This window comes from Thermobia domestica, chromosome 17 (assembly GCF_964235325.1).
Source record: "Thermobia domestica chromosome 17, izTheDome1.hap1.1, whole genome shotgun sequence".
Classification (NCBI taxonomy): Eukaryota; Metazoa; Arthropoda; class Insecta; order Zygentoma; family Lepismatidae; genus Thermobia; species Thermobia domestica.
The window spans coordinates 60072711-60361068 of NC_137470.1; the positions used below are offsets into that span (position 1 = coordinate 60072711).

Sequence of the window (288358 nt, forward strand, 5' to 3'; positions counted from 1 at the left end):
CAAGTTTGCGCACCACATTGATCGTCCCTTGTCATATCAGTGCTGCGATAGTGTTAGTTGAAGCTTCAGTGCTCTATTAAACACAACTTTGGAAGTGGCGTTTTGTATCGAATAAGAAGGTTGTTCCTAATATTGAATAAAGGTACGACGAAGTTTACGACAGTTCTCCTCTTTGCTACTTTTTCCTAAACTGGATTATATTGAAGGGCGAGGACCCCACCTTTAAATATTGGGGGGGGGGCAAAAGTGTCCTGCCCCCTTCCCCCGAAGTCGGCTCCTATGATGCCCGCTATTCGCACAGGTAGAATAAATTTTATGAAAAATATTTCAAAACATTGCAGCAATGAAAAACTCGATCGACGGATTTTAGACATAGAATTAAGCATAGAACTTACTCGTTACTCGTAAGTTGTGTTTAAAACTACGGGTTAAGTACACTACTTTTAAAAATAAAACTCATAATTGAAGAAAACTCGACATGAAATGAAAGCTTAACCTATTTTTTTTTGTTTGTTTGAGTTTAACGTCCCACTCTTACGCCGTGGTGGCTGAAGGAGACGTGAACCTACTTATTATTGTGGAATCAGAACCACTTTTTTCGTATCACGTGGGAATCAAACCTAGGGCTACGCGGGCCGAAGGCAAGCGTTCTAACCTCTAAACCAAGCATGAGTCCTCAACATCTTCGTTTTACTCCCATTGAGATGAAGAACAACAATGATGTACAGTGAATTATAATGGAGGAACCCATGTAATGAAAATGCAAAAGAAAGGTAGAATAAAGCTCAAACCCCGCGTTGTACACTATAAAATTCACATGAAATTTCCTGCCATTGAACAAAGGACAAATATCACCACATGTTATATACCTTTAGCATTTAGTCACTGCGGTACTATTAGGGATCATTAACCCGATGACCCTTTACCCCTTTTTCACAGGTGTCTCTTTCAAAAGTGCTTGTGATCCATGTGACCTCTGTAAACTCTCAAGTATCATCTCAAGTATCCAGTTGTGTGAAGAAATCGGTAGTGGATAGTCGGGAAACGGAAAAATCACAGCAAAAGGTTTCATAATGCGGAAGGGGGGGGGCTCCTTCCATGTGGCAAGTTGTTGGTTCAATACATGAAAATAAAACAAAAATTTTACACGCCTGCATTTTTGTTACTAACGGGAGTGAAATAGATGTTGTATCATCAAGTTAAATGTTTCCTTTGTGTTCTTAAATCTTTTGAATTTCCCTTTACGATGAATGTTTCAAGAAAACTATGTCAGTTGTTTTTTCAATATTTTTCTTTTCTTTTTTCTTATTATAAAAAACAACGCTCTCTTGTCACTTGCTCAAGTGTTACGAATGAGCTAGTGCATTTAGAGTAGATAATATTTGCTTTCATTGTTTGTAGGCTCTACTGTCTGTGTACCCTAAAAAACTTCAAAGATATGGTTGTCTTTCCTTTTTATCTGGCACATACAGTAGAAATAAGCTTAATAATACATGGTACCATTCTTATCATTCATGGCATCAGCCATTCAAATTTTACGTATAGTTGTATCTGACACCGCCTGTGTGAACAACAGTCCTGGTGATGATTTATGGTGATTTATTGATTACTTTCAATACCTATATGAATGATTCGTTAATAATGATCGCAAATTGATATAAAATTGATCATAAAAATTCATTAAAACTTTCTAAATTAAATTATAGTTTTTTTTTTTAAAGACTAAAGCTCTTTTAAAGAATCGTCGAATTTGAAGGAGTTCGGGTAGGGATGGTATACACACGAGGTTGCAGTTCCGGTTTCGTCTCGTTTGACAAAAGTGGTCTCAGTCCCGATCTCGTCTCAAAGTAAATAGTATAAAATAAATAAAATGTGTAAGTAGTATCATTTTTATTATTCAATTTGAATCGTTGTGTGGCTTATCCATTCGTAGCTAGTTGGCCAACACTCGTGCTTTTTATGCGTGTTCGCGGGTTCAATCATTAGGGTGTATATCAAACATTGGATAAAACTCGAATACTGATCCACATTTCACTTTAAACAACAGATCTTATCATATAACCTCAGTACTTGCTATGCAGAGAAACTCTTCACAGTCAACTTCAATACTATAGTTAATTTTCTTCCTGCTGAATCAGAGTTATTCAATATCCTACCAGATAACACAGTAGATAGCAGCAAGAATGTATTTGAATGATAGGAAATTTAAATTGTACAATTTCTCATTTATTGTTCGCTACCAGAATGCCCGTTTTTTGCACGGGGAGAATAAGTTTCATTTTGGACATATAGGGCAAAAATACTGTCATCAATCAACTATGAATTCGACACTAATATCGATCATTTTCAATAATTTTTAAGTCACCATCCCCTTTAAGAGCACTAATGGGAGCTGGGCTTAGAAGATTTAAACAGCATCGGAAGTGTCACTATTCGTCTCAGGGACCCCGAAAATTATGGATTCGACACTACTATCGGTTATTTTTATATATAGTATATCGGATGTCCTAAAAATGGCACCCACAAACTACAGAACACTATTCTGCAGGTCAAAATAAAGGGAAAATCGTATATGATGGAATGCTCTTCGGGGCCTCCCTCAGCTGGTATGGGGAATTAAAATTTCACTATGTGGCAACATCGCATATTAATTTGGAGCATTAGCTTCGCTCTACAAATCCATCAAACAGTTATATCGATTGTTAAGATAATAATTGGTGCTACTATCAACGTCTATTGACTTCACGGGCGTCTCTGGCGGTCTAAAGAGGGGACGCGTCCCCCAAATATTCTGAGTACGAGATAAATGGATCAATGCTGAAAGTATTTAGATATATGTGGAAGAAGTAAAAATATAGGCAGAACAAATTAAAGTTATGCCTGTTCTTAAACATTAGGTTAACGTGAATAGAATGTCCGCCTGACGTATGTCACTTTGAAAGAAGTATTTTATTTATTTATTTATTTATTTTTAAAGTTACGCTTCTTGGTTAGTCAAAGTAGTATCTGCTGCAGGAACATAAATTTTTCATTGCTTAACCAGCAACAATTGGTTTCCATGACGAAGGGAGACTGGATAAGGGGAGGAAAGGATGTATAGAAAGTTTATCTGCGAATTAAGAAGGGAAATCTACAAGGACGGAAATATACAATAGAAGCGAAGGTGACCAAAAAGAATTTTAAAAGATAGAGAAATTTGAATATTATATATGAGAGTAAATTTCATGCGAATACTGTAGAAGGACAGCAAGGGACAACTACTATGACAATATATAAACTAAAGATAGAAATGAGTGTTTAATGAGTGAATTGAGTTTGAAGAAGATGGAAAGAATACATTGAGGAGTCGGATGACACCAAGAATAAACAGTACATTTTAGACATTAAAACGGAAAATGAAGTAAACGAGGATGGTTCATTGGAGAAGTTCAAAAACATACAGCGAAATGAAGAACAAAAAGGTAGATAATATACCTTTTGAGTTCATTAAGAACGCAGAAGAAGAAAAACTTTAAAAAAATCGAAATTCACAATCAAATCAAACATCATCATAAGACTTCTTTCAGAGAGTTAAGATTCTGTTAGCTAAACAATCAAAATATATGAGAACTATAAAACTACACTGCTGCAAATGCGTTTAAGTAGGAATTCAACGGTAGGAATGTCAAGGTGAAGAAATAACCTAATAACCATATTATATACAAACATAATTTTTTTCGGCAAGTAGTCTAAAAGTCATGGAAGAAAATTATGATGAACTATGTTGCTAAGGCTAGAAAGAGCGGATGTCATTAGTAAAGTAGATTTCAGTTTCCTCATAATTTGCACATAACTTTAGTTGAGGTCTACTAGCATTCTAGTCGTCCCCGACCCCCAATTTTAATATGCTAGAGACGCCCATGATTGACTTAACTGTCATCTGGCAAGAATCGGCATTGGTAGATCTAATCAATGATTCTTTATCTGCGACGTTGCCACAAAGTGCAATTCTGCAATTCGCTTTTGAAGACAAGGACCCGAAAGGTACGCATATATATATATATATATATATATATATATATATATATATATATATATATATCTTCCTTCCTCCAATTTGCAGAGCTGAATTTGGATTTAAACGACATCGGAATTGTCACTGTTCATCTCAACGACACTTAAAGCTATGGATTCGACATTAATATCGGTATTTTTCAATCATTTTTAAATTAATCCCCCTCCCCTTCCCTTACATAGTACCGCTAAAATGAAATAATAAAAACCATTCCAGGCTGGAACTCATCTTATGTTGAAAATGTGATTGTGATTGATTGGGTGGTTCAAGAGTTATTAAGTCACAAAAGTAGTCACTTTTATTTTGTATATAGCCTATAGATTACATTCTGCTTTGACTGCCATGTTAAACAAAGAAAATCACGTTCATTATCTAAACAAATAGATATTTTACTACTACAATAATTGTTTCAAATATATGAAATGCTTTATTACCTTTCACAAGACCAACTTTAATTGACATTTTATAACACGACCTTCTTACATTCTTATGATGAGCTTATTCTCCATAATACTATAGCTGCACATTAAGTTGTAGGACCACTTCTCAAATACTCTCGGTTCAGAAGGGAATGCTAAACTCAAATCAAACAATCAGTGGTAGAGCGTTCACCTCTGGTGCTTGGGGTCCCGGGTTCAAACCCTGCTCCCGCCAAGTGAACTTTGTGGTGGACAAACACCTGTGCGTGGGTTTTCTCGGGGTTCTCCCGTTTCCTCCCACTTTCTTCATTCCACCATTTCATTCATTTCTCATAATCACCGTCTCCTTTAGCCTAATCGGCATAATCGTGGGACGTAAAACTCAAAGATTTCATTTCAAATCAAACAATCACCTTTTATTAACTATAGTCTCAGTTGCGTCATCAATCGAGTTAGGTTTGAATTCAGATGTCTGTCGTAGTTCGAATTGCACTTTCAGTTTCTTATACAAGCTCATACGATCGTGATGCATTATATAGAAGTTTTTTTTTTTTCTGTTGTAAAGAATGAAAATTACAAATTGTTGTATACTTCCGTGTTTATAGTGGAGCAAAACGAAACTGCTAGAATTTTTGATATAATTACGAAAAAAGCACAGCTGTGTAACGATAACAGAAAATAAAAATTTAAATCTCAGAATGCTGAATACTATGATTGAATTAAAGTTTACAAAAATATCCCCTTTCGGTTATCATGGCTTAAAAGGCTGTTTGTGGCACTCATGACTGTGGGAGTGATGAGTGCTCAGTACATCGAGTACCCTCGCCGTTAATCTGGCTTTCTCAACCGGAGCTCGCTACTACTTTCTTTCAAGTAGCTTCCTAATTGTCCTTATGACGCTGGGTGCATGCCATAATGCCAACACTATCTAGTGAGTATGCATGGTCGGCAATCGTTCCTCGAGCCAGAACCGATACTCCTTGACCTCGCTGATCTCACTAGGGCATTGCCGAGTTATTTAAACATTTACACCTTCGCTTTCCACTACATTAATTAGTTTTACATCGTTATCTACGTAAAATAGAAATTTATTTTTATTCCATACATACAAGCGGTTGTAATAAAACAACAGGGAATTTTAAACGTATATTTCTGTGGATAATTCCTTAACTGTGTAACCAGGGACGGATCCAGGCTGAATATTGCTAGGGAAGCAATCGTTCGAGCTCAAAACCAGTAATAATATATTGAAAAAAATAAAAAAGTCAAACAATTTTATAAAAGGGAATGGACTCTTCTGTACAATTAACTTGTTTAAACATTGATACTGATGGATTACTACTACTACTACTACTACTACTGCTACTACTGCTACTACTACTACTACTACTATTACTACTACTACTACTACTACTAATAATAATAATAATAATAATATTTATTATTATTATTATTATTATTATTATTATTATTATTACTAGTAGTAGTAGTAGTAGTAGTAGTAGTAGTAGTAGTAGTAGTAGTAGTAGAAGAAGAAGAAGAAGAAGAAGAATACGATGCCAGAACCTTAGGTCTATTAACTTTCTGCACTATCAAACTAGAATTTCTAAAACTGCAATATTGACAAACACTTGCGAACAGATAGCGTTTAAAGCTTATTGTCTACCAATTGTTTAAGAAAGCAGAAATCGGTTTTCAGAATGGTGCTGATTGTCATTGCTGCTGACTACCACAGCCAATTATTGGTGCTGATTGCCACGACTGGCGCTGATTGTCAATATCAAGGTGCTGATTGTCACGATGGCGTGCTGACTGCCACGAGCCTGAGAGGAAGTTGCTAGACGTAGCATTACCGGACGTCAAGAAGCATGAAAGAAACGTGATGAACCTTAGGATCGTGTTGTTCAGACCAATTTCTAACAAACGTAAACAGATCTCTGTATGTACTTTCAGTTTTGTCAGGGAGCAGTACGTACAAAATTGGTACGATTTATATGTTCTCAGTTGAATTCCCTATGTCAGCATGAACTGTTTACAGCTGCGCAAATTGTTTCGAGCAGTTCTTGAAAATTCCATCAAAAAACACTGCTGGCTGTCCCTCACAACAGAGATGGAGTGGGTCAGTAGGTCGGTGGGTCAAGTGGGTCAAGTTTTCTGGGTGGGTCAGTGGGTCGTGGGTCAACAGTATGTGACCCACTGCGACCCACCACCCACCGTGACCCACTGCGACTCCCCACCCACCGTGACCCACTGCAACTCACCACCCACCGTGACCCACTGCGTACCACCGACTCAGTATGATCTACCGACCCTCTCTGCTCACTGCATTGTAGACAGTATCTTCTGAGGACTGGTAAATTTGTCTCTGTTTTACTTTCAAGACCTTCATTTCCCTTTCTTTTCCACTTGTTTCTGTCTACTTACCTGAGGTGAGTATATCTAACCTAGTGAAAAAAGAACTTCAGGCACTTTTGGATATTGATATTTTTAATAGCAATAGCAGTTATACTACTACTTGGCTTTCGAGACCTGTGAGCTTTTAGAGGAGCTAACTACTGGAAAAAATACATTTTTGAATCAATGTAATATATAAATTATTATATTAAAAAAATGAATGTAACTATGCGTGCCTGATCATCACGGTCAAATTGCAAAATCAAATGAAATTACTTTTGGTATATAGTTAGGCCTTAATCCAAATTGGGATGTTATATTGCTTTTATTATAATGCATAATATCCTAAGGAGGTAGTGATGATCCGAATTTTTGCAAACAAACAAACAAACAAAAAAAAAGAGTATCTCGCAAGCCGTTAATCTTACGGAGATGAAATTCAGTGTATTAACTCTTTATTGAAAATAAACAGTGTGTCCTAGCATTTTTTAAAATTCTCCTATATGTGTGTGGGGGGGGGGGGCATTTTCTATATATGGAAAATTGGTAGTGAGTTGGTTTGTAAAAATGATCGAAAACGATCGATGTTATTTAAGAAAAAAATTAGAAAAAAAACTACAGTGCTTGGCTTCATATATCCATTGCTTTCTGCTATAATAATTGCTGAAGCTTATGTTTATTATATGGAGCGCATACAGCACAGGGCAATCAACCCATAAAGTTGTGAGAGGCGTAAAATTTGTACTGTAAGCTTAATTACACGGAAATTTGAAGTTTGGTTTGTACCCATAATTATATGGAAAATTTTACACTTTTTCTCTCTTTACGTTGTTCTACTTACTTTGATTTGGAACTTTGAAATTTCATCCTTTTTTCCACTGAAAATATTGATAATTCAACAAAGAAATAATTATACTATGATAATTTAATTGAAATTCATCGTAATTTGGCACATGGCAAACAGCAGTGTGGTAATTGAAGTTGAAGAAGGAGGAAAATTCCCATTCAACTCTGAACACTTTCCAGGAGCCTCGTTCCCTTTTGCTTTCTAGACGGGGGAGGGAACTTGGTAATGGTATCAAACCTTCATGTGTAATTACAAAAATTAAATTTATAAACAAATAAGAAACCATCAGTTTATCAGGCTTTAATGGATAATTTATCCACAAGATTACCTATCAAAGGCGTGGTAGATGAAGTTTCTGTTCTACATGGGTCGACATTGCCAACTGACATGGTCGATATGGAAAAGATGTTGTATGGTGATAGAGAGATGATACTTCTTGCTGAGTATTTCAAACCTGACCAAGAAAAATCATTATTAGACTTAAGTCTAACAAGTAGATTGTCGATGAGAAGTTGCAAAAATCGGGTAGAAATATTATCAATTTCCACGACAGAGTGCGAATAGGTATTTCCCCTTATGAATTTACAGATGACTCATATTACAAACAGACTAAGTGCTCAAACATTGTCTAACTTGTTACTCATCAATGTTAATGGCCCACCGCTAGACAAGCTCAAAGTAGACGAGCTAGTTATTTCTTGGCTGAAGGATGGACATCATTCCACTGGTGATGATTTACCACCAAAAAGTTACCAACAGGAAATAAATCCGATTTCAGATTTGTTTTAAGATGGAAAATTACGAGTTACGGAAAATGTATACTTGTATTACTAATGGCTTATTTCTGTTATTCAACTTTTTACTTAATTTTTAGTAAGTCTCTTCTTTGCTTTAGGTAAACTACTTTGAATAAATATTCATAATAATTGCAATTATGCATATTTTTAACTTAAATTTAACGCGGTGCTTTAGTGATTACACAAATTACAATTATGAGCATACTTTATGGAGATGCTCTCACATAGGGTACCCGAGCACCTTTATACCCTATGAACAACTGATTTTTCAAGTTTTTTGTGAGAAAAATACTGTGAACTGAGAAACCATAACCTTTTCCATATTGTGCAGGGGTATTTTCCTGCGAATAGAAGTTTCTTGTGGAATGCGTTCAGAAATTAACACTTGCAAGAATATTCTCTTAGTACAAATATATTTTAGGCACACACTAATTTCCCCCACCTCGAACTGCTTAAATTTCCTCACTGACAAACACTTTACCATTTTATATCGTAAAGGTCAGATCCACTGTTATTGTAACAGAGTGGTGCTTGAGCGATTGTCCGTAGAAATTCGAACTCCGATTAGTGACAATTTCACAGTCTTGTTTTATTACAAGTGTAAACTCTTTAGTCAGTACAGAAGAGGTCGTGGATCGTGTTCAAAGTTGATGACGATGAATTTTGGTGAGTCAGAGTAGGTCAAAGTGGATGAGAGTGGTTCATGGTGGGTGGTGGGTCAGAGTGGGTCACCGTGGGTGGTGGATCAGAGTGGGTCACCATGGGTGGTGGGTCATTGTGGGTCATGGCGGGTCAGAGTGGGTTACGGTGGGTGTTGGGTGATGGTGGGTCGTGGGTCAGATTGGGTCATGGTGAGTGGTAGGTCAGTGGGTCGTGGGTCACGGTGGGTGGTGGGTCAGTGGGTCGTGGGTCAAGTTTTCATTGACCCACGCCAACTCTGCCTCACAAGGGAAGTTCTGAAGAAAGCACTCGCCTGCAGAGAAACTAAGCATGCCATTTGAAGCCCTAATTCATGATGATTACAACAAGCTAATAAAATTCCTGTACGGTTGAGAATTGTTCGAGATATTCAACTTGGCATTATATGAGAAAATGAGGATGTGCGCATTTAAACGCGTTAAGTACAACATAATTAGCAATGAATATTGACATACGAATTGAATGCTATCGGAAGTAATAGAAAAAGAAAAAGACTGTTTTGCAATAACTAACGGGTTTGTTAGATACAATTAATCATTATATTGTTCACAATAATGATAAGTTAGAGATGAAAATTAATCACTGTTGTTCTTCTGTTTTATGAAGAAATGACACAGGCAAAAATTTACTTGCATCATGAACATTTTATATGTGCAATTGCGTTGCATTCGTTAAGGAAACAGTTCGCAGAACCAAACCAGAAAGCAAATTCGATAAGTGATTCAAAAGGTATAGGCCTATAATTTGTTCGTAACCTTCCTTGTGAAACGCAAACTGAAACAATCCAATGTATTGCGGTGATCGGAACTGATTCGTATGGATACGAACTGTATTTGATTATTTCGTTGGTACATCATAACGTCCTGATGAAGTTGTTTCATACTCTGTACAAATCTTCTGCCATAATCTTTGATTGGTAGGAATCCAAACACATCAAATGGTTGTATCCCCGTGTGTAGCAGTTCTTTGGTATCTTCTCAACCATTACGTCTTTTGTCATCCGTCATGCAACTTGTAATGAACAATTTGTCTGTGAATGGACCCAGTGATCAAGCAGTAGCAAGTTCAAAACATCAGGCTTCGCTATGGAAGAAAATACTTAACGCGTTTAAATATGCATCCACTCATTTTTTCATATACACTTCCAAGCTGAATATCTCGAACAGTTCTCAACTGTACAGGAATATTATTACCTGTTGAAATCAGCATGAATTGGTCCTTCAAATGGCATGCTTACGAGGAAACGGTCTAAAGTGTAAACAACCGATTTGGCTGGGGTCCGGATATGTGTTACGGGAGACCAAAGTAGGAGACACGTATTCTGGCGTTTGGGCCCATACGCAGAAATTTCCGAAATACGGGGCCCCAAAGTGCCCGTACATGCTATAACTAGGAAGCGAATGACGTTACTTGTATAAAACCGATTTGACTGGAGTCAAGATATGTGTTACGGGAGACCAAAGTAGGAGACACGTATTTAGGCTTTTTAGTCCATACGCAGAAATTTCCGAAATACGGGGCCCCAAAGTTGCCCTTCATGCTATAACTAGGAAGCGAATGACGTTACTGGTACGAAGAATTGGCTTGGCTTGGAATAAGATGTTAGTATATATGCAAAAGTAAGTGACTTGTGTTTGTTGTTAGGTCCCACAAAAAGGAATGTCGAATATACATGGTCCCATATTGCTAGGTTTTCAATAAGCCCATGAAGTTGGCAAATGTCGTACCCATGCAATTGTGAACAAATGTTCAGCTGGCACGAGCCGTCGAGGGTGGATCTGCTGACCACGAGGGTGTCAACAGATCAAAAGAATGTTTGCGATTTTCGCCTGTATTTCTATGGCTAGGATGTGTGGAAACTGGGCGGAACACTATTGTGCCAGAGAGTGATCATTAATATTTAATCTATACGGCGTGTGTTGTCAGGAAAACGGGCAGTGTGGAAGAAGTAAAGTTTGCCGGCCTGTCAGGTTCGGTCGAGAAAAAAAAAAAAAACACTGCATCTCTTCGACTTGGGCTTATAATAGGCATATTCGGACCCCTGCCAAATTGGTTCTGTACAAGTAACGTCATTCGCTTCCTAGTTATAGCATGTAGGGGCACTTTGGGGCCCCGTATTTCGGAAATTTCTGCGTATTGGCCCAGACGCCAAAACACATGTTTCTTACCTTGGTCCCCCGTAACACATATCCGGAATCCATCCAAATCGGTTGTGTACAAGTAACGTCATTCGCTTCCTAGTTATATCATATAGGGTCACTTTGGGGCCCCGTATTTCGGGTGCCAAAACGCCAAAATACGTGTCTCCTACTTTGGTCTCCCGTAACACATCCGGACCCCAGCCAAATCGGTTGTGTACAAGTAACGTCATTCGCTTCCTAGTTATATCATATAGGGTCACTTTGGGGCCCCGTATTTCGGAAATTTCTGCGTATCGCCCCAAACGCCACAATACGTGTCTCCTACTTTGGTCTCCCATAACACATATCCGGACCCCAGCCAAATCGGTTGTGTACAAGTAACGTCATTCGCTTCCTAGTTATATCATGTAGGGTCACTTTGGGGCCCCGTATTTCGGAAATTTCTGCGTACGGGCCCAAACGCCAAAATCCGTGTCTCCTACCTTGGTTTCCCGTAACAGATATTTGAACCCCAGCCAAATCGGTTGTGTACAAGTAACGTCATTCGCTTCCTAGTTATAGCATGTGGGGGCACTTTGGAGCCCCGTATTTCGGAAATTTCTGCGTATGGGCCAAAACGCCATAATAAGTGTCTCCTACTTTGGTCCTCCGTAACACATATCTGGACCCCAGCCAAATCGGTTGTGTACAAGTAACGTCATTCGCTTCCTAGTTATATCATATAGGGTCACTTTGGGGCCCCGTATTTCGGAAATTTTTGCGTATGGGCCCAAACGCCAAAATACGTGTCTCCTACTTTGGTTTCCCGTAACAGATATCTGCACCCCAGCCAAATCGGTTGTGTACAAGTAACGTCATTCGCTTCCTAGTTATAGCATGTGGGGGCACTTTGGAGCCCCGTATTTCGGAAATTTCTGCGTATGGGCCCAAACGCCACAATACGTGTCTCCTACTTTGATCTCCCGTAACACATATCCGGACTCCAGCCAAATCGGTTGTTTACACTTGAGACCGTTTCCTCGTTAGTTTCTCTGCAGGCGAGTGCTTTGTCCCGAACCTCCCTTGTTAGCGCTGACTTCAGACTTATCATATGCAAAACATAAAATCCGTTTATCTTTTTTCAATCTATCGTACTGCAAAATGGAAGTTCCGTCTTCGAAGCAAAGATGATCATCCGGAAAATCTAGTTCTTTAGATGTGGAATTATTATTATCGTTATTATTATTATTATTATTATTATTATTATTATTATTATTATTATTATTATTATTATTATTATTATTATTATTATTAATGCCAAGAACTGTCCATCTAGCATTGTTTAAATAGCCCTTCCTTTGACTTTAAAAACATTATTTGGGTGAATAAATACACACTAATTTACATTATAATACTGATCCATTAAATAATACAATAAAACAATTAATTTAAACAACGAAATGTGCAAATTGTACATATAACAGAAAAGACAATCCCTTTATAAACATCCAAGCGTATGTCGTTACACTTAGTGAGTAACTTTATAACTTACAGGATGCGACATAGATTTGCTGTGACGACTACTAAATTAATCCCTCATATTAATTTAGTATGATGATTAGTAAATTTAGTATGAGGGATTAATTCCGCTCTTTCCAAATAGTTTCTCTCAGGCTCGTGGCAGTCAGCTCACCGTCGTGGCAGTCAGCACCTTGATATTTGCAATCAGCGCCAGTCGTGGCAATCAGCACCAATAATGGCTGTGGCAGTCAGCACACGTGGCAATCAGCACCAAACCTTCAGAACGAAGCGATAACGCAAAATATCAAATCTTAAAAACAAAGAACAAGAAATGGCTTCCTGCATTTTGGAAGGTCGAAATTTTCTGAGGAAGAACGCCAATGCAAGTAATTTCTTGCGATGTATTGCTTCATTAAACTTCTACAACGTAAAAAAAAAAAAAAAAAAAAAAAAACCCTCTGGATCTACCCCTATGTGTAACAAAATAATATTGGAAGGTTGAAATCTCATGTGCTTGATTTACAAAATTAGGTTTCGGAATTTGTTTAAAACATGCTCTTTGACTAAAAGTGACTGTAAAGGAAATAGATCTACAGTATATCGAGTCACAACTCAAAATTTGAGTTGTTTTAAACACTTTCGATATACCTTGTGAATCACTTCATAGGTGGAATTCCTCTTTCTCCCGTGTATATCCCTCTGAACAAGGTCACCCAAGGGTAATTGTTTACTATCAGAAATGTAACTTAACAATGCGTGCATTTTGAGTAAAGACAATGGTGTATATATGTATGTATTTTTTTTTGTCTATATTCGAAACGAGACACCGAGATTTTTGAGAGTGAGCTTGATTTTTTTTTTTTTTTTTTTTTGTGACGAGCTAGTTTTAGGAAGTTACTCCCTCACGAAGTTATTCCCCAGAATTTCCAAGTGGCGTGTTGTTTGCCACGACTCGATTTTCGTGTTGATTGCCACGATTTTGCCACGATTTGCATTCCGACATTACCATATCTCATTGTCGTGAAAGTTCACACACACCTGGAGTAAAAGGAAGGGTTGTAAGGTACCTCTGTTTTTGATTCTCTGGAACAAGTGATAAATGTTCTCGCCTTTGAACACAAAACATCATTAATATCACAAAAGCTTAGTAAATTGATATAACTGCATTTTCTCTTTTAACTGAGTTTTTAATATGGGCTGTTACAAAATGTTACGTTTTCCGTTATGCTACGCGACTAAAGAACTGGGTTTTATATACTTTAGAAAAATGAAATGAAATATTTCAGTTTTACTTCCCATGGTTATGACGTGTGAGCTAAAGGATATGGTAATGATCAGAATGAATGAAAAATAGTGTAACGAAGAAAGTGGTAGGAAACAAGAACCCACTGCATCACTGTCATCTAAAGTGTTTACTCTGAGACTTGCTTGAAAAATTAAGCAAATATTTCTCATTTCTGCACCCCGAGAATCCATCTGAGATACGATCTTGTGTACGATTACATCACAAAAACAATATTTTAAATTATTCTTTTTTTCTGGGGGTGTTCAGTATCTTTCGATTGTGGAATTCAACTTCTTACATTTATATAGTCTAAATTTTATCTTCAAACGTCCGAGAGAATTAATGGTTCAAGAGAAATGTAATCTGCTAGTTTACTTCTGCCATAGGTTTTATTGTATCAAATCGTACACAGTACTCCCTTGTGGCTATGTGGATAGCGTACGCGCCTTTGGAGTGGGAGACCTGGGTTAAATTACCGGCGGAAACTTATTTGGATCAGATTCCATGTTAAGCTGTAGGTTCATGTCTCAGTCTGCTGCTGAATGGGATGTTTAACTCAAATCTATTCCAATTCATGCACATTCCATCTTGTTTCAAAAAAGCTATGAAGGGATTGCCGACCCATGTATTTTAATACTCTCTGTTGAATTGATTTGATTTGATTTTTAGCGGCACGCTCAGCATCGAGGCTATATGAGATGTGGACCTACAGTTTAACGTGGAATCCGATTCACATGAGCTCCCGTTGGAATCGAACCCGGGTCTTCCAAGTCAGAGTACGCGTACGCTAACCGCTTAGCCACAAAGGAGCCCTCTGAGTGGGCTTGAAAATAGCCAACTAACAATCAGTCACTAAATTTTTGTATTACCAATAGAAGTTTCCTTCCTCTCACCAAAGATGTTCAAAAGATTGCTAAATCCATATATTTAAATCTAATTTTGTTTAATTTAATCTCTAGGAAAGCTATGAAAGATAAAAGAAAAAGAAAACAAACATGCCTCCTGAAGGTCCGGGTTCACATTTTTCGGGATGGTTACCTCCTACTTATGGGTGGTCGTGATGAAATGCCTACATTTAACGTTGGCTACACATTCGAACACACACAAATTGTACGTCATATATATTTTGAAAATGCATTTGAGGAAATTTTAAGCACACAAATGATTTCCTCCAGTGCTTAAACTCAACTTGAATAAATTTAACAGCGGCGTTAGCAGCTGATAGCGTAGTAACCCAATAACGTGCTTGGGACAGTTTGTATTGTATGTATTATGTTTATAAATATAATATATTTTATTTTTATGATATGGTTATCTGGTAACCCTCAGCTTATGAGTCCATTATCTATAAATCTTCACGATTGTGATATAAGATAAGCCAGACATAATACCGTGGCAAACAACAGCAAAATGAAGTCGTGGAAACAACACGTAAACTATTTCCAACCCTTAAAAAAAAAAAAAAAAAAAAAAAAAAAAAAAAAAAAAACTCCTGAAGTTTGGAACTTCACTTTTAAGTCCTCGCAAACAACTCCTAAACGATTGATATTCACGAAGAGTTTGACTAATGGGAGGCCCCACTATTTTGTTGTACTGTATATTCAGAACTTTTAACTCATAAACTTAACAATTTCATCCCTAAATCCTTCGAAACAAATCCAAAACAATTAACGTAGGTTTCATTATTCGTGACGAATGGGCCCTTCTTTATTTTACTGGCTGTATCTTGAGAAGTGTAAACTTCTAAACTTTAGGATTTCAGTCTTAAATCCTCTCAGGCAATTTTAAAACAATTGATGTAGATTTTAAAATTATATGTGACGTATGGGGTGCTAACTTCACGAAGTTGTCCCCCAATTTGCGGTAATGTATCTTTAAAATAGTAAACTTCTAACTTCGGGACTTCACTCCTATATCTTCCCAAACAAATCATAAACGATTGGTGTACGTTCTAAGAATATTCGCGAGAAGTTGGACTAGATGCATAAAAGTTTCGCGTAGAAAGAGCTTTCAATTTTTAAAATGGAGGCTAGAGATATGCATCCCCCACATTTAAAATGGGGGTAAGTCGAAAGCTGTAAGAACACAAAACTCGGGGTTTTCAGCAAAAAACGGCACCAAACTTTAGCATAAAAAACACTTCCTATTTCTAAAGTGGGTTGTTGCAGGTCCGCGTGTCATATAGCCTTGGTGCAGAACGGGACACTAAACTCAAATCTAACAATCATCTTTTATTATCTATGGTCTCGGGTTGTGTCACCAAACACGAGATTCAAACTCAGATATCTCTCCTAGTTCAGATTTCACTTTCTGTTTCTTATACAAGCTCATAAGACTGTGATGTATTATATAGGTATACAACTTTTTTTTTTTTCACCTAACAGTATGAATAGTTCCAAATTATCGTACACTTCCGTGTTTGTAGTCGAGCAAATCGAAACTGCTAGAATGTTTTATATATGTAATAACGAGAAAAAAAAAACATAATTATGCAAAATGGAAAAAGAAAAATAATAAATCTCAGAATACTACCTACATCACTAAATTAAACTTTAAATAAACACTGGCGTAACAGCCTTTAGGGGACCATGGCTTAAAAGCTGGCTTACGGCACTCATGCCTTTGGAGTGATGTGTGGTCAGCACATCGCCCCCCTCGCCGTTAATGCTGGATTACTAGACGGGAGTTCACCGGGCTTCAAGTTTCGCCTATTCAAGATTCGCGTAATACCTCCTAGCTATGCAAACGTCAATCAAAGCGATAACACAGTTAATTTTCTTACTAGGCGAAAGTTGATTTTTTTAAAGCACTTCGTTTAGCTCGCATACGTTGGTAGTCCTGCACCTTATTAATAGTTATCATTTTTTCTTGAAAGTGTTTTCACGTTCTTATTAAATAGTAAAGTATGTAGCGGAAAATTTTGACAAACCCAGCGCAAATTGGTAGCCTAACGAAACTTGCAGGATAATTTCCTTTTATCAAGTATAGTAACATCCTGAAAGTCGCCGAACATTCCTCTTGAGCTACATCCAATGTGGCTGCCATATTCAATTTAGCCGACACTGTGTATAGAAAAATAATGTTTTCCTTGATTTCTTAGCTTAGGTTCAATTATGCGGTCTTGGTACCTGTAACAAAATATTTTTGTGAATAAAATTTCGTTTCGTTTCTTATATTCATCTCTGTACGTCAGGTAGATATAAATCTAGAAATGAAGGAGTTGGCTTGTATCGCCTGTTTGTTGTGCCTGTGTTTCTGTCAAGCGTATTTTTCTAATTTCTTTTGTTTGTTTATACAAATAATATTTATATAAGTAAAAAAAAAAAAGAAAGAAAGTATGTGAACATGCTAGAATTACACTTGACATATACAAAATATGATGCATTTGAGAACAATAGGGCATTATACGGAAGTTTCTGTAATCTTATTTAGCAAAATAATCTATAGAGAAAACGTTATTTAAGCGAAATTCATTTTTTTATAAGCGATAGAAATAATTTATGGTACATAAAAGACAAAAAAAAATAGTCCATCCCTGGCACGGTACACTGTTGGGACATAAACGATACGGTTGGGCGTAAATAAGGGCCCTGCAGACCCTGCATTACTGGGGGCGCGAAGCCATCACGGGGCCCCAAATCGTGATGTAGGACGTAGAGAAGGGGCCCCATTCCACGTTGTCTGCTGGGTGGCCCCCAAGCCCGTAGTTACGCCACTGCATGTCTGAGTGAAACAATCTCGAACATAAACAATAGCCCAAGTATATGAGAGTTTTACATTTGCAATACACGAGCTTTAAAAAAAAAATGGTGTTGCTATGTCCAAAGAACGAACTAGGTAGTGTTCTCCATTTTCTCTTCCGATCCCCAATACTTGAATATGTTGCTCCCCCATATCAATTACTTGAATATGTTGCTCCCGCAAAGCTAGCCCCTCATGGTACACTTTCTATACGTGCCGTCTGCTCGCACTTGCTCTTAAGAGTAAAACTGAGGGGTAAGCGACTGGTGTGAAATAAGTCTTCTGTATGTGAAATATAGACAGAAAGCCAGTGCGTCACCCCATGGGATGCATAAAAGTATAATTGGAAACGTTATCCCACTTTTACTAGTTCTTCAGGAATCATGGTAGAATTATTGAATATACTCATAACCTGTTACAATTAACTGTCTATGTCTTGAGTAGTTTCAAAGGTTTTCTTCCCTTTTTGGAACAGAGACAAAGCCATGTTACTTCCTGAAAATTCATGTAAAAATATCATCACATCATCCATGTTTCCTCCTGTATTTTCATGTATTTAAACATTTTGACTGATTGATGAAATCTGTTTTCTTTATGAAAAATCAGAAAAATACGCTTGAGAGAGAGAGAGAGAGAGAGAGAGAGAGAGAGAGAGAGAGAGAGAGAGAGAAACAGATACAAGATAAAACGACACAACCCTCTCCTCCATTTGTAATTTTATATCTACCTAACCTACAGAGATTGTACTTTATATCAAACGAGAAGAAATTTGTTTACAAAATATTTTGTTATAAGTTTCAAAATCGCATAATTGAACGAAAGGTAAGAAATCAAGGAAACATGGATATTCTATAGACTGCGGCGATCACATGAGATATGGCAGCCATATTGGGTGAAGCTTAAGTGAATATCTGGTCACTTTTACAATATGCCTATACTTGATGGGAAGAAGCTGTCCCATAAATTTTGTTGTTACTATTTTTTTTCGGTTCAGACCCCTGCATACTGCACTAAAACAGTTCGCACTTAATTAAAAATTTACACTTTTAATGGTGATGCTCGATGTCAAGCGTATACTATCTATACCGTAATTGTGCTTATACTGATCTTTGGTGCTTTGTTTAATTTTATGAATTATGCAAACTCTCGTCGAATTTGTGACTTCATTTTATATTTTCTGTAATGATCTTGTAACTTCATGTAATATTTTTATATCTTGGTGTCAAACATACAATATCTAGTCATATAGTGTAATTGCGCTTATATTGTTTTGATGTGTACTTTTTATTTTTATTTTTATTTTTATTTTTTTTAAATTTAGAAACTACAAATTTCTTAAATTGTGTCATTTTTTGTCAGTAGTACCAACATAGTTTCACATTAGGCAATATTGAATTCAAGATTCGCTTACACTTTCTCTTGAGTTAACATCTGCAAATTTCATTGCCTGAGGTTATTAGACGAATCTTGAATGGCCGAATGTTGAAGTCACCGAGTTCAATACTTTCTTTCAAGTAGTTCCCCAATTGTTCTCACGACGCTGGGTGGATACCGAAATGTCGATACCATGTAATGAGTACGCATGGTCACTCGGGCCAGATCCGGTACAATTTAACTTTGCTGATCTCACTAGGACATTGCCGACTAAATTAAACATTAACAACTTTGCTTTCCAGTTAACATTATTTAGCTTTACATTGGTATGTACGTAAAATAGAAATTTCTTTTTATTCCACGCATGCAAGCGCTTGTAATAAACAACAAAAAAATTTAATGTATCTTTCTGTGGATAATTCCTTAATTGTGTAACTAGAGGCGGATCCAAGTTAAATATTAAGGGGGGGCAGTCGTTCGAGCTCAAAACAAGGTAATAATATATTGCAAAAAAGAAAGAAGAAAGAAAAAACGAAAAGTGAAACAATTTTATAAAAGGGAATGGACTCTTCTGTAGAATTAAAATGAACAAAAACACCAGAGGTACAAAAAGTGCAGCCAAGTTCGTCAGCCTCAAAAAGTGTTGAGATGAGGATGGATGAGCCAAGTTCCTTACCACTGCATCTGAAACGTACACTGGAACTTGGCGCAAGATGTCTAACATATTCGAATACATTAAGATGTCTGTTCCTAGTTTCACGGCCGGGACATTTCAGCCATAAGGCTAATGGGGACCCCCAAATCCACCACGCTCACAAACACCATCCCTAAGGTTCGTTAACATCATTTACCTTGACACTTCGTGAAGGAATATAAGTTTTCCTTGTCTGGGTTTCGAACCACTAATCTTACTGCAATATACTGTATATGTGTCTTAGCGCCTTAGCGAAGTTGATATTCCTAAGGTTGGTGGTGGTCTCAAACCCACCACGCCCATCACCACTATCCCTAAGGTTCCTTAACATCATTTTCCTTGACATCTCGCGCCAAGTTCCAGTGTTCGTTTCAGATGCAGGGCCAAGGAACTTGGTTCATCTATCCTCATCTCAACACTTTTTGAGGCTGACGAACTTGGCTGCACTTTTTGTACCTCTGGTGCTTTTGTTCATATTTCACTTCTTTTTGTAGTTCACCATGTCAATATCGTATATCTTAATTGTGGCATATTATTGGATTTAAATTTAAAATTGTACATTTTTAAAGGAGTCATAATGTGTCACATGTAACATTAGTTCCCAAGGGCTCTTCCACCGGAAATCGAACCCAGGACGCCGTACAAGAAAGGCGCACATGCTAGCCACTAGAACAGCGGGGAAGATTCATTCTATTAAATATCTGTCAGAGAGTTATGTCCAAACGAGATTCTAATTCATTTACCAGAACTACAAAATCACGATCGCTAACATCTCATTTTTCATTACCTAAATACGAAGAGTATCAACAGGGCCCAAAACCCTTAATGCTGAATCCTCGCTGCTACATCACTAGACATGGCTGGTGTTTCAATATACTTAATTGTTCTCTACCATTCCACATTGCAAAATTACGGAGTTCATTACATGGCGCGCATGTTGCGCAGTTTCATACTGCCTCGGGTTTTCCTTCCAACGATATACACCTTTCAAATAGCTTGTAATCTTAATAATATTTGCCACCAACATATCCTAACTGTATATAAAATACATGAACCGACATAAATTAAAGAGGTGCTTCCGATTGACGTGGAAAGTTGAAATGATGAGGGGGGGATGAAGAATTTCCCCATGTTATTTAAATGGGTCTTTTTTTGTACCTATAATCTCATGTTTTAGGAACTTGGACTTGGAATAGGATCTTGAAATTCAGTATGCTTCTACGTTTTCGATAGTATTACCTAAGTAATCAGTAATAATAAACAATTCCAACTTTAGAGTGGTTTTAAGAGGAACTGAAAAAACATTTCCATGTTATTTATATTGGATGTCTTCTACACCCCAAAATGTTTATTCACTTCCGGCAAGATTAGAATGATGAAATTTGGCACGATTGTAGCCTCCCGCGACTAACCTACAGGAAAATTGCTAAAAGTGAATATTTTTTTTTTTTTTTAATTTTTAAGGAATCTAAAGGGAGATAAAGAAATCCCCATGTTATTTAAATAGGCGTTTTCCTGGGATACAAAATCTTATGTTTTAGATAGTTGAAATAGGAAAAGTAATTTGAAATTCGGTAGAATTGTGAGCTTGTGAGGAAGTAGGCCGAACAAAGGCGGACGCGTGGGGGCGAACCCCCAGGTGGGCAAATTCAGGAAATATGAAGCGCAAAGGCATAAAATTCACTGTTGATGAAAAGGCTGATACGTAAGAGATTCGCACACTGTTCACAGATAGAGACACGAAGCATCAAGATCATTTTTACATAATGACTGTGGTAACCATAATACAACTCGTGGTACCAATATATTTACGAAATCGGTTACATTTTGTTGCTAGTCTTACGTAAACTCGATCAATTAAGTTTCTCATTTCTTCGGAAACTTTATTAATTCTAAATATACTCACTTCTACAATCTCTTACTTATCAATTAATTTCAATATCTATTTAATACAAATGACTGCAATAAAGGAAAAATCTTCACTGAAAAAAGAAAAAAATATTGGCTCCCCTTGTCTGGGTTTCCAACCACGAAATTTACGGCAGTATGTACGTGTCTTAGCCCACGTTTTTAAAAGTTAACTGATTCTCAGAATGTGCCTCATTAACTTGCTTAACTACTTATTACTAGCTTTCACTTATTTTACTCGCACACTGAGAAAAAAATGTACGTAGGTACATAAGTTACATAGGTAGATATGTGGCGTACGTAGGTTACATATGTAAATCCTGTAATATTTGGACTTAACGTATAACTGAAAGAGTATATTTTAAACATAGTTTTCATATAAGTGTTCCGAATAAACGTACTTTCCGCACAAAGGAAAGAACTATATAGACAGTCATGATCTCACATACAGATGGCCGTTTGTAACTTATAGTTGACGTACGTAATGTACGGAAGACTGTTAGATGTCAGACATCCTGTAACGCCACTGAGTAACATCTAAGCGGGAAAGGGGCCAGTACGTATGTAGCATATGGATAACGTATGTTAAGTATTGATTTCTATAGTAAACATAAGGATCCCATATATTTGTACAATATACCGATGTCCGGATAACGAATTTTTGTCGGTGACCTTAGCTCGTTTTTCTATTAATCTAGAACTACAGGGACACGAACACAGAAACATCGAGGAGAGTTAAAATTCCAAAGGCTCTTCTACCGGGAATCGAACTCGGGACCCCATACTCCAAAGGGGCACATGGTAGACAGCGAGGAGGGCACCAACTCGACTACTCGGACGATTGACAACATTATCACAATGCACATGATGTGTTTAATAACGCAAAGTTTCACGTCTCTATCTCACTGGAAAATACCTAATCAATTTAATGAGTGAGTGAGTGAAACGATTTCTTGCTTGGTTAAAGACAGTTTCTTGCCAGTAAAAAATTGTCATAGCACATTTCTCAAATTTCAGACTTTTCCCATACTCAAGTCATTGTAGGGTACCTTTATGCAGAATTTCACATCTCTATCTCGTTGGAACTACCTAATCAATTTGATGAGTGAGTCAGTGAAACGATATCTTGCTTGGCTATGGACAGTATTTTGCCTATAAAAATTCCCATACCACAATACTCAAGTCATTATAGGGTACCTTTATGTAAAGTTTCACGTCTCTATCCCACTGGAAAATACCTAATCAAATTGTTGAGTGAGTCAATGAAACGATTTCCTGTCTGGCTAAGGACAGTTTCTTGCCCATAAAAAAATTCCCATAGCACATTCCTTAGATTTCTGACTTTTTCTATACTCAAGTCATTATAGAATACCTTTATGCAAAGTTTCACGTATCTACCTCATTGGGGAGTACCTTATCAATTTGATGAGTGAGTCAATGAAACGATTTCTTGCTTGGCTGATGACAGTTTTTTTTTTTTTTTTTTTTTTTTGTCCATAAACAATTTTCCATAGTACATTCCTTAGATTTCGGACCTTTGTTTTACTCAAGTCGTTATAGAGTACCTTAATGCAAAGTTTCACTTCTCTATCTCATTGGGAAGTACCTTATCAATTTGATGAGTGAGTGAGTGAAACGATTTCTTGCTTAGCTAAGGACAGTTTTTTGCCCATGAAAAATTTCCCATAGCACATTCATCAGATTTCGGACTTTTTCTATACTCAGGTCATTATAAGGTACCTTTGTGCTAAGTTTCACGTCTCTGTCTCATTGGGAAGTACCTAATCAATTTGATGAGTGAGTCAGTGAGTCAGCGAACCTGAAAACTGCATATTTTAGGGTTCCAATACTCGAATATGGTTGAAGGTAGGAATGTGAGATTTGGTATATGAGCACATCTCTCGGATATCTCCTTAAATTATAAATTTCATGTTTTATCTCCTTACTAGAATCGGTTTTACAGAGCCTCGAAATCGGCGATTTTACCCAAAACTCTTGTTCGTGTATAATATGCTTACGGCAGTGCAGGCCAGTTTTCATTTTCTTCGCGGAACTTGGCTGCCATGCACTGCATGCATGTTGACTTGTTTAAACGTTGATACTGATGGATTACAAATAATAATAATAATAATAATAATAATAATAATAATAATAATAATAATAATAATAATAATAATAATAATAATAATAATAAATAAATAAATAAATAATAAATAACAGTAGTAGCAGTAGAGTAAGAATAATAATAAGAATACGAATTCTTCTTGAATCATGAACTTTAATTTCTATTCATACGGTAGTTATATTACTTCCTTCTTTGTATTTTCAATTGCACTTGCATGTAAAATGCCAGAACCATTACGTTTATTGACTTTCTGTACTGACAAAATTAACTTTCTAAAACAGGAATATTGGCAAACACTTGCGGATAAATGGGTTTATAGCTTACTGTTTACCAATTGTTAACAAGAAGCAGAAATCAGTTTTGAGAAGGAACGGATAGCTCAAAATATTGCATCTTGAAATGAAAGAAGAGAAGCGGCCACCTACATTTTCGAAAGTGGGCATTTTCTGAGCAAGAATTCCAATGCAAGTAATTTATTGAGATGTATTGATTCATTTAACTTCTGCAATTGAAGACTTACTTATTTTAGGTTTTATTCTACAATTATAATACAAAGTTTTAAAAAGATCAAGAGCTACAACTTTGTAATGGGTTTTATTTTTTTAAAATCCTATTCTTGGGGTTGCGATCGCCCCCGATCGCCATCCTGGATCCGCCCCTGTGTTTGTTTTACAAAATTAGATTTCGAGATTTTTAGGGAATGCTCTTTGAGTACTAAAAATGTCTTAAAAGGAATAAAGTATATATTTGGAATATATATTTGTGATGAGTGGGGAGCTATCTTCAGGAAGTTACAATTAATAGGGATCAGGTCCTTGTATTTCACCCCCTACAGTCACCGCTCTGTTCTGGTGGTTAGCGAGCGTGATGTAAGAGGCTCCGAGTTCGATTCTTGATCGGTCTTAAAATTTGAACTCATTAACGTATATCTGATTCGATCTTAAGGTAGGATTCACTTATACGGAAACCTCGGTGGCTCAGTGATAGAGCACCTACCTACTTCTTAGGATATGTGGCCCCAGCTTCGGTCCTGGTTCTCTCCAAGCCGGTTTCATTGAGGATGAAAACTATGTGCACGGGTTTTCTCGAATACCTTCCATTACCTCCCTCTTTTTATATCGCCAAGATTTTACCATCATTTGCTTGTTTCATTCGCTACCATCTCCTTCAGCCTTGGAGCATAATTGTGTGGCATTAAACTCAGAGATTTCATTTTCAAGCAGTGATTATTTCAGAGAGTGACAGGGAGCCCCTTGGAGCTATTGAATTCCTTCTGGACATGGTAAATGTGAATTTCCCACCATTTCAACAATATTACTTTTCACACCTAGTGTATTAAAATTCTCAACCCTGAGGGAAAATCTAAAACCATTACTGTTTTCAAGCAACGTATAGCTTCGGTACTAGAAAGAGGTCATAGATAAACTTCTTATTTATTCATTGGTAAATCCTTTGGTAAAGATGATGCTGAAATTATAACAAAGCATAGTTTTTATAAAATGCATTAAAAAGAAGAAACTATTTTTGAGAAAGTAAAATGAAGAAAATAAAAGCATTGAGTGCGGTTTTCTCGAATATCAGGGAAGTAGTTTAGTTTATAGGAACATTTAATCTCGCAAATGCTTTTAGTGTTAATTTCATTTCTTTAATTTACCACCACAAAAACTATTTTCTCCCAAAATTATTGTTTTCAAAATTTCTTGATGTTATTAACTATATTATTTGAATACCACTCATTCTAGCTTTGGAACTTCCTGTATAAATTAAAAGACAAATTCTGAACAAAGCACATATATACTAATAAATAATAGCGTTACAGTTTCGGCAAATTAATTTGCCGAAACTGTAATACTATTATTTATTAGTTAATATATGCTTTGGTCAGAATTTGTCTTTTAATTTAAACTTTATTATTATTATTATTATTATTATTATTATTATTATTATTATTATTATTATTATTATTAGTATCTCCATACCTAAGCGATTAGCGTACGCGTTTTTGGCGTGGTTTACCTGGGTTCGATTCCCAGTAGGAGCTCATGTGTTTCGGATTCCACGTTAATCAGTACGTCCACTTCTCATACAGCTTAGCTGCTGAAACGGACGTTAAACTCAAAATCAACTTAACTCTCTAATAATGTAATAATAATAATATTATTAATAATAATAATAATTAATATTAATATTAATAATAATAATAATAATAATAATAATAATAATAATAATAATGATAATAATAATAATAATAAACGACACAATGTAAGGAGTGAAAGGCAAGAAACCATATAAAAAACTGCATGCGATCAGATGAAGTCGGAACCTCTCCTTTCAGTGTAATTACCAGTGAGACACTAAATCATAAATAAAACTAATATAATGGTCTTATTGATGGTGTTCCTGAAAATACGGGATATATTGTAGAGTGGTGTTACATTGGATTATTTAATTATCATTGAGTAACATGCATTTCTTATTCTATATACGTGTATTGTAGTTATAATTTCAAATGGTGTGTGTCTTTTAGTCTAAGGCTTCTACATATTTTCTCAGCTTTAAATATGTTTGTGTAGAGCACAGCCTATACAATTGTTATTGAAATCTGTAACCAGTCTTTCTTGTTCGCTTTACTGCTTTATAACCAGCGGAAGAAAACAGCTATAAAGGAACTTCAGGTGTCAATCAACTATTGAGCTGCTGCGTGACGCACGTGGGGAGGGCTCCTCCTCTACATACTTCCCCCTTCTCAATAGCGTTTGTTATGAGCGAACGGCGGTGCGACTTTCTCCGAAGCAATTGTGTATGGACATGATGTTCTATCTGAAATGTTGGTAGACACTGTTTTTGTCAATTTTCCATCCTAATTTCTGTGAACTGTTTAAACAGAATAGTTTATGAAATGAGAAATGCTTGAGAAGAGACGTTTTAAAGAATACGCTCACAGTTGCCGACATTTTCTTACACATTCTGTTGAGAGTTGGATACCTGGAAATAACCAAAAATCGTCCCGAAAAAACCCCTTGACCATAAAAAATATCGTCATATCGATCAACGTTATTTCTATCTAATTACTGACACATCTCGGGAAAACGTTTCTTATGCTACTTAGATTGAATTATGTCAGATTCATTGCAATAAGATGTAAAATATCGTTGTTATTTAAAAAAGATCCAAATTATTGGAAACATTTCGTCCCGTTTAAACCCCTCAAAATTATAGATATGTATAAATATGTTATTTATTAAAATTAATTAACGAAACTTTCTATAACGATGTTTCTCACAGTCCTTTACCACTCTCAACAAAATTTATTGTAAAATATAAACTTTTTTGTCCTTCGACTTTTTCGCCTCACAGAAAGATGCCTTGGTGGTATGTAATGAACAAAATACATTTTGTTTCTTAAAAAACAACAAAATATTTATTTGTGAATAGATAATAGGGTCGATAAAGCTTTTTATACTTATTTCTTTGTAAAACGGTGACATCAAAAGTTGTTTCTGCAAAAATAGTGATATTTTAGGAAAAATATCATGACATTTCGAAAACTACATTAGAACAGAACGTGTTGATGGCAATAGCATATCCATAGTTTTATTGCTTCACGCATTTCTTCAGATCAAGATTTAGTCAATATTGTATAGAGAGGAGCAAATAAATCAAAGTTAGAAAATTTAGAATATATCTATTGTTTCGTCCTTTTTAGACCCCTAGCAGCTAAAGATAGATAGATAGATAGATAGATAGATAGATAGATATGTTGGTGCACCAGTATGCTCCCAAGAGTACAGATTAATTCATTCTTGATTTTAGTCTACAGAACAAATGCTTTTTATGAAAGCAAGGGGACTGCTACCCATAGATGGCTAAGTGAGGTAAATAAAATTTAAACTTCAAATGGAACTGGGGTGGCTCACCGACAATGGCTGATTTAACACTGTAAGTGGACATTTTTATGCCACTTACTTGATTTATATTAATAATGATTTTTTTTAATTTGTACTTTATATGATAAATATATATATACAAACGTGTAAATATTAGGTTTATTCCCAGGCCTGGGTGTTTAATATATATTAAGTGTAAACATGAAGCTAATAATTTATTTCATATATATATGTATATTAGTCTGAATATTGTATGCAAACTGTATATTTATTTTTTTAAGCATTTCAGCTCATATAGTTAAAAATGAATCTTTTAGTTTTAAAGATAGATAGAAACACTGGACCATTAGAAGCTATAGTTTTAGTCCACATGTGTTGCAGAGAAATGGAAAAATATAGGAGGGGAGGTAGTTAGCGTCCTTCCTTTTTTCAAAGTTAACGATCTTTTCTTTCTTTTGACTAGGGAACTTTTCGTATTTAGATTCTGCAACGTGTCTCCCGATTCGTATATAAGCGATCCCTGTTCTCTTGGTCAGGGTTGTTCTTTCAGAGACCATTGGATCACATGGCTACATAAGGCCTTCGGTCCTGGGTTAACGTGGATCAACCACTTTTGTTTTTAAGTCAACTACGAGGACTTTTTTTCTTTTTGTCAGGGCTATGCAGTGAAAGGCTTGCTGCTTAGGTGGTCTTGCGTACGGCCAAGTAGGGAGATAGGATACCTAGTTTAATTATTTAAAATGTTAACTTTTTCTTAAGATATAGGAATTTTCGATTTTCGTCAGTTTGTTCCCTGCTAGGAATTATGTTTAAATATTTAGGTGAGATTTTATTAAGGTGAAGGTTTGTTAAACCTTCGGTTAGGTCTTATGAAGGATGTTCCCGGACTCAAACGGTTTTGGGTTCGTTCCATTTTATGGTTGAGAATTTGCTTCTCAAACCTTGCATAGTTTTTACATGTTGTAATTTTGTTTTCCTGTCTTAACCTGTGATAGGGATTGACCCTTGTAAAAGGGTCAAGTTTTCTGGTCTCATTAGTGAGAGACCGATGGATAGGGCCCGGCCAACTTTAAGGGCCATTTTCTTGTCTCATAATGAGAGACTGTTTTTTATCTTACCCTCACCTATATCCTCATAACGATTTTTAGCTAGACATCCCGAACACAGTTTTTCTTGTATACGCGGATTCTGTGTAGCTAGGACAAGCCTTTCTTCTAATGAGAGAATTGCTTTTAAATTTAAGGCTAAGATGAGCTGTTGCATCAGTGAGGACAGCAATAAGCTTATGCCACAGGACCCTCAACATTTAAAGGACTTTTAGAGGACTAGAGAATTTACATTAGGTATGTACTGGCTCGGAGTGAGAGCCTATACAGATAGAAACACTTCAGAGTTTGCAGTGAAGACTCTGGGGGAATAACTCTGCGTGTGCGATTACTAAAAACTTCTTATTAGTTTATCTATCTTGGAAATAAAAGGATCAACAAAATAATGGTGTTTTGTCTTTAAAATAAAAAAAAGTCCCTGAATCCGGGAACAAGAATCTCCAGTTAAACATACTCCTAGATATTGAATAATATTACATACGTATTAATATACTTTTTTATGTGTAGTATATTTATATATAGTGAGTTTTGCCTTAAGGAAAGGGCCGAATCGATAAGTAGGCCAGGTAGTTTCATAAGAAAAGAAGAATTGAAGACTAGTTAGATAAGGCAACGAAAAGATATACTACAACACGTTTGATAACAGCGCGGGTAATAGCTGATTTTTAAAGGTAGTAGATAGAGCCTGTATAGGTAAGTGGATACCGCGTGAGACTGTCATTCTAAGGGTCTGGGGTTCGAGTCTCGGCCTAGACTGAGTTAAAAATTTTTCAAGGAATTCAACACTATAAATGATGTTCGCGTTTGATACTGAAAGAGATTTATTCTATGAAGGGAGAAAAACCAAGACGAGGGCAGGGGGAAAGACGGACACTGTTTATCCTTAAGTGTTAATATTTAATTTATTCCCATGTCTTTTGCTCTTTCCTTTCCTTATTTTCTCATTTTGTTTAGCTATCCGTACTTTTTCGGTTTCTGCATGAAACGTATTATTCTTTTCGTTTTCTTTGCATTAATTCCTATCTCTTTGAATTTAATGTGAATGGAATTTCTGCAGATTTATCTCGCGGTTGTTTCTCTAAGTGATGCTCTCAGATAGTAATACTTTTTCCTCCAAATGGAGGAATATCCTGACATGTTATGTTTTCGGGCATGTATTTGCTGTCATGTTGGTTGTCCAACTATCAGACATCGAGTGAAACTATTCTGATACTGGAAAAAGCTATCATTTCTTATGTATCCAACCTCCATTTTCTACTGTCGCTGACTGTATGTCATTTATATTTTGTATTCGTATTTTTTGCGAAATCAATTTTAATATTGCCCTCCCATCTGTGGCTAGTTCTTTCTAATCATTTTCCATCCAAAATTCATTTTGGGTACGCGACATGGCTATCTACTTCTTATATATAGTTATCCATTTCCTATTCCTTTCCATATATTTCAGAACAACATACATGATTTTTTAAACTTGAAATTCCTCGACAAGAGATTTTTAAGTGAATAATAAAAGGCCATGCTTTTAGTTTACATTTAATTTTTCCTGGATTTGATTTTGCTCTGTTCGTACATATTTCAAACCACTTCGTATTCCAAAACAGCGTCTATATATTATTATTTTATTAACGTTTATCATTTGATGCAGTGCTACATTGCCCACATCTGCTGCTTGTGGTCTCTCCACCAGATTAACTTAGTGCTACAGTGTTTACTTATGGTACATGAGATCTCTCCACCATGCTGATTCACTGGTAGAGTACTTCCTTGTACTACTTGAGACTTGGTCATTTAATCTTCAGCATGCTGACTCAGTGATAGTGATTTCTTGTGCTACTTGAGACTTTCTCATTTAATTTCCACAGCGGTCACTCAATGTATTTGATTCCCTCTGGGGTGTTCTTACTCATTAAATTTTAACATTAAATTCCACTTGATTTATCTTTCATCATCAATAATTTTTCTTAATCAGTTTATTGCTAACCTAATTAAACTAAGTAACTCTATTGCTTATAGAACCCTGAGGTTCAATGCCGCCTTCACAAAAGTTCTCCACTGACTTATATCTTTAGTCAACTGGATCTACTTTGTATTTTGTATGCGAGATCCATCTTAATATTGTCCTCCCACCTCCGCTTAGGTCTTCTCTTTTACTGGTTAAAATTTTCAAACCGTTTTCGTTCTAGCTACATGACCTACTCAACGGAATCCCCTAGACTTGATGATCCTAACAATACTAACTACATAATTCATCGTTATGAAGTTTCCCTATTTTCCTTCCTCTTGGGTGAAAATATACGTCCCAGAAATTGCTAACCTTCTCGGTATAATTGTTTAACTAGTACTACAGTGACCCACGTAGCGTAGTTGCTAACGCTCACGCTTTCGGTGCAAGCAATCCCAGTTTCGATTCCAGGTGGGGGCACTCGGTCGAAAAAGTGTAACAGCATTTTCAGACCGGCCATCTTGAATGAGGTTTTCTGGGTTCTTCTCATTTACACCAGGCAAATGCCAGGGTGGTGCCTAACTTTTAGGTACCCAATCCTGCACTTTCCATGGATAGTGTGCTCACCGAGGGACGTCATCCCTCAAACGTGACGGGCTCAATGGCCATAATATACCGAGAGCCCAAAAATCTAAACCCTACATCCTAACTAGTACTACTGATATCAACTGTTACTTCTCATCCAAACTATGTTATATCTGTATTATACATTTGCGCAATATTATACACCCTCACAAGCTGCCAAAATTATGAAATCACTGAAAGTACTGATAATATCTCAACCTTTTTGTTCTGCACTGATCAGATTTATCACTTTTATCATTAAAAGATTCTAGTTTGTTTCAAAAATCCTCGTTCTTCTTTACACCCACATTTCTTCAAATGAATAAATTCTCTTATTGAAAGGCCGTTATTTTTTTTTTTTTTACAAAAAATGTAATAATTTAAGTAATTTACTCACTGATCACAAATTTGCTTTGGATTATCATACGTTTTGATTAAAGACAATATTTTAAAAACCGAAATATATTTAGCGTAACGACAAACACGTGATCAAGGCACTGTGTTATCCTACTTCTATAAAAATTAATGACTCACAAGCTATAGCTCACGAGGGTAAGTAAAGATCAAACTCAAATTCATTTCAACGGTCTTAGGATTTCCTTATGAAAGTTCAAACATATTCTATAACGATGAATGAGTCGAAGCCAGAGAATATAATTTTTTGCTGTTCGAACACAAACACATACATATAAGGAACGAAAATATTTTATTTAATTATTAAAGAGAGAGAAAAAAGCATGACATCAGATATTTAAGTGCATGGCCAACATGATTCGATTTCAGTTTCTGCTAATTAAACACTATATTCGTCCAACACAATAACAAAAGAAAAAAAAGTTTTTTTGAAAACGAAAGGGTAACATAAGGAATTTTTCTAATAACAGCACAAGTGTGAAAGGACACCATGTGATCTGCATATTTCGAGTTCAACTATCTATATCCGTCACTTGCAATTAACAGGGATCTGTGAAACCCTTTCAGAATTTTTGCTGATATAAGAACAATACGACGGAAACAAAAGAACATATTTATTGCATGCTATATTTTTACTTAAAAAAAAGCAATGTTGAATACGATTCAAAGAAAAGATTACCCTCAAATCTAGAAATCATGTAAAAAGCGTTACAGAGTTGCTCCTACTACCAGTACCCCTTTTCATTTTTCTTGAAAAGTACCAGACATTCCAATACAATAGCTCTCTTCCTAAAACCAGCTCATAGAGGGGTGCAGGAGAAAATGAGGAGTTATTCAACTCACAAAGCTTTCAGCTAAACTTGTTTTTTTCAAACTCACAATGACCTTCACCCTTAATGTTATGAATGTTAATCACTTCTGAATCAAAACAAAGTATCTTTTCGTTAGGAGCAATAAGTAAACAAACAATATTTTTCATTTAATTTAATTAAATGTTTACAGTTTTACGTAATATGGACGGACATCACCAATTTCATCATTTGTTTTTCTTTTCCATTTAAAGGACATCCATTTTAGCTGAAAATTCTAAGTGAATAATGTAAATCACATTTTCCTTCCCTCATTTCATTAACTAAGCACTTAATGTACATTGCGAAAAATGTTTCCTATAAATCAGGTCTCATATGCTTACAAATCAAAATAATAATAATAAAATTTCTTCATATCAATATTTGACAAAGATAAATCCGACTTGAACCTGCGGTCAGGTTCGAATCCTATGTAATGCTGGAGGTACATGTCCCATATAGCTTGGCTGTTATCATTAGATTCTAAGAGGAATCAAAGTTCTGTAAAAAGAAACAATCACCTATTCAATATAATTGTTCACTGCATTCTTCCCATGTCACCGTCTTATTCTTCTGTGTATGTTGATAGCTTCTATTACAAAATTTCAAACTATTTAACTTCACTTTCTGTTTACAAACTGAAAAATAAAAAATATTTTCTTCCACTTATTCTTAATGTGTCGGATAGTCTATTTCCAAGGTATGTTTTAAGTGGTTCGGATCTGAGGTTAAACTGTAGGTGCATGACTCAAATAGTCTTATTGCCAAAAAAAAAAACACAAGTCACAGTTTAAGTGATTGAAATGACATGTTAAGCTGTACGTGCATGTCACATATAGCTTTGAAGTTGTTAAAAACAGGTTTTTTCCCTTCAAGAATGATTCCTTTTTCAACACCATCAAGTAACCAATTTACCTTTCTTTTCTTTTTTACATATACTTTTCAAAAAGAGGGATCACATTTTCTTGAAATAAAACACCAAATTTTAACTACAGCTATAATTAGATTTTTTCTTTTATTTTATAACTATTTACGCTGATTTTCTTTATTTTTCTCTGCTTTTGTACAGTATTTTTTAATTTTAATTTTTCAAGTGCTTCAACCCTTTTCATTCCTATTATTATATTAATTTTTGCTTATTCTAAGGGGATCAGTTCCCATATTGCTTCTTCTTCTTCCTCCATTCTTATTCTCCTTTCTTCTTCTTCCTTTCTTTCCTTTTTTTGCGGGTTTACAAAGTGTAACATTGGGAAACGGTACTTCTCCTTTTCTTCTGTTTCAATATCGATTAATATACAATCTAATTTATGGAATGAGTCAATAATTTCAAATGCGGATGACGGTTTCGATCCATCCATTCTGCAAAGAAACAAAGATATAAAATTATCAATAATTGGAACATGCAATCCAATACAATCTAACTTAAGTATCCTTATGGCTAACCGATTATCTCAAAAGAGGTAAATCCTATGTTAATTACCCCTAAATCAAAACTAAACATTTTCCCAATGGTACAGCTGTAATACTATTAATTTTTGATCTTTTAAGCAATCATCATTTTCAATAAATTATAACTTAAAGAACAGGCTTCAGTTCTACAAAATTAAAAGTCTAAGTAATTTAAATTTTATGTATCAGTCTTGTAATATAAAACTACTTTACGCCTAACCGATTCATGTACTGGCCGTTGCCTTCAAATACCTCGAGTCTCATTCCCCAAGTGACTTTGGGATAGGATAGGCTTCATTCACCTATCTCCATACCTCAACAGAATGATAAACTCAACTGATCAATTTTTGTCGGTACGATCAAACTATTTCGTTACGAAAAAAATCGATTTTCCATATGACACAGGTTATTTTCAAGTGTTTTATCATAGCTTAAAATACACAGATAATAAAAGAATTTCACCAAATTCAGATGATTTCTACCTAGTTGATACTATCCTTCAGATTAGACAATCCAACAGTACACTGAAGTATAATGGGTTCCCTACCATGTAGGGATTATACATTTCTTTCCTTTTCAGATTTTGTCCTTCCCGAAAGATGTCATCCCTCAAATTGTAAAGGGACACAATAAGTTTAGATGTCAGAACTCTAAATCCTAAATATAATTTTTTAAATCTAATTTCAGTATTCCTTTTTACACTCACATTTATTGATATATTCACTTTTTACGTCACGTTTCTTTTACTGTTAAATCATTCGATCGAAAAAGTGTAAAAGCTTTTTCAGACCAAGCAATATGTGTGAAGATTCCCTTTCATTGAATTGTGTGCACGTCAAGAGACGTAACGTGTTAACATAATCTTAGATGGCAAAATCTCAGGAAATTTAAATTGTAAAATCCTTTCTTCTGTAGAGTGATCCAATAACTATCTAAATTTCTGACTACATTCCTAATCCAATAATAATATGAATAAGGGGGAAGGTGTTTCAGTGGTAAAAGGTTTCGCCTCCGATGCGGGGGTTCCCTCATTTATGTTAACATTTCTAATAAGAAACATAACAGTTTGGATGTTCCACAAGCACAGTGCTTCTACATGTTCTCGGAGGGATTATTCCCACTTGCATTCTAATTTGATCTAGTATGACCATTATAATCGTGGGACGTAAAACTAAAGATTTCATTTTTTCCCAATAACATTACTAAAAGTTTGAATAATAATAATTCTACTATAAATTACGTATGAATAATACATAAAGCAAACAAAATAAGGTTACGATATCAAATTATAGAGCTAAAAGCAAAGCAGATCTATGCTTAGCAAACACTTCTAATTATTTAGAAAAGATCAAAATATTGTTCTTAAAAATTTCTTAAGATCATGCCATCTACTAAATTAAGGTAATGAATAACTTCTTACTCAACAATCAAATTGAATCATTCTGTCAATACAGGGAAAAACTCCAACAGGAAGACCAAATGAAGAAAAATTCGCATCAACATGATTCAATCGATTAGTCTATCATAAATGATTCTTTACTCTTTCCGTTAAATTCACTGAATTGTTCTTATTTATTTATTTTTTGTTCGAACAACCTAATGACCAAATACAGGGTTTAACTTGGATTCGACCATCTACCATTTCACGAAATAATAAGATAAAGATTTCCTTCATTCATTCACAACAAATAAATGCTCAAATGGTAGCCAACATATAAACACCACTTTGTATCTTTCCCCGAATAGTATGGTCACCAAAAATCAATATCCGTCAAAAGTAACAAGTTAAATAATTCTAATTCCACACTATAATAATTCAAAACTCAATCTTAACCCTCTGTAAAACAATAAATTTCGTAGTTTCCTCGTGACTTGTCGATTGGCGTGCAAACCTGCGTTCGATTTCCGGTGGAATCTCATGTGCTTCGGATCACATGTTAATTAGGTCCCCGTCTCATAAAGCTTAGCTGATGCACACGAACAGGAAAGCAGTTTTTTAATAACCGGTTAATGTACGTGCCTTTAGCATAAGAAACCTGAACAGTTCCCGACAAAAACTTAAATTCCACTTTAGGTCTAGGTCTCATATAGCCTAGCTGCGGAAAGGGATCCTAACTTATCTCGATAAATTTTATAAGTTCTTCCAAAGTTAGTATATAAAACATGGTTCAATAATACAACATTTGTCCTCACGATCGCTACAAATATAAAATAACCATCTATCTAATACGTAAAAGCTCGGCATTTACTTCAGTTCTTAGCTAAAAACTGTATTTGGTTTCTACTGTTTATCTTTTCCTAATCCTTGTTTTCAATTGAAACCAAATTAACTAAATGAGTTGTTTATCTATATATTGTAGACATAGTTAATAATCAAGTAATATTAATTTCAAATAGTTTCATTCTGTGCTCTTGCAAGAAAAATAAGAAATATATTATTTTTTTCTTACCTGTTGATTCTCAACGGAAACAGTAGTCACAAATGTTGGTAGTGAAGTAATCCAAATATTGTGTACCACAATGTAAAGAAACAAAATATTTAATTGAATTTTAAAATGTGTATAAAACAGGCAATGTACGAAGTGGAGGCAGTTTGAATATTCTTTAGGATTCATAATCCAATGGAAAATTTAGAGTGCCTTGACTTCTACAATGCAAATGACCGGCTATGACTTCTAGAACTAGGAAGACTCAGAAAGAATGTGCAAGAATGTTGACATGACGGAAAAATCATATAAATACTACCGGATTCTCTTCCGGGTAGGAGAAGTTCTATTTTGACGTCGAAACTCTGCGAGTCAAATTATTCATAATTAGTTTTCGTCACTCCGTCATTCTGTCCATCAGAGGTTCTGCTAGTCATCGTTACCAAAAGTAAGTGATTATGCATTGTCTTCTCTAGTCTTTAAGTCATACCAGTCCACATCATGCTCTGTAGTTATTCAGTCATTCAAGATCAGTTCATTAAATTCTTATTTTAAATTATTTCTGTGTTGTCGAATTTTATCTTTGAAATTCTACTCCCATGTTTCTAATTCTGAGCTACGCTATCTACGCCCCCAAGACTTGCATTAGTTTAAATTACTTCTTGGAGGAACTGGGTGGATGTTAAGGCCATTCAGTAGTTTTCAGGTATGAGAATTGTTTGGGGTTGGCGACCCAGACAAGAGGTCTCCGTTCGACATGCCTCCAGAAGTTTCTAACTGCCTTTTACGTCACAAAACCGGTCACGTTTAAGGTAGATTGCAAACCTATTTTTAAGATTTTAGCATGGTGGAGTGCGCGGTCTTTTGGATAGTGCTACAAGCTATTTTGTATGTTGAAATTCACTGTTCAAATTGATTTCGGTATCGTAATGTTTCACCAAGCGCGGGAGTGTGCAATCATATTTCAAAGTGTATTTAAACGTTTTAGAATTTAAGTGCTAAGGTTGTATTTAAGGTGGTTTAGGAATTTAAGGTTATATTACTAGAGTACAATGTTATATTAGTTATTTAAGTTAAGAGGTTATTTTTCTTGCCTTATTTTGCTCATGCCCATTGATGAGTTAACAGAATTGTTAGATGACATACATTTACATGTAGTGAAATTAAAGAAAAAGTCAGCGCAAACGCAAACAAGATTTCCACATAAATATAATACTAGGCTAAACAGCAAAATGAATCAAGGAACGAATACAGAAACTCCGGCAAACAATTCGGTTAAGGTTGAGATTGCTCGAGATTTGTTGCCTATTCCGAGGTTCGATGTCAAAAGTGGTGATGATATACGTTTATTTATGGAAGAATATGATGATGTATGTAGGATTAATGGTTGGGACGAAACTAAGAAAAAGGAAATGTTACCTTTAGCATTTACAGGGCAATTTAGAAAAAGATTACGGGTATTTTTGCAGAGACAAAGTGAAGAGCCACAATCTTATGACAATTTAAAGACACTTATTTTTAAGGAATTTGGTAGATCTACACTAGGTTTACACATAGAAGATCAATTGCGAGAAAGAATACAAAAACCTGATGAACCAGTTACGAACTTTGTGTATGACATGCTTTTGCTGATTCAGAGATTTGATGACAAGTTGTCAGAGGAAAAGGTGATTGCTCTTATAGCCTCTGCATTACAACCTTATTATTTAGAGCGCATTGGAGTATATGAATTTACAACTGTAGAAGAAATGTTAGGTGTTTTAGTTAAGCTTGAGAAAAATAAAGCTCGTGTACAGAGAAGGGAAAAACGCGAACGTAATACATCCGTTACGAAACAATCTTGGAAGTCCGTACTTCCAAAGTTGAAAACTCCATTAACAGCAGATTCTTCCGAGGTCGAGTCAGATAGTGAAGTAGAGGTGAAAGCGCTGAACAATCAGGAAAAGAGGAAGAAAAAGAAAACGTTAGTTAAACAGGAGGCTAGTGAACCGAAAGTGCAGAGTCAATCAAGTAATCAGGCACAAAGTTCAGTTAGCTCCGATCAATTGCAGTCGTTAGAGGAAAAGTTAGAGAAATTAACTTTACAGATTAGTCAGCAACAATCTGATCAGAATAACAGTAATAGTAGTAATAAAAACAATGGTAATAAAAACAGACAGAATTTTCAAGGAAAAGGGAATAACTTTTTCAGACAAAATAGAGGAAATCAGAATCATAACTCTAGTCAAAGAGGAAATTTTAGAGGTCGATTCCGTGGTAACTATAAGAATTTTAGAGGCCAGTCGAGAAATCAATTTTATCCTAGAGGTAATTTTCGTAATTACCAGTTTCAAACACCTATGTATGGTAGTAATTATCAACATTATCCGACTCAGGCACAAACACATCCCATTTGTTCTGTTTGTGGTCATGGATTTCACACAGAGGATACATGTTTGTTGCGGAAACAGTCTTTAAACGCGTAATGTCTGTAAATGTGGGAGATACATTTACAGATAACGCAGTATTCGGGAAAAAGGGTCATGTTGTAAAATCCTCCATTACCACTCAAAACAATATGATTTTAATGCCAATACTGATAGAAGATAAGAATGCTCACGCTGTGTTAGATTCTGCTTCACAAATATCAATAATTAGAGAAGATTTAGTTTCACCAAAGGCTAAGATTTTGAATATTGATACACGCATAAAAGGAATTACTCAAAATTCTCTTTTGATAAATAAAATAGCAATTGTTCGTTTTAAGATTAATGGGAGAACATTTCATCATGCTTTTCGCGTGTTAAACAATTTTTCCCAAGACATGTTGTTAGGGAATGATTTTTTTGTATCCCAGAGAGCACAAATAGACTTGAATAGAAATGTTTTGTTGCTACGTAGATTTGGAAAACCTCCTAGGTTTGCTATAAGTGATAACAGGGATATTTCAAAGGAATTATCACCACAGGCTAATAATTTAGTTTGTAATAGTATGAACCCTGCGTTTGTTTTGGTTAATGATGTTACTATTCCGCCTCGAACGAAACAATTTGTTGAAGTAAAATTAGCGAATTCAAAGACAGGAAAAGAATGGTTACTTGAACCAAACAAATCGTTACAAGACAAGACAGGAATTTTGATTCCTAGGACAGTTTTATCTCCCAAACAACACTTTGTACAGGTTATTAATCCTTTTGTGTCTTCAATTTCGTTAGCGAAAAATGAGATTTTAGGGTATGCCGAAGATTTAGCATATTTAAGTGATTTTCAATGTTTCAATGTACAGTCAGAGGATGTAGATTCAGAGCAGTTGTTGAAAGATCAGAAATTGTTTGATAGTACAAAACTAGATGTTGGTACAGAGGTTAAACCTGAGATTAGAGAACAATTGATTGATTTATGCTATAGATATGCCGACGTTTTCGCTTGGTCAGAGGATTCTATAGGGAGAATTAAGAATTATGAGCATGTAATAGAGTTAAAAACACAGATTCCTTTCTATAGAAGACAGTATCCTATTCCTGTGGCCCTTAGACCACAAATTAGAGAACAAATCAATCTTCTTTTAGACCAAAAAGTTATTGAATATAGTGAAAGCCCATATAACTCGCCCGTATTGTTTGTAAAGAAGAAAAATGGAGATTTACGTCTATGTTTGGACTCGCGTCTCCTTAACTCTCACGCAGTGTTACAATCCGTCTCTTTACCACCAATACATGATATTTTATCTACTATAGGAGGAAGACTGTACTATTGTTCGTTAGATAGCAAGAATGCATTTTATTGTGTTCCTTTGGCAGAACAATCTAGACCTTATACAGCTTTAAATTTGCCTCAAATCGGGTCATTTCGTTATCGTTCGATTCCTCAAGGTTTCTTAAATTCTCCAGCAATATTTAGTAGAATTATGTCCATGTGTTTAGCGAACGTTTATCCTGAACATGTGATGTGTTATATGGATGACGTCCTGATTTCAACGAATTCTCAGGAGCAGATGATTGAGATTTTAGAAAAAGTGTTTCAAAGATTACGTAATGTAGGTCTGAAGCTTTCTGTTGAGAAATGTAAGTTTATCCACGATAAAGTAATTGCGTTAGGACATGAATTATCCAGGCTTGGTTACAAAATTTCGGACAAGATCATTAATTCAATCAAAACATTTCAGACACCTACATCAACTAAAAAATTAAAATCATTTTTGGGACTTACGAATTATGTTAGGAAATTCGTCAAGGACTATGCAGAAATAGTGGACCCTCTTCAAAAACTGACGAGAAAAAATGTGAAATTTCATTGGACAGACGAACACCAGAGAAGTTTTGATAGACTAAAATCAGAATTGATGAAGACACCCATATTGAAGCCGTACGACGCGAAGAAACCTCTAGCTTTGTACACAGATGCTTCCCGAAAATCTGTGAGTGGAATTTTGATGCAATGCGATGAATATAAGAAGTGGTATCCAATAGCCTACTACAGCAGGAATTTGCGAGACAGTGAGAAGAATTTGGACATTTATTCTTTAGAGTTACTCGCAGTGCTAAGTGCATTCAAAGCGCTTAGAGTATTTTTAATTGGTCGAGAGTTCAAATTGCTTTGTGACAATAGGTCAATTACCTACTTGAAAAATACTCCTAACCTACCATCGAAGCTAGCGAGATGGCAACTACAGGTAGCAGAATATCAGTATATTCCTATTCATGTTAAGTCTTCAGACAATGTGGCAGATGTACTTTCCAAGGAAACAAATAATCAACCAACAAAAGAGGACTTTGATGTTGAAGACCTGAATACATTCATTTCATTCAAGGAGGACGTTGATGTCGGCAAACTTCAGAGGGAGGACTCTTTTTGCGGTCCAATCATCCGAGTTTTGGAAGGGGAAAAACCGAAGGACGCGAAGACGGAAAGACAATCGTACTACTTTGAAATCAAGGACGGACGCCTTTTTCGTAAACAAAAACATCCTGGAGGAATTAATTATTTATTATGTATTCCTTCTTCTTTGAGAGACTATGTTTTTGACTGTGTCCATTGTTCTAATCTAGGAGGGGGACATCTAAGTTTTTCAAAAACGTATTCAGCCGCAGTTAAGAAAGTTTACATGCCAGCCTTAAAGCAGTACATACAGAAACGTTGTCAGCAGTGTACATCTTGTCAGGTGAACAAACGACGATCTGGTCGAACACCTCTACATCCACAAACCTATCCAGCATACTCTGCTATGAGTACAATAGTGATTGACGAGTGCGGGCCTTTTTCCTTGTCGGCTACACACAGACATAAATACATTTTAACAATGGTGGATGCTTGTACAAGATATTTGGTGACTAAAAGTCTTCCTGACATTACGGCAGAAACGATAACTAATGCCATTTATGAGGAAATAATTCTCAAGTTTGGTATTCCTCAATTAATTTACTTAGATAGATTGACATCCCACAAATCGAAGATCATGGAAGAAATGGCAGAACGATTCAACATCAAGTTGAAGTTTGCGAATACATATAGTAGCTATACCATTGGATTAGCTGAGAAATTTAACGACAAAATACAAACATGCCTTCGGCATTTTGTAAACAAGAAATCAAATGACTGGGACACGGCTTTGGCAAATATAACATTTTGTATTAATACCCACAAACATGAAGGTACCCGTTTTCCGCCTTTTTATCTTCTTTTCGGATTTGAAGCGAGAACGATGTTGGATGCGAAGTTAGATCTTCCATGCAAGTTCGTGGAGAACGAAGTCCGAATCAAGAATGTATAGGATGCGAGGGAGATTGCAGCGAAAAATCTTTCTAAGAGATTTGAGTCGCAGAAACAATACTTTCAGAGAAAGTACTCCGATCAAAAATTTCATTTAGGACAGAAAGTCCTAATCCAAGATGTTAACCCGCAGAAATAAGTTCCGGCTTGCTTTGGAAACAAATTCAGAACGCAAGGGACAATTGTTGAAAAATTGAATGAAAATTCGTACTGAATCCGCTATCGAAATTTGAAAAATGAAGAAGTCGAGGATTCATTTGACATTAGAAGACTACGTCCGTTTTACGAAGATTCCAATTGCCAAATGGGAACGTTAGTGTAAAAAAAAAGAGTTTATGAAATATAACATTATTTAGTATAGGTATTAACTGGTGGTGGACTATCTTATTATTTTGCGTTTTGATATGCTTCAGCGAATTCTCGACGCTGAACCTCAACCAAGTCCAGACAATCGACGGAAGTTGACATAGAAATATGTTAACATTTTCTAAATTTCAATATCAAAACGTAATTTAATAATCTTCAATTGTGTCGTTTTCTATTCTATCCTTTTGGGTTAGATTAGGAATTATGAATTTTTCTTATACACTTAGAGAAACGAATCAACATTAGAGAAAAAAAAATGATCCTGTAAAGTAAACATTAGATTAGAGAACATCCTATAAATAAATTTTAAATCTGAGATTTCATTTTCAACAAGGCGCTTAGTGGAAATTTTTATTCATTTCAGATGAATTGGATTTCCATGACTCTGATTCTTGTATGGTCCATGAGTAGCTACTGTGAGCTAAATCTTGACCGTCAGCAACAAATTACTTTAGCAGAACTAGGCATTGCTATTTCGCAAGCAGGCTTTGCAGTTCATGATGCAGAGAACATCTATACTACACTTCGGATTCATTTGGATATTAATTTCACGTTACCACACAATGATAGTTGTACAGATTGGACTCAATTCAAGCAAGAATTATTGGAACATGAAAGAGAATTTTTTGCAGAAATCAAAGACGTTATACCATGTGCTTTCCAATTTTCGAACAATTCAGTTCATTGTGTACCTAAACATCGTAATCGGAGATCAATTGTATCTTGGATACTTGGTCTTACATCTTTAGGTCTTTCAGGTTATAATTTTTATCAAACCAGTCAATTAAAGGCATCTGTAAATGCGTTACAGGAACATGATCATTTGTTAACAACTGAAGTTCAAAATCTCAAGAAAGCTTTAATCATGAAGTTAAAATTGTACAGAATGTAGCCTTAACAGTCAAACACACTATGCTGAAAATGAAATCACAGATAGAAGAAGGATTTTGTAAAGTAGTTAGCATAGAAACCTATTTGCTTGCAATGTTTACGTACTATCAATCACAGCAAAGGATTATGAAAATGGTATCCGATATTCTTCAAAATAGAGTGACTCACGAAATATTAAATTCAAAGCAAGTTTTAAGTTTAGTTAAAAACCATGCAATTTTAAAAGATACTTTGTATGTCCATGATATAGGTTTATTTTATTCAATTTCATCTGTATTTTTGGTTAACTTCAATTTTGAAACACTGAATGTTGATTTAGTTTTGAAAACACCAGTAGTAACACCAAACAAAATTTCAAAATTGTTTCAAGTTTCCAATTTGGGAATGTTACATTCTGATAAGCTTGTGAAATATAATATTCCAGAACAGGTATATGAAAGCGACAACAAATTCATATAAATCAATAAGTTGTTATGTAAATGGCATTCATTTTTATTCTTATGCGAGACGTCTAGTTTACGAGTCACTTCTCCATCGAAATGTTTAACGAACATGGTTTTCAATAAATCATTTACTAATTGCGAAGTTGAAACTATTCCACATAAGCTTGAGTATAGTCATCTTTATACTCCTGCAGGATTATTAGTTAATTCTTTAGTACCAGGACACATTACAAAAAGAACATCGCATAATGTTCTTCATACTGAACCATTAGTCTATGGTAACAACAAAACACAATTCATTTTGTATGAAAACTTTGAAAACATCTTTATAAAACACACTGTATTGCCCTCAAGGCAAACTATTAATGTGGTCAACACGAATGTTGTTTTGACAATAAATATCTCAGCTCCACATTTAAATGTAACGTATGCAATTAAATCTTTAGATCAAATCAGTGCTGAATTAGAATCACTCAAACTCAATGAAAATAGTTTGCATATGCTACATTTTGACAACTTGCATAGCATTTTTTCAATTGTAATCCCGATTATGTTAGTTTTGTTTCTTGCTCTATTGTTGTATTTATTTTTTAAATTCCAAAAACTAGAGAAAAATTACGCTAACTCACATGCAAACAATCTTGAAGGTAGTAATCATTGAACTACTTACCGAACTATGTGTATTTATTTTATCCTTATCAATATATTTATGAATTTAAGTTTATTATATATATCAGTAACAGCATACATACCTGGAAAATATATTTAAAAAAAGAAAAGAGAAACAAAATATTAGTTTTCTTTTTACTTAAATACTTCCAAATATTAGTAGAAATAAGTTAGTATTGTAAGTTAATAGAGATAGTTCATAGGAATGTGGGCACTGTACCTTGTATGAACCACAAGTACACTTCCCCACCTCATTCCAAAGTTCAATATTGATTTTGAGAATTTTTTTAGGTTTTCTCTAAATAATTTAAGATAGAATGACTATGGTAATAATTCATAGATGTATTTAGTTTTTATTTGAATTAACTCAATTCATGATCTAAGGCTACCAAGGTGTGAGACGTCATGCTAAATTTGTTAGTCTTATTTTCATGCAATCATGTTAAGAGTATGTTATTTTTGGTCTGCGTATTAAAGCGCAGGGAACATTTAGATTTTATTGGAATATTTTACTAAGAATATACAATATTAATAGTAAGACTAGTGTATTGGGCACGAGATTCAACCTCTCTCCCTATTTTACAGGCTTGAGGCTGTTCAGGACTTACACTATCCTGAGCTAGGTTAAGATTGAATAACGTACCTTTTGTTTATGATGTTTATAGAAACTTATAGTTGATCTCTAAGGTTCAGACAGACGGAGAGAACACGAAAGAAAGTAGTTGAGAAATAGGAAATAAGTTTTATTATTGCTTGTAGTTGTTGTAGATATTATGTTATTTTATTTTGTTATGGCCAAAATATTTAGTAGTCCCTTCACTCTCTTTCTTTTACAGAGAATGGACGGACAAATTATTTTTATCATCGAAGCCACGACATTAGTTTGTATAATTATTGCAGTTATATTATTTATAAGACTGTTGTTCAAATATGATTGCACCTTCTCGAAATGTTGTATGCAAAACTTGGCAACACCGCAACCTACTGGCCCTCACGCACCTCATTATGTTTCTAATCTGTCATTCGAGTCACGTGACAATCAATTTGTAATTGCATCTACGTCAAATTCATTACATTTATATGACGATGTTAATATTTCTATTCCTAGTAATTATGTTTCTAATATTCCTCTATCCAGTAATAACTTTACTTCAATTTCTTTGAATAAAACACGTTTAGCCGTTTGCGATATGCAAATGACTATTATCTAAAACAGAGCATTCCTTTACCCTATATATCCTTCCTAGGCAATGCAGGTCACGAATTTTTTTTAACAACTAAAAGCAACATGACTGATTGATTAGAGGATAATTTCTACAAGATAATTATAGCAGGACTAGTTATGAAAAGAAGTGAGGATGGAAAAAGAAAAGGGAAACAGTGGTTTTAGTTTTGATGCACAACACCTCTGAACTGTAATTGAATTCACGACATTTTTTTCACTTTTGTTCACAATCCACTAGAACTTAAAAAAAACATACACACAAAGGACCCATCACTATATTATGTTGGAAGCACCATGAACACAATAAAATAAGAAACACCGAAAAAAAACATTATTTTAACAAACTTTGTACTATTAACTGACTTCACACACAGACAAATAAAGACAAGATGCATTCAGCACCAGCTCTGTAGCATCTTACGGGGGATTATACTAATCAGTGTCGTTCTACGCATCTCCAGTTTCCCCCCCTGCTTCCGCTGTCATTGAATACTACTACGCTGCATTTCCGCTATCAACTGTGAATATTCAAGAGTGTTGCTAACTCTAAATATCCTAGAGTTACTGAGTGAAGTGATTCAATTTATTTTTTTTCGTATTATTTATACATACTTAGTGATGAAATAAGTGAGTGAGTGTATGTTCCTAAACAATATATTTTTAGTGTTGTGTGCAAGCGCTTATTCCAGTGATTATATACTTCTTAAGTTGTGTATATCCACATACTTTGAGTGATTAAAACTTGGTGAATTTAAATACAGTTGGCAACGCGCTGTGAACATTCTTGAGAACTTGGTCTCTGAGCCAACAACAGAGAATGGTTGTTTGTTCCCACAGACATAAAGTGATAAGTCGACAGAAAAATAATCTGTTATCTAACATGACTTCATACCATCTTTGCTTATTCTACGTTCCTGAACTGTTATGTGTCTGCTTTTAACAGACTTTAAATAACAATCTTCCGGGTAGGAGAAGTTCTATTTTGACGTCGAAACTCTGCGAGTCAAATTATTCATAATTAGTTTTTGTCACTCCGTCATTCTGTCCATCAGAGGTTCTGCTCGTCATCGTTACCAAAAGTAAGTGATTATGCATTGTCTTCTCTAGTCTTTAAGTCATACCAGTCCACATCATGCTCTGTAGTTATTCAGTCATTCAAGATCAGTTCATTAAATTCTTATTTTAAATTATTTCTGTGTTGTCGAATTTTATCTTTGAAATTCTACTCCCATGTTTCTAATTCTGAGCTACGCTATCTACGCCCCCAAGACTTGCATTAGTTTAAATTACTTCTTGGAGGAACTGGGTGGATGTTAAGGCCATTCAGTAGTTTTCAGGTATGAGAATTGTTTGGGGTTGGCGACCCAGACAAGAGGTCTCCGTTCGACATGCCTCCAGAATTTTCTAACTGCCTTTTACGTCACAAAACCGGTCACGTTTAAGGTAGATTGCAAACCTATTTTTAAGGTTTTAGCACAAAAAAGAAAACATTTTATTATACTTGAATGTATATACTACAATAAAAATCACCAAATTCTACAAAAAATATTCATTGCTTAGAAAAAACAAACGAATAGCAATCTCAATAATTTCATATTTAGTACAAAATTAATCTTTTCTGATCTCAATTATTTTTTTCTGAAAATGAAAAAAATTCATTTCAATGGATTATGTTTTTAGTTTAAGGAAATAAGAAAATATGTTATTTTCCTCAAAATTCTAGGTCTCTAGGACGCTATAACTACATCGCATAAGACAACTTGGAAACATTCGGCAAAATATATGCGCTATGAAACAAAAAGAAGTTAGTGATTTCCAAATGGATTCACACGATCAACTAGAATTACTCTTACAAGATTTTCTTATAATAATAATATAAATTAGTCTCAGGGTCGTTTCCTAATAATGTTTCATATCTTGTAATCAGTTAAAGAAAATGAACTTCTATTTGCATATATATTTAAGAAAAATCATTTTACCTTCAAATATAAGGGCAGATGAAGCAAGGTAGTCACAGCGTTCAAAACGCTCACTAAAGTGTATACTTTAAATTCAAGAAACGAAATGAAAGTGTTCTCCAAAATCCAGTTTTTATATTAATCAGAAAACCACGCCAACTTTCTCAGTGAAACTCCTTAAAATAAAAAAGGATCCTCTAAAAAATAAATAACTCCGATTTACAGAAAAAAAATGTTGCCTATAGGTAGTTGTAATATCCATCCTCTTTTTTAAAGACACACTGTAAACCCATTCTTCTCTGGAATTCTATAGGATTGGTTGACACACAAGCCATAATTCCCAACCCCTCATAACAACAGCAGCAACCAGCGCAATCAAGAATTTCTAAAACGTACAATGGACTTCTTAACGAAAAAACTTCTTTCTTGTTACTCCAACATTGAAAGAACGCGTCCTTCGCAGTGCCTTATTAACACCCATAGAGTCCAGCAGTGGATTTTTTTATACAATTTGTGAGTATATTTTTCACTTTATATAATTCGTATACATGCAACTAGACTTGTTCAAAAGTACTTACCTATATTCCATGAGGGTGATAGTTCGATCCCCAAGCAAGTATTTAACATTTTCATGACAAACAAAGTATTGCATCTACCGTACAGCCATCATTTCCTCCCCTTACTTATTCCTGCAGTCATCATTCACTTCCTTTACATTTTATGAATAAATAAAACCTAGTCTACAGGTAATAATTAAAGATTTCATTTCATTTACCAAATGTTTGCAAAACTTTACTCTACCCAGTTTTAGGGAACTCTGTAATACTGTATTCATCTCCAATGTTTAAGGATTTCCATGGTTATTCCTCAACCATGTCAGTTTCTGATTGACAGCATCCCGTTTGCCTTTGATGCATGCTGTTCTGCGTTCAATACTCACATAATGCGCACATATTACAGCAACTTTAGATTATATCAAAACAAAATAGAAGTATATGTTTTAGAAGTAAACGTTTGTACTCAATTTTCTACCTTCCAAAATAAGATAGACGTTACAGTTTATTTGTATTCACAACTAACGTTTTGTACTATGATACTATTGTTTGAAAGTGCACCTGGTATTCTTGGATGCTTGTCGTGGCTGCAATTACGTGGCATGGTTACAAATTTTTGAAATGGGTAAAGGCAGTTGAAGAGTTTTGGTGCATCGAGCAAAAGAAACATATAATTTTCACATAAATAGGTAGAATTCGCGAAGTTTAAATTAATTTGATAAATAGCAAGAATTTCACTGGTCTTGTGTCAGTTTGAAAATTCTCTTCAGCGTGTGTTTAGAGGGGCCAAAAAATAATTTAGAAAGGGCTGTGCCTTCTCTGCCCCTCCCTGGCTATGGGCCTGGAAGCACTTTTTGACCATTTTCTCTCTCTGGCAGATATTTTTACAAAAATAAAATAAAATAAAAATAAACATATGCTTTTAAAAAGTCTTAAAAATACACGTGTTTAAAACAAAATGTTTAAAATGTATATACAATTTCTTTTATACAAAATCAATTGTTTAAAACAAGTTTTAATCATTTGTTTTAAGCAAAACAACCCTGGTAACTAGCGACATCTCACCAAAGATGGCGTCCCCGCAGCGACGATCCACGGTGGCTCCTCTTCCGTTTTGAAAATTATACCACCACCGGGAGGGCGATGAAACGCCAATGAACCACAAAATTATTCACGAAAAATATGTTAAATCGCCTATATGTGTGATTTGTTTACATTAAGGAGAGTCTAAAAACACTTTAAAAAAGTATCAAAAAGGACCCAGGAGGGTGCTCGGAACTACAAACTTATGATTAGGGTCTACTAGGCGGGTGTTCGTCTGACTTCGCCACGGAGGCGATGACGAAGAAGTCGCTTGTTAAGAGATAATTCGTTGATATCTTTTTAATTTGGTCAATCAGAGTGCTTCTTTAAGCATGTATATTAGACTATAACTGTTTGGGATGAGATAAAATGCGTTCGCTATGTAATTTTATAACAAAATGACACGTGTCTATTTACTTTATTTCATAATTCTTCCATACTCACTTTCTAATGTTTGACGACAGTTGCCATCTAAATTTATACAATTATCGCACTTATCTCAAGATTTTTCACTTCATGGCGTTGTGGCAGTTGTTTATCTTGACCCCCGGAGCTCACTTTAGGAACAATTTGTCAGGAAAACAATAATATAGAATAATAACCGCATGCACATGACTGGCGATAGTTCGTGTTGGTCCCTTCGCGATTCTCCGCGACGATTAGAAGGAGCGCGGAACAAAACTAAGTTCTCGCTGCTACGCGGTGGTAATTTCCCGACTCGAGATATTTGTTTCAACTCGAAAAACTATGCCACCAGTGGGACACTAGCGGCAATCCTTCGGCGCGTCGCTATATGGACGATCGACATTTAGTCGCAAGTGGTTCACTAGGTGTTGGCGACGTTTACGGCATGGGGTACGTGCTCGCTATGCCTTACTGATTTTTTTCTATGGCGCTAAAGGCTAAATCCGAAAATTGTTAATTTGTTCCGATTCCAGAAGTAGTACTCCCCCTCTTGGTGCGAATGAGCCACCGTGACGTCATAGGTCGAAGCTCAATGCCCTTGGCCCGGGGTCAATAACCTAGGGGTATTTACGACCACCCCCTCTAGATTTTGGCAGGGGTACCTTGGCCCACCCCCTAAAATTTGGTAGGGATACATAGGACCACCCCCTTAAAATTTTGGAAATTGCCAAATCTAAAAATTGGGTATGGTAGCCTAGAACCATAGTATGTACTTCTATTAGTATTGGGGATCTATCTCGTTCCCTTTCATGGGTAAAAAATTGCCAAAAAGTTAAATTTCGGGTTTTTTTGACCTGATTTATCCCTTTGATGAGGTGTTATTACACTATATAGTTATACGGGCGCATACAGGGGTCTATTCCCATTCATAAGATATGGATACATTGATACACCACTTTAAATTTTTGGGAGGGGTACCTTGGGCCACCCAATAAATTTTGGAAATTGCCCAATTTAAACATTTGGTATAATAGTATAGGACCCTAATATAGATCACTATAAATTTGGGTGGTCCACCTCGTTCCCTTTTAGGGGTACAAAATTCCCAAACTATAAACGTAAGCAATACGTTGTACCACGTGTTTGGTTTTTCACCTAATTTATCCCATTGGATGAGGTCCTATTACCTTATATGCTTATGAGGTCATTCATAGGTGTTCATACCCTATCATAAAAAATAGGTACACTGAAGCACCTCTTTAAAATTTTGGGAACGGTACATTGGCCCACCCCTTAAATTTTTGAAATTGCCCAATCTAAACATTTGGTATTATAGTATAGAACCCTAATATAGATTATTTAAATTTGGGTGGTCCACCACGTTCCCTTTTCGGGGTACAAAATTGCCAAATTTGCAAAAAATTGCCAAAATTGGGCCTAAAACCAAACACATGGTGGTACAAAATTGCCAGATTTTAGTACCACAACGTGTTTGGTTTTAGGCCCAATTTATCGCCTTTGATGAGGTCCTATTACCTTATATGGTTATATGTACATATACACGGGTTCATATTCTATCACAAGACATGGGTATATTGATTCACCCTTTTAAATATTTATTAATGGGGTACCTTAGCCCACCCCTTAAATTTTGGAAATTCTCCAATTTAAGCATTCGGTATTATAGTACAGTACCTCACTATGTATCACGATAAGCACGGATGGTCCACCTCGTTCCCTTTCGTTAGTAAAGAACTACCAAACATCAAATTTCGGAGGTTGCTGACCCATTTTATTTCATTTGATGAGGTCTTATTACCTTATATGATTATATGGGCATGTATAGGGGTCTATTCTATTTCTTAAGATGAGATAGATACATTGGTGCATCCGCTGAAAAATATGAGGGAATACATTTACCCCACCTTAAATTTTGGAAATTGCCAAATGTAAACATTTAATATAGTACTATAAGACCCTAATATGTATTAGTATAAATTTGGGTGGTCCATTTTTGTTTCCATTTATGGATAAAAAATGTTAAAAATTGAAATTTTGGAGGTTTTGACCCCCTTTGATGCGGTTTTATTACCTTATATGAATGTGTTCAGGGGTTTATTTTATTTTATAAGGCATGAGAACATCGATGTTTCATCTTAAAAATTGGTAGAGGTACATTGGCTCACCCTTAAAGTTAGGAAATTGCCCAATTTGGTATAATAATATAGGTTCTTATAAATTTCTTTCCCTTTCATGGGTAAAAATTAACAGAAATTAGTATGACCACGTGTTTGATTATTGATTCAATTTATTCCCTTGATAAGGGCTTAGCACGTTATATGTGTATGTACAGAAGTTTATTACATTTATATTTTTAGGTTCCCTTCTAAATTTTGTTGGGGTACATAGACCATTCCTTAAATTTGGGAATTGTCAAATAACAAAATTCGGTAAACGTTTTCTAGGACCCTTTGAAAAATGTTGGTGTCCCTCTTATGGCCAAATATTCAAATTTCGAAGGTAATTCACCTATTTTATCTTTTTTGATACGGCTTTATCATTGAATGAGTACAGGATTTATTACTTTTTTCATAAGACGCAGGTGTATTTGTGTACCAATCTCGAATTTTGGGAGGGGTACATTTCTTATTGTTAAATCAATAATTGGTAGTTGTTCTTAGAATTGGGTGGTATCTCATTCTTTGGGTAAATCATTGTCAAATGTTAGTATGATCACGGGCTCAGTTATTGACCTATGATGGGATAAGAAGTCCAGGACATCGGTACACTGAAACTTTGTAGGATAATTTGAGAATTGTAAAAATGAAATTTCGTCATTAGTTTTGATTTATTCCCGCTTATAGACCAAATATAAACGTAAGCAATATGATGTACCACGTGATTGATCTTGATGAGGTAGTGTACAGAGATTCATTTCCTTTGCTGTGGTACTTCTTAAGTTTGAGTACACACTTCTAGAAAGCAGTTGGTTCTGCTAAAGTAAACAATTGACGGACATTATAAACCTTATTGAACATACAATGATATGGTTAATTTTAAGACAGGTATATCGAGAGAGGTATTCTTTAAATTCGGGAATTGTGATGAACAGAATTTTAACACAAGGCTCGAGATTTGAAACAATACATTGAACTTTAATCACAGCTCATAGTCTAAAATCACTGGTGGTGGTTGATTTGACCTTGAACTTTAGAAATCTGATAGGTAACCTTCTTGTATGTTTACTTAAGCCTGGCTCAGATGGGACTGAAATAAGGCTGCGATTCACGATCAAAAATTCACGACCTTACTTAACGATCGTGTGAGAAGTAACTTGCACCTAGTTCAGGTTGAAATTTTCTGCTCTCCTTATTTGGATCCTGACTTGGAAGAAATAAAAGCAGTTTCTATTTTCATCTGGACTTGCATACAACTACCGAAGAGTAGCGCCTGACGACATTCAACTTTATTTCTCGCTGTAATTTCAAAATAATGCTGCCTGGACAATAGTCATACGAAAAATATGATTTTTTGTATAATGTAAAGCACGATTTATATTATTTAAAAAATGAAAGAATAAAGACCTCAGAGTAGGTATGCAGTGAAATTAGTAGTGTCTTCCCGAACACTACAGGTGTGAACAAACGTAATTACATCTTTTAAAAAAATAAAAATAGGTGATTATTGTGCAATTTGTATCCAAAAAAAATGTAACGTTAAAAAAGCGTGCAGGTTTACTTTTGACGCACCACTCGAAATAATTGTTCAAACATTAGAATTCTTTCACTAATTACCTTCTTATTGTTTTCTAAATGATTTACGCTGGGCGACATGAAAATATCCACATGGCATAGTTAAAATTCAAGGGGGTATCATAAGCAATTGTTGAAAAATTATAATTCTTTTACGATTTGCGTTTAAATACAGCGTCGGGATGCATGCATAAAAACTACAGCCCAAAAAGCACAAAACTACCTGCACTAGGTAGCCACTAACAAGCACGAATGCTATCTAACCTAGTCATAGCCGAGCAAAGCTGTAGGGCTCGAGTGTTAGCGAGGTGGTGCATCTGAAGGGAACAGGCGCATCAGCGAAGGTGGGTATTCGCATATGCGAGGGTAGTGAAAACGAGTGGCTTTAGACAATGATACGAGTTTCAATAGCATTTGTCATGGTTTCATACTAGTAGCGTTCCACTTGTAAACAAAATACAACTTCTGTAAACTGTGCAGAAATTCATCGCCGGTGGAAAATAGTTTCTATATAGGCATCTTTCATATCAACTCATTCATTTTATCCATCGTAAAGCACTTGTAATAATTTTAGAATAGTAATCCTACACTTCGAAACATAAAATTCAGATGTGATGCGCCGAAAACAGAAACAATGAAAGTTAATTGTCATCAGTGTTATTTGACTTTTGTGAAATTTTAGGGAACAGTTCTACAATGCTGGCACAATACAAAAATTCCAGGTGTACTGCATGAGATGGGTTCCTGGTGGGTATAAGTTTACTTTATGGGCTATGTGGGCATTTTTGTGGGTACTGAGCTGAGAGGATGTACTCCTCTTTCTTCTTTATTTTACCTTTTCCGCGCCTCATAACTGCCCTCATTTAGATATTTGGAGAAGCCATTTGATTTTCAGTTTTACAATCTGGTGGATCCAAGGATCTACAGACAATTTTTCAGCTGATACAGACTCCTTCATGTTCGTATATTGGTGCTGAATTTTTGGAGTTACTAATTTCAATAAGGTATGGAACTGAATAATCCATTCTGTAGTTTTTTGTAGGAACGATGATTTTTAAGTAGTTCATTATTCACCATTGAAAATACGGTGCTTTCCTGTCCATTATTGCGGCGAAGAATTCACCCCTGGTCCACCAGCTCCTCTTTACTCTCTCTCTCTTTTGGTGGGGGAGGGGAGAGCGGATTTTGTGTCAGCAACAGAGCAGATATCGCTACTATGGCTATTTGATCCTCTTCAGATGAACTCATATCGTGAAATAGAAAAACAATAATATTTATGATATGCGTAACACGTTCTAATACAGCGACCACGGGAGGCTCTGCTGGTAAAACCTACTTAGTTTTAAGGATCGTCTGAGACTCCTACATCACCTCAGGATAAAAGAAATTTATGGAAGTTTGAGTTAAGCAACACTGTTTAGTTGTAGCCTGGGTTGAGGCCATAGTTCAGATCCGTGTGAGACGGGCTTTATTCGCTAATAAATATATATACAAAAAATTTATGTTTTTGATTTTTATTTGTTCTTTCACGGTTCGTTTCCCATGGAAGCTCTTCGAGCAACATAGTTGTGAGTAAATTAAAAATTCCTATCTTTTACGGTTTACTTGATGTGCAATTTTGATATTAGATGAGTGTTTTTACTATAAATTATTTTTAGAAAGTTTGATATGTTTTTCAACATTGAAATTTATATGATATTTTACTTTTATAATTAAAAAAACAAAGTTTTTAAAGTTTATAATTTTACTATTTTGAAACTTTTTAACAAGTAGTTTGCATAGCAAACGATTTATTTATAAGTTCGAAACAAAGTTTCTCTTTAGGAGATTTCATTGAAATCGAAACGTCAAAATATGAGATTCTGATGAAGCGAATTATTTACAAGTTCACACTATAAGTGTTCGAAGTTTGTGCAACAATTTTAATATACTCACAACTATGTTGTTCGTAGAGCTTCATATCGAAGCAAACCGAGTCAAGTTCCAAAGTAATTTAAATATGATCACAGTTAAAAATTGTTCATTGAGTTAACAATGGAATTCTTTAATACGTTCACAGCATAGCTGTTCTACATTATGTAAATTAGCATTGTATTAATGCGAAAGAACAAATAAAATTAATATAATCACAATCTACGATTGTTCTGTTAAGAAATATAAAAAGGAAACTAACAAAAAATTGAAACTGATCTAATAATAATTAATTAATTAATTTTAAAAATCTGTAATGTTATATTGTGATTTTTTATTTATATAGTTACCTTATGAACACAGAAAGTTTTTAAGATACGCGAATGAAAACTGCAGAAATTTATTTTTTCACATACACAAATTGTAAATCGTGAAAAGTTATTTTCATATACGTCAATTAGAATTGCAGAAACTTGTTTTTGAATTACAATCATGGAATATAAAATGCACTTTTTCATACGTTCGTTTCATTACACGAAACTCTTATTGAAAAATGCAGAAATTTGTTTTAACATACACGAATCAAAGAAAAAATACAGAAACATACTCTCCTATACATGTTAAAGTTTTTAACTCCATGAAATAATTTTTCACAAAATCTTTTAGGAATGATAATGTAAAACATATTTACACATTTTACTATTTTCGAAACATTCTTCATAAAGTCACAACTTTTACTTCTATGTTTAAACGTTCGCACAAATAATCAAAACCGAGCTTCTGATGAAGCGAACCCTCAAAAAATGCAAAAGCAAATGATCTAATTTAAATTAATTTGATCACAGCATACCTGTTCAACATTATGAAAATGAGCATCGTATTGATGCGAAAGAACAAATAATTACTATGATTACAATCTACGATTGTTCTGTTAAGAAGCGAATCAATAAAAGTTTAAATCGATTCGTCAATTTTTAAGTATTTTCGAAATAAGTTTCTCTTTATGAGATTTCATTGAAGTCGATCACAGCATAGCTGTTCCACGTTATGTAAATGAGCGTCGTATCGATGCGAAAGAACAATTTTCTTAGTATTTTCGAAACGTAGTTTGTCTTTATGAGGTTTCATTGAAATGATACGTCAACATATGAGCTTGGGAAACAAGCAAATTATTTAATGGATCACATTCTACGAGTGTTGTTAAGAAAAAAGTTATGAAAGGAAACAAGAAATATATATATATATAATAAAAATTTATTTACAAACATTCTTTAACACATTCCTTAAAATATTGTTTAATACATTCAATATTTATATATTATGCACAATTACATATTGGCCAATTTAATGCTGAAAGTCTTACTTTTCTTTTTTTATTTTACATAAAATGGTTTGTAATTGATTAACACAAGAGTTTTCATTTTCTATTACAACTTTTTTAAAAATGTAAATTATATTGTAAATTTTTTTGTAAGAATAATTCAGTAATTAATTGAATTTTGTCTTTGTTTAACAATATGTTATATAATGCATATGTAAATTCCGATAGTCTTCAATTTCGATATTACTATGCACTGTTGTAAATTCTTCATATAACGCATGAAATGTTTGCATATTAACTAATACACGCCATGCATTAAAGCACAGTATATCATAGTCCAAAGTAATACAATCATGTTCATTTACATTACTGCGATTTTGAAAACATCCGTAACACAAAAGTTTGTTCTGGTTTCCATCTTGCAATACACAGTAACACGTATTGTTCATTTACAGAGAAAGAATTACAATTATATTCGCAATGGTCGTATGTATTTAGAGAAATACACTGATACATTGACGATTGTTCATACACGTATTTATCCTGTTCAAGATATGTTTCTCTCAAATCAGAAAGGTGATAATCATTAAATGTAATTTCCTTGTATGTATAGTTAAATTAGTTTATAAGATATGGAATAATGTTGGTATCTATATATTTCACATTAATTTTTAGATATTGTTTCAATATTTGTTCACGCGTTGATTTTCTAATTAGGAAATTCCACACAACAGTATTTAATTCTTTATCTGTTTCACTTACACATTTATACACAGTTTCATTTTTACTGCGAATTGCACAACTTTCACAAAGTAGAGGTTCAAAAAGTTTATAATTTTCTAGTAGACGTTTTACACAAACTCAACTTACTTCAGTAGGAGTACATTCACACTTTAGATCGTCGAATATCAAAATGTCTTTAGAAATTGTATTCTGATCTGCTACTTCCTCTTCAAAGGGTATTTCATTTGGATATCTGAAAATTATTTTAAACACAAATTCTTTCATTACCTCCTACTTAGGAAAAATAATTTTACATGTATCATCTTCTTCAGGAATATCACGATCAGTTGGATGGACAAGAATAATTTTCTGTTGTTTTTCAAGTTCAAATTGTTTTTCACGTGGTGAAATATACTTAGACTCTACACTGTTACTTTTGAATAATGAAAGATTAGTTTGAATTTCACCTTTTCGTTTTTTATTATGAGAAGTTAAAATGATTTTAGATGTAATGATGTATTTATTTTTCGTTTTGCGCTAGCGGAAAGAGACTGCCTTTGACTGTACATCTTATCACGGTAGTATCCGCTTTATATCAGTATCACCCACAACCTGATTTATACTCACAAACCTGCACAGAAGACTGCACATTACCATATTTAATTTTCCATGTACATCACTTTTTATTATCAATCAATCTTATGAAGATTTTTATGTGTGAAAATAGACATTATGTAATAAATTACATGATACTGTTTTTTAGAAAACATTTTACTATTTTAGTAACGTATAAATGTTGTATTCATAATACACTAAAGAATGGAAACCACATATTATTAAGTTCAGTATTGTCAAGATACAACTTGCAAGGCATTTTTTGTTGGATCGCTTCATTAGAAGCTCCGAGGAATATGTTTATACATTTAGAGGAGTAAAATATTATTGATTGTGCCATTACATGTACCTTTGCACCCCCGAACTTCATAAAGCAATACAAGCCTGTTATAAGATACTCAATATTAAATAAATGTGGGAATTCGAACTCGAAGGATCGTAATACATATAGTTTGTTCCAGATATGCACACATCTCCAAATGAAGTAAGAATCTTCTGGATTTCCTGCAACATGTCAAAGTAAAGGAGATAAAGAAAAATATATATTCACGAGTATCTTGACCATGAGGGCATACAATTAAATGAAAAAAAATATTGGAACGAACCCAGGACTGATGTATCCTCCTCGCCACAAGTGTCTTTACATCGCCGTGACGGGTATGTGACCGCGCAGTACTCCAACGAAGAGATGGTTGCATAATAACTTGTGAATAATTTTGAAGATTTTTTATTTTGACTAGGGAAATAACGTAGATATAGGGAGTAAAGGCATAGATTTGAAGCATCAGTACACTATCATCTCTAAAAGATTCGTATTCCCAGTTTTTCATTTTATTCTCTTATATGTTAAGTTAATAACTGCTGACAACTGCTACTAGCGCTTTTCACTCTTCAGGAATTTAACACGACATGTTCGCAGGACACTTTTCTAAGTCCTAAATGTATGCGTGAATTATTTCATTCGTCTCACTGTCCTTATTTCAGAATGGAAACTGAGTATGCTGAACGTGAGTATGTTTCGCTGTCGTCAAGCAAGGGTTGTAATAAATGTAAATAAGGTTCTTATTATTAAATAAAACACAGAAGTATCTATTCCACGTATAGCACAATATAATACAGTAATTAACCAACATGATAATCACTAACGCCCGCAGGATTTTTTCGAACGGGGGGGGGGGCAAAACACCGATATAGAGTTTTTCGATGTATTGCCCTATATATATTAAAAGTCATAGTTTATCATTGATAGCGTGTATCCTCTTACATTTTAAAATCGCCAGTGTAACATATTAGTCAGAACATAAATCTCCAGATATAATATAGAGGGAAAAGAAGGAAAGAGATATGAAAAGTGGCGTAAGTAATTTTACTGGATAGAAATCCCATCACCCTGGATAATCCATTACTCATACCCGCCCCCTGTCCCACGCATTTCAACTGCTTCGTTATATATATATGGCTCCATGTCAGAAGGGCCAGACGAAAGGGCGAGAATAGAAAGGCCCGAGTCAAAACGGGGCTCGGTTTTAAAAGGCCCCGCGTCAAAAGAGCAAGTTCAAAAGTGGCCAGAGTCGAAAATACACAGCGTGAAAATGTTCCCCTCGTCAAAAGGGCCCGGGTCAAAGATCATCGAGGGAAAAAGAGAGTCCGAGACAAAAGGGCCCTATGTAAAAAATACGGACAAAGTGGACACAGCCTCAAAAGGACACGGTTCAAAAGATCCTTGCGAGTAAAGAGTCCTTATGTCAAAAAAGCCGGTTCAAAAAGGACCCCGCTTCAAAAGGGCACAGGTCAAGACGGTCCCGCGTCAAAATGACCCGAGTCAAAAAGGCCCCGCGTCAAAAGGAGCCAAGTCAAAAGAGCCCTGCGTCAAAGGGGTCGGCAAATACAATTCCACGGCTAAAAACCTGAGATCAGGAGTGAAAATCAGGAGAAAGGTACATATTACCAGTGGCGTAACTAATTTTCTTGTGCCCTGATCGTTCATCGAAGTCATACCTTCCTCCTGCCGCCCGCATATCAGCTGGTATATATATGTCAGAAGGGCACGGACAAAGGACAAGAATAGAAATGCCCAAATAAAAAGGGTCGAAAGGGCCCTGCGACAAAAGGATCCGAATCGAAACAGCCCCGCTGTCAAAAGGGCCGGAATCAAAAGGACGTCGCGACAAAAAGGCCCTATCAAAAATGTCCGAGTTAAAAGGGATCTCACCTCAGAAAGGACACGGGTCAAAACGGTCCCGGGTCAAAAGGGTTACATACGAAAGAGCACCGCGAAAGGAAGCCCGAGTCAAAAAGTCCTCCGTTAAAACGGGACGGGTCAAAAGACCCCTGCGTCAAAAAGGACCGACTCAAAAGCTCCAAGTCAAAAGGGCCCGGCAAATATAATTTCACGGCGAAAAAGCCTGAGATCAGGAATGGAAATCAGGAAAAAGAAAGAGATATAACATGTGGTGTAACAAATTTTACTGCGCCCTGGTCATTGATCATCTATTTGATCATACCTGCCCCTGCTCTGCCCCACGCAGAGTTGATATATATATATATATATATATATAGTTCTGTCAGAAGGACACGGCCAAAAAGGCGAAGACAAAAATGCCCAAGTAAACTACACCCCGGTCAAAAGGGACCAAGTCAAGAGGACCCCGCTGTCAAAAGTGCCCAAGTCAAAAAGTCGTCGCGACAAAAGGGTCCTATCTAAAAAAATGCCCGGTGAAAAAGGACACCGCATCAAAAGGGCACGGGTGAACACTGTTCCGTGTCAAAAATTCTCGTGTCGAAAGGGCCACGCTACAAAATGCCCCGAGTCAAAAGAGACCCCGCGTTAAAAGAGGCCGTGTTAAAGAAGCCCCGCGTCAAAAAGACCCCGGGATAAAAGGTCCGGTAAATACAATTCCACGGCTAAAAAGCCTGAGATCACGAGTGGAAATCAGGAGACAGAAAGATATATGACCACTTGCGTAAGTATTTTTACTGTGCCCTGGATCGTTGATCATCTATTTACTCATAACTTTCCCCTGCCCAACGCATTTCAGCTGGTGAATATATATTCTATGCCAGAAGGGCGAGGACCGAAATGCCCGACTCATAGGGCCCCGGGCGAAAAGGCCCCATAACAAAACTGCCCTAGTCAAAAACGGTCCCGCGTCTAAAGGGCTCGGCGACCAAATGGGCCGAGTCAAAAGGGTCCAAGTCAAAACGGCCCCGGGTAGAAAGAGCCCGGGTAAGGTGTCGGCGACAAATGAGCCCGCGTCAAAAGGGCGCTGTTTCAAAAGTGACCTGGTCAAAAAGTCCGGAGTCAAAACGGCCCCGCACCAATAACGTTCGAGTTGAAAGTGCCACGCGTAAAATAGTCCCGAGTGAAAAAGGCCCCGCGTCAAAAGGGCCCGGTTCCACGGCTAAAAAGCCTAAGATCAAAGCACGAGTGGAAATCAAGCATGCACAAGTGTAAATTGTCCCTTTGGTAAGTTGATGGTTTTGTGCAAAAGAAGGAAAAATATCTGTAGTTATTAGTAACAAATAGGAAATTTGAATGGTGATATAAGTTTTGTTTGGTTGTTGATTGTTCTGCAACAAATGCTATTGCTTAAGTCATTCTCCATTAAAGTGAGGTTGCACTCCCGTCTTTCGGAGTTCGTATTCTCGTTACTTTATATATTATTCATTTTCCCCTTAGTTCTAAAATTCGATTCTTAGTTCTAAAACACAATACATCATCATTATTTATTGTATAGAAAATCAACAAAAAAAATTAAAATTTATCACTACCTAATACTATACTTTTAACATTATCATCATCATCACTTGATTCGTTTTCGCCTTCATCTTCTATTTCTATATACATATTAAGCAATAATAATTTACCTTCTTTCAATTCAGAATCTTTGGATGGTCTAATTGTTAACTGATCATTTATATTAAAGTGTAATGGAAAACTTTCAACTAAAACGTCATTTAAAATTAAGTCTATAAGAGTTTATGAAGACTCGATTCTATATGCATTAACCTACCTCTATAAAGAAATTTGTAGGCAGCAGCTAAATTATATACAAAAAGGGTGGTTTCTCAAGATCATCTTCTGCCAATCGACATGGAAATTCAACAATTTATTTTCTTGTAAGTAAATTAAACTCTTCTTTCACTGATTCAAGCTGTTCTAATGTTACAACATCTTGTTTATCAATAGCATTAGATACATTAACCAATCTTTTATTCTTAAAATCCACCCAGGATGTAAAAACTTCTCTAGATTCTTCCATTATACTTTTTACATTACCAAAATATCCATATTTATCATATAGCAAACGTCTTTAGGAAAGCTCTCTTTCTATGTACATTATAACAAACAATAATTGACCTTCTTCCATAGCTGAATTTTTAGTTGGTTTAATTGTAATTATATCATTCTTGTTAAAGCTAAAAGGTATATTTTCAATCAAAGTATCACTTAATATACCTCTAGAAACTATTTATCCAAACTTAATTCCATGTGCATTATATTCCCGTTATAGAGAAATTTGTAACCATTAGAAAGATTAAATATTCTAAAGATTGGCTCCTTAACGTTTTTAGCTCTTAATCGATATAATAAAGGTATGGTTTCTTTCTGCATAATTAATTTAGTAGTATCCATTCTAATCTTTTGAAAACCTTCTTTCTTTATGTATGTATCTTGTAACGTTTCTAATGCATCTTCAAATCGTTTTCTATCTTTTTCTAATTGATCTTCTATTGATTTAAGTTGACTTACGCTAACAACATCATTTAAATTCTCCAACAATTTTAATTTTTCTTCACTAATATCAACATTATCTTTCCTATCTTTAACATTACCAAATATATCCATATTCATTTATTATACAGAAAATGACCATCCTAATTTTTCAAAACATTTCTTTAACATCTCTATTTGTTTAGATAAGTGTTTAAAATCAATATCAACATGAACATCGTGCTTTTTCAACAGATAATACAATACACATTTTAAGTTAATAAGCAATACTCTTTTCGGATACAGTTCTTTAAAGGTTTCGTATAAGTTTTCGAATTCATTTATAATTGTTTCTTCCATATGTCGTAAATTTAATGGTTTTTGATCGGTAAGGCGATAGTGTATTAAAAAAACATCATCATAATATTTTGTGTATTTGTTTTTCTTTAGTACTTCTAAAACATCTTTTGTTGATATATCCCTAAATTCATAATTTAACACCTTGAACACATCTTCAGGAATAATTCTATCATGTAAAGCTTGCAAACGAGACAGCTGTAACTTAAATCTTTTTATAGTATCATACCATGGTTTTCTTGCACAAGCAGCTGTCATTCCTTCATTAGTACTGTAAACAAAACCATTCGCTACAGAACAATAATCACAAATGTAACTGCTCATACCTTTCGTTAATGACTTACTACCACAATTACTGCATTTTAATGGTCCGGTGTTATAATTTGATAACATATCCTTTAAGGTAATTATTGGATATAACTTTACCAACTCTTCTTCCGTGTACAAAAATTTAGGTATTAACATTTTCCATAACTGAACAACTGTATATGCGTTGTTTTTATCTTTTAAGTCTATCTTACTAACATCCCGAAAATACCAACAAAAATTAAATCTAACTAGTGCATCTAGTTCATCCTCATGCTTCTCAAAATAATCTAAAAATCTATTGTGTAAAGCTTCCATATTTATCTTAAAACTTTTATGAATATAAACCAAAAAAGCACTTAAACTTATTCATTTTTTAATCATATACATAATATCACTAAAAGAATACCCTTGATTTATAAAATTTAAAACCTTAACACAAAGATGACCACATATAACTGAATTAAAGTCTTGTATTCGTTCGTCATTGTAAAATAAGTTTTCGGTACCAAGATATTGTACTAGTTGTTTAGGAGGAACACCACCATAAGAATCAAACACGTACTTTATGTGGTTATCTTTCCAATAGCATATCCAATGAGTACCAATGTTTTCTGATTTATCAAGGTTAACTACACCACACTCATTTACATAGGCTTTATGTGGAAGTTCGTCACTCATAAATACGCCTCTAAATCGTTTTAACTTTAATTCTTTAACCAACCTCTCTATATCGAAGTTGGTCAATGGTTTTAGTTTTTTGACTTCTCTGGTTAACCTGCTCCCTGTTTTTCTTCTATAGCCATATTGTGTCTTATTTGTTCTTCTAATTCTTGTTTATTCTTCTTAGCATCCAGTAAAGTTTTAGTAATCGCTGCTGCACCACCTGCTAATGAACCGACTATTCCTAAAGCTGCTAAAATGGCTGGAATTGTAAAAATAAAACCACCCATATGTTCTTTCTTAATCTTTTTCATTTGTGCAGTAGTTAAAGTTAAATCCATGACTTTACCTTCTTTAATTTTCTTAGATTTATCACTAAGTTGTTTCTTTGTTAATACATGATCGATATTTAAATCCTTTAGTTCGTTATAAGGAACACTAAACATACAACCTTTAATAGAACACATCTTTCTATTTATTTAAGAGAAAATCTTAGTTTGTAGAAGTACATTCGTTGTTGCTCCACCAAATTCAATTAAGGAATCATTCTCATCTGTTATCCTTATCTCAAAATTGTCAACCTTGTCTTTAGATATAGGGAAAATAATGGATAAGTAGGCTCATAAATAATACTATGTTTAAACTCAGCATCTGTTTTAAATGATGCTATAATTCCTGTTTCTCTATGTGTGTATTCTGTATCTTTAACAAACATACCATCTGCTATATTACAGAGAACATTTATAGTATCAAACGGATGAAACTTTGGCAACTTACTTCCAATATGTGTTTTGTTTTTTCTAAAACTTCAAGAACATTAAACCCGAGGACAGTACCTATACCGCCAATTGTAACATCATTACTATCAGTTTCTATTTTAACTCTATTTCTTAAATGATCTTCTGATATTGTTATGTTGATGGATTAAGATTTTAAATACTCATTAAGTGATTTTAAATTATATTGCCCTTCTGGTATAAAAACTTGTCTATCACCATATGAGAAACTGTTTTTTCTGCTATGTTTGGAGTTAGATATGTACTGTAAAACCCAACTAGTCCTATACTTAAATAATTGCTACTGTTGTCTAATTCGTAATGGAGTTTCTTCTTTAAAACAGAAGTATAACTCGTTAACTTGAATACCTTAGCCATTTATTATATAATAAATGAATGAGTTTGATTTACCTAGAGATATTCCAAAAGAGAAAGTAATCAAATTAATAGAAGATATCATTCAAAAGTTAGAATACAGTTTAAAGAAGAAAAAGAGAAAACTACGAATTGTTAAATATGCATACTACGCTTTGATTACGTTATTGGTTATACTTTCTGCAACAACTGGATTTATTAATATTTTTATACCTGTAACAATTTACTCAATATTAACAACGTCTCTCGCAACTGGAAGTGCTATTATAACAGGTTTGTCTTCTAAGTTAAACATAAGCAAAAGAAAAGATGAATATAAAACCATTGTCACTTGTATTAACTCATTTAAAGAACAGTTAGAGATGATAATAACATTAAATGGTGAAATGGATAACGAGTATATTAAAGATACGTTGCTTAAGATCAGAGAACAACTTAAAGATATAAGATCATAAAAGAGTCGATTTTCTCTATAATAAATAAGTAAGAAAACTATTAATTGGGATGTAAAAGAGATGATAAAAGAAACAACAGTTAAGAAAAGAAATGGAGAACTTATACCTGATGAAATTCGATGTCTTATAGTGGGTCCATCTGGGTGTGGTAAAACTTTTTTGTTATTTAATTTTTTTATTACAACCAGGTTGGTTAAACAATTATTACTTCTATATATATATATTCTAAAAGCATGAATCAGGAGAAGTATGAGCAATTAAAAGATCGATTTGAAAAAGCAGAACTAAAGTTTAAGAAGCAAATAGCAACGTTCTTAAGCGGTAATGATTCTATTGTACCTATTGATGAATGTGAAAAATACTCTGTCGTTGTGTTTGATGATTACATTTTAGAGAATCAAGATACTGTTAGAAATTACTTAACAAGAGGTAGGCATAGACATTTAGACTGTTTTTATCTTGCACAAACATATCCAAAAGTACCTACACAACTTATGAGAGATAACGTTAACTTCCTATGCATATTCAGACAAGATGATACTAATCTTAAACATGTGTATAATGGGTTTGTTGGAGGAGATATGTCTTATGATAAATTTAAAGAGATATGTTCAAAATGTTTGCAAGATGATTATGGTTTTATAGTAATTGATATGACAAGGAAGGTAAACAATGGTAAGTATAGGAACAAGATAAAACATTTCTTAAACGTTTGACTTTTTTCACGTTTATTGATGTTCTTTGACGGTTATTGACGTTTGTTCGTTTTCTATATAATAAATGGATGAGAAAGATATTAATAAGAATATCAAGTTACAGGAGTTCTTGATAAAGGGCTTCAAATCTTGGAAGAAAGAAAGAGCAGGTATAAACGATAAATTTAAGACGCAAGAACAACCTGTAATTGATGTTATTCAAATTTGGGAAGTGAGATCAAAGAAGTAGCAGAAAAGAATAAAAATCTAATAACTGAACTTGTTCCAGTTGTACATTAGTCGGCTTCAATAGATCTTAGTCTACTAGAAACACCTAAGAAGATAACTTATGATAGTTCTCCAAGTAGTAGTGATACGCCTATAACGGGAGAAATAAAGCAAATGAGAAAACAAATTAAAGACAAAGTTGAAGGGGTAGAACCTTTAACAACAGCACAGTCATTTGGTAAGCTTGCAACGAAATATTATAGTAAAAGAAATGATGGTGTATTTGGAATGAGAACTGTACAAGAAGATGGAAAAATAATAAATAAGATAGGAAATTCTGAAGTTAAAGTGAGTTGTGATGATTTGATAATTAATGGTAAAACTTATAAAGGAACAGAAGGTCTATGGGAATTGTTAACGATGAATACTAATAAAACCATTGAAGATTATGATGATGACGATTTTGAACAGTACAAGGAAATAATAATAGAATCAGATGCTGCCTTCCAAAAATATAATCGAGATAAAAAAGTAGCATCTAATAGAGGTTCTAAGTACATTAATATTATCAAGCCTATTTGGGATAATTATATTAAACCATCTTTACCTCCAACTCCTAAAAAGTCTGGGGAAGGAATAAAACAATATACAGAGATACCTTAAGAATATATATGGATGGATGATGTGAGAAAGTTAATTGATCGGTTAATAGTTATAGATGGAGAAGAAAAGACTGGTAATAATAACTTTTATAATGAGAAAGTAGTTATAGTGAGTATGATTAATAATAAGCTTTCACAATTTATTCCCAATGATCCAAAAGGTATAGGTTATTTGATTAAGATCTTAAATACGTTACCACCACAATTCTGGAATGATGAGAAGCTTGGAAAAGGATTAGTAAATGATTTGATTAATAAATTCCCACTTGAATTACATATTCCAGGATTTTCGTATTGTGGTCCGGGAACTAAGCTACAAGAAAGATTAGAAAGAGGTGATAAAGGTATTAACCCATCAGATAAGGCTTGTAAAGAACACGATATATACTACAGAGACAATAAAGATACAGAGTCAAGACATATTGCAGATAAGGAACTAGAAACTAAAGCATGGAAAAGAGCATTTAGTAGTGATGCGTCAATTGGTGAACGATTAGCTGCTTTTGGGGTTGGTACTGCTATGAATGCTAAGGTTAAGTTAGGATGGGGATTATAAGTTTTTTAATTGTTATTTATGTATGATTCTTTTATGGGTATATCCCATAAAAGCGTTGTTTCAAGATTTTCTTTATAATAAATGGATAGTGTTGAGAGTTACGATTTACAAAGCTTTAAAGCTAACACAAGAACATTTAATAATTTGAATGAAGCTAACAAATATATTGAGTTTGATTTCGATGTGGGGGACGGGTTCATTCATCCACACAAAGCAGATTTTCAAATGACTTTTGAAGTTGTTGGTGCATCAGTTGGAGGAGCATTTGGTGCAAATGATACTATAAAACTTGTAGATAACTTCTTACCATTCTTCTTTTCTCAAATTGAGGTTAGAAAGCATGGAGTTGTTATAGATAAGATTGAACTACCTGCAATAACATCTACAGCTATTTGAACATTAAAGATTTCCAAACCAGAAGTTGAATATTTAAAACAAGCAGGATTTGAAACAGATGATAAACTTGGTCTAAGAAAGGACTTTAGTGTTCTGTACAGATTAAGATTAATTCCAGGCTTTTTAAGTGATTATAAAGATGTTATGTGGAAAGGTGGATTGAGAGCAACATTTACAAAAGCTAACAACAATAACGATTTCTTGTACAAATGGACTGGATCAGGAGCAGGTGCAGCAGCTCCTCATGATGGAAAAATAACAATAAAAAGTATGGAGATAAGAATGCCTATTGTTGAATACGAATCTAATTATGAAAACAAGTTAAAGTTGAATATTCTTAAATAACCTAAAATCATGTTTTCATTCCATACTTATCAATGTGTTCAGAAAACTGTTGTAGGTTCTTTCTTGGAGTTTGATGTTACTACTCAATTTAATTCTAGACAATTTGATATGCCTGATTTCGTAGTTGTAATGTTCCAAACTGATAGAAGTGGCAAACAAACAGCAGATGCAAGTAAGTTTGATCATTGTAAGGTAAAGAATATCTATCTTAAGAATGGAAGGAATGAGGTATTTCCAAAAGAATCAAGAAACTTAGATATTGCTAACAGGGATTATTTTAAGATGTATGAAGATTATACTGCATTTAAAAGAATAACATGTGGCAATACCGAAATGTACTATGATCCTAAAGAGTTTATACATAACAGACCAATGTATGTGATTAATTGTAGTAAGAGGAAGAATGTATCGGTAAATGAGAGAACAAACATAAAGATTGTAGTAGACTTTGCAGAAGCTGTGGCTGCTAATACTATATGTTATGCGATTTTAATGGGACAAAAGAACTTTACATATGATCCTAAAAATGAGAAAGTAGTAGAAGAGTTTTAGGTAGTTAAATGTATTTTTGTGTTATTCATTGGAATTTTCCATAAACGAAATTGATAAAAATGATTAAATATTTTTGGTGAAGATAAAAATTGAAGTGTTCATTGATTATCTATATAATAAATACGATGTCGAGTCATATTGAGCTTTTAAATAAACTTGGAAGTCTTGAGCAAAAACAAGTTATTGGGTTAAGGGAATTAGAATTACATACAGAATATAAGATTGTGAAAATGGAAAAGATTAAAACTAAGTTTGGAAAGAGCATTTTAATTGAGTGTGAGGAGTTTGTCTTTTTTCCACCTAGATTTACAAAACACTTAACAGATAAAATGATTGATGAGATCGTTAAAGATGGAATGAAAATCAAATACACTGGTCTAAAAGATAATTATCCAACTGTTGAGTTCTGTATGTAAATTTTATGTAAATTTTATGTATGTAAATGAAAATCGGTTTTATGAATTTCTCATAAAACGAACATGTTCCTTATAATAAATAAGCTATGGCTACTTATTTGAATAAAAAATGACGTTAAAGCATTGAGATTCCTTCGCATAGATGAGTTAGAAAAAGGTAAAGCGTACGAGATAACATTATGGAAATTGATTCAAACACAGCGTTATGGTCAAAGAGTTTTAGTACATTTAGATGAGAAATATAAGACGTTATTACCACAAGATATAATGATGAAACTGAGCAAGTATTGAAAGATTTCAAAAAGTATAAGCTGTTTGTTAAGTATGAAGGTTTGAAAGATTTAGATAATGGTTATAAAATACATCAGTTTTACTTTAGATATGAATCCAAAAAATAACAAAAATAAAACTTGTAATTTTAAGTATGTTTTAAGTGTATAAGTGTTTTTATGGTTTCATTATCAATATCCGAACTTGTAATTTTAAGTATGTTTTAAGTGTATAAGTGTTTTTATAGTATTAAGACTATAAAAAACTAAGACCCTTGGATACACAGAACATAACGTCATTTAAATTTTAAAGATACATGTATAAATAAGCGATTTATTTGAGTTTTTACAATTATATCCTTATAGTTATGCATCCTGCAAAACATTCGATAGATAGTAAATTTATTTCTCTATTGATTGCCGTTTGAATTTTGAAAATCGATTAATATTTGACGAAGTTATAACAAATTCGAAATTTCGGGAATTTTTTACGGGTTTATTTTTGAGTTTTCCGGAAAATGTTATTCCTTAAAAAAGTCTTAGAATTAAATGTGAATTATGACGGTATTTTTATTTTTTCGATTTAATGAAATTTTCTAGAGATATTGAAAAAGGGAGAAATATCCTGAGGGTTATGCAACCATTTAAGCATTTTGTAAAATTGGCTATGTTATTAGTATTCATTTGCTGTTTGAATTTTTGAAATCGGTTAATTATGGACTGAGCTATTGAATTTTAACGTTATTTGGGGCTGAGGTTGGAGTGTTGCCAACTCACTTTTAACAATTATCATATTTATTTGTAATGGGGTGAATTCATCCCTATATGTTTTAAAGCGATATCTTGAAAAATTAAAATCCTGGAACGTTCCGAAAAAATATTGAGTTGGCTACACTGACTTTTTTCTTTTTTGAGCATTGATGTTTTAGCTAAATTTGCCGGTTAGGTGACCATATTCAAACAGTTACTTACTTATTCAATATATGATGTTGCATATCATTTAGTTTATCATTGATTGCTGATGGGAAGGAAAAAGAGAAAGAGACTCGAGAGATATTTCGTCACGAATTCAATGACGTCTTGTATTGCGTCGTCTCCCTGGAGGAGACTACGTCATTGGTATATAGCGCCCTCTTACGATTGCTACCTACAAGCTGTGTTGAAGGAAGAGAGTTGCTAATGTATATATGTATGTTGGCGTGAACAGAAGGAAAGAGAATCGGATTGGACGGTCCTGTGCTGGTACTAGAATCGTTCAAATGAATTAGTGACAGATCACCTATTCCAGTAAATGGTATTTTATTATACGTTCCTTCTCATCAACTTTTTAAAGTTAATTTTTAACGGATTTTAATGATTCAAGTGTCAAATGAAAGCTTAGAAACTGGAGATTAAGATGCAGTAAATATATTTTGTGTAGGATTCCATTGTAATATTTTAGATGTAATTTTTTACGATTTTAAATGTCATAAAAGCCTATGAGATCTCACTTTAGCATTGTAGTTATGGGAATACTTTGCGCTGTGTAACTTTGTATAATTAGTTGGTTCCTTCTGCGCTGGTCAAAAATATGTCCGAAATGGGTTGGTCTAGAGTTTTTGGCCCAGAAATAACCATGATTATCTACTAAAAATGTTACATTTGGCATTATTGCATTGACTTGGAGTGCGTTCACCTTCGAACCGAGCTTGAATTCCGCCATATTGCATATTCCGCAATATTATTAAATACAACAGGTTATGTTTTTAGACTAACTTATACCTTAATATTCCTACAAATGAGAATATGAACTCGTATGTGACACATCATCTGTTTGAGATAGAGTATGCTCTGTTTAACAGGGTGTCCGATGTATAAAAATGAATTACAGACATTCAGTAAAACGACATCAGCATCATTCCTATTTATCGTATGATCATACCTCAGGTCTCGTTTTATCACAATACAACAACCTTTTAAATAGTAAACTCCGAATCAAAAAATTGCGACAGCTAACGCCGTGCAGTTAGGCCACCAAATATACATCTTATCACATAGTCGTGTCAGGTAAAGAGACCCCTCTCTCACCTCCTTTCTTCTCTTCCATACTAAAATTAGCTAACAACATGAGCGCAATTCTTATTTCAAACTACACATGTATTAGTATAGATAAAAAGAAGTAACAAAACCGAGACGAAACAAGATTCATAGGTTGATGTAGGGAGAAACTGAAATACCCACAATAAAAAATTGTAACCAATAAATGTCTATAACCCAGAGATTCAGAAATGAGCAGAGAGAGAGAGCGAGGGAGAGAGAGAGAGAAGAGGAAAGGAGAGGAGAAGAAGAAAAGGTAACGGGAGAACAGATAAAACATTGGAATTCAAACGTAGTAAGAAAATAACCTAACATTATAAAGTTCCGTTTCCAGAAATCCAACAGTAATATAGAAAAAATGTTTGTTTTTACATAGCTTTTCAGAACTATTCGAATATAAAGAATTTATTATGTTACTTTCCTTTAAATATTTATTATGTTACTTTCATAATGGATAGCATACTCAATTTCAAGTAGAACTGTATATCTCCCAGACACATCTAGGATAATGTCAAAGGTTTAACACATATGCTTTGTTTCCGCGTGGTTCGATTGCAAATTCGGTAGTGTTCGTTGGACGTAATGATCCAAAATACATTCTAATATACCCAGTAGATAGCGTTGGTCATATCTTCCATTTCAGACTACTAATGCAAACTGAACGAAAAAAACGAAACGAAAAGAAAAGAGAAAGAAAGAAAAAAGAGAAAATTGAACAGTGCTACTTATTGTTAATATCTATCAGATATAACCTATATTAAAAGTCCAAACTGTATCGTAATGGAAAGCTACAAATGTTGGAAAGGAAAAGTTCATGTTTCTCATAGATGTAGCATCTTTCAAATTTCAACGTGAATAAAACACATTGAATTATAGGACGGGAAGAAATATTGTGTCGAACTAGTAAAATAAAATATTGTTTTCAAATAACCAGAGGTACCATTTTCTAGTCTTTTCCGAAGAGTTATCTCTTCCGAACATCCAGCATTGATTTCATCTCTTCCGAATATAACGTAATTTGCACAGAGAGAAAGAACACGCTAAGAGCTCATACGCATCATCGTGTTAGTCGTATGATGTTGGTTAGGTTATAGACCACCACTGGATCGAGGAATTTAAATCCGTAGTGAACCGGTAATTCGACTGAGATTCGGTAACCCAGAGGATAAAAAAGAGATTTTACTTATTTCCTTGCGTTTAAACAGTATTTCTGTCAGAGATGACTAGGACCGTTGATGTTATCCCCAGAGCACGAAAAACACGACGCCGAAGTTAACAGTTAATTAGATTCCCCGCACCAGGCTTCTGCTCCTTTTTAACTTTGGAATATGAATTGCATGTATGTGTGAGAGGGAGAGAGCTAGAGAAGTGAAAGATGCAAAGGCAGATAGGGAAACGTCAAGAAAGAAAGAGAGAGGGACGGGACGAATATAAATATGAAGCATACTTACTATTGCAGTGTATGATATAGAACGCACACACTATTTACTCGAACTATCGCTAGTGATGCCTTGTAAGTTCTCCATCAGAAGATGAATCTCTGTTTGCAGCCATTATTTTATGCGAAAAAATCATACTACCTGATGGAGTATCGAACCAAGATTTTCCAATTGGAAGTCTGACACGTTACCACTACACCACCGTTTGCTTTAGCCAAACTTTGTTTAACAAATGGTGTAGTGTCACTTTCTGAGAACGATAATACGAAAATTGCATACTGCAGATCAATGATGTCTTTGGAATGTCCTGGTAATTCCTTGCTCTTTCCCATCATACATTCGTAAATCGTCTCTATCATGATACAGGTGTTTGCTTTCACATTGATATTTATTGCTTGTCCAGTATGATAAGTCGGTTCTTCACAATCACTATGTTACGAGGGTCATCCGGAAATTGATACCCGTTTGTGCAATAAAGACACAGCAGTACATATTAACAAATATACACATTTGTATTGGAAAGAGCATACTTTACACTACTTCTCCACATAATCACCAAGCAAATTTAGGCATTTGTCATACCGTGTGACGAGTTTTTGTATTCCAGCGTCATAGTCCTCTGCCACCAGCGTATTGAGATACGTAGTCACGCCTCGTTTAAGTTCGTCATCACTGTCAAATCTTTTTCCCGCCAGAAAGTCGAGACACATTAGGAAAATGTTCACAGAGTTCATCAATTGTGACGCGCCGATCGTTCCTCACTCATTCGTCTACTGACCTCAGCAGTTCGTCTGTAATGACAGATGGTCTCCCTGAACGCCCCTCGTCGTGTGTACTCCCCCTCCCAAGGTTGAAGTTGCGACACCAGCGCCGAACAGACGACTCGTCCATCGCATTGTCTCCATACACCTCCTTTAATTGGGGATGAATTTCACAAGGTCGAACGTTTCGTTCATTAAAAAATTTAATCACGGCCTTCTCTTCACAACTGGCGGGGTTCTCATTCGTTTAATTATTATAAATGAGCACAGACACAACACAGGCACTGCTAAAATCACGCAACCTCGCACAGAGCAGGCACACAAGCCACTGACGCGGTATGACCTTGCCCAGTGGCTTTCCGAGTCGTCTGCGCTTCAAGCGGCGCAAACGGGTATCACTTTCTGGATGGCTCTCGTAGATAGCAATATTATTCATAAGGCCATTGCGTTATCCCTACACTATCATGCCAGCTAAAATTTCAAGCCGAATATTACTTTCTTTAGCTCTGATCTTTGGAACGAATCGGCTTCTTCCTGTAACGTTATTTGCAACAAAGTGCACAACAAAATTAATTTGTTCGACGGCCTAGAGAGAAATAAGTGCCCACTGATAAAAAATACTTACAATCGAGGAAAGAATGTGAAATTAAAACATATTTTGCAGTAATTTCTCCGTGGAAGTTCAAAAGTAAGCAAATAATAATAATAATAACAATAATAACCTATATTATAAAATTGGAAGGAACTATGTGTGTGGCTCCTAATCTCTTGAACCACCCGACTGATCTCTATAAAGCTTTCAACATAGATAAGGTTCGGATCTGGGACTTCTTTTGTCATTTCAGTTTGACGGTGCAACGTAGGGGCCGGTGAGAGGGAGGTAAATGTAAAAAAAACAACTGAAAATAAAAGTGGCTGTCTTTGTGACTTCATCACTCTTGAACCACCCGACCGATCTCAATTAAATTTTCAACACAGATCAGGTTCGGTCCTAAGATAGCATTTATCTATTTACTTTGACGATATAGCTTAGGGCTGAGGAGAGGGAGAAGTTAAAAAGTATAAATAAAAGTTGATAACTCGCGAAACAAATGATCCATCACGATCAAATTTTCAACCTAGATGAAGTTCGAACCTGAGATGGTTTCTGTCATGCCACTTGGACGTTGGAATTTAAGAGATGAAGAGGGGGAGCGACATTTAACAAAGAACGAAAAATTACTGGTATAAGTCGTGTATCTGTAATTTTTGGATTCGCTGAGATTAATAGTAACACATCTGATGCTGTTTAAATCCAAATTCAGTCCCTCTAGTAGGAGGATGGGGAGACATAAAAATGATCGAAACAACCAATATCAGTGTCGAATTCACAGTTTTCCGGCTCGCTGAGATCAACAATGACACTGCAGATGCCGTGCCCCACAACATAGGGCGAGGAGGGTATATATAAAACTAATCGAAACTGACCGATATCAGAGGGATTTAGTAATACTAAATAGTGACTGAGTAACGGACCATATTAATATTTTTTCTCAATTTAACCCAATGAAGCGAGTAATTGATGCTAATAATAATAATAATAATAATAATAATAATAATAATAATAATAATAATAATAATAATAATAATAATAGACTACCATAGTGTGAATGTACACATTTATTATTATTTATTTCTGTAATTTTTCCTGGATTGTATGCATTTCCTTCATTTATTAGTGGGCACAAATTTTACTCTAGGCCGTCGAATAAATCAATTTCGTTGTGCACTTTGATTCGTTCCAAAGGTCACACCTAAAGTAAGTAATATTTGGCTTCTAATTACAGGTGGCATGAAAGTGTTCGAGTAACGCAGTGGCCTTATGCATAATACAGCTATCTAACATAGGTTCAAATCTTATTCCCGTCAAAGTTAATATTTTTACAATGTGATTGTGAAAAATCGACTTATCATACTGCACAAGCATTACGTAATAATATGAAAGCAAACACCTGTATCATGATAGAGACGATTTACGAGTATAGGTTGGGAAAGGGCAAGAGAGTTACCAGGACATTCCAAAGACATCATTGATCTGCAGTATGAACTTTTCGTGTTGTCGTTCTCAGAAAGAAACACAACACCATTTGTTAAACAAAGTTTGGCTAAAGCAATCGGCGGTGTAGTGGTAACGTGTCAGACTTCCAATTGGAAAATCTTGGTTCGATTCCCCATCAGGTAGTATGATTTTTCACATAAAATAATGGCTGCAAACAGAGATTCATCTTCTGATGGAGAACTTACAAGGCATCACTAGCGATAGTTCGAGTAAATAGTGTGTGCATTCTACCAGGGAAGCAAGAAAGTTCGTGCGCTTTTGAACCACTCCCACTTCCATTTGGCTGCTGCGGCGACATCTGTCCCCGTAGCATGAAAATTTTGACTGTTTGGGAAAGCTTATTCATTGACGCATCAGCCACGGTGAATATAACAACGCATTTTTCAGTGTAGGGTGTAAAAATCGCTCGTGATCATGTCAGTGTCAAATGAAGTTTTTAGAGCTTGTTTGCTTTACGAGTTTAAATTGGAGACAAATGGTGCAGAAGCAGCTAGAAAAATATGTGCTGCGCTCGGAGAGGGTGTAATAAGTAAATGTACAGCACAAAAATGGTTCCAGACCTTTTCAACTGGTGACGAGACCTTTCAAGATAAGCCTCGCTCTGGGAGGCCTAAATCAGTGGATATGGACCACCTGAAGGCCTCTATTGAAGATTATTCCAGTCAAACATGTGAGGAACTTGTTCACCGATTCGAGGTAAGCAGGAAAATTATTCGGGTAAGTCTGCATCAGTTGGGGAAGACCTGAAAACTGGGTCAGTGGGTCTCTCACGAGCTGACCGCTATGAGCCAAGTTCTAAGACTGAATATCTGTTCATTTTTGTTAACGAGACACAAAATCTGTCCAATTTTGGACCGTATAATAACTTGTGATGAGAAGTGGGTCATGTATGACAATAAAAAACGGTCATACCATTGGCTATCACCGAATGATTCGAAGCCTTTGACTGCAAAACCGAACATCCATCAACACAAGGTTTTGCTCTGTGTTTGGTGGACTACAAACGGTATCGTGCACTACAAATTCTTGGAACGTGGTAAGACAATTACCAAAGATGTGTACTCATCACAACTGAGAACGGTAGCCACCAAACTGACCCAGAAACTGCCAGCACTAGTGAACAAAAGAGGTGTGCTCTATAACCAGGACAACGCGCGCCCTCACACCGCAAAACAGGCGCTGGAAGTAATCTCAGAACTTGGTTGGGAGCTTGTATCTCATCCTCCCTACTCCCCAGATGTCGCCCCTTCGGATTACTATTTATTCTTGGCCATAGACAACTTTATGCGTGGCAGGCAGTTCAAGACTGAACAAGACGTCAAAAATGCAGTTGCTGAGTTTTCCGAGTCTCGGGAACAAATATTCTACAAAACTGGCATTTACAAGCTTGTTGAGCGCTGGGAGAAGGTTGTAGAAGCAAATGGAGGCTATTTTGCCGAATAAACAAACCGTTAAAACCCTGTAATTGACAGTTTTCTTCCATAGTATAAAAGCGCACGAACTTTCTTGCTTCCCTGGTATATCATACACTGCAATAGTAAGTATGCTTCATATTTATATTCGTCCCGTCCCTCTCTCTTTCTTTCTTGACGTTTCCCTATCTGTCTTTGCATTTTTCACTTCTCTAGCTCTCTCCCTCTCACACATACATGCAGTTCATATTCCAAAGTTAAAACGGAGCAGAAGCCTGGTCCGGGGAATCTAATTAAATGTTAACTTCGGCGTCGTGTATTTCGTGCTCTGGGGATAACATCAACGGTCCTAGTCATCTCTGACAGAAATACTGTTTAAACGCAAGGAAATAAGTAAAATCTCTTTTTTTATCCTCTGGGTTACCGAATCTCAGTCGAATTACCGGTTCACTACGGATTTAAATTCCTCGATCCAGTGGTGGTCTATAACCTAACCAACATCATACGACTGACACGATAATGCGTATGAGCTCTTAGCGTGTTCTTTCTCTCTGTGCAAATTACGTTATATTTGGAAGAGATGAAATCAATGCTGGATGTTCAGAACAGATAACTCTTCGGAAAAGACTAGAAAATGGTACCTCTGGTTATTTGAAAACAAAATTTTATTTTACTAGTTCGACACAATATTTCTTCCCGTCCTATAATTCAATGTGTTTTATTCACGTTGAATTTCAAAGATGCTACATCTATGAGAAACATGAACTTTTCCTTTCCAACATTTGTAGCCTTCCATTACGATACAGTTTGGACTTTTAATATAGGTTATACCTGATAGATATTTAGCAATAAATAGCACTGTTCAATTTTCTCTTTTTTCTTTCTTTCTCTTTTCTTTTCGTTTCGTTTTTTTCGTTCAGCTTGCATTAGTAGTCTGAAATGGAAGATATGACCAACGCTATCTACTGGGTATATTAGAATGTATTTTGGATCATTACGTCCAACGAACACTACCGAATTTGCAATCGAACCACGCGGAAACAAAGCATGTGTGTTAAACCTTTGACATTATCCTAGATGTGTCTCGGAGATATACAGTTCTACTTGAAATTGAGTATGCTATCCATTATGAAAGTAACGTAATAAATATTTAAAGGATCGTCTATATATTCGAATAGTTCTGATAAACTATGTAAAAATAAACGTTATTTCTATATTACTGTTGCATTTCTGGAAACGGAACTTTATAATGTTAGGTTATTTTCTTACTACGTTTGAATTCCACAGTTTTATCTGTTCTCCCGTTACATTTTCTTTTTCTCCTCTCCTTTCCTCTTCTCTCTCTCTCTCTCGCTCTCTCTCTGCTCATTTCTGAATCTCTGGGTTATAGACATTCATTGGTTACAATTTTTCATTGTGGGTATTTCAGTTTCTCCCTACATCAACCTATGAATCTTGTTTCGTCTCGGTTTTGTTACTTCTTTTTATCTATACTAATACATGTATAGTTTGAAATAAGAATTGCGCTCATGTTGTTAGCTAATTTTAGTATGGAAGAGAAGAAAGGAGGTGAGAGAGGGGTCTCTTTACCTGACACGACTATGTGATAAGATGTATATTTGGTGGCCTAACTGCACGGCGTTAGCTATCGCAATGTTTTTGAATCGGGGTGTACCATTTACACTTCCCTATTGTGTCGCTGAAGTGAGAAATTTTGAGAGAACTCAGAATTTTTTCTGATTTTTAAATTTTTTAGTCCCTTTGGACCCTCGTGTAAACGTAGACATCTTAAAATCAACTGAAAAGTACTATATGTGTCTACAAAATTTCAATTTTCTATCGAATAGTAAGGACAGGAAAAGTATTACATTTATCAGTAATCCCCACAGTGCCCCAGACTACCGCAAAGGACTCTGATGGCAGGTAAAAAGTTTCCTGAGACATCCGTGTTTATTCTAGGATCATGGTTTGCCATCATTCTCTTGAGAATAGAACTTTCAAATGGTATTATTCACATGTCTCTATCATGTATGTAAGGCGGGAAAATCGCTAAAGAAAAGATTTTTCATCAAAATATCCTTTTAAAATTTTGCCCCTCTGGACCCCTCTGTTTTAACGCAGAGATCTGAAAGAAATCTGATAAATACTATTCGGTGGAGTGAATATTTTTCCAAATTTCAATCTTCTAGGTGCAAAACTAAGCCTGCCATATATGTATATATATATATATCCATAATACCCCAGATTCCCGTATAAAACAGGCTCTTGTGTAGAAATTTCCTTGAGACATCCCTATTTATCCTAAAATCGTGGGTCGTAGCTAATTCTCTTCAGAACTGCCTTTCAAAAGGATACCATTCACATTTCTCCATCGTGTATCTAAGGTGTGAAAATCGCGAAAAAAGTGATTTGTTTCGTTAACAATATTTTTTTTTTACCTTTTTGCCCCTATGGACCCCAGTGTTAACGCAGAGATCATCTGAAAAAATCTGATAAATTTTGTTTGGTGGACTGCATGTTTGTGCAAAATTTCAATCTTCTAGGTGCAAAAGTAAATCCGCCAAAAATTTTTTTAAAATAAATATCGGCCTAATAACAAAATATTTTTTAAAGTTTTGACGTCATCGCCTCCTATGACTCGACGCAGAAAGGCGTGAAACCATACATAACGTGTTCTACAATGCCCCTAGGCTTGGAAAACATAAAACCCAAAGTAAAAAGCTTTATTTGTTCTTTTTAAATCGAATAATGAAGCCACTACTTTAGTAGATAAAACATATTAACAATCCACAAGAACTGTCACATGTTGAAATCTTCATATCGAATTATGAATGGATTTCAGGTGCTGTACTCAACAAACGAAAGTCAAGCCTGATGTGTATAAACACAACTGACCAACACAGCAGACACGTAGATTACAACTTTCGTGCCACAACATGCGCTGTGGTAGTGGTTGTCCCTATTCATCAAAGTAAAGCCCGGCATGTAAGTCTTGCAGGCCGAGTATACCTTTTAAATGTTTTTATATTCAGTCGTCTTTGGTTCCTTACAAAACTATTTTCCTGCCAAAGAAATATCTCAGTATCATACGGAAACACACAATGCAATTGCTGTGGCATACTCACTCCCTAAAGGTGTCACGCGACAGTGTACTTATCAAAATGTGTTGGTGGCCTTGGCTTTGAAAACATTCAACTTCAGAGCTGCTCGCTGTTCGCACATAGCTTGTGCCAAAAGGACTAGCTCAGGAGAGTAATGCTCCCGGAAGTAGGAACGAAAAACACAGTTCTGATTGGTTTGCGTTATCCATTTCTTGCCAAATGATTGTTGTTGTCCATCTTCGTGGCCGAGTGGGCTAGCGCTATATGCTACTAATGAAAATCGCTTTTGGCGTGAGTTCAAACCCGGCTCGAGGATTTTTTTTTTACATTTTTAATATTTTTATAACACTTTTTAAATTAAAATAATATGAAAATATTCAAAAAAGTGATTTACTTACTTTTGTGCAGATAAGTAGTAGTAGTAGTAGGAACGGGTTAGAAGCCCCGCAGGGCTCGTTTTGTTCCCCTTGTACTCCATGATATAAATTTTGTGACCAACTTAAAACAACTGGCTAGGATAGCGTTTAGAACAGGTGGCTAGAGTAGCGCGCGAAAAAAACGTACTTCTGGGAGCATTACTCTCCCGAGTGGGTCGTGTGCCAAACACTGCTCATGGAGTCCCTTTCCAGCACAGTAAAAGGGCGAAAAAAAAGAAAAGAAAGGAAAAAATAAAGAATACGGAAAACTGTTCCTTATGCAAAGAGCGTTTGAAAACATTTCAAAAGGTACGCTATGACTATTATCAGTTAATTGGCAACAACCGATATCGCGGACAGATCCAGAAAGTTTTGAGGGGGTGCAGGTCTGAAAAATAAATTTGAGACATTTCTTGATATGTGGTTGGCTAACCAAAAATGTGAACTGGAGTGCTTCATAATACGTATTTATCGCCCTTCTGGAGGCAGCATTGAGGAAAGCCATGTTGTTCAACACGAGAGAATCCAGGATTACAATAAAAAACTTTTTATTACCATCTTTTTATTATTGCATTATTTTATTTTATTATTATCATTATTTTTCTTAAATTAGATTATGTACAGTAAACTATTTTTAATTTAATTTCCTATTAACATAATTCATATTAACTCTTTACTAATATCCTTATTATTATACTGCATAAGTACTATCGTGGGGTCAGATTTAACACCATTATTGGTTTTGAAATTAAAATATGTTAATACGTGTTACCATTGGCAGTTGATTATGGACCGTTTACTAGTGCTATACTTTAATGGATTTTACTAGTTTTGGGGACAAAAGATATTTTCAAAATATTTTTTGACTAATGGTCTTTTGGTAATAGATTATTACGAAGCGAAACAACATACTTAAATGAAATAAAGTTTTTTGTTATCCGAAAATAAAGTATGAAAATAAACTTATTTTTATGTAAAAAAAAGCATTCAATTATTAGTGCTGAGAAAATGTAACTTGTCATTTAAAAAGCTGACAATTGATGCTTTTGTGTTAGATTAGTGGCTTGGCTACAGGCCTGTATCCACAGGGGAACTAGGGTGCCGGGCCCCCCTAAAGTTTTACTGTTCCCCCTAACAGGGACGTACCCAGAAATTTATTTCGGGAGGGGCGTAAAGCGTTTTGGAGGGGTCCAAATACAATTTGAGGCTAAATTATATGAAAATTTCTAAAATTGCCCCTAAAAGTAGATTACATTTTTAAAAAGGATGGATTTCGGGAGGCGGACCCCCAGGACCCACACCTGCGTATGCCCCCTAAAATATTCACGGTAGGCTTGCAAATGAACTGCTATACTATAATGATGAACTATAATATGGTTGGATCGTCCCCCTAACTTCTACCTCCCCCTCATATTTTTGGGCTGGCTACGGCTACCTGCTTGGCTACCTACCAATACACACAATGATTAGTCTTAAGGGGGCCGTCCACATATTACGTAACGCTATTTTTGACCAATTTTTATCCTCTCCCTCCCCCTTGTCACACTTCGTAATGCAAGGCTAAACCCCTCCCCCGTTCGTTACGTAGCACTTTTGGATTTTTGTTTTCTCACCAATTTTCTTTATTTTGGGAGTTATTATAATAAAAACTATTTTTAATAGCAGAAATTTTATTACAAAATGCTCTTTTTCTGAATATATTTGTAGTGTTTTTCGCTAATAAATCAAAGTACCAGTACGTAAAATGGTAGGGTGGTAATAATATTCTAAACCCATAAGATTGCTTAATTAACAGTCCTAATTCTTCAAAACTGCATACTGTCGTTTCCCAAGGAGATCACACCTATCCTTTTCGGTCAGATGATGACAATGAGGAAATACGAGGGTCACTACGAAAGTTTTGAGATACGAATTGTTGTGGTACAGTATTTGAATTCCAGCAATTGCGTTCGGTAGTGGCATCCAGAGCGAAGAAGCGAAGCAAGTTTCAACGGCGTATCGCCTTCACTTGTTTGTTGAAGTGAGCAGTATTCGGCTGTCTAGAATGGAGCTCAAAAGGGAACCTTTTCGGGCAATGATCCTTTACGATTTCAAAAGTGGTTTGAAGGAGACACAAAGCCTTGACCGTTTGCAGGGGGCATTTGGGGACCTTGCTAATTCCCGTGCTACAATTTTTCGGTGGTTTGGTGAATTCAGAAGAGGCCGGACATCGCTTAAAGATGGAGAGAGAGCTGGACGTCCTGCAAAAGCTGTGTCAGATGAAAACATTGCCGCTGTGGAACAAATGATTCGAGAAGATCCTCGAACAACTTTCAAGGACATTGAATCTACAGTGAACATTGTATCGCCGGCAGTAACAAAAATTCTTAATGTTCATCTTCGGTTCATGAAGGTTTCATCTCGTTGGGTGCCTCACACTTTGACTGAACAGAAGAAGCGCATGCGTGTGTAATGGTGTGAAGAAATGCTTGCAAGATTTGATGGAGGCAGTTCTCGACGCGTCTCTGACATTGTTACTGGTGATGAGACTTGGATCTATCAATTTGACTCTGAAAAAAAACGCCAGTCTACTGTTTGGATCTTTCCAGACGAAAATCCACCCACGAAAGTGAAACGACCGCGAAGTGTAGGGAAGAATATGGTAGCAACTTTCTTCTCCAAATCTGACCATGTTGCAACTGTTCCACTTGAAGAACAAAGGACTGTTACTGCTCAATGGTACACTACTGTTTGCCTAACGAAAGTGTTCCAGGAGCTTCGGGAACGGCGTCCAAGAACTGGATTGCGTGGGATCCTGCTTCATCATGACAACGCGTCCACACACACGGTCAATATCACAATTCAGTTTTTAGAATCTAGGGAGGTCAAACTTATGTCTCATTCACCGTATAGCCCTGACCTGGCTCCGAGTGATTTTTTTTTGTTCCCCAGGATCAAAGATCGCATGCGTGGGAAGAGATTTTGCAGCCCTGAAGAAACTGTAGTGGCTTACGAGAACGAACTTTCAACACTTGAAGAAAAAGGCTGGCAACACTGCTTCCAAAAGTGGCTTTCGAGGATGCAAAAGTGTGTACAGTGTAATGGTGAATACTTTGAGAAAATGTAAGTGTTAAATTGATTTTAAGTAAGTTATTTCACATCTGAAAACTTTCGTAGTGATCCTCGTACTGACAAGGAAGATGAAGGTGGAACAGGATCTGAAGAACTAACATCGATCTCTTTTTCAGGGATCCAGGATGCTTCGTGCATTTGAAGTTCGCCAGTTTCGACGATGCAAAGTTTCCTTCCTCGTCGACCACAGATTCAAAGTGGCTGCGCATGTGAAGAAGCAGGGACATCTCGCTTGTGAAGAAGCTCTCGAGCATCTTTTTTGGACTTCGGACTTCAGTTTACCTCTTTTCATATTCTTCTTGTCCTAAATCAGTGCGAGAATGCGAATAAACTCAATTTCTTGAGAAATATTAAAATTCAAAAATCAAAAATTTAGTACGAGATAATATCCGAAGAATTAGGCTTTTTAATATCTTATTTTGATCTACAAATCCTGGATCGTTCCATCGCGGAAAATATAATTTCACGAAAAAGAATTTCTTTTGTTTCCCATGCAAAACCCCTTAGAAGAATAGAGTGAGTAATGATTTAAATCAAACGTTTCAGATAACATTCTCAGAAATAGCAATACTAGTGGGAACATGAGGGCATTTTCAGGCGGTGATTACGATCACTAACAACTAACTCCGGAAAAGCGTGTTCCCTAAATCCAATGCTGCGATAGCCACAAAACGGAGTTTTATTGTATTATAATACATGCAGGATTCGCCACCATTTACGCTGGTGTCTAGTGCGTCTTCGAATATCTTCTGTATGATTCAATTTATATAGGCTATAGTTCGCAATTTTCCAAAACAATAGGAATATTTATTTATCTATATCGATATATATATATATATATATATATATATATAGATAGATAGATAGATAGATAGATAGATAGATAGATAGATAGATGACTATGAATATGTTTGACTATGTTTGTAACTTAATAACTCTTAACCACCCGGCCGATCTCGTTCAAATTTTCAACATAGATGTAGTTCTGACCTGGGATGTTTTTTATCATTTTACTTTGAAGGTGCAACTTGGGGGAGGGGGAATATATAAAAAATGATTGAAAATAAACGATGTTAGTATCAAATGCATAGGTTTCGGGGTCGCTGAGATAAACAGTGACTCTTTCGATAAAGTTTAAATCCAAATTCACCCCGCAACTTGGGTAAAGTCGAGGATGACATATACAAAATGTTCGAAAATAACTGATATTAGTGTCAAGACCATGGTGTTTGGGGTCGCTGAGATGAACAGTAACACTTTCGATGTCGTTTAAATTAAAATTTGGCCATGCAACTTGGGGAAGGGGAGATATATAAAGGTGATCGAATATGACCGATATTTGTGTCGAATCCATAGTTTTTGGAGTTCGTAAGTTGATGGTGGCAGTTTTGGTGCATTATATATACAAAATGAAACGTTGTCTTCCCGTATGAAAAACAGGTATTCTAGCTAATTTAGAAAAAAGAAAAAAACAATAAAATTATTTGTTTAAAAGATTGCGTATAAATCTGAGAATAAAAATAAAAAATACAGCAGAAAAAACTGTTACGTAACGAAGACCTAAAGCCCCTCCTCCCCCTTATCACTCTTCGTAACGCAAGGCCGAACCCCCTTGCCTCCTTGCCGCGTTACGTAATATGTGGACGACCCCTAAATGTGTCTTAATCACATATCCATTGGACACAGAACAAATATAGACACTTTAGTTCTTCTACTGACAGTCAGTACATATAGTGATTTTTCTTGATTGACCCTTATGCACATTTCGGTTGCACAGAGAACAAATCCAAGAACGTTTTATGTCATCAATTTGAGGACAAATAGCACATGTCCTCCTTTTAGCTGGAGAATCTGTTTGCGGACAGTCTTCATTGATGTTCCTATCAGTTAGCCGTAACAATGACTGCCGAAGCCTACGAGAAAGTGTCCCGCATTCGCCCCTTTTAGGTGATCTTGAGCGAGAGTCATCGTAATACTCCTCATGAAGTCTCGTCTCTGAGGTCTTCTTGGTTCGTTGGAAAGATGGTAAAAAACAAGTCTATTTAAGCATGCAACGTCCAGTATTCTATAGAAAATTGCAAGAAACCACCTTCTGCAAAATCTGCCAGATCCGAGCTCTGCTCTGCACACATCTCTGTAACACTCCCCAAGAAAACCACAGAAAAAATGTAATGCAGGAAACGTATAGCGCAAGTACTATCCTTGGGAAAATTTCGACCCCAGAGGTCCGAAACTATCGACACAACAAAGTGCATGGACACGAACAACAAATCGCTACGAAATCTCAAGATCAACTGAAAAAATGCAACCGTTAAGTTTTACGACCCACGATTATGCCGGCTAGGCTAAAGGAGGCGGCGATAATGAGAAATGAATGAAATGGTGGAATGAAGAAAGTGAGAAGAAACTGGAGAACCGCGAGAAAACCCACGCACACAGTGTTTGTCCAGCACAAGGTTCACTTTGCACGGGCTGGGATCAAACCCAGGACCCCATGCACCAGAGGTGAATACTCTACCACTGAGCCACCCTATATATATACAGGGTTTGTCCGGGAAGTAATAGCACTGATTTTATTCTGCCATGACTGTACTTGGGAGCGTGCGCGCACCGACGGGATCCGGTAGAGTGCGTTCCTAGCTAACGAACGATCGGCTGGTCAGTTGTCTCCGAGCACACGGAGAGTCAGGACAGGCTTTTTCGCGCGACGTGTTTCTGTGAGTGGTGCAAGCCGAAAATGCAGCGTTCGTTAGAGCAGAGGTACGCGATTAAATTCTGTGTTAAATTCGGTAAATCTGCGACAGAGCCAATGTGACTCGTGTGCGCGAAGTTTTGAACTCAGACCGTCGATTAAGTATTTGTTTAATTGCCCAGATGTTAAATTTACCAAAAACTGTGGTTCATGAAATTGTGACGGATCATTTGAACATGCCCAAGGTGTGCGCGAAGATTGTCTCAAAAGTGCTCACTGACGACCAGAAATTGCGACGAGTGGAATTGTGAAAAGAAAATTTGAACATGTGTGAAAATGACCCCCAATTTTTGAATAACGTAATCACACGTGACGAATCATGGATCTTTGAGTATGATCCCGAGACAAAGAGGCAATCTTCCGAGTGATACACGCCGGCGTCTCCTCGCCTAAAAAAGGGAAGAATGAGCAAATCCAAAGTGAAAACGATGCTCATTGTGTTTTTTGACATGAAAGGCATCGTCCCCAATGAATTTGTTCCTCCTGGACAAACCGTCAACACCAAGTTTTACGTGGAAGTGCTCAAGAGACTCAAACGAAGGGTCTATCGGGTCCGACCAGACATCGGAGCTGACTGGAAGCTTCACCACGGCAACGCCCTGGCTCACACCGCCTTTCTTGTGAACAGCTATCTGACCAAGACCGGCAACCCAACGCTTCCGCAGCCGCCCTACAGCCCAGATGTGGCCCCCCGGACTTCTTTATGTTTCCTCGCCTGAAACGCCCGATGAAAGGCAAGCATTTTGAGAGGACAGAGGGGATCCAAGCAGCTTGCACCGCGGCTCTCAAGGCTATTCCGGAGAATGACTTCCGTGACGCCTTCAATGATTGGAAATCGCACTGGCAGCGCTGCATCGACGCAGAAGGAGCCTATAACGCAGCAGCTGAAATGCGTGGGGCAGGAGGGTATGAGCAAATCGCTCACCAATGGAATGAATCGATCCAGGGCACAGTAAAACTAGTTAGGCCACTGGGCACATCTCCTTCCTTCTCTTCTCTTTACATTATATCTGGAGATGTATGACTAATAGGCTAGTGTGGCAATTTTAAAAAGTAAGAGGATATACGCTATCAATGATAAACTATGACTTTTAATATATATAGGGCAATACATCGAAAAACTCTATATTATTGTTCTGTCCCAATGGCCTGTATACAGATCCACATATGTTTTCTCAAAGCAACATTAAACTAATCTTTTCCACAATATTTTTCATTCTATACTTTGATCTCAGGCCCTTTTGTTGCGGAGATCTTTTGACTGCGGCTCCTTTTCACCGCGGGGCCGTTTCTACTCGGGCCTTTTGTAACTAGGCCCTTTTGACCTGCAGACTTTTTCACTTGCGCTCTTTTATCGCGGGGCCGTTTCTTCTCGGGCCCATTTGACGTAGTAACCTTTTGACTCGGGTTTTTCTCGCGGGATCTTTTTGACCCGGGCTCTTTTGACGCAGGGCCCTTTTAACTCAAGCCCATTTAACCTGGGCCCTTTAGACGTTGGGCCATTTTGACTCGGGTCTTTCTGTCGCGGAGACCCTTTCACACAGGTCCTTTTGACTCGGGCCCTTTTGTTGCGGAGATATTTTGAACCCGGACCTTTTGTCAGTGGGTTCTTTTATCCGAGCCCTATTGATTTCGGCTCTTTTCACGCAGAGCCCTTTTTACTTGGGCCTGTTTGACGCAGGTCCATTTTGACTCGTTTTTTTTTTTTTTTTTTTTGTCGCAGGACACTTTTGAAACGAGCTCTTTTGACGCGGGGCCGTTTTGATTCGGGAACGTTTGTTGCGAAGAGCTTTAGACCCGGGCATTTTCGACTCGGGCATTTTTGTAGCGGGGCCCCTTCCGGCACAGTTCGTTTGGCGTAAAGCCCTTTTGACTCTAGCTCTCTTAACACGAGGTTCTTTTTTACTCCGGTCTCTTTATCGCAGGACGATTTTGACCTGAACTTTTTCACGCTGTTCCGATTTGACCCGGGCCCTTTTGAGGTGGGATACTTTTGAACGGGGCTCTTTTTACGCAGGCCCCTTTTAACTCGAGCCCTTTTGACGCGGGGTCGTTTTGAGTCGTTCCCTTTTGTCGCGGATACCTTTGTACCCACACCTTTTTCACGCTGGGCCGTTTTGATTCGGGTCCTGTTGAGGAGGGTTCCTTTCGACCCAGGCTCTTTTGACACAGGGCCTTTTAACTTGATCAATTTTGACCCGTACAATTTTGACGCTGGGCCGTTTTGACTCGGGCCTTTTCGTTTCTTCGCTCTTTTGACCCTTGCCCTTTAGAAACCGGTCCTTTTGACTCGATCCCTTTTGTTGCGGGGTCCTTTTGACTTGCGCCCTTTAGAGGCCGCTCCTATGAACCGGTCTTTTCTGACCCAGGGCCAATTTGTCGCGGGCCCTTTTGACCAGGGCCCGTATTGACTCGGGCCCTTTTGGCTCAGTTCCCTTTTGTCGCTGAGATCTCATGACTCGGGGCCGTTTTAACTTGGTGCCTTTTGTTGCGGTGGTCATTTACCCGGGCCCTTTTGACACTAATACAATATGACCTGAGCTCTCATGACGTGGGGCTGCTTTTTCTTGGGCCCGTTTGACGCAGGGCCCTTTTGACTAGCGTTTTTTTCGCAGGAACCATTTGACTCGGACCTTTTTCACGATGGGTCGTTTCATTCCTGGCTCTCTTGATGCGGGGTCATTTTGTCTCGGGTCTTTTTCACGCCGGACTGTTTTGACCTGGGCCCTTTTTACTCGAGCCCTTTGGACTAAGAATATTTTGACGCGGGGTCGTTTTGACTCTGGCCCTTTTGTCGCGGAGAGTTTTGACCCAGGCCTTTTTGACGCGGGACCTTTTTCACTCGGGCTTTTTTGGAGCGGGGCTGTTTAGATCGGTGCCCTTTTGAGGCGGGTCCTTTTGACCGGGACTTTTTTGAACTAGGGTCTTTTTGTTGCGGGACCGTTTGACGCGGGGCCGTTTTGACTTGGACCCGTTTGACGCAGAGCCGTTTTGTCACGGATATCTTTTGGCCCAGGCTGTTTTTACTCGCGGCTCTTTTACCCGAGCCCTGTTGACTCGCAGACATCTTAACCTACGCACTTTTAATGCGGGGGCGTTCTTACTCTGGCACGTTTGACGCAGGAACCTTTTGACTCGAGTCTTTTTGTCACGAAATTATTTTGACCCAGGACTTTTGAGTCGGGTTCCTTTTGACGCAGGGCACTTTTGAACCGGACACTTCTGACGCGGGGTAGATTCGACTCGCGCCTTTTGTCGCGGAAACCTTTTGACCCAGGCCCTTTAGACTCGGGTCCGTTTTGACTCGGGCCCTTTTGTTACGCGTTGTTTCGACCCGGCTCCTTTGAATCATGGCTGCATTGACTCGGGTCCATTTGGCACAGGGCCCCTTTGTCGGAGAGAGCTTATGACCCGGGGCCGGTTTTACTCGGGGCGTTTTGTCGCGGACGCAGTTACCAGGGCCCTGTTAACACGGGCTCTTTTAACTCGGGGCCATTTTGACCCGAACCCATTTGATGCGGGCCGTTTTGACTCGTGCACTTTTGTTTCGGAGACCTTTTGAACAGGTTTCTTTTGACTGGGGCCCTTTTGTAGCGGGGCCCGTTCTGACACCGGTGCATTTGACGTAGGGTCCTTTTGACACGGGCCCGTTTGATGCGGGTCCGTTTTGCCTTGAGCTCTTATGTCGCGGGTCCTTTTGATCGTTCCTGTTTTGACTCCGGCCTTTCTGTCCTCGCCCTTACGTCTGGCCCTTCTGACATAGAACCATATATATAACGCAGCAGCTGAAATGCATGGGACAGGCGGCGGGTATGAGTAAATCGATTATTAATCGATCCCTGGCGCAGTAAAATTAGTTACGCTTCTGATCATATCTCTTTCTTTCTCTTCTCTCTACATCATGTCTGGAGATGAATGTTCTGACTAATATGCTACATTGGCGATTTTAAAAAGTAAGACGATATATGCTATCAATTACAAATGTTATGAATTTTAACTTAATATATATAGCGCAATAAATCGAAAAACTCTATATCAGCCTTTTGCTCCCCCCAAGTGTTGGAAAAATCTTGCTGGTGTTAAGGATTATAATGTTGCTTAGTTACTGTATTATATTGTGCTATACACACAATAAATACATCTGTGTTTTATTTAATAAGAAGAACCTTATTTACATTTATTACGGACCTTGCTTTACGACAGCGAAACATATTCACGTTCAGCGTAATCAGCTTCCATTCTGAAATAAGGACAGTGAGACAAATGAAATTATTGACGCATACATTTAGGACTTAGAAAAGTGTCCTGCGAACATGTCGTAGTAAATTCCTGAAGAGTGACATGCGCTAGTAGCAATTGTTAGCAGTTATTAACTGAACTTAGAAGATAATAAACTGATAAACTGAGAATACGAATGTTTTCAGAGATAACAGTGTACTGATGTTTTAAATCTGTTCCTTTACTCCTTATACATACGTTATTTCCCTAGTCAAAATAAAAAATCTTCAAAATTATTCACAATTTCTTATGCAACCATCCCTTCCTTGAGTACTGCGCGGTCACATACCCGTCACGGCGATGTAAAGGCGCTTTTGGCGACGAGGATACATAACTAAATTATTCATCAATTCGCTTTATGGAAAATGGAGACAAAGAACAAACTTGTCATAATCTGTAATTGTTAACACGTTGGAAAAGCTTTACGGGCACCACAATACAATGTACAAACAGTATCACACATTGGTGAACATCATGTCATTATTACCTATAAAGACATCGAAAATAAGAATAAACCTTGGAAATTTTCAAACGTTGTTCTTGCAGTGTTCATTACATTTTCGGTAAGGCTAAAACTATATGACTTGATGACAAGTGTAGGGCCTGAGTTCGTATTATATTATGATAAAAATAGTATCATATTCGTACAACGCCGTGATGATAAGCCCAAACTTACTACTGGCTCCTATTTTGTATTCATTCGTATGCCAGGGCATACTCCTTGTTAAAAATTGGGCGCAAAAAATATGCGTATAGGCTTAAAGAAATTGGGACGGGAAAAGTAGATTATGATTATAAAAATAGAGGAATTACTTTGGTCAATAGAACTGGGGAAAAATCACGTTTCAACATTTTTATAATTTAGTTCGGGGAAGAATTGAAAAGAAAGTGTTCCTGGATCCGTAAGAAAGGGTTTATCATTGTATCGCGTCCAGAGACAAAGACACATCAAAAAAGTATCTAACAAAAGACAATGATTTATAAAAACTTTAAGTATAGGAGGTATGAAGTTCTAGCGAAATTGGTATGACAATTGTTAGTACATTAATTTCAAATAATAGATACATATTATGTAAGCACATATGAAGGCGAATTTTATTCATTGTAGAATATAACTATAAACAATTCAGTATACATGACATGACGTACAAAGAAGGAATTGAACCCTAATATATTATTTTATACCGTCTTAAATACTAATGAACACTTCAGTTTCATGGATTTAGTAATTTGTTTAGGGTACACATTGTAAATCCCGGTAGTAAAAGAGGACCAGTACTAGTAAGTACGTTGATCTCACTACACATCCAGCTGAACAATAACATATACTGTTCTTGGAAGGTCAATAAGAAATATGACCAAATGTATAAACTAAAAATCATCCGGAACGACTACTGAAGCAAGCAGAAAAAATAACCACTGACGTGAATGTAGACATTCAAGACTGGTGCGAGTGCTGATTTGAAAAAAAAATTAGTTGGTACCATATATGAGATTACATAATTTTGTCATCATTACATAGATGCACTTTATTATTAAAAAACCTGTTCAGTATTTTTACAGTGTAATCAATTATAACAACACTTGTTTGAAAAACTCTGCTTATGATCTCTCGTTAAAATTTTTTAAAGTTCTAATTATATATATACAACCTTTTCAAGTATATACCTTTTAAAAACTTTTTCTAGGTATATTTTTACTCATTAATAAATTCATCATTTTCAATTGCCTTTTCATATGTATTAAAACATTGTCGTAATGTTGTGAATGTTTTTCCATGGGATTTCTGAAACTGTTGTAAAATTTCATCCTGGATGTCGATATCAGTAATTAAACATATCACTTTTGTTTTTAAAATATCCTTATGAATTACTAAGCATTTATGTGTTGCACTTTGTTTATAATTGTCTGAACACACATCGAACACTAACAAAGTTCTTCTCTTAGGCTGCCAGAAATGGAACGTTTCTATTAAAAATTGGATGTTAATATCATTATTATAATGGCATTCCCACACGCAAAATGTTTCATCCGACATGATTTGTCTTCTATTCAGCAATACGTAGAAACAGTTTTCAAATAAAGTCTTTTTCTTTTTTTATTTACATATATACACAAGCACAAATACGGGTAAAACTAAGGAACTGACACACCAATTTCATGATTTTAACGCTGTATTTATATATACATCTTGTTACGACGTGACTGAGCAAGTTTAGCGGAAACGACCACTTAAAAACATGCGACCAATACCTTTCATTCTCTTTTATGACCCCGTTTTAGAATGTAATCTGACGTTTTTCTTCAAGAACTCTCTTTTTAGAAGTCTGTAACATTTTAAAATTATTCAAATGGTTATTGAAATGTACTTTAGCAGTACCAGTTTACGAAAACTTTATAGCATTTAGTTTTTTCTTTGTAAGCGCACACTACTACTACTATTACAAATAATAATAATAAATTGGTAACCTTAAATTACGAGAGTTATTTTTGAATAACTAACTGTATGAAACATTGCATCGAGCTCTCTATTAATTTTTGTTAAATTACATCAACTGCTTTAGTGAAAAAAGAAAAATTTAAATTTGGAACTAACTCTCTGAAAGAATCTTAACAGTAAGCACAACAGATGTGGATATGAAAACATGTGTCCGTATTAGAACACCTCACGTATGTATGAAACTTATGCTACGGGAAACTTACAAGTGTAAGACAGTAACGTAACAAATATAATAATAAAGTTAGAAGCTCGTATGATAGCGAATTAGTTCAGAAATGTAAAGATACTAAGGATATATTCTAATTTTAAAAACAAGAAGAAAAAAAGAAAATACTTAGGCATGTACTACTATGAGCAAAATAAATGACGCGTCTTTTTATTTTGAAGTTTTTTGAAAATATCTCCGTTTTCTTTATATGTTCGAAATTTCGGAAGGTTTCCCCAGCAGGAAACGTTAATAACAAGCCCGTTTTAAATATTTGTGTTAGATATTAGCTTAAAATAAATAAATTAGAAGCGAAAAACATTAAATCGACTGGATTACGAGAATTACCAACTCTGCTAAAGTGGGAATTTTTCAAGAACGCGAGGGAATTCTGCAGTTCAACACGAAGCAACGACATCTATGTCATTGAGAGAAATGCGGATTAGATCTACAAACGAAACTTTTAACGAAACATTTCTAATATGTCCTATTACGTGCATTATCTGCAAACTTCAAATATATGAATCTATGCCAAGTATTAACGTATAGATAGAGCAAATACTTGAAATTACCTATGGAAAAGGACGAATTGGTAGCACGATCGTAATGAAAAGTAATTTTTACCGTAGACCAGATTCAGTTGCAAGATAACAAATAGCTCAGTTAGTTAAAGCACTGAGTCTGTATGCTGGGCGTAGCTGGTTCGAAACCCATCAAAGTGCAATTGTAACTTTTATTATTATGGTTATTTATTCATTTTTTTATGTGGGAAAGAATCAAATTGTAACATATGTGTAAAACTCATGACAATACCAAAAAAGAAAAAATGTCGCACTTGCATTAGTGTCCCTAATTTTTGTTTGCAAACAGTTTCGTAATTATTTTCCCTGTGCTCACTGCTCATAATATGCTCGCTGGTGTATAACAAATGTTTTCCCGTAAACGTTAATTGTAATTTGGAGAATTTTATAAAGTTTCACAATGTTTATCATTAAATAGTCTTCTATCCACTTGTTTGGACATTTTGATAACAGATTTCCCTATTAAATGTTTAATTTTCCCTAGATGTTTAATGACGGAAAAGTTTTACAATGTATTCGTTTTAAATTGAAATTGTTTTGAATTTAGCACATGAGGTAAGTAGCCCGAAGGAGGAGAACTGAAGTAGCTGGTATTCTACGGAAAACCAACCTATTGTAGAATGATGATGCTTCTTACCTTCCGCGCATAATCTTTACGTTAGAGTCAGATGGAGAAAAATCCTGTTTTTTCCTCCCCTATGACCACCCATCTTAAACCTCTACATACCAGGTTCGTCTTACACAATTTCGGCTCTCCAAAGACATTCATATAATAATAATAATAATAATAATAATAATAATAATAATAATAATAATAATAATAATAATAATAATCCTGAATATGCCATACTTACCTAATTTAATAACCTTAGACATCTTAGTTTAAAATACTTTCTTTTGTAATAATTTGAGCAACCATGTGGGGGGCGGCACGACGTCTATTTTGCCCCTCTCATTTCAGTACCCTCCGAACAGACAAGAACAACGTTACTGACAAACAGAGACAATGTTACGTAATTTCTGATAAGCAGGGCAGACAAAATGAATAAGAAATATATTTATATCATCCTCTCCCCCTTCATGATTGGAATATCACGTAGCATTTTTAATTCTACCGAAGATAACCCTGTGCGGTTAGGGGCAGGTAATAGAGACCTGCACGGGCCGAATTTTTCGGCCCGAGCCCAATCCAGCCCGAACGTACCTAGGCCCGGCCCAGCCCGGGCCCGAAAAGTTTTGGAGATTTTCGGCCCGAGCCCGGCCCGGCCCGATAAGTTTTTAAAATTTTTGGTCCAAGCCCGGCCCGGCCCGATAAATTTTAAAAGTTTTTGGCCTGACCCCGGCCCGATATTTTTTTTAAAAAATAGCTCGAGCCCCAATCTTTCTCAAAATTTAGTACTAAATTTGACCTAACCTCAGAAACATTTTCTAAACTCTGGTTCACAACCTGACGCTTGCCTTCCGAATGGTACCATTGCCTCCTAGAACTTTGTCTGTCATCGAGAGAACAAAAACTCCATTCCCTGTAACAAAAATCTAACTTAATTGATTTTTAGCATAAAGTGAAGATGGCAAAGTTTGGCTATTGTTTAGCGACAGGCAAAACATTCCCACTACTTCTTGTTATATTTTGAGTTCAGTGAAGGTCAAGGTCAGAGCTCAATTAACCGGATAATGCCTGCAATCCTCTATAGTGAAAGTGGAGCCGCTAAGCGACACAAACTGTAAATAGCTATTGCCTTCTTTGTAACATTTTTCACGGATACACTTCTTCAACGTTTGGCTTTATACTAATTACCGTTTAACGAAAGTCAATAATTATTAAAGTCCCAGCCCAACCCGACCTGAAGAGAAATCAGTGTCGGCCAGCCCAAGCCCGGCCCGGCCCAAAGAAAGAACAGTGTCGGCCCGCCCAAGCCCGGCTCGGTCCAAAGAAATTACAAAGTCGGCCCGCCCAAGCCCGGCCCGTGCAGGTCTCTAGTAGGTAACTAAAGAGATACCTAATACATAGCTCCCCTTGATTGTAATATTACCGCTTCTTTATTTGTTCGAGGGAGCTCCTACACAACCAAGGGTGACAAAAAGAATAGGAAAAATGTCTATTGATTCTAGTGGCTAATCCAGCACGGATTCCTGAGGGGGGGGGGAAGCGGTGAAGTGAAGGATTCTTTTGACGATGTGAAGCTGTCACAAATTACCACTTAACTAAACTAAACATAATAGTGTGGTTAACCGGAACCCAGTCAGTTCAAATTGATGTAAAAGTTTATTTTTTTTTACTTCATATTAAAGTTTTGGTTTCAAATGGGAATTTCAGTCCGAGTGGTCAATGATCAAATCTCGGGGGGCTTTTCGGTGTAGAGGCTGTGACCCCCTTATGGGAAAAGGCAAAAATATTAAAATTCTTAAAACTTTCGAAGTTGTCGTCTATTTTAAAGAAATTTTTGGCTTCATATTAAAGTGTATGTTCCAAATGACAATTCCAGTCTGAGTAGACAATGATCAAATCTCGGGGGAATCTGCAATGTAGGAAAAATAATGACGTCTATATCGTGATACTGGGATACGGACAAAATCTCGCGGCCGAAACATCGCCGCCCAAAATCTCGCCGGCCAAAACCTCGCCGGGCCAAAACCTCGCGTGGCCAATCCTCGCGTGGCCAAAACCTCGCCGCCCAAAACCTCGCGGGACAAAATCTCGCCGGGCCAAAACCTCGCGTGGCCAAAATCTCGCCGCCCAAAACCTCGCGTGGCCAAAACCTCGCCGGACAAAATCTCGCCGGGCCAAAACCTCGCCACCCAAAATCTCACCGGGCCAAAACCTCGCCGCGAATGAAACTTTTCTTTAAAATTTACCCAATGTGTTTCTTAATATGCAATTCCACATTACAAATAATAATAATAATGATAATAATAATAATAATAATAAGAAGAAGAAGAAGAAGAAGATACAAAACATCGTGTGCGTGGTCTTTCTCGGGTTATTCCCGTTTCCTCCCACTTTCTTTATTCGATCATTTGCTTCATCCTGGTCATCTACGTCTCCTTTAACCTATAGAACATAATCAAGGGACGTCGTAAAAACTCATATATTATTTCATATTTTCATAGATACTATTAGACTTTTGTTAAAATTTTAAGTTTTTGGATGTTCCAAAGTTCACGAAACTAACCTCGTTAGTTGTCATTACATTCCTTATGCAGACTTTCTTTCCCTATAACCAGTTTTAAAACATCCTGTCGCCCTACCTTCACATTGAAATCCTCTAATACAGAAATAGAATTTTCATATGGTATCGCGGGACTTGGTCAAATACCCGTGATACTTCTTCTGAAACAGCGTCTTTTATACCGTCATCCTTATCATCTGTTGGAACATTTACATTTTGCTCAGGGGAGATTTTGGGTATGGCGATATTTTGGGGCGCGAGGTTTTGGCCCGCGAGGTTTTGGGTGGCGAGGTTTTGGCCAGGCGGGGTTTTGGCCCCGCGAGATTTTGGAACGCGAGGTTTTGGGCGGCGAGGTTTTGGCCAAGCGGGTTTTGGCCCGGCGAGATTTTGTCCCGCGAGGTTTTGGGAGGCGTGGTTTTGGCCAGGCGAGGTTTCGGCATGGCGAGATTTTGGGCCGCGAGGTTTGGGGAGGCGAGGTTTTGGCCAGGCGAGGTTTTGGTCCGCGAGGTTGTCGCCGCGAGGTTTTGTACCCAAACCCGTGATACTGTTGGTGACATCACGAGTCATGATGCAAATATAGCACAAAGCAAACGCCAATTGCTGTCGGCTCTCGTAGCTCAGTGAGCAAGAGCAACATGCTAGTAAGGAAGATTGGTTTTGGCGTGGGTTCAAACCCTGCCTAAGGAGAGTTATTTTTATTATTTTTTTAAAAAAATATAACACTTCTTTCGCTAAAAAATATTAAAAATAATATTCAAAAGTGATTTAACGATTATTTTTTTAAAATTTTCATTAAACTTCTTTCATTAAAATAAGTTTGCCCTTGTACTATACAGACCCATAGTAAAAGTAGAAGTAGTAGTAGTAGGAACGGATTAGAATGCAATTCAGCATTCATTTGTTTCCGTGCGATGTTGCCAAACGTAACTCGCTTACAATGCCATCTGGCTAGACCTTAGTGTGTTTCGAAAATATGCTTGTGTTCGGGATGAAGTTCCAAGGTTCAGCATTGACTAGGAGTTTTTGCTATTAATATCTCTTCTAACAATATTGGCAGTGGACAAAAGTTAGACCGTGTTGAAGTTTTTGCTCCTAATTTAGTTATTTTACTTTATTATTTAACGAATATATTGAAAATATATATGTCAGGAGGCACGTATGCAGGAATTTATTTCGGGAGGGTCCAAAGCTATCTGGGGGGTCCGACTTCAATATTAGGATAAATTATAATAAACTTTTTAAAAGTAACCCCCAAAATTAGGTTAAATTTACAGTAAAGTTGGGATTTGAAACGAGGTCCGGACCCACTGAACCTACCCCTAAATACGTCCTTGTTTGTCAGTAATGTTTCCTCATTTTGAAACCCTCAGAAACTTCCAATATATAAAGGAAAACGAGTTATTTTCGATAAAGTATCACTTCAAGGAGACGCAACAAGTGCAAGAATTCCTCCCCTCCCATTGCGCTCTATCGAAAGGTTAGGTTTGTAAAATCTACTCCTAAGAACAAACGTGTTTGCCAGAGAACCGTGATACTGAACAGAGCTCCACAGAAATGCATGCTGAACTTTCGTTTATAGCTACCCTTTCGTGTTTTTTGCCCTCAAGGTCGATCGAGTGGTAACTCAGTTCAGTCCCTGTTCTTAAGTCGTGTTCGTATTACTTCGAAAAGTTTTGATGTGTGTTTTCCAACCATCATATGAACAGACAATCAGGGCAAATCATAGCATACAATACATTTAAGCAAGTATATTTGTCGCGAAATTATACACACATTACCTAAAGACTCTTAATATATGAATCTATACATTTATTTATATAGATAAAGCAAACAGTGGAAATTACCTATCGAAAGAATAAATTAAGAGCACGATCATAATGAAAAGCATGCCTCGTAATATAACATACTTCTTTCGCGTAAGAAATCGAAACTCAGTTGGTCAGAGCAACTAGTCTGTACGAATTAGGTTGTTAGTTCGAGCCAAATACGAGTAAGGGTTTTTATTGCTATTGTTTTCCTCTTTTTTATGTGAGGAAAAATCAAATTGTGACATTGCGATATCAAATGTATTTGGTTAGGTAACTTTGTCTTAGCTAAACTTTAAATATCAATAACCGTCCAAATTATTTCACTAACCGATCAGTTATTGAACATTTCAAACACGTCAAACCAGTGGCATAACATGAAGGTTAACCTCACGTCCGCAGCCCTTCGTTACGCGTCATACTTTCAGGGGCGGACCAAGGGCCGGGCAACCCGCGCGACTGCCCGGGGTGCCAGAGTCAGAGGGACGCCAAAACGAGCCTCAAAAAGTAAATTTTATAGTGTGTTTCCTACTGACTTTTTGGTTTATATTCTTGTAAAGTAGCGGCAATTACATAATCTTTTTCCATTTCATCATGGAAGAAGAGAGTTTCATAGCACTAAGGGGACTGTATCGACAAATGAAGAGATGACATGTAGAATAAAGAGTGGAGGGGAAGTAAGTATTGTTTGCTTGAGTTTAGCGTTCCACGGTTATGCCTTAATGGCCAAAGGAGATGTGGATACTGATTATAGTGAAATCCGAACCACGTTTATTGTTCAACAGTAACCCACCGGGAATTGGACCCGGGACCACAGAAGGCAGGCGTGCTAGCAACTAGATCAAGCTGTTGGGGGGGCGGTGTTCGTATTGTTTATAGCAGGCCATATTCTTTGTGAAGTTTTCCTAGGTAATGAATGTCTTTTTAAAAATGGGTTTAAACTATTAAAAACACTAGGATAAAATGTAAAATATAGGCTAGTACTAGGGGGGAGGGCGTCAAAAAGTCACTTTGCCCAGGTGAAAATTTGGCCTGGTCCAACTTTGCGTACTTTCTATATATTTTTTTGGCTTTGCAGCTTGTGCGGTCCCCACGCCAAAGGGTTGTGGGGGCGCTATTTACGCCAATGCTTCGAACGTAATTCAATAACTGTTTCAGAAATTCTACAATCAGCGTGGAAACGGAAATATATATTTTTGTAATAGTCCCATAGAACTTTCACCCAGAACACCAGATGCAATATTTCACAATGGGCTCTGGCTAAGTATAAGGAGGATCTGATGTTTCCTAAGTAAGTTCCTTTCAGAAAGTTTACTATTTCTTTAACGGTGTTGTAAATAAACATACTCATCGTTATTAGCCCGACACCAAACCATCCTGGACAAACCCCTCTAGAGCAACGATCGGCAAAAGTTTATTCTGGCTAATTTTATAAGTGACTCATGGGTGAAACACTTGTTAACGAAAGCAGTGCTGTGTATACACTGCCATGCTTCGTGACAAAATATAAAGTGTTTTGTAATTTTTAGACACTTTTCCTATTCTTTTTGTCACCCTTGGTAGTGTAGGGCGCCCTCGAACAAATAAAGAAGCGGTAATATTACAGCCAAGGGGCGCTATAAATATATTACGTATTTCTTTTGTTACCTAACCATAACCGCCTAGAGTCATCTTCGATAGAATAAAAAATGCTACGTGATATTCCACTCACGGATCAAAGGATGCTCTAAATATATTTCTTATTCATTTTGTCTGCACTGCTTGTCAGAAATTAAATACTTTCTTTTGGGAGGGAGCTGAAAATAGAATGGCAAAATAAAATATTGTGCCCGTCCTACATTTTAAATTTTGTTACGTGGTTGCTCAAATTATTACTAAAGAAATTGTTGAGTTGATTTTAGTTTAGCGTCCCTTTCAGCAGCGAGGCTATATGAGACGTGGACCTACTGATTAACGTGGAATCCGAACCACATGAGCTCCCGCCGGGAATCAAACCCGGGTCTCCCACGCCATATTACTAAAGAAAGCACTTTAAACTAAGATGTCTAAGGTTACTACATTATGTAAGGGTGGCATATTCAGGAATAATAATAATAATAATAATAATAATTATTATTATTATTATTACTATTATTATTATTATTATTATTATTATTATTATTATTATTATTATTATTATTATTATTATTATTAAATATGAATGTCTTTGGAGAGCCGAAATTATGTGATACAAATCATTACATGTAGAGCTTTAAGATGGGTGGTCATAGGGGAGGAAAAAACAAGATTTTTCTCCATCTGACTCTAACGTAAAGATTATACGCGGAAGGTAAGAAGCATCATCATTCTACAATAGGTTGCTTTTCCGTAGAATACCAGCTACTTCAGTTCTCCTCCTTCGGGCTACTTACCTCATGTGCTAAATTCAAAACAATTTTAATTTAAAACAAATACATTGTAAAACTTTACCGTAATTAAATATATATAAGGAAAATTAAACATTTAATAGGGAAATCTGTTATCAAAATGTCCAAACAAGTGGATAGAAGATTATTTAATGATAAACATTGTGAAACGTTATAAAATTCTCCAAATTACAATTAACGTTTACTGGAAAACATTCGTTATACACCAGCGAGCATATTATAAGCAGTGAGCACAGGGAAAATAAAAACGAATCTGTTTGCAAACAAAAATTAGGGACACTAATACAAGTGCGACAACAACACTATTTTTCTTTTTTTTTTGGTATTGTCATGAGCTTTACACATATGTTATAATTTGATACTTTCCCACATAAAAAATAAATAAAATAACCACAGTAATAAAAGTGACATTTGTACTGCTATGGGGTTCGAACCAGCTACCTGAAGTTTACTGGCTTGTTGCTTTAACTAACTGAGCTATTTGTTTTCTTACGTCAACTAAACCTGTTCTACGGTAAAAATGATTTTTCATTACGATCGTGGTACCAATTCGTCCTTTTCCATAGGTAATTTCAAGTATTTGCTCTATCTATACATTAATACTTGGCATAGATTCATATATTTGGAGTTTGCAGATAATGCACGTAATAAGACATATTAGAAATGTTTCGTTAAAAGTTTCGTTTGTAGATCTAATCCACATTTCTCTCAATGACATAGATGTCATTGCTTCGTGTTGAACTGCAGAATTCCCTCGCGTTCTTGAAAATTTCGCAGTTTAGCAGAGTTGGTAATTCTCGTAATCCAGTCGATTTAATGTTTTTTGCTTCTAATTTATTTATTTTAAGCTAATATCTAACACAAATATTAAAAACGGGTTTGTTATTAACATTTCCTGCTGAGGAAACCTTCCGAAATTTCGAACATATAAAGAAAACGGAGATATTTTCAAAAAACTTCAAAATAAAGAGACGCGTCATTTATTTTGCTCATAGTAGTACATGAAATAGAGAGAAAACGAAAAACTCAAACTACCATGAGACATAGAAATAGAGAGCAAGGTTAGGTTAGGTTAGGTTAAGAATAGAATCAAAAGGAAGAAACAGAAAATAGATTTCTAATAGACCAAGAAAGGCATAATAAACAAATATCAGCAAATACTTAGATATTTAGGGAAATAAATAGAGACATAAAAACAGAAATAGACAGCAACCGAGGAAAGAGAAATAAACAGAATACACATACGTAAAGAGAGAGATAGACAGATAGCTAAATAGTCATCAAAAGAAAAGGAAGTAAAGAAGACGGGAAATATGCATATAGTCATGTAAGAAGAGAGGGTGATGAAGCGAGGTAAAGAAAAAATGAAATCTTTGAGTTTTACGTCCCACGGTTATGCCGGTTCGGCTAAAGGAGACGGTGATGATGAGCGACGAATGAAATGGTGGAATGAAGAAAGTGGGAGGAAACGGGAGAACCCCGAGAAAACCCACGCACACGGTGTTTGTCCACGACAAAGTTCACTTGGCGAGGGCTGGGATCGAACCCGGGACCCCAAGCACCAGAGGTGAAGGCTCTACCACTGAGCCACCGCGGCCCCCGTAAAGAAGAAGAAAGAAAATCTCCAAGTTGGAACGTCCACTGAAACGAAAAAGAAAAGGCTAAAATATTTGCGCTATGGCTTGCGTGATCACACCGTAGCGAACATTACACAGACTCAGACGTTGTCGTATTATAATAAAGATAGATAATTTTTTGGTTTTCGAAACCTTTGTAAGAAATATTAAAATGTATGTATGTATAATTTGCCATTTATAGAACTAATACCTGATGTATATCTTGTCTTAAATAAATCTTGAAATGAGGATGTGTGGACTTTGTATTAGTACTTCTCGTGTAATAAGAGTCTGTCAAAGGGTATGAAATTTCGTCAAAAGTATCCGTCGCCATTACATGTGATTCAATTTGAAGTTGGAAGACTGCTTGCAGTGGTTGATTGAAAGTTTTTTTTCTTATTAAATATGTTCTACACCGTTGCTTTCCATTCTTTTTAAACACTACCACATATTTGATGATGATTTTAAATTTCCATAAGAAATGTCCTTCAGTTCCTTGATCGTATGCATACCAACACTACAACAGTGACATACCAGATTGCCTAACCTCATAGGATAAAATCGAAATCAGAGTTAAGTCTTATTTTCTCTATAATTTTGACAAATATACTTGTAGGTTACATTGTATTTCTCGTGAACTTGACATCCTCCCGCGTACTATGTTCTATTATATAATCCACGTAACTGCACTCCCTCAACCAAAGTGCACTGAAATTCCGTGAATAAAGTTCTACTATGTTTTCCGTAACCAACAATTCTATTCTCATATTCCATTCCCACTTTTTCTTGTCTTGCGACGTCTCCGTGATTTACTTATGTGAGCACTTCATCTGTATCCATGAAAACTCGTAATTTTATTAAATTATTTTCAATCTTTTGCAATTATTTATCCACATAACAATAAATAATATATGTGTATATTGCAAAAATAAATAAAATCGATTCAAGTTACAAAAACTATAGAAACCGTATCAGGGCTTGACCCCCCGGACCTTTAGTGCATCAGTCAAACATTTTACTCGTTACTTCACAACGGAAGCTAACACGGTTTAATATCAAAGTGTGGTTCTCAAATCCTTGCCCCTTGCTTGTACAATAAATATTTTAAATACGATAGTAAATTGCTTTTCTTATTACCAGCACTGTTCTATAAAATTCGCTACCCTCATAATATAAGTTTATTTTAAGTCAATTATGACTACAGCAAATTTCTCTATAATTTTGAGAAATATACCTATAGGTTACAATGTCCTACCACTCCAAAAAACATACATACACCCCTATGTTTTTTGTAACCAACAATCCCGTACCCATGAACACAGTAAAATTATATCCGTTTTCTAACGACGTCCACTAATCCTATCCCATTCTCAATTAACTTTGTCCTGCAAACTTTCTTGCGACATCCCCTGTAATTTACTTCTGAAAGTGCTTCATCTATATGTTATAATAGTCATGAAAATTATTTATGAACAAACTTCCACGGAATAAAAAAAATAAATTCGATTCACCTTACAAAAATAAAAAGAACAAATTTTTTATCACAGCTTGAGCAAGGATCGAACACCGGACCTTTAGTAAATCAGTCAACAGTCCTACTCGCTACACCACAACGGAAGCTAACGCGGTCTAATAACAAAGCGTGCCACCAGTTAATTATCGTATCAGCATTTATTTTAAATGCAATTTACTAGTGTTTTTCTTATTATTAATATCAGCTTATATTTCTGCTTTCAATATAATGATCATCTCACATTCGGTCTATGGATTTCTTTCAAACATGGAACGTTCCATGTTCTTTTATTACGATGTGTTTAAAAACTTGGAAGAGAACTTTGAATATTAAATATGTTTCAATTAATAAATTTTCTCACCACATGCAACCTGAAATGTTCATCCGCTATCCAAGTTTCCTAAAAAAGGATACAGTACATCATATAAATAAATATTATTAAGGTTCCATCACTGCAGCCCACAACCACCTTTCATACTTTTCATGTCCGAATTACTTTTTCATGAAATTGGAATTTATTAGTGTGGATCTGTATTCTCGAACATATATGCTGTACGAACATTTATCATCATATGTGTATATACATATTGTAAAACTTTGTCTCATAGGATTTTGGGTAGATCAGTTAATAAAAAGAGCGTCCGGAATCGACTCCCACTACCAGTTTTATTATAAAACTTTTCCTTTATAAAAGTATTTTCACAAAATACTATACAAATTGATCTCTCTAGAATCAAGGTGAGTTATTGGTGGTCTTTGACCATAAGGTCGCAGACAGGATCTACAACAGAGCCCCGAAGCAGGCAAAGAGGAGTGAATTTTAGGTGCCCAAAACTCCGAAGCAAGCAATGGGTAGGTTAGATGGCCAACAGACCCCCGAAGCAGGCAAAGCCAGGAGAAAGGATAGGCGTAGTCCCGAAGCAGACTAGAGGCCCTGGGGTTAGGTTACTTCTAAAGTCCCGAAGCAGAAAGTAGGAGGGTCACCAGAAAACTGGTGTCGAGTTGCCTTCGTTCATCCAATTTATAGGGTCCTTTTGGGTGGCGCTGCTGCTCTGATGTCGTCTTCAGCTCCATGGGAGGGGCCAGAAGCCGTCGTCTGCTTGTGATTATAAGACCCTCTGGTGGGAGATCCTCTTGCTGAACCATGTGGTGGTGGTTGTAAACATTGATGCGTGGAATTGCTTGTTTACGACATCACACAAACTGTGGACGAACTGTGTCCCATTACGCAGCGTTGAAACTTATAGGCCTTCCTAGTATGATTGAGCTGAAAAATCATGTATTTTTTACTTTTGGGATGCAATAATAATAACTGGAAATAACTGTTTTTTATGTCGATTGTTGAAATACAAGATTTGCCTCTAAGTACATGTAAAATATCTTCTGTGCACTGGAACGGAATGCTTAAATATTGTGTAGATTTATTACAAGCCTGTAGATTCAGAACTAAGCGGAACTCTGAAGTATTTGGCTTCTTCACCATGAGAAGTGGCGAGGAAAAGGAACTGCCACTAGTCTCTTTAATAATATTGGCGTCTAAAGGTTGTTTAATTTGTAAATCAATTTGTGGTCTTACTGCCAATCGAATGGGAGGTGATCTCTGATGAAAAGAGGCTCCCTTATCTATCCTTATTTTATGCACATAGCCACGAAAGTAGCAAATGTCAGTTGGTGTATAAGAAAAGACATCCCTGTATCTAAAAAATGTAAATCATGCACAGCTTTTTTCTGTTGACTCGTTAAATTTGGATTGATGTCAAATAACTTAACATCAGAAAGTGACTTGGTCTCTTCTAGTCTATTCTGAATTTATTGTTCCATTCTATAAAATGTTTCGTCATTTTGTTAATCTTTTTGGTAATCACCCTCTAAATCTACTTCTTGAACATTCTCTTCAACATACACAATTGGGGTGCTCTTTACTAACGTTACCGGTCTACTAATAGGATTTGATAGCAATGAAGTCAAATTAATCTTAGGGATTTTAGTAGGCAATGTTTGTAGTCCGTATTTGTCCAGCAAATTTTCTAATGGAGAGATAAAAAATATTCATTATTCTTTTGTTGATTCTTGACATTAATTGGTAAAAAAAATGTGACCTGGCTGGTATGGTAACCTTTCGAGTTGTAAAAACATCAGCATGTAAAAACATTGTGCTGTTTTATTGTATGCATAGCGTTAGCAGATAATTTTTCCTGGGTATCAATTTCAATTGGATACTGCGGAGGTCGTGGTTTCTTGTATACTGACAACATGTTATTCTTTAAGTCAATTTTGGTCTGTAATCAATTTAGAATGTCTTCACCGAATAAAGGCAAAAAGTCTCCATGCTCTAAAATTCTGAAATAATGAGAAAATGTCGTTGAACCAATTCTGAATGTAATTAAAGCTATATATCGTAAATTTACGATGGAATCCTCAGTTCCTCGTAGATTAGTTCTAAAAAGAATCAATTTTGTATTTGGTGGAAGCGAATTTTTAGGCCAGACTCAATGAATTGCCAGTGTCAATGATTACAGGATATTTTCTTTACTAATTGTTACATTAATTAATAATTTATGTTCCTGATTTAACATTTTAATGTTCTCCCTTCTATCTGATAACGGAGCCACTGCATAAAGTGATATATTTGCCAATTTTTGTTGTTCACTTTTTTCCTGTTTCTCGGCCCTCAGAACATGTTCTTGAGAGGGTTTGTCCTGGGGCCCTACTAGGCGTTTCCCTGCTGATTGTTCTTATAGCATGTACTGGAAGAATGACCTTTTTTATAGCATGTACCGCATACTGTAACTGTTTCCGGCCTAGGATTACTATTATTATTTTTAGAACTGTTCTTATTTCCAGTTCTCTGCCGATTCTGATTCCCATTATTTGTATTTTTCGACCTATAATTGTTACGTCCTCCTCTTAAATTGTGAGTTCTTTATAGCATTTTGAGCTACTAGAAGAGACAGTTCAGCCATTTTATTTGCTAACTTAGTGAAATCTAATGAATTATTTGCACTGGAATTACTAGATGTGCTAGGCGCGGGGGGTTGGGGAGGGGGATTCGGATTAGCAACTTGGGGGGAAGGATCTGGAGTTATCTGATTTTGAGATGTACCCTGTAGCTGCGGTGCTGAAGGTGTAGGAAAAATTGGAGCTGGTTGCTGGTATTGATTCGAACTAGGTTTTGGGTTACATAATGGATAGGTCAGTTGTTGTTGATGCACAGGGAAGGAAGCGCCAACGATTGCTGATGAGTGTAAATTGCTGACTGGTGTACTCTGATCGCAGAGTGAATAAAATGCCTGTTGTAACTCCACGTAATCACGTTTCTTCATTAGGTAATTTGTTTCTCGAGATTGTGTAAATGCGTTTCTAAGGCGTGAACAGTTGTAAATGTTTCTAACACTATCTTTTCCAAAACGTTTTCTTTAAACCTAAGGATAAATAATTTATTTTCTGCTCCTCGGTGGCCTGAGCCAGAACATGTCTAATGACCCTTAATTTTCTGAGAAAATACGCATCTATAGGCTCGTTTTCACCTTGTTGGACTTGAAAAATTTCAAATTCCGCCCGGTATGCCGGTAATCTTGGTCTACTGAGTTCAACTAATTTGTCTTTTAATTGTTCATAATTAAGCGTGTCTAACTGATTCTGGGCCTTTAACTGTAGGACTAAGTCAAGTGCTACGTCTTGTAAGTACATAGGTAATAGTTCTTTCTTTTTCTGATCATTCCACGAATTCAACAATGCAAGATGGTCGGAAAGCATAAAAAATCTATTGGGATCCTCCGTAACGTGTCCCAAATACTTAGTGAGGTGTGGTATATTAAAGGAAGGGCGCGAATTCTGCTCCATATTTGTACCGTTCTCCAGGAAAGTGTTCTTTCCAGTTCTAGTTTGAGGCATGCACTAAAATAAAGTCGAATCTAATTCACTAATTGTACACTTAAGAAAATCACATACCTTTGCAAACAATAGTTCACTTTCAAGTTAGTAAAATACTGTGCGGTAGGGGAGTATTCAGATCGATACTGAGCCGGTCAAAGCCTCTACCATGTAAATATTTGTTTCATATAGGATTTTGGGTAGAGCAGTTAATAAAAAGAGCGTCCGGAATCGACTCCCACTACCAGTTTTATTATAAAACTTTTCCTTTATAAAAGTATTGTCACAAAATACTATACAAATTGATCTCTCTAGAATCAAGGTGAGTTATAGGTGGTCTTTGAACGTAAGGTCGCAGACAGGATCTACAACAGAGCCCCGAAGCAGGCAAAGAGGAGTGGATTTTAGGTTTCCAAAGCTCCGGAGCAAGCAGTGGGTAGGTTAGATGGCCAATAGAGCCCCGAAGCAGGCAAAGCCAGGAGAAAGGATAGGCGTAGTCCCGAAGCAGACTAGAGGTCCTGGGGTTAGGTTACTTCTAAAGTCCCGAAGCAGACAGTAGGAGGGTCACCAGAAAACTGGTGTCGAGTTGCCTTCGTTCATCCAATTTATAGGGTCCTTTTGGGTGGTGCTGCTGCTCTGATGTCGTCTTCTGCTCCATGGAGGGGCCAGAAGCCGTCGCCTGCTTGTGATTATAGGTCCCTCTGGTGGGAGATCCTCTTGCTGAACCATGTGGTGGTGTTTGTAAACATTGAGGCATGGAATTGCTTGTTTACATCACATAGGATAATACAATGTAATACTAATACTCTGATGTGGTCCCCCTTACACTTACGTTTACGTTCATCCACCTGTCAAAACTTATTCTTTGCATCCAATAGATACAAAATTTCAGTCTAGTTCAAGTATACTTTCTGACTTTAAGTTCTTGAGACCATTCATCTTGCTACCATGTAATGGTTTTAGCTATATGGCCTACAATATCTGTCAACCCTAACTTCGCACTGTTGGTGCACTGTTCAAAACAGAAAAGGATTTCCAAAGATTTTTCACTATGTTAGCTATAACTCGGTACTGCTTTCAGGAATTCAGTTTCGATTTATTCTCGAAATAAACGGTGTAAGCTATCAAATTGTTATAGAGAAAAATAGACGGTAAGGACCATAAAGTTTAGTATAGTTAAAAATTTTTGCAGAGTGTAGTGATCAGCCCTTAGTTGCATTGGCATTATCCATTTGTTTTAGCTTAAAACATAATCATATTCCAATAAACTGAATGAAAGTTAAGTGCTCCAGATAATTCCATACACTATCATACTTCATCTATAATTAACCGCACACACCTTAGTATGTAATTTTTATTTGTAATATACAGTTTCTATTCCATCTTAAGTTATTGAGAGTTTGATACCCAGGTGCACTTCTTATTATTTTTCACGAAGAAAATATTCTGAGAATTAAAAAAAATAACCGCGGTGCTGAACATCATCATTAATACTACCATTAAGTATCTGAACTGAAGTTCTTCTTTGGGGCAGCGGTGGTTCAGTGGAAGAGCGTTCACCTCTGGTGCTAGGGGTCCCACCATTTATTTGAATATTTTCATGACAATCATCAGGTTTGCATTCTTTTATAAATTGTGGTGGACAAAAACCGTGTGCGTGGGTTTTCAAAGGGTTTTCCCGCAACTTTCTATTTATGTTTTTCAGTTTTCATAAAAGATATAATACAAAAAAATCACCCTCTCCTTTACCCTAACCGACATAACCGTGGGACGTAAATCTCAAAGATTTCATTTCATTTTTCAAGTTTTTCTTTAATCCAACTGGATAAATGGTATGTCTATTATCAATTAACATACAAGTTATAGTTTGTCCTTCTACACTGAAACCCTTCATGTATGTCAACCATACCTTACCTTAGATAGATGGATATTTAACCATAGTTCAGTTAGATGGATCAGTGTCATCTCAGGTTTATTCCTTGACCAACAAAATTGCAATGGACATTATTGTGTTTTTGTATGTTTTCTTGAACTCTTCATCCTACTATTTATTTCATCTTAAAAACGAAATTTTTTAAAAGTGATTTAATATAAAATAGCCTCGGTACATAAACGCAAAATGTTAAATCCACAATTTCAAACCCAAAAGAGAGAGCTAATTATTTATTGAACTAATCAAAAAACTAATCTCATTGTATGTTCGAACTGTTCCCTGCTACTGTAAGTTGCTAGTGGTGTGGTAATATGATAAAGGTGGTTGGATCACCTATAGGTGATAATCCTCACTTAATATTCAAAGAATGTATTTATTCCAATTTAGAAGTCTTGCACCAGACTTCCCTCTGGAGCCGCCACTACCACTGCTTCACAATGTTGTAGCATAGAATACGTATGCTAGTCTCAGGGTTCATCCTCTTATTCTGAGAAGAACAACTCTAGTTATAATATCAGGAATCTAATAGTAAAGGAGGTAGAGGTGTGGGATTAAAATTTAGAAAAAAAATACATCACAGCCTCAGCACAATAGAATAAACTGGTGCGGAAATTTAACCCTCCTTTACATTCATAACTAGAGGTTAATTACGGTTCAATTTGGGGCGTTCCTTTCCCTAGCCCCAACTGGGAAAGTGTGAGCAGTTCTACGTGTATACGTGCAACCTCACGGCTCCATCCTGAAAGAAATAGCAAGTAAATTTCACAGTTGGGTTTACTCACCAGACTGGAAAGATGAAATCTCCAGCACATCTGATGGATGAAGGTAATTTATTTTATCGGTAGAGCACAACACTAAAAAGGTATATTCACACAATAGATCTTGGTGCACCACTTAGAGCCTATAATTTTAACTCGTATATATATACACTTGTAACTGAGACATTCCAACACTTGATCTTAATCACTTAAAAAAATAATAATAACTATTTCAAGAACCAGAAATTTTCACGTTAAGATATTACTTCAATAACTCATATTATTATTGTTGTTGTTATTTTAATTATAGAAATGTCCCTCAATTTACCAACAGCAGTTAATATTGCTCGAGATTTCACTATGAAAGAAAAGTTCAACTGAAAAGTTCCTTCGCGTCGGCGATAAAATTATGTAGTACTGTTCTTTACACCTACCACCAAAGTTCATTGCTTAATTAAATATGAGTTCTTCTTGCTGTCATAAGCCACAACAGTTCATCCTATTACCGCATCTGCAGAGAATATAACTCATTGAAGTCTGGAAATATAATTACCCAGTCCAGATTGTCTCGTCTCGTCTTGTGGTGTCGTTCTCTACAGCACAGCGTAGTGAGCAATACTTCTAATGAGCTAGAAATGTTATGATATACTGTACCAAAAGAAGGCATCTCAACTGCACCTTCACTTTTGTGTTTTAATTGTATACACGACTCTAAAAGTGCATTAGCACTTGCTCTGTTCCTTTTCCTGCAATAACAAGCAACCCAGAAAGCTCGGCGGTCAGGTTGGTTGCGAATTCGAAAGGCGTTGGACCAAACCTGAATTTTGTAATAAATATATTAGTGTGACAAACTCCAAATAAGAGAATAAAACAAATTGTTAAGAATGACAATTTTATTATCGTGACGGAGTTGGATGACATCAAAAGTTACAAAATGATCTTACTTAAGCAGTTCAAACAAAATGAATGACAACAAACAGATACCAGAGGAAAGCATTTCTCTTTCCCCCCAAAAAATAATCTCATAAAAACGAAAAAGTTACATAATGTAAAGTTTTAATATAAAACCCACACAAAAATTTAAAAAGTTGACACCCGAAAGACAAGAATAACTGAACCGCAGTGAATGAAATTGTGAACAGATATTTAAAACATAAAATGAGGGACACGATTTTCGTATTTTCTTAAAAAAACGGTTGGAGGGGCACGGACCCCTCCAAACACTTGATCACGAAATATCAATATTGCTAGTAACAGTATGTCAGATGTGTGTGAAGGACAGGAAGAATTGCAACGAAACTTTACGTGTGGGCAACACGCAAAAAATAAACCAATACGGGCATTTTCATTTTCCAGGAGAAAACGGTTTTACGGGGCAAAACCTTCACCTAAATTTTTAAAGTTGAAGTCCGATAGGCAAAAAGGAGTGAACCGAAGTGAATGAAATTGTTCACAGATATTGCAGACGCAATGTAAGGATACGGGTTCCGTATTTTCCTGGATAAAACGGTTGGGTGGGGCACCGACCCCTCCAAACCTTTGATCACGAAATATCAAAGGTGCTACTAACACTATGTCAGATGTGTGTAAAGGACATGAAGGATTGCAAGGAAACTTTGTGTATGGATAATAGCGCAGAAAAAAGGAATACGGTTTGTTTTCTATTCTGCGGAAAATGGGTTTCAGGGGCAAAAGATCGGGCTCCAAAATTTCAAAATTTGACGCCCGAAAGGTAAGAAGAAGTGAACCGAAATGAATAAAATTTGGCACAGATATTGTAAACATAATATGAGGATATACGGGTATCGTATTGTCTGGAAAAGACGGTTAGGTGGAGCACGAACCCCTCCAAACCTTTGATCACGGAATATCAAAAGGGCCAGTAACAGTATATCAGATGTGCTTAAAGGACAGGAAGAATTCGAACGAAACTTTGTGCATGGACAATACGCAAAAAATAAACAAATACGTTTTTTATTTTCTGCGGAAAAACGGTTTTCGGGGGCAAAAGCCCCCATCCAAAATTTCTGATATTGACGGACGACAATCAAAATTGGTGTACCGAAGTGAATGAAATTGTGCACAGATATTGTACACATGAGATAAGGGAATACGGGTATCATATTTTCATGGAAAAAATGGTTGAATGGGGAACGGACACCTACAAATCTTTGATCACGGAATATCAAAAGAGATAGTAACAGTATGTCAGATGTGTATATAGGATATGAAGAATTGAAACTAAGCCTTGTGTATGGACAATACGGAAAAAATAAACGAATAATGTTTTTCTTTTTCTGCGAAGAAACGGTTTTAGGGGCAAAAGCCCCCACCTAAATTTTGAAAGTTGACGATCGAAAGGCATAAGGAAGTGAGCCGAAGTGAATGAAATTGTAGGCAGACACTGTAGACATAAAATGAGGGAATATGGGTTTCGTATTTTCCTTGAAAAAGGGTTAGGTGGGGCACCGACCCCTCCGAACATTTGATCACGAAATATCAAAAGGGGTAATAACAGTATTTCAGAAGTGTGTAAGACATGAAGAATTGCAAAGAAACTTTCTGTATGGACAATACGAAAAAATAAAGGAATAAGGTTTGTTTTATTTTTTGCGGAAAATGGATTTCAGAGGCAAAAAATAGACCCCAAAATTTTGAAAGTTGACGCCCGAAAGGTAAGAAGTGAACCAAAATGAATGAAATTTTGTGCATATATTGTAGACACAAAATGAAGGAATACGGGTTTCATATTTGCTTGGAAAAGACGGTTAGGTGGGGCACGCACCCCTCCAAACCTTTCATCACGAAATATCAAAAGTGCCAGTAACTGTATGTCAGATGTGTGTAAAAGAGAAGAAGAATTGCAACGCAACTTTGTGTATGAACAATAGGCAAAAAATAAACGAGTACGTTTTTTATTTTCGAGGGGAAAACGGGTTTTGGGGGGCAAGAGCCTCCGTCAAACTTTTTGGAATTTGACCCAAAAAGGCAAGAAGAAGTAAACCGAAGTGAATGAAATGTGCACAAATATTGTAGAGGTAAGATGAGGGAATACGTGTTTCGTATTTTCCTGAAAGAAAAAACACTGTTGAGTGGAACGATAGGTCGAGTTTCGCGAGGAGTGAACCGAAGCGAATGAAATTGTATATAGATATTGGATATGTAAAATAAGGCCTTTCGTGTTTTACAAGTGTCGTGTATTCATCCGATTTTTTCAAATTTGGCATATCAACTACAAGCACAAACAGTATAACGTATTTTATAGTATTTCAGGAAAAATGTTTAACCCTTACAATGTATTTGCGCATAAAAAAACGCGTCAATTTATTTCCAGTTAGCTGTTGATCTGCCAAATTTAAAGCAAAACGAATTGGGACACTTGAGAAAGACGAAAGGCCTTATTTTACATTGGACCTATATAATATCTACACACAATTTCATTTGCTTCAGTCCACTCCTTCCTGTGATATTACGGTAATATTTACTTTTTTGTCGGAGGGGCCTAGGCCAAAGCTCTGTTTTTCCTCAAATATTAAAACACGTTTCATTTATAGTTTTGCAAATTGTCCCTATACGAAGTTTCGTTGCAATTTTCCAGTCTTTACGAGGTTCTGACGTATGCTTATTTGCACTTTCGATGTTTCGTAATCAACGGGCTACAAGGTCCGTTCCTCACTCAACCTTTTTTTTTCAGGAAAATACGAAACCGAATTATCTCATTTTATGTCTACACTATCTGCCCACAATATCATTCAATTCGGTGCATTCCTTCTTGCCTTTTAGACCTCAAATTTCAAAATTTTGGGTGGGTATTTTGCCCCCTAAAACCGTTTCTCCACAGAAAATAAAAAAAACATATTTCGTTTATTTTTTGCGTATTGTCCCTACACAATGTGTCATTTCAATTCTTCATGTCCTTCAAGCACTTCTGGCATACTATTATTAGCAATTTTGATATTTCACGATGATAGTTTAGGAGCGGTCTGGGTCCAACCTAAACGTTTTTTTTTTGTCAGGATAATAAGAAACCCGTATCCCCACCGGTGGTGACGAAAAAAAAAATTCGCCTGTAGAGGGATAATTTGCTGAGTTTTTTTTTAATTTGGCCAATCAGGGCACTTTTAATTGTATATATTCGACGATAACAGCTTTGAATCAGATAAAATGCACTCGCCATGTAATTTTATTACAAAATGACGCGTGTCTGTTTGTTTTATTTCATAGTTCTCCCATATTAACTTTCTATTGATCGGCGACAATTTCCATTTAAGAGGACTCAATACCGCCGGAATTTTTAAAATGATCCCCATATCAAGCTCGTATGTTTCTGCTACTCTCAAGCGCTAAATTCAAAGTTTAATACGTGTGTGGAAAAAATCATACCACGAATAAGTAAAAAGGTCATTAGGTTTTATCAATGAAGAGAAAGAAGGGGATTGAACTTAAAACCTTGGAGAGAAGAACAAACTTTTGTAAGCGAAGTTCAACATAAAATATACAATATAATTTTTGACATTATAAAGAAACCTTGAATGTAGGTTGGAAGAATCATTCAGAAATTTCAGCTCGAATTTGTTTCAGGCGGGCTCTCGTGTGGTGTTGCCAATTCTCCTGTACGTGTTCTGAGTGCGGCACAGTCACTATTAGATCAGCTGAGGAAAAAAAGAGAAAAAGAGCTCGCACAATCAGCGAGTTATTATCCTCACTATATTTACGTTTTAGTTTCTTACTATATTATTGTTTATAACTAAGCCATGACCTCTGCAGATCACAGTCATCCCCAATAATCAGTGCCAGATCTGGGGAAAAGGGACAAACGCTCCGAGCGGCAATTTAGGGGACGACAAGCCGCAAAAGTAAAAAGTGAAAGCTCCTACAAAGGAAATACAATGACCTATTGAATTCAATTTGGCCTAAACGTCTTTGAAATTTGAATACCAGTATGCTCATATATTTGTAATGTTAATGCATACAACGTACCTTCCTCTGCAATTCAAAATACGTAGGCAGGTCTCCATTGAAAATTTAAAAAAATGGACTACATGATGCGAGGCCATGGTGGACGTCAAGTCGGCTAGTCGTGTTGTGTAGCTAATAAAAGATGACTCTTCTCCACTGCCCTGATCCGGCCCTTCAACCTTTTTTCTTCTATCAAAGCAAGGACTGCCTATTTGGGAAAAGTCTCAATGTTGAAGATTGCTAGTTATAAAAGCGATGCATCCGCCGTTCTGTTGGAAAGGGTTGACGGGGTGTGGAAAGTCCCGCAAAATTCTACGTTGCCCAATGGGAAAATATCTAGATTCTACACTACCAATCTATATATATAAAATTGAAAATAACTGTTTGTGAGTAAATGTCCTGAACCGCCCAACCGATATCGATCAAATTCTTAACATGGATTAGCTTCAAGGCTGGGCTGGTTTTAGGCAATTCACTTTGATAGTAGAACTGAGGGGAGGAGGAGGGGTGTAAAAATAAATAGAACTTAATAACTCCTGAACCACTCGACCGATCTCGATCAAATTTTCAACATAGATGATGAGGTTCAAGCCTGGGATCACTTTTATGATTTAAATTTGACGCAGCACCGTGGAGGAGGAGAAGGAGCGGGAGACATAAAAATCAATTTATATAAGACTGAAAGCGACTATTTTGTAACTTAATACCTATTGAACTATCTGACCAATCTCAATCAAATTTTCAAGATATATGAGGTTTGGATCTGGAAACATTTTTCTAATTTCACTTTAACGGTAGACCCTAGGGGAGGGGGAGGGGGACGAATAAGTAAAAACTAATAAAACCTAATATCTTTTGAACCACTCAATCAATTTCGATCAAATTTTCAACATGTATGAGGGTCGGGCCTTGAGTGTTTTTATCGTTTCATTTTGACGAGCCAACGTAGGAGAGGTGGAGGGAAAAATATATGTAAAAATAAAAATAAAAATGACTACCTTTGTGACTTCATCACTCTTGAACCACGTGACCGATCTCAATCAAATTTCCAACATTCATGAGTTTAGAGACAGGGATTGCTTTAGGTTATTCACTTTGACGATGCAAAGTAGGGAGAGGAGGGGGAGAAAAATTTGAAAATGATCAAACATGACCGATATTAGAGTTGAAAGCATAGTTTTCGGGGTCTATGAGAGAAACAGTGACACTTCTGCTGTTGTTTCAATCCAAGTTCAGCCCTAATAGTTGGCAAGGGAGAGGGTGCAATGGAGGAGAGAGGATAAACATTTAAAAATGATCGAAAATGACTAATATTAGTGTCGAATCAATAGTTTTAAGAGTAGCAGAGATTAACAGTGACAATTCTGATGCCGTGTGCCGCAGCATGGAGGAGGGGTAGGGGAGCTATATAAATATAATAATAATAATAATAATAATAATAATAATAATAATAATAATAATAATAATAATAATAATAATCGAAAATGACCAATATTAGTGTCTAATCCACAATTTTCGGAATCATTCTGATGAACTGTGACATTTTCGATGCGGTTTAAATGCAAGATCAGCTCCGCCACTTGCGGGACGAGGAGAAAGAGATATATTAAATGGTCGATAATGGCCAGTATCAGTGTCGAATTTATAGTTTTCTGGGTCGCTTAGATGAACAGCGGTACTTTCGATCCCGTTCAATTTCAAATTAAATCACACAACTTGGGGGAGGTGGAGAAAGAGATATTGAAAAATGATCGAAAATGACCAATATTGGTGTCGAATCGATGATTTCTTGGGGTCGCCGAGATGATCAATGATCTTTTCGATGCCATTAAAAACGAAAACAGCATATTTCACGGGTACTAAACACATGAAATACGGAGTTGTGTATTTAAATTTTCATTTCAACTCAGCAAAGCGGGTAATATATGCTAGTAATATTAATAAAGCTCAGGCACTGTCCTTTCTCTATTTCAAAACGAGCTACAAATCTCTTTCCTAGAATATCTATTACTGGAACTATCGTTATATTTTTGTTTTTCGTCCTTATACAACACCAAGGTTATAAAGGAAGGTCTTTTTGATGTGGGTTCGCAGCTTGAATCTGATCGACCGTTCCCAACCATACTATCTCGCCTCCAGAAAAACTGGATTACAGGGCAGAGTCTAAAGCAAGAAATGTATATCTCTTTTGCTAAAAGAGAAACTTTAGTTCGCATACTAGTCACAGCACATGTTTAGAGGTTTTTCAACGAATCTGTATGAAACGAGACCTGCAAATGACACAGGACTGAAAGATAAGCTTACACCAGAAGTCGAATCTGGTATAAATCTAAGACAAAAAAATCCTAATGGCTGACTACTTTAATGCTCATATTTCAATCTCATGTAAAAATTTAGGATGAGCCCGGCCCCCTAAACTGCCCGTGGGTTCGGGCCTGTGTGACCCCCCACCCTATAAACACAATTTTCTGGAAGAAAGCCTCTATTCTTCCTTTTGTCTGTCTAGTTTACTGAAAACATGAAAAGCAAACTAGGTCACAGAGCATAGAGTTGGAAATGATTGATATGTTGCATTGCAGACATATTTCGTACCATTGATGATTTTGGGAGGTTTCCCAGGGACAAAATTCCCCTCGGAGTTATATCTCCTATGGTGTTCAATATGCGTTGAGTTGATTTTATCGTCCCTTTCAGCAGCGAGGCTATATGAGAAGGGACCTACTGATTAATCGTGAATTCCGAACTACATGAGCTCTCGTCGGAATCGAACCCGGGTTTCTCACGCCAAAGGGGCGTGCGCTAACCACTTAGCCACAAAAAAGCTCGGTGCTCATATTAGAAAAGAAGAAAGCACATTATGGGAATTTCAGTGCAGACAACTAAGTATGACGACTGTTAAATGAATATTTTTCATCTTGAATATATTGTGATAATGGTCAATCTTATTCGATAATGTCATTCTCTCTTTAGAAATAGCATTCTCTTTTCAGTATCTTACTACAGTATACAAGTTAAATTTCACACAGTGTGCAAAAGAGGGGAAGTAATTACAACGTATGATGGACTTCGCTTCCTATCCGATGAACAAAAGCTTTCTTGTAAAATTCAGCGTTGCAAAGAACCTGTGTGGTTGACTGATAGCTACAGATAAACTGACAGAACGAAAGTCTTAATTTGAGTACTGAAGCTGCCTCAGGCTCAGAAGAAAGCACATTATGGGAATTTCAGTGCAGACGACTAAGTATGACGACTGTTAAATGATTATTTTTCATCTTGAATATATTGTGATAATGGTCAATCTTATTCGATAATGTCATTCTCTCTTTAAAAATAACATTCTCGTTTCTGTATCTTACTACAGTATACAAGTTACATTTCACACAGTTTGCAATAGAGGGGAAGTAATTGCAACGTAAGATGGACTTCGCTTCCTATCCGATGAACAAAACCTTTCTTGTAAAATTCAGCGTTGCAAAGAACCTGTGTGGTTGACTGATAGCTACACATAAACTGACAGAACGAAAGTCTTAATTTGAGTACTGAAGCTGCCTCAGGCTAAAAGCAACCTGCCCTCAGGCGTTGTTTTGTGCCTTGTAACATTGTGTTTAAAAAACAGACACAGACACAAGATAAAACAACTGATAAGGCTAGTTTTCTGTTATACAAAATTATATTTCCCAATTTCTTGTTTGAAGCCTCTTTATTCCTTGTAAATAGAACATATCCAGATTTATATTTATCATAAAAATATATTTATCATTTAGGTCCTTTATTATTATTATTATTATTATTATTATTATTATTATTATTATTATTATTATTATTATTATTATTACCGCATAATATTTTTCGCTAGTCCTCACAGCAATTAATATTTAGCAGCAGGGGTAAAAGTGCGTGAGAACGCGGGGGAACACGCCCCCCCCAAAAAAAATGTGTACGGCGTCCCCCGAGTTCCTAAGCAATTACAATGGGCAAACATAGGCATGGGGGACGGCATGACGTCATGCCACTACCTACCGTCCAGATGATTCCATCCCACCTCGCCTAATCCCACCTCGTCTAACGATTTATCAGCCACTTATATCTCCAAGAGAAGAATGTCCACCATTCTAGGCGAAATGGGAATTCTCATCTTGCCTAACCCCATCTCGCCTAATATTGCGGTAGGATGCAAGGAGGAAATTTCTGTACTAAAATGGGAATTCCTCTACTAGCATTATAACCAGATATTTCAATCAATATTGGCAATCTCTGTAAACTACAATATAAATATATAATAATTACTGTACAATAAGAAAGCATAGGGGAAGGCGATTTAGTTAATTTAGTTTACTTTTGATTTGTTTTGGGAATACTGGAAATTGATTGGCAAACAGGAGCTAATCAGAAACAGGATAGAAATATACAGGGTGTTTCAAAGCAACACCGAGAACCTTTGGGAGCTGATTCCTGATACCAAGATAAGAACCTGGGTGCACAAATACTTCCTTTTGGCGCTATGTCCAGCCAAAAACCTGTCGGGAAAATGTCCAAAATGTAACTCGAGAACAGAATGTCGGATCGAAGTCGGGGTAAAGGAAATGTATATTATTTTTAGCCATAGCTTCCATTAATGCACAACTCGATATGGTACAGGGGCAGCACAAAAATCACACCAAAGAAATTGAAGAATTACTGGGATATTTTATAAAATGTTGACTGAGGCAAGTTAACTACAATTAAATACGATATTTCAAATAACAGGAATCTTAGAACACGGTAGAAGTTACAAGAACATCGTTAAAATTATAAAAAGGGAAGATGCACATATTTGATTGATCTACTTTGTCTCAGTATAGAATTGACTATCGAGAAAGAACTGAAGTTATTGAAGTCCATAAAGTTTACATGTTATGCTTTCTAGGCTAAGGAAGACAGAGAGATCACGCATGGCTATGGGGTAGCGTGTGCGACTTTCGCATAGGAGACCCGGCTCCAATCATCAGCGGGAGCACAAGCAGTTCGGATCTCACGTTAATACGTAGCTCCATGTCTCATGTAATTTTGCAACCAAAGGGATGTTAAACTGAAATCCGATCCAATAATAGAGAGAGATAATAGATGGAAGCTATTTTTTTGGGAAATAATTCGTGAAAGGAGAATGTAGGAGAAAACAAGATACTTCCGAGAAATCTCACGGGTACGATGGTATCCACTGCAAACTTTTATAGTCTGGGATCCATCCCGCCATCCGGCATCGAAAACGGTTTTAGGGGGCAAAAGAACCCACCCCAAACTTTTGAAAGTTGACGCCCGAAAGATAAGAAGAAGCGAAACGAAGTGAATGGAATTTTGCACAGATATTGTAGACATAAAATGTTGGTATACGGGTTTCGTACTTACCTGGAAAAGACGGTTAGGTGGGGCACGAACCCCTCCAAACATTTGAGCACGAAATATGAAAAGTTGTTGTAACACTATGTCAAATGTGTGTATAGGACATGAAGAGTTGCAACGAAACTTTACGTATATACAATACACAAAAAACAAAGGAATACGTTTTTTTTTCTGCGGAAAAATTTTTTTAGGGGGCAAAACCTCCCACCCCAAACTTTTGAAAGTTTACACCCGAAAAATAAGAATTGAACCGAAGTGAATGAAATTTTGCACACATATTGTAGACATAAAATGTGGGTATATGGGTTTCGTATTTACCTGGAAAAGACGGTTAGGTGGGGCACGGATCCCTCCAAACATTTGATCACGAAATATCAAAAGTGCTAGTAACAGTATGTCAGATGTGTGTAAAGGACATGACGAACTGCAACGAAACTATGCGCATGGACGATGTGCAAAAAAGGAAGGTATACGTTTTATTTATTTTCTGCGGAAAAACAGTTTAAGGGGGCAAAAGGCCCCACCGAAAGTTTTGAAATTTGAGGCCCGAAAGGCAAAAAGAAGTGAGCCGAAGTGAATGAAATTGTACACAGATATTGTAGACATAAAATTAGGGAATACGGGTTTCGTATTTTCCTGGAAAAAAAGGTTGGGTGGGGCACGGACCCCTCCAAACATTTGATCACGAAAACATTGAAATGTTAAAGGTGCCTCCTGAAATACTATAAAATAATATATATACTGTTTGAGCTCACTGTTGATCATCCAAATTTGTAAAACCAGATGGATACACTTGTGAAACACGAAAGGTGTTATTTTACATATCCAATATCTACACAAAATTTCATCGCTTGTGTCCACTCCTTCCGCTACCAGACACCTTGATCCACGCTAAAGTTTTTTTCTTTTAAGGAAATTACGAAACACGTATTCCTCCATCTTACCTCTACAATATTTGTGCACAATTTCATTCACTACGGCCCACTTATTTTTGCCTTTTGGGCGTCAATTTTCAAAATTTTCGATGGGGCCTTTGCCCCTTTACCGTTTTTTCGCAGAAAATAAAACGTATTTTTTTATATTGCCACTACGCAAAATTTCGTCGCAATTCTTCATGTTCTTTATGACTTCTGGCATACTGTTATTAGCACTTTTCATATTTCGTGATCAAAGATTTGGAGGGGTCCGTGCTCCACCTAACCGTTTTCTCCAGTAAAATACGAAACCCGTATTCCCTCATTTTATGTCTGCAATATCTGTGCACAATTTCGTTCACTTCGGTCCACTTGTTTTTGCCTTTCGGGCGTCAACTTTCAAAATTTTGGGTGTGGGTTTTTGACCCCTGAAACAGCTTTAACGGAGAAAATAAAAATACACGTACCGGTATTCGTTTATTTTATGTGTAGTATCTACCTACCAAATTTTATCAAAATCGGAGTGTTACACTGGGGAAGTGTTACTTGTCAGTCATTGCAGAATTATTTTCCTTGTTTCTCCACCAAGAAGAAATTGTGTGACAAGTAAAGGGTCCAAATGGATGAATCGAGTTGCGGAATGAGACGTAGTGTGACTGATAGAGGATGTGGAAATATGTAAATGTGCAAAGTTATAAGGGCTAAACGTCATAAGAAACGGAGGGGGTCAAGCTTGATGGGAGAAAGGCTATGCTATGTTATTGAAATACATCAAATAAACTGTTGAATCGTGAAAATAGTGAAAGATAGACAATGCAAACGGTGGTAGTTTCACATATTGACAAAATGTGATCTACAATGGGCAGAGTAAATAACGAACTTCCGGCTGCACCTTGAAATCCGACATTTTGAAATGTGTGATAATTTTGGAAATGGAAAAGTAATGATGTGATATATCAGTTAGGGCCAGCATGTTCTCAAAAGTCAATTATGAACTTTATTGATCGTTATCTGTACTTATTTGTTAGATTTAGGATAACCTTCATAGTTATTTACGAAAATTTAGGAGACTGATACTCGTACGTTGAAAGTTTGGTCTATCACGAAAACACATGTAAGTTGAACATGTTCAAAGCCAAGAAAACTAACCTCTATATTTGAAATCCAATTTGTATATTATTATATTTCACTGTCGAATATCAAATTTCAGTGTTAGTTTTCTTGGTTTGTAGATATGTGAATTATTTCTTGTCCATAATACGACTAATAACGCTAAAAGACTCACAAATCAAATTTAGTTCGTACCTTTAGCATTTCTTACAATCAACGTACAATTGTAGTTATCAGCCTTTCGATAATTATGAGCCTCATAGACTCCTTCTTTCTTACTAATATTAGTATCAAGTATTAGTATCTTAACGGTAACCCACTGATAAACTGTAAGCAACCCCTGTAAAATGATATGAAATATTTCATTTTAACGAACACGATTATGCTCTTTAGACTAAGGGAGACAATGATTAAGGCAAGTGAATGTTGATGGAAGATATGATGGAATGCGAATGTGGAAGGAAATTGGAGTATCCCGAGAAAACCAACACACGATACAATGGTGTCCACCACAAAGTTTCTTGGCTTAGGATCGAACCACAGGCCCCACGTACCAGAGACAAGATGTTTACCACTGAGTCACCGTGTCCTCCCCAATCCCTAAGAGACTTTTACCCCTGCTGCTAAGTATTAATTGCTGTGAGGACTAACGAAAAATATTCATGATAATAATAATAATACTGCTACTACTACTACTACTACTTCTACTACTACTACTACTACTACTACTACTACTACTACTACTACTACTACTACTAATAATAATAATAATAATAATAATAATAATAATAATAAAGGATCTGAGTGATAAAGGTATTTTTTTAAAATTTCTTTACAATTCCTGTGGGTTTCCGTGAATCTGGTTATATTGCTTTTATAACGAATAAAGAGGCTTCAAACAACAAATATGATTTGTATAAAAGAAAAAAAGCCTTATCAGTTCTTTCACAACTGACTTTTGCCTGTTTTTTTTAAACACAATGTTACAAGACACAGAAGCCACGAGTGCGAGCAGCTTGCTTTTTTCCCTGAGAGCAGATTCAGTACTAAAATTAAGACTTTCATTCTGTCAATTTATGTGTAGCTATCAGTCAATCACACAGGTTCTTTGCAACGCTGAACTTTACAAGAAATGTTTTGTTCATCGGATAGGAAGCGAAGTCCATCATACGTTGTAATTACTTCCCCTCTTTTGCACACTGTGTGAAATTTAACTTGTATACTGTAGTAAGATACAGAAAAGAGAATGCTATTTTTAAAGAGAGAATGACATTATCGAATAAGATTGACCATTATCACAATATATTCAAAATGAAAAATATTCATTTAACAGTCGTCATACTTAGTTGTCTGCACTGAAATTCCCATAATGTGCTTTCTTCTTTTCTAATATAGCACCGAGCTTCTTCGTGGCTAAGTGGTTAGCGCACGCCCCTTTGGCGTGAGAAACCCGGGTTCGATTTCGACGAGAGCTCATGTAGTTCGGAATTCACGATTAATCAGTAGGTCCCTTCTCATATAGCCTCGCTGCTGAAAGGGACGATAAAATCAACTCAACGCATATTGAGCAGCATTGGAGATATAACTCCGAGGGGAATTTTGTCCCTGGGAAACCTCCGAAAATCATCAATGGTACGAAATATGTCTGCAATGCAACATATCAATCATTTCCAACTCTATGCTCTGTGACCTAGTTTGCTTTTCATGTTTTTAGTAAACTAGACAGACAAAAGGAAGAATAGAGGCTTTCTTCCAGAAAATTGTGTTTATAGGACGGGCAGTTTAGGGGGCCGGGCTCACCCTAAATTTTTACATGAGATTGAAATATGAGCATTAAAGTAGTCAGCCATTAGGATTTTTTTGTCTTAGATTTATACCAGATTCGACTTCTGGTGTAATCTCAACTTTCAGTCCTGTGTCATTTGCAGGTCTCGTCTCACACAGATTCGTTGAAAAACCTCTAAACATGTGCTGTGACTAGTATGCGAACTAAAGTTTTTCTTTTAGCGAAAGAGATATACATTTCTTGCTTTAGACTCTGCCCTGTAATCCAGTTTTTCTGGAGGCGAGATAGTATGGTTGGGAAAGGTCGATCAGATTCAAGCTGCGAACCCACATCAAAAAGACCATCCTTTATAACCTTGGTGTTGTATAATGACGAAAAACAAATATATAACGATAGTTCCAGTAATAGATATTCTAGGAAAGAGATTTGTAGCTGGTTTTGAAATAGAGAAAGGACAGTGCCTGAGCTTTATTAATATTACTAGCATATATTACCCGCTTTGCTGAGTTGAAATGAAAATTTAAATGCACAACTCCGTATTTCATGTGATTAGTACCCGTGAAATATGCTGTTTTCGCTTTTAATGGCATCGATTTAAACAGCATCTGAAAGATCATTGATCATCTCGGCGACCGCAAAAATCATCGATTCGACACCAATAATGGTCATTTTCGGTCATTTATAAGTATATTTCCTCCTCCCCCATGTTGCGGGCCATGGCATCGAAAGTGTCACTGTTTATCTCAGTGACCCCCCACCATTGTGGATTCAGCACTCGGTCATTTTCCATCATTTTTAAATATCTCTTTCTCCCTCTCCCCCAAATTGTGGGGTTGAATTTGAATTTAAATGAGATAGAAAGTACCACTGTTCATCTAAGCGACCCAGAAAACTATAAATTCGACACTGATAGCAGCCATTATCGATCGTTTTATATATATATCTCTTTCTCGCCTTCCCGCAAGTGGCGGAGCTGATCTTGCATTTAAACCGGATCGAAAATGTCACAGTTCATCAGAATGATCCCGAAAACTATGAATTAGACGCTAATATTGGTCATTTTCGATTATTATTATATATAGCTCCCCTACCCCCGTGCTGCGGCACACGGCATCAGAATATTCACTGTTAATCTCTGCTACTCCTAAAACTATTGATTCGACACTAATATTAGTCATTTTCGATCATTTTTAAATGTTTATCCTCTCTTCTCCATTGCACCCTCCCCCTCCCCAATTATTAGGGCTGAACGTAGATTGAAACAGCATCAGAAGTGTCACTGTTTGTCTCATTGACCCCGAAAACTATGGAGATTCAACAATAATATCGGTCATGTTTGATCATTTTTAAATTTATCTCCGTCCTCCTCCCCTACGTTGCTTCGTCAAAGTGAATAGCCTAAAGTAATCCCTGCCCCTTAACTCTGTATGCTGAAAATTTGATTTAGATCGGTCAGGTGGTTCAAGATTGAAGTCACAAAGCAGTCATTTATATTTTATTTTTTACATATATTTCCCCCTCCCCCTCCCCTACGTTGGCTCGTCAAAGTGAAACGGTAAAAAAAACACTCAAGGCCCGACCTTCGTGTATATAAAAAGTTAGACCGAGATTGGTTGAGTGGTTCAAAAGTTATTAGGTTTTTCTAGCTTTTATTTATACGTCCCCCTCCCCTTCTTCTAGGATGTACCGTTAAAGTGAAATGAGGAAAACGTTTCCAGATCCGTACCTCATATATCTTGAAAGTTTGATTGCGATCGGTCAGATAGTTCAATAGTTATTAAGTTACAAAAATAGTCACTTTCAGTCTTATATAAATTGGTATTTATATATCTCTCCTCCTTCTTCGCCCCCACGTTGCTCCGTCAAACTTAAATTACAAAAACGATCCCAGGTCTGAGGCTCATGTATGTGGAAAATTTGATCAAGATCGGTCGAGTGGTTCAGGAGTTATTAAGTTTTATTTATTTTTACATTCTTCCCTCTCAGTTCTACCATCAAAGTAAATAGCCTAACCAGCCCAGCCGTGAAACTCCTCCATGTTACAAATTTGATCAAGATCTGTTATGCGGTTCGGGAGATTTAGAGTCAAAAACATAGTGTTTTTCAATTTTATATATATTGAAATTAGTGTAAAATCCATACTTTTCGATATTAGTGTAAAATCCATAGTTTTCGCGGTCGCTGAAATATACATATATATATTAGTAGTGTCGAATCTAAATATTTTCCTATGGGGGCAAGGTAAAGTTTTTCGGCACTTTCCACCAGCCCCTCCCCCCTTTCCAACAGAACGGTGGATGCATCGCTTTTACCATTAGCAATCCTCTATATTGAAACTTTTCCCAAATAGGCAGTACTGGCTTCGATAGAAGGAAAAAAAGAGTTTGAAGGGCCGGATCGTGGTAGGGGAAGAGAAGATTCACAGTGTTAGGCAAATTTCAATTGAATTAACAATTAACAAATTAATCTGTAAATTTAATTGTTAATTGCAATTAACAACTGAAGTAAGTAATGGTTAATTGTTAATTGCAGTTGGCCATTAATAAAGGAGAATCAATTGCAATTAATCAATCGATTGAAAGTAATTGCAGTGGAAAGTAATTGCAATTGAATTCAGTCATTCAATTGCAATTGAAATTAATTGGCAATTAATTCAATTGCAATTAATTTCCACAGCAATTACTTTCAATTGATTGATCAATTGCAATTGATTTTCACTGATTAATTTTCAACACTGTAGTTCAGAGAGGGTGTGGGGCAATGAAGACTTTAACCACGACCAGTTGACCTACCACCCATCGTGACCCACGACCCACCGTGACCCACTCTGACCCACCACCCACCATGAACCACTCTTACCCACTGTGACCCACAGACCCGTAGAAACCCATTATCATCAACTCTGACCCATAATTCATGCCCTCTTCTCTACTGACTAAAGAGCTTAAACTTGTAATAAAACAACGCTATGAAATTATCACTCATTGAAGTTTGAATTTCTACGATCAATCACTCAAGCACCGCTCTATTACAATAACGGTGGATCTGACCTTTCTAATATAAATAAAATAGAGTTTGTTTTAGTGTCTGTCTCTCTATCTGTGTGCGGCCTGTGAACCAGACGAGTGGACGAAAGTTTTATAAATTTGGTCACGGGTAGCTTGGTCTAGGCCCCAAATCAAGACGAAGAGTGTTTTTTTTAACCGGGACCGGCGTGAGGACCAGACAAGTTGGCCGAGAGTAACCAAATTTTGGCCACGAATACCTTGGTTCAGGACCCAGACCAAGGCGAAGCGTTTTTGACTAAATTCGAACCAGGGGGTCTCAGGGGGCGTTTACCGGGACAAGTAAAAGTAGTAGAAAATGACCGAAATGAGTGTCGATTTGATAGTTTTCGCGTTCGCTGAGATCAATGGTGAAACTCCGATCGCATTAACTTCCAAATTCACCCTATTCGGCTGCGGGCCGGGGGTCAACTGAGGGGAAGGGATACCGAAACGTAAAAGTAATCTAAAATGACCGATATTCGTGTAAAATCCATAGTTTTCGCGGTCGCTGAGATAAACGGCGGTACTCCCACAGGCGTTGACTTCCAAATACAGCCGCCATCGGCTGCGGGCCAGAGGCGTTGTTTTTTCAAAATTGGAACCAGAGGATCATATGGGCTTTTACCGGGATATGTAAAAGTAATAGAAAATGGCAGATGTTAGAGTCACATTCATAGTTTTCGCCGTCGCTGAGATAAATGGCGATACTGCCATTAGCGATTATTTTCTAATTCAGCCACCATTGTATGCGGGCCGGGAGTCACCGGGGGTGAATTGCGAGACATGCAAAATTATGGAAAATGACCGATATTAGTGTCAAATCCATAGTTTTCCCTGTCGCTGAGATGAATAATGATACTCCCACAGGCGTTGACTTTCAAATACAGCCGCCATCGGCTGCGGGCCAGAGGCGTTGTTTTTTCAAAATTGGAACCAGAGGATAATAGGGGCTTTTACCGGGATATGTAAAAGTAGTAGAAAATGGCAGATGTTAGTGTTACATTCATAGTTTTCGCGGTATCGGCTGGAGGCCACAGGGGATTTTTTCACAATTGGAACCAAGGGGGTCTCAGGGGGCGTTTAACGGGGCATGTAAAAGTAGTAGAAAATGACCAATATTTGTGTCGAATCCATATTTATCGGGATTTCTCAGATGTATAGTGACATCCCCGATAGTGTTTACGTTCAAATTCAGCCCCCATCGGCCTTCCTAGTGAAAACACATGTACGTTGTTCGGTACATATTCACACAAAATATATCCAATTTTAGAAATGTTTCTTAATTGTTCTTCCGTTGTTCAGTTTGTTTACATTGATACTTTATGTGATCAGTGCGAAGAACGTGCATAACAGCTAGTACGAAATGGTAAAATGTTTCTCATGGACCAAATTACAATGAATTCAATTACATAGATAATTATTATAATTATCATTGATAATTATTACCTTGTTGAATTATAGATACTTTTCAGTGGAAAAAGGATTAAAATTTGAAATCCAAAATCAAGGTAAAGGAGACAAACGTAAATGAAAAAAGTATAAAATTTTTCATATAATTAAGCGTACCGAAACTTAAAATTTCCATGTAATTAAGCTTACTGTACAAATTGTATATCTCTTTTTCCCACAATTTAATTTCCTTGTGCTCTGAACTCTAAGCACAAGCTTCAGCAATTATTATAATATAAAGCAGTGGATATATAATGCGAAGCACTGTATTTTGTTTCTCAATTTGTTTCTCAACTAACATCGATCTTTTTCGATTATTTTTTTACAAATCAACCCACTTCCAGTTTCCCATATGTAGAAAGATTAATATTATTATAACCATCTTTCATGTAGGAAACATGAGTTCAATTCCCGGAGTGAACTCTTGTCGTTCGGATTCCACGTTAAGCTGTATGTTCAAGTCTCACATACCCTTACTGTAAGAAATAATTAAAAAACATGATTGTTGTGCCATAGGGTAGGTAGCATAGTGCTTGAAAGGAAACAAATAGTTTCTTAAAAGAATAATACCAAACGTGGGTTTATTGCATATGCACACCCGTCACCAAAACAGTAAGAGAATAATGAAAAACATTTAAAGTAAATAAGGGTATGGAGAAGATAATAAATATTTTGATTTACACGGGGTTACATATTCTCGTTCTTGTGCTAAGACTGCCATATGCATATTTCATTACAGTAGCAAACAAAGGTCATGGTTGCGTACTTACACTTGGCTGAATTCTATGATGAAGCACAGTCAATTGACAGCTGAATCTGCATACCACTAATGCTAAGTAGAACGCCACTATTGAGGTTGAGTTGTGATTGCAGTATGATGTTTTTTGTAAGATTACTAGAGTATGTATATTTATTTTCCATACATTCATTTTCTATCTCGGATTTAAGAAAATAGGATTGTTCATTTTCTTCTGTGAAAGTCTTCCGTGTTTACAATATTTGCTTTCAACTTTCACTATTTTTACCAGGATGTTTTTCGATACTTTATTTAAAATATTTCACTTTTACTAGTTTATTGTTTGGTTTCCCCGAGAGATTAAGAAAGTACTTCAGTTTTTAATATAACAAAACAACAGAATATCTTAACTATTCAAAGAAGTGCTAAATTAACAATCAAATATATTATCAATATTGTTATAGTCATCTTTACTGTTGGAAACCTAGTTTTCATTACCGGTGTGAGCTCATGTGGTTCGGATTCCACCCCCAGCTGTAGGTTCACGTCTCACATAGCGTTACTGTTCAAAGAAGTGTTAAATTCACAATCAAATATATTATCAATATTGTTATAGTCATCTTTACTGTTGAAAACCTAGTTTTCATTCCCGGTGTGAGTTCATGTGGTTAGGATTCCACGTTAAGTTGTAGGTTCACGTCTCACATAGCATCGTTGCTAAGAGACGCACTAAAGTCAAAATCTATTATTATTATACGTATCTTTGATGTGGGAAACCCATGTTCATTTCCCGACGGGTATCTACAAAATATAGCCTCGCTGTTAAAAGGTACGTTAAATTCAATTCAATTCAACTTTGTATGAAATAATAACATTCACTTCCATCACACGTAATACAATAATAACCTAGAAACAAGTTTCTCTTAAATTACAGTTTTCCCATCAATTTTTAAAAAAATACTCTGAAAGAGAAACTAATTAATTGGATAATCAAACAAAAACTAACTTACGTTTTAAGTTCAAACAGTTGAAATCAAAAAACAGCGGAAATACAAAACTTGAAAAACACACACGCAGTATAGAAACAAGAATGGATAATATAATAGGTAATGGAAGGATTTTATAATCCTTTATTTCGTTATTTGCTGGGGGGATAAGAACTTCAAATTTTATTTTTGTATGTCATCATTTAATTATCTTATTCCGTTCAGTACGCAATGCTCGCATACACTAGATAATGTTTGTACTCTTGTATTCTAAGGGCATTAATCTCTGTACGCAATCAATCATTGAAAGTCTAATTCCCTCTAACGTACCAACATCGTATTTTCGTGTACCAGAGAACAGAGATTTATCTCTGACTAACTTATTTTTCAATTCACTATGTGTATTACAAAGCAAAAGACATTGATTTATCTGCAAGTAAGATATTGATAAAGCATTTGTCATCTCTTCCCTGTTTGTGTTCCAAGGGACTAAAACGTATTTTCGTTAATCGTGAAACATCCACTTATGTTTTTTAATCTGATTATAGTATCAGATTGTTTACATGTTCTCATTGAAAAATCAACATGAGGGAGGTCAAAGCGTTCGTATGATACATTTGTGCACGATTTCATGTCCTCGTGATTCAACTGAGTTTTCCTCATTCTGATAAATATTTAAGTTCACTTAGATATCGGTCATGTCAATAGACAAAAAATTTCATATGACATATATTTGTGCATGTCCTCGTGATTCAACTGAGTTTCCTCATTCTGATAAATATTTAAGTTCACTTAGATATCAGCCACGCCAGTACAAAGGTGATATGACGTCAGTACAACGCCACCCTGCCTATCTCTCTCAGAAGTCATTTCAGTTCGTTCAATTGATGGAGAAGGATGTCTGCACAATGGTCTGCACCAAAAGCGCGCAAAACTCCAGTTCATGTCTTGGGTTCGCCAACGACAAATGTACGAGAACAACGCTCCGGCTTTAGTATACTCACATATTGTTCGAACATGTTATACATGTGATGGATTAAAAGATACGATCCGTCAAATAAAGAAGTCCCGGATGAATAAAGATTTTCTTCCCATCTTCACACAATGTTCGAATAGGTATTATGAGCTTTTCTAAGTTCACACAATGTTCGTATGTTCCCTGCAGGGTCAGGGGCATCAGAAACCAAGGAAAGGGTCCCTGGTCCAGTAGTGGTACCTCGTAAAGGTAGTTCAACCCTTTAGGTCCAAATTCAACCATTATGCGCCAAAATAATAGCATTTGGTATTGATTAGAAGCTTGTCCGCCATTTATGAGTGTCTATATGTCATTTATTGAGTAGAAAATATGTGTTTAATGTTAATTAATGACTGTGAAAGTCAAAGTTCTTAGAAAATATGAATGGAAGTTGAAAATGAAACTTTATTGTTGTGTTTGGTAGCTTGTTTGATCATCTATTATCGACTATATATGAAATGCTGTTGGAAAAATCCTTGACACCTGAATTCTTAGAAATTACAATTTACTCAAGGTTTTTGCGAGTTTATGCAAGGCCAAGTTGAAAATAAAGGTTTATTATTGACAACATACGAATTCTTACAAGAAAAGAGTATAAAGAACTACCTATCTTTGTTATAGGATACCCGCTATAGATAGATTGTTGGTATTTATGATAAGATATAGACTTTTACCCGAATATGTCCGTGAAAAATCAAAATTAGGGTTGACCGTATAATTTAAGTTTACAACTACCATCAAATTTAATTACAGAGTGGCCTTCACATGAATAGCAGAGTGACCCTCAAAAGGATTTTTGAAATATTTGGAATACAATTTACGCAATTTAGTTTACCGTGAAAAAAGTTAAGTTAGGGATTAATGTTTACTTTTTAGAGAGTCTTGTTGAGACAGCATTCTAGGAATGTGAATGTCCTTCAATTTGTTTTACTCCCTTATAGAAAAAGAGAGGAAAAGAAACGAGATGGCATTGAACTTTGAAAGGTATATGTATTGACCCCTTTTACGAAACAGTTAAGCTGTTTTTCGTTAAAAAACTTTATAACGTTTGAAATTCCTTTTTTTGTTACATGATTTTGATTTCCTAGAGATTTTCTAAAGATTGTATTGAGATATTATAGGGGTTTACAATCTTAACTATCCTTGAGACGAAACTTAAAAAATCTTACTTTTATTGCTTTAAGACCGCTGGAAAGAGAGAGGGTCACGAAATTGCAATATTGCTGTAAACAGAAATAAGGCGGGGGGAACTCAATTGCTCAAACTTGTTTTGGCAGGAAGACGGGTTTATAAAATTCTTACGAAGAGAAGCGAACATATTACTGAACTAGTATCCCGTTCGAAGTTGATCTCTGTTTCTTTGAGTGTTTGATTCTTGGCAGATTGATATTTGTGTGATATTACTTGTTGTGATTATTTTTGTATGAAACATTGTTGGTGATATATTCATTGTTCCTGTGATTAGTTTATCATTAAGGTAAGAATATTTATTATTTCTATGCATTTGAAATGTGGACATAGGGAGGGAATCAGTTCTCCTAGCAGACATATCTTTGATCAACAAGTATTCGTTTATATGTTTAGCGGGAACTACATTTCATTGTATGAGAGGAGACACGGGTTTGATGCCGGAGCGAGCTTATGTGATACGGATTTTCGTTTGATATATCCTTGATGTTTAATGGAATGATAAATTTAAAATTGCTGCGACTCCGAATTCGTTTGAAGTAAATGAAAGTAAATATATTGATTGTTTAATAGTAGGAAAGCAAAACGAAATGAAGTTGTTCAGTTTAACGTCCCACAATTTTGCCGGTTAGACTAACATATTAGATTAGATTATAAACTACAGTTAATGAAAGTGTGTTGAAACGTGAAAATACTAATTGATTTGTACCAGAGTAAACGCTCTATCACTGACCCACCGTGTCACCCTTAGCAAAGAAAGCAAGCAGTTATTATACGTACGATTGAGAAATAGAATAATACTGTAGTAAACACACTTATCGATTGTAGGTACCGGTGTTCGAACTCTTGTATTAGAAATATAAATGATAGAATCATAACAGTTTTTTCAATGTAAATACGGACTTTTACAAGAGTAGAACGTTATTATGAGAAGAATGTATGTCCGAATTTTTGGGTTATTACGATCCATTGAGATGTTATAATTATTTGGAAATGATAAAAGATTAAAAATGGAATTAATTATGTTAATTTTATTCATTTTATGCTAAAATATACGCGAATTACAAGCATTTTTCTGTTCTTATAGACCAGGGAATCATAGCCGCATAGAAGGTAATATGTCTACGTTTTTGGAGACTCAGGTAATTCTCTAAGTTTTAGGATAAAATAGCTATAAGGGTTTGTTTGCTATGAAGAAAAAAGAAGAAAAATAGCAGCAAAAATCTTGAATGAACCAGACCTCCCTTCCCCCTGAACCCTCTTTTTCCGGGCTACGAAACTGTCAAGGAATGAGAGGTTTTTCTTCCTTTTTGGTTAGAAAGATCTGAATGAAAGATTGTAGACGGTTATTTGTTTGTTATTGTTGTCGTATTTTTCTTCTTCCTTCCTGGCTGGAATCCCCTTGAATGAAGGATTCTTGGCAAGTGATGTTTTATATGACGGCAGGACATAAAAAGGAAAAAAATTTCCTGTTTTGATTGAATAAAATGGAATGAGTATTCATTCATCGGAATATTTTTTTCTTTTTTTAAAAAATAGGCTAGAAAGATTAAATATTCATGGAAGAGATAGGAGAAAATGTTCTATACTCATTTTAGGGGCGTAGTAAGACATTTTTACAATGGGGTAACTGCTATATTTGTATCTTACATACATGTAAATGATATCTATTAGTTTTACGTTCCAAGAATACAAATGTTGAGCTATTTTATCCCAGTTTCCTTTATGATGAGTGAAACAGTGGAATGAAGAAGGGGAGGAGAGCAGTATTAAGAGAAAATTGTAGCATATTCTGTATAAACTTTTGATATAAATCCATTATTGGAGGGTATCTGACTATATTTTTGGTTTATGATCATATATATGTTTGTTTGTATATGTGTATATATGTATATATGTATCTGCTCAGAACTGTTTATATGTATATATGTATGTAGCCATCTATTTACAAGAATATCTGTCTGTTGGTTGTTTTGTGCGTTGGTAGACATCCGTCTCTTTTTCTTTCTTTCTCTCTCTGTGCATGTCTTTTGTGTGTGTGTGTAGTTCTACGTATATATGTGATGTGTGTGGCGGTGCATTATCATGTTTTTACAAAGGTTTGCCTTTGTAGGCATTGGGAGACGCCCGTTCCGTGTTTGCTGGTGTATTTCTGTGGTTCTACGTACGTATGTGATGTGTGTGGTGGTGCATTATCATGTTTTTAGATAGGTTTGCCTCTATAGGCCTTGGTAGGCTTCCATTTTCTGTTTGCTGGTGTATTACTGTGGCTCTGCGTATCTACGAGATGTGTGTGGTGGTGCATTATCATGTTTGTACAAATGCATGCCTTTGTAGACGTTGTAGTTTCCGTTTGTTGTTGATGTTATATTGTTTTTTGCGGTGTGTATTGTTTTGTAATATTCTATGCATTGGTATGTACACGTTTCTGTGTGCTGGTGCATTCCCGTGTTTTTTATGTGTCGTGTAGCATTGTGTTCATTTGTAAGCATCCGTCTGTGTATGTAGGTATGTTTCTATGCATGGTTGTGCATTATTATGGGTATGCATATGTATATGATGTGTCTTATGACACATTAACATGCATATGTGTACATATGCATGTCTGTATGTGTGGTCGTGCATTATCCTTTGCGATAGTAGACAACCTTTTACCTGTATGTACATATGTTTCTCTCTGTGGCAGTTCATTATTCTAGGTCCGCGTATATATCTGTTTCTATGTGGTGAAGCATTAAGGTCTGTGTAGATGTGCATGTCTATATGTGTGGGTGTGTATTGTAGCTTTGTGTATGTATGAGTTTGTATGTTGTGGTGCGTTGTATCCATTGGTAGGCATCTGTATGTATGTGGAGTTGCATTGTTTTGTGTCGTATCTTGGTACACATGTTTTTATATGTGATATTGTCTTATATGTATTATGCCTATTCACAATTTCAATTTTATTATCATTTGAGTATACAAACAGTTTTACACTTTCCTTAGGACTTAGCGTAAAAGATATGTTTGCACAAGTAGAAAATTGTCTTAGATGTGAATACGTAATCATTAATATCCGGTTGCGGCAATGCGGGTGCCCGGTAGCGGAAACGTGGTGCGACGCGGGGTGCGTGAATGGAAAACGCGTCTGGACGCCGGCGCGAATGCGAAGACGAATACTATAATGTGACGCGCGCGGACAGGTACGTGATACGAGAAGATCAGTAATGCTTAGAGAACAGATGGTCTCTAAACACACCGCTCCTATACCCAAGAGGTCAGTAGTGATTTTTATATACGTACGATATGTAGTTTTCCTGTTCTTGTGCGCAAGACATTCAGTAAGTGACAATACAGGCTAGATTTGCGTAATGCCTGACAGTCAATATTCAGGTGCTCGTGTACATTTCCCGCCATGCACAAATTTGTTTATTTTACTGCGCGACGGTACCAGTACGTGATGTTTGCTCAATAGGTACACTATATTTTAGTTAACAACCAATATTAAGATGATCGTGTACATTTTTCCGCCATGCTGAAATTATTCAATTTTTCTGCGTGATGGCTACCACTACCTGACATAGTTGCGCAGTAGGTATATTATATGTTACTTAACAGCCAATGTTAAGATAAGCGTGTACATTTTCCCGCCATGTTGAAATTAGTCCATTTTTCTGCGCGACGGATACCTGTACGCGACATGTTTGTGCAGTAGGTATATTATATGTTACTTAAAAACCAATGTTAAGATGAACGCGTACATTTTCCCGCCATGCTGAAGTTAGTCCATTTTTTCTGCGCGATGGTTACCAGTACTTGACATGTATGCGCAGTAGGTATATTACATGCTAACAGCCAATATTAAAAAAATCGTGTACATTTTCCCGCCACGCACAAATTACGGTATTCTTTATGCGCAAAAGCTAAATATTAATAAATTGGATGTGCAGAAGATATAGTTATGTATTATGCAGTACTAAGAAAAGAAAAATAACTGAGTTGAGTGCAAACATGAATGCACACTACACACTTTTACGGGAACTTATATAAAATGTTGACGGAAGTATCTTTAATGATCAGCGATAAACCAAAATGTTAAATTTCCCCGATACTATTACATTTTTTCCTTTATTAAGATTAGGACATTCTTTTTCCAATGTTCTGGCGACCGTATGCTCATTTTCAGTATACTATTTAAATATTCTTATTACTGGTGTCCAGACGGATATGTTCGCTTTTTTCTTTTCTACATTTTTTTGTTTTTCCAATGTTTTGACGTTCCTATGCTGATTTTAAGTATACTATTTAAATATTCTTATTACTGATGCCCAGAGGGACATGTTCACTTTTCTCTTTTTTTCATTTTTTCCCAATGTTTTGACGTCCTTATGCTGATTTTTAGTATACTATTTAAATATTATTACTGATGTCCAGACGGACATGTTCACTTTTTCTTTTCTTCCTTTTTGTTTCTTCCAACTTTTTGGAGTTCCTATGATGATTTAATATTTTCACTAACATTCAAAAGAAAGACACGTATCTAAGGTTTTCTCCCACCGTTATAATTACAATGTAGGTGGCATTACTTTGATATCCCCTGCCACCCAGTCGGCTTCACTTTGTTTTCCCTTCCAACTCAATCGGAATTCCTTTGATTTCCTCTCCTACTCAGGCGGTTTAAATTTGATTTCCTCTCCCATCGCAGCGGCTTAACTTTAATCTCCCCTCCCAGTCAGGTGGGCTAACTTTGCTTTCCTCTCCCACTGAAGCGGTATTCCTTTGATTTACTCTCCCACTGGAGGTTGCATTCCTTTCCTCTCCCACTCAGTCGGGATGCCTTTTATTTGTTTGTTTGCAAAACATGTTGAAACTTGTCTTTTACTATTTACATTTGTGTGACGTCATACATTGTAATGTATATATACTGTATTGTTGTACAATTATAATCATTTGAATGCAGACGAGGATACATGCATGACGTAATTTTATTACATCCTCAAATTTAAATTATTTTATATTATTAATCAAGTTAAAATTGGACATAAGAAAATATTGAAAGTTATCTGATTACATATAAAATTAGTGTTAAACAAGACAAAGCAAGAATATATATTAAAGTTGAGGTGACTGTATTAGCAGACATACACAAAAAACCAAATTATTATAATAATCATATTAACAAGAAACTCAATTCCTGATTACAGATGGAGTTCTTCAACTTAGAATTCAATGTTGTGGACGAAACCCTCTTCCAAGAAGAATTGGGGGTCTGCATAATGTTGAAGGAGTCCTGGCAGCTTGGCAGAAAATTCTAAAATTATATCAGGATGGACATGAAGTAAAAGGTGTGAGTACCTGCTTTCATTATTACACCAGTATTTTGCCTCTAATGAACACAGTTTTGAATACATGTCTTTCCTCTGCAGACATATTAGATCTCATTTCTGCTGGATTTTTCAGAGGAGAGAACATGTATCATCTAGCGCACGAGAGGTTTATTCATAATTTTATTAGGGGAAAAGGACAACTAGATAGAGTAAATGATAGAGAAGTATCTGAATTTTATCAGTATAGCTCGCGTTTTGTTTTGGCTCAGCGTAGTGTTGCAACATCATCATGTAACAATTCCGTAGCTAATACCCCCCAAGGAAATTCAAACTTGGGTAATATGGTGGATGACAGAATGATTGTTGATGATGCTGAACAACAAGAATATAATCAAAATTCCGTTGATAATAATGATCATTATATGGAGATACTGGGAAAGTATTTAGAAGAAGAGGGGCTGGGTATCGATGCAGCTTCATCTGCTCAAATAGTCCAAGGGACCAATCCTGTAAACAATGTTCATCCATATGTGCAATGTTCACGGTATACTATTGGCTATGGATCACTATCTCCACAACCAGGACCATCTCATGGAAATGTGTCGCATAGGCGCGACCAAGTTGGTTATAAAAAATTTTAAAATCAGATGATGGTAACTTCGAAATCGTAAGAGACAGCACAAAAGATTTCACGAATTTTAATCTTTGGGGAAGAGAAATCGCAATTCGTCCTTCCGGCGAACACAATATTCAAAATCCGGAAGGATATATTACGAAATTGGTTAATTTTTTGTCAGACGAGGTTCTCGCTGACGCACGAGCAGATTACGTTGGTCTCTGTATCGATAGCTCGAACAGTAGAAACAAAAAACAGCGTATATTCCTTCGAGAAGGAAGAGCGATTTAAGTGCTGAGGTCATTTTAAATTCATTAAAAAATATATTAAATTCCAATAAGAATTCTTCCTCGGAAATGAACTCCAATTTCGGTTTTATAAAGCTAAAACGTAAGCGGGCAAGGTATTAGGAATGATTGTAATCCGCCCGTTATGAACACATGGAAAAAATTCTTAACCGCCATATTGTTTATATTAACGGATCTGACATGCTCTGCTTGCTAAAGTGTATTGTTTGGTATTTGGAGAAATATGAAGGAAGTAAATTTAGTGTATAATTTGAAAAGAAATAACGATAAAATTTGGAACAGCAAAGCAGAGCGACTTTGTAGCGGAGCAAATGTAAATGTTAAAGCAAAGAATGGTTGCGATTTAAGCGATTTTGATGCTTTCCAGAAATATTTTCAGGAAATTATCAAATTGTTGTTTATGTAAGAGATGAATCCGTTAATGAAAGTAAATATAAGGTACTTGTCCCTGGAACTCCTGCTCCAAAACAAATGTATATTTTTTTATGAAAGAGGTGTTACAGTTGATCATTTCGCACGAATTAAGTGCATTACTTCGTTCCTAGAAAATAGAAAATATTGTACAAAGTGTTTGGAAGCATACGATGTACAATTACATAATCACAAGTGTGAATTGAGGTGTTTAGCATGCAATAAGCAGCATTACCAAAACCTGACATTACGAAAGATCAAGTGTGATGCATGCAAGAGAAAATTTACTGAGGGTGAATATTTTAATAATCATTTGGCACGTAATATAGCTGGCTTTAGTGAGTGTCATTATGTAAAGGTTTGTCCCGACTGTAATCGCATGACTGAAACTTGACTTCGAAAAGTTGCACATAAGTGTGGTGCCACGTGTAAGGTTCACGTAGAACCTAATCATCAATGCTTTGTGCAAAAATTGAAGCCCAAACATATCAAAAGGTTTATGTACATTGCATATGATATTGAAACGATGTTAATGCCGGAAGAAGAGAATGGTGAAAGGGAACATGAAGTAGCCCTGATTTGTAGCAAACATACATGTTCGTACTGTATGAGTAAATATTTGGATGATCCCTGCAACTTTTGCAGTGATAAGAATGGAAATCGATCGTTTTCTTTTAAAACAATGGATGGCTTCATTAAACATGTTTTAATGGCGCGTCCAATGTTTCAGTTCACAGTAGTTTTAGCGCACAATTCTGGGCGTTTTGATGGTATGCTACAAAGTGTTTGGAAGCATACGATGAACAATTACATAATCACAAATGTGAATTGAGGTGTTTAGCATGCAATAAGCAGCATTACCAAAATCTGACATTACAAAAGATCAAGTGTGATGCATGCAATAGAAAGTTTACTGAGGGTGAATATTTTAATAATCATTTGGCACGTAATAAAGCTGGCTTTAGTGAGTGTCATTATGTAAAGTTCTGTCCCGACTGTAATCGCATGACTGAAAGTTGACTTCGAAAAGTTGCACATAAGTGTAGTGAACATTTTTGTGCCACGTATAAGGTTCACGTAGAACCTAATCATCAATGCTTTGTGCAAAAATTGAAGCCTACACATATCAAAAGGTTTATGTACATTGCATATGATATTGAAACGATTTTAATGCCTGAAGAAGAGAATTGCGGAAGGGAACATGAAGTAGTCCTGATTTGTAGCAGACATACAGATGGTGATCAGAAAAATGGAAACACCTGAACGAAAAATGGAAACACCTTACCAGATTAATATGGTGTCGGGCCACCTTTCGCCTTCAGAACAGCCTTGATGCGACGTGGGATGGAGGCATAGGGGTCGTGAATGGTAGTAAGTGGAATCTTACACCATTCCTCGTGCAGGGCATCGGCCAGTTTTGTGAGAGAGGATGGAGGTGGAAATCGTCGCCGGAGTCGTGTTTTCAAGACGGACCACAGATGTTCAATTATTTGGAGATCTGGGGATTGAGCGGGCCAGGAGAGGGGTTGAACTTCATCCCGATGATCCTCAAACCACGCTGCAACAACGCCAGCTGTGTGAATGGGTGCATTATTATCCTGGAAGATTGCGTCATTGTCCAGGAACAACATCCGGACCATAGGATGCAAGTGGTCTCCTAAAACTGCGACATAATCGTTGACAGTGATTCGTCCGCTAAGTGTGACCACAGGACCCAATGAAAGCCATGATATGGCGGCCCACAGCATCACCGTGCCGCCGCCATGTTTCACAGTTGGGCGGAGACACTGCAGATCATAAGCTTCTTTGGGCGTTCTCCACACATAAACACGCCCGTGGTTGGGAATAGGGTGAAGAATGACTCATCCGACCATATCACACGTTTCCAGTCCTCAATGGTCCAAGTTGCATGGTCGCGGCACCATTTGCGGCGTGCGAAAGCGTTATGACACTGATAAGCGGTTTGGCCCGTGCAACACGACCCCATAAGTTCATGTCATGTAATTCGCGGCGGACTGTGATTGTCGAAACAGGGTGGAGGTGCTGATTGAGTTCCTCCGTCACTTGCTCCGCAGTGGCAGGACGATTCAACGTGACAATGCGCTTTAATACCCGGCGTGACCTGTCACTCATGATTTTCTTCTGCCCATTGTTCCGCTTCTCCGATGTGGTTTTCCCGTGTGTTGTGTAGGCCGTCATCTCCTTCGACACTGTCCCACGCGACACACCTAACACAGTAGCCACTGCCGTCACACTCACTCCACATAACCGTGCACCAACAATTTGCTCTCTTTGAAAATCTGAGAGGTCTCCCATTTTACACTACCTTCGTCTGCGGCAACCACTGGACACTGATGTTCCACTGCGCCTGACGTAGTATAGAGACCGACCTAACACACAACCACCAGCGGTCCGGCGCTGCGGGCGCCACGACTTCACTGATAACACATACATCTGACGTGTTGCCAACTACAAATGTTTCCATTTTTCTGATCACCATCTGTACATGTTCGTACTGTATGAGTAAATATTTGGATGATCCCTGCAACTTTTTCGGTGATAAAAATGGAAATCGATCGTTTTCTTTTAAAGCAATGGATGACTTCATTAAACATCTTTTAATGGCGCGTCCAATGTTTCAGCGTATAGTAGTTTTAGCGCACAATTCTGGGCGTTTTGATGGTATCTTCTGCTTAAGAAAGCTAATTGAGAAGCAACATATAGTTCCTGATGTTCTGATACAGGATCAAAAAATATTTTGTATGAATATTGCAAATAGATTCTTCTTCCGTGACCCGTATTTGTTCCTTGGATGCAAACTAAGTAAACTCCCCAAAACTTTATGCCTATCAGGAAATTTGAAGAAGGGAGATTTCCCATATTTATTTCACACTTTAGAAAATCAAAATTATATAGGTCCGGTTCCCGCTATTGAATATATTGATCCTGACACGCGAAGCACGGAAGAGAGACAATAACTAATCGCCTGGCACCAAGAACGTGCTGCAAGTTGCGAGGAGTATGATCTCCAAAAGGAAATGTTGGCTTACTGTAAAAATGACGTTAGAATTCTTACAGAAACTATCATCAAATTTAATAACATCATAGAAGAGAAGACGAACAGGCTCCAATGTTTTATTGCTTGTTCCACGGTTGCAGGGCTAAGTATGAAAACGTATCGTACCCTGTACTTACCGGAGAATACCATTGCTGTAATTCCGCCAAAGGGATTTCAACATAATGAGCGACAAAGTACAAAAGCATTCTTGTAGTTAAAATATGTTGAACATCAACTTGGTAGGAATATCCAGTACTGTGGGACTGGTCCAGAGGTACGCTTCGGTAAATACAAGGTTCACGGATATGAACGAAGTACGAATAGAGCGTATGAATTTGATGGATGCAATTTCCACGGGTGTGTTTCATGTGTTCCTAACAACCGTGATGAAGTCGTTCATGGTTCTCAGGATCCTTGCGACACGTATGCAAGACGGTACGAACAAACCATGAGACGTCGAGAATACATTCAAAATCTTGGTATAAAGTTACACGAGATCCGGGAATGTACTTGGGACAATATGGTGAAGACAGATGAAGATTTACAAAAGTTCATTAAAGAATATAGTAATCATCTAGCGGATCCTATTGTTCCAAGAATGGCATATCAAGGTGGTCGTACTGAAGTCTTCAGAACATATGTTGCAAAGGATAATGTCATTCGATATTTCGATATTACATCTCTATATTCTTTTGTAATGGCACGTAGACCAATACCGATTGGAATGCCTACGATTCACAGGTGGCCGGATTTTCTAGAGGTGGAAAATACTCATGGGCTAGTGAAATGTACCATCATGCCTCCAAAACATATGTATTTTCCTATTCTCTCATATGTGGCAGGTGGACGCTTACTTTTTGGATTTTGTCGAACATGTATGGAAGAAGAAGGAAATGAAGTTGTAGGGGAATGTACACATGAAGGAATGGATCGCGCAATAACAAGTACATTTTGTACTCCAGAGCTACATCTTGCTCTTAAAAGAGGTTATAAGATCATCGATATTCATGAAATTTGGGAGTCTGAATTCATGGATCCAGAAGAAGGGAATTCAGGTGGTCTGTTTGGGAATTACGTGAACTCCTTTCTTGAAATGAAGCAGGAAGCCTCAGGTTTTCCTGCTTCTTCCAAAACGAAAAAGACAAAAAGAAATATATCGATGAATATTATGCTCACGAAGGTATTAAATTAAATTATAATAATATAAGGAAGAACTCGGGTTTGCGCGCTATAGCGAAATTACATCTTAATTCGCTGTATGGGAAATGGAGTCAGCGCTCGGACACGATGAAGTGTACAATCCTCAAAAACCCAGAAGAGTTTCTTAGGTACCTTTCATCAGCAAGATATGAAGTTCATTCAGTGATTCCAGTCGGTGATAATCAATTACTAATGAACTACAAGGACTTGGAAAATGATAACACCCCGTTAGGATTTTCCAATATCTTGGCCGCATTTATTACTTCGTGGGTGAGACTTTAATTTATGACCTTCAAACTGCTGTAGGACCTGAACGTGCACTTTACACGGACAGTATTATTTCTTTGCAACGGAAAGATGAGGAACCCGTGTTACAGTTGGGTAATTATCTTGGGGATTTAACGGATGAAATTCATGAAAGGTGGGAATTTATCACTCTGATCGCTTTAGGATCCGAAAATTATTTATGAGGCTTAGAAATGCCTCAGGGGAATTTCGGCACATCTACAAAATTCGCGGGATAACATTGAACCATAGAACCTCTGAAAAAATTAATTTTGAAAGCTTCTATGCATTAGTGCGAGAAGCAATTGAATCTGTAATAATAGAAAATCCTACATGTATTATCCGGAAACACGGGTTCCAAATCTATCAAGACGTGAAACCTAAACACACCGTATGGTTAACAAAAAACGTAAACGTATTGATGACGAAGACGATACTCTTTTACATGACGTACAAAAGACTAGGACCATAACATAGGTTACCAAGAGACTTAACGTTTGACCCACGAACGCTAAATGCGTTTGAATGTGTGCGTGCTAGTTTCTTTGCTATGCAAACTGGTCGTTAATTATTTATTGGTTCAGTTTAGTAGAAACTGTGTTTCGCATAAACAAAACAATTCTAATCATTTTAATATTTTAGTCATTTTAATTTTGTTGAGTGAGTGTGTGTGTGAATATATAAAAGGCGAGATTTCTATTCCATGCATTTATTTGATAACGAGATGTTGAAGTTTAATCATCCCTCTACCATTTTAATTGCTGGTCCTTCAAAGGCTGGTAAAACCTGTTTTGTAAATCGTTTACTTAGATTCCCGTGCAAATATTCGTTTCGTAGTAGGAATTCCAGATAATGAATACTTTCACATTGAAGAAAATTCATTGTTAATATTAGATGATTTAATGTCTGAAACCAATGGCGATGTTGCAAATTTACAAAATATGCACATCATAAAAAATGAACTGTAATATTTATAGTACAGAATTTATTTCCAAAAGGAAAATATGCACGTGATATTAGTTTAAATGCACATTATATTATAGTATTTAAAAATCCACGTGATAAAGTACAAATTCAATATTTAGCTAGACAAATCATGCCACGACAAAGTAAACATATCGTTGATGTATTTGATGAAGTAATACGTTCGTCTCATATTTATTTATTATTTGATTTAACACAGAAAACAAATGACGCCTTACGAATACGTACTAACATATTTCCCGATGAAACAATGTACGTACACACAAACGTAAAAGACGAGGGAATCATAGTATATGTTTAGTTTGTATCAAGATGCTGAAGGTGAAACAACACTTTAGCACACTCCGTGCTCTGTGTAAATGTAAAGCACCAAACCATAATCTTATTCTGAAAAATGCTTCAGGTGATTTAATACGAACCATTTCACAAGTTGCTAAAAATACAATAAAAGGGAACATTCCTTTAAATTCTCGTCAGAAGCAACGGTTACATAGACATAAAAAGATCTTGGCAGTTCTTTCTCAACAACGTACAGCATTAAACAAGAAAAGGAAGATATTACTTCAGAAAGGTGGTGCGTTTCTACCAATGCTACTAGGTCCAAGTAGTATTTATGGAAGATAAAAGTCATATCAGGCTTACGTAAAATGATTTTAGTTCCTGAGAATGGAATGCATCAATTTCAATCAAATGCTAAGTCTATAGATACACATCAGTCGCGATTAGATGAAGAAATGAGTACTATTTTACGTCGTGATCTTGGTGTTGAAGAAAAATAGAAAATGTATCAGCAAGCATTACATCAATATTTACAATATTCGTCTACACAAAAACCTGTTACATTTACTATAGTTGAAAAAGAAGTTCAAGGAACATCATCTGAAGAATCATTCTATTTTACCTGTTGTACAATCACAGGTAAAACACATCGAAGAAAAACAGATCTATTAATAAAACAATTAATAAATTAGAATAAAATAGATTGGGATCAATCAGGAACAGTAAAGATACGTGGAAAACAAATTCCAGGTTCAAATTTTATAGATTTAGTGAATGATGTTGTTCGTATGCGAAAATATTCAAGACAACCAGTAGGAATTAAAGAGTTTAAAATTTTGTTAGGAGAACTTAATGTTCCTAAAAAATTTATTTCTACTACTGTGAGTACATCTAAAGTTGTTAGTAGTAAAATTCGTAAAACATTTTTTTAAAATGCAAAGAATATAAAATATAATAAAAATGACAAAGTTATCAAAAATATATTATGATTATTCAAATCCTGCTTCTTTATCTAGTATTAAAACATTGCAACGTAAAACTAAATTATCACAAAAGAAAATAAAAGAATGGTTAGCATCACAAGACGCGTATACATTGCATGCACCAGTACGAAAAATTTTCGAGCGAAAGAAATGTTAGTGCACCGAATGAAACATTACAAATGGATTTAGCAGATATGCAAAATATAATAATAATTATAAATATATTTTATGTTGTGTTGATATTTTCTCACGGTATGCGTATTGCGTTCTATTAAAAACAAAAAAGGTCCTGAAATGGTTAAAGCAATCACAAAAATTATAAACAGTTAAAATTACCCGGGTTTCACGTACAAACAGATTTAGGTGGTGAATTTTATAATCAACATGTAAAACGTTTATTTCAAGAAAATGAAATTAATCATTATAGTGTGAATTCGGAAATTAAGTGTGCATTAGCAGAACGCTTTATACGAACATTAAAAGATTGTATCGATACTTTACAGCAAAAAATACTTATCGTTATATTGTTTTTCTCGATAAAATTGTACATAACTATAATCATACGTATCACAGAAGTATTAAAACGGCACCTGCAGAAATAAATTATTCAAACATTAACCCTTTTAAATTCTCGCCTTTTTAGGCGTTCTTCTTGAGTCTCAGATAATCAGCAACAGCGTCATCCCTATTTATCCTAGGATCATGGTTCATACCTCGTTTTTCTGAGAATGGAACAGCCTTTCAAACGGTATCACTTACATGTCTCTATAATATGCCAGAAGATAATTATTTGAGGGAAAATCGGGATTTTTTACCAAAAAAAACTTCAAAGTTTGGGGCCCCCTGAGGCTCTACCGGGTTTGCGCACAAACCTCCAAAATTTTGGGAAAATACGACGTAGTGTACTAATTGCTTGTGACAAATTCGAATTTCCTGCCTTGAATAGTAAGGGCGGGAAAATTTTTTACCCGTGTTGAGAGAGCATCAAAAAACGCCCAAAATTTCCCTAACATGCACCCTACAAATTTTAAAAAATTTGACACGCCCCTAATAATCGTAAAATTATGGTTCATATGTCGTTTTGTTCACAATAGAGTAGCCTTTCAGATGGTATCACCTGCATGTCCCTCGGATATCCTTAAGAGGGAAAAATTGAGGAAAATAGTGATTTTTGCTGAAAAATTCCTTTTTTCCGCTTTGGAGCCCTCTGACGCGGCCCTGGGTAAACATAGAGATCCAAAAATCACTTTCAAAAATACTACGTAGTGTACTAATTACTTGTGCCAAACACCAATTTCCTATCTGCAATACTAAGGACGGGACGGGGAAAATATTTCCCGCTTCTGCGAATATTCCCGAAATTTCCCAACGATACTATACAAACTTCAAAAATTTCCTGACACGTCCCTAATTATCGTAGGATGATGATACATACGTCGTTTTCCTTAGAATAGAGTAGTCGTACAGATGGTATCACCCGCATGTCCCTATGACGTTCCTAAGGAGGTTACAAGTGAAGAAAATATGGATTTTCCCCTTTCTTCTTTTTGAGGCCCTCTGTCTCGGCCCAGGGTTAACATAGAGATTTGGAAATCATTTTCAAAAATATTACTTATGGTACTAATTACTTGTGCACAATACCAATCTCCTATCTTCAATACTAAAAACGGGAAAAATATTTTCCTCTTCTGCGAATATTTCCGGAATTTACCAAGGATACTATAAAAACTTGAAAAATTTCCTGACACGTCCAAAATTATTGTAGAATAGTGATTTATACGTCGTTCTCTTCAGAATCGAGTAGGCTTTCAGAAAGTACTACTGAATTGTCCCTATCATGTAGCCGAGCGGAGCAAGAATCACGAAAGTGGGATTTTTGGTCAAAAATATCCCTTTTTTACCCTTTTGTCCCTCTGAATCCCCCTTCTATGTTGACGAAGAGATCCGAAAAAATTCTCGTAAAAACTAATTGGTCCACTGATTGTCTAGGGAAAATGTTAGGTTTCTAGGATTAAAGAGAAGCTCACCAAAAAATGTTGAAGTTAGACCTCAGTAAAAAAAAAGGGAATTTGTAAAATGATGACGTCATACCCCGCTATGTTCTGACGCTCGGAAGCGTATAGACCCTTCCAAGGCTTTCTTGAATGCCTCCTCTCTTGGAAAATAAAAAAAACCGGAACTAAATAGCATTCTTAGTTCTCTTTTAATCGAATCTTTAAGACACTACAATATCGGTCGAAAACGACCGAAAAAACTTATAAGTGTTAATCAAGTATGGAATACATTATATGGAACATCAACCGCCAAAAAGAAATTAACATATAAATTCCATCCGGGTGATTATGAACGTGTCAATAAATGTAAACATAAATTAGAGAAAGGATATTTACCAAAATGGTCACAAGAAATATTTGTTGTAGATCGATGTATTAAATCAAATCCAGTAACTCATAAATTAAAAGATTGGAATGGTGATGAAATTAAAGGAATACTTTATGCACAAGAATTACAAAAAGTAATAATTAATTCAAACAAAAATTATTTAATTGAAAAAGTACTTAAACGAAAAAAAAGATAGATTTATGTGAAGTGGTTAGGATATCAGTCAAGTATGAATTCATGGATTAAAGCGAAATCTGTTCAGTCTTCAAAATGAATTGAACATTTCAACACGACTTTTACGTTACTCTTCCTTCAAATGCAACTAGTAAACTTTTTGATAATACAACAACATCGTATAGAGTAAAACTTGTACAAGCTATTGATTTAAGGGATGGTGAATGGGGTGTTGCATTAACACAAATTAATATTCTGTGGAGTTTTTATAATGTAGGTGAAAACGAAAAAATACCATAAATACTGTAATTAATGGTAAACATGAAGGTCACAAAATTAATATCATATCAGGATATTATTCTTCTGTAAAAAGTATTTTAGATATGATACCTGAAAATGTACGTATGATAAGACATCATAAAAATAAAAATCAAGTATTTATATCACATATTTTAAAATTATCCGATCGATGTATGGTATCGGATTGCAAAACATTTTTGGCTTTATTAATGAACATTCAACAGATTTTTCTCCTGTTGTATACTTAAAACCAAACACACAAGATAGAAAACTGCACGTGGAAAATTCCCGTGCAATTTAGATTATAATATTCCAACTGAAGTAAATGTTTGTGTTGATGTTGTAAAACAACAAGACGTTGGACCTTTACTTCGAAAACTTAATGTTTATGATGAAGAACATGCACACATCAAATGTTTTCTCTTCCACACACCACACCATGTTAAAGTAGAGAAAAAGTATCTTGACACGATAGAAGTAAACTGAAAAGATGAACACGGGCAAAAACTACCATTTCAATTTGGAACTTCAAACTTAACACTACACTTTAAGCAAAATTGATTTCTGATAGTATTGATGATAGTTTTTACATTACACTCGTTTCAAATGCTAGTACTGATGTATATCCAAAAAATACTTCATCACATTTTATTAATCAATTAAATGATAATATTCAATTATCTGAATCCGATTGGTGTGTTGGTTTAAGTGAAATACACATTCCACTAACATGTCATAACGTTATCGATGGTAAAAATGTTGCTTGGTTTACATTAAAAGATGGGGAACATCAGGAAAGTAAAATTACACCGGGATATTATCCAACCGCGTACCATTTAATCGAAGAATTAAATAAAGTTTCCAAATTCATAAGATTTAATGTGTCAAATACTGTATTCGTAGATTGTGATTAACGTGTTAAATCACTTGCATTGTCACCAACATTGTCTTTACAATTAGGATTTCCCGAAAATAAAGATCTTGTTTTACATAAACGTGCATTTAAACAACCTTACTTTGATATTGGTTATCCGCATCAAATTTTTGTGTATAGTGATATTGTACAATATTAATATTTAGGCGATACCAAAGCACGATTACTACGTATTGCAACAATTTGCAATGTGAAATACGGAAAAGTGCAGACAATTACATTTCAAGATATTCATTATTTACCAGTTTCAAAATGTTGTTTTATCAATATCGGAGTACTACTAAAAGACCATGTAAGGCGAAATTTGCCATTTCGTTCCGGGACATTGACGGTAACACTTCATTTAAAACGCGCTGCTCCTAAATAAAAAATGAAATCTAGACGTATATGTTATCAACGAAATCGTGGAATACCTCATTTTTCAGGACCAGTTTATCAACGTGGACACGGTATCGGGAGTTTCTTTAAGGGTTTAGCACGTATTGCATTACCGTTTCTTAAACAACGTGCCAAAGCATTAGGTCGTCAAGCATTACAAACAGGTATACAAGTTGCAGGCGATGTATTAGAAAACCGTCCAATAAAAGAATCTGCGCACGTGTAAAAGAGGCTGGTGAAACAATAAAGACAAAAGCTGTTAATAAAGTTGGTCAGTTACTATCTGGTAGCGGTAAGAGACGGCCACGAAAACGTAAAGCTCCTGCAATACGTATTGGACAGCCAATCAAACGGAAACGTTCTCGTGCTGCTAAACGTAAAACAAAAGGAAGGAACACTAAAGATATACTGGTATAATGGCTTTACTTAATTCAAATAACTATGAATGTTGTACTTCAGAATTTGACTTATTTTCCGTTCCAATGGCACAAACTGCTATAGAAGCAACTTCTCATGTGGAAATCGTCCTATTTCTACACTAACTTCAGAAGGACCTATTGAATTGGTTAGTCCTGATGAAACAGGTGAATTTGTTCATCCTGCTTATCTTTATCTTTATGTACGTTGTAAAATTACAAAATCAAATGGTAATAATTTAGATGAAAACGATGTAGTTGAACCAGTAAATAATTTCTACATTCATTATTTAGTCAAGTTGATATTTCATTAAATGATAAATTAATTAGTTCATCATCTGGATCTTATCCTTATTGCGCATATATTGAAACCTTGTTAAATTATTGAAATGATGCTTCGCAAACATATCTTACATCTTCTTTATGGTACACAGATATCGCAAAACAATATAATACATTAGATGATACAAATACAGGATTTAATAAACGTGCTGCTTTTGTTAAGAATAGTGCACCATTTGAAATGTATGGACGTATTCATGTTGATATTGCAAGTTTAGGTCGTGTGTTCCAAACAAAGTTGGTCTTCGTATTAAATTACACCGTACAAAAGATACGTTTTGTTTAATGCACGCTCCTAATACATCTTATAAAGTAGTGCTTCAAGAAGTTACGATGTATGCACGACGTGTTGACACATCTGCACATGTTGGTATGGAAATAAATTCAGGTATGGTGTATGGAACGGCCAAATTACCTCTTACAAGAGTTGAAACTCGATCATATACAATACCTTAAGAAGTAAATTCGTACAGTCTTGATAATCTGTTCCTTGGAAATGTATCTAAATCAATCGTTATTGGATTTGTCTCTAACGCAGCCTTTAATGGGAAATCAGAAATTAATCCTTTCGAATTCCAAAGCTTTAACGTTAACAAGTTGCAACTACAAGTTGGTTCAAAATCATTTCCTCCCAATCCCCTCACCCCTGATTTTTTAAATAATTTATACGTTCTAAGTTACCAGATTGTTCTCCGGTACAGGTATATTTTATAAAGATGATGGCCATACTGCTAACTATGATGAATACCCACATGGATACACTCTTTAGCATTTATTCTATTCCCAACTGCTACATTGGATACTACATGTGATGTTGTACACGATGCTCCCGTTAATTTAAAAGTATCATTCGAAGAATCATTAACACAACCAATCACTTGTATTGTATATGCCCAATTTGATTCACTCATACAAATAGATAAAGACAGAAATGTATATAGCGATAATTCATTTTAAATTTTAATCATTTGCGTAGCCTGAGGGTTGTTGTTCACTTCGCCGCTTACCGTGGGGAAGACGACGATGAACTTATTGTTAAAGAGTTAGCAATAGCTAATCCAGATATACCATTCATACAAAGCTGGATATTTAAACCTCCGTGCGCTACTATTGAACTGTGTGAAACAATAATAGACGCAAACAAATACTTGTGTAATAATTTTTATGGAATCCAATGGAATGAAGGAGATGTCAAATACTCGCACCTTAAAGAAATTCTTCGTAAATATTGTACAAATATTTCATCTGTTTACACTTTCGGCAACGCTCGTCAGGACTTTCTGCAGGAAATTCTTCAACGTGATATTATCAATCTCTAGGATTTGGACTGTCCACGGTACACATCTCTAGAATTTCATGTGTCAAAGTGTGCGCATTATAATCATCGCTTTGGACATTACAAGTGCAGTGTACATGAAGCCTTATTATACAGTGAATATGGAAAAGTGTATGATTATGTTTTGTTTGTGAACAATACCAGCGATAAATATTTTCCAACTACGTTAAAGAAATAAAAAATCATGTATACAGATGAAATTTTAAAAGTTCTTCTCAATGATAAACAAACTGGATCATATGTGAATGGAATTTATTCCATTGATACAATTCCACAAACAGTGCAAACTCCTGTTGGACTAATCATTAATCTTGATACATCACATTCCGCAGAAAGTCATTGGGTTGGACTATACATAAACAAATATCACGAAGGCTTTAATTTCGATAGTTTACGAATGCCTGTGCCAAAAGAAATTCATTCATTCTTATGTAAAAATACTGAAGTTTATTATGTAAATAGTGAAGCATATCAACACGAAGAATCCGTGTTGTGCGGATATTTTGTATTATTTTTCATGTATCATATAGTACGCAATAATTCATTTGAAAAAACTTTAAGTTTATTTCATAAGACAAAACTAAAAAATAATGATAAAATTGTATATAAGCACGTAAATAAATTTTTAAAAAGAAAACAAAATATTTATCTGAAATAATAAGTTTATTGTTTGTATATATTATGTACATAAATGTATAAATAAAAAAGATTTTTTTAAATAAAAGTTTCAAATTTTACTTCATGTGTTTTATTTCACAAACATGAAAATAAAAAAGGTAAAGTTACATCATTGAAAACGTGTTAGTTAATGCTGTTGATCGTTGAAACTTCCACCAATAATTAAGTTATTGTGCATTTCGATATGCACAACCTGATTTCTCTCAAGTTGTATATTTTTTTCGTGAAAAGAACAATATTCATTCATAACATTTGCACATAATTCATTTAATGGTGAACATTGTTTTGATTCAAGATCAATAACATTATCTAACTAAATAGTTTCTTAATCCAAATGGATTTCTCTGCACCTTTACAATAAAAGGTAGCATCTTGCAAACATAATTGATATACAAGGATACGTATATGTGATACTGTATATCCGTTTTTATTATTCCAAGTTAGTCCATGTAAGTTTGATATTAACCAATCAACTTGTTTCTGACATCCTAAAGATAATTGATTGTATTCAATCGGAGATTTTACTAAACAGCGGAAATTTACTGTATCATCACATGCAATTAAACAAAATTCACGAATAATAAATTCATTATTTGAAATCTTAAAACCTTGTATGTCGATAATGTATTCATTAACACGTGGTGAAATTTCATGTCTACGATTCAACAAAAAAAGAATTATTTGTCCTACAAATTCCAAATTACATTCTCGCGTTTTTCGTATAAAGTTTATACTTGAGATTTCACTATGATGTTCTTCAAACACTTCAAACAAATCAATAAGAGTTATTTCGTTGGATAAATGCTGTACAGCAAAAGTTCCAGTATCATGAAGAAGAGAACACCGGTGTTGAAGATTCAACGTGCATTGTTCGCAGGAAATAATATTTAAACGTACGTATACATTTATAGTTTTTAAAACACACAGTTAATAAAAACACAGAAAACACTAGCGTCTCCTCGTCGTCAAATTCGCTAAAAACTAACTTTCGTACGGGAGCCATAGCAAAATACATAAAACTCTGTATTTAAGCATTTACGTCACAACAAAATGGCATCCTAACAACAAGTTCATACAAGTGTCCCTATCACTTGATCATTAAAAGAAAAAAGTCTTGGATTTTTTCCCATGCGTACGTGACTATTCAAGGTCGAATTACTTATCTGTCAACAATAGAAAAATTTTAACGCAAACCTGTGTTCTATCTCTCCCCCAAACAACATAAGCTTTTCTTAGAAATTCCAAATGTACACCTGTGTATACTCAAGGTCAAACTACTACACTGTAAACAATAAAAATAATGGAAACAATATACACTTCCCTCACCCCCACCCACAACATTCTTCAAATATCTTCTTGAGTACAAAGAATAAGGGAACCAACATGTCATTAACAATAATTTATTACACATGCTTTACAATCAACAATAAACACTCATAAATGGCGGACAAGCTTCTAATCAATACCAAATGCTATTATTTTGGCGCCAAATGGTTGAATTTTGACCTAAAGGGTTGAACTACCTTTACGAGGTACCACTACTTTGTTCGATTCTTCATCGCGAGGGAATTAAAAACACATAAGCTTGGGGGATTTCACATAGTTATAATTTTATTTTAATTCATTGGGGGTCATTTTTCTATAGGTCGTCCCTGGAGGGTCATCAGCTAATCATAGATTCCTTTGTATAGGTGGTGGCGGTCTCTGGAGGGTCACAAGCAGTGAAGGGCCCTGGGGGGCTATACGGTGTGTCCCTGGAGGGTCCTGCGTTCAATGCTTCATCAAGTAATCATAGATTCCTTTGTATAGGTTGTGGTGATCTCTCGTAAGCCATGGGGCGTTACAAGCAGGGGGTTTTCTATGCTCACATTGTTCAATATGTTATTTTAACATCGAGTAATATTTTACATATTACGAACCAATAAAAAAGCTGGGGGTGATTTTCAACCAGGAATCATGCAGTAGAGATCTACTGTGACCTTGGGGGTCATTCAACTTCCTCCACGAAAAAAAAAAACTTCTACCCTAACTCAATTTCATCAGTCACATGATCGTGACACACTAGATAACATATCATATCAATAGATTATGTCATTATCAATCAATAAACATTTGATATCTCTTATCAAAGGCGGAAATCTGTTTGTAGGATAGAAATTTCAATACTTCTACTATATACCCATGTCTTATGATAGGAAATGAACCCGTGTATACGCCCATATAACCATATAAGGTAACATAACCCCATCAAAGCGGATAAAATGGGCCTAAAACCAAACACGTGGTTGTACTAAAATTTGGCAATTTTGTACCCCTAAAAGGGAACGAGGTGGACCACCCACATTTATAATAATCTATATTAGGGTCCTATACTATAATACCAAATGTTTAGATTGGGCAATTTCCAAAATTTAAGGGTAGGTCAATGTACCCCTCCCAAAATTTTAAAGGGGTGCATCAATGTACCTGTGTTTTATGATAGGGAATGAACACCTATACATAACAACATAACCATATAACGTAATAGGACCACACCAACGGGAATAAATTAGGTCAAAATCAAACACGTGGTACAACGTATTGCTTACGTTTATAATTTGGCAATTTTGTACCCCTAAAAGGGAACGAGGTGGACCACCCCTGTATATTAGGGTCCTATACTATTATACCAAATGTTTAAATTAGGCAATTTCCAAAATTGAAGAAGTGGGCCAAGGTACCCCTTCCAAAAATTTAAAAGGGTGCATCAATATACCCGTGCCTTATGAAAGGGAATAAACTCCTGTATACACTCATATAACTATATAAGGTAATAACACCTCATCAAAGGGGATAAATTAGGTAGAAAAAAACGAAATTTGACTTTTTGGCAATTTTTTACCCATGAAACGGCACGAGATAGACCCCCAGTATTGATAGAGGTACATACCCTGGTCCCGGGCTACCATACCAAAATTTAAATTTGGCAATTTCCAAAATTTAACGGGGTGGTCCTATGTACCCCTCCCAAATTTTAGGGTGGCCCAAGGTACCCTTGCCAAAATTTAGGGGGTGGGCCAAGGTACCTCTGCCAAAATCTGGAGGGGTGGTCCTAAGTACTCCTAGGTCACTGACCCTGGGCCAAGGTCATTGACCTTTGACCTATGACGTTACAAACATTTTTGCTGACTCGATTAGATATAACGGGGGCCTACTACTCCAGATTGAATTGGAATCGGAAGCTGAAGGGATTCCAAAAGACTGCATCTCGATATATCTTACCATTTTTGCTCTACCGGAAATCAATACTGAAACAGGAAGTAATTATAAAATTCAACCACTTCCGGTTTCGGCAGAGTGTTGCTAGTTGTGATGGTATGTTCTCCTGAAAACTTGAATTGACTACAGAAAACTGTCTGTCGCTACATATATCCATTTTTGTTCTATGGCGATAAATGTTGAAACTGGAAAGGTTAATTTTAACCACTTCCGGTTTGAATAGAGGATTAGTGGAGAACGTATAACCTATTTTTGGGCAGCTGAATCAGTTGAAGAAAAACGCATCTCAATATCTCTTACCGTTTTTGCTCTACCGAAATCAGCATCAAAACCGGAATTAGCAGTAAATTTCAACCACTTCTCATTATGGTACAGTGTTGCGGGTTGTGATGGTATGTTCTATTGAAATCTGGAATAGTTTACAGAAAAGCACTTGTTCTTAAGAGAATTTTGCTACATGCTGATAAATACTGAAGCTAAAATTCGTTAATTTAACCCCTAACGGTTCACTAATTTTTATGTATGCTTCCGATACTGCTTGCAAAACAACATATTCACAGACTACTAACCGCGTAAAATTCACAGGGAGCAATAGCTGTTCAACCATCGCAAAAAATATGTGCACAAATATGTACAACGAACAATACCTGAAAATAATACTCTTCAAAGGCAATAGGCAAGATCAAAACATGTGTAGCCAAATGGTAACGAAAACTCGTTAAGTGTTAAGCCACTTCCGGTTTCAAAAGAGTGTTAACGGTGATTGACCTATTCTTGGGATGTTGAATCAATTGAAAACCTCATTTTGATATATCTTACTGCCTTTGCTCTACGAAAATTAAGTATAGAAACCGGAATAGTAAACTTCAACCACTTCCGGTTCTCGTAGAGTATTGGTGGTTGTGTCAGTATAGTCTGTTGATACACTGAATCAATTGCAGAAAATCGCTTGCTGCTATCTATTAACATTTTTATCTACGGTGATAAGTGGTGAAACTGGAAATGACTAATTTGAACCACTTCTGGTTTGAATAGAGAGTTAACAGAGGAGATGGAACCTATTCTTGGGACGCTAAACCGATTGAAAAAATAAAGTATCTCGATATCTCTTATCGTTTTTTTTTCTGATGCCTGTTGACCGACGGACGGCGTCTGTAAGACTTCCGACCCTTTTGCATACCATAATTTCGAAGTCTAATAAATTATTAATCTAAGAATTTCTGCTCAATTGTTTTATGTGGTGTTCTTAAACTTTGCAAGAAACGAAACTCAATTCTTTTGACATTGTCAACTCAGTTCCAATACGTATAATAATGGTATTAACTGTAAACAGGGTATTAATTAGGCATGACCAATTCCGGAATTTATAAAATTCCAGATTTCGGAAGAAAATTCCGGAGTTTACAAAAAATCAGGATTTCGGAAAAATTCCGAAATTTAGAAGATTTCAGATCTCGGAAAAAATACGGAATTCAGAGAAAATCTACACTTCGGAAAAAATCCGGAATTTAGAATATTTCGAATTTCGGGATAAAACGGAATTTAGAATATTCCGAATTTCGGAAAAAATCCGGAACAGAACATCCCAAATTTCTGGAAAATTTCGAATTTTTCCGAATTACTTGATTTCTAAATTCCGGAAAAGTTGGCCATCCCTAGTATTAACATTTAGAAACGATGCACTTGTTTTGAATGTTTGTTTAAAAGCAAAGGAGAAAAATTTTGGTACATCTCGTACAAAAATGGTGACTCCCCTCATATCTGCAGATTAGGTATTGCAGTGATGATTTCAGGGCCAGTCTGCAGGTATGTCCCATCCGGAGCTGCGAAACCCCCTGGAGCAATCTTTGATCATGATCAAAAAGGGTTACAAGTATTTTCGCAGCATTACTTTTACCCCCTGTGTAATGGAATTCCCACCGGAAATTGTCTAAAATAACTGGGATAGTTGTGTCGCTCAGTGTAAATATTTTGCAAAAGAATAACGAAGTAATTAAGAAAAAGAATATTAATTTTCCAACAAGTATTTCTCGACCTCATTCAGTATCGGATTGCGTCAACGCAATCCAAAATTTGCGTTTAGTTCATCATATTCAATACCGCATGCTGATTTTGCGATGTGACAAATTTCCCCTTTTAAGAATCATTTATCGTCCGCAATTTTACCCATACACTCAGTACTGTACCAAAAGTTCTTAAAATCATGATTTCAGTTGCGTTGTGATTCCCAGTATTTGCGAAGATGAAAACGGAATGAGGACATTAGTTTCGACTTTAAACTTGGGTAAATGAGTTATGTATGTAAATGATAAATTATTTTGTCATGTATTTTATTTCTTTCCTCTGATTTGTATAGCGACACGTTAACCGGGTACTATCTTCGTTTCCCACCGGTTTGTTTGAGTAGCAAATTGGTGGCTCTCCGAACCCCAGCAAGAAAGCCATAAGTAAGTTGCATAACGTGTCACACTTGGAAGATACACTGTGACACTTAAGTGATAAGCAGGGAAGCTGCTAAGTGTATAGCATCCGTCTTCAAATCCATTATGTAAAGAATCTATTTTTCGAACCAGTTTACTATTAGTAGTATATAAAATATGGCATTAAGTCGTACTCCATGTAGGGAAGTCCCTACGCAAATAAATCAGGTAGTTGTATTGGGTGACACATCAGTGGGTTGCACATCCATCATCTATCAGATTGCTTATGGACAATTTCGACACTCATATGAAGCAGCACCACTGTGTCACCAGAAGGATATTGTGTATTTGAATGGCCGTCAAAGAACATATTTGGTTGACGCAGAGATTTCTAAGCATGATGAAATTGAAGCATTGATGAAAAGTGCAGAAGGATTCCTGTGTGTGTTTTCCTTGGTAGACAGGGAATCTTTTAATGCTGTGGACAGTTACATGAATCTCATATTGAAACTCAAGGGAGAAGCTACTCCAGTTATTCTGATTGGTAACAAGAGAGATCTGATACAAAGAGAAGTTTCATATACAGAGGGTGTGAAGAAGGCTGCTGAATGGAAAATACCATACATCGAAACCTCAGCCAAAACTAGGGAGTTTGTGGATGTTGCCTTTAGATGGATAGTCGAAAAGGTTGCGTATCAAAAATTAGTGGAATATCATTTGGAGTTAGTTTCAGAATTCGAGGTAGAACCATCTGAAAACGTCAGTTCCAGAAGTGAGGACACTACAAAATGTTGCGTGATTCTTTGAAATTGCTAACGCAATTTATAGTGTAATACTCTACTTCTTGTTTTGGTTGTGATTGGTAAATACATCAGTTTGTCACAGTATCGCATTAACTGCAAGAAATGTAAGTAAAGTTCGTGAAATAAGGGAACTGAACGGTATTATTCCCCGAAATGATTAACTTAATATCAGGCAACTTGTTATATGAAACTGTTTTATTCGCCATTTTCTCTATCGCCGAGATATATTGGATTAAGCATTACTTATGTTAATGGCTTTACGAGACTATGAAATGTATGATTCCGTAAAATGGGTAAACTGATTTTTAAGATTAGTTCTAAGAAGGAGACTTCGGAACTGTTCCGAAGTTGTTTGGAACTGATCCGATGATCAGATCATTATATGATTTTTTTAATGAGTATAACTTAATAAGTAAATCTCAATTTGGTTTTAGGGCAGGCCTATCAACAATTAACGCCATTGACGTGCTGGTGAGAGAGGTTACACAAGCTTTTGAAAATAGGTTCTTTGCTCATGCTACATTTTGTGACCTGAGCAAAGCTTTTGACTGCGTAGACCACAGTCTACTCTTGAATAAATTAAATAGTTACGGTATAAATGGCACTGGACTGACCTTAATTCAAACATATTTGGAAGACCGAAAGCAAGTTGTCTTTACAAACGGTATACAGTCTCAAATGAAAAGTCTAAAGTGTGGCGTTCCTCAAGGGTCGGTGCTTGGTCCACTGTTGTTTACCATAATGATCAATGATTTACCAAGTTGTGTACAAGCTCAATCAATATTGTATGCTGATGACTCCACTTTTGTGAACATAAACCACGATGTAGATAACCTTGTACATTTGGCAAATAGCGTTCTAACTGAAGCAAGTAAGTGGTTTGAAGCTAATTGTTTTCATCTCAATAGAAGTAAAACACAACACATGTTATTCAGCTTGAGAGAAGTTCCAAATATTGACATAACAAATAGTGTAAAATTTCTGGGTATTTATGTCGATAGTAGGTTATCATGGGAACCACATATTCAGTATATAGCTAGTAAATTATCTAGAGTTGTCTACCTTTTGAAAAGACTGAAACATTATGTGTCGGATGGTTACGTAAGAACTGCATATTTTGCATTCTTTCAAAGTATTGTCTCATACGGTATACTCTTTTGGGGAAATGCTTCACGTATCAATGATATCCTATTAATACAGAAAAAAGTAATTAGAATTATGACAAATTCACATCAAACAGCGCATTGTAAACCTTTATTTAGAAATTTGAGAATATTAACTGTGATAAATTTGTATATATATACAGCTATTTTGTTCGTGAAAAACAGACTACCTGAATTACAGTGCAGATACAACTTGCATTCGTACAATACAAGGTACAATAAACTCATAGATGTACCATATAGGAGACTCAATAAGTCGAAGAACAACTATGATGTAATAGGCATAAAATTGTATAATGGGTTGCCAAGTGAATTATCTTCAAGTCCCATGAATGTGTTTAAGCATAAATTATATAATTGGCTAATAGAAAGACCGTTTTATTCATTAGATGAATACTTTACGCAAATTAAATGTGAAAGTTAACATTGTAATTTTGATGTATATTTTGACGTTGTCTATTGCCATAATTGGTTCAAGGACAATAAAATTATTATTATTATTATTATTATTATTATTATTCATTTATGTTGTAATTATTCTGTCAAACAGCTAACTTAAAAATTCTTGTCTTGATCACTTGACCAAGGAAAGAGGACATAGTTTGCCGAGTGTCATTTGGAAGTTACTGATAATTACGTTCAGAAAATGCATCCCAAATGTAGTCAGTAAACCTATACAGTTTGTGTTATTATCGTGTTTCTCTTGTGGAATGTAGTGGATGAATTTATGGTTAAGTTAAATGAACTGGAAAAAAATCGAAATACCATTCAAGAATGTAACTGATTATGTACAACTAGTTTGTTCACTGTTCTCCTGGTACTAAAATTGTATTTGTTGTTACTTTCGTATTATTTCTGCATAAGTAGGCCTGTGTAAAATGCCAAGCAAATCATTATTATGAGAAATGCGTTTTGTGAATTCGGTTTCGGTGTTTCTCCAGATATAAAATGACTGAAAGTTGAATAGCATTGAAAAAAAAAAACATCAACTGTTCCAAAAGTTACAGAATGAAATTATTCACAAACGAAGCAGAAACCTCTACACATATTTGTTGTATCCCTTGTACCCTTTTCTAATACCGTAATGTAAATACTGGCAGTATCATCTTTGATTGATTGTGTAAGCTCTTGACAGAAGTCACATAGGTAAACATTATAATCTTCTCGCTAGAAAGTAAGAAAAGAAACCATGGGTAAAGCTAGGTTGCCATGTTGCAAGACTCTTGTAGCTGACCATAAAAAGAAAGTCTTGCAACCCTACAATATTTCTCCATGTAAACATGGTCTTCAAAGGGACATGCAACAATTTTTTTTATCTTGCACAGAGTCAAATCAAGTGCAACTTTTTGGGATGTCTTGCTTGCTACCTGCTATCGCCCTCCCATTGATATATAGAAAAACAAAAGTTTCCCAAACGACGGATTCTTCACTATTTGTCGACTAGAGTGTAGTGCTACATATTTGGAGATATATTTGTTGCTTTCAGAAAGTTGTGCTATGTAAACAGTAAATAGAAGGATGGGGTTGCAAGATGTTACAATGACAGCTGTAAGATTTCTGCAGCATGGCAACCTAGCTTGATGTAATTCTTGTACACAAGAAATAGTACATTAAGTATTTCTTACCCTTACCTTGTAGCGATAAGACAATTTTTTCCAATGTGACTTGCCTCAAGATCTGGAATTCTGATCGAAAAATATGTGTTAGCAAAACTACACCATATGATTACATTCTTAGCTTTAGATTAATGATCATATATGCAGAAAAATCTTCACTTACGAAATGTAGTATTTATATAGCAAGTTTTATGTATTTATATGAGTTATTTATAAATATGATTAAATATGGTTATATTTTTTTATTTACTGTAATTTAGGATATAGCGACTTCCAAGTAATGTAAATTATATTTTCAAAGGTAATATATGTAGAACTGTTTTATGTAGAACGAAGTTCTTGATTTGTTTTGAAATTTACACTGAAATGTGAAACAAAAAGAATGTCCGTGAAAATAGTTACTTTCATATTTGTTTGTGTTTCTTTATAGTTTAAAAAAATGTAATTTAATATTATTTATTGTTTTCAGTATTGTTGCTTCACTTGAGTGCAGGTAAAATAAATTTTTATTGTGATCCAAGACATTGTCATACAAATTAATTAATTACATCTTAAACTCTTAGGTTTTTGACAAAAGTAGTTAAGGATATATCCTAAAGTTTCCCGTCAGTTTTACTTAATTTTATAGGGTTAAGTTCCAAAGTTGGTCATCCATTTCTAGCAAAATTTACCGGGATGCTCGTTTGTATGCTTGATAACATAGAAAAAGAGCGACAGTTTTGTTTATTTTTTTCATATAACTGGTTCTAAACATTGAAATATCTGGCAAGCGGAAGGAACTACTTGCGCAAGGTTACCACATGGTAGGATTATGGGAAATAACGATTTGTGTTGTAAACATGACTGCAGGTATACAGATTTGTTGCTCTGGATGTGAGGTAATAGTAATACAGTTTGTGAAACAATGTCAGAAAAAATCTATTAAAAGTATGTGGAAGTCATTGCTTAATATATCTACAATGAATTGCATAAAGTAAGATAAGCAAATAACTGCAAACAAACGAGAAAAAAGTTGTACTTTTCAATGTAACGGTAAGTAATATAATCAACCGGGCTACTAACACACCTTCACTCGCTATCGCTCGCTCGACATGACTATGCGAATTGAATATTAAGGTTTCATCAAGTAAATTAAAGTGAAAACTTATTATTTTTAAATTTTCGTAAATTTTATTAGACTTTTGGTAGAAAACTAGGTGCACGACCAACTTTGGAATGAGTGTCATTTTATATATTAAAAAACTCGTGATCAGTACTGATAAATTTGGTTAAAAGAGATAGTGATACTTACAAAACAGTGAGTGTTAAGTAGGCAAACTGCTGCTTGCATGATTTTTTTATGTAATGCAGAAATCTGAGTGCTGCCGGGCAACTGCATTACATCAAATCGGCTAAGAAGTGTCCATGCACATTATTGGCCTAAATGAAGTGACATAGAAACAGTTATTTGTTTTCATTTACTAGAATTTTGTAGATACTGGCTGACTTTCTGAACTTTTCACATTCTTTAAGTTATTCAACAGATTTTATTTTTAAAAAAGTAACGGAAAGCATAGCGAGTATCCTTACGGAATAACAAAGGCATAATTTTGGATTTGACGAGCCAGAATATTTTGGTTAAAAATTCGTACTTCCTCACTATATTCTATGTATTTTGTGTTAGGTTAGGTTAACTTGGTCTTTACTCTTACTTCCTAATTACATTTTGGTAACATCAACTCATTTCCCCAGTATTTTATTACTCGATTTTTGCCCCCCAAATCCAAAACTGACCCTAGCAAACGTTCATATGTAAGCCTTCGCTTATTTTAAACGTTCAGATTATATCAAAATGAAATCTTAGAGTTCTACGTCCCGGCTAGGCTAAAGGAGACGATGATGATGAGAAACGAATGAAATGGAGGGAGGAAACGGGAGAACCTCGAGGAAACCCACGCACACGGTGTTTGTCCATCACAAAGTTCACTTGGTGCGAGGTGGGATCGAACCAGGGACATTATGCACCGGAGGTGAACGCTCTACCAGTGAGCCACCGCGGCCCAGAGGTTATATCAAAGTAGTGGGCGAACACACACTATTTTTTCTTGGAGTTTAATAAATTTGGATTTACTATTTTGCAGTCCATTGCATTTAACATTATTCTGTTATTTAGTTGTTTACTTGAGACAGATATACGAGAAATCTTAATTTTTGTGCTTCACTCACAGGAGAGGAATCGTCTCATATCTGTCCAGTTTAGCAACTTTTAGATGTTAACGATGAAAGTGCCAGAGAGCCTTGAAATCATCTGATTGAAGAACAAAAATTTGCAATACAAAATAAGGCTGTTTATATTTGAGTCATATATCCCATAGCTTCTATCAGCTGTTACATATGTACACCAGAATTGCGACCACATACCTAACACTTTGTTCTTCCGCCTTTTGCTCAGAGGAGGGTCTGGATACGGCGTGCAAAGATTCTTGTAGTTACTGATATGTTTTCACGGGGATCTGACACCATATATTTCTGATGGCATCCTACAATGAACCCACAGATGTCGGTGCAGGAGTCATGGTACGAAGACCTCGTTCTGCAATATCCCATTAATGTTCTATAAGATTAAGATTCGATGAGTTTATTGTATTAGAGGTAGTGGCGAGTACTTCAAATTATATGCCCGTAGCCAAACTCGCTCTATAAAAATTGCTTCGTCAGTACCTTAGGATTCTGAAACATGTATTTTTGGATAGTGCACATATTAGTTCCTAAATGAAGTCTTGACCCGACTACGGTAGGTCGCATACTTTTGGAGGTACGGATCTTTAAAGTTCATTTTTTCATGTTTTCGACAGCCTATAACTCCGTAAGGAAGCATTTGTGCACCCAGGTTAGTCTATATTTTTTGTCTTATCTTGGTGTCAGGAATTGCCTCACAAACGTTGTCGGTGTTGTTTTGAAACATGTGAACTGAAATCTATCAGTTTTACGTCCCACAGATGTACCGTGTAGGCTAAAGGAGACAGTGATGGTAAGAATGAACGAAATGGTCGAACAAACGATGTGAAAGGAACGGGAGAATCCCGAGAAGATCAACGCACAGATGTCAGTCCACAACAAACCCAACTGGCACGAGCTTGTAAGAAGCCAAACACCCCACGCACTAGAAGTGAACCCTACCACTAAGTTACCGCGGCACCCACATGTGATTATGAGTAAGCCTTGAGTCTCCGACGAGTTAGCAAATGATAGATGCCGGGAGAGATGGCATTTCATTGCGACGGAACCTTCTTCACTCGATTCAAACCTTTAAAAGGGGTCAACCTACTTGCGTTGCTGCAACGAAGCAAGCACGATTACACTCATATTCTTGTCAGAGGATCGCTGTACTCAAAATGCTGATCACATGAATAGCAAGAATACCTGAAAATGGAAGAGTCACGTTTATCTGATATACTATTCGTCGGTACTGATATGTTAAAATGGCATCCCCCCATATCTGTTGACAGCTATCTGTATGTAAAAAGTGTAATTAACAGGCCTGGACAACTCGTATTGAAAACAACTAATTACAGTTTTCAATGTCAAACAGTGACACAAGACAGGATTCTCTCTAATCATAGTCATTTTCCATTGATGAACTGTTCGAGACTTGAAAGCTAGAAGTTTGGATTAGCGCACAATTCCTGATTGAGTTGACCTATTAGAATAGTTTTATCTTTTTCTTTAGATGACAATGGTAGAGCTAAACTGTGACTTGGAGAGAGAAAGAAAGTATAAATAACATATGAAGTATACAGAGAGTTAAAAATAAAATGAAACGGTTAAGAAAGTTATTTCTCTACAACAAATGGTTCACAAGCTGGTTTTAATAAACGTGCTTCTATAAGCTCTTCATTTAGGAGATACATACAGCAGCCAGTTGTGCTGAAATGAGAAGTCTATAATTTAAGATGTAACTGAACGTACAAACATCAGAAAAGAGCCGCACAAACGAAGTCAGTATTATAGAATCCAACACCACCAAATTTTAGGCAAATTTAAGAAAGCACAACGAATTTCCATGGCTTCGAAGGTTTGTAAGATAAACAAGAAAGCATTAATTAATGAATGGAGGAAACAATCGATCTGAGCTTATTTTTACACAACAAATTCTCTGTAGGTGTGAATTCAATAACATAAAAAGTGTGAAAAACTGATCGACTGGACCGGGATCTCTACCATATGAAATCACAACCGTCAAACGGTGTTCTCAATATATGGACACTTGATTGTCCAAACACAGCATCTAGGCTGTGGTACAAACCATGTGGTCTAAGTGGAGAGCACCGACTGCAGGAATGAGAGCTGTTCTGGAAGACGGACTGGGTACTGTACTGTAGTGGTCAACGCATCGGAACGTTATGCCGGAGATTCCGGTTCAGTCGATCACTTTGACTTTTTATACTAAAGAAAACCTTCCTCATTTCGTGAATCACATTCCACTGATTTTTTATATTTTTTAAAAATAAATTCTTCTGTTTTTCCTGACATTTTCCCATATTTCTAGTATCTAATCAGAGTGTCTAAGCACATGTTTATTATAACAATTTAGTCCATCTGTTGTAAAGAATTTTCTCCATCATCGCATTTTTTTTTTTTCCACACCCTAAGCACACCTGCAAGTTTAATATAGTTTGCATTTCAATAATTTCACAACAGAAGTTGCAAAAGCAAAAATTTAACTGATCTCCCGCCGGATCTTCACCGAAACTAGAGACTACTAATACGGGCATAGAATTTTAAAAGAAGCAGATCAGAAGATTAGAAGAAAGTTTCCCTGATCCTATTCACTCATAAAATTTCCGCTTTCCTTCCAGAAGTTCCGAAACAAACGATTTCATAATACCAAAGCCATCAAACATACATAAGAACATTTCCAAACATACAAAGCAATCAAAAGCATACAAACTAACGAAAGGATTTTTTTTTTTTTTAAAGTGATGAGTTTTTTTTCTTTCTTTCTTAAACCGAAACTTAAGAATATTTGTTTCACAAACACAGTTATCATGGACAAAATCACATCTACCTGCATCCTTTGCGCAACTGATGATTGCAAGAAGGAAAAAACTAAGATCACTCGTTGACAACGATGGAATTCACTCTCTTCAACTTAACACGCCTGTTAATCGACGAGCGGCAACTATTTACGACAGCTTCTTCTATGTACTTTTTTTTTTTCTAGAAATCACGAATGGATTCGAAGTACAAGGAATTAAATGTTATAATTTGAAATAGTGAGTACAAAAGGGGATTCTTCTGCCTTCGATGTCGTAGAACAGTTAGCTCTTTTTCTGACGGTAACTTTTTTTTTTAAGTTTATCACTTCTTTTTCAGTACGAAGGCTATATGAAACGTAGACTTACGGTTTAAAGCGAAATTCGAACTTGCGTAACGCGTTCAATGTCCTCCAATTGGAACCAAGCCAGAGACCAAGAGCACAAAAAATGCGCTCTCAAGTCACTAGACCAACGGAGAGTGCTCTGAGTGTAAGCATTACTTGACTTTCACTAAACTTTTGTGTTAACTTCCATTAGTATATGAGCGCCACGATAGTTCAACGGTACAGCGTTCAAGTCTGGTACGTGGGATCTCTTTGTATTGTACAAATACCGTGTGCGTCGGTTTTCTCGGAATTCTCCCGTTTTCTTCCACTTTCTTCGCTTCACGATTATCATCAATCTCATCATCACAGTCTCCTTTAGCCTCAGTCCATAATATTGAGACGTTAAAGTAACAACGTCATCAGCATATTCTTATTACAATAAAAATTGTCTTCAACGGAATCTTTATTAAACGGAAATATTTCATGGTCCCATGAATTTACTGGCAAAGATCGTGTTAAATTCCCTTCATTAACAGGAAACTATATTACGCAGACAAGGGAAATCAAAATAAGACCCCTAACGGAAATTTTCAAGTTTCGGGGTGCAGTATTTAGAACGCTTTTAGACATCCAATGAGAAGTTAGATATATTTTTACCAAAACAGACAGTAATGTGCAAACCAAAGCAGACACGAAGAAAATTATATGGAAAGTCTGAAACAAGAGGAGGTGGCGGAAGAAGAGAAAAAAACGCTTTGAGTTGGAAGGAGAGTGTAGGCTAAGACTTATCAAGATTCTGTCAAAACAGCCATTTCCATTTTCCATTGAAAACCCCTACACCTGTATAGAATTGACATCGACCAATCAACGTAGCTTTTTGTACTGAAGAAAAAGTACCCTAATCATCAAGCTGAGTCAACGCTCTCTAAAATTATCGCGTGTTGAATTTAACATTATAGTATATGGCCAGAAGTACCTTTTTCAAGTTTAAAAGAACAGTAAGAGATAGAAACGCAGTTCTTAGGAAGTTTTCAAGCGACGATATGAAGGCACATCTAATGATACTAGAGGGGGTATCCCGCAAAGGTAGCCATTTTCCACTGGGCTCGCTCGGGCTCGCACTCACCTGTCTCAGTTGGGCTCGCGCTCACTTCTCTCAACTGAGCTCGCACTCACTCGGGCTCGCGCTCATCTCTCTGGACTGGGCTCGCACTCACTCGCGCTCGCGCTCACCTGTCTGAGCTGGGCTCGCGCTCACTTCTCTCAACTGAGCTCGCACTCACTCGGGCTCGCGCTCATCTCTCTGGACTGGGCTCGCACTCACTTGCGCTTGCGCTCACCAGTCTCAAATGGACTCGCGATCACTAGCGCTCGCGATCACTTCTCCTAACTGGACTCGCGCTCACTCGCGCTCGCACTCACTAATCTTATCTGGGCTCGCGCTCATCTCTCTCGACTGAGCTCGCACTCACTCGGGTTCGCGATCACTTCTCCCAACTAGGCTCGCACTCACTCGCGCTCGCGCTCACTTCTCCCAACTGGGCTCGCACTCACTCAGGCTCGCGCTCACTTCTCCCAACTAGGCTTGCGCTCACCCGGGCTCACGCTCACTTGCCTCAATTGGGCTCGCGGGTATATGATGGGTATAAAGAGGTATTAAAATCTAGACTTTGACTAGCAGTAGGCCTAATTCAGTAGAAGATAGAGCTATTAATGCTATATATCAGTTGTCAGATATAAAAATAAAATAATAAAGATGTTGCAGGGTTTAATGTGTTAAACGTGGGCGGACTTTGAGGAACTTGAAATAAAATGCTCCAGATATTTAAATCTGGGCTTTGACTACTAGTAGGCCTAGTTCCTCAATAGAAAATAGGCTATATGATTAACATCATATAGGAGTTATCAGACATCAGAAAAAATATTAAGAGTGTTGCACACTTCAAGTCTTAAGGCTGTCATCACACTTGCAGACCAATACTCATTAAATGAATCTCTTTCTTATTTACTAAGATCAAAACAACTTATGAACAAAAAAAAAAAAAAAAAAACCTTAGTGTTAGTAAATACGAAAGAAACTTGTTTGAGTGTTTGTCTGCAAGCACGACGGCAGCATTAAGAAGCAAAGCCTATCTGAGTATGATGATTTCGTAAAATTAAAAAAAAAAATAATAATAATCACCAGTCCTGTTAGCAAGAAAATTCTATTATGTAAGTACTCATGCCTTATCATGAAATTATTTTAATGCAGTTGATGAATTGTCAGGCTTATAAGAAAAAATTGGTTCGAAAATTTCCAGGGCCAAAATTAGGCTTACTGTCGCCCATGCTTCACACATTAAACTTGCAACATCCCTATTTTATTCTGATATCTGATAACTGCTATACGACATTAGTAGCTCTACTTTGTACCGAGTTATTTTGCCTATTTGAAGCTAGATTTTAATATCCAGGGCATTTTATTACAAGTTCCTCAAGGTCTGCCCACGTTTAATACAACGCAACTCCGCAACGTCCTTATTATTATTATTATTATTATTATTATTATTATTATTATTATTATTATTATTATTATTTTATAGCTGATAGATAAGTCATATAAGATAGTAGCTCCATTTTCTGCTTGGGAAGTAACTAACACCTGAATTTCAATATTCGGTGAATTTTATTACAAGTCCTTCAAGGAAGCTTATGTTTGCTATCGGTGAGCTTTTGTCCATCACTGTAATATGAGACTGTCGGTGAGCTTATGTCCAACACCCACATTACGCATAAATATCTCTTGTTTTTAACTAACACAAAGATTCTTAGGTTTTAATTTTTTATTTATTTATATTTTTGTGAGAAGACAGCTTTAGAAGTAAAATTAGAAGTAGAAATTTAGGGAGACGTTACAGGTATTCAACATTCGTGAAATTACAGAACTTATAATAACAAGAGCTAAACGTTTCCCGAAAATCTGCTAAACGTTTGGTAAAGGAAGTAACAGGATCTGATATCAGTGACTCTTAAGTGTTTGTTAAAACCATTTTATAATAAAACAGCTACCTCTGCGGAAGCTAAAAGCAAACCAAAAGGTAAAAAGGGAACTTTATCTGATCCCTTTATATCGGTTTGAATGTAACACAACGAAATGATAGTACTTCAGAGGGTATTGAAATGTCAATGGTCTCATAAACTCCAGTAATACTTGCAGGAGTTCCGGCCTATCCTACAGGGATGTGCTAATCAAAGCACTAAAAATTAGAGATTTTTGAGAAATGTTGGTAGTGTATACCTCCAGAGCAATAACTTTTATATATAGAGAAAAGGAAAAGTAGAAAAATATTTTCTAATTTTTTTTTTAAAATGTACTTTTAATCGGAGGGGGCTTGTAAGAGAAGTAACACCGATAAAAATTAAAAGACTTTTTGTTGCTTCAAACTAAAAGAAGAAAACTTTCCTACTATATTAATTGTTGTATACAACAATCAGGGCCGGACTTCAGCGGATTGGACCGATTGTTCCCAGTTGGGTCCCGCGCTAGAGTGTAATCTACTATTCAGTGCCGTCTTAGCAGCATAATGTTCCCCTGTGGAAACCAGTGTGGCTCCTATGACTAAATTCTGCAAGTAATACATGCAATTAATACATTCTGCTCGCGGGTCCCTCTGCCAAGTGATCATCAGACTGTTAGATGGCTCTGTTACTCTTGGCTTGTGAAATACAATAACATATTGTAATACATGTACATCCATGAACATAAACAAGGGAGCGTATAGCCTGTTGGCCTCTATCTAGAATTTCAGGGAGTGAATAGCTTGTATTAACAAACAAGCAATATTTTCTAAAGTTAATTCTGCAGTAGTTTCTCTATTTCTTTACGTTTCCAACTTCCGATGAAAAAATAGGCCTATTAAGAGATATGACACCTCAATGAGTACCAGGATGATATAGTCTTAATTAGATTTCTTTACTTGTTTTTCTAGAACCGGGAGTCCCACAATAGTGTTCCCATTCGGGTCTGCATCTTCTAAGTCCATTAGATTACTTTTTCCCCTTACCCTGAACCAAGAAAACTGATTTTTTAACTTTGTGACTTCCCTCAGGAGCAACCACTACTTTTAATTATGTATTTGAAAGGATATTGTCCTGCTAAAATACATTAAATATGAATATTTCTTAATTTAGGCCAAGTTTAAGAGTATTAAAACTTAAAATTTGAAAGTATGCGTTGATTATAGCCTGTATTTTGTTAAAACAACACCAAAGAAAATTAGAAGTTAATGAAAGCTCAATAAAGATGTTTATGAATGAAATTTACGTCATAACATCAGTTTGAGTCCAGCAAGGGTACCTTTTTTGCATTGGCCTTTTCATGGGAATGCACTTCTCAAATATGTCATAAATTACTTTATAGAATTCTTCTACTGCCTTATTTGGATCCGTATATTCGTTTAGATATCGCCAATCTATTCTCGCTAACTCATTATAGATATTATCATAATTTCCTTTCTTAAAATTGAAACCAAATATGTTTCTTTTGTTTTTTATTCTAGATGATTTAACATGCGGAAAGCTTATACAAATAGATGGGTGGTAATTATCTTATTTAATTAATGGGTGTGGTTCTCTTATTACTGTTACATTGGAAAGATTACTTATTACTAAATCTAATGTTCTCCCTAAGCTATTTGTAACATTATTGAGTGATTCCATGTCATGATATAACATAAAATGATAGAGACTTTGGGATTTACTCGTTGACTGCAGAAAATCAAAGTTTGTTCCAGTTATTTCAGGCAAATTCATATCACCTACAAGGAGAATAGTGCTACCTATCGTACAATTACTTTCGATAAAATGAAAAAAATATTCGTATAATGATAGATGAGAGTTTGGTTCAAAATACAAAACACAGATATAAAGCGGTTTGTAATTAACCATAGTTTTCACTAGAATGCCTTCTGGGTTCTGGTCAGTAACAGTCACTTGACTCACTTCCAGGTTCTGTACTGCCAGCAACACCCCACCCCCCTTGCTTTACCACTTGTTTTATAGTCCCTATCTTTACGATACACTAGGTATGTTATCGAAATACTCTGAATCAAAATAATCACAGGACAACCAGGTCTCTGTTATTGCTACGATATCATAATTGTTCAATGAAATGTTGCTGGAGAACTCACATGCTTTGTTCCTAAATCATCTCGCATTCATATAATACATTAGAAAATTATCATTTTTTGCGTTATTTACAACACACTTGCTGTCATTATTACATAACACATCACTGCACTCACTTTGAGAAGTCTTACCTTGTTGAAGGTCATTCTCCCTTGTTTGTCAAGGGATGCTTCTTCCTCCAGGGCGTGGTTGACCTCTGCCCCTTCGAGCTGCATTCATTGTTTGTCTCAAAGCTGGAAACTCTTCATCACTCACCCCCACAGGCTCTGCAGGTGATCACACACTACAAGAAGCACCTGCAACTGCTGAATTTTTTGAAGCGTCTCCATTGTTCACACTCACTGAACACACACCAACTGTATCACTTAGATTTTTGTCATCTGTGTTTCGTAGGTCCTCCATAGTATAAGATTTCCCATCAATATACTACTTATCGAATTGCATTCGCACCCTTTGTCCGCGTGCCTTGGCTTGAACCCGGTATTCATTGAGTTCTCTTCTAATGGCTCTAATACTATAGAAAAAATCCTGACTTATACGCACAGGTGTCCCTTGGCACGATATGCATTTTTCAGTATGGCCTCTTTCCTTTTGTAGTATGCAAATTTAACAATGATCGGTCTATTTTTGCCCTTACCCATTCTGCGAGCTCGGTCTATATCAAGCGGGTTCAGTTCAATTTGGAGTCTGTTTTTAATAAAAGTCAAACAACATCAAAATCGAGTTGTAACCAGGGGCAAAAATTGATCTGAAAAGGTTGAGGAACGCATGACGTCATGTCATCCCTTGTGCCTATCTTTGTCCACTATATTTTTTAGGAAGTGGAGGGACGCCATAGATATTTTTGGAAGTGGGAGATGACGTCCCCCGTGTTTTCCTTCACTTTTAACTCTGGTTGTAACAAACGACACGCCATCGTTTCAGGATACGGTAGCTTTCGAAAAAAGACTTTAATGAAAGGAGGTGTGTGTGTGTGTGTGTGTTATTTTATTTTATTTTTTTATTTATTTATTATTATTATTTTTTTTTTTTTTGATGTTGAATTGTTATCTTTCTTTTTTAATAGCCCATTGACTTATATGAGGAAGTATTTTTCTTTTAAATAGACGAGATTTTACTCATTCAATTTTAATAATTTCTTCTTCTGGCCTATTTAAGGGTTCCTTGCTTTAAAAATATTCAATGTTATATTTTTTAGTTTTTATTTATATATATTAAAATTACATAATACAGTGGTTAAATTTCGCATAGAATACAGTTAAAGATCTCAAGAAGAAGTAGTCAGTAAAATTAACTGGCTTAAATTCTTTGTTTCCTCATATAAATTAATGGGCTGAATAACCATTATGATGCAAGTTATCAACATTCTTAAGAGCTACTCTTGTTTATTGGGATTTAAAGAAGCTATAATTAAATAATACATAATTATTTCGCTCGACTTTTCTATGAACGCACAGCTTCATTAGTTGTTAGTAAATAAATTTCCTACTTCGCAAGGTCAAGTAGTTTCCTTATTCTATGATCTCGCACACACACACACACACACACACAAGAAGCTTGGGTCATGTAAGTTGTTACTAAAACAACAAAAACAAATACCTGCCTCAAATACCATCCTCTCATAATAGCCATGAAAAAGTCGGTTCTCTATCTAAAGGTGTTTGAAGTCCTCTGGACAATAAAATGACAGCTCAGACCTCAAGAATGTGATTTTTCATTTTGTAAAGTTGTTTAATTTTTCCTTTACAATTCTGCACATGGAATGGATTTCCTATTTTTTGACTCTAAAGCAAATTAGTCCACGTGAGTGTGAAGTGAGCGCGGGCTTGCACTCAACTGAGCTCGCACTCACTCGGGCTCGCGCTCATCTCTCTGGACTAAGCTCGCACTCACTCGCGCTCGCGCTCACCAGTCTCAACTGGACTCGCGATCACTTCTCCCAACTGGGCTCGCGCTCACTCGTGCTCGCACTCACTAATCTTATCTGGGCTCGCACTCACTCGGGCTCGCGCTCATCTCTCTCGACTGAGCTCGCACTCACTCGGGCTCGCGATCACTTCTCCCAACTGGGCTCGCACTCACTGGCGCTCGCGATCACTTCTCCCAACTGGGCTCGCGCTCACTTCTGTTAAATGAGCTCGCGCTCACTCGGGCTCGCACTCACTTCTCTCGATTGGGCTCGAGCTCACTCGGGCTCGCGCTCACTTATTTCATTGGGGCTCGGGCTCGCGCTCAATTATTGAGCCCGAGCCCGGTTGAGCGTGAGTGCCGAGCTCACGAGCGTCGGGCTCGCGAGTTTGGACACCTATGGTATCCCGAAGGCTCTGGAATATTGTTTAAATCGCGAGGTAATTTCCTACTCGTGTTCGAAAGTAGACTTATCTACTAAAAGCCAGTTCTAACATTAACCCTCTTTTGCCCAAATTTTGTTTTCTTTTCATGTTTTCCGATTTAATTAAAAATTCATTATTTTCGTCCTTAAGATGAAAAGAGACCCCCAGTATAGTTCTTTCACATGTAATGTTGATGACCTTCAAATATCTCATGTTTCATTATTAGAACACCAGGCACGAAAGGGTGCGTTTTGATATGAGAAACTTTGATCCATAACTGGAACACCAGGCTAAAGTGAGGGGTCTTTTTCTTGAAACATTATACCGTAATAAATATCCCATGATCTTATATTAACGTTCTATATGAGATACAAATGTTATTAGAAAAATAACATACTTTTGAGATACAAATGTGCTTGGAAAACTATATTATTTTCATCTATCAACATTTCGTATACTAACAAAAGAACTTACGGTAACTTTAAAATGTTTTGTGCAAAATGTAATATAAAACATAACCAAGTATCTCCTTGCTCACTGCAGTTCACTGCTTCAGTTTCACTCCAAGGTACTACCTTGAACTTCCCACTCATTTTCGTAGTGTTCTTTTTGAACATTGCAAATCATACTTGTTTTACTGTTGGTAGTAGCCAATGCCCTTCAGAATCATATCTGACTGATTTAGGTGTTCTTTCAATATGGTCCTTCGATGTTCTCGGTTTTCTACCAACTGTAGGTAGATTTCCACAGGTATATGACTATTATTTCCCTTCGAAAATGCAGATGGTCATAGTTTTCGTCTTCTTTCTTTTCAAACTTTCTGTACAATCTCCAAGTATTGTGAAGAGCGGTTCTATGCAGAAAGCAAATACCGGCCACCACCACTTCTTAGACTTCACTGATATTCTTTATGGAACAAGGTTCTATTTCATTCGATCTATTCCTCCCATATATTTGTTGTGTTAGGCACAATGTTTGGCTGTACTATTAGCACTTTTTTCTTTGGCAGCCCAGCTTTCATCTGCGCTATCTTCAGCACTATCAGCAAAATTTTCAGTAGGAATAATGTAGATACCGGCTTCAGCAAAGTCATTATCTTCCTCCAAGAAAGTCAAGTTCTCTTCTACAGTTAACTCTCTGTGTGTATATACAAAGATACAATTTGCTGAAGAAACTGCCGAAATATTTCGAAAACTATTACAAGCAGCATTCAAAATCTGAATAATTACTATTGTGCTCCATATATCACTTATTCGGCAATGGAGTCGATAACTGGATCACCATATGTGTAACGTATTTTCTCAAGTGGAAAACCAAAATGTTACTAAATTCCATTCCTCACATCGGACTATTTCTTAAGCAAACTAATCTAAGGTAATCTAAAGTTGTAATGTGTGTTGTAGGCCAGTTATCTACACAGTCCTCATTTATTCGCATGGAAGTGCCTGTTTTAAAATATTTACAAGGGTGCATGCACATATTGTACTTTAAAAAATGCTATTTTGTATCTAATTGATATGCAAAGGAAAACTATGAAAACGTTTGAATGGAATGCCAAATGAAATTCTTACTCTTTCAATAATGTAGCATATTCAACGGACAGTTAGAAATGAGAGTGGTACATGTTGAATCAATTCTGTACACATTTAGTTGTGAACTTAAGCCCTTTATAAAAAGGCCTAAGTATCAATGTAAACCTGCTCAAAATAGCAGATCTTTCAATAGAGAATGCAGTTAATGCGTACCCCTACTTGAGTCTGGTGTTCCATTTTTGGAACTCTGGAACTTATGACGTCATATCCTATGTTTGATTTTTATTAACTTTCAATCAAATATTTTATGAAATTCAGTAACCTCTTATTACTTATATATTAAAAGCAAGAGAAGTTCTAAATAAAAATACAAAAATTGTACCCACCTTTTCCTACACGTGGCGGAGCAGAAAGAAATACCGAAATATATGCAACAAGCATTTCTCCTCTCAGTACACACCTTGCTCTCTAGTGACGTCTATTACTACTACTACTTCAGTGACATCTATTTCAAACTTTAAAATAATAATAATAATAATAATAATAATAATAATAATAATAATAATAATAATAATAATAATAAAAACAAAGATCTCCGTTGTTGAAACCGATTTAATTGAGCAAAAGGTAGCACTTTTTTTTTTTCATTATTGGAACACTGGAGAAAACGGTTAAGACAATCCAAATCGGATAATGTAGTGCAGCATTTGCTGTAAAGGTACTTTTGTAAGAGAGTTTTGCAGTCAAAGCAGTTATGATCTGTGCGAGAAAGCTAAAAGCGAATTAATACAGTAACTAAAGAGATACATAGTTAATACGATGAACGTATCGCAGAGCAAGGTAGTTGTTATATTGTCATAAATATAAGCGTGGTAGCATCGAGGTATGAGATTTGTCAAAAGAGTATTACAAATATCATTCGGCGCTCTCCCCGTCACGAACATCGTCTTCTACGTAAGGAAGTAATTCAGAGTTTGGAAGGTGGTCTTGTAAGAACTCCCATGCTGTCTGGCTACCGAAGTTCGTGTAACGTCCTTAGGATAGATACCAAATGACAGCCGTCACATGCACACAGGTGAGTTGTACGGAGACCATTACGACATTGGCAACAATGTTCATTGACACTTCCAGATCCAGCTTTGGACAAGTCAATCAACACTTAAAAAATGTACTTTGTTGTTTTGCTGTGTCTTTATTCAATTTTCGCTTTCACTAGTAATGGCTCGGCTACATTAAGGTTTTATTTAGTTACCAAGTAATGTGTAAGAGTTTCCTTGCAAACATAGAACATATAATTCCCTTCATAAGCGTGATTGTAGTAGTACGACTTTGTGTGTTTCAACTGGTATGGGGAACTTGGTTAGATCAGGAAGCGAAAATGTTGGAAACTCCGGCAGCTGACTACTATCAAGTCCTATGAATGCTCTAGTTTTCCGGTTAAATCTGCTCATTGTCTACAGGTTGATGTAGTCGGTTACGTTTTCCAATTCGATGAAGCACATGTTCAGCTAAGTCAATTTCGTCTCTCGATCGGTATCTTCGCGAGAAGTATGAATTAACAATGGCTGCTGCGATTCTCGTGCCATCTACTAGCTGCGGTACTGATTTAGTCGGCACGATTTTGAGAGTTTTCTAGCATTTAACATCTGTTTACATTTTCGATCATGTATCTGACCAACGTACACTTGTGGGATTCATTCGCTTGAGTAACAGACAACTGATTCCATCCGATTTAAGCAATGTTCCGGAACTTTCCAGAAACCCGCTTTAGTACAATTGGATGTGTCTTGATATTGTCTCTTCGAAACTTCGTAAGAACTACATTTCTATCTTTTATCGTTCTTCTAAAATCCAAAAAGGTACTTCTGGCCGTATACTCTAATGTTAAATTCAACATGCGGTAATTTTCGAAACCGTTGACTCAGCTTGATGATTAGGGTACTTTTTCTTCAGTACGAAAAGATACGTTGATTAGTCGATGTCAATTCTATACAGGTGTAGGGGGTTTTCAGTGGAAAATGGAAATGGCTCTTTAAAGGAACTTCAACATTTGCCTTGCGTCGAAATGACACTCTGACATTCTTAGAAGGTTTCTTAGGTTAGAGTCTCTGTGGAAAGTTGAGCAGACAAGCAGTGGTATTTATAGAAAACCCTCACTGACTTGGAAAAATTAAGTAAACGTGTCAACTGTATTTTTCTGTTCATTGTATGTTTTTCGTGTATTAATTCATAGTAGGAATACATATTGTAAATTCACTAAGGTATGTACAGCATCTTATTTTATCAGTATGTCCATTATTTGCACGCACTTTTTTTTTTTTTTTTTTTTTTTTTTTTTTTTTTTTGCATAGGTCTACCTTCGTTAACCGGAAGTTTTTGCGAGTCCCGTTCGATTATGCTAAAGGGCTCAATCCATCTGAAGTGGTCTAAAGATGGGGAAAATGGTTGCTCGACCATCTCCGAAAATTATAAAAATTTGAGTGTGACGAACCGCGTGTATGGAAAGGTCAATAACATCATTTACGTTGTCGTATGTACAAGTGTTCCTGAATGGCGGCGTGTTTATTGTCGGTGGAGTGCCATTGTTTGCATTTGAAAGCGTTTACGAAAAGTACAGTTGCTCAGGAAGTTGCACGCTTTCCAGTGCTCCTATATTTCCTATTTTTCCTATATTTTTGTGGCATTGCTACTTCCACTTGTGAAACTAACATAAGGAAATAAGGTGTGGGTGATTGGAGAACCTTTTGTCTCCACAGTAGGGTGGTTGAATGGATACCCTTCTGTTTTGTCCTTTCCTGCTTATTGTCTAAAGATAATTACACCAAACAATATACAGTTAGAGTAAAAAGTATTCATACACTTACAAAACGAAATAAAGAATAAACTAGTTTCGTCATATTCATTAAAAAGTTTTATAGAGTAGTGATTTTAAAGACTTATAAATAATTTATTTATATTACCTTCTGCGCTATCAAAAAAGAACATGGCTGATGTTAGTGTTGCTCAGGTAATGATTCAGACCGCATCCTTGAAGATGAATGAATTACAAAAAATTCAAGACAAGCAGAGCAAAGAGAAACGGAAGATGGCAGTTAAGCATATCAGGCACTTAAGAAAATGAAACGGTAACTGATACTTTTGCTGTTGTATATATGTCCTTAGATGCATTAAGTTCTGTGTGCAAATGTGTATTTAGATACTTAACAAACCAACTCTTTGTATCATGTATTTTGTGATTTTATTTTATGAATTTTATGTTGATTTTTACAACTTATGTATATTATTAAAAAAAAATGATAGGATCTTACAAGTGATGAAATTATTCACATCTTGGTGATGTATAATAACAAACACTGATTTCCTGATGCAGATCTTTTTTACACTTTTCTTATGGTGTTGCTTAGTACTGGTGAACTACAGAAGGTCAATTCACCTAAAATGGCCGAAGTTTGTGCGCTCACCTGCTCACGACAATCTCCACCAACGGTTGTGCTTGATGTGGTGGCCACGAGCTTGGACTATCGCCCTGCAACACAGTTTCCACTGAAGTAGTGCGCGTCGAAGGTGTGTGAGGGGAATTGTAGACCACACCGCTTGACAAGCTTTCCAGAGCCCCGCTATGGTGATCGGACACCTTTGCGCGAAGCCTTGTTTCAGTAGGCAAAAGACGCAGAAATCCATCGGCGACGCATCTGGTGACTTCACAGGTATGGACTAGAAGGGTATAACATATATACCAGTCTCCGTGGCCATACGCCGATAATACACGAACCTTCCGGTTGTCCCTGCCATAAACTGTGGTATGTACGTTGTGTATAAGGGTTCCATGATTTTCGTTTGAAAGTAGGCTGCATTTATCTTATCCTCGGAATTCACACGATGCGTTGGCAACTTCCCACTGGTGCAGAAACCTGCCACCACCATGAAGCCTTTCGAAAACTTCTCGCGACATTCACGGCCGAACTCGCCGCGGCCTTTCGCATCATGCGATAAATAAAAAAATGGCCCTGGGTTTATTGGTGTCATCAAGGTAGATCCAGGCTTCATTCAGAGTGACAACCCACTGCCACTTGTCACCTGAGAGGTACTGTTCATACAACTTTCTTGCATTCGTGAATTTCTCTTGAATGTATCTTGGTGATAACTTATGCACCATCGAATTATGATGTTTTTTCAGTCCCAAATTGTCCTTTACGATACGACACACTGTGCTCTGTGATATCCTGCATGAGGTGGTAAGGTTGCTTTGGGTGAGTGGGTTCTCCTTCACAACTGATGTCCTGATGTTTTTCACAACGCGTGGTGTCCTGGCTGGACATGCCCGTTTCCTTTCCACTCTCACGACTTGATCTTGATATTTAGGACCGGTACTTCTACAGCGTGGCTTACCCTTGCTATTGTGCGGCCGTACACATTTTCACAATCACTGACGCACTGAATTGTGAATCGGAAAGTGCACATATGTACCCTTCTCAATAAGGTGTCACTTTAAAAGACATAATAGATGTTCACCACAATAACTTCTACACAGCGTTGTACGTGACTCGGTACTGGATTCACAGACTACTGACTTCTAGTTTCTTCTACGCTGTGCTCGTCATAAGCTCTGTAAAATTGGACACCTTAGGTGAATTGACCTTTGGTACGTACGACAACACTAAGAAACTCGTATAAAATTTTGCAACAAGATAATTACCCATTTAGTTATATTTAGAATACAATGTATGTTCATATAACAATTGGTGTTATTTCCATGTGATATGTTTTTTATTTCTACCTATTGGATAATTGAGATTTTCTTTTTGATAACTTCACGAAACCACCTATATTTTTTTCGTCGTGATCTTCTATTTTTTTTTTTTTCCATTATCATTGAAAAGCCTGACGTAGGTATCAGACGAACTCTAAAGAAAAACGGATGTTTAGAGGAGAAACTGAAGTATACGGAGAATATACACTCTTGCTTCTAAATAAATATGCAGAATTGCAAACCAATACATCAAATCATTACAAAAAGTACAGAAAATTACACTTTTAAAGGGTCTGTATTTTGGAATGGCATAAAGTGTGGGGTTCATAAGTTCTGTGCTGAATATTATTACATGAAAAGAGTCTGTACAAATAAACCACAGCTATGATACTACTGACACCATTGATTTATGGGAGTCCGAAAGTTGAAGTTTGTGATTTTGATGGCATGTTTGGGGCGTAATATCTCAGGAGGGCAAAGAGATAAAAATTGTTGCTTAGGCCACAAAAAAAAATTCTGTATGTGAATAAACTATTGCAAAAAAATCGTGATTGATATTACCTGGAGAAAAAAGTGAGGACATGTTGAAACCGCAAAGAAAGCACGCGCGTGACAATGATCGTAGCCCGGAAAAATTTAAATGTTTTGATATGCCTCATGTTAGATCTAAAAATCTACGCATAGTTCAGCAATTAGGCCCACTTTTGTTTGCGTTCAGTTGTGCAAAAGCTTGCAAGTGGCGTTTGTTCCATCTTTCTAGCTCCATCATCATTGCCATGTTTATATGGTAAGGGGGTTATCTCCCCGTTGCACGCACGACACCCATTGTCGAACTGGACCGCGTTATTAAGGCACTTAATGTATCAGCGAAGTATCATTGAAATTCAATCTCAGTTACGGAAGTTAATGTGTTCACAAGGTTGCGTTACACATTTTCATCCTATCCTGCTGAAAATGGCGTATTTGTGAAAATAATTAAAATCATTGTTGTGTCCCTTCTCTCCTATAGCATTACAGCAATAGCTTTCAGTACATGTAATTACAAGTTCTCACAATTACATGATTTAAGCAGTGTTGCAAACTTCAGCAACGATTATCGTATCTCTGGAACAGTTTGAGATATCGAAATAATTACACATCCATTACAAACCATACAAGTAACAAGATATGATACTTACTTCAACATTTTTTTACGAAATAAGTGCTTTCAAAAAATTAAAATTTTCAAGGTTTGGTAACTTCGTTCCTATTCATTCGAAACAAGTCATGCCATGACCATGGTATCCAACACTAAAGTACTTTCGATGTGCATTATCCTGTGCATCTCCGTTATGCTGTATTGGCGTTAGAGACTTTCGAACTTTAGATGTTTGTGATGCTATAACATCCTTAGTTTGCAACACTGAATAAAGGTGGTATTTTAAGTTTACGTTTCACACATTGATTTGAAATATGTAATAATCTAACGTAGTGCCATTTGAAATGAAATGAAATGTTTGAGTTTTACGTCCCACGCTTATGCCGGTTAGGCTAAAGAGACGGTGATGATGAGAAATGAATGAAATGGTGGAATGAAGAAAGTGGGAGGAAACGGGAGAACCCCGAGAAAACCCACGAGCACGGTGTTTGTCCGCACGGCGCGAGCTGGGATCGAACCAGGGACCCCAAGCACTGGAGGTGAGTAGTGCCATTTGAGAAAATATAACTTTATATTGGGTTGACAACACTGTTTGTTGAGTGTTTCTGTTTAATATATACAAAGATACCCACTTTGTTATAGTAGCTTCGTGCAAAGTTTCGCTTTTCTCTCTCTTTTGGTTTATCCGTTATAGCGGATGGTCAAGATAAATTGTACACTCTGTAAACGTGGCAATGATCATGGAGCTAGAAAGATGGAACAAACGTCACTCGCAAGTTTTTGCACAACTAAACACAGACAAAAGCGGACCTAATTGCTGAACCGTACCTAGTTTTTGAGATCTGACATGAAACATATAAAAACATTTAAATTTTTCCGGGCTACAATCGTTCTCACGCGCGTGCTTTCTTCGCGTTTTTAACATGTTCTCACTTTTTTCTCCAGTAATATCAGTCACGATTTTTTTTTTTTTTGGCGAAAATTTATTCACATACAGAACTACTTTGTAGCCTAAGCAGCAATTTTTAGCACTTTGCCCTCCTGAGATATTACGCCCCAAACATAGCATCACAATCACAAACTTCAAATTTCGGACCCCCATAAATCTACGATGCTAGTGGTATCATAGCTGTGGGTATTTCTGCAGACTCTTTACATGTAATAGTATTGGGCACAAAATTTATGACACCTCCCCCCACACACACACTTTATGCCACTCGAAATAACAGCCCTTTAAAAATGTAATTTTCTGTATTTTTTCTAAGGGATTCATGTATTAGTTTGCAAACCTGCATATTTATTTAGAAGCAAGAGTGTATGTTCTCCGTGTACCTCAGTCTCTCCTCTAAACATTCGTTTTTGTTTGGAGTTCGTCTGATACGTACTTCCTGAGCAACTGTAGTTTTCGTAAACGCTTGCAATTGCAAAAAATGGCACTCCGCCGACAACAAAGATGGCTACCATTCAGGAACACTTGTACTAATGACAATCTGAATGATGTTATTGACCTTTGCATACTCAAGGTTCGTCACACTCAAAGTTTTATAATTTTCGGAGATGGTCGAGCAACCACCTCTGGACCACTTCGTATGGATTGACACGAAGACAGGTTTTACTGTATTATTGATATTGTTTCTTGTTTACTATTTTATTATTGATTATCGTTTATTTCCATGTTTGTCTCCATCTTTCTATCTTCGATGTTTGCGGAAGATTTAAAGTGTTTTTTTTTTCCTTTAGAGGTTTTCTCAGTACTACTACATAGTGACTGAGAACCCTAACGAAAATTTTAATATAAATTATACGAAAAATTGATTTTAGAGATAGGCATCGGACCCACCACATTTTTCAACACACAGCGAGCAGAGTTTAACATTTACTGGCACAATTTTGTTCAACGATTTTCTGCTATGTTTCCGGCACTAGAAAAGTTCTATGGTTGCTGATATTTAAAAAAAAAAAAAAAAAAAAAAAAGTGACACGTGGATTTCACAGGCCTCGTTTGAAACTAACTTAACACCATTCAGGGACTTATACAGAGACCGAAACAAATGATAGTCTGACGGTGCCAGGTTTGAGCTATACGGTGAATGCATTATAACCTCCCAGCCAAGTTCTCTATATTTCTGACGGGTCGTTAAATATGTATGCGGTCTGGCGTTGTCAGTCTGGTATAAGACCAGGGTTCCCACAGGAAATTTGATTTTTGTCAGGGAAATTATTGAAAAGTTATTTAATGTGAGGGAATCAAAGTAATCGTTCTCGAAAATGAAGGCAACTTTGAAGTAATAAGGTTATTTGGGATTTAGAACTAAGTCAATACAACAATATAGAATAATAGGTTACACATGCATTAAGTTATATTAAGGGGGCCGCGGTGGCTCAGTGGTAGAGCGTTCACCTCTGGTGTTTGGGGTCCCGGGTTCGATCCCAGCTCCCGCCAAGTGAACCTTGTGGTGGACAAACACCGTGTGCGTGGGTTTTCTCGGGGTTCTCCCGTTTCCTCCCACTTTCTTCATTCCACCATTTCATTCATTACTCATCATCACTGTCTCCTTTAGCCTAACCGGCATAATCGTGGGACGTAAACCTCAAAGATTTCATTTCATTTCAAGTTATATTAAGGTATGTTGTGCCATGATCTATGGTTAGTTCTTAACTCTGAAATCAGTTGAGTTACAGCATTTTCAATCCCTTAATGGAGACAAAGTTTGGCACCTCTGATCTTCTGAGCTGATATAACTTTTCAACAGATTGACCCGTTTATATATAGGGTGTGCGTATATTCGAACATAATTCTTAAATACAAATGCACCGGTTGTTTCACATAAACTTCATGAGGATATAACAATAGTATTCGGAGCTAAACCACGAAACTTCTCGAGGGCCGAGGTGGCTCAGTGGTAGAGCGTTCACCTCTGGTGCATGGGGTTCTTGATTCAATTCCAACTCGCGTCAAGTGAGCTTTATTATCATTATTATTAAATATTCTGCCTTTCGGCACGTCCTGGGACTAAAGAGTTTTTTTTTTTCTTTTTTCTATTTTAGATTTAGGCCTGGAAATGTTTTTTTCCACGTTTTTCGATCCTCAGCTTCCTCTTTTAACCCCCATATCTTCTCCTGTGTCTCAAATCATTGATCAGCTGTGTTCTTCTTCCTATTCACCGCTTTCCATCCATCTTTGCTTCTATGGCGATATGAAAAAGACAATCTCTTTGCAACATCTGTTCAATCCAATTGATCTTCCTACGAAGGGTGGTGGCTAGCAATGTCTTCTTCCCTCCTATCAGTTTTAAAACATCTTCGTTTGTTGCTCTCTCTGTCCATTTTATCTTCTCCATCTTCCTCCAACACCACATTTCGAAGCTTTTGTATTTCTTCTCTAACTTTCGTAATGTCCAAGTCTCTGAACCATACACTCCAATGCTCCATATATAGCACTTGATCAACTCCTTCCTAAGTCCAATATTGAGCCTGCTAATTAAGAGTTTTTTTTTTTTTTTTTTTTTTTTGAATGCTTCTTTCACTACGGCAATTCTTAACCCGCTCTCTTTGCTACAATAAGGATCTCTTGTCAAAATACTTCCCAGATACTTGAAATTCTTGACCTCTTAAAGTTCTGTTTGTTCTACTCTGGCCCGTAAGAGCGCATTTCCTCGGGATATTCTCATGACTTTCGACTTTTCAATGTTGATTTCCATTCCATATTGTTTCCGTGTGTCAACTATTTTGTCAATCATCTTCTGTAGTCCTCCGTGGTCACGGCGCTGACTATAGTGCATCAGGCGACTGTTTTGTAGCTATTTTATAGAAGACAATGTATACGTTAAGATCAGTTATTAGCTTTATTGTCTGTAACCTTAAATTCACATTGCAAAAACCCGAAAATATTCTTATAGATCAAGGATTTTGAAACAGATATTATAAACCTAGGAATATGACCAATCTTGGAACGTATCTGCATGTTAAGAACCGCATTCCAATAGTTATTAGTAAAATCAAATTAATGGTAGGAATGTATTGCTGCGTCCCACTGTACTTGACAAAGAGTGTCCCATAAAAAACGCAACTTTGCAATGCCCGCCATTTTTGTTCTAGTAAATTGGGAGCACTGAGCGTTACACGATTCTCATCTGTTGTCTTTATGGTTAGTAGTCAGGGAGCGCCGAATAGCGCATGATCGTTGTCTGTTTTCTGTACGGGTATAGAGGAATAGAGCACGTCAAGACGGAACAGCGTCTTGTCATAGTGAAAACTTATTACAAGGTTTAATAACCACAACCAAACCGGTTTTCTGAAATTTAGCAATCCGTCTCATCACACTGGACTTATTCGGTGCATTACGTTGACCAAACATTCCACGGAGTTTGCGAAAAGTCTCTGTACAACATGCACCACATTTGTAATAAGTTTTCACTATAACACGCTGTTCCGTCATGAGGCGGTCCATTCCTATCCTTACACAAAACATATGAAAATCGTGTAACGTTCAGTGCTGCCAACTTACTAGGACAGAAATGGCGGCCATTTCAAAAGTTGCATTCTTTATGAAATACTCTTTAGTTCTGCAGTGTATTTAAGAAACTGAAAATACTGTAATTTACAAGTTACTTGGTGCTTTTGATTACAAAAGAAGTTTTCTGAATTTATAAATATGTTTGATGTAAGATTGATGGCACAACGTTTGCCAAGAGTAACTAAGGGTGTTAGGTTATATTCATTATCAAGCACATTTCGAAACAGTCAACTGCCCTGTACCCAAATCAATCTTCTTAATTTAACGGTTTATTTTCCTTAATAGTCAATCCTCACGGCGGTTATGATCGCGATCCTATCCTCTTCTAGCCGGGAAATCACTAATTTGGCATGTTTTCTTCTTGCCTGTAAAAAAAAAAAAAAAAAAAAAAAAAAAAAAAAAAAAATCCTAACATACACTTACATTAGTGTAACACTCGGTTAAAATAACATCAATCCAATGTTAATAAAATTGATAAGTTCTTGTTGGGAAGTAACTTCAGCCAAGACTTCCCCAATTCTATTTATAGTGGATTGATGTTATTTCAAGTAAGTGATATAGATCATGATGCCATATTAATGGTTGCCCAGATCGTGACCATGACCCCGTGTGAGCTGAAATATTGAAAAAAATAAACTCTTAAGTTAAGAATATTGGTTTGGGTACAAGGCAGGCAACATTTCATTAAGGCGTACTTAGGCATAGCAAACAGGGAAAAGTCTTTTTCAACGTATATACACAAATGCACAGGTTTATTTTTATCTTCGATCACAAAATCCTCAATGTATTTTAAGATAAACTAGCAGCGTTCACCCCGCTTCGCTGCGGTCACCCCGGAACGCAATAAACTTTGTTACTTAGATAATTTTTACTTTTTCGCTTTCAAGTGATATGATAAAAACCATAGAAGATTGCAGTAAATGTTAACATTATATCGCCTGTCATTTATGTTAACCCGCCCCGCTTCGCTGCGGTCACCCCCGAACGCAATAAACTTTGTTACTTAGATAATTTTTACTTTTTCGCTTTCAAGTGATATGATAAAAACCATTATAACGCCTGTCATTTATGTTAACCCGCCGAGTGACACGGTCATGCGGGTTGCATATACATACGTTTATTTTTATACCTATGATGAACTAACAAAGGATTTGTACGTAATGGACACCTGAATGGTCAATTATCTCAAGACACTGGTAATTGAAAATTAAAGTGATATGATAAAAACCATCTAGGGTCCAAATCCTAATAACCCCCCAAAAATAAAAGAAATTGGTTCAGCCGTATTAGCGTGATGAGCGGACAAAGGATTTGTACGTTCTCTTTTATATATATAGATTACTAAAAGTGATACAAACTAGAGCTTTGCAGAGAGAAGGTAATAACCATTTCATGATCGTCCATCTGAAATTTTTCTAAATGAAAATTGTTCAACAAGAACTTCACCAGAAAACTATAGCGTAGAAATCTCTATCACAGACATCAGCTTACTCGACGAAAAATTCTGTTTGAAAAAAATTATTCAGGATCATTTCTACGGCAGTAGATTTCATGGTTGTGATCTCGTGTTTTATTTTACCAATATGCATTCTCTCAATATATGTTTCAGCATACTTACAGGTATAAGAGCGTGAAAAACAACAAGGTAAATTTGACTCTAAAACCCAGAGTTTTCTGTGTAGCTAATTAATTTTTAGTATATTGCAGATACCAAGGAGAGGAAAGTCTGACAGCAATTACAATCTTCTACGTTAAATCGTCTGGTACCTAGAGCAATTTAAAGATGGCGCATCGACTTGAACATTACTTGAAGGAAGAGTCGCTTTTTATGGGCTAAGGGAAAGAAACCATCCGACATTCATAAAGAACTAGTGGAGATCTATGAAGAGAGTGTTATGTTACATAAGCAAGTGTATGTGTGGTGAAATGCTTTCGTAAGTGGTACAAGGACTGTGATAGATGAGAACACAAGTGGAAGACCCCAACGTCCATCGCCGACAGGAATGTATGTGACGTTCATGCGATGATACGCGGATGAGATTGCATGACATTGCAGATGCATTTCAAATGAAATGAAATGAAATTTTTGAGTTTTACGTCCCACGGTTATGCCGGTTAGGCTAAGGAGACGGTGATGATGAGTGATAAATGAAATGGTGGAATCAAGAAAAAGGGAGAAAACGGGAGAACCCCGAAAAAACCCACGTACACGGTGTTTGTCCACCACAAATTTCACTTGGCAGGGGCTGGGATCGAACTCGGGACCCCAAGCACCAGAGGTGAACGCTCTACCACTGAGCCACCGCGGCCCCAGATGCATTTCAAATCTCATGAGGTTCAGTCAGGAGTATCGTCTACGACCAACTTGACTTGAAGAAAGTGTGTGTGCGCTGGGTGCCAAAACATCTGAGTGAGGGCCAAAAACACATTCGAATTTGCATTTCCCTGACATACTTCACACGATATGTTCACGAAGAAGATTCATTCTTTCATTGCATCATAACAGGCGATGAAACCCCAATATCTCTATGGACACCTGAATCAAAACGCCAGAGAATGACATGGAAACACATTCGTCGTCACCGCACGCCAAGAAATTCAAGACCAAAACATATGCCAAGAAAACAATGGCTACTATGTTTTGGGTCTGTCAGTGTGTTGAATTTCTCGCAAAGGGTACGAGTATTACTGCGGACACCTACTGCCAAACTGTGGACAGGCTGAAAGCAGCCATATGTCAGGAACAAAAAGGGGCACTACGAGAGAGGTTGTAGTTACTGCACGATAACGCACAATCACATGCAGCCGAACAGACTCGTCCGCACATCATGTGTTTGAATTGTGAAATTCTTAATTATCCCCCGTATAGCCGTGATTTAGCATGTTCCAAGTACCATTTGTTTGGACTCTAAAGAAACACTTGCGTGGACAGCGTTCGATACACTGGAACAGGCACAACAGGCTACACAGTTACCTCGTTAGAGAACCTGAAGGAACATTTCTTTGTAAAGGGCATGGACGATTTGGGGTCACGTTGGAATGCATGTTTGGACCGCAATGGTTCCTATGTCGAATATTAGTGTGATACCATGTATCAAGCACGATACAGTTTCAGATATTTATTACTGCACGTTTTTTCAGTATATCAAAAATTCACCTTAGCTTTTGATACATCTTTGTACTTTCTTGTACCTTTGTACTACATAAATTTGTTGTGAAATTTTGCCACTGGGTATTAATGACAAGAGAAAACAAGTTTTCTAAAAAAGAAAAAGCTTTGTGTTTCCACTCACCAGACAGGGAGATAGGTAGAGAAAAATATTGACGATTGTGACTGCAATTCAAACTAAATTTTCAATGACAAAAAAGTTTCAAAATACTCTGATATTCCGAGTACCGTTTGTATTCATATTTTCAAGAAGTTACAGTAAGCAGATAATGAGTGTATGCATTAGAGCCTTCAATTTTAATGTTGTGACACTTTCCACTAAGTGACATACCAATTGGCAAAAGAAAATCCATATTTCTTTTTCACCGTGTGTTAGAGTAGAGAGGTTTTCAAAGAGAGGTAGGTGGCCTGTCTTTTTTTTTCTTTTTATTCTTTTTTTCAAACAAGAATATACATTAACACTCGCCCAACGGAGATCGGGTCATTTTCGACTCATAAATGTTTTATTTTAACTTTTTTTTCCAATTTCTTCTTCCTTTTTCCGGTCATCGTCCTAGGTACGCTTCTTTTAACTTACGTACCATGCAATACCACTTCTATTACCCTAGCATTCTTTATTTGTCAACCACAAATAAACAATTCTTTGTCTGGGTCTTGAATGACCCGGTTTTCGCTGTTTACGTGAAGGATATTTTATTAGTCTTGTCCACCTCACACCGTCCGATTGTTGCGATTTTACTCCTTCTGCATGATCACTTCTACTCTTTGCTCATTCCCTTAGCATGCTCCAACGTGTCAGCAGTGTTGTAAAGAGGCAAAAAATTCCCACAAAGCAGGAAATTCATATCAGTGGTTGAAATGCAGGATATTTTATTCCAAATATGTAGGATATGAGATAATTTTCTTAAATATATGTACCAATGGAAACGCATGGTAATATATATGCATATCTGGGTGTGTTTGTGTGCGTTATATATTTGTGGGAAACATTGAATCATATTGGAAAATTTCATGTCTGCGAACGGGAAATTTACCTTCACGAACTGGTAACACTGCCTGTCAGAGTAAATATCAAACATTTTAGTCCAACTTCAATCATGCAGAAGAAGAATGAAAATAAACTGTGCGTTTCTTTTCTCTGTGTGGTAATAATGTCCGAGCAAAAGTTTTTGAAAACTTCAGATGAGATATTTCATGAACTGATTAGACAGCAGGAAGAAACTGCTGAAGCTATCATAGTCTGGGTTCTGGCCGGCCCCTCTCCCCAATTTTTAACCTCTGGATCCGCCACTGAAGATCAATATGCTCATCACTAGTATCAAGCTTTAAATTAATTGGAAATTTAGTAATACAGTGAAACATCTCTAAAGCGGACAGCAGTGGGGAATCAAAAATTGTCCGCTATAGGGAGGTGTCCGCCTTCAAGAGGTTTCAGTATTTTGTTATGTAAATTAATGAGCAAAGTAATATACAATTAGATTTTTTTTTTTTTTTTTTTTTTTTTTTGCATGAATCACGTATTTACGAATATTACATGCATTATCCTCTGTCATCCAATACTCTATGTTCGAGGCACAACATGGAAATAACATGTTATAGTTCTCTGCACTTTACACTTATCAGTACTTCCTTCGTTTTCAGTATGGTGCTTTAATTTGTGGGGTAATTGCAGTCCTGAAGTGTCCTTTTTGAGACAATATACATACATGAGGGCAAAAAATAATAAACGTGTCTTCTGGTTGGTTAGAGACTCCAACGGGACAGTAGCTTAACGTGTCATCCCTAACGGCGGGCAACTGCCAATCACTTTTGTGTCTAAAACAGCTTGGGTGGAAGTGGGATGCAAGCAAAGGACATAAAACAGAGACGCTTCGTCTGGGTCAATGAGCAGACAGTTGAGGGGGCAAAATGTCACAATGCTGCCTTGGTGACACATGTATGAATTACTAAAAATGTATTTTTACTACCCTTTTCAACTTATTTCTAGAGGAAGTGTCCGTACTAGAGAGTGTCCGCTTTAGAGAGGTTTGCCAATGTTTTTTCCTATTACAGTGTTTGGGGATTACAAAATTTGTCCGTTAAGGGAGGTGTCCGCTTTATAGAGGTGTCCGTTAGTAGAGGTTTCACTGTAATACTATGTTCTCCTTAGAAAACAACTAAAATATTGATGGGTCAAAACTGACCCTATGTTCGTCGGATACGTTATTTCTAGTATCTTCGCTGGGTGAGTGTTAAGGGTTACACTTTCCTTCTCCCTTCCACTTTTTTAACTTAAAGCTACTGAAGAACATAAAAATTTAGCAAATGAGACACACAGTACCCACAAAAGTTATTAAATAAACTAATTTTCTAAAATTATTTAAAGATATGAATCGACACATGTTTATAACAACTTGTGTACGTACTTTCATTTACATGTCCAATATTTAAAGAACCATTAGCTGATTTGTTTCGGTGTTTCCTGATACTTTTCTCAGCAGATCGGGAAACTCACTGACAATCTATGTCACTTCTCAAAATGTACTGTTGCACTATTTTGTATGCATGAAAATGTAAAATCTCTTGAATTAGAAATGAAATCTTTGAGTTTAACGTCCCACGTCTATGCCCTTTAGGCTAAGGGAGACGATGATTAAAGCAAATGAATGATGATGGAAGAATTGGTGGAATGAGAAAGCGGGAGCTCCCCGGAAAACCCATGGATATGATGTTGTCCACCACAAACTTACTTGGACGGGGATCGAACCAGGGATCCCACATACCAGAAGTAAGCGCTTTACCACTGAGCCACCTTGCCCCCTTTCTTGTATTAGAATCCTTCTTTCTTTTCGAAATTGTTTATTACTGTGAAAAACTTATGGAAAACACTTCTCTGAACACTTACGTAATTAATTTAAGTTCGTAGAAACTCACTTTTAAAACGCACTTTGTTAAAAAGCTGTTATAATCTTAAATTCATAAAAGGATTCTCGTTCAAGGAAATTTACATTTTTACATAAACAAAATAAATGGAGGTGCCAGAGAATGCTGAAGAAGGTGCCAGGGGAACGCCGAAACAGTACAGTTAATAGTACACATTAAATATTAGACGCAGCAGAAAAAAACAGCATGTATACATTTTTTTTTTTTTTTTAACATTGGTATAGAGCAGTAAAGTGCCTAAACAATTATTACGTCAAAAACTGCTCATCACCGTAGCTTTGTAATCCGTAGGACAAGGTCTGGAAACACTTTTTAAATTAATAGCATTTTGCAGACATTACCTGGATCATTTTCTAGATTTTTGATGTCCTTCATTGTCTTTAAGCTATTTACTAAAATTCAAGACAATGGAAATACGCGTAGGAAAGTCTTCTTGCTTCCCGTCGGTTTTAAATTGCAACTTAGAATAGACCACAGAAACTCTATTAGAAAGGTTGATTGTATTGGAGCATCAAATAGAAGGTGTTCCAAAATGATTTTTCAACTTTTATCGCGTGAAAGTCAGAAATGGGGATAGATAGAAAGCTGCGGTTTCTGACATAATGTTCACACACACCTAAAGTTTCACTAGCCATTTAACAGAGTTCAATGTGTGTGCCATGTGTAGCATGCAGAATATCTAATTCCAGTTCCACCCACGTCCGGCCAAGTATGTCCTCCGTAACGTGTTCAAGTGCTGCGCCGATGCGAGCTCTCAGTTCATGCAGATCCTTGGACTGGGGGCTTATAGACTACATCCTTTACAAAGCCCCCCCCCCCCCCTTTCAATTTCAGGTGTTCGGACTTATGGAGATGCAAACTGTTCCAACATGTCCAGATGAACTGCCGTGGTGATTGACGCCTCTGCAAAGAAACACGGTTCCACCACACGCTCATGAAACAGACCACACCACACGTTTACCTTTGGACTGTCGCGCACAATTTCTAGGCTTACGTGGGGGTTCTCGGAGCCCCATATCCGCACATTGTATCGGTTTACCATTCCGGAAAAACCTTTGTTAGAAAGTCTGGGTCCCTGTCGATACGATCTAGAATCTCAATTGCAAACGCTTTGGCCTGCCATAAAGTTGAAGCATATGCAGCACTTGTGGCTTATAGACATGCAGCTTTAGGGGCTTGTGTAGCAATCTATGCACCGTGCTCGGTGGCAGCTGCAATTGTAGAGATGCTTGACGGATTGATTTCGTTGGGCTCCGGAGAAATGCCTGTTGCAGCCGTTCCATATTTGCTTCACTCGTGTTCGAACGTTCAGAACTTATCCTCTACATGACACACCCAGTTTCCTTGAACACCCTGTAGCACTGCCCGATGGTCGGATGTGATGTGGGTGTCCGTCTGTAACGCATCCGGAAGTTCCGCTGGATCTGGGTGGCAGATTTGGTTTCTATCCACCATTCCACACACTATGCCATCTCCTGAGTGGTTGCCATTTTCGTTAATGCCTCACCTCTAAAGACAAACAAAAATAGCTAAAATTAGAGAAGAGAGATTTGTTGGCAGTGTTGGTAAGTTTAGGTGTGTGTGAACATCATGCCGCAAACCGTACCTTTCTATGTACCCCATTTCTGACTTATACGCGATCAAAGTTGGAAAGAACATTTTGGAACACCTTGTATTAGGTATCTCATATGTATTATGTTATTTACCCCTTTAGGGACGGATATCAGTCTTTCTTCAGAGAAGCAAAGAAATGGATCCCTTGAAAAACACCCAAGAATATGTTTTTGTTTTATCTGTCCTACGTAACTATCTTCGTACGTACAGAGATGACTATAGAAACGTCAAGTATTTGACGGATTAGTGAAGGAAGTATTGTATCCTCTCAGTTTTTTTTTTTTTTTTTTTTTTTTTTTTTTAACAGGGTACTAATGCCATGCCATAACTTCCTGTAGGCTTTTTGTATTTCACACCAATAAAAGCAAAGGCATGTTTATTGACTAAATCCCTGGTACCGCTCTTTGTTCTGGTACTGTCAGTTGCATAAATGTTTCAACCGAACTGTTTAACTTTTTTTTTCCTCAAGGTGTTCATACTATAACCATCTTCCCACAAGTTGACTTCAATAGCGCTAACGTTGTTATTTGAATACTGCTTAGAGGTTATGTGAAACACGTTCTTTCAAATGGTAGCTCTCGTTTTACTTATTGCGCGTCAAATCTCTGTGTATTTGTCTCTATATAAGGTAACTGTCCGAATAATTGACAGTATAAGATCAGCATTTGACAAATTGCAAGTTTTTTCACCCTTGAGATAGGCCTGACTTACTGATCTCTCGTATAGGTACGAAGGCATCCTTCCTTCATTCATGCACACTATCAGAAAAATAATAGACAGATAATAATTATTTTTAAAAATATGTACACGAAAGGTTGAATCATTGTACCAGAAATTGACACTATGATTTGAGATAATCACCAGTAATTGACATCTCTTAATATCTTATTCCAATGAACCATAAAATTTTTTACCAACTTACCAAGCTGCTTTATGAGTTTTTACTTACATAAACATATGTTTATTTCTTTCTCTAACAGAGCTATTACAGTATTTTTGTATATAACTGATGTTAATACTGAAATAATACAAATCTTCATAGCACAGAAAAAGAAAATTCACTGGAAAATTCACTTTATGACTAAAAAGCTATGGGTAAAATATAGGGTGAGACAAAAGTCTGGATATACCCCTATAAAAGTCAAACGGTGTGAGGAATCAAAATGTCGTTTGGTATGGGGCATCCATAGGTGGGGCCGCAACTTATAGAGGCTATGGCGACAGCGGCGGCCATTTTCGATTTGGGTCACGTTTTTGACATGGGAAGGGGGTCATGTCGCATATCATTTTACACTGGTTTTTTTCTGGGGATTACACCTGTGCAATCCGTTTTGCGACATCTTTATTTATGTAGGAGTTATGACCTGTCAAAGTTTGGGACACTTGTCAGAGTCGGCATTGCAGCATATGCTAAATATGACCTCCATTGCGCTGTATACATAACTAGAGTCTATTTTGCCAGTCCTGCTGCACACGTCGCAGGGTCTGTGGGTCAACAGAGACACATTGGTTATATATTCGTAAAAGGGTTTTCCAGTCATTCATCGCGACGAACTTTTTCTTATTGGCCACTCGTCAGAAACATTCTGCACAACTTCACCTGGAATGCGAGCATACGGGAACACTTTAAATGGCAGGACAGTACCATTGGCACATGCAGTCAGAGGTACGGTGATGGATTTTTTTTTTATCTGAACCTTAAATTATGTTATACATTTTTTTTTTTCTCCTCGTGGCCCAATCACTTTATTAGATTTTGGATTCAAATGGAATGTGGCTTTGTCGCAGTTGAAAACACGAGACGAACTCTGAAGAACTTCAATCAGCTTTTTGTCTTCCATTTATGGTTGTATTTCGTTAAACCAGTTACGAATTTGCTGTTCGGAGATATTCGCACGCTGGCTTTTGAGCTGCTCAGGTATTCATTCAGCTAATTCGGGGTGACGCCCCATGAATGATTCATACCAATGGCGGCCAGGTTTCGGTGAATGGATTTTGACGGTTAAAGCTCAAGACATTTTTCTGAACTGTCACTAGTACATCGTATTTCATTAATGGGAAACCACGCTTTGCAATCGAAAGTACCCAATCAACAATGCGGTTTTCTTCGGTCTCAGTAAGTACTGTCTGTTGCCCCGTTTTCCTACCCTCTGGAGTCCTTACTGAACACTTGTGTTAGTAAGGTTGTTCTAGGAACCTCGAACTGTTTGGTTGCAGTTGCACATGACATTCTACTCTCACTGCTGCGATTGCCTTCGACACTGCACTTTTAGTACTCGAAGAAAGGCTTCGATTTACCTGAATTACATTGGATGGTTTCGTCTTTCTTCTAGGCTTATAGATGATTCACAATTGTAAAGAAACACAGTAGAAACTTTCCTTGGTTTAATCAGTGTAAAGCATTTATAGTATGCATAAACAAATGTCTTTTTTACTAATTGGCTAATGTAGGCTAGGCACTTACTTAAAAGTCACACTTAACACTCAAACAGACAAAGAAAAATAAAGAAAAAGGCACAAGAGTACTAAACCCCGTACCAAGAGGTACTTACCACTTTAAGAGAAAAAATTAAAAAGCTAGGTCGGTTCTCTGTTAATCACAAAGGTGTCAACCCAGGACCTTTCGATTTATAACAACTTAGGTGTGCCTTGGGAAATTTTTTCTACAATTTTTCTGCAGTAGCCTAGTAATTGACACTCCTTGATCTAGTAATTGACACCCCCTGTCAACTACTAGGATTTTATAAGAAATAATGTTTTTAACTTTATCACTCAACTTAACTCCAAGGAAATACACGGTATACAAATTTCTACTGATATTTATTGAGTACAGGAAAATCACCAGTAATTATAGCAGATGACCTGTGACCAATAATTGACACCCCCTGAAAACTTGCTTTTACTTTCCAAAAGCTACATTTATCGGTTTAGTCTGATCTATTAGTCTTTCAGTTGCCTCAAAACATCTTCAACTCGTCAGTTTTTATTATCACCTATTTGAAGGGTAAGGGAAAATAAAGAAGGAATGTCATAAAACTGCATTTTCGAGAAAACGGCGTTTTAACATTGAAAACCGAGTAAAAAGAATAGTGTTATTAAATCCTTCGTCGCTTTTTAAATGGACATTTCTACAACTAGGCATGCATGGCATATACAGTCAAATAGTACCAAGAGTCACCAACAGATAGGACAAAGCACCCGAAAAAGCACATACATGGACATTCCTTGTTTTTTCCCCTTACCCTTCATTTGATATGCACCGGATACAAAAACAGCCTGCCTTAAGACAAACCGTTACTAGAAGTCTGAAAAAACAGTTCACTTCTTACTGTCCATCAATGTTCTGCTATCTTTGAAGTACTACTACCGAGCAGCAAATATTATCAGTAGTGTAGGATTGACAACACCACAAAGGAATAAAAAATAACAGCATTTGCTCGTACCTAGCCCCGCAGTCTTGTTGTGGCGAAAAAAAGACGACAGTGTCAATTACTGGTACACTGTCAATTACTGGGACAGTTATCCTACTAGCTGTCTGATATGCCTATTTGAAATACTTATGTGTAAAATTTATTCAAGTGTATTCGCATAACTAACTAACTAACTAAACTCTATGGCCCAGGGAACCCGAAGGTTCAATGCCACGTTAACAAAAACTTCCCACTGACTTCTATCCTTACCCAACTGGACGCACTTTCTACCTTGTATTTCTATTTCTGCGAGATCCATCTTAATATTGTTCTCCCATCTGCGCCTAGGTCTTCCTAATGGTTGCTTCCCAATTGGTCTTCCAGCTAACAAGGGAAGAGAGGGAGATTATAAATCGAAGTTGAAGATGGTTTATACACCAATCGAAAGCACTAAGGAACTCTATTAAGAAACTGTAATAAATTTTTTCCGAATGCATATACTGTGCGAGTTATATGAACATACAGATTGTCCAGGAAGTCCATTGCCACCCCTAGAAATCGCAAACGGTGAGACAGATGGCAAAACAGGAAAACACGTGTTCAATCATTTTAAACGTACAACATATCAAAGCAAAAATTGTTGTCCCAGGGTCACCCGCAGGGCCCCAGGCGGGGTCCAACTCAAAAATGTTAAATGGTAAGGGGGGTCAAGTAGCATATCGTTGGAAAGCTATTTGGAAATGAAAGAAGACAGAACAAATTTCTACTCTCTAAAATTACCCTGTGCAAAATTGCTGCCGGACAAAACGTCAGCAAAAATGTCATTGTAAAGCTCATGGCCACTCTCAGATCTGAAACGGTGGGACAGATGTCAAAACAGGAAAACACATGTTTCATCGTTGCAAAAGTACAATGATTCAAAGTGAACATATTAGTCCCACGGTCCCCCGCAGGGTCCCAGACAGGATCATACTCAAAATTTTCAAATGGAAGGGGAAGGGGGTCAAGTAGCATATCGTTTGAAAGATGTTGTTAAATGAAAGCAGATGGAACAAGTCCAGATACTCTACGATAATTTTGCCCGGAAATTTTGCGCCCTGAATAAAATGAACAATGACACTTCCGATGTCGTTTAAATTCGAATTCAGCGCCGCAACTTGGGGCAGGGGGATATATATAAAAAATATCGAAAATGAAAGATATTAGTGCCGAATCCATAGGTTTCGAGGACGCTGAGATGAGCAGTGACATTTCTGATGCCGTTTAAATCCAAATTAAATCCCACTTAAATATCGAAAATGACTGATACCAGAAGACGCTTCAGTAATAGTGAAAAGTGTCTGACTAACGGAACATATTACTAATTTTTCTTATTTTAACCCAGCGAAGCGGGTAATTGACGTTAGTATATCTATCCCTAATATTAGGACAATACTTAAATTTACTAACAACATTTTTATTGTTTCTCGGGCTTTTTTAAAAATTGATTTTTCATACTCTGTATATCATCTTAAACACTCATCATGTGGCTAAAATTACTGTAATCCATGGTATACAAATATATGTAGGAGGATCTTTGTAACTGGAGAGGTATTGGACCGAATTCTTAAAAACATGGATTATACGCAAAATGAATTTTGTTCAAAAACCGTATCGTATAGATCAATTATATTGAATAGTTTTCTTATTCCTTGAAATTTTGATTACTGAAAGTTACTTGCACTTGCCAGATTTCATCTCTGCCCTGAAGCTTTGTTCACTGAGGATAAAAAGTAGGAATAACAGTAATAAGCAGGGTTGGCAGAAACCATGGTTTTTATTAAAAAAAAAAAAGTTTTTTTTTTTTTGTTTAAACCCGGTTTTTTTGGTTTAAACCAGGTTTTTTTTGGGTTTAAATAATTTACTCTATGTATTTATATTAGATATGGACAGAAATTAGTTTGTTTCGCCTTGGTGTTATTATGCAACAACAAGGTTATGCTGGAAGGGGTCACATAAGCTTACAGCGGAATCCAAACCGCTTCTCGACTTACACCCAAGAGAAATTGTCCATTTGGACACGAAACCGGGACTAATTGGTGACAAATGCGGTTGCCGACTCACTCACGAAGGACTCCTGATAAAAATACGTTGTGCTGATCTTTACATAGACGTACTTGTTAATTTAATTGTCAAGAGTCATTTCAAAAGGACAAAAAGATAAACAGTTACACAAGTAGAATTACATATAAATCGGGAATCTCCCGCCTTAGCCATTGGGAAAATCCTGTTATTACTTTAAATGTATTTGTATGTAAAATTTTAAGATCAACAACGCTAATCACTACGCTAAAACTGAGGTACTAAATTACAAATTTTGGTATGTAGATATCATTCAATAAAATTAAAACAAAGTCAAATCCAAGTTGGTGTTGGAAGCTACGTAGGCAGTTGATAAATTTTGCCAATTTCTATCAATAACAGGCAAGCTTGGCTTCTTTTTAAAACAACAGGCATTCATTCAAGTAGAAATATATAATTTGGGTTCATTTCGTATGTTTAGGCTTAGCATCCTTATGAAATACCAAGGTTATCACGGAGAAGACTTTCGCTTAAAGGGACACCTCGAATTGCTACTTGGTTTACACTTGAAAGATGGGTTGTGGTTCGACCGAGAATTGAACACGGGACCCCTTGATTAAAAGGTGAAAAGTAGATAAACGTAATGCGGATGGTTTGATATGTGGAAACGTCACCATTAATTTCACACGATTTAAAGCATTTTTCGTTTTTTTTTTTTTTTTTGTTTAAACCATTTGTTTTTTTTGAAAAAAAAAAAAAAAAAAGCTGGTTTAAACCATGGTTTAAACCAACTGGTAATAAGTACATCAAGAAAACACAAAAAAGGAGTTCATGAGAGTAGATCACTGCAGAAACACCTTGTCGATTCATGCCAGCCACATTCTAGATGAAGAAACAGACGACCCCAACAGAGGTCTGTTGAATGCTGTTTAGCATACATTTCTTTCATTCGAAGATAGAGGGTGGCGCAATACTTGCCTACCAAGTGCAAAACTAATTTTCTCTGCAATTACATCGTAAAATGTGACAAAACCTATGTGACACATTATATACATCTGGTGGTTTCTAAACTCTTTAATTTTGTTTTATTATTTTTTTATTTTTATTTTTATTTATTTATGTATTTTTAATGAAGTCAGCTAAAGAATGTGAATTTTTTGAGATTAAAAGGAATATTCTTTACACAGGGGTATTCAATTTTGAGATAAGATTACGTGAAATCTTTGAAATTGAGGGAAAATATGTGAAACATCTTGCAATATAAATGACAGGATATGTATAACAGTAAACAGAAGAGAAAGCTTAGTACTCACTGCAATATTTATTAACAAATTAAGGAACGTTTCCGAGAATGACGATCCTCTTCATCAGGTTCAATAAATCTGAAAAATGTTACGAATAAAGAAAAAAAAGGGGAGGGGAGTGAAAGGTGAAGGGGTAAAAGGAAATTTGAAGCGCATGCAAAATTTCACGTCACAAAACAGGCAACACGTTCCACGTAAATCAACGCAGCTGCTCACTAACAGAATTAGTCATTCTATACGACAAGACTAGCACCAAAACCATAGGCAGCAGTGTTCCAAGCCAGAAAAACTCTCTCTCATCTTCTCTGCAACAGAATTTCTATATAGTTTTTGTAAGTGGGTCCGCATAGTTATCGTTAAGCCACTGGTAACACCACTTCTCTTAGTGTTAATGTGTGTAACTTATTACCAGAATATGCTGAGAAAGCTGCCAGTAAGTTATGAGAGAATCGTAATCATTACATTCAAAAAGTTAACAAAATCTATTTTATTTACGATAAGCAACCGAAAAACTTTTTATAAGTGTCAGGGAATCAGGCAATGAAAATGATGACATAAAAGTCAGTCTCAATAAATTAACATATTTGTGTCTCGTAATATATGCTTTTTTTTTCGCTATTTCTTCCTTGTATTAGCATATTATCGAATAGGCTATTGATTTACTTTAGCAGTATTAAGTTGTGGCCATCGAAGTACTTCTGTTGTTTTTTATTTACTAGCTCAAATACTCATTCTTCCCATGGGTCAGATAAAAAAATCTATGTATACGAACTGAACAATGAAAGGGAAAACTATCGGTCATTTTCTAGTACTTTTATATATCCCGGTAAACGCCACCTGAGATCCCCTGGTTCGAATTAAAAATAAAAATAAAACAAACGCTTCTGGTCCCCAGAGAATGGGGGCTGCATTCGGAAATCAATGCCTGTGGGAGTATCACCATTCATCTCAGCGACCGCGAAAACTATGAATTCGGCACTGATATAGGTCATTTTCTACTACTTTTCCATGTTTCGGTAAAGACCCCCCTCCCCGTTCCCGAGACGCTCCTGGTTCAAAATTAAAAAAAAAAAAAAAAAAAACGCTTCATCTTGGTCTGGGGCCTGGACCAAGGTACCCGTGACTTAAATTTGGTAATTCTCAGTTCACTCGTCTGGTCCCCAGGCCGCACACAGACAGACAAACAAACTCTTAATTTTATTTATATTAAATTTGTACCGCAGTTGCTCTCCCTAATTTGTAACGTAAGAGGCACAATAGGAATCACATGCACAAGAACAAAGATCGCAAACTCATTCTGACTCCGTCAACTTTTATTTTGAATTGGAATGAAGTTTCTACTTTTTACATCCCACCATTACGATTTTTTTGGCTCCAGATGACTGATGATTGAAGTGAATGATTACGAAAGAATTGGTGAAATAAAGTAGGAAGAAACGAGAAAACCCTTATAAAAAAGTTTTCTTCACCACAAAGTGCTGTATGAGAAAATATCTAATTAAGAAGTTCTTAAACACCTTCAACATTAAGTTCCTCTCTATTTCTAGTTACATAAAATATGAAAATAATACTAAGTAAAGTGTGCTCATCAGTTCTCTACTTTTATTTATTTACTTTTTTTTTTAGTACAATAGTTGTAGTGTCAATGAATATAGAAAAATGTCCTGCAAAAAATGATACAGGAGAAAATAATCCCTAGCTCTGAATCGTAAAAAGAAAAATGAACCCGGATCCAGCTTGCTGCATTAACAACTTGGTTTACGTGTAGTAACAACTTATTACCAGCGACACAAACACGCTAGTTGTCGCCGGGGCTCCCGTTTGCTCCGTTTGCTCCCCTCCCCTAGTTATGTCACTGGTTATTACTCCTGTGGGAAGTCTTCCAATTACATGGGATGTCTTCCGGTAGAAAGAGTGGTAGTAACTGCATGCAGTGTATTCATTGATTAAAATAAATCAGGAAGTTACGAGGAATTTTTCAACGTTTACAATTGGAAGTTTGAAAAATACATTCGTTCTTCCTCTAATGTACATAAAATGGTGTTGTATTTTTAACTAGCCGCAATGCAAACAGTAAAAATTGTTTTGCGGGAAGCTATTACTCTGCAAAAGTATTTCTACTGCCTATGTCAAAGTATATGGCGTAAGTTCAAATCTCTTGGATGATATTATCTCATGAATGAATATTTGAAACAATTTTGCTGCCAAAATGATTCTCTAGCATTTCTGCTCGAGGAAGATGTGAAAGTTGGGCAGTTATACACGGTGCGGCAGCGTTCATAGCGTAATTTGACTTGCGTAGTACAATGGCCCACTACATGAATGCGTGCCAGCTCGTGCCGCATTCGTGTACTAATGAGCTGCCATTTCGAGTGTGACAGTGATATGGAGCGGTGAAGTGCACAGCATTGTGCCTTTGCTGTTGAAAGTTATTTCAAGAATAACGACTCTGTTATTGCTACCCAGCGTCTATTTCGGCAACATTTCAACTTATGACGTCATGGGAAAGTTCCAGATGGACGGACCATTGTAAGGTGGGTACGTGCATTTCGAACAACAGGTTCTGTTTGCAATGGCAAACCGGGAAGAAGTGAAAGAACTGTGCGGACACCAGAAGCCGTGGAAAATGTTCGTGCTGCAATATTTCGTAGCCCAGAAAGATCTGCTCGTCGTCACTCGCAAACTGAGCATATGTCCGATCGCTTATTCAGGACAATATTTCACGAAGATCTCCATTTTCACCCATGTAAGCTACAGATTGTTCAGGAAATTAGGCCTTGCGATTACGTTTCACGAGAAACATTCTGCTTAACCATGCGTGATCTCCTTCGCCAAAATCCACAAATGTTGCACACCATCCTGATGTCAGCTGAAGCTCATTTCGAGTTTTGTGGTTCAGTGAATAAACAGAATATGCATTATTGGAGTGATGTAAACCCGCATGAACTGAACATCAAGCCCTTGCACAGTTCTCGTGTCACAGTGTGGTGTGGAGTTGCTTCCTTTGGGATTATTGGCCCTTACTTCTTTGAGAATGACAGCAGTGTGGCTGTAACTGTCACCAGTGAACGCTACCTAAAGATGCTGCAAGACTTCGTTCTTCCCCAATTAGGTATGGTCAATGTGGATGTGGAACAATTATGGTTTCAACAAGACGGAGCGGCCTCGCATATAGCCAGAATTTGCATGGATTTCTTGTGACAGACATTTCTAGGTAGAGTAATTTCCCGTTTTGGTGACATTTCCTGGCCGCCTCGCTCACCTGATCTTTCATGTGCAGACTTTTTTCTTTGGGGCTACCTGAAGCAAAAAGTGTTCCGAACACGTTGTGCAGGGCCGGCGCTAGCAATTTTGCCGTCCTGGGCGGTGCTTTCACATGCCGCCCCTTTAATTTGCAAACCTTATTTTGACAGATGACGTTCAAGTATCATTTAAAAACATGTATAAAATGGAAAAGTAAACAAAAAAATGAACTACCTTTCTGTAATGCCTACCTAATATTTAAACGACTCTATAGTGGCACAATATTCAGTATGCTCGATTTCGCTGTATATCTGTAATATACACCAGCGCATACAGAAAAAAAATAAAAAAATATACTTTAGTCATGACTAAGAATTTTAATTTTTAGGCTTATTTTATATCAAAAGGCGTTTTCGATAGAGTATGGAGCAAGAAGATAATTAGTAAATCAGATATTACGGTAAATCTAAGTGATTAGCCTAAGCCTTATAATGTACTAAAACACAATACGGATTCATAAATTTAGCATACCTTAATTGAAAGAAACTTTTCTTGCTTTGATATAAGCAAATTCCTTTATCACATTCACGTAGTCCAATGTTTTAGCCAATTTGTGTTCTATTGATATCATCGCTAGACCACTCAAGCGTGTTTCAGATATGGAAGAACGTAGATAGTTTTTAACACGCTTAAGTTTCGAAAAACGTCTTTCTCCACTTGCCACTGTTACCGGTAAGGTTAACAAAATTCTAAGTGCAACACTGACATTGGGAGCAAAGTTATGTTCATTAATTAATTTTAAAGTCTCTTTTGGTGAACTTTTAGGCTTAATTATAGCGGATAACACTTTCAGTTCTTTTTAAAATCACTGGGGTTAGTATCTTTCTATTCTTTGTTTGTTAAAATGCTGGCAAGTTTAGTACACTTTTCAGACAAAAGTTTAGGTGGCATATCTTTAAAATTACTTATATCGTAAAGTAAATCGAAATACTCGTCGTGATATTTAAGTTGTTCAAACCTTTCTCTTATAGCTAAGCGTTAGACCTTTGTAATAAAAATCGATCTTGTATCTTGTTTGTGGATCTTCAATAGCTTCATTCTCTGCCTTGCACTGAAACTGTCTCTTCTTCTTTCGACTTCGAGCTTGCACTGTATTACATATCCGTGGGTCATCCATATCTAATGCTGATGCCAACTCTGTCGCATCAACTGAGTAAGATTGAAACTTTGCATCATTTCTTCTCTCAAAGTACCCAGATATATTTTCAAGAAATCCTACTGCATCCAACTCATGAGAATCAATGCTTTGAAGATTTTTGCTTACTATGTTTATGTGGAGTAAAAAGTCATATCAGACAACGAGTGAGTAAAGGAAAGTAAAGTAAAACAGCTGGTTTGCTATACACAGAGAATCATGGGCGACCAATCTATTTGTTCTATTGTCATTACTTATTTGAAGTAAGGCATCATAAACTTCCCCTATTTGATAACAGAGTCAGAGCATCAATTCGGCTCTCCCACCTTGTGGTGGTTAATGGTTGTGGTGGTTTTAAAGTGAGACTGCTAATATGTTCCTTTAGTATGACCCAACGTTGAACTGACGCAGAAAAAAGCCATAAACTTTTTTTAGCTATACAAAAAATGAAACATTTCGCAAGAAAAAAATATGCTGTACGATTTACTATATTCGGAATGAACAATTTGTAAATTGGTCAAAAACTCACTGTTAGAACCTAAATGTCTCTAGATGCTACAGGCTAGAACGGCCTGTCTCAAGTGGGGGTGTACCGTTTGCATATTTGGAGCGGAGCGTTAGAACATTACTGAATAGAAAAAATTATAGAAAGACACCTTGATAATCTTATGCACTCTAGCTCAAAATCTTGTCTACGCCGCTGCAAGGGAAATATTGAACGAGATACCTGTGGCTAGTAGTTTGATAATTAAAAATGAGGAACAATACTCTGAATTTCCTGAGTGAGTATTTTCTTGAATGTGAGTGAAGTAAGTTCAATTACATTCTCAGGTGAACACAATTTTATTTTTCCATGTGAGTCTATTACGAAGCATTATATTTTGATAGTATTCTTTTCTTTTTCAAATTTTGCCGCCCATTAGACTTGCCGCCCTGGGCGGTGGCACGGCTCGACCCCCCCTCGCGCCGGCCCTGACGTTGTGCCACCATTGCTGAGTTGAAGGATCGCATCACAACTGCCGTCGGCAATGTCCCAAGGAATACGTTACGCCGAGTTATGGAAAGCTTCCAACGCCGCCTAGATGAATGTGTTGTGCAGAGGGAGCATCATTTGACAGGAGTCATATTCAAAAAGTAATCCATGCAATGGACAATTACTTACACTTTAGTAAATGGCATACCTTTAACTATTAATTGACATAAGAGGTAATAAATAAATAATGATGGCAGCCTCCGTAGCACTGTATGACGAGGGTCATGAACTTACCTTGAAAACGTATAACATTATTTCCTGGCTATTGACATATATGATATACGAAGGTACTCATTAGGGCCGCGGTGGCTCAGTGGTAGAGCGTTCATCTCTGGTGCTTGGGTCCTAGGTTCGATCCTAGCTCCCGTCAAGTGAACTTTGTGATGGACAAACACCGTGTGCGTGGGTTTTCTCGGGATTTTCCTGTTTCCTCCCACTTTCTTCATTCCATCATTTCACTCGTTTCTCATAATCACCGTATCCTTTAGCCTAGCCGGCATAAGCGTGCGACGTAAACCTTAAGATTTCATTTCATTTCTAAGTTTCTTAACAGTAGCTCACCCCTTATCTATGCGCAAAACACTTCAGACTGCTGTGCTTCCGACAAACCGTTCTCCAGTAGTTCCGGAAGTTGCCATTAGAGAGCAACAGACACTTGCCTATCCAACAGGGACATATAATTCCGCTTTCAGCGATAACAGGGTATTCTATATCATACTCAACATGCAAAAATGTGTGCCTCAAAGTTACCCTTACAGTCCCAAAGTAACCCATTTTACATCAGTGAAATGTTAAAGCCTCGAAAGTATAAAATTCCAATACAAAATCTGAATAGGAGCACACTCAAAGCACGAGATTTTTTAACAATATTCGTGCATTATTATCACGGACAATTTTCACAAAACTCAGTATGTTCTCCATAGCACACCAAAAAGTATTACTGGCGCGTCCAAACCGTCCTTACGCGGCTTCAAAGGAAGCATTTCAATAAGTCCGTCCAGTTAAGGGTGATTTTCAGAAAGAAAATGATGCAATTTTCACCTCCTTGGTCCCTGATTCTTGAGTGTAGTCTAGGCAAAAAGACATTGCGAATGTACTTTTTGATTTTTGAGCTCTGTTATAATTAGCTTTTCCGTTATTTTTCTTTTAATTTTTTTGTTGCTCTTTATTATTATTATTATTATTATTATTATTATTATTATTATTATTATTATTATTATTATTATTATGTTGATAGTTGGTCGTTACGTAAAAGCGTGTCGAGATCTTGGGATACAAATTAAATAATTCTTCCCGCAAAAGTTGCTGCACAGGAAATTTCGGATCCCAAACAGCCCAGCATCGACACGTCCAGACAGTCGAATAAAAGAATAACACAAACTTAAACAAAGTCAAGGATTTGTTTGCAATGTACATAATTATGTCCATAAAAAAAATAAATCAGAAACAGCTAAACTTGCGAATTTACACAATGGTGCGAAAAATTATACAGAGAGGGACAGTTATGGAAAAAAAAGAGAAAAAGAAACAGAAACGTGAAATTTAATAAAGTGGACGATTTGTCGTGTGATTTAATTAGGAGAGAGATTTACCAATTTTTTGCCAGCTGTGGGTAAACTGTTGAGACATTTGAAAACAGTATCTACCTTTCCCTATGAGGAAACAACGCTCCAAGTGTACTTTTTTTTTCGCTGCCTTTAAAAGAGGAATTTGGTAATGAATCGGCTAGGAATGTTGCTTGGCGGCACCGATACCTTCAAAGACTAAATTAACTTCGGTCAGGAGGCTATGCTATTGCTTTCCTGGATGAGACATGGTAGGACACCCATGACGTCGTATGAAAGGGCTGGGATGACGGCAAATGTAATTGTATTTTGAAATTTCCATCAGCACGAGGGATACGCACCATGGTGCTCCATGCAGGAACTAGAGAGAGTGGGTCCAAATTGTCTTTATCTATTGGCTAAAACCACTGGTGATTGCAAAGCTGATAACATGATGAAATGACCTCACAAGTGTACGAAAATTGTTTATTAAGAAATCTAAATAACAAATGTGGTATTGTCATGGATAACGTGAGCTATCATTCGCGTCTACTGGTAAAAACTCCATCAATGAAGAGCAAATTACAAATCCCGATACTGAAACAAAAAATCCCGGTACTGAAATCTGTCCTCATAAAAGCTGTACTGTTAGAAGCAATAAAATCGGAATATATATATATATATATATATATATATATATATATATATATATATATATATATATATATATATATAATAGTGGATGTAGAGACCTGCTTGGGCCGGGCTTGGGCGGGCCGACACTGATTTCTCTTCAGGTTGGGCCGTGCTGGGGCCGATTAATTGCAATTCTTTAATAATTATTGACTTTCGTTAAACGACAATTGGAATAAAGCCAAACGTTGAACAAGTGTGCCCGTGAAAAATGTTACAAAGAATGCAATAGCTATTTACAGTTTGTGTTGCTTAGCGGCTCCACTTTCACTATAGAGGATTGCAGGCATTGCGCGGTAAATTGAGCTCTGAACCTTGACCTTCACTGAACCCAAAATATGACAAGAAGGGGTGGGAAAGTTTTGCCTGTTGCTAAACAATGTTGCCATCTTTACTTTGTGCTAAAAATCAACTAAGTTAGATTTTTGTTACATGAAATGGAGTTTTTGTTCTCTCGATGACAGGCAAAGTTAAGCGTCAGGTTGTGAACCAGAGTAGAACTTTTAAATTAGGTGCCAGTGTTCTTTGAAAATAATTATTATAATGTCTCTACGTTTCGATTTGCATATGAAGTCATGAAAAAAAAATCAGTCATTAGTTTCATGATGTGCGCTTATTTTACTCTTAAATATAGCACATTGTTAATATCGTATAATTTCCATAATAATAACGTTTGTGCGAAGCAAACATGTTAAGTTGCGCCCCCCCCCCCCCCCGCTTCCCCTTTCGGTACAGGCACTAGTGTTGCAAAAGCGGAATGAGAGAAAAATTGAGAATTTTTCATTACCTCCCCAAGAAGTCCGTCCTTGATCCACCCCTATCTATACTACTATATTGGATTGCTTTAACCCTTTTCCGACTGTCGGGATTTTAAGTCCCATTTTCTTTACTCATACATTATTTGTCTTGTGTGCGTTGAATGGTGTTGTTGACTGACGGAACTTGTTGGTACTGAGCGGAGAAAATACAAAGAAGGAATAACAGATGATAGAGACTCTTCGAGACATTGCAAATGGAGACAAATGTTTAATGTCTGACATATCTTTAGAAGCTCTTGAAGATGTGTTTATAGTAATCGTGGTAAGCACGTTGTCTTCTGTTTGGAGCTAATTTTGTTGTCCTGCAGGAAAGATAAGGCCTTAGTAATTTTTATGTAGTTTTAGAGTTATCAAAAAATAAAAAAAATATTTGGGTTTTCTGATGTAACTTTGGTTATGAATTTACTTTTATGTACTTCTAAGTCCCGTCAGGTGGTTAGAGCATGTAGATATAGCAGGGAACATATCCTGTGGAAAGATGTTAGAAAAGTCGTCGATTTCTTTTTCCTGAATAATGTTGAAGTGGGTTTCAACAGAAGATATACCCACCTATTCCATCTTGCCCGTCCTAGGTTGGCTATTATACAGAGGTCTCTTTTTTTATAGAATACCAAACTGTTATAATCAAGTAACAACTGATGTGGACATTTTTTCGAGATACCCAGTGTTTGAAAGAGCAATTAAACCAGTTTTGACGGAATAGTTTTATGTGGTTGTTATTGTTGTCTTTTTTTTTTTCTTTCTTTTGTTAGCATGTCCCTGTGTAAAATGGCAAAGTTATTCTGTATCTGGGAATTTGTTGAATAAATAAATAAATAGAAGCATTTTTCCTTCCGATGTTGAAGAGGGCTTGAGTAATGAATCTGAAGATTGATATAATGAAAGTGGGGACATGGGTGCCAACAAACCATTTTGCGGGAACTTCACATGCAGACGTAGATGACAAGGAACCAACAATGGGACCTTCGCAACACACTCATGGTCACACTCAAAGTGCACAATGTCGTACGTTTTTCTTTGCTCAAATGAAAAACAAACTTTTGTTAGTATCATCCCGATTAGAGTGCTTAGATGCTTTAGAATTGCAATCTTAGTGTAAAGAATTCTATTGCAATCTTTAGCATAATAGCTATATAGAAACCATGAACCAATGAGCAAGTTATAACTAAACATATCCCTCAGAATGTAAGTTAATCAACACTCTTTCTTCCAACCGCGATAGTTTTATATTTATTCTACACATATTTTATTGTTATTTTTTGACGTTTTCATTGTTGAATGACGTCACCAATATGTATGCAATTAAGAAGTGGTCGAAAAAGTGTAAAACGCTTTTTCAGGCCAGCCATCCTGAATTAGCTTTTCCTCATTCACACCAGGCAAATGCCGGGATGGTACCAAACATAGGTCCATCGCTTCGTTCCTTCCCCAATCCTTTCTTTCTTCCCTTTCCTCAGATAGTGTACTCGTCGAGGGACATCATTCCTCAAAACGTGAAGGGCTAAATGGCCTTAGATGCCGAAAGCCCAGAAATCTAAATCCTAAATCAGTAAGAAAATGAAAACAATTCTGTAGCATTTGCATTAACCTATAGGAATATTTTTATTTACAAAATAAATATGGAAGTGCCACCAACCTTTTTATTTTTTTACCTCAGCAACCTCTCCAAATACATATCTATCTATCTATCTATATGCATATATGTCAAAGCCTAACCGCCTGACGGGACTTCCGAGTCTCATTTCTCCTGAGCATTGCTGAGCAACAATAGAAGCAAAATTTATTTTTATGTAGTATAATACATCGTTAAATTATTTTATTCCTATATCAAATTATAATAATAGAAATATAATTCAGTCGGAAAAGGGTTAACGATTATTATTATCATTATTATTGATTCATATTAACATAATCTATCCATTGTTAATACAAGTTTAGTGACGGCAACAACACATCAGCTCAACACCATACACGTGCAATTTATGGCTTGTGTAGAGTATTATTTAGGAACGCGGTTAGCGTAAATTCTCTGCTTGAGTACAAACGAAGCCGGCTGAGGACAATTGAATGCGGCAAGTACAATTAATGGCTAACTCTCATCTACTCAAAGGATATATAACGATTCCCGTGTACTGGACGAAAAAAATACATGACAAGATTAATTTTGCATTAATTGGCCAAATATATTGAAGAACTATATCACTAACCCAATGTTTTTTTTGTAGAAAATATAATTTGATTCACAGTTAATAAAAGGAGTGTAGATCCATGTACAGCCGAGTTTTATGCTACACTTCTCTGCCTGAAGCTTAACTTAAAATTCAAAGAAGTTCGAAGGGTGAGTTTGAGTTTTGCGTCCTTGTTATGAAGATTATGAAGGACGGAACTTGTTATTAAAATGAGCTCCGAAGCACGACTGGGGCTTGAATCTGGTACAGTTCGTTGGTCGTTCCCGACCACATCACCTTTCTTCCAACATAGAGCTGAATTCTAGGACTACGCCACCAGCCGGGGCTTGAAAAACGAAAACTGTACAACTGGACTAAAAATGAAACCCGGGTCTCCTATTTCCTATGCAGGTACATTAACCACTACGCTACCCAGTACGCTTCATGATCAGCCACACGTTTAACACTACTGACGTCGGTCTCAACCAATGATGAAATTTTCGATCGTTGAAATGTATCTAGGAACAAATTTTACGATTGGCAAGTTGCCACATTGGAACCCCGGGTGTCTCTTTCGACATGGTCACACGAAAATCATTGTAGACTCCAAGCACATTCTTGGCCCCAGTTGGCATTTAGCACATTTATGCTGGATATATGGTGCTACCTTGGTATCCAATTTCAAGGAAATCAAATGGGCACTTTCTGAAATATCACTGATCCAAAATTATCCCGGGATTTCCCGGAAAATATTTGATTTTCAAATAAATGTTCCTGACATATCTTGTAGACTATTCTTTCCTCTTGAAAATGGTATATTATTTTTCTCTCTAGCTCAATATTTACGGAAGATATGACCAATTGAAGCTAACAAGGTTCTACGAAAACCATCAAATTGGTTCATTTTGTTTACCACCCTGTACTCTGAAACTATAGGGGGTATAGGACTACAATTTGGTGCATTATCATCTCTCATAGGGGCCTATCTGTACACCAATTTTCATCAAATTCTAAGAAGAGTTTTTTTTCCCCCTGAAAATTTGGTTGATTTCACATGGAATGACTGTGCGTTGTGACGTTGTGGGTACCCAGTAAAGTGTAAAATGAATCAAAAAAGATTGAAAACAGCTACATTAATCGCTAGATGACATCGAACTGAACGAAATGACATCGAAATGTAATTTCTCGAAGAGTATGTCGTTCACTGCCAAAAACAACTGATTTTCCTCAAGCGGAATATTTAAACATTGTATATAGGTTGGCAAGAAATAACCCGTACAAAGTTTGGTGTATCCTGCCAAGAATGTAGTGTTCTGTAGCCAAATAAGTGTTGTTTTGTTGGATTCTTGTGTACCTGTACATGCTTTTTTCGGCTTCCATACGTGGAATTTCTTTTCTTTTCTTTTGTTGTTGTTGTTGTTTCAGAACGGCAACCCAGGGAAATGTTGGGAACTATTTCGTCAAGGAATGCATCAATGTGAAATTGTTCGTTTGCTTGTTGATCCAAAAACGACAGTCTCGGGCGCAGTTCGCGATTCCAGGAGCTCGGCCATGAAGGCGACCATTCCGGAAGAGGAAGAAAGCGCATCGTCAGCACGTCCAAGAACCGTAAGATCATAAAAGAGCGAGTGAAACGAAATCCGAGGGTCTCCGAAGAAAATCCACTCGTGGGACCGGGATCAACCGCTAATCGGTGCGGAAAATGGCAAAAAGGGAGCTCAACCTCAAGGCGTACAAGATCCAAAAAGTTCAACTGCTCATGGACAAAAACAAAGGCGTGCGACTCGAACGATGCCGCCTTCTCAATCGCCGGGCCACAAATCAGCGATAGGAGCGCATTCTCTTCACCGTGAAGCAGGTACACAATCACCAAAACGAGAGGAACTGGTCCGCAGAGGCTCGGGGAACCTCAACCATTGTCAAACAAAGCCAAAATCCGAGGCCGGCATGGTCTGGGACGGAATTTTCGCAATCGGAAAGACCCTTGTGGTGCTCCTGGATCAAGGGGTCAAAATCAACCAAGAGGTGTACCGTCACGACGTTTTCGACGGTTTCGTATGCGGCACTTCGGCGACACGGAATCTACTTTCCAGCAAAACTCCATGGCGGTCCATAGGGTGAAACGGACGGAAGACGGATGCAGAAACAATTTTCCGGACTTCATCTCGTCTTGGAAATGGCCGTCATACTCGCCGGATCTCAAACCATGGACTACGATATATGGTCGCTTTTGGAGGCAAGGCCACGCACTACACGCCACAAAAGTTTGGAGTCGCTGCAGCAATCCCTCCGTTGTGAGTGGAACTGATTGTCGCCCGAGGACCTGCGGCCCATCGCCGAACGTTTGAAAGCATGTTTGGACCTCTGTATCGCTGCCAAGAGCGGTAACTTCGAAACCAGCTGAACATGCTGTTCCTAAATACACATGCTCTTGATATTATTCGCTGTTTTGCTAAATTCTTCCAGTTTAATAAATATATGGTAACAAACATTCGTACGGGTTATTTCTTATTCCCCTGTATGTTAAAAAAAAAAAAAAAAAAAAACTCTTAACTAGCATCTTGTGAAATCCCTAAGTTTTCTAGGTCAGTCAAACCTTTAAGAAAATTGCAGTAAGCAAACTTCGCAATGCATAAGATATGCCATTCTGTTGATATACAAATACACTTATCAAGTTTATTCCATATTTCACAGATGTTACACGTGTTCACCTTCGGCGATACAGCATACAGATAATCCATTAAGTCCTACATACATGCCAGCATATCACAGTCTACCAGAGCCTTTGCAGTTGTGATACATTGTTAAGATCCTGGACATTGACAGAGAACGGAAGCATGGAACCAGGAAGGCTCAGTGGTAGAGCGCTTATCTGGTGCGTAGTATCCCTGGTTCGACCCCCGACCAAGTAAGTTTGTGGTGTCCATGGGTTATCTCCGGGTACTTCCGTTATCTCCAATTTTCCCATTCCATCAATTCTTCTATCATCACACTCACTTGTTTAATCATCGTCTCCCTTAGCCTAAGAGACATAATCGTAGGATGTTAAACAAGATTTCCTTTCACTTTCAGAGAAAGGAAGCACATGGACAGGACCCTTCACAAATCTCCATAAGAAAACACTTACAGCAGATTAAACCCGGAGATTGGAGTGACCACCGTATTAACGCGCCATCTTCTTCTGTGCGTCCCGTTAACCTTTGTCGTAAATTTCAAATAAGATGCACTAACGCATTTTCGTCGTAGTAAGCCGGACAGCAATCTCTCAACAAATAAGTGTCTCTATATGACTGTAGTAGCAGCTACTTTGTTCATTATCTTTTGTTCTTTATGGTTGCGAAACATGGTCGCTTACTCTGAAGGAAGAGCGTAAAATGAGTGTATTTGAGAACAAGATCCTGAGACAAATATTCGGATGCAAGAGAAACGGGAACAGGAAATGGCGGAAAGTTCATAATGAAGAACTGCATAATTTATACCATTTACCATTACCATTGTTACGGTCATCAAGTCTAGGAAGCTTAGGTAGGTAGGTCATATAGCCAGAATGAAAGACAGTAAAAACGCTTTCAAATTTTGACTGGAAATCCAATCGGAAAGTTCCATTAGGAAGACCTAGGCGTAGATGGGAGGACAGATGAATCTCGCAGAAATAATAATACAAAGTAGAAACTGGATCCAGTTAGCCAAGGATAAAAGCCAATGAAGAGCTTTCACGAACGCGACATTCAACCTCAGGGTTCCATAGGAAATAGAGTTGGTAGGTTAGTTACTTTAGCAGCTACTTTCTCAAGCAACTCAGTGCAGTCGCGGTTGCTCTTGAAAATAATATGATAAACTAATGAAACTGTGAATTGTAGGAGCTTGCGATTCTTTTCATTGTTTTAAATCTTTTCATTCTTACTCTTCACCAATTTGAATCTAAACTATAACAAGTGATTTTTAATCCTAAATATCGTATTTAGAAATAAATAAAAAAATAAACATACATTTTTTAACTCGAGACGGGTTAATTTACTCCTACACAATTTACTGGTTTGTGCCCTAAGCAGTAAGGATTGTGTGGGAATCCTAAATAGCATATGTACTGCACTACATCAAAACGGAATAATATTTACGAGTTATCGTGAAATGTTTTCCAAAACGGGTAACAAAGGGAGAATAATAGGAAGAAGTATTATTCTCGGTTGATTATAAACGCAACTAGTAGTGAAAAAATTAGAATGCAACAAAAATTAAATATGCGATTTATTCCTTCAAATACATATATATCGGCCACTTGGGTTCCACACTGGTAAGGCACTCTATGTTAAATGAAAAACCAGTGTTTCCAGTTCAGCAGGCTGTTCGAACGAAACATAAGGACACGCAACCCAGAAAACCGCATAAAGATTTTAGGGTTAGGTGGTAGAGCAGCTATGGCTGAACCTCGCCGCTTCAATAAAGACATTTTCATTTCATTTAATTTCATTTTCCGACAATGCTGTATTCTCGGTATGGTGAGCGACCAAGGAAACAGCCTACTAAACTGGCAACATTGCTTTTTCATCTAACAGAGTGCTCTATAAAGCGCTAAAGACTCAAACGGTTAATGCGATTGGAAACATTTCTCCATTTTAGATTGAAAACGACCAACTTCCAACAACTTTTCTTTCTTTCCATTTCTTTGTACACGTATCTTTAGTCATAACAGAGTTGGCTTACAGACCCAGACTTTTGATATACCTGGTATATATGTAAATATATAAGCATCACCATCCATTAAGTTCTCCGTCTGGTCTAGTGTTGTAAAATTTCCGGAAAGTTTGAACCTGCTGGTAAAAAAACGTTTTTTTCCGGTTTCTTTCCGGAAAAATTGGGAAAATAACAAAAATCTTTGTATTAGGTTAGTTCTACTAGTAATGGAACAGTTTTTTTTTTTCAAACGCGTGAAAGATATAAGTTGAGAAATATGAATATTGTGAATATTTTAAAAAAAAGAAGCATTCGAAAATAAAACTGTTGTAATTATTCTTGAAAATTAATAATCTACACTCATTTTCTTTATGTGCCTTTTCGTCGTTTACTCCTGGTTGTGCATTAATTACAGAACGTTTACAATTGCATACACATCTACTATCACGAAGCGTTTATATTGCAACAAATAGGGCTCTAGAATGAAACGTAGTTCTTAATGTCTTCTTTGATCTGGTGAAATTTTGTTAATTTTAACCAAATTACTTCTCAAAAAAAAGAGCAGTAGGCAAATTTCACTAACACTCATGCACTAAGACACAACGGTGCCGACTTCCCAAAATTTCTGTGGTGCATATCAATGGCGGGACGTGTTAGCCTACATTTTTTAGGGAAGTCTCGATATATGATAGATTTGTTTTTGGTTAAAATCTTTTATGAACACTGAAATAAAGGGCTATGCTGTGATAAAGCAAACTATACCGGTACCATAAGGATAAGTTGGGCTGCTCTACCTAGCTCAGTCGGTAACATGGCTGACTTAAACGCAAGAGAAACGGGTTCAAACCCGGGTCCAAACTAAAAATCTTGTGAGTGCGCCTTACCCATAAGATTACTTGTGTGGGTGTCGGCGCCCCGGAGCACCCACGTAGTCGGCGCGCATGCTATGACATATAATTACTATTATTTAATATTGAAATACAGACTTTAATATAAACTTTATATACAAAATTTTGTATGTAAACAAACACGTGTTTTCTAGTGCGACAAATTATCTATATGTATAAAAATGAAAGTGACTATATTTGTAACATAGCAACTCTTGAACCACCAGACTGATCTCGATAAAAATTTACAACATATTTTGTAGATAAGGTTCGGGCCTGAGATGGATTTTACCATTTCACTTTGAAGGTGCAACTTGGAGGAAGGAAGTGCGGATATATATTGAAAATTACCGATCCTAGTGTCGAACCCATAGTTTTCTGGGTTGCTAAGGTGAACAGTGACATTTCCGATGAAGCTTAAATTCAAATTCAGCATTGTAACTTGACGGAAGGGTACGGGAGATGTATAAAATGATCGAAAATGACCAATATTAATGTCGAGTTCATAGTTTTCGGGGTTGCTGAGATGAACAGTAACACTTTCCATGCTGTTTAAATAAAAATTCAGGCCCGCAACTTACGGGAGGTGCAAGGGTATATATAATGATAGCCGATATCAGTGTCGAATCCATAGGTTTTCGGGGTCGCTGAGGTGAACAGTGACATTTTCGATGCCGTTTAAATCCAAATGTATTCCTTCAAATTGGGGGAAGGGGGAGATATATAAAAATGATTAAAAATGATCGATGTTAGTGTGAATCCATAGTTCTCAGGGCCGCTGAGATGAACAGTGACATTTCCGATGCAGTTTAAATCCAAATTCAACGCCGAAATTTTCAGGTGGGGGAAGGTAGTGATATATTAAAAATGATCGAAAATGGCTGATAGACTTATTATTGTCGAATCCATAGTTTTCGCGGTCGATGAGATGAACAGTGACACTTCTAATGCCATTTAAATCCAAATTCAGTACCGTGAAATGGGGGCAGGGGAGATATATATATATACAAATGATCGAAAATGATCGATAATATACGTATACCACATTGACTTGATCCCTAGTTTTCCGTCGCAAGCGCTGCTGTCGGCTGAAGGAACTCCACTCACATTCTCTCGCTTAGCAACAGCTGAACGCTTATTGGCTCAACACGAGCGTGAGAGTTTTAGTTCGCATTTTTGCCACGGCTCAAGACATTTTGGCAGCACAATAGTGTTGAATCCATAGTTTTGGGAGTTGCTGTGATGAACAGTAACACTTCCGATGCCGTTTAAATCAAAATTCATCATCGTAACTTGGGGCGGGGGAGAGGGGAGAAATATATATAAAAGTGATCGAAAATGACCGATATTAGTGTCGAACCCATGGTTTATGGGTCGTGAGATGAACAATAACAATTCCAATGCTGTTTAAATCCAAATTCAGCGCCGCAGCTTTGGGGAAGAAGGGGTGGATATATAAAAATGATCGAAAGTGGCCGATATTAATGTCGAAACCATAGTTTTCGGGGTGGCTAAGATGAACAGTGACACTTCCGATGCCGTTTAAATCCAAATTCAGTCCCTATTGTAAAGGGGGAGCGTGGCATGTAAAAGTAATTGAAAATGACTAATACTTGTGTCGAATTCATAGCTTTTGGGGTCCCTAAGTTTATTGGTGACAGTTTTATTGTCCTTTATACCCAAAATGAAACGTATTCTCTCTGTGCGAAGAACGGGTATTCTGCTAGTCTTTAATAATAACGAACGGAAGTTTCACATGTTAAATTCTTTAATATATTTGTCGCTGCTCAAATTTTCAGAGTTCTGCGGTGTATGTGTGCATATGTAAATAAAATTATCTCTCGTTTAGAGTTGTTCGAAAAATATACAAATAATAAAGAAGGATTTTTATCAGGAATCAGACAACTAAAAAGAAAAATTAAAAACTGCTGCTTTAAGTATTTTTCCAGCTAGCGAAATACGCTGTATATATGCTGCAGACACATTGCAGCAAATAAGATTAGCATCAGGTGAAGAAATAGTTTTTAAATTATATTTTCCGGGTTTTGCCAATATTTCCGAACAAAAGAATTTTTCTAATGGATTCAAAATTTCCAGAAATTTTACACAGCACAAGGAAGATACGTATCTGCATAAAAATATATATTTGATTTTAACATTTTGCTACTAACAAAAATTATTCTGGCCCTGTTTTTTAACACTTCCCTGTCATAAAACGGTAACTTTATAAGATTACTTAAGATAATTTAAATGCGCCTATGTCAATTAATCTAACTAGGGTTATATTTTAGGATCTTTTGTAGCCATAACTCCATTCTATCACTGTGCTAAATTTAAAGGAGATGTACAAATATATTTCTTGCCACAAAATTTCCCTATTCTAATACAAGAAACATAACTACTCAATTATCTTAACTGTAAACTAGTAAATATAAAATAATTTTCATTATAAAAGCATAATGTAGTAAAATATTCGGAAATTTCAAAATTTCCTAATTTTTCCGTTTTTTTCCAAGCTCGGGAAAAAACGGTAAAAACTGTTTTTTTTACCCAAAATTTCCGGTTTTTTCTCAGGCCTTTACAACACTAGTCTGGTCTAGTGGATTGTGCGCGCCTTTGAAGCACGTGGTCTGGAGTTCGATTCCTGGTGGTAGAGCATTCAAATTTGAACGCTGCACTCATGCGCTACTATTATGTGGTTCCAGTAGCTTTGCCCTGCCCTGAACCGGAATAAAGAGAAATTTTGCTGGTAGTGATAGCTCTAGCATAGGTTGTTGTGAGTTTTCCACACGAATATTTTATTTACTTCATAAAACACGTTATAGCTATAACGACTGTCTCATCATAAAGTTAACCTGCACCGAGCAATACAACGTCACCCATAAGATATGACCGTTAAAGGTAATAAGACTCGACTAGAACAAAAGGTAGAGTACAGGTATGTAATGAATTTTTATTCGAATCTCTATTGTAAATCTGCACCATAGTAGAGAATTACTTTTTTGTGCACCTAGCACAGCTTTGGAGGCAAGTTTTTTTTTTTTTTTTTTTTTTTTTTTTTTTTTTTTTTTTTGCATAAAATGTTTTTACAGCTATAACGCTTATGCACTCCTAATGTTACTGTGTACGCAAGGAAAGGTGGCTTCTGACAGTTGCGTAGAGCACGTGAAGTATTGAAGGCGCTGTTGCCAGAGGTTCCCCAACAGAGACAGCAGCTCTGGCCATAAACTTAAGACGTTTAGCAAGTCGTCTCAATTACCGGCGGTCAGTGATCTTCGTTGCTTAGAAATGGCGTGAAAGAATACTGCTGTGATTGGCGAACAATCCTCCCTCTCGTTTTGTTTACAACATGTGCAGCTATCTGTCAGAGGCCACCTTTCAGTGACTCGATAGTAACTTGCACTCAAGAATGCAATGTTACCTATAGAATACAATGTTTGAAGCTAGTGGAGTCGATTATGTCAAAAGCCAGGATATATATTAATACATGTTTAATGGTACCGTCTCAAATCTATTGACTCTCTAGAGTTTAAGAAATACATAATTATTAAATTAAAAAATAACATACTTAATAAATAAATAAATAAAAACTTCTCTGTCGCTGGACAATCTTGCCCTCCCGAAAAAATGGTAAAATGACGCTACTGATTTGGGCCGTATAAATATTCGAACACACCAAACTAGTTTCGTGCTAATGAGAACAGAGGTAATTAATATATTACTTAATTATCTTTCTTATAGGGCAAATATCAATTGCAATTGGCGTTTAGCATCCCTTTCAGAAGCGAGAATATATGAGACGGTTCTACAGCTTAACGTAGGATTCGATCTACATGAGCTCCCGACAGGAACATTTACTACAGGAACGAGACATCACATTTCAGTCATACCCACATTGCATGGAAGCTATATCAGCCAGAAAGTTCGAATTATAAGCCACTGACAACTTTCGCCAATGGATACGAAAATGGTATTCGGACAAATTCCCCCCAAAAGACACCAGGTAGGACATAATCCCCCCGTGAAAAGATGCGACTAGGACAATATCTTCCCGGACAAAATCCCCCCCCCCCCCTCGGAAATGTAACTTTTAATGAAGCTTCTGTCACTTCCTCAAGGGACAGATCTGTCATCAACATTTTAGAACCAATAGCATTTTAATATTTTTATGAAATGAAATCTTTGAGTTTTACGTCCCACGGTTATGCCGGTTAGGCTAAAGGAGACCCTGATGATGAGAAATGAATGAAATGATGGAATGAAGAAAGTGGAAGGAAACGAGAGAACCCCGAGGAAATACACGCACACGGTGTTTGTCCATCACAAAGTTCACTTGGTGGGGCTGGGATCTAACCCTGGACCCCAAGCACCAGAGATGAACGCTCTACCACTGAGCCACCGCGGTCCTTTTAATATTTTTAGTCAGTATAGTCAACTTTTAATGAAGCGCATTTGAGGCACAGTGAACTTTTAATGAGGTGCAGGTGAGGCACAGTGAACTTTTAATGAGGTGCAGGTGAGGCACAGTGAACTTTTAATGAGGTGCAGGTGAGGCACAGTGAGATTTAATGAGGTGCAGGTGAGGCACAGAGAACTTTTAATGAGGTGCAGGTGAGGCAAAGTGAGCTTTTAATGAGATGCAGGTGAGGCAAAGTGAACTTTTAATGAGGTGCAGGTGAGGCACAGTGAACTTTTAATGAGGTGCAGGTGAGGCACAGTGAACTTTTAATGAAGCGCATGTGAGGCACAGAGAACTTTTAATGAGGTGCAGGTGAGGCAAAGTGAACTTTTAATGAAGCGCATGTGAGGCACAGTGAACTTTTAATGAGGTGCAGGTGAGGCAAAGTGAGCTTTTAATGAGATGCAGGTGAGGCACTATTAGCAAACTTGCAAGAGAGAAGAAAGAAAGAACCGCAAGATTAGTCTTATCTAGCTAATTACAAATTTACTTTTCTCTGAAATATCCAATGGTAAAAATCTTGCTTGTTAATCGAATCACTTAAATGAATGATCCACTAATTTTCTTTTTAATAATAATAATAATAATAATCTCTACACTCTAGCCTGCCAGAATTTTGCTTACGACGTAAGAGAGCCGCTTCTAGCCCGGATAGTTTCAACAGAATACCCTCTTTGCTTTTTATCTCTTAAGTATTACTGTCTTTTTTTGAATTTTAAAATTTTGAGTGGGAGTCAGCCTGGGATCTGAATTCAAAGCCTTTTTTTTTTTTTTTTTTAATTATACGTTATTTCATTAGGTGTCTTTCTGTTCTGCCTAATGACACTCAAGCACTTTGTAACATGTTTTTTTATGTAATCTTATCTTTAGGCAGAACAGGAATTCCTGTCCTGCCAAACTCTCTTTCTTCCTCATTTTTGGAAAAAGGGATATTTAGATTTAAGGGAACTTAATACTAATTATTTTCCCGACAATTGCAGTTGCTTTCTGGACCTCTTGATTTTCTTATATCATCTCAGCTTCTCTGAAGTGAAATTAGCAATCATAGATCACCATTATTTTTACTACGAGTATATCTACGCGATATATGTTGGCCATCTACAACTTTACCGAAGAGATCTTATCCTTCTTGTTGCGAGCGTGCAACTAACTGAACAGTAACATAGCTAAAGACATATAACTGCTCTTGCGAAAACGTGGATTAATTTTCTGTCATTACTTGGAAAATTCTGAAAGGTAGTAATAGAAACATTTGTATTTTTTTAAAAGTGACTTTTGATATTAAGGTAAATCAGTCAACATTTCCTCGTACAGAAGTTGAAATATTAAGAATAATAGTAACACAAATATAAGAATTGGAACAATAGGACATAACATATTAGGTTGCATATTATATAAGCAATTACGGATAACCATTCTTTTACGGTATGGTTAATTTTCCGATTTTTGTCCTTAGCCTGTTTCTTAATAGTTTTCCAATAACTATTTGTCAAGTTACACAAAGTTGAATATAACGTTCTTCTTCCTTCGTTAGTAACAAATTGAGTCATGCCCCCCATAAAAACAACTTGTTGGCTTTATCCCTGAATGAATATGTGTTGGTTTCCGCATACGTTATGTATTGTATATCACATTAGTAGTCTGGAGAGATATGTTGATTTTTTTTGCTTACACTTATTGATTCTATTACAATATACTCCAAATGGGTCTAGGACGTTGTTTTGGTGTAAGGGCGTTTGGCTGTAAGTGATGTTTTGGTGTATATATATATCCAGGATATGATCAAGAGAGGGGCTAAATCATAGTTTGCCCTTTATCCAGTGTATACCTGCCCTTGGATCCGCCCTTGTATATATATATATATATATATATATATATGAGAGCACTAATTAAGAAAAAGGGAGAATTAGTTAATATAGAAAATATAAAATAAATCTTAATTTTTAAAAGCACTTTAAATTTTGCAAGCTTATACGTAAATTCAATTGTCTATACTATATTACAGGCATTTAATCGAAGCTATTTTATAAATATGATTAGGTATTACTTCTTAAATGCCTTTCCACTAATAAAGTGCATGCAAATTTAGCTTCAAATTCAAAATTTACCTCCTTGTTGACAGAGTCATATATGACAAAAACCTTTATTATGCTATAGTTTTCTGCTTAATGGTCATAAAATGAAAGAAATAAGCCATGAGAAAAAAATCTTACCAAATATGAGTTGATAGACATTAATATAGGAACATTGAAAGAAAGCAAAGTCTAGATTTTTAATCTTACACTCATAGCAGACTATAGTTACTGCACCATAGTGTATGGCACATTAGGACTGTTTTTACTGCAAAACTTACGTTAAAAAGAACAATTTTGAGAGAAATTTTTCACGGGAGGTTTATGCTGAAGAAAGATCATATAGTAAGTAAATTTTTTGAGCATGATTGATTTTTCGTAATGAATTACAGTGTACATATTCTCATTTCAGAGAACTTAATTTAAAGGTTTCTGGAATGGTATTTGAAAATCAAGAGAAAATGGGTACTAATGAATTTCCCTCAAATTGAAATATCCCTTTTGCGAAAATTAGGCAGAACAGGAATTCCTGTTGTACCTAAAGATAAGATTAGATAAAAATTGTTTTACAAAGTGCTAGAGGGTCATTAGGCAGAAGAGGAAAGAACTGTTTCATTCTGTACTTAACTTATTTTTCTTTTAATTATAAACCACAAAATACCCATAAATACATAGTACGGGTCACAGAACACAATTAAGATATTCACAAACAAGATGGTATTCTTCCACTTGTTGACTTCTTTAAATGGTTCACAATTGACCTGGTTCTTTGACGACCTCGAATGGTTCACAATTGATTAAATAACATGCTGGTAAAATTGTCATATATAGTAACTTCATTATTGAAAGTCTTTCTTAGAAAAATGGTAATAATTCTTACTCAATATCAAGACACCCGGTAGAACATAATCGCCCCGTGAAAAAATGCACCTACGACAAAATTCCTACCGGAAAAGTAACTTTTAATGAAGTCTCCATTACTCCCTCAAGCCCTTCTGTTCAATATACTTAAAAAAAAAAAAAAAAAAAAAAAAAAAAACGCACACGATAATATTTGCTGAACTTGTATCCGGAAAAAAATGGAAAATCGTTTAGGAGCAATAACATCGGATAATGCGGTGACTAAGGTTTTAAAATCCATTGGGCATAACCGTCTGCCGGATGGTACGAAGATTATATTTATATGTTGTTTATTTGTACCTATGTAGACAGCGAATCTCTGGGAAAAAGCATCCCTTCTACAATTAGTGCCTATTCTTTTAACTGTATTTACACATTACCCATGAGTGTGATTTTATGGCGATTATTTCATTTCTGGTTGAGAAATTTGGGTATTCAATGGAGTGAAAACATAGGCTATACGTCCATATTGGCCACAGCAGAAGGGTATTACTCTTTTTTTTTTTTTTTTCATTTGGTATAATCATTTCATTGAATATATTAATCTGACTGAAGACAATTTATAATTTCTGTTTGCTTAACTAGAAGTAAAGATCTTTTTCTTTTCATCTCAGGTCTCCACGAAACAACACAGTATGAAGAAACGTGCCGGTTCGTCTCATGAAGCCCCTGCAGTAATATTTGGAGAAAGTCTAAAAGGGACATTGAAGAAGCCATGACATTGTTGCCTAAAGAGGAAAGTGTGAAACTGTTACTTAGGCGACAACGTTCTGTTAGGTACCTATATGGACCGGATTCCTTACACGAATTTGTAATTGACCAATAGTAGACCACGACGGGGACGGAAGTGCAGGATTTCTCATTTATGATAATGGTCTAGAAAGTGCGAACAAAATATTGATTTTTGCACAAGGTATGTTTCTGCAGCTATTGCAGGAACAAGACAGATGGTATATGGAAGGGATATTTGAAGTTGCTCCCAGAGATTTCCGTCAACTTCACACTATACATTTCAAGAATTATACAATTATTTTTCTTTAAAAAACATCTATCTTGCACCGAAGAGAGTGATAGGGAATATTGATATACCAGCTACGATAACTGTGAAAGAAATATTTGGAGATGCAACGGAAATACTAGGGTTCTTTTTCATTTGTGTCAATCAGCGAAGGTACCAGAGGCGTTTGAAAAGATTCTGTGAAAGCTATCAAGGGCGAGAAGTGTCTCTAGAAGATTTTCTTATAAGTGTCAGTCAAATTGCAAGAAATCGTTAAGAGACCTTAGCGAGGCAAAATTAAACTTAATGGACGACCCAATTATAATTAAGTAGTGACTGGTTATAGCATACTGAATATATGTGTGTTGATTTTTATATTATTTTATTAGTGTATCTTTGCTTTTTAAATTAGATGTATATTTTCACTTTTATTCACTATATTGTATACTTTTATTTGTTCCATCATTTTGTAAAACTGTATGACGGCACTACATATTAAAGCAGTTTGAAAAGTACGCTTGAATAGTCGTTTGACTTGCTGTGAATGCTAGGTCAGCATGTTTCAAGAATTTTTCGGTGTGCTAATCATTTTCTTCGGAGGCGAAAAAAGTATACGTAATAAGGAAAATATTTTTCTGGAATAATAGAGGAGATATGACGGTACTGGCTGTGAAGATGTCAACTTAAATTGCATGAGTACATTATTATTATTAATTAATTAATTAATTAATAGTTACCTTCCCAGGGGGAATTTGTCCTAAGCGCATTTTTTCACGGGGGGTTATGTCCTACCACGTGTCTTTTGGAAGGGGGGGGATTTCGTCCGGGAAATTTTGTCCTAGATTCTACGAAAACACATGCTCAATAATTCCGTGTTGCTTTTCATGCATCAGAGTTAGAAGTTTCTAAGTCTTTCCAATCTTTAGAATGCATTAGTTTACACTACCATCGCCAGTTAGTGTCGTTCCACTGCAGAAAGCAACCAATTTGTGCTACGCCGTTACTACTAGGTAGCTTTGCAAGTATTCTCGTCCAGCAGAGAGCGAAGTATGAGGGCCCGCCCAGGGGTACGTCCATGGAAGTAGTGTTAATGACTGCGTACAGATACCAACTAGTGATCTTAATGTAAACTTAACCCACAGCGGAAAGTTACTACGAAGTTTATATGACGGAAGATTCCTGTAGAACAGCAAGTAGTCGTTACATGGAGGCACCCGCATTCTATATCTATGCCAGCACAGTGAGGGTAAAACTGGAGAGTTGCTGACGTGATAAGTCTTTTCAAGAGGTAAAGTATTCTGCAAAATAAAAATGTACGCTGATAACGCTGTACATATTGGCTCCTGTGTTCGTTGGTGTTTGTTTGAACAATTTAGAACTTCTGCGTGATGTGGCTGCTATGACCGAATGCGAATATGGCTTGTATGACAAATCTCTCAGATAAGTGTGAATAAAGTGACCGTTAAAGTATCTGTTCAATAGCTTCTACGATCAATTTTGTGATGTAGCGTGTATTTCATGTGGCGTCTCTGACCTAGACTTGAATAAACACGGGATTAAACTAAATTTGAGCTTCTTGTCACTACAACCTTTAAGAGGATCAACAGACAAAATACGTTGAACTGCACAATTCATAGAAAGCTCACTAGCTTCCACCAGCATTATTTCTGCCTTTTAATAACATTTATGACGCTGGTTCAATACGAAAATTCTGTAGTTCCATCAGTAGTTGAACTATAAGGCACACGCGTTAACCATTCGAATATACCTTGCAGTATTAATTACTAAACTATACTGCAGCAATTAATTTAGTAAGTACAGGAAAGTTATTTTAACTAAGTAATACAGAGGATATTCTCCCCGCTAAGAAATATACATAAGGGTTCGCGAACAGCTATTGAGAATTACTGCCGATACAGAAATTTTAACGCAGAACATAGTTTGAAGTTCGAGAAATAGCTTACTTTAATTTCTGCATTAATTTCCTCGTCTTGGTGCTGTAATTGTCACAAATTATTTTTAAAACAGATGTCTCTAGTTCAATTCTTCACCTTCTGCATCTTTCCAGTGATGCGAGGCTATATTAGACGAGGATCTAAGGCTTAACGTGGGATCCGAACCACATGAGCTCTCGCCGGGAATCAAACCTGGTCTTCCGCGTCGAAGTCCCGTACGGTCACCACATAGGCACGGGGGAACCCTAGGAGCTACTTTTGAGTGGAACATTAGGTATATATTTGGTCTAGGAATTAATTCGTGCGGTTGGTACGCACACATTGAAGCTGTAGTACAAACACAAAATACATAAATACCTTAAGAAAAATATTGTCCATCGCTAGCCACCACTTTCGCCCATCTGTCAGGCAATGTACGGATTCCGTGGCGAAAGAAGTCCTCATCCTTGGAAGCGATCCAGTCAGAGACCCATGTTTCGATATCTTCTGAAGAAGTAAACCGCTGTCCAATCAAATCGTTGTTCATGCAATCGAACAAGTAGTAGTCCGAAGGAGCAACGTCTGGTGAATACGGCGGGTGGGGTAAAACTTCCCATCCGACATTTTCTAAATAGGTTTTGACCGGTTTTGCGACATGTGGGCGAGCGTTATCATGTTGAACAATAAGTTTATCATGTCTGTTCTCCCATTCTGGTCGTGTTCTGGCCAGAGCTTGCTTCAAACGCATTAATTGTCGTCGATAACGTTCTCCATTCATAGTTTCACCCGGTTGCAGCAGCTCATAGTACACCACACCTTTCATATCCCACCATATGCACAGCATAACCTTTGCACAGTGAATATCTCGTTTTGGTTGTGATGGACCTGGTTCACCTGGTTTCACTCAGGCCTTTTTTCGTTTAGGGTTCTCGTAATGGATCCACTTCTCATCACCCGTAATAATTCGATGCAGAAACCCCTTTCTGCTCTGTCGTTGAAGCAGCAATTCGCAAATGGTTTTTCGTCTTTCAACGTCTGTCTTTCAATTCATGTGGAACCCAATGTGACATCTTTTGAATCATTCCCATGACTTTCAAGCGTTTGGAGACTGTTGTTTGATCAACGCCTAATGCTGCTGCAAGTTGTTCCTGCGTTTGACACGAATCCTGCTCGAGCAATGCTGTCAATTCTTCGTCTTGAAATTTTTTTGGCTGTCCAGCTCGCTCTTGGTCTGCCAAGCCGAAATCACCACTTCTAAACCGTGCAAACCACTTCTGACACGTTCGCTCAGCTAGAGCATGATCACCATACACTTCCACCAAAATACGATGACTTTCAGTCGCACTTTTCTGCATGTTAAAGTAATGCAGCAGGACACCCCGCAAAAACACTTTATCAGGCACAAATTGCGCCATGTTCACTTAACTACAAACTGGTGTTGTTGACGCTTTAATCCACTGCCCTATACTACGAACGATACGCGATGACAGGGGTTTGCAACACATGTGTGGATACACGGAACTGTGGGACGCTCCGTTCGCTGCGCCATCTCTTGTCCACCCGCACGAATTAATTCCTAGACCAAATAACAGAAATAAACATTGTATGGGTTCGCCATGAGATGTATTTAGAAACATTACTAACCTGGCAGACTATGTTAAATCTCTCTCTTTATTACCAGGAAACATTCAAAATAATAGAAGTTAAAAGAAAAGTACTAATAAACAGGCCATAAATCGTATTTACGTACATTTTACAAAAGAGAAAGGACAGGAAAGAATGTGTCTCATCGACGTTGATTAGTCTCAGAAGAATTACTCATTTTACGCAAAAATATTATCCTTTATTTCCTCAACAGCATTTCATATTTAACCATAATTATCATGATAGGCAGGTCACTTGCTGCAACTGGAAAACTTTTATGCTCCACAGTCTCTTATGCTTTCTAACCTCTTCGTCTTTACGTACGAATTTTTGTTTTGATACCGTCCATCAATTATGGCTTCCTTCGCCTCCTCCTGCCACCATACCCTCTAGCACGTCGTGATACAGTTCCTTCTTAGCCAATGTCCCAACCAGTTTCTCTTCCTCTTCTTAATAATATTTAAAACGTTCTTTTCACCCCCATATCTCTAACACCCTCATTTGTTTTGCGCTCGATGCGGCTAATTTTCCTCATTCCCACATTTCGACATCTGTCAGTCGTTTTTCATCATTTTTTCCGTATTGTCCATGTTTATGACCCATTCACCACAATACTTCACACGAAGAATTATATGAGTCTTTTTCTCAACTGTTTATTCAAGGTCCCACAAAATAGTGTTTTCTTCCTCCTAAAGGCTTCATTCGCCATTACTATCCTTGCTTTTATTTCACGTTCATACTTCATATCATCACTAATAATACTACCCAGGTATCGAAAACCAGTAACTTGTTCTATTTTCCCCCCTCCTACTTCTATATTTGACACCAGCCGCTTCGTTCCTATCACCATGTTTCTTATCTTTCTAACATCTTATTGACTTTCTCTTCAGATTCCGCAACAAGCGCCATATCATATGCAAACTGCATACATATTTATTGAACACCGAATATACAAACATTTGCGAAGACCAACCTATTTACCACTCGATGCTACAGCCCGGAATGAACCTTAGCCTCTTCTGCTATCAGCCTCGATTTTTCTTTACTCATTAATCATTATCGTTCTACTGTCAATTACCTTTATCTTTTCCAAATCTTCGTTCACATCTTCCAAACATTTCTTTCTGGGACTTCTTTTCTACTTCTTGCTGAGTAAAGCCTTCCTCTTATGATCTTCCTCGGCTCGCCTTCATCCTGCATTCTTCCCGCCTTTCTGTATGTCCAAGCCATTGTAGTCGTGCTTTTATATGTGTTGTAAAATTTTCTCCTAGAATTATTTAATCGAATTCACAATTGGCTTCACCATATGCATCTTCTACTAGCGTGAACATAGTTTCAACAACTGAAAGTGAGAGAGAGAAACAAAAGAGTAAATTAAAAATATCACGGTAAAACATTAATACAAAATGAAAATGTGAAAGAAAACAGTGTTTGTTGTTCACTTATCGTGTAGCTGGATAATATAATAAATTAGTGTTACATATAAGCATATATTACAATAAAACTTTAAGGTACTCTGTAGTGAGAAGAAAATGTGTGCTAAAATACTGTCATTAGCTCATTAATTATTGAGAACAATTTACTTACATTGATTACTCAAATCATACTTGTTTGAAGTCTCTAGGGCATTCAATAAGTCAGGTTTACTACGTAACTATTAAAGTCGCTACAACTGTACAAGGTGTGATCTACCCGGGTTCGATTCCCGGCGGGAACTCATATGGTTCGGATTCCACGTTAATCAGTAGGTCCACGTCTCATCTATCCTCGCTGCTAAACTAAAATCAACTCAACTCAATTCAAGGTTTGATCAAAAAGTACGGTGAATATAGATGCACAGTGCCATGTATCGATGTTGTATCCATTTCAACTAGTAAGCCCGGTAGCCTAAATCTTAGGTACAGTCAGTGTGGAGTTTAAACGAGTTGTGACATGTTAGTTGGCTTCCAGAGGCAGAAGAGTGAGGACGTGTTAAGAGTGTCTGTCGCGCGCCAACATTAAATTTTGTTCTGAGCTGAGAAAAAAAAAAAAAAAAACTGCCAAAGAAGCTCACGAAATGTCAAAATCAGTGTATGGCGATGAAACAGTGGCATTGAAGACTGTTTACAAGTGGTATGAACGATTCAAAAGTGGCAAGGAGTCGGTTGATAACGAGTAACGATTGATACGTACTTTGGCGACAAAAACTAGATGAAAATGTACAAAAAGTGGCAGACATAATTTGTTCAAACAGGCGAATGACTATTCGAGAGCTTTCCAAAGAACTAAACATCTCATATGGATCCGTGGAAAGCACTTTAACCACCGATTAAATGGACAAATGGCATCCTTCTTCACCACGAAAACGCGCCGTGCCACATCTTGCTTTTGGTCCGCGAGTTTTTGGCCGAAAAATTATTCCTGTCTGTCCACATTGGCTGTGTTCACCAGATATCGCACACCCGGTGGAAGAGTGTTACAATTCGAAAAATAGAAATTTTGAGTTATCGTGGCTCAAAAGAGAACAGAGACAGAGAAGCGAGCTCCACTTGGTGGTATTTTTGCATAAACGTAACTAAGATTAACCTCTAGATGGCAGAAATACCAGTATTCCAGGGAGCGATTTTGATAGAATAACAACTTTCCACAAATGTGTAATTTTGACTTGTAACCGTCTTCCACCGGACGTGCGATATAACATGACGCGACATCTGACTATTCGCAAAAATTAAAGCCGTGCTTAAAGGAAACGTTTTGTCACTATTCCTGACATTGAGAGGATCACGATAGAGGAGCTGAACGCCCTTCCAAAAGAAGCCTTCCAGAAATGCTTCCAGTCATGGATTCAACGTTGGGATAAATGCACTGCTAGCCAAGGACATTATTTTGAGGGAGATTAAATCAAATTCCATGTAAGCTTATCACTTTGTTTCTAATAAAATTATTCACCGTATTTTTTTTTTTTTTTTTTTTTTATCATATCTAGTACTTCCTAAAATTGAAACAGATGAGCAGAACACACTTAATTCTTTCAGCAGTCAACCTGTTCCTCTTATCTCTTCACTGTGAAGACGTAACATTGATTTTTTTTTTTCCAAATTGTGTTGTCAGTGACACAAAGTACTGTACTATATTAATCAATTGAGCAAAATTCATCATTGGGCTTTGTTGTATTTTAAAAAATCGGGACAATATTTGTGCTCTCTAAACGAAGCAATCCCAATTACTCGGGACGTAAGATCACTCTATCTTGCACTAATGGTCTGTATATTTTTCTCAAGATCATTCTAATGAATATTCTAAGCGAATTATTTTCACTTTCTGTCAACGTTCAGATTTCTTCACTATAGGCAGGGACGTGAAGTTTTCGTTTTAACGATAACATCGAAAATTTGAAAAAGGCAAAGTAAACTATGTAGGTACACCTAAATATATGATAGAAGGCCGCATTTGGTGTTTTGAAATCGCGAAATAACGCGAATTTGTTACTTTTTTTAAAAAAATAACACCGAAATGCACTGCATAAGATGATAGATTCGCGAAATCGTCATGTTGGACGGTAATACTAATAAAATAACACAAGTTTCCTTTGCAATAAAATGTGATTCACGGAAGACCGTCAGCCCTGTTATTTTTAGACCGGTTGGTTAGTGAATGTTTGCCCCCTGAGATTTTGCTGCCTGTGCTCTTGAAGCAATATCTTTGCCAGCTTCCAACGTTGATTCTGAAAGATATTTTTCAGAATACAACCTTAAAGAAAAGAAGGTGGAAATATTGACAATTTTGTCCTTTGAAAAATAGGAAACATTGAAGAAACTATAAATTCGCCATTACGTGAAAATGTGAGTTGATAATGATGTGAATTGCGTCTTAGATAAGTACATAGTGAATTGATTTTTTTTTTTTTTTTTTTTTTTTTTTTTTTGAAGTGGAGAAAATGTTAAGAAACACTGCAATGTTGTTTTTAGTCGATATATGTGTTCAAATCATACATTAAATAAATTGAAGTTTAGGAAGGGTATCGAGCCACTTTTTTCCAGATGGTAAATCCAAAAATATAATTTATTCCTTTAAATTTAAGATGCCAAAATTTAAAACTTTTCCTTTAATTTTAAAATTATATTTTATTTTAATTAGCTTTCACAGACCACTTTCTCTATGTTTACAATATACTTGTTTTTCGAAACCATTACAAAATAAAGCAAATAACACCTATTTGCTCATATTAAATCGCGAAAAATAACACCGATTTCAGGGATAAAATAAAACGAAAACTTCACGTCCCTAACTAAGGTAATAACTAATCTTATTAACGTCGTCTTTTACACTGCCACTTTTGGGTCTTGTGATATTATTTTGACAAACTCGCAAATGCTTTATTTATAAACAACTTTTGGAACAGATTTGAATATCATTTTACGGTACTTAATGGACTAAGAGAATGTATATTAAACAAAGAAGAATTTTAGGAATGAACAAAGAACAAAAAAAAAAAGAAGATTCAAAAGATTATCTTGGCGATAATTAGTTTTTGCATTAGGGGCCACAAAATCTTTGAACGGCCCCTAAATCGAGTTTTCGTAATTTTTACGGAATAAGCACATCTACACTATATGTAGTTCTCCAGATATAAGGCCTACAAGAAAGTTTTTGATCAAAATATATTGGATCTTGGATCACGGGCCACAAAATCTTTGAACGGCCCCTAAATCAAATTTTAGTGTCTTCTACAGAATAAACACATCATATTGAGTTAAGTGATAGTTTGGGTTTGGCTACACTCTGTAGTTCTCCACATACACAAAGCCTACACGAAAATTTTTGTTGAAATATACTGGATATTTTGATCATAATATCGATCTTGAACTCAGTTGGTTCTTAAATGAGTTGCATATCAATATTTTATCATTTTACACTATTTTTCAAAATAACAAAATGTACAGTCATGTTCAAAAAATGTTGACTACCCACTTTGTTTTCAAAGGCCATATTCCGGTAACCGCTCGCACCGCATTGAAATGCTCTGGATCTAAGTTCTAAAATTGTATTAGCGTTTAACGTAAAATAATAATAATAAATAAAAAACATGTTCAAACATAGGACATGTAGTAATTACTAGTTCTTATTAAGTTGAATAAATTATATAGGTCAGTGTAAAAACTCACGCGTAGTTTCGGAGAAAAATCAACAAAAACGAATGTTCGTAAACCTTAAAATTGGTGCTGCAGAGAACCAAGCTACCAATTCCTCTGAAGCTGATAATGAACTACATCATTACTGAGTTCGTCAGCATCACACTGGTAAGGTAACAGTGCGTACTGTGCTTAATGAGATACAGATCAAATTTTTAAATAACTCTTACACTTTAATTAGTTGTCTAAATTCAGACAAAATATTGGCAAGCTCAGGAAATGTTATGATCAATTTCATAACAGGTGACTGCAATTCCTTAAAAAACTTTCACTTCCTAGCTTTCGGCTCTCCCCTGGATCCTTGGTCACGGAGATTAAAAACAGGAGACAGAATACTTAAAGAATTTTTTTTTTTTTTCATTCTTCTTCCTGTTATTTAACCTCCGTGATTAAGACTCCAGGGCAGAGATTGAAAGCTACGAAGTGCAAGTTATTTTCAGGCATTGCAGTTACGTGTAAGTACAACAAATGCCCAAAGTTGACAGATATATCAGTTGATAAATGAGAAGCTAAAAAGAAAAAATAAATAAAAATAATAAAAAAATAAAAACTTGAGGTGTTAAGTACCTAGAATTCAATAACACACAAGGAATGAAAAAGTGCCTGACTGGCCCGGGACTCAGGCCCAGGACCTCCGGGATGTCGTGCCGATGCATTAACCACTACGCCGTCCAGTCTGAACCCAGAACAGCTACTCACTCTCGATGTCAGTGCTCTTCACTCAGACCACGTGACTTGCACCACAAACTCCTGCTGTTCTTGGACAATCCAGGGTCCATATATTGAGAACACCTTTTGACGATTGTAATTTCATATAAATTAATAAAAGAACGATTTTTTCACACCAGATCCTCAGTAGGTGCGAATTCAATAACATACAAAGAGTGAGAAACCAAATGACTGGACTGTGACTCGAACCCACGATCTCTGGCATACCGTGCCGAAACGGACTGAATGTTCTGGGAAGCAGAATGGGTGGCGTAGTGGTTAATGCATCGGCACGGTATGGTGGAGGTCCCGGGTTCGAGTCGCAGTCCAGTCAGTCATTTTTTGTGTGTTATTGAATTCGCACCTAAAGAGGATCTTCTGTATAAAAGAAAAAAATGGTTGTTTCTTCCCGTTTCTAGAATTAGTTTTGAGAAAAGCAATTTTTTATACCTAAAAAGCATGCCGTTTGTTGTCAATATTGATTGAGAGTTTTTATTCTGCTAGATTTATTTATTTGTGCCCTGCATATGTAAAAAATATAGTTACCAAACAGATTGTATCTATTGTATTTTGTGTTTCTCTGAAAGTAATACAGATACTCCTAACAATGACACACTCCTAACAATCACACAGAGACTCCTAAGAATCACATACATACTCCTAACAATCACACAAATACCCCTAACAATCACACACATACTCTTAACAATGATACAAATATTCTAAACACTTTATTAACATTCTACATCTAAAGATTTTACGTAGTCTAAGTTAATCAACATTTCTTTGGTTTAATTCTGAGAGTGCAGAACTGTTCAGAGTACCTCGTTTTTTCTTTATTTTTTTTAACAAAAGTGTACATAGTATGTCTGTTGCTTTCGAATGTCGTCTTTCCAATATCAAAAAATGAATGAAATCAAATGAAAAACTGAAAACAAATTAAATCTTTAAGTTTTACGTTCCATGGTTATGCCGCCTAGGGTAAAGGAGACGGTGATGATGAGAAATGAATGAAATGGTGGAATGAAGAAAGTGGAAGAAACCGGAGAACCCCGAGGAAACCTACGCACACGGTGTTTGTCCACCACAAATTTCAACTTGGCGTGAGCTGGGATCGAGCCAGGGACCCCATGCACCAGAAGTGAACGCTCTATCACTGAGCCACCGTGCCTCCTTCTAATTTCAAAGTTATTACCGATTCTTCATACCTACATAAGTGTGGAGGTATCTCAGCGAATACTGTTGCAGAATTGCTCGAGAACTTAAATTTGGCAGCATCGCCCCAGCGTATCTAACTTTTTGCCCGTCCATTATCTAAGGCCATAAAAGGTAAGTCTGTGCAAAATTATCGAGATTATAATTACTCTTTCAAAGTTACAAGAATACGTCACAATTTCTTCACTCTTGTTCCTCAATGTTGATTACTTTCCTAACTTTCTAGGTCTGAAACCATAGTTTAGCTGTTTAAATAGCTAGAAATATGGAAAAGTTAAATTATCGAACATTTTATTAATATTTTCTAAAGTAATTATTATCCCAAATAATTAACATTTTGAAATAATTATCCTCGAATAGCAAAAATGTACTAATAATACAAAACAATTATTAAGATAAACTCTGGTGAAGACAGTAGAGAGGATCACGCGAAATATTTTCAAGTATGGGATATGGATAGCCACAATTAAAATCACCGTTACCCGTGAAGATGTTAACAGATTGACTCCATTACCGAACTCTACCGAGATAATAAAGAAACAAAAGTACATATCCTTTTGTTATAGGCAACCTTAATTTCTTTGTTACTGTGCAGGTTGCATTGAAGCTAGGGAATATTTATATTTTAATTGGGATATCGATAGCCAGCATTATTCATCGTTACCCGTTAAGATGTTATTAACGGAATCCTCGAGATAATCGCTCTATATAACAACTGCCTCGCAATGCTGTAACGGGTTTCAACTAAAAATCTGAACAAGTTTGCTGAAACACGAAAGCACCCATGAACTGCTAAGAAAAATTTTGTTGTGAGGAAATAAAACATGATATGTGAGCAGAGATGCAAAAAAGCCGGCTTTTTTGAATCAATGGGTTTTTTCACATAAAATGCCGGCTTTTTTTTTTGAAAAAAAAAAAACGAGAATTTTGGAAATTTTGGCTTTTTTTCATTAACATGATTTTTCCATCTAAATAGCTTTCTTATAGTATATTCTATAGTTAGATAAGAATTCCATGACCTAAATGCCATATTTCGCTCTAAAATTCACCATCAAGATGGATGGAGCACATATTTTACGAATTAAAACTAACGTGAAGAATGTAGTATTTGAGGGCAATTTTAGAGGCTATTTAACTTTATTTTGAGCTATCGATATTTTGTTTTTCTCTAGATCATTTTAGTTTATCATCCGTGTTTCATTTCTAAGAGCTTAGTACTCTAGCTTCTAGCGCAAAAGTTAAACTTACGTTTTTCTATATATCCGTCAAACCGTACTTCCACATTTCTGTTATATTGTAGCTGTGCAACGGTTTAGCAATAATTTTCCGGATACAACCTTGAATACTAATTTATACAAATAATCAGTAAAGAGTTTAGAAAAATACTTTGGGAGGGGTTTCTCTGATTGTTTCGTTTTCTAAAATATCCTAATTTTATTTGGGAGGAGCTTGAAGTTTATGAGTACAGGCATAACTAATATTTCGTTTCGTTTATATATTTAGCGATAATCTTCCGGATACAACCTTGAAGATCATTTTATACTTGGAATCAGTGGCGGATTTCGAAGAGTATTTTGGGAGGGGTTTTTTTTATTAATGTTTAGTTTTTCTAAACATTCGTACTTTTGATTTGACGGGAGCTTAAAATTTATGAGTAAAGGTATAACTAATAGATATTTCGTTTGTTTTAGACATTCCGTAATTTTCGGGAACATGCTTCAGTCCGAAAGACCGCTCCCCTAACCTTCGCAAAACCGTCACTGCTGGTAATAAGTAATAATAACGATTTAAAAACAATAAGAAAGGAAGTCGGCCAACTCACAGTACACGCACTATTTCTACTTCACAGATGGAATGAAGAAAAGCTTTGTCAGAATGGTCGAATGCTGGGTTGAATCCCGGACTTCCCGATAGAAGCGCAAAAGCTCCACTCAGTCATGTTTGATGTGCAGTTGTATTTATCTTAACTTATGTATATTCGGTTGTGTTGGGGGGGGGGAGGTTCCGTAATGATATGAAGGATGTGAGCCAAGAACATGGTAACCAACAAATTTTCAATTGATGAGTTATGCAGCACTAGATAGACAGCAACGAATACCGGTCGTTTAATTCTTCATGTATAGTCTTATGTGAAAAATCAGCTTTCCGACTCTCAAAATGGATTGTGCAGCAGAAAATCTCTAATTTCTTAAAATAGTAAAATTGTGGGTTACCATGTTCTTGCCACACACCCTTCATATGTTGAATCCCTCTTGTTAAAAATTCAGAAAACTTGAGGACTGAGTAAATTGTGATGGTAGTTATATAAAACTGTACACCTTGTCTCAAAAAGGTTGAGCGCATTCTTTATTGGTGTTTTGAGGCAAAAATTTTCTAAGTCCAGCTTCGGGTATCTTCGGGAAATAGTAAACCAGGTTCGAACCTCCAAGCCAGCCTTTGTAATCGGGAAAAAGTTTGCAGATGTGTTTTTCTTCTTTTAAACATAATAAAACTTATTATCAAGTGTTGAAAAAAAGCAACATTGATTGAAATACTTAATGACACAATATTTCGAAACTTTGTATTAATGTCACCACATGCTTGTTTGTCATTTAGCTCTCCATACGTAATGGAACATTTAGATATGTAAACGAATCTTTCCATATGTAAAAGAATGCTCAAAGTTAAGACATAGAACATAATTATCGCCTAAGTACTAAAATAATAGTCAAAGTAGAACAAAAACAGCGTTTCTAGTGGGTATGAATGTCATAATTTTCTTGAGAACCGTTATACATCGCTAAAAGTACCTTAGCAGAAGTCTTTGCGTTAGCTCACTGGTAAGCTGTTGGACTTCAAATCATAAGGTTGAGAGTTCGAATCCCTTCTGGGTCAATGCTCTTTTAAAATTATATTTTCCGCAATGCATGAAAAATTATATAAAATAATGACATTAAATACATCAGTTGTATATATATAACATAATCATTGCAGAATGTAGTAATTATTATGTTTAAAATATAACATCTGAAATAGGTAGGTGTCCACAGTAGGTCTGTATTATATATATGAGAATGTTAAATACAAGTTAAGGAACTCGTTCACTAGCAATAAATAAATCATGTAGTGTATTTATTTGCAGCTATTTGTCATATAGAGGGTAATTCTCAACATTCATAATACAGCATGTCATTTATGTTCTTGAGAAGTTATTCAATGCATAAACCGAAGGTTTAAACAGATAATCCAAAGTCGCAACGCTCGCAAGAAATTCATGAACCCCAAAGGTCACGTGAGCAGACTGGAATTGTCCTTATGAAGCACGCCACAGCAGAAAGTCTTTACATAGATTTTCAATTCAATTCCTGATATATGCTTTTGCAATGTGGAAGTGGTGATGCCTTTAGTCGCTCTCTCTCGCTCGCTCGCTCACTCTCTATTTCTACAGAATATAAAAGTGGATGTATGTGTGTGTTTCAACATAATTCTGATATATCTAGCGCAATTATAACTATATTTCTTACAGTCTGGAAAAGAGTACTGTCGGGATACATATCAAAAATGCTAGAAACTGGTCGATATTAGTATCGAATCCATAGCTTCGTGGTCGCTTAGGTGAATAGTTCTACTTTCAATTCAAGTCCAATTAAGTTCCCATTAGCACCCAGGGTGGTTACGTAGCGACATAAAAATATCGAAATCAACCGATATTAGAATCGAATCGTAAATTTTCAGCGCCGCTAACAGTGCCGCATTTCCCATTAGTCCACATTAGTCCACATTTCACATTAGTCCCATTGCCTAGAGGGTAACATATTTGCAGAGTGCAAAGTTTAAAACTTGAATAATATTTTAATTTTTTCCGTATGAAAAAGTTAAAAATCAAGAGCAAATATACTATTTCATGAACAATCCTCTTTTATTGTTCTAATATGTATAATAATAGCGTAAGAAATCTAAAAATAATCCAGAACACGTTTCACATTTGTTATTTTTTGTTACGTAGTTCTAGCTGTAGCATGTAGTGAGTGGTATTTAAATGTAATAAATTCACTAATTAAGCATATTCGAATTAAGTTTTATTTTTAAGTTAGGGATGAAGGGGCGGAGAAATATGTAGTTATTGGGGCGCCGAGAGCAAAAGTGCGTAGAGGCGCCGAGCTTTTAAATGCAACACTGGTCGCTAAATTAATTGGTAGAAATTTTAATGTCATTTAAGACCAAATTTAGTCCTAACGGTGGCAGTATCCGTTTGCTCTCCTAGGAGAAATGAAAGGGGCTGACATCAAAATTATATATTTAGTCAACGGAGAAGAGGACGTGGATCATGGGTCAGAGTTGATGTCGATGGGTCGGAGTTGGTCGCAATGGTTCAGAGTGGTTCATAGTTGGTGGTGGGTCAGAGTAGATCACGATGGATGATGGGTCAGAGTGGGCCCATGGGTCATTTGGGTGGTGGGTGATACTGGATCATGGTGGGTCGTGAATCAAATTTTCATTGACCCACACCATTTCTGGTTAAAATTGTACTAAAGATAAGAGGCACCGAAGATGCATGTCGGCTATTATGCTCAAATTTTGCACATAGATAGTACCCCACCAGAAAGCAATAAATCTAAAACGGTTCACGGTATCACCTCCTAGAACTCGAGATGTAGGGGTTTGTCTGATTGGCTAAATTAAGACGTCAATGATTTATCCATCAACAAGCAAGCTTTTTATGATCGTTTCCGTAGGGAAATCAGAAGAACACGTGCCTAGTAATCGTAATATTGATAGTTCGCGTCCACCCCGGGGTATTTGTTTTGTGTTTCTTGGACTCACCTAAATATAAACAAATCACACATATAGGCATTTTAACATATTTTGGGAGAGTAATTTTGTGGTTCGTTGTCGTTTCATCGCGTCTCTGCCGCTGGTAGTAAAGTTTTCAAAATGGAACTGGGGCCACTGCGGATTGTCGCTGCGGGGCCACCAATTTTTGGCGAGAGGTCAATAGTTGACCATCTGTAGTCCACCGACGCTTACAGCTTAGGGTAATGAACGATGTCTTTGCCTTGTAGACGTCATGACTGCCGACGTCGGCAGTCAACTAGCTTTTAGTATTCCTTTACTAACCATCTATCGTTCATGTTTATACACGGTGTTGTAATAATAATAATAATAATAATAATAATAATAATAATAATAATAATAATAATAATAATAATAATAATAATAATAATAATAATTCCAGAACCCAATCGAATAGAAGTGGAAGCCGCTATAAAGAAATTAAAGAAACACAAATCTCCGGGTGTAGATGAAATTCCGGCTGAGTTAATTTTAGCTGGAGGCGAAAAATTGTGGAACAAGATACACAAACTCATTCTCCTTATCTGGAACAAGGAAGAATTGCCACAAGAGTGGAAAGAGTCAATCATTGTTCCAATTCACAAGAAAGGCGACAAAACTGACTGTAATAATTATCGAGGCATTTCTCTTCTGTCAACATCCTATAAAATCCTTTCAAATATTCTGTTAGCAAGATTGACCCCATACGCAGATGAAATTATTGGAGATTATCAGTGCGGATTTAGACGAAATCGATCAACTATCGACCAAATATTTACCATTCGCCAAATACTCGAAAAGAAGTGGGAATACAATACCCCGGTACATCAACTATTTATTGATTTTAGAAAGGCTTACGACTCGGTTAGGAGAGAAACATTATACAACGTTCTTACAGAGCTTGGAATACCGAGAAAGCTAATTAGATTAATTAAGATGTGTTTAAGTGAATCCCAAAGTAAAGTGCGGGTAGGAAAATTTTTGTCCACGAGCTTCCACGTCGAAAATGGCCTGAAACAAGGAGATGCGTTGTCGCCATTATTATTTAACTTTGTGCTGGAATACGCCATAAGGAAAATCAAAGATAGCAACCAGGGCCTAGAGTTGAACGGCATTCACCAGGTTATGGCATATGCTGATGATGTAAATTTAATAGGGGATGATAGGAGAACAGTAGAAATAAATGCAGAGATATTATTAAACGCTTGCAGGGACATGGGTTTAGAAGTAAATGCAGAGAAAACTAAATACATGGAAGTGCGTCGGGACCGTAATACGGCAAATTGTGGAGGCGTTAAAATATTAAATAATACTTTTGATAAAGTGGATACTTTCAAATATTTAGGATCAATATTAACAGACGAAAATCATATTCACGATGAAATTAAATGTCGACTAAAAGCAGGGAATTCGTGTTACTATTCGGTTCAAAATCTCTTGTCGTCGCGAATTCTGTCAAGGAATTTGAAGCTTAAAATATATAAAACGATAATCATGCCTGTTGTTTTGTATGGTTGCGAAACATGGTCGCTTACTCTGAGGGAAGAACATAGACTGAAAGTATTTGAGAACAGGATCCTGAGAAGAATATTCGGACCCAAGAGGAACGAGAATGGGGAATGGCCGAAGCTTCATAACGAGGAACTACATAGTTTATACGGTTTACCCAACATTGTTAGGGTCGTCAAGTCAAGGAGGCTTAGGTGGGCAGGTCATGTAGCTAGAATGGAAGAAAGTAGAAACGCTTTCAAAGTCTTGACTGGTAGACCCATAGGAAAACGACCATTAGGAAGACCTAGGCGCAGATGGGAGGATAATATTAAGATGGATCTCGCAGAGATAGGAATACAAAGTAGAAACTGGATCCAATTAGCTAAGGACAGAAGTCAGTGGAGAGCTTTTGTGAACGCGGCATTGAACCTCCGGGTTGCATAGGCCATAGAGTTAGTTAGTTAGTTAGTTATTATTATTATTATTATTATTATTATTATTATTACTATTATTATTTGTAGTAATAGTAGTATAATTGATAATAGAATAATTATATTGTCTATGTATTGTCTAGGTAGGACTACACACAGGATTTGACTCGTTTTAGTTTGACTCGACTCTAATCCGAGTCGAGTTGGAGGATATTTTTCGCACCGAGTCCTAGAGTAGACCTCAAAGATGTCTGTTTCGAGTCGAGTCGAGTTTCAAAGAAAAGTCGCTCGTGCCCATCCCTACTAATGAAAGCTTAATCGGAGTTAAGCGAAATCGAAAGTCACACTATTTATCTAAGCGACCCCGAAAACTATGAATTCGACACTAATACCGATCATTTTCTAGCAATCTTTTATATGTATCCCCCTCCCATTCACCATAGGTAACCCGACAGCACTCTTTTTCAGACTATAAGAAATTTGGTTAAAATTACTCTAGGCCAGTGGTTCTCAATCTAATTCCTATCACGATCCCCTTTTATCACATCCTCTTGCCAGCGACCCTTTTATAATTTGTGTTTTATAATAAGCTTGTGTGGGATTTTTAACATACCTATTTCTATAATAGTAGAATCCATTTCTTGTTTATAGTGAACAGTGCCGTGGCATGGAAAATCAGCGCTCGGGGCGAGAGTATACGACGATGTCTCCGTACATATGAGTGAGGTCGACAGACTAGCTGCGAAGCGCCACCATGGTTGGCACGAAACTCAATAAAATTTTCAAAAGTAAACTCTGCCTTTTCTTGATTTTGAGCACATTTTATTACGTTTTTCCTTCTATTTTATACATGTGCACATGCACTTTCCTATAGGGATGCACGCGAGACGCGAGAAGTCTCGTCTCGTCTCGCATTTGCGATACGAGACACGAGACGAGAGTGAAAAATTTTTGCGAGACGCGAGACGAGACTAAACCATGCGAGACGAGACGCTAGACGAGACTCGGTTAAGTCTCGCACGAGAAGTCTCGCAACATTTATGAATTACATTTAATTGTATATTTAGTAATTTTACATTTATTGAGTTTTCTAAGTTGAGCGTTAATGCCTCCAGGAACAAAAAAGTGATTGGGGCAATAGACATTTTATGAGATTTATTATTAATCAAGGTTAGTTTTCAGAATTAAAGTCTTCTTTAGTTTCTAAAAAAGAAAAGCTTTGTAAATTGGAAATTTATTACAGCATCGATTTAGGACTTTATTTTGCGAAACAAACATATACACGCGGGCGCGCACGAATACATGAACTTCTATTTTTGGTCTGAAAAGCGAATAAGATTCCCTATTGCTGCGAAATATGATATTTCTGTTGTTTCTGTCTTTTTCACATTACTACTAGCGATTAATGTTGGGGGATGGCGGGGAAATCCCCTCTCGTCAAAGTTTATCCCCGGCCCGGCTCGCAGAAATAACATGATATTTTTACATGGAATAAGTATTTTCTTTCTATATATTTATCAAAAACATCCCCCTCTAGTTCGGAAGTTTAATTCAAATACTGGTTTGGCAGGATGTCCCTATTGGTTTCGTGGGAGATGGTAGGAATGGCCCTATATCTGTCAGTAATTTTATTTTCTAGATCTGGCAGTATAAGTTGAAAGCGAAAGTTGATAAAATGCGATAATCCAACATTGCTACAAGCCCAAACGAACCAAAAGAATTGGGTCGTATTGCGTTGTGAGGAGTTCTTTTGTTGTGTACAAGCGCTTTTGGTGGTATAAAAACATCTTTATACTGGAAAATCACCCTTCAAGGAAACGACCAAAACGTGTAAATGTTGATAGTGGCGACGATATTTTAGAAGAGGCAAATATTGCTGGAGACCTCTAAGCTGGAAAACAATGTTGGATCCAGCAACAATTTATGCTGGTTTTGCTGTAAATTATGCTATTAATTTGACGAAAATTAATGGTCCAGCGATCAAATTCCAGCACAACTTTTCTTTTAATTTGGAGCGGAGGGGACACAAGTTCGGATACCATATTGAACTCTAGGTTCCGTCTCCTTAGGATGTTATGAACATTCATCCCATGGAAAGCAATGGCAAACCACCATTCACCTTGCCAAGGGACTTTTAGGTCAAATACCTGCCTTCGGACAGAATATCACATCATCATTCATTAACAGCCATAGAATAACACATTGCAAAATTTTGACCTAGAATATATGCGAGACCATGCAAGAAAGTCTCGCGCGAGACGCGAGATGAGACTCAAAATTTTATGCGAGACGCAAGACGAGACTTCACATTTGCGAGACGAGACCTTACGCGAGACGAGACCAACGCTTGAGGTTGCGAGACGAGACTTTTCCATTTCTCGTCTCGTCTTGTCTCGCATGCATCCCTACTTTCCTAACATGAGTAACACACTTCCTACGAAATTTGTGCCCCCTTTTTTCGGCGCCCGGCATTGACAGTGGATACAGTAACTGTACTATCTATATTCCCAACGACGAAGGTGCTGGTTCAAGATGGATGTTAAACTCCTTCTTTGAAGAGGCCATTAACGTATCTGATCTAAGCCCACAACTTCTTAACCAAATAATAGAATGATCATGCTACAAGTCTTTGCAACTGGTTTTCTGTAACGAAGACTTGGACAAGTTCTGCCTGATGAGGAGAGAAGAATATCCTGGTCTGGTATCTGCTGCTTTAAAAGTAATAATTCCATTTGCTACATCGTACTTGTGCGAAAGTTTTTTTTTTTTTTCATGGTAAACATTAAAACAAAGACAAGAAATCGCTTATCAGTTGAAAATGGCTTCATAATGTTCGTCACGAAGATTGAACCGGGCATTGCTGCACTAGTGAAATTACACCATGCTTAGGTATCTCATTAGGTTTCAATTTTAATTATATTTCAATGTGCAGGTTTTGTTCCATGTGTATTTTTCTAGTATTTCTATATACAGTTCTCATTAGTATCATATCATACGTCTTTCATTTAAATTCATTTTTAAACAACTCTGCACCCTTTGACAATGTTCAGTAGACTTATTTTTTATTGTTCTAGACAGTATGTATAAAAAATAAAAGTATGCTTATCAGAACAAAATTCAAAATAATTTCCGGTATTAGGTTCTAACTATATTTATCTCTTCCGCTTATCTTCGCGACCTCCTAGGGGCCACGACTTCCAGGTTGAGAAACCCTGCTCTAGGCATACATGAGTTATGTTGGAACATACATACATACACTTTTATATGTATAAATACAGATATGAGAGTGTTGAGAGAGAGCGATTAAGGTATTACCGCTCTCAATCTCTTCACCTTACTTTTGCGATTCGTGAATTTCTTACGTGACAGTTTGGGGCTAGCTAGTTTTTTGTCTTGAACCACGATCCGATTTTCGATATGCTCTACCTAAATGCTGTAATGCGAATATTGAGAAGTTACCTGCGTATGAAAATAGCTGCAAATAAATACATTACATAACTTATTCATTTCTATTACACGATTTTCTTAATTTGTATTTAATATTCACATATAACATACCGACGTTCTGTCAATACCTCAAATGTTATATTTTAAAGATAAGAATTACTTATGTCGTGAAATGATATGAATATATATATTCAACTGATATATACAATTGATGAATTGTAATGTAACTATTTTACATAATTTTCATGCATTGAGGAAAGTAGAATATCATAAAAGAATCTCACCTGAACGAGTATCGAAATCACGATTTAAGCGCTCGGTGGTTTACCACTGAGCTAACATTACCGCTTTTCGGAATCTGCTTCTGAAATATAACTGAGCTCATACGTAAATGCTCTTTTCCGTATGGAAATCACAATGACGAAACGAGAGTGTGAATACATGGTCTCGAAATATTGTATCATTAAGTATTTCAATCAATGTTACTTTTTTCTACACTTAATACCATTTCAACATGTCTTATTATATTTAACAGAAGGAAAAACATATCTCTACATTTTTTCCCGATTGCTAAGGTTGGCTTGGAGGTTCGAACCAGCAGCTTTAGTTTACTGTTTTCCGAAGATACTCGAAGTTGGACTTCGAAAGTGTTCGTCTCAAAACAGCTATCCTCGTATCGCTCAATCTGTTTGGTATATGGTATATGTTTTTATACGTATAAAGTCAGTATAACAATTTATTCTTTAAACAGCTTTTCGTATGTATTAATATTCCTTTATAAAAACTGTTTTTAATATTATTATTACGGCGCACCATTTTCAGATTTCTTTTGCGAGTCGTTGACCAAGTCGTTCCCCACAATAGGCGTGTCGTGCAAGTAACCAATCACACGTCAGGTACTAGCTTTTACCTATTGCTTCCTGCTCACAGCTCAGAACATTGGTAACTATGGATAGACGTACAGCAGTAATTGCTTTATGGGAGTTGGAAGGCTATTCTGCAACTGCAGCTAGCAGGCGAGTAGGTGTCCCAGCCTCTACAGGAAGGCGATGGATTCGGAAATATGGTGCTACAGGTCAGACTGGTAATTTACGATCTCCTGGTCGTCCGCATGTGTCAACCGAAGCCGAAGATGCGAGATTAGTAAACGAAGCCCGGTTAGACCCACTAAGGACGTCTAGACAGCTAAGGGAAGCTTCTCTCTTTCCTGGTAGTAAGCATACAGCTCTGCGAAGGCTTCGTCATGCTGGGTTACGTGGCTGTGTTGCTGCCGTGAAGGAAAAACTCTCAGACGACCACAAAATTTACCGTCTCGCGTTTGCACAGGCGAATGTGGGTCGCAATTGGGAAAACGTAGTTTTCTCAGATGAATCCATATTCACAACTTCAAATGAGGGACGCCGTTTTGTGTATCGTCCGAGAGGCACCCGATATGACCCTGGATATGTGGCTGCTTGCAATCGCAGTGGCCATGTATCTATTTCATGTTGGGGATGGATTTCCAGTCGCGGAGCAGGACAGCTTCACAGAATTGAAGGACATCTGGACAGTACTCAGTACTTAGACATTATGAGTAATATCATGGTGCCATCTGTACGAGTATTTCAGCCTAATGGTGTAATTCAGTTCCAGCAAGACCAGTCGCCAATACATACTTCCCGTGTGGTTCAGGAATGGTTCGCAGGGCAGCCTGAGATTGATTTAATTGACTGGCCGCCTCGTGGAGCAGACCTCAATCCCATAGAAAATATGTGGGCAGAAGTGAAGCGTACTCTAAGGGACAGTTGGCCTGAGGCAGATCCACCAAGAACTCAGGATGACCTGTGGCATCTTGTTTCCGGAGCATGGCTGGAGGTAGGGGAAGGAGATAGATTTGTCACCCATTTAATAGATTCCATGCCCAGAAGAATGGAGCGTGTAATAAATTCAGAAGGGTCTTGGACACAATATTAATGTCCCCGCCTTAACTCCCGAAAACAGCCCTTTTCAGGGCTACCTAAACGCTTCTGAAAATATTTCTAGAAGTAAACCACTTCTTGTATCCGATTTCAGTGCAATTCTACTAACAAAAAAAAAAAAACTATAAATCGCTGCAGGCTTTGAACTCAAGACCTCTTCATTATCAAGCCCGTACTCTACCAGTGAGCTAACATGAACACGCAATCCAAACACGATTTTCAATTTCTGGTATTCGATGACAATGATGCTCATGTACTTTGCAAATGGTGTATTCAACTTGGGATATTCCGCAACACACACACACACATAAACAAAGCGAGAGAGATAGATAGAGAGAGAGAGAGAGATGAATATATAGAAAAGCATATTCAACGTATTCGAATGAGACTCTAAGTAACGACATTCCGTTCTAAAGAGAATTTGTGTTTCTTCCCGTGACGTTAAGGGGATCGGGAAAAATTATGTGTCTTCAAGCAGGATCCGCCTTTGGATACTCTGTTTATACACTTTCTATATCCGTAGGAATATACTGTATTTCACGAATGTAAAAACATGCTGTAATGAGAATATTGAGAAGTTACATCTGTATGACAAATAGCTGCAAATAAATACACTACATAATTTATTTATTGCTATTGAACGATTTTCCTAACTTGTATTTAACATTCTCATATATAATACCGACCTACTGTGAACACCTACCTATCTCAGATGTTATATTTTAAACATAATAATTACTATGTTCTGCAATGATTATGTGATATATATACAACTGAGGTATTTTAATGTAATTATTTTATATAATTTTTCATGCATTGCGGAAAATACAATTTCATAAAAAAAATTACTGACCAAGATGGGGACCGAACTCGTAACCTTAAGATTTGAAATCCGACACCTTACCAGTGAGCTAACACAAGGATTAACGGAGACATGCTTCTAGCAAAACATGTATAACGTTTCTCAAGATAATTATGACTATCATATCCAGTACAAACGCTGTATTTGTTCTACTTTGACTTTTATTTTAGTACTCAGGCGATAATTATGTTCTATGTCTTAACTTTGAGCATTCTTTTACATATGGAAAGATTCTTTAACGTATCTAAATGTTCAATTACGTATGGAAAGCTAAATGACAAACAAGAATGTGGTTTCGAGGTGGTTTCGGGAATGTGGTCGAGGAGGAATGTGGTTTCGAATTAATACAAGGTTTTGAAATATTGTATCATTAAGTATTTCAATCAATGTTGCTTTTTTTCTACACTTGGTAACAAGTCTTATTATATTTAAAAGAAGAAAAACACATCTGCAAACTTTTTCCCGATTGCAAAGGCTGGCTTGGAGGTTCGAACCTGGTTTACTTTTTTCCGAAGATACCCGAAGCTGGACTTAGAAAATTTTTGCCTCAAAACACCAATAAAGAATGCGCTCAACCTTTTTGAGACAAGGTGTACAATTTCAAGAATATACAGAACCAAAAGCTCTAGATGTGCAGCCTTTAAGTGTATCATATAAATCTAAGTATTTCTCTTATGTATTATTTAATTTTATTTTGTTCCAAAAAGAGGGTATGGAATATTTTGAAGTAAAAATTCTACATAGAATTTTGCTAGTTATTTGTGTATTTTTTAAAAGAAGTATTTACTTTTAGGGTTGGCTGGTTTACACCAGCTGCTTTTTTTCTTTTTTTAAAATAAACAACTGGTTTAAACAAAAAAATAAAAAGAACGAAAAATGCGAATCGTGTGAACTTCATGGTGACGTTTCCACATATCAAACCATCTGCATTAGTTTTATTTCCTTTCCACCTTTTAATAAGATATCCCATGTTCAATTCTCGGTCGAACAACAACCCTTCTTTCATACGTAAACAAAGTAGCGGTTCGGATGTAACTTTAAGCGAAAGTCTTCTCTTTGATAACTTAGGCATTACATAAGGATGTTAAGCTTGAACATACGAAACGAAACCAAATTGTATATTTCTGCATGCCTAAATGGCTGTTGTTTTGTAAAGAAGCCAAGGTTGCTTACATATATTGATAGAAATTAGAAAATTTATCAATTGCCTACGTAGCTTCCAACATTAGCTTGGATTGGACTTTCAATGATATGTACGTACTAAATTTGTAATTTAATACCTCAGTTTTAGCGTACTGATTATGATACGTTGACCTTTAAATTTTACATGCAAAGCAATAACAGGATTTTTTCGTTATTGTTTTACATTTAGAAAAATGACGAGGTTTTCCCGATGGCTAGAGCGGGAGTTTTCCAATTTAAAAAATTTACTGACCGGACTTCTTTAAGTTTATGTGACCTCTTCCAGCATAACCCCGTTGTTGCATAATAACACCAAGGCGAAACAAACTCATTTCTGTCAATATGTAATATAAATATATATAAATATGTAATATAAAGCAAAATATCTAAACCCAAAAAACCTGGTTTAAACAAAAAAAAAAAAACTAGTTTAAACTCCCCCCAAACAACGGGTTTTTGGCATTTTCAAAAACAACCATGATTCTTGCCAACCCTGCTTGCTTTTGTATATAGGATGTTAAAAAAATCTTATTATATACATTGGTTAATCCTTTGGAATTCATAATGTAGATATGTTGAGAAGTAAAATTGTTTGAAATATCTTTTCGAAATTCATGGTTTATTTTAGAGGTTTTATATTATTATCGGCATCAGCCACTAATTAAATTACTTTTTGTGTTACAGAGAAGCGAAACAAAATCTGCTTTATGAATTTAAAGCAGAATTTTGAAAAAAGCCCAAAATTTCCCAAGGAAAAAAGCGAAGCAGAAAAAACCGAGTTTTTTTTTTCCAAAAAAGACGGTTTTTTTTCCGAGCCCTTGCATCTCTATATGTGAGTACTGTGTGTGACCATTTTCTTTTCCTTTTTCTTTTCCAGGTGCTGGCTGAAGAGAAGTATCATCAAAATGAAAATGAAATGAAATCTTTCAGTTTAACGTCTCATGACTGTGTACTTTGGGCTAAGGGAGACGGATCATTAAGGCAAGTCAATGAACGATGGAAAGGTTGATGGAATGAGAATGTGCGAGGAAACGAGAGTACCGGACAAAATCCACGGAAACGATGTTATCTAACACAAGCTTACTTGTCCAAGGAACCCCATGCACTAGGGGTAAGCGCTCTACCTCTGAGTCACCGTGCCACCAGAAATGTCATTGAAACTGAGGATACGTATTGTACAATTCTACCATACACACCCAGACACACACCGCAAGCTAGGAAATCCGTACTGTGTCAAGCATTTGGTGCGGAACATGTATCAAAATGATCCGTATATGTAATTCTGCAACATGGAAGAAGAAAAGACAAACGGGAAGTGGACGAAATGTAAACAACATGACAAAGGAAAATAAATTGAAGAAACTGTTTCAGAACACGGATGATGTGAGCAGGAATGACGATGTACGCAAAATCAATTGCACCCAACAATACATCTTGTAAACCTAGAAATCAATTGGTATCAAAATCAGAAAGGAGCAAAAAATTGCATTCTATACGGAAGACCAAAAGACCCGCGCCAAGTGAGCTATGTTGCGGACAAACATCGTGGATTCTCCCGTTTCCTCCCAATTTCTTCATTCTACCATTTCATTCATTTCTCTTTATCACAGTCTCTTTTAGCCTAGCCGGCATAACCATGAGACTTAAAACTTAAAGGTTGTCACTGAGGTGACGAGCAGCAATTTCCCACCAAGTTGCTTAGTCCACCACGGAGTTGGCTGCCATAATTTTTAAATCTCAACCGAATGAATACCAATCAATTTCCCGGACAATGGATCTCGAAGTTCAAACACCTTTTGTACTACTGGCCTACTACAAATGTATGGTGCATGATATAAATAACATTTGGAAATCCGATTCTCCACTAAGCTACTAATGGGATGTTGCCTAAAAAAATACCAGATCGTCACGTCTCTATAGATCACTCGTGCTAACATCTTCATTAAATCTATCATTTCTACGTTTCAGTATTTGATTTCTGTGCAAGTTTGCTATTTTAAGCTTTTTTCCAACCCAGAAACTCATTCTCAGAATTCTTTTTTCTAATAAGTGAATACGTACTGTTTCTTTATACTAGCACTTGTATGAATATTTAGGTGAAGTTCTGTAGGCAACAAACCTAACGAGGCTGAAATGGACTGGTTGAGTAACATGACTATTTGCGGTGCATATGCCGGAAAATCTGTTTTTTCCCTCACAGAATACGCGAAACAATCGTGAAATGTTCGAATGCTAACGTTTCACAAGGCTCGATTTCGAGGACAATGCTTGACTTTAACACCACACTTAGCCATAGATCCCTTGAACTTCTTACAAGTAAATTGTGCACCGCTGTAAATAACTACTGAAGAAACTAACGCTAAATGCATGAAATAATTTTAAAGACATTGATTATATAAGTACTCCTGGCAACTTGTAGATAATATGACTGTGGATATGCGTATAAACATCAAGGACGTTTAACAGAAACTTTTCCCCTTCAGGTCATAGAGGCGGACGTCCATATAAATCACATGATTTGAACTCGTCCTTCCGCGCTGCTGTGACTGATTGCATAGGAGAAACAATGGGTATCTTGTGCGATTTTGTTCTCAATACATACTTGGCAGTCCCTTATGTGATTACGTGTATCTTTATGCATGAAAGGCTAATGAAATCCTTAGAAATTAACGACAAGCATTTGTCCCTGTCAAAATTACCCATTTCATTATGATAGTTCTTTAGTATGCTGGGAAGGTACTTCATTGGCACGCAAATGCACGAACGATTTGGAAAATGAAAATAGCAAATCTGCAATATCCTGCTCCCTATTTGATACACTTTCCGTTTTCTAGTACTAGGGGGGGAAATAAAATCACAACTGTTATTTTGTCTATCGTCATTAGAATCCCTTTCTAGATAAAAAAATAAATAAATAAATAAATAAATAATAATAATAATAAATAAATAAATGAAATGAAGTGAAATGAAATCTTTGAGTTTTACGTCCCACGATTATGCCGGATGAGCGAAAGGGGACGGTGATGATGAGAAATGAATGAAATGGTGGAATGAAGAAACTGGGAGAACCGCGAGTAAACCCACGACCACGATGTTTGTCCACCACAAAGTTCACTTGGCGGGAGCTGGAATTGAACCCGGGACCCCATGGACCAGAGGTGAACGCTCTTCCACTGAGCCACCGCGGCCCCTCAGATAAGAAATAATTAAAGAAAAAATGAAAATATAAGGAAATATTTGTTTAACGTCCCTCGTATGCCTGTTAGGCTACGGGAGACGATCATTGAAGCAAGTGAATGATGACGGAAGAAATGGTGGAATAAGAAAGTGGGAGGAAACGGGAATACCCCAAGCAAACCCACGAGCACGATGTTGTCCACTAGAAACTTACTTGGCAGGGGATCCCACGCACCAGAGGTAAGCGCTCCACCACTGAGCCACCGTGACCCTTTTCACAAATAACTAAAGAGAACTGTGTACCTAACTGTTGTTGTTTCGCGACTTCCTCTACTGAAATATCCGCCACATCGGTATGCAAAGTCTGCAGTGTGTGTGTACGCAAAATTTTGTGTTCAAATAACAGGAAAACATGCGTCAGGGCATCTGGAATTTGGTTTTGTGACCCAGGAATAAATTCAATCTTGTAGTGAAAGCATTGTAACTGCAAAGACCAGCGTAAAAATCTATTATTCCAATGGCTTATCTTCTGCAGATAAATGTGATTGTTATGAACTAATCTAATGACAAACGATTAACCTTCTAAATATGTTTCCCATTTGTCAACAGCATGAACTACACTGAAAAACTACCGGTTCTGAGATTGTGTAGCGAGATTAACAATCAAATAGCGTTCGGCTTACGTATTCTGTTACACGCTTTTCCTCGCCATTATATTGATGAAAGACAGCTCTAACCGCCCGTGGTTTTGCATCAGATTGTACATAGAAAACTAGGAAATTCAGGAAAGAATAAAATCATGTCCTTGGTAACTTCCTTCTTCAGAGTTGAAAGCGCACGATCATGTTCATGTGCCCATTACCACTTGCGTCAAGCTTTCAGTAAGAGAAACAATGATATAGTAATGGTCGAAAAATTGTCAATGAATCTTCGATGCCAGGAAAAAATACCTAAAATATGTCCGAGTTCTTTCACGTTTGCAGAGGAGGGCAAATTGGTAATAGCCTGCATACTTTCTGGGTCTTTGTGAAAATCCTTCGTTGAAATTAAAAATCCCCCCAAAATTTATTTCTGTCCCCCCCCCCCCCCCGCAAGAAAATAAAAAATAGAAAAAGTGAACATTTCAACAAGTGTCATCCCTGAAAGTTTTATTCCTTCCAACAGCATATCTAAGTTACGTAAATACTCTACAGCATCTACGTATTTCATAAAGTAAATGTTTCAAGAATAACTGAAAGAACGCATGATTTAGTTTAAGGAATTGGAACAATAAACGGTGCCTGTGTCCTTTATTTCATTTTATTTTTTAATCTCACTTGATTTTTTTTTTTTTTTTTTTTTTTTTGAGCTTCTTCATATGTTCTGTGGGCAACTAAAAAATATTCAATGACTCTTCTATGAAATACAGCAGACTTTCCTGACTGTCAGCATATTTTGAAGCAGTTCTCTCATTCATTCAAATTGCCCTGACTTTCAAGGTCAATATGAACCATGTAATACGAGCATCACTACACTCTCATCTGCCTTTTTTGTTTCCCTTTCTTTCTTTTCCGATACACGTTTTAAATCGGAAAATCCCGTTTTTATCCACACTGTCCCACCACCAAAAAATACACACACACAAAAAAAAAAAGAAAAAAAAAAGAGAGAGAGATTTACCTTTTTCGCAAGCAGTCAACTATCAATCACAAGAAAACTTTCTAACGTCTGTTCCACTTTGCTGTGCAATTGAAATTTTAGGACGAAATGGGACTTGTTTCTTCAGTTGGAGTTTATCACTTAAATTCAAAAGTTGAAAATGGCACCTGCAACAACATAATCACTTTATTTATTTTCTTACTTATACACACAAACAGAAAAAAAAACTCGTTATACATACATATCCTAACTATACCTAGGTATATAACTACATGTAACTACATGAGCTCACTGACATAGAATAATGGGTACTTCCGCTTGACGTGGAAAGTTGAAATTTGATAAGATTGTAGCTTTTCGAGACTAACCCACAGGAAAATTGCCAAAAATGAATATTTTTTAAAAATTTTAGGATGAAGGAATTTTCCATGTTATTTAAAAGAGCTTTTTTAATTACCTATAATCTCATGTTTTAGGTACTTGGAATTGGAATAAAAACTTGAAATTCGATATGCCCACACAAAAATCCCTTCAAACTTATTTGTAAGGAAGCTTGGTGTGAGTCCATAAAAACTCATGTTCAACTTGACTTCGGTGTATCGTAGGAATCTGCGCAGACACAAATATGACTTAAGTTCTACTTGGTAGTAAACAAAAGACATGACCAAGAAGAAGTCAGCATTAAAAGAGGACTATGCGTATAGCAGGATACCCTAAGGGGTGTTGTGAAAATACTACAAAGTTATATGAAAAAGAATCAAACTGTCTTGGCAGTATGCAAGAGGTCTGGTCTGGATTTCTTTTTTGAAAATTAGAAATAAAGAATAACCTTTGAAAATGAGAATCCAATATCATCTCATACAATAAGTCGATACCTGGTGAATGACAAAACAAAGGCTACTGTCAAAATAAATTGCGGGTGATTAAGCAGAATATTAAGAAGCAAAGGCTGATACATATGAGATGCGAGGCCGTAGGCCGAGCAAACACGGGGTCTGGGGGCAAAGCCCACACCTGTGTGTATATACACTAAAATGTACATCTACACTGATGAACAGACACACAACTGATTTTGTATCCCTTCAGCAGGAAATAAGACAAGAGAGCAAGGTCAAAGAACAAAAGCAAGTAAACCTGCGGGGTCAACTACACAAAAAGAATTTTGGTCACGAGTAAGCTTCAAAATATTTCGTTTGGAGTGGGTCAGGCGCAAGAGTGTGGCAAAAACCTTCCTTGACTGGCCCAGGACATCTACATTGAACGTGGCTTATCACGTTATTCGTGACACGAGACAATGTAGGACCATACTAATGTCCACACTAAGTCATCTAAGGCCCTTTCTGAATTTATTTTGTATTTACCGCGTGTTAGTGGCGTGCCCATAAGAGTAAGTATAGCATGAAAACACTGACTTGCAGAAGTTATTTTGTTTATTTTATCTTTTATTTTTGTTTAGATGGAAACTATAGCCACAACACAAGCAAAATACCTTAACATACATCTATGTTCATACACAAACGATAACGCATTATTATTATATAGAGACAGTCATTGTCAGAAGTCTAAGCATGCTTCTATTCTCAAGAATTTTCCACACAAAATACACTGTATCCATACAAACCCAGGTTTGTTGGACTTGCTTTGCAAAATAAACTCATTGTTCACACAAGGTAATGAAAATACACTGCTCTGTTTCCACTAAGAAAAATTTACTGAGGAAGTTTGTGTCCATCGAAGTGTGTAATTTGTTTGACCAATTTATCCAATTTTTACAAAGCTATGTGGTTCCATTAGCTTTGAAGAACATCCCAGAGATCTTCAGTATTCGTTGGCATGTGTTCACGCCTATTCCGTTTGCTTGTAGTCCTAATAAATTTGTCTTTATTGGAAGTTGTTATTTCTGGATAACCAGTTTGTTTCAGTGCAATGTTTACACCAAATTTGTGACTATCTTTTAGAGTCCGACGTACTGCATTAACTGATGTCTGCAACTACTTAATGATTTTCCACAGACAATAGCTTTTCTTTCTGAAAATAAACACTTTGAGCACGTGATTCGACACTTAATTCACCGTTTCTCTTCTGAATTTTATAGTGCTTGGACTTTATTCACACCATGTTACTGGTTGACGCGAGTGAAAATAACACGGTTGAATACCACAGATTCGCGCCCAATTTTACTTATATACGACATGAGGGGTCGCGGTGGCTCACTGGTAGAGCGTTCACCTCTGGTACATGGGGTTCCTGGTTCGATCCCAGCCCGCGCCAAGTGCACTTTGCGGTAGACAAATACTGTGTGTGGGGTTTTCCTCGGGGTTCTCCCGTTTCTCCCCACTTTCTTCGTTCCACCATTTCATTCATTTCTCATCATTTCCGTCTCCTTTAGCCTAGCCGGCATAACCGTGGGATGTAAAACTCGAAGATTTCATTTCATTTTCATATACGATACGATTCAATAGCGCACATACGCCACTGATGTCGTGGAAATGATGCATCAGGAGACAAAGCATGACATTAGTTGTCTGTTCGTTAGTTCTGGTTACTGCAAAGCAGTTTTTCTTAATAAATGTGTCTCAATGTAAACAGAACCATGCAGTTTTTGTAAACGAAGCCAACAAACAGTGTTTTGTATAGACACAATGTCTTTTGCAAATTCTGAAAAACCAGACTTTCGACAATGTTATATATTTTTTAGGTTCCTTTTTATTTTAATATTTGTTAACAAGCCTGATACTATACACAACACGCAGATGAAATTATTGGAAATTATTGATGCGGAATCATTGGAAATCGATTAACTATCAACCAGATATTTATCATTTGCCAAATAATTGAAAAGGAAGAAATAGAATGAAATGAAATCTTTGAGTTTTACGTCCCACGTTTATGCCGGCTAGGCTAAAGGACACGGTGATGAGAAATGAATGAAATGGTGGAATGAAGAAAGTGGGAGGAAACGGGAGAACCCCGGGAAAACCTACGCACACAGTGTTTGTCCACCAAAAAGTTCACTTGGTTTGAGCCGGGATCGAACCAGGGATCTCACTCACCAGAGGTGAACGCTCTACTACCGAGCCATCGTGGCCCGATAATCGAATAAAAACACAACACACAGCCCGTTACATCAATTATTTAATGATTTCAAGAAAGTCTACGACTTGTTAGGAGGGAAATATTCTTACCGAATTTTGGTACATAAAAAAAAAACCTAGTTAGATTACGATGTGTTTAAAGGAAACCCAAACTAAAGTCCAAGTAGGAAAATACCAATCTACATATTTTCACTCGAGAATAGCCTAAAACAACGAGATACGTTGTCGCCATTATTATTCAATTTTGTTCTGGAATACGCTATAAGGAAAACCAAAGACAGCAACCAGGGCTTAAGAGCTGAATGGCACTAACCATGTTATATCTTATGCTGATGTCAATCTGATGCGAGATGACATGAGAACAATAGAAACAGTGCAGAGGTTTTCTAAAACGTCTACATGCACATGGGTTTAGAAGTAGATGCAGAAAAAAACTAAATACCCTAATACCGTTCGCCGCAACCGTAATACTGAAAATTATGGATAAAGTGTCAAATAATATTTTCGAAAAAGTGGATACTTTCAAATATTTAGGATCATTACAGAATAAAACCAGAACCACAGAGAAATTAAATCTCTACTAAAAGAAGGGAATTCCTGTTGTTATTCAGACCAGATTCTGATCATATTCGTGAATTCTCTTGAAGGATTCGAAGCTTAAAATACAGTAGGCCCCTACATAAAATTATAATTTTGCCTGTTGCACAGTATGTTGTGAAACACACAGTCGTTTATTTTGAGGCAATTACTCAGACTGAAGGTATTTGAGAACAAAATCCTGAGGCAATTATTCGGACCCGAGAGAAATGGTAACTGGGAATGGTGGAAACTTCGTAACGTGGAACTGCATAATTTATACAGTTTACCTAACACTGTTAGGGTTATTAAGTGTAGGAAGCTCAGGTTCGGCAGGTCATGTAGTCAGAATGCGAGAAAGTAGGAACGCTTTCAAACTTTTAACTGGAAACCAAAGTTGAAATATTAATAATAAATTTGTTTTTTATTATTATTTTTTGAATTTCAATCACGTGTACTTGATTTTCTTAAAAACTGAATACAATTCAAGTAATATTCCTTCTTTAACTGGTAAACTAAGGAGTTTCAACTTTCTTTTATTATGTGATGTTAGAATGAAAACAGAACTGGAGGTTTCCTGATACTTATGTTGTTTTTCTCCAAGGCATTTCTCACATGTGACCGTTACGCACTAGCAGTAACATTACTGTTCTCCCAAATGAGTGGTCATAGTGACCCCTAAGAATTCACTTCACAATGATTGGACGAAAGAAAGATAATTATGATAATTATCGTAATATTTCTTTTAAGACATGTTAATCAGAAGAAAAAAAAAACAGTGAACATGCACACCGCATGTGAAATATACTACCATTTTACAAACAGTCAAAATTTTAAAATTAACGGGTGTTTCACCCAGAAAGCCGTGATTTCTAGCGGCTACAAAATGTATTTAAATAATAATATAGTAATATATATATGTAAAACACAGCAAACAAAGTATAAATTTTGTTTTGCAATATTTTTTTTTCAGGTTGCATAGTCCAATATAATAATGGCGGCCCGTTGACTTACGTTGCAGCAAAAGATCTCATTGGTTCATTGAATCACGCTCCCTTGTTGGTGTCCAACGACGATTCCGACTGGAGAATCATTGTGCATGGGCACCGTCCACCAAGTCCATATGGCGTTATGTTGATCAGTTCAATAAGAGTGGTAATGTTACAGGACTTCGAAGAGCGGGGGATCCAGACCAACTGTGCGTACAGAACAGCGTATTGCAGTAGTGCGAGCATCTGTTGTGAATAGCCCGACTAAAAAATCTCTGCAACGTTTGTCAGCAGAAAACGCAATGTCCGTAACATCATGTTGGCCTATTCTGCGAAAAGACCTGCATATGTTCCCCTACAAAATGTAAATGCTTCAAAAATTAACATACATTGCAAAAAGAAGGCGTCTGCATTTTGCAAATAAGTTCAGTGCGTTAATTGCTGATGACTCAGACATTATTGAAAACTTGTGGTGTACAGACGAAGCTTACTTTTTTCTGGCAGGTGAAGTAAACAAACAAAATGTAAGATTTTGGGAAACAAAAAATCCGCATGAAATGGTTGAATTACCTCTCCATCCGGAAGAGGTTTTGGTTTGGTGTGGTGTATCAAAACGTGGCATAATTGGACCTTTCTTCTTTGATGGCTATGTCACATCAGAAAATTATTTGGAAATGCTTGAGCATTACTTCTATCCTAATTTTCGTCGTAAAAAGTGTGCACTTCTTCGGCAATGATTAAAGCAGGCTGGAGCTAAACCGCATCCAACAGAACCTGTCCTTAATTTCCTTCACACAAAATTCAGAAAACATGTGATCTCTAATCGCTATCCATTGTTTTTTGGAACAAGCATAGAGTGACCTCCATACAGCCCAGATATTAAAACTTGTGATCTTTTATGGGATTACCCCAAGCAGGAGGTATTCAAGCTTAACCCCGATCTTTAAATGAATTAAGAGAAAACATTGAGCAGTGTACGGCAGCAGTTAGTCACGTCACCCTTGACAAGATGTTCGATAACATGTGTATCAGGGTCAGGGAAGTGTCCAGTCGTCAGGGTGAACACTTCCAACATGTGTTACATTAAACTTTTGTCCTTCACTTATCATATTCAGGGTTGGCAAAAACCATGGTTTTTATTGACAAAAACAAAAACAAAAAAAAAGTTTTTTTTTTTTTTGGTTTAAACCAGGTTTTTTTGGTTTAAATAATTTGCTCTATATATTCATATCATATATGGACAGAAATAAGTTTGTTTCGCCTTGATGTTATTGTGCAACAACGGGGTTATGCTGGAAGGGGACACATAAGCTTAAAGCAGAATAAAAACCGCTTCTCGAGTAACATCCGAGAGAAATTGTCCTCCATTTGAACTCGGAACCAGGACTAATTGGCTACAAATGCGATACGTCTGCCGACTCACTCACGAAGGAATCCTGATAAGAATACGTTGTACTGATCTTTACATGCTTCTTAACATAACTGTTAAGAGTCATTTCAGAAGGACAAAACGATAAACAGTTGCACAAGTGAAACCATTATACAGAATTACATACGGACAATTTCAAAGTACTACGGAGTACAGAAGAACTAATTTAGTTCAAGTTAGTTTACAACGACTTTTATTGGTCCAAATTAAAAAAATACAACGACTTAATTTGCATATCAGTAAAAAAAGTGAATAAAGATACGAATTATTTGAGTCCACTTTGGCTCAGACTCATTTATAGATAAATAGCTACCAAAGATACTTCTCATTTCACTAAATGCCTCTCATGGGGTCTGTATGACCCCTCTCCTACACAGACATACAAAAAGTACGGCACTTCGATGTATTTTATCAATAGTAAACATTGAAACGAAACAATATTTAGAATTATTCTTTGATTGCAATTACATAACAATAATAACAACTACAAAAAAAAAAAATCACAAAACAAACATTTATAAACTTTATATATACATATAAAATTGCTTTTGTAGTATAATCTTTTTGAGTAATGAATGGGGAATTTAGGTCTGAATATAATACGAATAATATACGGGAGTGAAACGTGATAACCAACAAATGTGTGTTCATCAAGATTTTACAAACACTTACACTTTTACGAACATTTTTCGTTTTCTGGTTTAAACCAGTTGTTTTTTTTTTTTCTGAAAAAAAAACAGCTGGTTTAAACCACCTTGGTTTAAACCAGCCAACCCTGATCATATTATGTAAATTTTTCTTACTATGGTCATCAATAAGATACGTTGTTGTATTTCAAAATCACGGCTTTTTCACTGAAACATCCTGTACGTAGGTGCATGAGAGGATGATTCAAATTAACAAAAAATTGGTTACTTAGCAATATATCCTCCGTGGGAAAACTAAATGTTTTCCAAACGTATCGGAACAACAAGGTACTTCCGTCTTCAGTGGCAAGGTAACATGGAGAAAAAAAAAAAAAAATGGATGAGAGAAATATGGTATTGAAAAAGGAATGCATACGACCAGATACACACAACGTGAAAGATAGGTACTAAAAACCAGGGTGGAAAAAAATCATGATTTTTTTAATAAAAATCATTTTTGTTGATTTTTTTGATTTAAATCGATTTTTTTGATTTAAATCAAATCTTTCTCCTGGTATAATGCAAGTCGCGAATTGAAGATAAAGCATTAGGAATTAGTATTAAATGCTAATTATGCCATTTAAGTGAAAATATTGGGGTTGAATTTTGAATTATCCCCAATCGTTAACCTATATCAATCCCAAACAATGTTTCTTAACCCTTTTAAATTATGGTTCTTTTTAAAGGTAAATTATAGACTTTCAGTCAAGCAGCTACATCACCATCCCTATTTATCCTGGGATCATGGTACATGCATTACTCTCTTTAGAATAGAACAGCTTTTGAAACGGTAACATTCACATTTCCTTATCATGTCCCTGAAGCGGGAAATTTTGAGAGTAATCGGCATTTTTTTAAACTTTTTTTTTTAATTTGATCCCCTCTGGATACCCCTGTGTTACAGCACGGATCTCAAAATCAACTGGGAAATGCTAAGGGGTGTACTAAATGTGTGTACAAAATTTCAAGCTTCTCTTTTGAGTAGTAAGACTGATGAAACTATTTAACAATGAGCTAAGAACATTCCCACAATGCCCCAGATGACCCGGATTTAATATAAAATTTCCTCAGACATCCCTATTTATTCTAAGATCATGATTTGTACATTATTCTCTTAAGAATAAAACAAATTTTCAAACAGTACCCTTCAAATGTCTCCATCATGTATCTGGGGCGGGTAAATCACGAAAAAAGGAATTTTCTGTTAAAAATGTCTTTTCTTAAAAAAAAAAAAAAAAAAATACCTCTGCGGACCCCTTCCCCTGTTTTCAGACAGAGATCTAAAACAAATCTGAAAAATGCTGAGGGGCGCACTGAGTAAATGTGCAAAATTTCAATCTTGTAGATGCAAAAGTAAGCCCGTGAAAAATAATATTCCCCAAATACCCCAGATTCCCGTATAAAACAGGATCTCAGGTAACAGTTTCCTGAGACATCCCAATTTATCCTAGGAACATAGTACGTACATCATTTTCTTCAGAACAGAACAGCCTTTCAAACGGTACCATTCATATGTCTTCATCTGAGACGGGAAAATTACGAAAAAAGCTATTTTTTGTTAAAAATATCCTTTTTTAAACATTTATGCCCCTCTGGACCCCTCTGTTTCCACGCAGAGATCTGAAAACATCTGAAAATTATTAAGGGGTGCACTGAACAAGTGTGCAAAATTTCAGTCTTTTGAATGCAAAATGTAACCCGCCAAATAATAATAATAATAATACCCATAACAAAAAATATCTTTTTAAATTTATGACGTCATCACACACTATGCCTCAACGCAGAAAGGCGTGGCAGGGTAGGCAAAAACCATGGTTTTTATTGAAAAAAAACAACCAAAAAATCATTTTTTTTGTTTAAACCTGGTTTTTTGGTTTAAACCAGTTTTTTTTTTTAAATTAAATAATTTACTCTATGTATTTATATCACATATGAACAGAAATAAGTTTGTTTCACTTTGGTGTTATTATGCAACAACCGGGTTGTGCTGGAACGGATCACATAAGCTTAAAGCGGAGTCCAAACCGTTTCTCGTCTCTTACATCCGAAACAAATTGTCCTCCATTTGAACTTGAAAACTGGACTAATTGGCCACAAATGCGATACGTCTGCCGACTCACTCACGAAGGACTCCTGATACGTTGTACTGATCTTTACATACTTTTAATATAATTGTCTAATTGTCAAGAGTCATTTCAGAAAGACAAAAAGATAAACAGTTGCACAATTGAAACCATTATACAGAATTACATATGGACAGTTTCAAAATACTGCAGAGTACAGAACTAATTTAGTCCAAATTAGTTCACTACGACTTTGATTAGTCCAAGTTAAAGAAATACAACGACGTAATTTTCATATCAGTAAGAAAAGTGAATAAAAATAAGAATTATTTGAGTCGACTTTGGCTCTGACCCATTTATACATAAATAGATACCAAAGATATTTCTGATTTCAGTAAATGCCTCTCGGGGGGTTGTATGACCCCCCTTCCCCAAAGTACGATATTTTGATGTATATTATCAATAGTAAACATTACTAAAACGATATAATATTTAGAATTTTCCTTTGATTGCAATTGCATAACAATAACAACAAACTATTTAAAAAATCACAAAAGAAACATTCATAACCTTACAAAAAAAAGTTGCTTTTGTAGTATAGAGCTAATTTCTTTGAGTAATGAATGGGGAATTTAAATTTGAATATAATAGGAATAATATGCGGGAGTGACATGCGATAACCCACTAATATGTGTGTTGAAGATTTTACGAAAACTTATACTTTTACAAACATTTTTCGTTTTTTGCATGGTTTAAACCAGCCAACCCTGCGTGAAAGCATATGTAACGTGTTCTAAAATGCCTCCAGCCTTAAAGAAAACGAAGTAAAATGCCTTATTGGTACTTTTTAAATTGAATAATGAAGATTCTACCATATCACCTAAAAATAGGTGATAAAATTTAAAAGGTCAAGCATTAAGGAAAAAGTACAGCAACGTTTATCAAAATGACACTTTTTTTCACAAAAGTTACTGATATTTGGCAGGGGCCTATTTTTAAAAACTCAGAACCTGCTTGCGGCATGAAATACATAAATTTCGCCTAAAGTTATCAAATTAACAAAAAAAGGGGGGATAGGATCCCTCTAAATACGCCCTATTATCTGAGGACCAACAAACAGACACGCACAAAAAAGAATTTTCGTCTTAAATGTCAATGGTGATTTCCCCGTTGGAATAGTTAACGATTTTAAAACCCAAACCCAATGCTACGAAAAGAAGAAAGAAGGATTGCTCCGTTACCTGTTCAAAACGGGATTTTCCCTAATCATCCTCTGCATGACACTTGTTTTCATACTATACTGTACATTTGAGTCTCATTGTATTATGATTATTAACTTCGATAATCGAAATAACAGAACAGAAACGGGATTTTACTTATTTTCATTTTAAATTAATTTATTTAGGAATTCGATTTAAATCAATGATTTTTATTTAAAAAATCAAGTGATTTAAATCTTGATTTAAATCGTGATTTAAATCAGACTGATTTAAATCAATCCACCCTGCTAAAAACCAACGTGTAGACCACAGTGGACGAGAAAAGAATGAGCTGAGTTCAAACGAGCGCGGTGTCTATGCTACGTCACTATTGCCAGATCCAAAATATGTACTAAGGATAGGTACTCAGATTATATCAATACTACCAGAATCCAGATTTAAAGCCGGTTTATATTTATGGATAAAGAATGTTTCTTCCCCCCTCCCCCCTTGTTTTTTTTCCTTGAACTTATCACATTAACCTGTTTCATATTGTATGTTGTTTTAGGTGAAGTGACAATCACGACATACCCTCCTCTTATGACTCTTTTGATTGTCTAATGTGTTCTTTAATTCGAGTGTTAATATACTACGTTTGATTTAACCTATACATAAAGCGTCACATGCACACTGAGCCTGGTAAATACCTGACCTATTTAGTGGATCAAAAAATAACTTTTAAAGCCGATGAAATGCTTTTCTAAGGAGATATTGGAAGCAGATATATTATGCTTTCCAAGAATACATCGAATTTTTATCGATAATTGTGGAAAGTACGAAATTCCTATCCAAGTATTCGTTTGTTTGGGAACAGTTGTTCCCAAAGAAACATTTCTCACTGTGGAAATTAGCTTGTTTACGTGGGAACTGAGATTGTACCTCTTCAGGAATTCTGTGAAGGCCATGACCGATATATGTTACATGTGTCATTTTTGGACACAATGCCTTTAAAACTTGCCCACCTGCCAACATACTGGAAGCTGCATTGTGAAAAGTATAAGGAAATTATCTACCCTTTCCTTACCTGACCACAGAACACTTCAATATATATTGAAGTGTTCTGTGGTCAGGTTGCGAAAGGGTAAATATATATACACTGGATGTAGATAATTCTTTCCCTGATTACAAACATAAATCATAAAATATTGCATAAAATATGAGAGACAGACAAATACTTTTTTTTTTTTTTTTTTTTTATCTTGAATTGCATGTAACATTCAAATTTTTGTGTACATACTTACTGTTATTTTGTTTGTTACAGTCCAGTTACGTAATAACAGCGGAATCGGACGCCATTTGCATAAACATGTACTAAAACCAGGAGAAAGTCGGGAAGATGGATCGGGTGTGATGGTCCCATAAACTGTCCTCCGTGATTACCGGACATAATACGACTGGATTTGTTCCTCTGACGTAATGTCAAGGACCAGGTTTAATCAAAACCAGCGAACGACATCGCAGAATTACCAAAGTCATAACATCCATCCCCCACGTAATGTCGACCAACACTGGGTGGAAATGGAATATCGCCTTGATATCCTTCAGGCAACGAAAGGATCACACGTAGAAATTTATTAGTTGTGTACACAAAATCTTTAATATGTTACATGCAATTAACGATGAAAGGTATTTGTTTATGTGTCATATTTCATGCCTTATGAATATTTGTAATCAGGGAAAGACTTCTGGGACATCCTGCACATATATAGTTTTACCACCAAGTTTGAAGAACTTCTTCCTAATACTGAAATAGACAGAACATGAGGACTTTTTTCTAACTTAAAAAATAAGAACTAAATTATATATTTATTTTCAAATTGGTTTAAGTTAATTATTGCTACACAGAACTACGGCAGGGCCGACTTCTCATTCCTTAGAATATACTTTTGCTGGAAGGTCCAAATATAACGTGTATGTAATGTAATATTGAACTGATCTTATTCTACACCCAAATAAACGACGTGCCGCAGAAACCTATATTCTCAGAAAAAAAAAATGATAAAGCTAGATTGTTTTTATAAGAAAACGAAGTGTAAGACAAAATTTTAGAGCGACATGATTCATTTATCCGCTAAACAACTATAGTTGTATTAAGAAATGTAAAAATTTCTGTCGAATTACGATTTTTTTTTTTTTTTTTTTTTTTTTTTTTTTTTTTTTTTTTTTGTTAGGGAAGGGAGTGGGGGTCCGTACCCGGTGGACCACTTCCGCCGATGCACTCCTGGTTCCAAACACATATGATTCAATCATTCTTTCTCTCAGTTAAAAAATTTAAAAAAATCAACTTACGCAAGGCATCACGGATGAGTCTGGCAATACTTGAATTGTTAGTTTTCTCCAGTTCTTTACATAGCATCAAGTGAGGCGAACCTGGTTCATTTGAATCTAGCTTTCCAATAACATTTCCTAGATATCTACCGCATGAATCGGTAGTTTCATCAACTGCTAACTATATTGGAAAATCAGCCATGTCTTCTCGGGTCTTCTGTAAAAGCCTATAAAGGAAACGTTTAAAAGTCAGTTAATAAAGAAGCCGTTTCAACTAAAAGTTACTCATAGTAAATCAAAATTCTGCGCAAAATCGTTAGCTGCAGTGCTCTCCTTCTTCATGGAGCATTTTTAGTTGCAGACTAATTTCATGTAGTAAAATTTTCGGTACTACTTCCGAGACCATGTAAAAAATATTACGTTCTACACACATGTAATTCACCATTTTTCCTGAAAGTATGCCACTCTAGAACACTTTGTTTTTTTTGTTAAACAAACAAACGAAAGAAAAGAACAAAACAGTTACGTGAAATTTCTGGTGAGATAAAAGATTTCAAATATCAATTTCATGAATTATTCGGACCGTGGAGCAGAGTCCCATAGGTGCAAGGTTGTGAGCAGGAAAATATATGATATACCTGGAACGGTACTTCCCGAGCAGGCAGAGGCCCATTTTTTGCTTAGTTTTCATTAACATATATCATCTATTTAATATCGCTGGTAACGGAGTCTGTAGCTTACCTATAAGTAACTATAAATTTCATTTAAATATCAACAGACATCTTGAGTAATAAAATGTGACGGATGGATGACACGTTGATTGTTAACATTTTGCTGCTCTTGCGCAAGCATGTAGCGGATGATTTTTGCATGTGGGATTTTCATTAGGGCGGAGTGTTTAAAATGTTTAATTCGTTTTAATAGTAAGACTATTCATGGCTTTGGATTAATTGTTTTAACAAAAGAGACACTGACCAAAGCTTAAAACTTTACTTTATTTTAAATTATAATTTGTAACTGTTTCGGATATCTAGCATATCCTTCTTCAGACACGATCGAAATTAATGAAAATACAGACATATATATAAATGTTGTTATAACAGAGTTTAAATTCTTTAACCGTCATATATATATTCATTGTTATAAAAAATTTTTAAATTCTTTTAACAGTCATATATAGAGTCATTGTTGTACTTTTTTATTTTTATTTATTTATTTATTTTTCTTATTTACCGAGGCCTTCAGCCCATCCTATAAGTCTTCGTGTTCACTTTCCAATTAATCACTCCCTTTATTTTTGGTTCTTATAAGGGCCTTTTATTTTATTATTTTTTTTTTATTTTTATTTATTTATTTTTTTTCTCTATGTTATTCAAACTTCCTTGCCATGATTCATTAATTGGTAAGCCCCCTGTCCAGTTCATCAGTTTATCTCTTCCTACCTTCTTTATCCAATCCGCTTCTTTCCACTTCCTTATTATCATTCTTTTCTCCATCTCCAATACTTCCGTCTTATCCCAATTAATTGCGTGATTCGTCTCCTTAACATGTTTGTATATGGCATTGGTATCTTTTTTCTTCCTAACATCATCTTCATGTTGTTTTATCCTTTCATTCATTCTCTTTCCTGTCTCTCCTATATATGACATATCGCAGTCCTCACACCATACCCTGTAAATGACCCCTTCTTCCTCTTCATTAATCTTTTTAGTTCCTTTTCTATTCTTCTTCTTTATTGATCTTAATAAAGTTTCTCCACTCTTTCTATAAGTTCTGACCCTCCTTTCTTCAATAAATTCTTCAGTTTCTCCGTTTCTTCTCCCATACTTTCTATGCCATGCCATTTTCCACTCTCATCCTCTTCATTCTTCTTTCTCCCTCTCTTCCTCTTCCTGCGTTCTTCTTCCTTCTCTAACTCTTTCTTTTTGTAACCGTTCTTCTTTAACTGTCTGTAGAATTTCTGTATGCTCTCCTTCCTTCCTTCCTCTTCGTCCTCCATCATTTCTATTCTTCTTATCATATTTGTTATGAAATTTCTCTTTGTACTCCTATCCACGTCGCTCCTCTCATGGCAGTACACTCCCGCTGAGCACTCTTTCTGGTACCACCTCGTAACCAGTCGTTCTCCTTGTTTTATTATGGTCATGTCTAAAAAGTTTATTCTTCCATTTTCTTCCAACTCTATTTCCAAGCTTATGCCTTTTTCTTTATCTTCCACACTATCTTTGAAGTTCTCTAATTGTCTCCTAGTCCCTTTCCACAAGCCTAGACAGTCATCCACATACCTACAAAATATGATCAAGTTATTACACCCTTCTTCTTTCACCTTTTTCTCCCATTTGTTCATAATTATTTCTGCCAGTACTGGGCTCAGCCTCGAACCTATACTGATTCCTTTTCTTATTTTTACCACTTTCTCACCGATTATACAATAACTGTTTTCCCATATTAACTTCAGAGCCTTAACTACTTTCTCTTTTGTCCATCCTTTTATACTTTTACTACCCATTTCTTCCTCTATGACACTTATTATTGCTTCTCTACTAAGGCTCGGGAACATAGCCTTAACATCAAGACTAAACATAAGTTTTCTGCCTCCAATAAGATCCACTCTTCTTAACAATTCCTTGGCTTCTTCTGTGTTCTTCACTCTGCACGATTCTTGTCCTTCTCTTATGCTTTCACAAATCTCCTTCAACTCCTTCTCTAGTGGCTCCCAGTAGTTGCCTCTACAGTCTAGTACTGGTCTAAGCTTCACCTCTTTCTTGTGTAATTTTGGGAAACCTTTCATTCTTGGTATCCTTCCTTGTATATTTATCCTTCGTTTTAATGTAAAGTGAAATATAAATAATTAGTTACTTTGGGCAAAAATTATAAGTGTTAAAGGGTAATTCTAGTTGTCAAATGTAATAATGTAGCCCCATTAAATGCAAATTTTAATTTGTGATTGAACTAATTACTTGGAGTGGCCTTGTGGTATGTACGTATAGCCACGGAATGAGCTTTATGCATTAATGGTACAGGAATATTCTCGAAAAGCTACTTACATACGAGAAGTAGGCGGATGCTCTTAGCAATTAGTTTGGCAGGAGCGCAGCAGAGGGGCCCGAGTAGAAGCGAGGGTATGCATTTCTAGGGAGCAGGCGCGTCAGTGATGGTGCGTGTATGCATAAGCGAGGTCGTTTAAAACGGCTCACTATAAGTCACAGTACAAGCTCCGGAGCCATCGATGGATTTGGGGGAGATACTACGTGCCATCGCATAGAGTAACGTAGAATAGACATTTGTAAAGTAACATAGATTAAAGAAGAAAATTAGCGTACAGTAAGGGTATCATCAACGAATAGGACATGTTGAAGTAGAGTAGTATAGAACGATTAAGAAGTAACAGAGTACAGTAAAGTTGCATAGTAAACTATAGAACAAGATAGGGTAGAAAAGCAAATAATGGAAAAGTGTAGATTAGCGTAGAATAAAGTGCAGTAGCGTAAATTAGAATAGGCTGCCAAACAAGAGAACACATATTCATGAAGTATGAAATTCTTTTAGCAGGAAATGCACTATTACTGCCTTAGAATGTGTTCCTTAAGAGAGAAGTTGCATTAATGGATGCAGATCGACTTTTGGAGGGCTGGGCATAATTACAGCGTGTGACACACGACATAAAAACTACAATGTATAAAACACGATTTAACTTTAAAACACAAAACAACTTGTGCTAGGTGGCCACTAGAAAGCACGAATGCTATATAAGCAAGTCGGAACAGGAGCGCCGCAGGGGAGCCCGAGCGGCAAAGAGGGGTTGCGTCCGTAGGGAACAGGCGCATTAGCGACGGTGGGTATGTGCGTTCACGAATATTTACTTCCAATATTATCTTCTGCATCATTCTTATTTAGGGAGAGGGGTAACATGGTACATCATTGGTTGTCAGCATGTCATGTTACCTTCTTTCATTAATAAGATACCAATAATACATATAACACAAGGATATGGGATCTCAATGTGTTCCAGAATAGCCACACCTGCGTTGTAAAGTATTACCATGAGCAGCTGCCTCTATAGCCCACTCATAACGGAGGCTCTGACATGAATACGTCTTTTTTACTAATTATGTTTATTTAATGAAATGAAATTGGCTGCCCGCGTCCAATTTTGTTTACTTAATGCAACGGTATTTGTGTACAACTTGAAACTTACAATTAGAACTTACCTCAACAAATTTCGTCCACATAATTTTTCTTTAGAGTGAACTCATCGAGGAATCTTCTCTGGCAATACTTGAAGAGGAATTCTCGAAACTGAGAATTCTTCTTCGCTTTTTGCTTGGTAAATGGTGCCTTTAAAGTCTGAGGACTAAAAGTGATCTTTTGCTTCATTCTTATGTGTGTATATGTTTTAATATGTTGAGCAATTTGAAACTCCTCTCCGCATGCCACCTGGAATTAAGAAAGAAATAAACACTTATAGCAATTATATTGACAGCTATTTATAATGCATATTGTTGAGATCTTTAAGTACGAAGCTTCTACAAGAAGTAGTCTAGTCTTTGCAGCAACATGTGTTTGTGTGTCGGATGTTGTTTGAACATTCCTGACAACCGAAGGATGGACAAGAAAGACGCTTCCGTCTCTTTAGTAACCGAATAAGTGAGTTTCGTTTCACAGTCCAAAACTAGAGTAAATTTCCAACCTATATAAATTCTAAACTAAACCCGGAAATAACAGTAGATTTACAACTTTCGGTTGTAATAAAGGAATAAGGTCAGAAGTGTGCGAATTAACCGCTTTCGCCAGAGAAGGGGGCAATAAGTCCTAAATTTTATCATTTTTTAGTATCAGACTTCCAAACTGTGCTACACATAATAAGCGTTAGTCGAACTCTCAATATGACGCTAAAAACGACTACTCTTAGTATGCCTCTAAAAACTACTCTATATAGAGTACAATAAGTTTAAACCCAGTACATAATGCTTATATACATGGTGTTAAATAAATGTTTCACAATATTTTGGGAACAGATTCCTCACATCAAAACACGAAAAAAAAAAAAAAAAGTTAATATGGATCTGTGCTCAAAAGTGGATATTTTCGAAGTTATAGGGCGTCGAAAACGTGAAATAAGTGAAATTTAAAAGTTCATAGCTTCACTGTTTCGTAACTTTAAAATAGAGCGAGATTTGTTGCTAATTTGAATAATGATTATAGGATATAGCTTATTGTTTATCCTCGGTAGAAAGACAATGCTATTTTAGATGCATTTTGATTATTATTGAAACATGTTATATAGAGAAGAAGGTTACAAACTAATAAATATAGAAATTAAAAATTTTAACAATTTACGTCTGTCATGGATGGTTTGATGGTATAGGCTGAGGTCCATACTGGCTAGGTTCCAATTTTAATGGTCGACTATGTTGTTTTGACTGACTGTCAAAATCACTGACCAAATAACTGACCCTTTGTTTACCATTTGTTTAGTTTAAATAACCTGTTTTTGGCTTTTCACCTGTATAAGTTCCTTACTTTGTATTTTGACATTTTACTTTTATTTTTAGATTTCACTTCCTTGAAAGTGCGTTTACGGAACCTCAGCCTGTTTGTTTCTTTTATTTTTGATTTTAAAAGTTTTTAATATACATTGATGAGTTGAACTTACATTACACCACTACTATGGGACCTATCGTAGTCGGGTCAAGGCATCACTGAGAAACTGGTATGTGAACTATCTAAATATCTATGTTTAAGAATGTTTCAGTACTTGCATATCAATTTTTAGAGAGGTGGGTGAAGAGTGATCAAGTACTCCCAAACAGCCTTTCTAAAAAATGATTGTGCAAGTATCGGAGGCAAGTACAAAGAGACGCCATGAACCTAACTCAAAAACCATCCCGACAAAAGGAATACTTTCTCTGTGTATGTGTGGGTGTGAAGAAAGAACAGCCTCTGCGTTGTTTTTCTGAGCTTAATTGTTCAATTTTCCGCTGTGGTAAAACTCTCATTTCGCTAAACTTGAAAATAATATAATAAAATATAAAGTTTCTCCAACAATGAGCGGGGAATTCAAAGAAAAGCAGTAAACTCTAAAGTTTCCCTATAGCCTCTCTCCGAAATTAAACGCATAGATCTATTATTTCCAATTCGAAGTCATTTTCGCTTCTAGTTTAGTAGTGACGGAGTTCTTGTTCTTTGTAGTCGAGGAAGCGCATTTTGTTTTGAAGTGCGAGAGTCTCATAGAGACAGGACCCCTTCGTCTCATAGACAGTAATCTTTTGTCAGTGTAGATCTTCAAGAATTATTGGTCTCGGTTGTTCTTTCCATCCTTGTGAAAAATGGCGAAAAACAGTTACGGTACAATGACGGTGTTCAACATAGTACTTTTAAGAACTGGAAAATCTATTTGGATCCACGTGGTGTTTGGTTAAAGGGTGAATTACGAGGAGGAAATGTGAAATTGGTGTATTGAATCTGTGTCCCAAGAATTAAAACTTTCTTCGTGGAAACCGTAATTTTAACTCTTCCTTTATTGACGGCATTACGGATAGTGCACCAAAAACGATAAATGCGTGAAACACTCAAAATCTGAAATGCATGCCATGTCAGTAAATAACACAAAGAAACCAAAATCAGTTCAAGATTTTCTTTCTAAGACTCCAGTAGGGCGAGCTGTCATCCGTAAGCGATGTGACATTAAAACGCGTAAAGAAACTTATTGTCTGTCTTTCTGTGTGTCGCCTGGGGAACAGATGAGTAAACCGAGAGTTACCAAATTTGGGTCATGGGTACCTTGGTAAAGGCCCCAGACCAAGAAAAAACGTTTTTTTTTTTTTTTTTAATTTCGAACCAGGTGGTCTCAGAAAGGGGGTTGTTTACCTGGACATATAAAAGAAGTAGAAACTGACCGATATTAGTGTCAAATTCATAGTTTTCGCGGTTGCTGAGATCAATAGTAAAACTGATCGCATTAACTTCCAAATTTACCCCTTCGGCCGCGGGCCAGGGGTCAACGGGGGCGGGGGATACCGAGACATGTAATTATAATCCAAAATGACCGATATTACTGTCAAATCCACAGTTTTCCGGGTCGCTGAGCTCAATGGCGAAACTCAAAAAAGTGTTTACTTTTAAATTTAGCCCCCATCAGCTAAGAAACGGGCCCATACTAAAGAGGGTGCCGAGACATATAAAAATAATCTAAAATGACCGATGTTTGTGTGAAATCCATAATTTTGTCTACATTCGTGTTGTTGGTTCTTTTTTCTGTTTAGTAGTACATGGTTTTATTGTGGTTAAAAGCAGGTTAGTTAATGGTTATATTAAGTATAAACCGTCTTTACTATTAAAGTCATCCCAATGGAAACACATCCACTTTGTCGGATATGCATTCATACAAAATACATCCAATTTTAGAAATGTTTAATTTTTCTTTCGTTGTTCAGTTTGTTTACATAGATATTTTATCTGGCCCGTGCGAAGTACGGTCATAACAGCTAGTATGTAATATAATGTAATATAATTACCCATTTAACTTTAGCTTTTCATTGGTGCAAATTTACCCTTTTTAGTGCAGATTTCCTTATTTTCCGTGCATGTTTTAGTGATTTTTAGCGCGTAGTTTGCTGTTTTTTTTCTTTTAGTACAAATCAATCCGAAGTCCCGTAATAACATAAGTGAAACGAACGGGATAATGCGCATACAAAGTACCTTACAACCGAGACCTTGTTAGTCTCGAATATCATGATCGCTATATGAACAGGGTTCCTATTGATGTGGAGAAATCTATTTCCCTGATCTTTGGCAGGACTTTCATGACAGGTGTCAGATGACGTTCAAACATAAATAAGGAATAAATAACGGTGAATATTTATATATCTGAACATTTATTCTATAGAGAATTGCTCATACGAAAATTGCACGTCCCTCCCATAAACATCTGAGCAACGTCCCATACTGTCATCATTAATATCTACTCACAAACGAGAAAAACACTAATAAAAACCAAATAGGTATTATAATGGTTGGCTAAGCTGAAATTGGTGTACAATTAAATGTTAGAAAAAAATATATTCTATAAAATTTCCCTGATCTCCAGTCTTTTTCCCTGAGCTTCCCTAACCTGGACAATTTTCCCTGAGTTTTCCCTGACCAGGAAGCCTGCTGAAGTACTTGGAGCACGTAGGAACAAGGGATTGAAAATTTGACTTTTTCTAAAGGGTTTTATTCCGAAAAATTAATTAGCTAAGCCTCACATCCAATCACGTCTATGGTTTTTCATAGGCGTGAAGGTCATAATCACGGCAGCAGTTTGATATCACAAACCGTTCCAGCGGCATGAGAAAATGGGTATACATTTTTATACTGTTTACAATATTTTACTGGTGGGAAATATTGTCCCATAAAATTTATCTAAAGCGATAATTGCAATTGCTGTTTTGGGTTTTGCTCCAATAGTATTACAGCCATAGATTTTGGTAGTTGTAATTACAAGTATTTGCACTTTCTTTTTTTTTAACTTCCGGAACAACTTCAGATATCAAGTTGCTGTATGTAAACGTCATGATTTTTTTACATTTTATTTTATACTAGCAGCGTTCACCCCGCTTCGCTGCGGTCACCCCGGAACGCAATAAACTTTGTTACTTAGATAATTTTTACTTTTTCGCTTTCAAGTGATATGATAAAAACCATAGAAGATTGCACTAATGTTAACATTATATCGCCTGTCATTTATGTTAACCCGCCCCGCTTCGCTGCGGTCACCCCAACCCGCCCCGCTTCGCTGCGGTCATCCCGGAACGCAATAAACTTTGTTACTTAGATAATTTTTACTTTTTCGCTTTCAAGTGATTTATAGCGCCTGTCAGTTATGTTAACCCGCCGAGTCACAGGGTCATGCGGGTTGCATATAAATACGTTTATTTTTATACCTATGATGAACTAATAACAAAGGATTTGTACGTATGGACACCTGAATGGTCAATTATCTCAAGACACTGGTAATTGAAAATTAAAGTGATATGATAAAAACCATCTAGGGTCCACATCCTAACAACCCCCCAAAAATGAAAGAAATCGGTTCAGCCGTATTAGCGTGATGAGCGGACAAAGGATTTTTTGTACGTATGGACACCTGATTGGTCAATTATCTCAAGACACTGGTAATTGAAAATTAAAGTGATATGATAAAAACCATCTAGGGTCCAAATCCTAACAACCCCCCAAAAATGAAAGAAATCGGTTCAGCCGTATTAGCGTGATGAGCGGACAAAGGATTTTGTGCGTTCTCTTTTATATATATAGATTATTTATATATTTTTGGCTATTGGAAACTATATAAATCTTCGATGTGATACTTACCTAAGGTTTTTTTCCCCGGAATAATCCCTTTTTAAAAAGACAATCAAATTTTCAATTTTATATCACTTTTTCCAACTGATTTTAAATACCGGTACATCATATCATGTCTTATAGTATCTGATACGAAGTATTTTGTATATGCATTGACTAAACCGTCTCAATTGCGTTGTTACTGTTATAGAGGCCTCCGAAATTTCGATGTTTGTGATACTCTAGCATCTTTTGTTTGCAACGCTGAATAAGAAAAAAATTGAAATCTTTGATTTTAACGTCCCAATATTACGTCCTTTAGGCTAAGGGAGACGATGATTAAGGCAAATGAATAATGGAAGAATTGGTAGAATGAGAAACGGGGAGGAAATGGGGTTGCCCTGAGAAAACCCACGGGCACAATATTATCCACCACAAACTTATTTCGACGGGGATCGAACCAGGGACCCCACGTACCAGAGGTAAGACCTTCACCATTGAGTCACCGTGCCTCCAACGCTGAATAACAAATGTGGCTTTATAAGTTTTAGTTTTCGTGTCGTTCTGGAATATGTAATAATCAGGTGAAGTTATTGAAACAATAAAACTTATGTTGTATAGGCAACACTTATCTGATGGTATTGAAGAGTATGTCAAATAATTTTCCCTATCGATGCTTGCATCAGACAAGATTTCAGCTTGTGTAACTCACAACGGTTCATACGTATCCTAGTTCAACGTTATTCTGAGATTTTGTGACCTCAATTTAATATTCTCCGACATAATACAATGCGCCACTGTTACTTCTAATATTAATACTGTTCTCTGCTCATTACATTTCCTATTTCTCATTCAACCAAAAATTAAAACATTATGACATGAAGGAGAAATAAAAGCATGGTTGCTGCACATCTCAAGATGCAAAATTCCCTGACCTTCCCAGGTTTTCCTGGTCCAATGGGTAAAACTTCCACCGTTACAATGTCAGAAAAATGTTACTTATAATTCTCCAGCATTGTAATTATACAGAAAGGACATAATTTTGCACCAAACATTTAAAATGAGATTTTCAGTGAACACACTTTGATGTGAAAATGTTCATGTAATAAAACAAGCAACTTACTTTTTTCCCCTTCTTCCAACGGTTTTCTTGGCGGCCATATAATTATTTAACACGGAATATTTTTCTGAGAAGTTTTAGTTTTATGATTTTACTAGGTATTACTCGAGAAGGCGGTTCTACCAAATTTTGACACATTTCTTACATTTACAGGTTAGGTTAGAGATTTGTACTTCTTTTAGCAGGGCATGCACTAAATGAGGAGCTCCACTACTTGGAGATTGACTTCAAGAGGGCTCAGTATGAATATAATGTGAGAATATGGCATAAAAAATACAGTGCATAAAACACGAACCAACTTGTGCTAGGTGGCCACTAAAAGCACGAATGCAATCTAATCGAGTCAGGGCAGGAGCGCCTGAGCGGTAGCGAGGAGGTGCGTCCGTAGGGAATGTGGAGTAAACATAAACGAGAATAGTGGAAGAGACATACAGTACTTTCACTATCACTTCAAATTTATTTCAATATGCTGGGCACTAACAATAATTACATATTTTCACACTCCCATTCCTTCACGAAAAACGTTTCACATCGTATTTTCCCTATAAATTTTCTATTTGGTAGAATCATCTGCTCGCGTGAACCCTTTTATTGCTGTCACACTTAAAACATTAATTTTGTACTGCACTATACGTCACTAAGGAACTGCACCTCTTCATATCTCTACAAGCACTTCTCTCCAGCACACATGAAACTGTTTAACACCAATAAAACAAACACACACATACACACGAAAAAAAAAATAAAACTAAAATAAAAATAAAAAAAGAAAAGAACTGAATATTAATGTTTAAGATTTTTGTAATGTGCGAATATGGTCTTCAAATACCAGTGCTTCTTTCTTCGTTTCAGCAACCACTTTCCTCTTCTTTTCTTCCAAATTCTTCATTAGTTCACTTCTTCGTTTCTCCGCCATCATAGTTTTCTCATGTTCGTGTCCCTCCTGTTTCTCTCTGCTCACGGTTTTCGCGACATCTCGCTCGGATATTTCTCACATAATAGATCATATCCTCTGTAATTTCTACCTTCTCAACATTACCTGCATTCTTTATTCTTTCCCATACCGGTCGCTGTGATTCTTGAGATAAATTTCCAATTAAGCATTTTTTGTTTACTGAAGAACCTCTCTCTACGACAGCATTACCATACGAAAGTACGAAAATCTTTTTAAGGAATGACATGAGTTCTGATTCAGAAGATGCAATAACACTTTTCCAGAATGTGTTAAGTTGGATTGCCCTTGAGTACGGTAGTTATTCGCCTCTCCAAGAAACACTGGATCTGAACACAGAATTTTAAATCTTCTTTCTACTGGATCAGCGAACATTCTAGAAATCCACTTGTTTTCAACAAACATCCCAAGGCAAGAACAAAGTTGTTTCATAGCAATTTCTGGGTTTCTGCATATTACATTGGCAGGGCTTGAAAAATCTTGCTTGTAAGTACAAGCCAACCAAATAATCTACTAATCAGGCCATTTTGGCAGTCACAGCGTTTATACTCGCCAAATATTGGACTTGTCAAGCAATATAGGCCTACATTGGGATCACAAAACGACAGATTTCTGTTGAACTGAAATTTCAAAACAGTCGTTTGAAATAAGTTTGTGCAAAATGACTGCAGACATTTCCGACAGATTTGTTTGAGAAGAAGCATATCTTTCGAGGAAACATTCTCTTATTGCTTAATAGTATCACAAACACCAACCATATTGCAAGTTAACACTTTTTGCACTAACCAAGTTCTCCGAATCAGTTATATTAATCTTAGCGACATTTGTAGTTTTAAACAGTACATAGTGTTTAACAAATCTATTCATTGCAGATTCCATTATTTCATAATTCTGAACAAAAAGAGAGGAATCATGAGGTGTTCGGCCTGAAATGCCCTTAAAAATGGTTCAACTTCAGAAGCAAGCATTTTTAAAAACGCTAATTTTGGACAAATTATTATATATATATATACTAGCTGAATGTACCCATTCTTCGCAGGGGGCTGTATTTGAAAGCCAACGCGTATGGAAGTATCATAATTCATTTCAGCGACCGCGAAAACTATGGGTTTGACACTAATATCGGTCATTTTGGATTATTTTTACATGTCTCGGTATCCCGCCCGCAGGTACCCCCGGCCCGCATACAATGGTAGCTGAATTTGCAAGTCATCGCTAATGAAAGTGTCACCACTGATATCAGCGACCGCGAAAACTATGGATTTGACACTAATACCGGTCATTTTCTACTACTTTTACTTGTCCCGGTAAACGCCCCCCTGAGACTCTCACTGGTTCGAATTTTGACAAAAACGATTCGCCTTGGTCTGGGGCCTGGACCAAGGTATCCGTGACCAAAATTTTGTAATTCTCGGTCAAATTGTCTGGTCGCCAGGCCGGTCCGGTAACACTCCCCCCTCCCCCGAGACTCCCGAAATTGAATGAAATTGAAAAAAAAAGGTTCGTCTTGATCTGGTGCCTGGACCAAGGAACCCCTGACCAAAATCTGGTAACTGTCGGTCCACTACTCTGGTCCCCAGGGCGCACACAGACAGAAACAACAAACTCTTTATTTTTATTTATATTAGATTAGATTAGATACTTTCGTAGCTTGAAGATTTTCGTTCTTTCTTCTCTCTCTTAGGTATTTCAACATACTCATTAAGTTCTTAAGAATTTCTAATGCTCTATCAGCAACTTGAGTCTTTTCAACCCAACGTATGGTGTAAAATTTCTTTGGAAATTTCGTTGAACCAGTAAAGGACACAATCTGCTCTTCTTGCTGGTACGTTTTTAAATACATTATATAAAACTCTTAGAAAGTCTACGATAATTCCACTCGGTAGATTTTATGGTCGTTTTAGTCACGCTGTGTAGACCACACGTTCCAAACTCTAAGACAACTGGGCCACCATCTATATCCTTAAGTTCCCCAAAAAACTTAACATTACCATTTCGTTCATCCATGAAGACCTGCAAAAGACGTCTCAAGTGAAAAGACAGAAGCTTTCCTTTGAGCGCGACTAATAAATCTGTTACTGTAGAATGTCCTAAGAACAATGATCCAAAACACTTACTAACAACTTACTCTTCCTTGTTACTCCAAAATCTAACTATAAAGCTCATTTGTTCAGTTTGGCTTACTTTATTTAAATTTTGATCGAATGAAATACTGAAACAATCACTATTATATATGGCTGGTTCCAATGAATAACCGGATAAGTTTTTTTTTTAATTAAGATTTTCCAGGTATCAGTTTTTTTTTTTTTTTCTTTTTTTTTTGTGAATTCTACATTGTGCAGAACCGGCTAAGGCGAATTCATAAAATTGAGGAAGTTACAGCATTTGGTTATGTCAAAATTAACCAGGTAACTGTTGTAAAATTTACCTTTAAACTGCTCTCCTGTAAAATTTACTTTTCCTGACTTAGCCGGTTATTCACTGGAATCAGCCATATATATATATATATAATAGTGATTGTTTTTTAGTATTTCCAGTAATGGAATAACCAGCCATTATTAAATATATATACAGGGTGGTAAGAAACTATTTGAACAAACTTCGGTAGCTGATTCCCGACACCGAAACCAGCAAAAAAGTTCTGTGGATCTTTGGTCAGTGAGGGATAGCTTCGGCGATATAAGGTGCAGAAAGCGTGGAAAAATGAACTTCAGAGGGCTGTAATTCGAAAACAATGCAACGTACAGAGTGCGGTTTAGAACATGACACTCGAAATCATGCCTGCTTGATTGAAAAATGTATGTTTCAAACCTCCGCAAGTTGTCTGCGAGGGATTCCTCAAAGGAACGTGGGGATTACTCGCCAGTTTACAATTATTGACGTCCAGGCCAAACCGCTTAAACTGAAAATTGAAATTTGGAAAGTTCATAGGATTTGTAACGGTAAGATTTTACTTTGACTCGGACACTGACTTCAATCGGTTCTTATAGGGTGGAACTGTTTGTGCCTCAGTCACTTGTTGGAACTGTTTGTACCTGTAGTGCTGTCACATGGTACATAGTCACTTTTCACACAAATTTATTGATAAAAAAGTGATTTACTCACATTACGAAAATAGCTGAGTGAATGAAGGGAGTTACAAGCCCCGGAAGGCCCGTTTTATTCCACCCTTACCTACATGATAACACCACGTGACATTACGTCAGGATCGGGTGGTGCAACTTCCTAAACTGCTCCGGAAACTGGGTCAGATGAATCGGTTACGGTTACTGTCCGAGTGAAAGTAAAAACTTGCCTTTGTAACGTACGAGAGGGTACAACTACGGAATGATTTTTGGAAATTCAACGAGGAAGGAAACTTGGTATTTGAACTTAAATTCGGCATGCTTGCAGGTTTATTAGGTACGAGGCCTTAGGCCGTCGTGTGGGGCAGGCCCGTTGCTTTTCTGTGCTCAAGCACAGGGCGGCAGAGTTCAGGGGACGGCAAAATTTTGGATTTTTCAAAAGATTAACAATAAAGTAATATTTAAAACTAACAACTCGCGCCACTGCGAGAAAATATGTTAATGTGCTTAATTTGCTTTAATTACGGTAGTTTCTAATTAACTCAACTGATTATTTTTAAAAAGACATCCTCTCCCACCCCCAACCCAACTGGTGAGGATGAACTTAAACATCATGAAACTTGATACCGTTAAACTCAGCGATTTCGAAACTATGAATTCAACACTAATGTCTGTCGTTTTCGATTACTTTTAAAATCTCTCCACCTCCCTGGGGAGTGGAGTATGACCTCACCCTCCACTCCAAGTTGAATTGGATTAAAACTGTCACTATTCACTATTCATTTCAGCGACCCCAAAGACTGTGAATTCAACTTTAATATTAGTTGTTTTCGGGGAGGGGGGGGAATAGACTTGTGCGGGGGCGGCAAATTATTTTGAGCACAGGGGCGCACAATATATAAATACGGGTCTGGTGTGGGGATAACGTTTATTATCATATAATGTTCAAACCTGAGAATCCCGGAAGGTAAGAGACATGAAACTTGATATTTGAACTGGAATTCAGTATGGTTATAGGTTTGTGAGGTGCAAAGCTCTAAGTCAAACAAGAATTTTAGGAATGATCCAAAAAATGTATCAAAAGATTTCGACCTTAGCCAATAATTAGTTTTTGGATCAGGGGCCACAAAAGTTTGGAACGGCCCCTAAATCGAGTTTTTCTATTTTTTACGAAATAAGCACATCATACTGAGTTAAGTTATAGTTTGGGTTTGGCTACACTATATGTAAGTTCCTCAGATATAAGGCGTAAAAGAAAATGTTTGATTGAATGAGATATATTGAATTTTTTGGATCAGGGGCCACAAAATGTTTGAACGACCCGTAAATCCAATTTTCATACTTTTTACGAAATAAGCACATCATACTGAGTAAATTGTTAGTTTCGGTTACGCTACACTTTATGTAGTCTCAAAATATAGGGCGTACCAGAAAATGCTTGATACTATGAAATATATTGAATTTTGTCGACCACGAGCCATACAATTTTTAAAAGGTCCCTAAATCGAGTTTTCGTATATTTTACGGAATAAGCACATCATTCTGAGTAAGTTGTTAGTTTTGTTTTGGCTACACTATATGTAGTTCTCAAAATATGGGGCGTACAAGAAAATGTTTGATTCTATGAAATATATTGAATTTTGTGGATCAGGGGTCCCAAAATTTTTGAACGGTCCTTAAATCGAGTTTTCGTATTATTATTATTATTTTTTTTATTATTTATTTATTTATTTATTTTTTTTCGGAATAAGCACATTATACTGAGTAAATTGGTAGTTTTGGTTTGGCTACACTATATAGTTCTCGAGATATAAGGCCTACAAGAAATTTTTGCCTGAAATATATTGGATCTTTTGATCCAATAAAAAGAGGATCTGAGATGGATGCTAACACAATATACGAAAGCAAATATTTAACCTTATACTCTTCCAAAAAATTTTAAGAATTCCCTGATTTTTCCAGTCGATTTGAAATTCCCTGAATTTCCAGGTTTTCCAAGCGCGCAGTAACCATAAAAAATAATTATTTCCTAAAAAGGAAAATATATCGCACGTAGCAAATAATAATAATAATAATAATAATAATAATAATAATAATAATACTTTTAAAAATCTATTAATGCATAGCTCAGAAGAAAAACATGGAGAGTGCTCTCATATTACGTATTTGTAATCTAAATGGATTGTATGGAAACACACTCAAGCTTTTCTTCTTCGTCATGCAAGTAATTTCTTTAAAGATATAATTATTTTTTCCTATTTATTTTATTCTTGGGCCGCGGTGGCTCAGTGGTAGAGCATTCATCTCTGGTGCATGAGGTCCTTGATTCAATCCCCGTTCGCGCCAAGTGAAGTTTGTGGGGGACAAACCGTGTACGAAGGTTTTCTCGGAGTTCTCCCGTTTCCTCCCACTTTCTTCATTCCACCATTTTATTCATTTCTCATCATCACCGTCTCCTTTAGCCTAGCAGGTATAAGTGTGGGACGTAAACCAAAGATTTCATTTGTTTTATTCTTAAAGAATAGTATATTTTTTCTATATTTTGTTTAAAACCTATTTATCAATTAGCTTAAAAGTTTGAAGGGCGTATCGCGAAAAATGATCATAATTATTTAAGCTCAATAATAGTTTTTCTTTTCCTTTTTTTTTAAGGTAGCAGAATTACACTCTTTCCACATCCACACCGTATTATCCAACAAATGGTAGTAGCACAGCATACCGAAAATTCAACCGTTTAATAGAAAAAAAAAGATACTTACTAATTTATTTTCGTTTCCTTAAGATGTAAACTTCTGAAACTCGCTACGTGAAAGTTTTTTTTTTCTTTTTTTTTCGACATTTCAAATTTTCGATGTGCAAGTACCGGTAATATTTTTCGCTGATACAATTTATAGTTTCCATCTCTTTCTCTTATGATTATAATTTTTCACCAACAAGCACGAACTTGTGCAGTCACTGCCAAATGCAATAAAAAACAAACTTAATTTCATTTCTTAGAATTAATGTGAAAACAAAAACTGTCCACGAAAAGTGCAAAGGGTGGATGCAAGTGCAAATGTTTGAGAAAGATAAATAATTTTGTACGCTGCTGTACTTTCTTGAACGCTGTTAAACTCTAAATAACAAAAAGCACAAATGTTTAATTTATAAATGTATATGTAGTTCTTGTAATAGATGACACCAAAGAAATCGCTTCCCTAATTGAAATAATTTTTAACACACGATTATAAACAAAGAACACTTTTCTTTGGCGTTCACTGCTTGGATTTACCACTAGATGGCAGGCCAATTAGTTATTTAGTGGAAGAGCCAGCTGGTTGTGGAGGTCGTCTGCTATAAGTGTAAGAAACTAAAATAAATATATCGAATAATAGCGGATTGTAATTTATGTTTTTATTACTTATGAAATTTAATTTAATGCTGATTGACTACAGTGAGATATTATATTCTCAGTAAATTCCTGTTTAAATGTTTTTAATATGCAGAATTATCACTGTTGGGGATTCCCCACTCTGCTTTTATCTTTAATATTATATGCTTTTTCAACTTCCGTTCGTTAGCGGTTCTTTCAAAACAATTTTGAATTGGTTGGTAGCAACGAGTCTAATGAAACGTGGAGTTACCGCTTAACGTGAAATCAGATCTACATGAGCTCCTACCGGAATCTAAACAATTTTGTTTCACTGCAATGGTGTAGATTATAATTGGTGATTCAGAGATCCCTCGTGGCTAAGCAGTTAGCGTACCGCTTGTGGTGTGGGAGACTCGGGTTCGATTCCCGACGGGAGCTTACG

The 288358-nt window shown here is 36.5% G+C and overlaps 2 long non-coding RNA genes across 2 annotated transcripts; one reads left to right on the forward strand and one right to left on the reverse strand.

The window, feature by feature from the left end:
* Positions 1-33800: 33800 nt before the first annotated feature.
* LOC145674624 (uncharacterized) lies at positions 33801-132633 on the reverse strand. The gene is made up of 3 exons (XR_014129001.1): positions 132318-132633; positions 44793-44874; positions 33801-34158 (listed from the first exon to the last, which is right to left on the reverse strand). It is a non-coding gene; the product is annotated as an uncharacterized LOC145674624 (long non-coding RNA).
* On the forward strand, positions 46649-230490 carry LOC145674623 (uncharacterized). Its single transcript, XR_014129000.1, has 3 exons — positions 46649-47095; positions 139680-139820; positions 227686-230490. It is a non-coding gene; the product is annotated as an uncharacterized LOC145674623 (long non-coding RNA).
* The last annotated feature ends 57868 nt before the right edge of the window (positions 230491-288358 follow it).